We start from the raw sequence: 288358 nt of genomic DNA on the forward strand, positions 1-288358 counted from the left end.
CGTTAGGATCCAGTTGTGCAAACAGGGCCAGATGAGGCAGTCCAGGGTCTCCACTGAGTTTGAGGAGAGGCTGGGGGGACACAGAGGCTGAAAAAGTGGGATATTGAGAGGAAAGCAGAGAGAGGCGGGCAGAGAGGGTATACTAGTTATTCTGGGCACCCATCACCATGACAGCTACCTATTATTAGATCTATCATATACACACTTATTTCCACAGCATGCAGAGGGCTGGTCTACTAGTTGAAAGATGGTTTTCTGCCCCTTTTAAAAATGTCAGACTCTTCATTGGACCTGCTTGACAAGTGGATTCAACCTTGTTAGTTTTTTCTTAACTCTAAGTTATAATCATGAGAAGTCTGTTTTTTCTTATCATTTATTTCTGCTAAAAGGTTGCACTTGCTGTCACCATTTGGAACGCTGTAGCCATGTGTACTGAACACTGTTCAGAAATTCTTATTTTTGTCACCAAAGTACAGCTGTATCTTAAGGGTGGTACAGAATTAGAATAAGGTATAATGAAGTACTGTAGGTAGCTAATACACATTACACTTAGCAGCACCTTGGTATGTGGAAATGTGCTACTTCACACATCTGGCTAAAAGGACAAAACAAGAGGTTTAAATTATTTTAATGCTAGCAAGGGATATGTTGTCTTCAATGTAACTGGTAATTTCTTCCTGTCATTGGTGACTCCCCAGATGACCACCTTTCCATGGCTAATGTTAATTTTAAGCACTTCAAAGGAATGAGGTGGGATGGGGGAGTGGATCTGCTTTGAAAAGCAATTTATTTTTCTGAGAGGATAGTGGTTGGATGGATCAGCTTTCTGACCTGGCTAACTACATACCTGTAAGTGGTGGTGGGAAAACAGGAGTGTGTGAATAGAAGCAGGAGAGAAAGAGCATGTCACTCACAGGTAAGGTGCTGCTGTGGTGCAGCACCCACCTCTGTGGTGGAGGTAGCTCTCCAATGGGAAGTGCTGCCATACCCCGCTTCTATAGGCACTGCTACAGAGTGGGATTTGCGGCCTTTTAGATGTGATGCTGGATTATAAATGCAACATGAGCTGAAAGAGCCAGGGAGCCTCTGAATAAAATCCACCGAAGTCAGCAGGTGGAGCAGAAACTGCTTAAGGTTAACAAGAAGCTCTGAGAAAGGTACTTCTTGAATCCCATCACTGTCTGAGCCTGGGATGTCTCGGGCAGCATTAAGGACCCTTTGCACTTCAATTTGGAAGTGTCCCCTTGAGGCAGACATCCAAAGTCTATCAGCAAACTGTGGATGGTAGAAATACTGAAGTCAGTTTCCCTATGGATTTGTGACCCACCCTTTCCCACAATCTCACTACAAGGACCCTCCCTGTTCCCCCACTGCAATATGGCTTTTGCCCCATAAGGAGATGATTTCCCAGTTGTGTGTTCAATGCTTCTTCTGACTAAAGACCATGGCTGGAAGTAGCATAGTTACTGCCATGTCCCTGTAGTCCATGGACAGGCCATAGTTTTGGCTTGCATCTCAAAATGACACTGAGTCACTGAAGCAGGCTTGGAAAGAGAACAAAGACTAAGGATATTAGTTAACAACAGAAAAAGTATCAAAGTATGCATTAAAAACTGTAGCAGTGGTTTTTAGAGTGAGAGTGTGTGTGTGTGTGAAACTGAGTCATCTTGCTCTTAATCTCATTTTGATTACAAGGTTTGCAATTCATGTAAAATCAGGGCAGTCCTGAAGTGGGAAGAGGAGGTGCTACCCACACATCCACCCTGCCTGCTGGGTGCTCTCAGGAGCTCTGAGTAAGGCTGATGGCCACGAGGCTCTGGTGAGCAAAGTCAGGTTCAGTCCTCATGGTTTACTCTGAACCAGACATCCATGGTGGCATCACTGCTTGGTTCCTCCCAAACAGTGAGGGGGAGGCAGAGGTGCTTCACGGATGCTTGTGCAGCCCTGTTCAGGGAGGACGGGGCAGAGCTGCTTTTCCAGGGCTGCCTGCTCATCTCGGCAGATGCTCCTTTCTTAACCCTTTATCTCTCTCTCCCTTCCCCCCAAACAGCCCCTTTCCGCAGTCAAAGCCTGTTTTCCCCAGTCAGCCACTAAATCAGTCGGATATGTCTCCCTTCCCCCACCTGACACGGTGACGATGAGTGCGTGCTGATCATTCCTTTCATGTAGACTCTGCCGGTTGTTGCTTCAGTTATTAAAAGACGCACACACCAAAACCAAAAGAGAACAAACCACCCAAGGAAGCCCGCTGTTGCTCCCACCTCTCTGGCCGGAGCGGTACCCCAGACATTACGAATAGCAGCGCTGCCTGCCTACCTCATCCCACCCCTCGGCTGAGACAGGAGCATGGATGGGGGGGTGTAAAATTATTCCTGTGGACCTGGAGGAGGTGGAGCTTTTTTCTCTCTGCTTTCTTTGAGTTGCAGCAGTCCTGAGCAAGCTCAGGGCTGCGGTGCTGGTGCGGAAGAGGAGGGCTGAACTTGAGCGCACTTCGCCAGCGCTGGGGTTAGAACAAAGCCCCGTCTTCTCCCACCTTCCATCGCAAGGCAAGGAGGAGAGGCCGGAGCATCCCTCCCCTTCCCCCGGCCGCTTTCCCTGTAGCCCGGCGGATCCGGCATCCCCGGCTGGCTGGGCACGTCGGCCGTCCTTCCTTCCTTCCTCCTCCCCCTTCTCCCCTCTTCGCCCCGCTAAAACACACACGTCCGGCGGCTTTAGTGCGATAAAAGACGGGATCTTGCGAAAAGTCAAAAGCATCTGGGAAAGAAAACAGGTTGGACATGTAAAGAGAAAAAGAGTTGAAGAGTTTCACCAGTGAGCCATGAAATGAAAAGTAACAGCTGATGTACTGGAGGGAAGGAGCAGAGAGTCATCAGCAGGAACTGTGGATCCAAGGTTAACGGGGGGGATGGGGAGCTGAAATTTGAAGTAATTACCAAGGCAAAAGAGAGAGCGAGAAAAAAAGAGAGCTGGGCTGCTGCCTTGCGTGTGCTGCAATCGCTGGGAAAGAATCGCTGCGAAAACTCCTGGTTACATGTGAGCAAAAGCCTTTGCGCTGTCAAGAGCCAATGCCCCTCTCCTGTAAAGGCACGAGGCTGAGCACCTGATTGCCTTAAAATAAATAAATAAATACATAAATAAATAAAAAGAAAGGGCTGCCAGGAATTTGCATTTTCTACCCCCACAGTTGCCTGCTCGGGAGGCTGAAAGGAAGAAATTATTTCACTTTTTTTGTTTTCTTTTTCTTTTTTTTTCCTCCCAGCTAGAAAATAAACACAGAAATAGAGATGAAAATAAAGACATGATGAGTGGTAGTAGTGGTGTAGGGGGTAATCGTGAAACTGGGAGTAGGTTAAAAATACCAACAATAATGTTGAAAGAACACCCCCTTAATTTTTCATTTAGGAATATTTAAATGAATGTGTTGAAAGCTGTGAAGGATATTGTGTTGTCCTGGTGAGATGTGAAGTTGAAAGCATAAAAATGAAATCAAACCGAAGGGAGAGTTTTTCCTGCTCATGTTTTAAATTAAAGACCTCTTATACACAAAACTAAAAGCAGGGCAAAAGTTTTCCCACTTGGCTCAGCGATTCCCCTTGCTCAAGCCGCACCACACAGAGTGGGGTGTCACAGCATGCCCCTGGCCCAGCCTTAGCACCCCACAAGATGTGGGATTCCCGTGTGTGCACAAGGCTTTCCAACCAAGTTGACCAAACCCCAAGAACAATGAAGCTGAGGTGGTCTGAGGAAGCCAGCTCTCCTTTGGTCCTCTCTCTTCCTCTCCACCTGCCCCTTGGCTGCAAAGCCTTTGGCAAGTCACCCCACACAGGGTCCAGGGGCAGAGCAGCCCCTGCTCTCTTTTGTTCCAAGGCGGCTGCAGCTGCACTACATTTCCCAGCAGGCTCTACAGAGGAGGAGGAGGGGTGGGGAGAAAGGCTTTTCCACCCTTCTTCCTCCCCCATCACATTCCTCTCTAGTGAGGGGGAAAAAAAACAACCCACATATTCACTTTGCTGACACATCATGTGCGTTGAGCGTGCAGGAGGGGCAGGGCTGCAGGGAGCAGATCATGGAAAATAAAGGGGAACTTGCTGCCTTCAAAATCAAACTCCAGAGACACGTTAAAAAAAAAAAAAAAAAAAAATGGAGGGGGGAGGGGAGGGAAGAGAAAAGATGGAAAAAAGGAAGGACAAAAAAAAAAAAAAAGGGAGAGGGGGAAAAAAGCCAAAACAGTTAAACCCTTGAGTAGGAAGAATGTAACCCTGAGCTTTGAAATCTTAATAAATACATAGAGGAGAGATGCTACTTTGTTCTTTTGTGTGCAGGCATGAACAAGATCCAGTCACTTCAAATACACAACTTATGCAACTATTTTTCCATCACAACTAAAGCACATGCATGTCTTGCATAATGTTGTTTGCCACCGTACAAATGTTTCTTTTCTGGCCCCTGTAGAGCCTACAGATTGCTTTACTGATCTTCTGCATCAGATGGCTTTATCCTTCTGGTACTGCATCTATTCAGATCTGAGGTCTGTGTAAATATGTATAAACAAAATGCATATTTTGTAACAGGTTTATTTTTAGTCCCTGTGTTTTTTACGCTACGGAAAAAGAAGTTTGTTTAATTGAAACTGAACCTGTCGGTGTTAGATTGGTTAGTGCTAACAGAGATATGGTGGAAGCTTAAACCTTATTAAGGCTTAAAAAAAATACATTAAAAATTGCTGGGTTTGAGTGGTCTTCCTACAAACACTGCCCTCTCAGTTATACCTCTGACTCCAGCAAAGTGATCCAGTTTAAATGAAGAGATGTTGGCCTCAGGTTTCTAAAGAATCCTGGTGATAGGGTTTCCCTCTAACAAGAGATTGGAAGCGGTGATTATAATGAACTAAGGAAACTGCTTGCCCAGCCTCTGCTCCTTGGGGAGCTGATTCAATGCACACAGTTGTGTGCTACAGCATGTGCTTGTGTTTAGAAGCCAGATTTGAATGATTAAAGTGAAACTTAGTAGTAGACCTTACATTTAAGCATGTGGGTGTGTGCATGTAAGTGTGAGTGTGTGTATCAGTATTTACATATGTGTGTGCATACATATGTAGACGTATGTAGATACATAAATGCCATGTATTCGCTGTGTATCGTCTGTGTGATGAGAGATAAATGTCAGTATACACAATTGTCTATATGATAAGAGAGAAATATAATGTCAATATACATGAGGTTGCATGTTATTTTAAATGGTAAGTTAGATTAACTTCTCTGGATGGTTTGGCAGAGCAAATTATTCTCATTCAGCTGTAGATTTCATCACAGTGTTTTGTCCTTGGTGTCTTAGGATACCTTGCCAGGATTTTTTTAAAGATCTTTGCATGTATATATTTAAAAAATATTTGCCTGTACTGCTGATAGCACATATCCATTCTGGAGGGGATAGTTTTTTATCTATAGTTTTCACATTAGTGTTTTCTTTTCGCTTTTGAATTGTAACAAAGGTAACAGTCCAAGCTGGTTCACTCCACTATAGCTTCACTTTTGCCTCTGAACTCTGGGCTTCAACTTGACTAAGGATTACTAAAATATATTAACAATCAGCATTGTTTTCACTGAAATTAAATCTCTATCAAGGTGGTATCAAGTTTTTTATCAACTGAGTCAGGCTTAGATGGTTGTTAGATTTTGATTACACATAGTATAACAGAGTTTTGAGCTGGATTCGTGACTTCAAGCCCCAGCCATGAGAAAGAGGGGGTAAGGGGGCACTAAGTCTCAGACGGGCCCCTTGGGGTCACATTTTCTTCCCAGATGCCCCTTGTTGCTAAGATTAAGTAGCAACTTCCCTCAACAGCATGTTGCTGCCTCCTTCCTTTTCCAAACACCTCCTGGTCCCATCCACTGATTGGTGGAGGGATGTTGGCATGTTCTCTCCATTGCCCTATCTTCATCTTTCCACCAAAGAAGTATCTGAACTTCCTACTTGCTGTTTGAATTCCAAGCTTTGGCGTGTTTTGCGTGCAGGTGTGTCAGTAATGGTGTGTTTGCTCAGACTCCTGTAGCTGAGCTGTAGTATGAGTCACAGTCTAGTCATCTAGTAGAGACAAAGCTCTGCCAGGATGTTAGCTTTTGGTGAACCTTTTATACTGCATTTTTTAGTCCGTCTTGAGGCTAGAATTAGATATACCCTCTCTATAGGATAAGATTGAGGGCTTCTTTTGCTCTGATGTCAGAACTATGGACTAGAACCAGGCAAAGAATATTTGCTAGGAGATGTCCCTGCTTTAAAAGGACCTTTAAATCTCCCTTCCAGCTCAAAATGTTTTATGATTCCTTGTTCAGATATTCAGGTGCCTTCAGATTATATATAAGGCAAGAAACAGGATACATTTTCTAAAGCGTTTATTGATTAGAGTGGACATAGTACTATAATTCTTTAATTTCCCAAAGCTGAGTGCAGAACTGAGAAGTGCAAACTTCTATACTGCAAGAGTTTGGTGAACTTGGTTTAAACAGTTTCTTTTGTGATGTCCTGTTTAACACCTTTGCCACATACGTTTTTTCTGCAGCTCTTCTGTGTAGCTGCATCTTCTCAAGACAGCCACCCCATATTTGTGCTCACTGAATTCCTCCTGAGCTCAGCGAGAATATAATGTTTCTAAGGTGTTCAAGGCTGGGCCCAAATACAAATTTTTCCCTTGTAACATGTGGCTAATGAACACATTATTCTTCTTACTCCACTCTTGCTGAATTTCTCTCTTGTTCTGCTATTATTTTATTAATAATTCTTGTCATTATACAGCAAAAAATCTAATTTTACTGCCTTGTTGGTGTACTGAGCCCAGATCTGGCTTCGATGAAAATAAAGATCTCCAAGGTTTAAGAAGAATCCAGACTACCGTTTGCATGAAAGGCAAGGTATAAACCCAGTCTTGCAGTTTGCACTCAAGCAAGCTGGACCACTGGAACAAACCCTGCATGTCCTTAGGCAAGCCTCATTGAAGTCAATGCGTGTTAAGGCTGAATAAAGGAATTCATTGATTTCAGCGGTTCTAATCTCATGTGTCAAGTTTTATTCGTGTGAGCTGCAGAATCATGTTTCAAGACTGATGGTATTTCATACTGTAAAACAGATGCCCAGACCTGAAGCTAGGTCTCTGGTTGCTATTCTGCTTACGATTACTGCTGGATTCCTGTTAGTAATTTATGTATAACATTTGAACCAGTAACTGAGGATGTTTTACATTGGGTAGATACAAAAATACTGTTAGTGGCAAATACATTTCATATTTTCCTATCACTTTGGAGCAGATGAGCATAGAATGCATTCAGGAAGGTATGTTATGTGTTTCAGAGCCTAACATAAAGATAATTAAGAAAGAAAGATTAGCACAAAGTATTGTATCACTGACATTGTAACAAATGAACACAAGCTAAGACATGGAAGAGAAGATAGAGACCAACGGGCTCACTTCCAGTTCTGTAGAGTCAAATGAGGGAAAACTTGGAAAACTTGTTTGCTTGTTTAACATGGTTGCTGCAAAGTTGTCCTAAAGGGATTCATCACTGACAAAAAGTGCAAAGAGAAAGTCTCTGGGCCAGCCCTTTTAGGAAGATCACATCTATTTTCATGACATCTCTTTACAGAGTAAATCTATGACTAGAAATTTGAAGGGAAACCTTTAGGCACAGAAGCCAGCCAGCACAGGAAAGACCTCCCCAAATCATGTTCTTTAGATCCAAATTATTTTTCAAATACTCTCCTTTAACTTTCGTAATCATTTATTTCCCCAGCAATGCAAATCAGCTGACGGTGATATGAAGGAGCGCAGGGACCGGAGGATGTACACAGGCATTCTGACAGTGAAAACAGTATTGCTGAGCCAGGGCACTCAAATGTCATGAGTCAGCCTGTTCCTAGCTAATCATGAGACTGAATAAAAAAATCATGAGATGTTCTTAAAGTAAATTCAGGCTTCCTTTTTCTTGCTTTCTGATTCTGGTTTTGTCTTTTGCCTGGGATATGTTTGCAAGTTTTTCCCAAAACATAAAAGGACTAGAATGGGATTTAAGTCCAGAACAAAGGGCATTTATAAAAGCAAGTCAAATGCTAGTCTTGCAAGAATGGGCAAAATTGTGAAAAAGGTTTCTGCAGAGACATAAAAAGAGTAAAACAAACATTACAGAACATCCTTATACAACTCACCTAATATTTAACTGGGACAAGGACAGGGAGGCTGACATTTAGCCCAGAAAAAAAGACATGAAAAGCATATAGACTGGGAATGTAGCATGGAAAATATATAGGAAGTATCAGGACACCAGTGGCCTTTTTTGCTAACTTGGATGAATTGCAGCTCGGAGATTTACATCAACTTTCAGGCTGTGTGTAATTCAATATGTTTGTTCTTATCTATGTAGTGTGGGCATGGCTGGGGGAGACACTGTTATACCCAAGACTTGCAGAGACACTTAAAGTCTGCCTACATTCAGCTGGGAAAGGGGAACAAGCAAGGTGTATATACCTAGTGTATATACCCCCTTCTTTATTTCGACAGCCCTAGTGATTTCTAGAAAGTGCTCAAAAGCCTTTTGTTTTACTAGCTTTTGGAGGAGAGCTTATCAGTGAGGTGAGAGGACTTTAATACCCTATCAGAACATTGGGGGTCAGGAGATAAAGACTCATTCACTCAAGTGTTTAATCTGTTTTTCCTGGTGCTCTGTTGTGTTTTGCAGCCTTTGCACATCTTTTGTTGCACTTATGCTTAGTGCAGAGAGGACTATTTAAAGAACCTCAGTATGTTTATTTAAAGAAGAAAAAAAAACCCTGAGAATGCAGAATGTACTTTTTAATATTCTTTGGAGCTGTTCTCCATGATTATGTGTTAAGTAAGACACAATAACCAATAATTGCATTGAACACAGGGACTTTTGGTCATAACTATTTCATTTAATTTATTATTTATATCACTATGGTTTGTTTTTTATTTTTTATTTATCTACCTTTATTTATTTGTATTTATTTTATTTAATTTCATGTCATTTATTTAACCTCAGCATATACAGCTCCTAGCACAGCTGTCATACTGGGGAGCTATGTGTGTGCTGCTGGCAATACTAGGAGATAATTAGTGTACCCTGCTCAAGAGAATTAGTGCATGGACTGCATGAACAATATCCTGTTGCTCAACACTTCTCATTTGACTTTCTTAGGCCCCCTATTTTGAAGATGATGTTCCCACAGACTCGCTGTGGTGCTGTGCAGTGTTACTTTCAAGTGATATTAACAGGGATGGTATTGATCTGAATATATTCCCAGAGTGATCCTTGGAGCAAAATTTGTTGAACGAGTGTTATTTACAAATTCACCCCAATGTACAAAAGAAATTCAATTTTTTTTTTTCAAAGCAGAGTGATAAAAGGATCCTGGTGACTGGATCAGTCTTGCAAAATACAGCAAGCCTGGAAGAGCAGGACAACAGCAGCAACAACAAAATTGAAAAAGGGGGTGGGGAGGAAGAGAGAAAAAGAAATACAATATCTAGGAGGTTTCTGTAATTAAAACCGGATTAAATATTCGTGCTTCACAAATGATACAAATTGATATAGTTTTAAAAAGCCATTACTGGTACTCCACTATGGGAGTTCAATATATTTTCTGCCCTAGGGTTCTGTTCAGCAGAAATGCTAAGCAGGGTTTCTATGTTCAGAAGCCTGCTGAATATGGTGAAATGGCCTGCTTCATCTTTTCATCCTATTCAGCAGAAATTTGACTGTCCCACGAAAATGTGTCTGAGTACTGCTGGGGACTTTTGCACAGAGCCAAAGGGAGGTGAAAGCTTCATTATAATACTTCTCTTGCTCCCCGCTGGGTCACTGTCTGTTCATTGCACTACAAAGTCCTGTTCCATTCTACCACCAAAAATAGTTTAATATTTTCATTTGAAGTAAAAGTGGCATTGGGTTAAATCACTGCCAGCCCATGGGGGAACAAAACCTTGGGAATATGTTTGCAGCACTTTGTGTAAGAGCAAAATGTGGCATCAGGCAGCCAAGTCAATTGGGATGGAGCCAAGATGACAGGTGTCAGTGCTTTTTCTACACTGACCACAAGAAGACGACAGAGATCAGGAAGTCTGTGGCCTCTGCCAGAGCCAGGCCTGGTTTCTAGGGTATTAGGACAAACACAAAATTTTCCCTATGACAGATGACTTGTTTGGTAGAGTGAAGACCCTAGTGGCATAGGTATCCCTTCTGTAACAGTATGGTTGAAGTGTGAGTAGACTTGGGCTGCTAGTTGGTTATTCTTTCCTATCTTTCCCTACCAGAAAGCTTAAATAAAGGATTTTCCAAGCTGCTTGAGAGATTTAAATTCGTAACACTTGTTGGAAAGAGGCTTCTAAACCTCCTTGGCAGCCTCAGAAACCTCAGGCTTAGCACGGGTCATTTTGCATTACTGTGATTTTCAGCCACGTTTATGTATCAAGCTGCCCAAGTTTTCCATGTGCTACTGGGAGTTGAACCTATTCAAAAAGTGTTTTGTAGAAACATCTGGTTTATTACCTGCCTGAAAAAGAGGTGAATGCACACTCTGGAGAGTGATGCTGTAAGGTATGGACTGCTCATTCCTCAGGAAGGAGGCAGATCAACTAAAAGTGAGGAGAGAACTTGCTATCAACTTCAAGATCCTGTTGAATTCTTCATTAATGTGAAATGTCTGGGAGTAGGTGATATTCAGCAGAGATAGGATTCTTTTCTCAAAAGAGGTTAGTAGCTCAACCTCAATGACTCAATGAGACTCCAGTGTGAATGCACGCATCCTGAAAGGGATGGAGTATCGTAAGTCCAAGTGACTAAGTTTGACACTGCAAGTTCCTTTTCTAAACCTTTTACACTGACAAAATGTTATGCTTTACTAGCTATATGCCCCAGTACTTATGTTTCTAGCCTAAAAAAGAAGAAAATAATAAAAAGCTAGTGAATTTGGCTACTCTTTGTTTTCAGGAGTGTAACTTGATACAACTCAAAGTGACTTGGTTCTCCAGGTTCAAAAAAAAAGGTAGCACCCTTTCCAACATGAGAAGTGCAACACCCAGAATTTGCTGATCAAATTTTAAAACACTCCTTGAGCCTCAAGGTGATGGGAGGGATTTTCAGAAGTGCTTATCATTATTATACCTCATTTGAATTTTACTCTTCACTTCAAAATTAGTGATGTTAGCGTGGTATGAGAGCTTTTGAAAATCACACTGCATCGATTTAAATCTTGCAAGTAGCGATTATACAGCACTGACACCGCAGGTGTAAATCAGGGGTGTGTTACACTCTCAGGACTTGCTTCAGCAGTTCAGCCCAGGCACACCTTCTCCTCGGAGTAAGGTGCCAGATGTTCTTTCTGCACTGGCTGCACTGTACAATTCCTTGACATAGCAGGAACCTTTTCCAGGAAGAACATTTTCTTGACCAGTTTTACCCAAATGTTCAGGACTATGTGGAGCTTAGATACCTTTCCATACAGGCTGCTCTGTAATATGGGGACAGTACTAGAGACTGGGTTTTCACAGTATTACATGCTGTATGGTCATTTACATGGTTGTAAAAGTCTACTTAGAGAAATTCAAAATGTTCTTTCAAAACAAAAGGAAAATCTGAGAAGAAAACTCTTCCCACGGAAAATAAATACAAAAATCCCCTATAGGGAATCATGTTTCCAAAAAGCAGACCATGCACTTTACCAGGCACTGTAGAGTAGGTGATATGTGAGAAGCAGCATACAAAAACTAAGTTTGGTATTTAGAATAAAAAGAGATTGGGTAAAGAATGGAAGTGACTTTAACTCTTTGTCCCCAAATAAGGCATGTATACCTAGGTTGTGATTTTTGGGGGGATGAGTAACAGAATTTCAGTCAATTCTTCATGATCACTCCTGACAAGAGAGAGAAATGTTTTGTTTATCACTTTTACCTGAAGTTATGTTAAACTTACTGATGCAGCTGTATTTTGGGGGGGCAGTGATGCTGAGACTTGCAAACATGCCAAAAGTTTTGGTTTTAATAGATTTTTTTTCCTGTATCAGAATGTCTGCATTTTTCAGAAGTCCTTTTACCTGTGGATATGACAGCACAGGGCTTACCAAGGACTGAAATGAAAGGAAAAGCCCAGCTGATTTACACTGTCAGGTAACCCACTGGTAGTTCGTCAAATGCATAAAAATACTGGTGGCATTTTGGATTTAAAGGGCCAAATCTTTTCTGCAGGTGGGATCAGACATTTTCCATTGAAGTCAGTAAGACTTGTCTGCAGACAGAATAGGATTTTGTCCTATCTTGAGATTCAGCCTGCTTGGAAGGTCTGATCCTGTGATTCAGGGAGGAGGCTAAAATGCGATAGCTAGGAAAAATCAGGGAGAGTATAAGAGAGAGATGGAAGGACAGGATGAAAGGCAGAACAGGAAAGCATTTATAACACAATGGGAGAACAAGGGAGAATGCTATAACTAGAGAAATGCTTAGAGCTGATAATGGAAAGAAAACCATTTAATTGCAAACAATGGACTTGAGGCCACAAGAAGAAGAGCTCCTACCTCCAGGGAAAAGCCAGATTTTAAAGGTATACAGCCACCTAACACCTTCTGAAATCAAACAAATTGGTGCTTTGCAGGAAGAGTCAGATTTCAGGTGTCTGGGATCCAGGTCAGAGGTGTAAATACCTTTAAAAATCTGGTCTTCTGGGCCCTCAAACCTTCAGTGCTGAGGAAATCTGTGTTCCAGAACTGGGATGCAGCTGATATGAGTGAATGTAGCATGTCAGAAAAATCCCATTAGCCAAATCCTGAATGCCTTGCTAGAGCAAGAAGGAAATTTGCCCTTATAACGATAGGACAAAGACTGCAGAAAAGTTGCAGGACATTCCATTGTGAATGCCAATTTTGTGAAAGTAACTTTTAGAGACAGGCCAAAGTGAGTATGGCCTTTTGGTTGCACTCTAAAATCGCTGCGTATTGGCTTTTAGATTATGCCAGTACTCTAGAACAACACCCTGTGTTCTCATATATTGATACTGTAGCTTCTATAGCTTTTGATGTGATCCTTCTCTCACAAAGAAAGCCAGGAGATTGTGTTTCTGTCTACTAGCCTCTAGAATCTTCAAGTTAGGAAGGATCTTGTGCTTGTCCTGACTAAGAGTATTTCTGAGAAGTCAGTATGTGTAAATCATTTGTGTGGATGTGGAAAGAGTAAAGCAAGAAGATAAATACATTCAGAAAAATCTTGATATTTATTTAAAGGCTAGCAGTATTTTAAACTTCTTTCAAGTTGGTTTTTACATTTGGAATTGTTACAAAGGAAAAGTGTTTGTTCTCTTTCTTTTAACATCACCTCCCCTCATGTGAAGATGACAGGAAGTCTAAAGATCCTGGTAACTGGAAGATGGAAATATGGAATAATAACTTTTTTCTACTTTAGCTGTTCAAGTAATTGTAACAACAGAAGCAATATGTTTCAAGAGATAAGGTTAATATCTATTGTAATTGGGTAACTGGGAATAAGAGTTCTGTGTGGCCAGTTAGAGAGTGTAACATAAGACAGGACAGCTGAGCATCAGCAGGAGGAACTCTCTGAAGAAGAAAGAGATCTGGAAGTAGACACATCCTAATATGATGCCTCAGCTTTATCATCAGCGACATAATAGCATACTGGTCCAGAAAAGGTCTTAAGAGGTCACCTTGCGTCTCCCATTTCTCCAAGAGGGTATCAAACAATTCTACTTTTCTGGAGGTTGTTTGTTTAACCTCTTCTTAGAGATCTCCAGTACCAGCGATTCCAGCATCTCCAAAAGGAATGTGTACTAACATTACCTACTTTTGCCTTTAAATATGGGTTGGGTTTAATTTTTTTTTTTATGTTTATTCTGAGTATCTCTCTCTGCAATGTAAATCTAACCTTTCCTGTTCTCTCCCCGAGATGAAAAGAACCAGTTATTCCCTTCCTCTTTGTATATGTCTGAAGACTGTTAGTATGTCCCGCCTCAGCCCTCCTGCTAGCCTAAGTAACTCCAAGCCTTTAACTAACTCTTTATTTGCAGATTAAACATTCTCTAGATCTCTGATTGCTTTTACTAATGTCCTTTGCTTTCCCTCCAATTCAGCCACGTGTTTCTAGAAGTGCGGTACTCAAAATTGGACACAGCTGTCCAGCTGAGACTTTGCCAGTGCTGAATAAAGCAGAGGGATCATTTCATGTATCCTAATGACTTCACTCCTGTTTATGCATCTTAGCCCTTTTTTTGCAACAACATATTGTTTTTGACTCTCAGCTTGTGATCCATTATGAACTCAAATCCGTTTCCTGCAGAATTACTATCTAAGCAGTTAGTTCCTATGTCTGTATTTGTGAAGTTGATTATATCTGCATACATTTAGTCTCTAACACTTGTTCATATGGAATTGCAGATTACTTTTTCAGACCATTTCTCCAATTAGTCACAATCATCCTGAGCTCTCATCCTATCCTTTAATATACGTATTGTCCTCCAAACTTCAGATTATTGCCAAATGTAATACTCTCTATTACACCATATAGTTCGTGACAATATTACAGACTCAAAATCAACAGTGTGAGAAATCTGGTAAGATGCTGATTTGCTGTTTCTTTTCCATTGTGCCTTAGAGGAATAAATGTTATTTGGAATCACAGATTTTCTGGCAGGAGATGGGGAAGGGAGTAGGTGAAATGATTTGTCTGTATTGCGGGAAGATCACTAGATGTCAGACCACTAATGGAGACATGCTGAATTATTTTAACACTTGCCTCATCTGGAGGCACCTGATTCTACCATGTCATTGTACTTCCAGAACCATCTGAGGGATCAGGATCAGGTTGTATAAAGTATGTGAGTTTAACAGCATCTGGAGGGAATTGAATGCTTGCTGAAAGAAAAAAACCAAAGACAACAACAAGATGAGGAAGAAAGCTGCACACAAGGAATAATAGCTTGAGGAATTCCAGTTAAGAGAGTGTTGCCAAAGTTCAGCAGAGGTCTTTCTCATGGTTGGTAAGGTAAGCTCTTTTTTTCCTACACTGAATTCCCAAAGGAAATGAAATGCAGTCTGAAGTTGTTGTCCAATAATGCATCATTAATAGTTGGGGTCCTCTCAACTTTCACATGCATGACGTGGAAACAACGAAAGGAGAATAAGTTCTGATCCTGTGACCCTGATTTTACTCAAATAAAGGAAGGGAAAGGATGCAATTCCTCTAGCAACTACATGGAAGAGCTAACTTATGAACCTAAGAGTGAATGTGAAGTGAAGAATGAATGATTTGCAACTCTGGTGATGGAAGTGTGGAGGTATGGGCACTCCAGGTAATGAGACAGTGAGGATGCCAAAGACATAGGAAAGAACCCAAAGGATCAGATCTTTAGATGAATGTTGCAGCCTCCTGCACATCTTAGAGACCAGCATTTAATTGTTCTTCATATCCCTTCCCTCTGGTAATCACAGGGAATTATTGAATTTCCTGATCCATTTTGCCTTGTCCTGAAGGTTTCCCACCAAAGATAAGAGCTGGCTACATCTCTCAATCTCACTGAAACTGCTAATGTCTCTAGTCCCTGGTTAAGTTGGCTTTGGGAAGAGGAAAAAGTTATTTCCATAAAATAATTACTGTTCTCTAAAGCATCTTCTCAGTTAAGCTGGAGAGATGATCTTAAAAGAGGGAGGAACATACTGCAGGATGGAGGTATCCAGAAAATACAGAGCAAACTACACATCTTGGATAGTTCAGCTAACCTTCAGCCCCTTAGTGTGGCTTCACGCTCTACTCTTCTGTTTTCTTACCTGTCTGGTTCCTAAGTTTTATTATCACTGGCTATCCCCACCTGCAGAAAGAGACCTTGGTCTTGTAGGAAAGTTGATAGTGGCTTGTACAAATATGAACCTTTATGGTACATTCCCATTCACTTCAAGTACTTTCCCAGGGCAGCCTGTGTTAACAGCTGCTCCCTTCTTGTTCACCTTCCCAGGATCTTATTATCTGCAGATACTTTTCCTTGCCAGTTTGCAAAGAGGAATTCAAAGTGCATGGCTTCTGCAATAAAGTCACTGATTGTCTTTACAAATCACTCTCCAGTACTTTATTCCTCCACACCTTTGCAGCACTCTTTGCAGGAAAGTGAGGGTATGTGGGAATGTGGATTTTCCAAGTTAAGTGTAATAGAAATACCGCATTACCGAAAGCAATTGTCTTGCTCTTCTTTGTAGCTTTTCAAGTCTTCCTCTGAATCAGTAATTGTACCTGGTAAGGAAGGAACATCATCACCTCTTGTGGGGATTTGAAGTATGAGATTTGACTCCCAGATGTTGGATTCCTGGCTACCTGTAATTAGATGCATTAGAAGAAAGAACTTTTGTGTGTTTTGTGTTCTGGATACAATGATTGGTCCTGAATCTCTGTATGCAGGAAATATTATTAAAAAAAGTGTTATTTACTGGTCTTCTATTGATACTGTACTGTGCATTTTTAGGTAATCCTGTGAGGTAGGTCAATCTATCAAATACATTTTTGCAGTAACTTTTTTCAGAAAAAAAGTGTCTGATTTAAAAATGCTTGTGCACATAAGTAACTTTATTACCAAGGACTATCAAATTGATTCATATGTATAAAGCTTTCCATGAGAGGAAGTGTTTGTAAAATTGGCCTCTTGGTTCTCATTCATCCAAACAAAGTCATACAGAAACCAACAAAACTTTTGGCAACACAGAAGTTACATTTATATTTCACTATAGAACACACACCTTTTCTCCAGGACTGCAGACTATTTTTGTGTAAAAGTCCCCATCCAGGCTCTGAAGATGATCTCCACTGCAAGGAGAAAAGAGGGGTATGGTTTCTTCTGGAGGACTTCTGAAGTTCCACAACTTTTAAGAGCGAGGATAATCTTTCCAGGGGTAAATCAAAAATGTGTTTAATCACATGACATGTCACACTTCATGTAACATTACCTTTATTTTGTTAGCAACAACCATAAATTTCCATGCTTAAGCAGACCCCTCTGCAACGCTGCCAGCCATTCTGCTTGGTCTCCCATTCCGTTTGCATTTCCCAGCTAAACTGTAAGTGTCCCTTATGCAGATGAAGAGGGGAAGCCCACTAAGCTCTTATGTCCCTCCAGCAAGCATGATTACTTTTGCAACCATAATCTTCAAGTAAATTGCATGAAGCTGTTTGCATTTTTATAGTTGACTGAATAATATTATTGCATAAATGTATTTGACAGATTAACGTGTTTTACACAACTTCCCAGTAAAAACCCCAATATTTTCAATCCAGACACCAAGTACACTATGGAAAACAAACTGACTTAGACATCAACTTGAGAAAAAGAGAAAAAGAAACTAACTTCTTGGTTTTACCTATTTGAGCAGTATGCAGACACTAACCAAATGCTGTAAATGTAGTCCAATACCATAACAAACATTACTAACTTGAATAAGGCTTTTCTAAAATAATTTCTTTCATTGTAAGGTCAATAGAAATGTTCAATTTAGTCTTTATTCTTAATTTTGGCAGGCTGAGAATATTTCTCCATGAACCTTCATATGGTCTTTGTGTAAGAAGTTGTGTTACGTTTGGACAGAGTATATTTGAGAAGTTTAATGAAAATTGGATACATTGTTTGGGACCGCCAGTATGTTATATCTCAAAGTTTTAATTACAGTATACTTGATGTAAGTTGGTTTTGGTGTCATATTGGTGTCCTTAATTAGTTTTGTAATTAATTCGTTATTAAAATTGGCATCCAAGCACATCTGGAGCACAGTGGTGTTTTAAATACTGGCTAATCATTTAGGATGAGTTTCAACCTAATGCTTTAGTGCAGCTTAAATGAAATACCAGCCTTCAATCATTGCAGGAATGGGAGTATATATGCACCAAGATTCTTGTCCCTACCACTCCGTCAGCTAACTCCTTGTTAAAACATGCCCTAAATTTTGACTGTTACTAATAAATTTATTCTGAGCATTATTTTTGGCTTCCAACCCCACTCCAGCCATGCGTTAAGACGACAGTAAATCTAACTTCACAGCTCTTATTACTGCATAGAGAATACTGCAGCTGCATGGCAAAACATTGACTCCATATAAATTTGTGCTGCCGGTTTAAATGTATTTTTAAAAATTGACGGCACGGTTGATGCTGGATTGGGCAGTGTCTGCCCATAGGACCTGAAGCTGGGTCACATGTTTGTGGAACAAAAGTGCTGCATGCACACGTAAAGGTGATGTCTTTCTGTCCACACCTGATCTAGACCTCATCTGTGGTGCTGGGTGACCCATTGGCACATGGATCTGTTGCAGACAGCCAAAAAACTGTGGCTTGACCTGGTTGAACTGGAGCATCCACTTAGGCCAACCCTTCTGGTTTAAAGTCTTGTTGCTGTTATTTAGTAACTAAACTGAGGCTGTAGCTGTGTCTTGCCATCCATCCCCTCGGCAGCAAGTTTGTTTGAGTGGGTCGCGTGATGAGTGTCCCACACTTCCCACCCCTTTACCCTTTAGCTGTCGCAACTCGCTGTTTGGGTGCTTGCGCTCATCAGCCACAGACCAGAAAACAATTTGCCCACCAGGAAAGTGTTTTAGCTCCTCTAAATCCACTTTGCTTTTTAACGTGGCTCAGGTGTGACATCCCATTTTGGGGTGTGCAGACACCAAGAGTTTGGCTCGGCACAATCCATGGGTGCAGCAGCTTCTGGCGAAGTGGAGGAGGCCGAGTATGGGGTGAGTGGGGAACAATTCCAACTGGATCCGCTGTCAAGGGGGGAATTCCCTCCCTATTCCCTGAAGTTGGGCGTTGAGCTGGCTGAAACCGCACGCGGTGGCCGTAGCCGGGACCTGCTGTAGGTGCCGGTTGTGCCACGCACCGCCCTGGTTCCCATGGGTTGCCGGTTCGCCGGCAGGAGCTCGGGCTGTTCGGGAAGTTTTTTCGGGGATGAAGGTTTGGGGGAAGGTTTTTTGGGGTTAGTTCTTTTGGGGGGAAGCAGCCGCCCCACGGGCGGGCAGAGGTCCCTCACCAGCGGCGGGCACACCCCCTCCCCACAGCCTGTGGCGGGACGGGCTGAGGAACGGCTTTTTCCCGGTTGGCAGCTAATTCCGTGCCGGCGGGGAAGGGGAGATCCAGTACGGGGAGAAGTGGAGCGCGGAGCAGCAGAGTGGCACTACGCGGAGAAGATGGCGGGGGGACATGGTGCGCGAAACGGGATTGGGAGAAACTTCCCCCTCCTGAGCCGCTGGGACCTGCCTCTCGCCAACCCGGCGCAGAAACCCCATCTCCCGCCCCAGGAGCAGCCCTTTTAACGGGGAACGCGGTGTGAAGGGCCACGGAGCTACCCCCGTGGCGGCGGCAGCCCTGAACCGCTGGGGGGGTGGGGGGGGGGCAGCCTCGCCCCGCCCCTCTCCCCGCGGGCCCTCACGCGGGGGGGGGGGGGGGCGGGCGAACGAGGGCGCGCGCGCGCGCTCGCCGGCACTTTGTTCTTCTCTCGCCTACCGCGGCGGCGGCGGCGGGTGAGAGCGCATGCGCGGGCTGCAAGCCTTCACTCCCCCCCCCCGCGCTCCATCCGGGCACCAGTGCCGAATTAGCATTGACAGCCGAGGCACAACTTTTTTCCCCAGGCAAAGTGAAATCAAGGCGCGCACTCCGAGGAAATATAGTCCCTCCCGTTCCCAGCCCTTTGCCGTCCCCATTGGCGGCGGGAGGCGGTGGAACGGCTGCGGGGCGGAGCGGGGGAGGAGGCGGCGGAGGGGGGAGTGTGGGAGTGGGGGGGGTGGCGCGGGGGCGCGCGGGCGGGGGCGCCGGGGGGAGGGGCCCCCCCATACTTTGGCGGAAAGTGAGTGATGAGTCTGTGTCCCCAGCAAAGAGGCAAAGAACTTGCTTTGCAGACTGAATAGTTGTTTCTTTCGACTGTTGTTGTGGCTTTTTCCTTTTTTTTTTTTAATTATTATTACTGACATTCCTTTTTATTTTTATTATTTTTATTTTTTTATTATTATTTTTTCTTGGTCTTTATTTCCTTTTTTTATTTTTTTTTTCAATTACTTTCTATTTTTTCCCGTGGAGGGAGGGGTGGCTGCCTGGCAGCGGGTCGGTTGCAAAAAGCGAGAGAGAGAAAAAAAAAAAGGCAAAAAAAAAAGGGGGGGGGGGCCCAAAAAAAAAAAAAAAAAAGGAAAGAAAGGGAGGAGGAAAAAAAAAAAAAGGCCAAACAAAACCAAACCAAAAACCAAACCAAACAAACAAACAAAAAAAAAACTTCATTCGGATCTGAAAGTGGCAGGAAAGTGCCTGGCAAGTTGCAGGGATGGAGCTACACAGCTTGCAAGAGGCGTTAAAAGTGGAAATCCAATGTCATCAGGTAAAAAAAAATACCAACAATAAAATAATAAGCAAATAAAAAATGCTCTCGTATCCCCGGCGCTTTTGAGAGGGAGAGGAGGATCGGAAGGGAGCCCGTGATGCATGCTTACCAAGTAGCCTTCGCTTCTTGTCGCAGGGTCTATCGATCAGGGGAGGGGGGCAGCGGGGCCGGGGCCGCGGCCGGGGCGGCGGAGGGGGGTCGGGGCCGCGGCGGGGACCCCCCAGGCCCCCCCGGCCCCCCGCGGCAATGGCGAGCACTTCGCCAAAGTAGTTTTGCGGCTTGTTTGGCTGAGTTTTGGTTTGGGGTTTTTTTGTGTGTATGTGGTGTGTGTTGTGGAGATGCGGAGTTAACGTTGCGGTCGGTGATAGTGCTGAGTGTGTGTGCGTGAGTGTGAGTGAGTGTGTGCGTGTGTGCGAGTGTGTGTGTGTGTGTGTGTTGGAGAGATTAGGACGAGACTTGAATATTTATGAGCTTTGCTTGAAACTGACTCGCAGTGTTTACTTGCCTCTTTGTTCCTTACCCCCCTCCCTCCCCCGTCCACACACATACATACATTTAAAAAAATCCATTAAACTTGAAACAGTTTCTAATTCCTCCTTTTTTGGGGGTGATTTTTTTTTTTTTTTTTTTTTTGTAGAAACTAGTTGCACAGATGAAGCAAGATCCACAGGTAAATGCAGATCTTTTTTTTCCTCTTCTTCAGTATTTTATCCCTGCTGTAATAAGCGCAGTTGTGCTGGGACAGCAGGATGAGAAACTTTATCAGTAAGAGATCTCATTTTGTAGCCTGCACTGAGCTTTCTTACTAAGGAGGGTGTTTTGTGTGTGCATGCTTTCGTACGGCTTTGGTGGAACGGTTTTGCCTTTGAACAATTTCTAGATCGCAAGTTTATTCATTACAGGGGTTAGTTTACACTTTGCCTTTAATATGCATCTTGTTGCCGTTTTTGCAGAACGGGGATCTTAAGAAACAAATCCATGAAAGGCAATCAAGAATAGCAGCTCTTAATGAGAAACAAGTAAGGAACAGATCGATTCAGTTGTGTTTGGTTTTTCTTCTTGCTTTTACAATGCACTATCTAAACATCCGAAAAGTGTCTGCATTAGCTGAAAAATACCGACAGCAGGGAATTATAACATCCATTTTCCTAAGCCTAAAGTAAGAAAATGCATGTTTTCAAAATGAGGTCGGAGTCTGGGATGTCTTGCTGGGGGAAGGAATGATTTTAGTACTAGTAGTAAAAAGATAAGCAGTAGTTAAAACGTAAAAAAAAAAAAAAAAATGAGGCGTCCATTTTGAGTTGGTCGACATGTTTTAGGAATATGGAAAATTCTCCTGTCTTGGGCTACTTTGTGCACTTCCGTGTAATGTGCAGAGCAAGAGTTGGGAGGGAGGAGGCTGGAGCCCAGTTCGGAGCCATTGCTGGGTTTGATTATAAAACTGATTTTTATTGATCACTTTATTTTGTTTCTTTTCTTCTTTTTTTTTTTTTTTCCCTCCCCACTTGCCTTTCTCTTCCCTTGGTCTGATCTGACGTGTTAGATTTTGATTCGAGTTCACTTAGGCACTTTCACTTTCCCCCCCCCTTCCAAAAATACGAATAAAACCAGATTAACCTGTTTCAGCTGCGGGGGGAAAAAAATAAATAAAACGGAGGAGGGGAACAAAACAAACCAGAAACCTTCCTCCCTCCCTCCTCTTTCTCCCCCCTGCCCTCCCCAAACTTTCTCGTCCCTCTTTGCCGAGCGACCCCCGGGACCGCTGCTCCGCTCGTGACCCACTCCCCGCCCCCCCGGGAGGAAAGTTGCCGGGCGCGGCGGGGGGCAGCGGGCATTCAGCACCGCGGACAGCGGCGGCCGGCGCCGTGCGCACACTCACGCCCGCACACTCGCATTCACACTCACCGAACTGTCCGCACCCCACCCCGGGCCCCTGTCGCCACTTCCAGGACTTCCAGTGCAGGAAGGGCAGTTGACAAAGCCACTAGGAGATCTCCTTGAGCCACCCCCCGCCAGCGTTAACTTTCCCTCTCCACCCCCCTGGCCCTTATGCCCCCCCCCCGGGGGGGCCAGCGCAGCAGTGCTGAGCTCCCCTCCCCGTCCCTCGGCTCCCGGCCCCGCCGGCGGCGGGAGCGAGCGCGGTTCCTCCGGAATGCAGCAGCCCTTTCAGCACCGGGGCCGGGGACAGCGCCCCCGGGGTGCCGCGCTGCCGGCCCCACAGCCACCGCCTCCCCCCAAGCCAGGGACCTCCGGGGAGAGGCGAAGGGGCACATGTGCGATTACACCCCTTTTCTCCCCTTCTTCTTTTCTCTGATTTTGTTTTGTTTTGTTTTGCCGGAGTTGTGGTTGAAGTTGAAAAGTGATCCGTGCATATATAATCTGTGCCCATAGGTGATGGTGATTATATGCCACTCTTTTCCTTTCAGTTTATTGTAATCAGAATTTGTCAGCACTCTCAATTTGGTAGTGGAAGCTTCCATTTTGTGAGGAAGGGGTGTTGGTTTCTTCTAACATGGAGAAAAGTCTGCAGAGTTTGAAGGTGGGGGATGGGACCCCATTCATGCTGAACATTACCATTTTGATTGCTTTGATGCCTTTTTTGGAGGGGGGAGGGGATAGAATACCCTACTCAGCAGAGCACAAAGATATTTAATCACTGTATAGAATCAAATCAGATACTTTCTTTTTTAAAGCAAATCTGACACTACATGATAGCTAAGGGCTGTTAGTCCTTTTTTTGCAGTGTAAAACAGCAAGTTGTTGACTCTAATACTACTATACGGAGTAGAAGATTTTTTTTTTTTTAAACAAGGTAACAGCCTTTACTGCAACAATACATCTTTATGTGTTCTTTCTTCAATATGGAAATAGTTTTACTGTTCTAAGTGGGTATTTAGAACATACATTTGATCATTTTCCCCTGTATTGTAGCAACTATTTCAAGGCTGTTTAAATTTTTATGATCATAGTAAATGAGAAGCTATTTATTATATGTCATGTTGGAATTTAGATAAGGCAGAGAGACACATTTGAAAATACAGTTTGAATGTTCTGATTCAGCTCAGTGAAAAAGGTTTTTGCTAAGCTTGCACAACATATTTATGTATAATCTAAACTAACTAGTAAACAATCGTCATATATTTATGACTTGCCCTTCTCATAACCTTATAAATAAATCTATAAACTATGAAGTAATTAAACATAAAATACTAAAATTCTGTAAACAGCATATTGGCCTAGCAAGAAACCTGCAGGTTTTAGGCAAAAACCTAGATTTCTTTTACTGATTTTGTCATCCTGTGCAACAACAACTTATGAATAAGAGACTGGCTGGTTATGTGGTATCCTTTTGCTCCAGGCTGCCACCTCTGGAGGTCTAAACTGAAATCTTTCTTGGGTCACAAGTGAAATGAGTGTGGAGGTCTTAGCCTTTGACCAAGTCACAAAACGGTGGTGTAACTTTGCAGACTTGCTATAATTAGTAGTTGCTCGTTAGGCAATGGCTTATAAATGAACTGTCGGTACTTGAGGGCATGCAGGAGGTGCACTGAAGACTACTGAGACAATGGATGGGCTAAGGTTGCAGCCTTTTAGAGGCGTCAAGCTCTCACTTTTGTGGCTATACCAAAACACTGACGTAAACTTAAGCAGGCGGTGTAAGTAGGGAGGTTATTTTTACTTAAGTATTTACATTCCTTCCCTCCTTGCCCCCCCGAAGATTTGTTTAGGCACAACTAATTCATAATTCAATAATGTATACCTTTGATTGTGCATGTACTGAATACAAAAGATGCTAAAATTGCATTTCAATTAAACTGCACATGTGGATGATGAAACAGATAGTAAAATGAATGGATGATCACATCATCCACATCTGTTAGAAATACAGCAGGAGTGAGGGTTATCTTTCAGTACCCCTATTCATCAGTTTTCCATTGTAGCCATTGGCATTTCTGGCACTATTTCCTTTTCTTGAAAGCTACAAATAGAGACAGAAAGGACTGAATGACAAACTCAACTTTTGGTGCACGAGGTAAATGTATAAAGTAGACTTTTATGCACAGTTGATTTTTAAGTTGCAACCTAATTAAGGATCCCTGGCCAGCCATTGATATTTCTTTTATGTCGGTTGTTTAGAGAAATATGGAATTAAATGTATTTTAATATTTTCTCAGTGCTTTCAAATAAGCACTGCAGAGCCATCATTTTCATTATTGAAATGGTGCAGCTTCAGTCAATACTTAATTTGGCATCCTACTCAGAAAGACAAAAGTTAGACTTTTGTTAGAAGTGTATCTTTCATCTGCTATAGTTTTGATGAATTGTAATAGCATTTGAGAGTGGGTTACCTCTTCTTTAACAAGATATGATGTGTGAAGAGTCCATTAGTTGGTCCAGTGGTTTTACACCTTCAATCTACAGCACATGCAGAGCAGCGGTAACAATTTTATCTAAATTGTCAAGCAACAAGCATTTATATGTAAATAAAAGAGCTATCATAAGAGCCAGCATTGGCCTTAAAGCACACCAGAGGTGCTCTGCTGCATGTGTTTCTTGCTTTCTTTATGTCCTTAAAGAGTCATTAAGGATCTTTTAATTTTAGAAAGTTGCCTCTTATTAATTGTTAAGATAAACAAATAAACAAACCTTTAACCTCCAGTCAGAAGTTACTTGTTATTGATATAAGTATTAGGTGGTAAGCCAGGTCTCAAAAATTAACAATGAGCATGCGTGGGCTACTATATTTTCAACTGTGATGAACTCTGAATTCAGACAGCCTGTCCTAGAGCGCAGTAATAAAAATATGTCTTCCTGAAAGACATTATGCGTATGCCATTCACTTGTGCGCTGCCTCATTTCTTTACCATAATTTACTATCTATGCAGAAAATCAACATTAGCTTCAGGCAGACTCTCCCAGGCTGTGTTATTGCTGGTTTGTATTTTTGGGTAGTATATCTGAAATTAAATCGCTGACTGTATTTTGCCTGTGGTGATCACCAGCAAAGCCTGTTTGTGGAAAGTGTTAGACTTTTTAAAATTTAAGTGCAGTTCTTACACAAGTTGTTGGAAATTATTTAGCTCAAGATGCCTGGTTTTACCGACATTGTATCTTTGGTTGGGGGAAAAGGAGAAAATGTTTTTTTGGTTTGTTGAAATTCATGCTGTGCTGTGCCTGGAAATGGCAGCATTGTTTACCCATGTTAAAGGGTAAATTATTGGCATTTGCCAAAGCTCAGTATTTCATATGGCTGGGTACTTTCAAAATTGTTGAAGTAAAATAAGGGTTATAAGGTTCAGTGAGAACTGAAGTAAACCCTGAAAGGCATTTCCAAATCAAGTTGAACCTAATGTCAAACTCTGTCCCAAGGTACACACAGCACTCCCACTTGTTGTGGCAAGAATTGCATCTGTGTATGACTTGCTGAAGTCGAGGGAAACAGGGTGATGAGCTCCTGATTGAAGTATTAAACTTTTCAATCAATGCATTGAGTCCTTAAACACAAAGACAACAGGTATTAAATATGGGCTTGACTTTGCAGTTCTGCACATTGAGGTCTTGCTGACTTTGCTGAGAAATCTGAACAACTGCAGAATCAAATGAAACTTACTGGATCAAAGTAAAGATGAGTTCTGGATTGTAATTCAGAAAGCTTCAATTCCACTTTTATTTTATTTTGTTTTATTTTATTTTATTTTATTTTATTTTATTTTATTTTATTTTATTTGTGCTAGAATCAGCTAGTAATTTATTGGTTGCTTTTGCTATCTGTAGAAAAAGTGACAAAACTAGGGAAGAATTTGCCTTCAGCTCCTTGGAGGAGAAACTTGCATAATGGCAATCCTAGCATTCTGTTTGTGCTTTCAGTAACATTTCATATTGAGGAAAAGGGATAATAAAGGACATTTTCATAGAGGTGAAACACAGTGGAAATATGTATACTTGTGGCTTTCTGTCTTCTGTTAGGTTGCCCTTGTAAGATTCATGGGAATTGCACATCTGTATGAAAATGTGTACTGGAGGGGGTTAGAACCACCTTTTGTTTGGTAGCTGCTTGACTGGCATGTGGAATGCTATTTCATTCCAGCATTTTTCTTTGACTGTACATTTTCTGTACTTGTACAGTATATCACTTGGCAGGGCTAAGAGTTGAAAAGTGAATATTACGTTCATTCTAACCATTTTAAAGAGTTCACTTTGATATTTTAGCCACTTAAAACACCTGCTGTCAGAACAGTACAATTGATTTCAATTAACTTTGAATTTCTTCAATAAGATGACTCTTATAATAACTCCAGTAATCCCATGATGCCTCATTAGAGGAGCTGGCTATGATGATTATCCCTGTGATTTAGCAATTTTTTCCTTACAATGCCTTTTGTCTATTCAGAAAAAGGAATTATGCCAACAATACCTTTTTATTTCACTTCTGATTTTACACTAACAGTACTTGCTACCTGTTACACATCGTAAAGTATCTAATTTATACTTGCAGGAAACAGGTATTTGTTCAGATATACACAATACATCCCCTTTGAAAGGGGAGACCCTTTCAAAGAAACTTGATGTAGAGTTCTATATAGGAACTCTATGTCTTGGAGTTAGAATTTGTTTTAGTTTTTTAGTAGACACAGGCAGTTAAAAGTGGTGCTTCTGCAGGATTTTTTGTTTAGAGTTCTGGTTTAATGGACCAAATTCTCCACTGGTTTATGCCATGTGTACAGCTTACCCAGAGCAGCGTATCACATCAGACATTTTTACCGCTTCACCTTGCTTCGGGATCTTGTCCGTGGACTCATTCTGCTTGCGGAAGAAAAGGGAAATATGTCTTTAAATGTCTCCTTTCCGTAGCATGATGCTAGAGAAGGGTTTTGAATGGTAATTTTAAATCACATTTCCAGTGGGGTACTGCATCACTCTCAACACTTCTGGTATGTTCAAGTAAAGAAAATCCCTTTTCATCTCATTCCAGATTTGATTTTCAAGTTGAAAGCATGAAGGCGTATAAAGGCACGTTAATACAGAGTTACTTTTAACTTTTCTCTCTATGCCTTTCTCTTTGTGATCAAAGATAAAATATGCAGTATTTTTGTACTTGATTATAAAATGATACCTCCCTCTTCCCTCTGTCCCCCAAAACAAAATCTGAAGCATCAACACAATTTCTAATCAATAGAGTTAAAGGGTAGAAGTTTGCAAATCAATAAGACAAGGCCGTGGTAAATGGTGTATGTGTGGCCATAATGTCAAAGAGGGCAATTTGTACACATAGACTAGTTGGACATAAAGGAAGTATGAAAATGGGCTGCAAGTTTAAGATAAGAACAAAGAAGAACAAAAAAAAAGAATTGGACTAATTGAAATGCAAATTTGTTTTTCTGCCATTAAAGTAGACAGTTATTTCAACCTAACAGACTTGTATTTGGTTTTATCCAATTCTCATAGTTGAATCACCTTAACCACACTTCCCTTGCATGCATGAATATAAATGTATTGGTTGTTGTGAGTTGTTTGTTTTGTTTGTTTTTGTTTGTTGTTTGGTTTGGTGTTTTTTTTTTAACTTAAGGTGGTACTACTTTTTATTTGGAAATGTTCTTCTTGAGCAAAATGTACTTCCTTAAACATGCTTTCTCCTTCCCCCCCTCCTTTTTTTGAATCAGCTACTTATTGTTATGTAGTAGCAATTTCCAGAGTGTCATATGAAATTGCTGATGCAGCTTAGTTCTAGCTACAACCTGCGACTGCCAATAGTAAGCATCTATTGAAATCTAATATGTACCACAGGGCTTTTTTGCACATGTACAGGCAGACCCTTCTGGATAATATATAGAGGCAGGGGAAAAATAGGAGGATGTATTTTCTCTTTTTAACCCATGAAGGAGTTCAAAATGACCCTTTGACTGAATAAAAGTAAACCGGAAAACTGGCCCTAAATGCGGCTGCAGTAAAATCAAACCAATAAGTATCTGGGAACTCTGTAGATATGATAGGTTGTGTTAATTTGAGATTTTTAGAGGCAATCTTATTTTTAGAGTTGGAATTTAGTCTTAAGAGCCTGGGCACTGAGGCTGTGGCAAGAACAGCGTGGCCTGAAAGTTTGTTTGGTTGCTTGCATTTAATCAAGAGAAGCATACAATTAGTCTTGAAAGTTAGATCTGTGTAGTGTATAGGTTGTTTTCCTTTCCACCCTGATTTAACTTGATCATGTTGGTACTTTGTGATGTAGCTTACCTCTTAACCAGCGAGAAGGAATGGAATAGCCTTTCTGTGCAAACTCAGCTATCGATGAAAAATCGTACAAGGTTACAAAAAGTGAAAATGTGTATTATGTTTTGATTAACATGAGTCAAGTGAGAATCACTGATACTTTTGACATGTGCAGAAATTAACCGCATTTTATGTAATTTTCTGTTTTTCTAAAGTGCTTTGAATCAGCTAAGATTGCCTAAAGATTTATTGGTGAACTGAAGCCTTCTTAAGAATGAGAAAGATGAGAGAAGCTTCCATTCTCAGAAATGTACATACTCTGTGTATAAATGTGCTTGTGTGTATGTGTGGTTGGGCGTGAGCATAAGGTCTTTCTCTTTGATATCATTCAGGCAGAAAGCCAATATGCGCATGTAAATGAGCCTGAAAATGTAATTAAAAATATATACATACTGGGGACTGTGATACAGAATTTAATACGAGATGCAGGTTACAAAGTGACAAGTAACATTTCCTATATGATCACTGATACTAACTCTCATCCGTGATTTATGCATCTCGTATGTTATTAAGTGCCGAACAGATAAATGCTGAAATTATTTCTTTAGATGTAATTTCACCACAATGAGGGAATGCAGAGTATGCCTTGCCTATTCTTTTCCCTTCAACCAAAACAAAAGCCAAAATACACCTACCATGAAAATGTTACTACAGAGACTAAAAGTATTTTATATAAGACGAGATAAAGACCTTTTTGATAACATATCTTTCCTGGCAATGAAAATGTGACAAAATAGTCTCACTTGTGTTGTTAATATATTTTAGATAAGGAAATTCTGCAAATTGTTAACATACATCTAGGAACTCATACACAGATGGAAAAAGATAAAGCTTGCCAGGTGAAACACATAAACAATCTTGGCCTTTATCTCAGTGTAGATAACAAAGGCTCACACATAAAAGCTCATATGAGAGGCATCTCAGAAACTCCAAACTTTGGGCAAGAAGCCAGTTTTCATTGCCTGAAAGTATTTTCTAAAAGTTAAGTTAATGCTGGGTGCAGAAGCTGACATTTCTGCTCTCCAGCTTAGAAAGAAGCTACTTGGAAAAGCTTTATTTTGCATTTAAAAATACAAGTGGAACCCAGATGTATTTCTATCAACAGCTCCGTAGCCCATAAATATATACAACCTAAGCCAGTGCCTTATTTACGTTATTTTATTAACATTCTTTGCTGAGTGGGCTTGAATGGAGCACAATTTCTCATATAGAGGATCTAATTATAAACACAAGGGACAAGAACCAAATAAGCAGTCTTTAAAGGGAAAAGAGTCTAGCAGCTTTGTTTAAAGTGTCCTTTAATGAACTTCTTTAGCAGCTTGTATCTTAGCAACACATTTTATTACATACCAGTGCGGGAGAAGCAGTTTACAGATGGAGTTGCACACAGTAATTTATTTCCCCCCCCTTTTTTTTCCCTTTTCTTTTTTTTCCTACTTCTCTGTGGTGACTCAACTGGAATGTGCAGAGTAGCTTTTCTAACACTGATAGCTCACTCGAATTGCTGATTGGTTCGTTTGTATCTGTTGTGTTTTGTTAGTTGATGAAAAAGGCATTTAGTATGGTAAATGCATAGTGATTTTGCTTGCTCTTAGAAATTCAGATATGACTGTTTTGAATAGGCATGGATTTAAATTAAAAACAACCCAAGGTTCTTTCAATGCACTTTTTTCCTTGTATGTGTTCCACTCAGTGCTAGTCCTCGTTGCACACACAGACGAGTTTTGAGATTTGTAGGTTGTTTACTCTCCAGTGTTACACAGGGTTATTTTAATCTATCGTCTTTACTCCTCTAAAACTAATTGGAATATAGCAGTGACAGGAATATTTGCAACCTTTTTTCTTTAAACAAAAACTGGCACTTAAACTGCAAATACATAAACAAATAACTGTTGTTTTAAACCTAATTGAAATACTGCATTACTGTCACTCCTTCAAATGACCTATACTACTTATCTTTGTTGAAAGAAATACTTTTTGTTCTCTCTCTTACTAATTGAAGACCAAGTTCTGTTTGTATGTTTGAGTGCAAAAGTCTGTGAGTAGCTTTTTCAATAGAATCTGTTAAGGAATGCAGAACTACTACAAATGCAGATTATTTGTATGAGCAATAGAATCTAGGCTTCATTATTTTTTTCTCGTACATTAAAGGGGAAAAAATGCCCTTTATGAGCAAACTAAATACTATTCAGACCAATTTCCATTTTCCGCTGGCTAGGCAGGTGTAAATCCAGAAATATATTTCCCTGGAGTTACCCATAGTTTGCACTGGTGTAATAAAAATCAGAATCTGGCCAGGGGGAGAAAAGCAGGTGAGAAGAGGAGAGGGCAAATGAAAGCAGTCCAGAGTGTTAGGAGAACCCAAAGAAGATAGAGATTGTTGGCTTAGAGATACTGCTCTTGGGGATGGCTTCATTACACTTCTGTTAAGAGCTAATATATTAGGGTTTAATATTAAGAAGACAAAACCCATCAATTTCATAAAGTCCATTGGTATTTGCAAGTAGACAGGAGATGGTTTTGAAAGAGATTTAATTATTTCTTTGCTTAACATTAGTAAAATATAAATGTATTTCCAATAACTATTGAACTGTTATGTTTCTTGAATCCTTAGTTCAAAACAGAAGTTTCTTTTCACTCTAAAATATGGATGGATAAATTTGACTCGGTTTTCTGGTTTCAGTATGTCAGGCAACAGTCTGCCTGTTGTCCCCTTTGGATCTGCAATATCTCAGCCTTAATAAGAGCGTAAAAGAAGTCCTTTGAACTTTAAAAACAGAAAGTGTGCCACAAATGGAGGAGTAAAAGACACAGTGGCACCTACCTTTAAAACGCTGTGATATTAGACCCAAAGCAGAAGGATGTCCTCTGAAGCCAAAAGCGATTAAGTTTCCATGTGATTAACTTACTTTTTTCTTTTGCAATTCAGTCCACTGTTTATTAACTTAAATTGGATTGAAAAAACTCTAAGCTGGGGGAATGCATCAGAATCTTGCACAATCACCAGGATTAATGATGACAGCCTGAACTGTCGAACAAGCTAAATCATGAAATTTGCAATATTGCTAGACAAAGGGTTATGTGTTTTTCTGCAGCTGTATTGGCCATAACAGAAGGGACCGGCAGTTTCTGATTACAATTCATGTCCTGTCATGAGAAATAGTATTTACGCTATGCACAACATTTGAAGACCATGTCTCAGGGTAATTTTTTTTTAATGTGGTAGTGCTGGGAATATTTAAGTGAGGTGTAAAAGGAAGAGTCTTAACATATTTAGAAATTTCCTTTGCAAATGTTGCGGTAACAGAACAAAATGAAGAACTTAATTATTTTCCGAAACATTTAGGAAGCAATTAGGAACCTGTGTATTAGATTGGCCAAAACAAATCAAGCAGCTCCAGTTGTTCATTTTTCCTTCAATAAAAAAAGAAAATACTGGGTTGTTTTGTTGTTTGTTTGGGTTTTTTTTCAGAAACACAAACGTTTCCTGAAACTTTTAACCCTCTGAGCACTAGCACTATGCCTTATTACAGAAGTACGTTTACTAAGGGAAACTTAAAGGAACTTCCATCCAGATGAAGCAAAGACTCATTTATAAACAATGAGAGCAGGAACAATAGAAAGCCGAGTGCATTCTGCATGAATAATATAACTGAGGATTGTGAAAAGCCTGTGATTTTCGTATGCCAAACTCAGTGTGGGAGTGCAGCATTCAGCTGATTTTTTCAAACTGGAGATTCATCCCTTCTCCCCGCCACGTGTATGTGCAAACATATAGACACAGAGGACTAGCACTGATGATTAAGGAGAGCCATCAGCAGCTCCTATGCAGTGATGTTGAGACTTGAGTGTAAATTCATAACAACTGATGGAACTTAGGTTGAAATCTAGGCCAACACTTGGCTGTAATATATGCCTTAGGTGGGTGGAGGAAAGGCCAGAGACCTGTTTTAAGAATAGAGTTTGAGCGTCAGTCTATATTCTTGGCTGTGAGTCTGATTTTTGTTTGCATTCGTGAGTTTTTAAGTCACAGAGCTTATGAGGCCTTCAGTATGAACTCATATTTCTGGCACCTTTAGATATATAATTTTTATTTATGAGACTAAATCTGGATTTAAGCTTTGGGTTTCAAGCCTCTTGGTTGAAAAATTTTGGCTATAGTTGGTTATTTTATCTTTTTTTCCTCTTGCATTTTCTTAATTAAAGTCGTTCTCCTAAACGTGCTGAACTGTAAGCTCTTTGGATCTGGGTCTGCCTTTGTCCTGTGTGCATTTAGTGTATGGCTTAATGAGATTCCCTTCTAGAACTCCCAGACCACAAGGTAATGCAAACAGAGAGTAATAAATTGAAGGCAATAGTAGCTGATGTTTTGCCGTACACAGCAGCAAAATAAATTTTCCCCAAAACTCATCTTTGAGTGTCTTTGCCAAGTATGTTACAAATACAGAGCAAGCAAGCTGGAATTTTCCTGGCGTAGGCTGGCTGAGGCGGTCCATTCCATCTACTGATTTGCTATCCTATAAGGATGTTCATAGTTTTATTGAAAATAATATATATAGTTATTTTCTGAAAGTTGAGGAGTTGTGGGGTTTTTGCAGTTCAGTCCCTGCTTGCTCTTTGAAACTGCCACCTATTAAACTGAGTGCTGTCAAATGGTAATGATGGATTTTGTAAGATGATCCAATGTCCTGAAAGCTGGACTGAAATCTACTAATATATTTCCTGAAGGTCCTTCTCCTGTCTGGCACTGTTTAGTTCTACTAGTGTTAGCTGGGCACAGGGGTGAGCAAAAGCTTTGTCAGTAATTACAATTTCTAATAGTCTTCCATTTTGCTTCACCATCTGAAAAAAAAGAAAAAAAAAGGAAGGAACAGATACGACATCAGTCAGTTTAAAATTTTGTAGTTTTGTTGGGTTCAGCTGAGCTGTGACTGTTGATACTTCCCAAGCATCTTGGCCAGGTGGACATAACTTCCTCCTCTGTGCCCAGGCTACCCTTTGTAAACAAAAGTGTCCTAAATTGGCTAGCCACTGTTACAATGTTTGGCTTGATCCCTAAGATTCTTACCCTTTCATTAAGCTAGTTTCAGCTGAAGCCGCTGCTAGTTTGCCTGTGGTGTTTCTCTAAAGACTCTGGCTAAACCTTCAGATTTTGGTGTCACTTGCAGTTATTTCTTTAAAAAATAGCTTTGAAATGTTATTCCAGAACAAAGTCAAAATAATAACTAGGCAAAAATTACTACGTATTTACTTAATGATTCACTGTTGCTTGAAAAAGATCTTTTGATCAGCAGACACTTATGTGTTCATCAGCTGAGCTGTTGAAACCTATCATGTGAACATATAAAGTTTTTCAAATGCATAGTTCTTACCAGATTGGACATGTACACGACCTGAATTTTATTATAATGAAGATCCTGGACATGGCTGAGCTCCAAGCTCTTGTAGTCTGCTGGGTTATGATCCACTGAAGTATTTTTACCTTCCCAGGTTAAGGATCTATTAGGTAGGAACAACTCCTTCAAAGACATTACACGATTTTCAATTTAGAAAGGCTTGAAGTTAGTACTTGAAATGGAGTACTGGATGTCAATTGGAATTTGGTTTGATATGATGAATGTGCAGTGAATCAGTCTAAACCAAAAATTATTTGTTGCTTTACAAGCCTATCTAATATTATTCTGAGATCTGTCTTCTGTCTGGACTAAGAGCACCCAAAATGTTTGGGTGTTATTTTTCCTGTTTTGTTTCATTTGGTGGTTTGTTGTTTTGGGGTTTTTTTAGTGGAAATGGCTTAGAAGGAGAAGGAGGCACAGAGATTTACGTTTCAAGGGTCAGATTCTGCCAAACTCAAGGGTTTTGACAAAAGCACCCTTCATATCTTAAGGAGAGAAACCCCTCCACGTGGCAGAAGAGGATTACAGACTGTACAGAGATCCAAACACTCACAGAGCATGAGAAACAGGAGTAAGAGATGGTGTCTAAAATGAAGGGAGAAAAGTTTATGCTTATAGGTTCCTTGCAAAGAACAGGGAGGCCCCAATATTGGAATGGGAAATCAAGAGGGATAGTTAAAAGTTTGAGATGGGAAGGTGATTGTCTTTCCCATTTCCTGGCAAAGGGAAAGCTGAGGAGCTTCTGTGGAGGAACTGCTAGCAGGCAGGTTGTGACTGTATGCATACCTATAGCTGGCATAGGTCTGAGCAGTTTCCTCTTCCCAGATCTCCTCTTTTCCCACAAGAAATAGAAGCTAACATTTTAAGACTAATAAGCTAATGATGATAGGCAGGAATTCTGTTCTGCAAGTTTGATGCTAGATGGGTAGTTAAGTTGAGGATTGGTACTCCTGTGCACACTTTTCAATCTTACTCTGTTTATTTGAATGAAGTTGATCCATTCTTGCATGGAACAAATTTTGCTGAATGTATACCCAGGAAATTTGCAGCAAGCTGAGTTTTAATGTAACTGAAATCATTGGTGGTTGGACATTTCAAAATGCTGCGCATTTTTATTTCTTAAGGCTAATATACTCCACCTTATTTTAATTACCAGCTATAACTGGAGGTGTGATTGATTTTTCTGTACTGGAATGTCATTACTAGCCTTTCTATATTCAGATGTCCATGTTAAAATGTTTGAATAACCCTCTATTTAGAGTTATGACGTCTCTGCTCAGTGTAGTAATTTCAAGCTGAATCATTTAATTTGAACTTATTTTTAACTCCCAGAATGGATGTGTCAGTTTTCTTCCCTTACTGTGTACCAAGAGGTAATAAAAAGCTGATCTAGGAAAATGCACAAAGGATTACTTTCCCTCTTACTTTTTGTTTAGGTAAAACTACCTCAGCTTTCATTGGGCAAGTAAGATAATACATCAACACTGTCTGAGAGATGTTGACATCTGATGCTATCACTTGCCATGACCAAGACTGTATGTTTCTAATGTAGATATTTATAATGCTGAATGAGAAGTGCAAGTAATCATACGGTGAAAACTGAACTTCCACTGGACGCTGGTAGTTTTGGCTCCCAGCTGGCTTGCTATCTTTACTGCCTCTCTTTTCAGATTCCTAATGTTTGTAGCATAATCTGGTACATGAGACCCAGAAAAATCAATGTGATTCATAAACACAGTTGAAACTTATTTGGCTTAATTTACTTTTAGCATTTTGCTCGCTGTAGAAAAGTAAGCAAATGTAACTGGAAGAAAGCATACTAGTGGCATTGTTTAAAGTTAAATAATATTGGCTATTATAAAAGAAGGGAACAAATGAGTAGTCTTCCAATACTCGTTTTTTTAAAAAACTAGTATTTTTGCACCCCAAACTTTACCAGTGCAGACCAGTGCTACTAAGATCTGTGTAAGCAGCCTGGCAGGGGATCAAAAGGCCAGTGGTGCTGGGACTGGGGACTGTATAGGTTGGGTTAGGTCAGGTCTCACACTGACCCAGTGGTATCAGGGTTGTGCCATAACATAACCGACCACTCTTTTTTTTCCCCAGCAGGTGCTCAGATACCACAGGTATAGTTGACCTTATACAATTCTTCCCTGGCACACAGTCATGAATTCATGCTGTCAGGATGTTTTTCAATGGCGTGACACTCCTCCTCCACAGTAATGAGTCTGCATAGAAACACATGACTACATCACACAATTAAATGGAGAACTGCGTATGCTAAGGGATTAGTGTATAGTGTGTGCTTGGTGTGTAACAATTGTTTCTTTAAAACTTGAGAGATACATGGTGAGTAAAAGTAAATTATACAGTGGTCCTCTTACTGCAACTACAATAGAAAGGAAGGTTGGGTCTTGTGTTAGTATCAAAGAATGGACAAGAAGAATGAGGTTCTGGACAACTTTCCAATAGAGAAAGTGGAAGCAAACAGCCAGTCTCTTAATATCCAGGGGAATCTGTGACATGCAAAGGCATTGGGCAGCCTTGGCTGGCTGCAGGGGAAGAAAACACATAGCAGCAACTTGTTTGTGAGCTATAATGTTTGGAACTAATTCTCCAGGATATGGAAGAAATGTTAGGGGATGAAAGGGTAAATCAATGTGTTAGCCAGTCTCTATTTACTGCATGTGGGGAGTCAGTTCCAGCTGTTGTAGATTTCCTGATGCAGACATGCTTTTATCAATCAAGAAACTGATTTCAAATTATCTTCTGTTCTGATTCTTACAGCATCAGTAATAGGAGTATCTTTTTTAATAACTTGAATACAGAGGGGTTTTGTGGTTTTGGTTTTCTTCTTTCAAAACAGAGGTTGCTGACTTAGCTTGTAGGACCACGTTGGTATTCTCACAGTAAGTCAGAATGTTTCTGGCACTTCATGCTTCATTGTGATTTTGGTACCTGGAAGAGCCTTGAAACATTTTAGCAGAGTGCAGCGTTGTGCTCTGATACAGGGTGGAAAAGAAAGGGCTCTCTACACAGTCAAGAGATGGAGGTCACAGTTTAAGTTCTGACACTGGTATTTCTTTTTTGCTGCCAGGAAGCACCAGAAGATGGCATGGTTTGTACAGATGCATGCTTGAAAGTGAATGAGTGAGCTTGCGAAACTGCTATTGATAAACGCGGGTAGGGTGTTAAATGCTGTCATAAAGAAAAGCAGCAACATGCAGTATTTTAAGCTTTTTTTCTTCTTTCTGCCAGTGAGGGACAGCAGTGAAGTCTGGCCTGTCTCCTTGTCCTTTTCTGAGTTTGGATGGCACAGAAAAGGGGATGGAGAGGTCAAAAGAAAGCAAGTGTGATGTAATGTTGCTGCAACATACACAGAAAGATCAGCCTGACAAAAAAAAGGGTATTGATGGTAACTGGAATAGAGGCCACCTTCTCTCAGGAATTTTTACTTAAAACTTACTGTTTCTCCTCTATATCTGTCAGTTGAACCCTGAGAGGCACAGACTTATCCCTCTAGCTTTTCCCTTCTCTCCCCTCAGTTCCCAGAAAAAAATACTGTGAGAAGCACACGGTATTAAGATGATATTTTACCATCTTAACTGAAGTGTCAGAGTCTGCTAGTTTTGGAGATTCAGGGTGTAAAACTGTTTTTTTTTTTTTTTTTTTGTTTCATTTTATCAATCCTAATGTTAGAAAAAGTAGGAGTGTATTTTAAAAAGCTGTGTTTGTGGGATTCTGCAGTATTAGCAGGCTCTGAGTGGCCTCCCACCATTTTCACTGGAGGAGAGGAGGAGGCTTCCACACCTCACACTGCTCCTTTCCATATGCAGAGGTCCCGGCTGCCATCTAGGGGGAGGAGAATTCGTGGAGCTTTGGCTTTCTGAGTCACCACAGCCTGACCAACGCACATTATAACGTGCTTTTTACAAATAGAGGGAGACATATGTTTGTTTTCTCCCATGGGAGGAAGAGAAGCTGTATATGATATGAAGGGACAAGATGTCATTCATTTCACTTTAATGAACTGAGCCAGCAGATAAACACTTAGGTTGTTTTTTGGTGTTTGAAAAGCTCAAACAGGGCAGCTACTAAGAGGCAGTAATGCATGTGGGCACATTTGAAAGGAAAGGATTGCCTGTACTCTGCTCGACCCAAGGTTTGATTTCACATAGCTGAAAGTGGTGGAAGTTTTTACCAGTTTACTTCAGTGCAGCGGTTTGAATTGGTTAATATTTCTCTGGCCTTCTCCAAGTGTAAAAAACTATGAAAATGTAAAGAACTATGTAAATTCTTAGTTAAAAATTAAAGTACAGATATGAATTTAGACAGAAGAAGAACCAGTTAAAGCTATCTCCACTACCATAACTATTTCAGCACGTGATATGCTGTGGCTGATAACCACTGCATGGTAAAATTCATAGAAGAACTATGTGGTTAAGGTTGATAGTACAAGGTTGCTATGTTTTTATTTTGTTTTGACTTGAACATTGGCTATCCAGACACTGGTGCTTCCTTTTTAAGGGCAGGTTGAGATTAACTCTGTGACTTGGTCTTTTATGAATTTTTAAGGCAGAGAGCTTGATGCTGATTCTGATGTACACCAGGAGTAACTGCAGAAGTTGGTGGAGTGCTGTAATATTGAAACTGCTTTTGGACTGACCACAGTTCTTACAGGGGTACTTGAAATTTGCTCTTTGCCATCCTGTAGGGTTGTTTCTGCAAATGGGACATCTGGAGGATAGGTCATATTTTCTGCTAGTTTAGAGTTTTCTCAAATGAATACATTTACGCTAGTGGAGAGCTTGGCTCAGTATGAGTAAATGTGGGATTTTAACAGAATTATCGATAAATGCACTCTGTTAATTTCTTTTTGTCTCCCCTCATTTCCTTTGGTAACTACTGTGTTCTGGTGCAGAGATACACATAAGTACATTGATTTGCAAGGGTGTATACTTTGGATTTTCATGTTAAAGCCGGGGTGTGTTTATTTCACAAAGAATTTGTGTGTATGTAGAAGTGTAAGTGACAGTGATTGTTTCACACTGTTGACCACAGCCTTCAGGTGTTGGGTAATAACTTCTTTGGAGTAACTCATCTTAACTGGAGTCTCAGACTACCTGTTAAGGATGCTGGAACTTCCTGGTAGTTGGCAGGTTAAAAAAGCTCCCCATCTATTTTCACAGTCTGAAAGAGCTGAAGGCAGGTTTTCATCAGACTCATTCTTTTTCTCCGCCCCCTCCCCCCCCCCTTTTTTTTTTCTCCTGGCTTTATTGGACTATTTAGTAGCTAAAAGTAAACATTGTGTTGGATCATTCTGGAATTTTATATCTGTGCAGCATCATGTGAATCACTTTACAGACAGGATGCTTCCAAGTATAAAGAGTCTGTAGATGATGTAACAAAATGTAATTTTCAAACTCAAACTATGCTAACCACAGTGAGGGGTAGGAAACACTGTGTGGGTATAAAGCTAACATTACAGGATTACAGTTGGAAGCTTGTAAGGAATACAGAAGTCTGGTTTTAAATGCAGATCTGTATCTGTGGTTGCATTGCCCCTCCAGTATGCTCTTTGGTGTATTCCTTAAGGTGTAAGGACTAGTACAGTTATGTGCAGCTTGGTTCTGAGAAGTGTCAGTGTATGCAGCTAGAATTTTCTTGCTCAACAGATCTGCTTTTTGCTGTGTAGCTTAATGATGCAGCATTGGATTTTCAAAAGCTCTTGACAATGGCCTATAGTATCTCTTGATGAAGTCAATATGAATTTTACTATTGCCTTCAGCTGAAGCAGGCTAATTGCTTCTACAGTGAGAGCTTTTGTTGAAACCCATCTGTAACTACTGCCCCATGTGTAGATTGTTCCAGGAGGGGCTGATCACAGCAGCACCTCTGGTCCCTGTCCCCAAGCCCTTGATCAGTGAAGTTCCTGTCTCCAGCGTCAGCCTTAGTCCAGCGGCCCCTGGGGGACAATCAACAGTAGGACCGATGCTCATTAAACTTCACTAGATTTGTAGAAACTGTCCAAGGAACATGTTCAGAACTGCCTTTTTCTCCAGTTACCTTCAACATTTTCTTTACTCTGCAGATTTAGTCAGTGTTGGCATCACCAGTAGAGACCCAGACCCAAAGCCATTTCGAAGTCAGTTGAAGGGTCTCTGACATACAGCCTGGATTCAGTTCCATTTCCTTACTGGCTAGACTAGTTCTCACTGCCTTCAGTCAGTGGGCTACAGATCAGTCTTGCTGTCCTTGAGAGCTGAAACAATATCGGTTTAAAATGGGGAAAATGTATTTACATTCACTCTTGGAAATCCCCAAACATACGAAAGGGTCTGGTTCAGATTAAGAAACCCCCCAGTGCTAAAGCCAGATGTCAAGCAGTGACTTGGTGAGTTTCAGATGAGGGTGAAACACTTGTGCTCCAAAGCAAAGGAAAGCAAAGAGAGGCTTCATCTGATTGGGAACCTGGAGTCAGAATTAATTCTGCAAACAGATGTTTCCAAGGCCACGTTATGCATGTGTGGAAATGGAATTATAATAGGTGTTATTTTGCTTGCTTCTTTTACAGACATCACAGAAAGCTTTCTGTAATATTGTTGACCTTCAAAACACTTTAGAAACATGGCTCAGTTAAGTCAGGCTACCAAAATGGTGTTGATCTCAACTTGCTGTGAATACATAGCTGTGGTTATTTAAGCCTAATGGTCCTATGTCATTTTTTCTCTCTTATATATATTGTTCTGTGAGCATAAAGGCTTTGGAAACTAGGGTTTTGATGGTTTTGTGCCTTATCTTAGTGCTTAAGGAACAGGCAAACTCTGGTTCAAGGTTTTGCAGTTACAGGGAAATACAAAGGTGTTCTCAAATATTAATTCTCTAGTGCCTGTCGAGAGGTGGTCAATGGTGCCTGACATTCAGTTAGGCCAAATAATGAGCCTCATGTTTTTGTGAAGCTTGCTGGTAACTTAATATCCTCAGGATGTCTACCCTTCTGTCCAGTTTTGTTGAAATTCCACAATAGGTTCAAAGTAACACACAAAGGTATTGTAATTCTGTAAGTATCACTTCCTTAGAAAATGAGCTTTAAAATAGTTTTGTTAAAATTTTTTTGATACCTTTTTTTTTTCTTTCTTTTAAGCTTCGTCTTACCTAAGAGTTTCATCTGCCATCTGATGTAAGTGGTGGACTCTTCAAGCTGAAGAGGTGCCCTTGCTAAAGTAGCTTAGTATTCTTTCCTACTTAGCAAGACATAAGAAGAATCTTTGCACTCTTTTTAGCACTAGTGAACAACATTTCTACTTTTCTGTTTATTTCAGTAGGCAGCAGTGGCATTTGGCCATCCTCAGGAATGGCTGAGAATCCTGTAGGATGAAGCTTTGCCCAGGACACCTGCTTCAGGAGTTGCTGTTTGTGTCCCTGCTTCCTCTAATGGAAGTAGAGCTTGGCTTTTGTTCTGTCTATGCTGTTGCCACCAGATTGTGCAGCTAAAACTGTATTTTGCATTTCTAATTGGTATTTGCAAAGGACAGTAAAACTTTAAAATGAAACATATTTTTAATTTCCTCTCTGGGGTATAGGTAACACCTATGAGGGTAAGAGCAGCTATAGGAAACCCCTCATATCGAGTGGGCCATACATCCTGCTTTACTCCATGCAGAGTTCCAGGCTGGCTTTGCTTCATGGAAGAGGCCACTCTAAGAACCTCATGAATGAATCAAAAGTTTTCTGGAACCTGTAGGGCTTTGGTTTGGAGTTATTATTTAGGTGCAGAGTGATATGCCAGCCAAAGTTAAGGCACCGTTATAACATGCTACAGATACAGGTTTAAAAGACTGTCTGTACTTCAGAGGGTTTACTGTCTTTGTCCTCCATCTAGCAACTAACTCTGACTAAGTGCAGTGGAGCAGCTGACCATTTGGTAGGTAGGTAAAAGCTCAATTTAATTGTAACAGTGACAAAAAAGGGAGGAACAAAGACGTATAGAAAGGCCTCAGATTTGATGTGACTTGGAAAGAATAGTCTAGTGGCTGACTTGCTGGATTGGGTCTTTGGAGGCATAAAATCAGTTCCTTGCTTTGGTGTTTTTTTCCTGTGTATAATTTAGCTGGTCCGTTAAGGACACCTGATCCTCCTTTCCTATTTTTAAACTGAAAGTAGCAGACTGCTCTTATTTTAAATAATCACTGTAGTGTACTTTCAGAATAAATACCTTCAAGATTGTTGAGTATCAGAATGCTGAGTAGTCTAATTGTAGCATATATACATATAAATGATATAACTGTAATTTTGCCATGGTCATATAAATATCTGAATTCAAAGATATCAAAATAACTAAATTTAAAGATGTACAACACAGAAATCCCTGAGAAAATGAGAATGTTCTCTCTTTAAAATACAAAACAAGGCCCTTCTTCCCTTCAGAAGGTACAACCTCACTGCTGTTCACTCATTTGTTTCTGTTGACAGTCTTGAAATAAGATTTGAGAAGAGGTCTGAAATTTGTTGGTGTCTGGTCTCATTTAGGTCAATATATTGTCAAGAGGTCTTTGTATAGTCATGCATCTGGCAAGGGCCAGATGAAGCCAGGAGAAATGTTTTCATCGCGTCACAGACTCATTTGTTAATGAAAACAGGAGCTCTATTTTCATGAGAGTTACATTTCTTGCTGTCACTGACATCAGCAGCAAGACTTCATTTTTCTTCAGCAAGGGCAAAGTTATCAGAAGTGTTCACATTTTTGGGTGCTATTTTAGGTGAGGATGTGGCCACCTTTTACCTTGCCCTGGCATGATGCTCCTGCAGTGGTGTGATGAGCCAGCTTAGGGAGGTGATTCAGGCAAAGTAACCTTACCATAAACAAACAAATAAATAAAGTTACATGTTTCCCCCAGGCTATGGATTGGTTAGTAAGACCCATGTGCAGGATTATGGCTGCTATCTGGCTCAAACCATTCTTTACAAAAGCAGAACTGTGCTGTATTATTTTGCAGCACATGGTACACAGATCAACAATGTCACTGATATTTTACCAATAGGTTTGCAACATGCCATAGAGTGGATTAATCCCACAGACCTGTCATATAAAATCTTTCCATTTGGTTGCTTGCTTTCACACAAGGTTCTGTAGCAGTTAGCTACAGACTATTTATAACTGCCTTAGTAACTAATATTAAATTATGCTTCAATTTTTCATGAATAATCACCAAAAAATTCAAATGAGGAATATTATCTGTATTCTGTCTCCTAGAAATAGGGCTTTCCATGTATACATTAGTGCAATCAGCGTGGTAATTTACAGTTGCATAGACCTTCAACAAGTCATGCAAAATCCATGGGGTGTCTATTAATGCTAGAGTGTTAGCTGGAAATCTGATAGAGCTGACAGATGTGTTCTGTGAAAGCTCATGTTCCTTCCCACACAGTTTCTTTGTATTCACTCATCTGTGAACTCTCATCCACAGCACTGGTTCCTTCTCAAAGCCAGAATAGCTCCAGTTCCTTAATGCGCCTTAGGTTAAATTCATTTTTGATGCAGTGCATGATCCTCCACCAGAGAAAGCTTGGGATTTGGTTGTTGGTTGTTTTTTTTCTGTGATTGTTGAAAGGATTCCCTACTAAATTTCTTCAATCTGGCTTCATAGACTGTATTTGATTTTGATGGGTTGGAGGCAAGGACTTCATGGCCAGATGGAGGTCCCAGTAAAGTTTTGGGTTTGCTTCTGTAGTTCTGGGGTGAAGCTTTCCAGGAGGCACTTGACTACATGTTCTAGTAGCGCTCTGAGCTGCAGTTTCCTTCCAAGCATATTCTGTTTGATGATAGCACAGGAAATTGATTTTTCTGCTTCCTAGCTAGAACCAGGAGCTAAGTACAGTTGGTAGGTTGAGCTATACCTACCAACTGTAGGTTAAGCTATACCTACCTACTCAAACTGACTCTAACATCATTTAGAAAGCCTTTTAGATACACTCTGAATCTCTTCAAATGGATACTTGGTCTGGTTGTTGGAATTTAGGCATTCCAAAGTGCAGGATAGTCATAGTCACATCTGTCCAGTGCCCCAGATTTTACCTTGTTCCTGCCAAACATTGGGAAGATGATGTATGCCTCACAATCCTATTGAACTGCAGGGTTTTGAGGATGTGTAGTACCACTTGGGAAGTGCCTTAGAACTGGTCTACAGCTTGCCAGGCAATTTCTGCTCTGTGGTGTGTGTGCCTGTTGCGTTTAGTGGAGTGCCAGTGCCTCTCGCAGCACAGAGTCAGGCTTCCTCAGAGATTTCGCGTTCCAAAACAATTGTTTTAATTGAATGTAGGGGAGAACAGATACAGGCTGTGATTTTTAAAAATACTAAAGTCTTTTCAAGCGGGTCAGATTTTTTTTATGTCTGTATTCGGCTATTTTTGATCTTGTCACAATTTTAAATCCCCCCGATTATGGTTTGCTTCAGTAGCCTCCAGGTGCTGCTTCTTGTATGTGGAAAACTTGGCAGTTACAAATGTTTACTCCTAATGAACTGCCTTTTGTGAAAGTGCATTGATTTCTTGATCAACATCACAATTTTAAATGGCCTTTGTAAACTCTCTTACAAGTAGCTGTTTGCAAAGTTCAAAGACTAAAAATTAATTAAAATCTGAGGCACTCTTCAGTATAAAATATTTAGTTGTTTTCTTCTTTGTTAGGAATGTCAAACATTTATGCTAAATTGGCAACTAATGGTAGCTGTGAGTTAATTTGGTTATTGCTTTTCAAGGCGCTGCTAAATATTCAGATACAGTTCCACTGTTATAACAACTATGATCTTTTCTGCGTTTGCATTTGTAAAAATAGTGGCTAATATTTTGAAGCAGGAGTGAAGTGACTGCACATTTACTGATGACAGCATTTTGAGGATGTGTTTCTGTTGTGACACAATGCAAAAAGTTGGCTGTTGGTTTTCACTCAGAAAGCTGTTGGCTGCATAGATAGAAGTGGTTGGATTTAGGCTGGGAGAAAGTCCTCAAAAAACCAGAAGGGTTTAAGAGTTTGATCTTTCAGGAACCTTAGATTTCTGAGGGCTGTATTGATACTTTGGGGAATAAGCTCCAATCTTACTTCAGTGTTAAGTTTATGTCTGTGGCAAATTGTACTGTATGTTGTGCAGGACTGTGGGTGGAATAGTAGCGTTCACTTCTATAGCATCAGTACTCTAGAACTGCCTTTTTATCTGCCTGAAACTCCTTTTCAGAATGTGCAGATCTCTGGTATACCTTAAAATCCCCAGTAGGATGGTCACGTGTTAAAATGTATGGTACAGTGCAGTTTTTGAGAGAAGAAGTTCCATTAATTTTTTTTTTTTTTCAGGCTGAAGGAAAATCGTATATTTACAAATGTAATTTCATTTCTGGAAACCACATTTTACTTATTTTTATTAAAAGAGCTTCCAGAAGCCTGTTAGGAGTCTCTTTGTGTTAACCCAGGCACAGAAATACAGTGGAAAACATTTTCTATCTGAAGAACTTTCAGTTTAGTCAAAGACTCATTGTAATCCCACTTCCACAGACAGGCAACTGAGGCACAGAGGTATTTAGCGAGGCAGCCAAGGTTGTGCTGAGAAGTTTGCAGCAGAGCTAGAAACTGAATCCAGGGTTTCTGTGTCTAGTTTATCGTTTACCCACAACACTGCCTTGGCTTTCAATTAGCGCCTCCTACCACTGAAATCAGGTGTTTCTCAATAGCTCTGTAGTGGAGTGGATGTGTGGGCACCCTTTAAAGGTGCTGCCCACCTGCATTTCTGCTGGGAGCAATTTGAGCCGTTCCCCTTCTTTGTGGGCAGCAGCAGTGGTGTTTGTTAGGCTGAGAGACGGTGCAGTACTGTGCACACGTCTGCTCACCTGCTCTGGCTCCTAAATGAAAACATTCGGAGTGCCAAATAGTCTTCCTGATGGTATTTTCTACTACTTCTGTCACAGTGTGAAATAAATGAAAAAAGCCACTGGCCTCTCCAGACAGCCATAACAAAAAAATGAGAACAAAGCTTCGTTTTTTATCCTTGCTGAAATGTTTATTTGAAAGCAGCACGGCAAGGTGGAATAGTTTGATTTGATTAGCAAGTCTAAATGTATTAGCAGCAAGACAGAAACTATATTACAATTAGTGATAATTAGTTGCACTGATTACTTCAGACTGCAATACTGTTTGACAGATGTTTTTCTGTGGCACAGTATTGAAATAGGAGCGTGCTTTACCCTTGTGTTGGTTCCTGGCTTTCCTTCTGATGATATCTTCATCTTGTCATTGTTTGCTAACAGTCTCCACCATGGCTACTGTAATCTGTGGCTTTGCAAATAAAAATACTCTTTTTAAAGTTAAGTTTAAACTGGTAAAATACATCTGAGTGATGTGTCTTCTCGTCCTGATGCTTGACAGCCCTAGAGAAGGCCTCTTTTTCTCCCTGGAAATGGTTACAGCCCAGTCCATCATCTCTGCTACTGCCTATGAGCCCTGTCCTTAAAGTCTGACCCAAACCCCATTAAATAAGAGAGAGACAAGAGTCTCTCTCTTGAATGCAGAAGACTGGGTCGAATGCCTGCAGCCAGAGAGGAATCTAGCTTCCTTCTCTTGTTCAGCCCTTGGTCTCTGTAAAACACAGTAGGGACGGCTAGCGTTGTCAGGATTAGTAGCAAGAAGATACTTTTCAGGGTCAGATTAGGTAGAGTAAAACCCTCTGGGGGACCAGATCCCACAGGGAGGAAATGACCTCTTCAGCTGGCTTGCTCAGGCCCACCCGTGCAGAGAAATGTGGAAACCAAATTGCCATTTACAGACTGAGTAGCAAGTGGGGAGGAGAATGAGCGTTCAGGAGCTACAGTTTATGTGTCCATAAACCCTCTCATATTCACTGCTTTGTTAGTTACAAGGTCCTGAAACATTCCTGTGAATTACAGGAACCGTTCCAAAGAGAATCATGTTTCACATTGTGTGTCCTTTTTTATAGGCAGTTGCTCTACCGAACACTGACTGTGAATCCTGGGACACAATCATATTCTCTAATTTCCAGGAACTGTATAGAGCTAACCTCGCTGGCTCAGACTCATGATGATAAACATATTAAGCTCTGGCAATCATTCTGTTCCTTAGGAATAAACTGATACAATTTTGGATGTCTTGCTTTGGTGTATGAGCAATAATCCCATTATCAGTCATCCAGAATAAAGTGCATTATGGTATGTATTAATATAGACCCATGCACCATCTGTGAGCTGTTTGGGGACAGATAAGATAGAAATATGAATTTGTACAAGCCAAATGTTTCTGGGTTTTCCTAAACATACCTCATATTACTCTACACGTGTTTTGCTTGTTGTTTCAATACAATGGTTTACGGACTCTACAAAGTACTTCTATCAGTTGGCAGACATGATAGGTCACAACAAAAGGGATCATTTAAAAGTATAACACAGTTACTTATGTACTAGTATAGAAGCAACAGCCAGAGGTTGAACATCTGGAATTGCCCATGAAAAACATTTGAAGATTTCTGGACAGCTAGCTGTGTAAGAAAGGGCTTGGTTGCTGATACTGCATGACCATTCACTTCATGCCTATCAACTCTTTTAGAAATACATGCATATTTCCAGCTGGTGAAGTTATGAGTCAAATTTAAATTAGAAAAAAATAAAATATAGACTCTTGTCATATCATCTTGGAGATGAGATATTTATACCCTTTACCAACAAGGCTGTATTTCTGGATGTTTCATTTGGCAGATCGCCTATCCCTTGTCACTGCTCTGATAACATTGAGCATTGAAGGATTTTCCTGTATTCTGATGTATTGGGGATCATTCTGGGTGACTTATATAGTTCTCCAGGTCTGTTGTTATCTTGCAGTGTAAAATCAGAGTAACTGTACAGCAAGTAAGGAAGCATCAGCTAGCCTGTGTTGTAAAGAAATGTTAGGAGAGATTTGTTTGCTGAGTTTTTTCTCTGGTGGTGGGATCCTACCCTTCTGCAAAGCTCCGAGTGCCCTCAGTTGGTGCTCGCTGACTTCTCTGGCTGTGGGGCATTTCACAGGGGAGCTCAGCACTTGGCAGGGCTGAGCTTGCAGTGAGCAAAGTGCCAGCTCTGGTATTGTTTGAGGGGAAAACAATCACAGAGGTTAGGAGAAGTACATAAAATGTGAAATGAAATAAATTTGAGGAGTACGTAAGAAACAGAGAGTGGGGAACTGTGCAGAAGGCGGGAATGAAGGAAGGAGGCTGACTAGTTGCAAGCCTGATGGCAACTCTGCCACCATGCTCGCTCCTGCAATTGCTGCCTCCCTCTGTATGCCCCTTCCCAGTTGGGAGCCTTCCTTGAGGGTTACAGAAGTTGTCCCACTTTTTGCTTTCCAACTTCCTTTAATAAAAAGACTTTGCTTTTACATTTCCCTCTCTTCGTCAGCTCTCCAAGCAATTAATAAGCACAAATTAATACCAAACTCCCCAAGCCCTTGTTGTAGATAATGCTTGTCTCCTTTTCCTCTGTTCACAGGTAGGTGAGGTAAAGGAGGAGGCTTAAGTGATGTGACAAAGGTCATGCTATGAGTTTGTGGCAGAGGTGGGAAGAGCTGTCCTGACTTGTATGCAGATCCATAGAGGCATTTTGCAGCTAATAGCCCATTGAAACGAAAAGCTTCTAGATATGTTTATGGATCTGGACCTTATTTCTAACAGCTGTGCTGTCTTTGTGGTATCTACCTAGTCAGCAGAAGAGACTTCACTGAAATAATAATGATCATGTGACTTTGCAGCTGTAGCAAACAGGAATTGCACAGTATCTCTTTAAATAGTATATGAGCTTTCCTGCATGTTCCCAGCACAAATGGAATACTTTTCTCTAGCTTGAGTCTTATAGGCTGGTCGACAAAATGAGTTGAAAGCCATCTGTGAATGCATGGTTTCCTTGGAGCATTTGTATGTAAACTACAATGTCATGACAGCAGCCCATAGAATACTTCCTTTGCTGGAATTGTAGAAGGCAGCATATTTATTGGTCAGCTGAAACCGGAAGTTTAAATGAAGGAGAAAAAGGGTAGGTGATATAAATCCTGCTACGAGAAGCTTCAAATATGGAAAAAATGGATTTGCAGAATTAAAAGTAACTAAAAACGAGGCATTAGAAAAGACATAAGGTACCCTTCTGACTGTCTTGCTCTATCTGTCTTGATTTTGGCAGTGCACTGGCATAGGCCATTAAACTGATTGTCTCAGGATATATTCTTGCGATGGAGTAAACTACCTGATATTAATTTAAGAAGAGGTGATAATGGTATCGTGCTGGCAGTGTACACTTGTAGTGATCAACCCTGGCAACTGTTTCTTTGAAAGCTCTGAAACATAAGAGCATGAATTTTCATTAATGGGAGAAAAAAAAAAAAGAGACATGCCTAAAACTGAAATTAGAGACAGCTTTATACCAAGCTATTAAAAACTGTTTTTAAAAAACATCACTTGGATTCTTGCACTGATTAGGATGTTGCATTAAGGGCCTGTCATGACCTGCTGTATTCATTGCAGAAAGCTGGCAGAAAGCCTGGAGAAACCAAATCAGCTCAGAGCCCAACTTCACAACTACATATTTTCTTGGTTACTTGGCCAGATTACAGTCCCTCTAGTACTCAGGATGGTATCTTAAAAATCAAAGTCTGAAGTTGGATTTGGATTTCATAGCATGATCATGTATATTAATTTTTGTGTATACATATACATACATTTATTTTTACATATATATGTGTGTAATCTCAGCGTGAGCGTAGAGCTTAGCATCACTGCAAATTTTACGTCTTTGAAACTGACTTACAGAACGTCCTTTAAAAGTAGAGGCCCCAACTGAGTTATTTTGAAATATGTAATTTTAGAATCATAGAATCATAGAATCATAGAATCATAAGGGTTGGAAAGGACCTTAAGATCATCTAGTTCCAACCCCCCTGCCATGGGCAGGGACACCTTGCCCTAAACCATGTGGCTCAAGGCTCTGTCCAACCTGGCCTTGAACACCGCCAGGGATGCAGCATCCACAATCTCCCTGGGCAACCCATTCCAGTGCTTCACCACCCTCACTGTAAAGAACTTCTTCCTTATATCTAATCTAAACTTCCTCTGTTTAAGTTTGAACCCATTACCCCTTGTCCTACCACTACAGTCCCTAAGGAAGAGTCCCTCCCCAGCATCCTTGTAGACCCCCTTCAGATACTGGAAGGCTGCTATGAGGTCACCACGCAGCCTTCTCTTCTCCAGGCTGAACAGCCCCAACTTTCTCAGCCTGTCTTCATATGGGAGGTGCTCCAGCCCCCTTATCATCCTCGTGGCCCTCCTCTGGACTCGCTCCAACAGCTCCATGTCCTTTTTATGTTGAGGACACCAGAACTGTACGCAGTACTCCAAGTGGGGTCTCACAAGAGCAGAGTAGAGGGGCAGGATCACCTCCTTCGACCTGCTGGTCACGCTTCTTTTGATGCAGCCCAGGATACGGTTGGCTTTCTGGGCTGCAAGTGCACACTGCCGGCTCATGTTAAGCTTTTCGTCAACCAACACTCCCAAGTCCTTTTCTGCAGGGCTGCTCTGAATCTCTTCTCTGCCCAGCCTGTAGCAGTGCCTGGGGTTGCCCCGACCCAGGTGTAGGACCTTGCACTTGGCTTGGTTAAACTTCATAAGGTTGGCATCGTCCCACCTCACAAGCGTGTCAAGGTCCCTCTGGATGGCATCCCTTCCCTCCAGCATATCAACCGAACCACACAGCTTGGTGTCATCGGCAAACTTGCTGAGGGCGCACTCAATTCCACTGTCCATGTCACCGACAAAGATGTTGAACAGGACCAGTCCCAACACCGATCCCTGAGGGACACCACTCGTTACAGGTTTCCAACTGGACATCGAGCCATTTACCACAACTCTTTGCGTGCGGCCATCGAGCCAGTTTTTTATCCACCGAGTGGTCCATCTATCAAATTGATGTCTCTCCAATTTAGAGACAAGGATGTCATGTGGGACAGTGTCGAATGCTTTGCACAAGTCCAGGTAGATGACATCAACTGCTCTGCCGCTGTCCATCAGTTCCGTGGCTCCATCATAGAAGGCCACCAAATTGGTCAGGCAGGATTTCCCCTTAGTGAAGCCATGTTGGCTGTCACCAACCACCTCATTGTTTTTCATGTGCCTTAGCATGTTTTCCAGGAGAAACTGTTCCAAGATTTTGCCAGGCACAGAGGTGAGACTGACTGGTCTGTAGTTCCCCGGGTCTTCCACCTTCCCCTTCTTGAAAATGGGGGTTATATTACCCTTCTTCCAGTCATTGGGAACTTCACCTGACTGCCAGGATTTTTCGAATATGATGGACAGTGGCTTAGCAACTTCATTCGCCAGCTCCTTCAGGACCCGTGGATGGATTTCGTCAGGTCCCATGGACTTGTGCACGTTCAGGTTCTTAAGATGGTCTCGAACCTGATCCTCTCCTACAGTGGGCCTAAGGTCTTCGTTCTCACAGTCCCTGCATTTGCTTTCCAAGACTTGGGTTGTGTGGTCAGAGCATTTGCTGGTGAAGACTGAGGCAAAGAAGTCATTAAGAACCTCAGCCTTCTCCAAATCCATGGTAGCCAGTTCTCCTGATAGCTTCTGGAGAGGGCCTACATTGTCCCTAGCCTGTCTTTTATTTGCTACGTATCTATAGAATCCTTTCCTGTTATCTTTTACATCCCCTGCCAAACTTAATTCTAGCTGGGCCTTAGCTTTCCTAACCTGGTCCCTAGCTTCTCGGGCAATGCTCCTGTATTCTTCCCAGGCCGCCTGTCCTTGCTTCCACCTTCTATAAGCTTCTTTTTTCCCTCTAAGTTTCCTCAGCAGCTCCTTGTCCATCCATGGAGGTCTCCTGGCCCTCCTGCTGCACTTTCTTCTAGTCGGGATGCAACACTCTTGAGCACGTAGCAGGTGATCCTTGAATATCAGCCAGCAGTCTTGGGCCCCCCTGCCCTCTAGGACTGTATCCCATGAAACCTTACTAAGGAGGTTCCTGAAGAGGCCAAAGTCTGCTTTCTTGAAGTCCAGGGCAATCAATTTATATTTTAAAATATAAAAGCTTTATTCTGCATCCCCAGTGATGCTTCTAAGAATCTTTTGCCAAAAGGAAGTAAATAGATATGAGCATAGCAACCCCAGACAGCTACTGCCTGAGACAACTAATCAAAAGCAAAACTCTGAACCTATTTAGACACAAACTGCTGTCTTATGTACAATGAAGCTTACTTAAAACAATACAGGCAACAGTTTTCCCTTTGCTAGTGGACTTCAGCTGTAACAGAGTTAATCACCATTTGTAGCCATAATAGATAAAGTAATTTCACTGTTTTTTGAAGCTGATAATGTTTCTTTAACTACAGTGTTACAGGTCACACAGTCTTTTATACAGCTGGTCACCCTCAATAAATCTGTTTTTAAAAATCATTTGGCAGTTGTGGAATATATGACAAGTGTCTTATTAGATCTAATCTTTATATAAAACATACTTAGTGGTGTTCACTGTATAATACTTGCCCTGTTAAATTTCAGTTACTATCATAATTAGGAAATACTGATTTAAAGTGCCCTTCTAGGTGGAATGGAATGGTGCCTAGTATTTGAAAAAGCCATTTTTCTTTCTCTTTTACTTTCTAGTGTTTGATACCCAGTGTCCTATGCTAGGTCACCAGGTGATATTATGGACCAAATAAACACAGACACGAGCTGATGCAGCCAGGAGTCTTATGATGTCTGTGTGCAGCTGTATTAGAAAATTGAATGAGGCCTGTATTCAGTGTAGGTTTTTTCTGTCTGTTTGCAAAAGAATAAAAACCTAGAGGTGTCTGAAGCTTCCTCTTGGAGCAGACATTGCTGCTGTTCATGGATAGAGAATATTGCATATTACTGGTTATTCTTTTCTAGAGCTAGTTACTTCTATGCTCAGGATTATGAACCCAAAGTCATTAGAAATTATGCAGCTGTGTTTTAGAATCATAGAACATAGAATGGTTTGGGTTGAAAGGGACCTTAAAGATCATCTAGTTCCACCCCCTGCCATGGGGCAGGGACACCTTCCACTAGACCAAGTTGCTCCAAGCCCTGTCCAACCTGGCCTTGAACACTGTCAGGGATGGGGCAGCCACAACTTCTCTGGGCAACCTGTGCCAGTGCCTCACCACCCTCACGGTGAAGAACTTCTTCCTAACATCTAATCTTAATCTACCCTCTTCCAGTGTAAAGCCATTTTACATATGGAGGGAATCTTGTCCTGTCCCTACATGCCCTTGTAGAAAGTGCTTCTCCAGTCTTTCTCCAGATATTGAAAGAGTCTTATAAGGTCTCCCCAGAGCCTTCTCTTCTCCAGGCTGAACAAGCTCAACTCTCTCAGCCTGTCTTTGTAGGAGATTTGCTCCAACCCTCTGATTTTTTGTGGCCCTCCTCTGGACTCACTCTAACACGTCCATGACTTTCCTGCCCTTGAGGACACCAGAACTGCACACGGTACTCCAAGTGGGATCTCACGAGCGCAGAGTGGAGGGCAAGAATCACCTCCCTCAACCTGCAGGCAATGCTCCTTTTGGTGCAGCTCAGCATACAGTTGGCTTTCTGGGCTGCAACTACACACTGCCAGCTCATGTTGAGCTTCTTATTAACCAACACCCCCTAGCCCTTCTCCTCACAGCTGCTCTCAATCCATTCTCCACTCAGCCTGTATTTGTGCCTGGGGTTGCCCTGACCCAGGTGTAGGCCTTATTGAACTTCATGAGGTTTTCACTGTCCCACCTCTCAGGCCTGCCGAGGACCCTCTGGATGTCATCCCTTTCTTCCAAGGTGTTGACTGTGCCGCACAGCTTGGTGTCATTGGCAAACTTGCTGAGAGTGCACTCAATCCCAGTGCAGTTTTAGCACTGCAGACATCCAAGTATATATCCCAAAGACTTGAGTATATGAAAACTTTTGCAAAATATAGCTGTGTTTTTATATATTAGATCTGGGCAGTTGCTTTCTTGAAGTTGTGCACTGGATATGTTTGTAAATTCCCTCTCATTTTCTAGGACAGCTGGCTTGCTTTCCTAGCACAATGTAGCAAGAAAAGCATCGCTGGCTTCAATTTCCTGCTGAATCTCTTTAACTTTAATCTTGCAGCCTCCTGCCCTGTCTTGCACTGTTTCCCAGTTATCAAGCAAGAGCAGGGGGTCACTTGGCTTTTCAGGATTTGATTAATGCCATTGTTACGAATCATTCAGTTTGTTTGGTACCAGCAAAAGTGATCTGAGTAGCAATTTGCAAAATCTGATTTAGGATTTAACATCACTTATAAAAAATTAATTAGTGCCACTGTTGAGGGCTCTCAACTTTGTATGTTCGTATTGAAAAGCCAGTGAAAAGCAAGATAGGAACAATCCAACCAAAACAAGTGTATGTTTCTGTGACACAGAACCCATATTCCATTATAGACACCCAGTGCTGCAGTTCCTGAAAATGGAAGCTGCTGTCAATGATGGTAGGTGTTGCAGAAGTGATCATGTGTCCATGATTTCTTTGTGGATACAGTTTTTTGTGACCCTACTATACATTCATTCACAGAACATTCTGCTTCCTTGGAGCTATAAGAAATTGAAGCTGCAACAATCCACCTCATTTGTGACCAGAGCTTATGTCAGCGGTTAAGTTTGCCGCTGATGCAAGTAGGGGAATTTAACTTGGATGTAAATTTGACATGAGTCTTTGCAATACTGTAACATTTGAACTGTGATACAAGACCTTTGCATGTTTAAGACAGTTTTGCATTGCTTTCATTAAAGAGGTAGTCATAAGAATGCGGGGTCAGTGCAGTCACTGTACCTCTTCTCCTTTTTTATGATGTCTGAACTTCACAGATTCCCAGGCAGTAAGATGTTACCTTTTCACACACTGGGGCACTGAGAAATCAATGGAGAGATTTTCAGGAATGCTCAACACTTTACTCTTGCCAGTGAGAACCCCTGGCCACTCTGGAAGATGAAGCTTTGTGGCAGAGGTGAGCACAGCATCCCTTGTCTTGGGTCCCAGGGTAACAACACAAAGGGTTAACCCGTGTCAGTGGGCCATGGCTAAGGCACAGCTTGGAAGCTTTCATGCTCTGAAAATCTACCAAAATCCAATTGGTAGATCTTTTTTTGAAAATAAGAATCTACACTTCATCTTTGAGCATCTGGCTGGTGGCAGTGTATGTTATCTCAGATTTTCCCTGGCAGCTTTAGTAGATGTGGTCTGGTAGTGGCCAACATCAAAAGGTACCTACACTAGCATGCCTCTCACCTGAAAGAGTCCCATGAGAAGGTCCCTGTTTGCCAGATATTTTTGAGTTTTAACTCAGATTCTGTTTAATCGTTGGGTTAGGCAGCAAGATAATTTCTGGCTTCATAGATGGGGCTCCCTCTGTTTTGAACAGTGCTTGTTTGCTGTGCCCCTGTTTATTCAGTTGGCTGTCAAGTTGGCATCTGATGAGAAACCCTTTAATCTTGGCTGGTGCTGGACAGCCATTTGCTCTGTGCTGTAAAGAGAAGCTGCCTGCGTAGTGCACATCAAGCAATGTGCCAGTCTTTATCCTTGTCAGTGTTATGCAAATCCTCAGCACTGATGTTAATGCCAGTTTGGTTTTTATAGCCTGGTGACAGCAACAGCCCTCAATATTAAATACAAATATACGTACACAGTTACGGCAATGATTACTCTAGACGTTCAGCTAGTCATAATATTTGCACTTGGCGTGATAAGGAGCTTTGAATGATAATAGCACTATAGTAGAAGCTTGTTAAAGTGACAATAACCCTGGTGTCATTATTGAGTGGTGCACTTGCGCTTGCTTCCCTACAGCTTTCTTATAGACTGTCCCTCTCCATTTGTGTGTATGTAATGTGTAGAAAAAGAAAGTGCTCTAGCTCAGCTTGAGGGTGCTATGTGAAGTCCTCTAAACTTCTTTCAGAGTTTCATCTGCTCTACACCACCACTGAGACTTCAGAGTGATTGTAGTCACTAGGAATTTTTTTCTATGTAAATCTTGTTCCATTAAAATAATCTGTTCCTGACGCAGGATAATCAAGTCCCAATAGATGCTGGTTTTACTTACTAACAGAAAAAAGTCTTACAGCCTCCATCTAGCTTCTTTAAATGGTACCAGCTACAAAGGGGAGCAAGTAAGAACCATGCTGTCATATCAGAACAGAATTTGTGTTTTGTCTGTCTGTTTTGGCTAAAGTGATAACATATTGACGAGTAACAGCAAGCATCCCAAGCCCCGTGTCTTTTTCCAAAATGCAACTATGCAGACTGGCTTCTAGTTGGGGAATTTCTGGGATCCCATACCACAGCTGGGTCTGTAAGACCCAGGACACTTTTGCTACTGTCAAGTGAATAGAGGCAAGCTGCCAGAATTTGCTGGCAGGGCCAGTGCTTGGGTGCCATTGCACCTACAGTTGTCATTCAGTAAAACCAAGCCAACAATTCCCCACTTCCCAAAGTCACACTTCCCCTAGGTAAGGGCTGATCAGAGTTCTTGCACTTTGGGATCTTTGTCAGCTTCCAGAACTTTTAATGTCTTGTTAATGCAGGGTTGTCTTTATGCGGTCAGTGTTATGGCCGGGTGTGTCAGCACATGAATGCCTCCCTTCTGAGGGCTTTTTTGTGTGCATGGCTGTAAAAACTGGGTCCATGCTGTACTTGAGAAACATTTAGCATATGATAGTGACTACTTGCCAAAGTTTCAGCTTCCAGTCCTGTAATGATTGTGTAGAGAGAGCTCCCTGGAAAAAGAATTTAGATATATGTCCAGAAACATGTAAATAACAACAAAAATACTAAAAGTGTGTATTTATGTAAGTATATGAAAGACTGATAACTGCATATTCTTGAGTTATTAAAAAAAAAAAAAGACAAAAAAATGCCTTTTTATCTGGCACCCAAGAGACCTCTCTGGTAAATAACATGTTCTTCTGAATTGGTCTTTAATTTGACCCATCTTCAGGAAAGCTCTGTGGCCATGAGCATGAAAGCTCTCCATGCATTACTAGAGCCCCATGGATTACCCAAGCTATTTGCCAGCTATTGTACCACCCATGTTCCCTCTGTGACAGTGGCCTCTCCAATGCTATTAAGAACAAGAGGGATGCAGGAATCACAAGTAACTGACTTATGGCAGAACAAACATTAATGAAAAAAATCTAGTGATTTCAGATGGGTTTCTTGTTAAAGCTGATGTTCTACAAGTAATAATCACATTTGGAGCAGGCTGTATTGGCAGATAATGTGCCTTTAATGCCATTTTATGACTTTGCCTTCTTTTCATCATGAATAACTGAGATTAGAGCCCATTATTTGCCCAGGAAGCCCACAAAAGTCCCTAACTAAATGTAGTTACGTGAGTATCTTCACCCAGGAGACAGGACTTGCCTCTTTGAAGCCATTTTGTTGAACATTTAATGTGTATTTTAATTCCAGTTCTTCTGAGTTTAATATGCAGTACTGCAGTTTCCATATATATATTATACATATGCTGCTTCTAAAAGATGGGAATAGCTCTTTTTAAAATCGAGTTTCAATTTTGTTTTACTTTTGCAAAATTAATGGGCACTAGACAATTCATTTACGTTAAAAAAGAATACATGAGGGTTTTAGACAATTTGTCAAAAGACAAAACATTCTGGTTTGAGACTATTATTTGCATAGTTTGTTGTGGAATTTGAAAAACATAAAACAGTTGAACTCTGAACCAGCAGATATTTCTTTTTCTAGGGTAAATTGAAATGAAACACTGACCAGATACGTATTTTATAGTCTCTTACTATGTTGAGTGCATGTGTGCAGCTACTTAACTAATGCTAAAGGTTGTGGATGTCTATTAAATATTACAAAGTTCAGTGTGTTCATGCAGATTATGTATGTTAGTATTTTGCAGTTCAAGTTAATAGATGCTATAATCTTGTACAGATTTCAAAATCAGTAAAACACTGCAGGGTTGCTATAACTATCCCAGAAATTGCTATTATATGTACACAGAAACAGTTAAAAGATTAAAATTTGGAAGTGTGTCAAGCATGTTTTAGTATGGAATTGCAACATTTAACCACATGGATGTTCTTAACTCTGCATTCAAGCAATGTCTGTCCTTAACCATACAATTGTCATTACTACAATTTACTGTTTATAGCACTAGTTTTGATTGATCTAGTTTGTTTCCAAACGCAGGAGGTTTTTGTCCTTTGCTTATTTTTCCATCTAAGCAGCCTGGCTTTTCTCATCTCTCTTGATAAAAAATCCTCAGGGCAGTGGTCTGCCTGGTGCTGAGTCTGTACAGTGCCTCTGGTGTGGGGCTTGGTCTCAGTTGAGGTCTCCCAGATCCAGTATGCAGAGCCATTTCTGTGGGCACAGGCACAGCTCCCTAGCCTCTCCATGCCCCAGCAGGACCAAGGCAGGGTGGCACTGGGATGGCTCTCATTCCAATTGTATTTAATAACATGCTTTAACTTTTGGACAGCCGTGAAGTGGTCAGGCAGTTGGACTAGATATTTCTGTTTTGTTCTGTCTGTCCCATCCTGTTCCCTCCCATCCCATCCCATCCCATCCTATCCCATCCCATCCTATCCCATCCTGTAGATGATGTTGAATAAGCCTGTTTTCTGTTAGGAGCCAGAGTAGCAGAAGATGCTGATTTCCTTACACCCTTAACAGAGGGGCCACACTCAAATTCTGTGAGCAAAGCTCATGTTTATCTTTGGCTTAAGCTCTAGAAAATGTGAAGATAAATGTGTATTTACAAGGAAGGGCCCTCAAGTGGCTCTTGTTGTTGAAAGAATGTCACAAGCAAAACACTGTGCAGTCCAACACTGTGTCCAACTTCCAGTTTCTCTTCTGTAACTGTGGGAAAATCATTACATATCTCTGTCCTTAGTGTCCCCATCTGTTGTTGAGGACAGTTGAACTGTGCTTTAATGTGATACTTAATGTGCAAATGCTTTGAGATGCATGCACAGAGAAGGCTGCTGTGTCACACCGAAGTTATTGCACATGATCTTTTCTCTTTAAATATGGGAGATGCCTAGTGTATCATTACTTTTGTGGCCAGACCTTTTCTGTACCTGTCAGAAGCAAGGGAGTGAATACCATCTTTTATACAAAAGAAGATGAATAAAGGGTGAACAACAACATGTTATGACTGAGAACTCTAGCTGCACCCATTGAAATCTATTGATTGAAAGGGGAGCAAGATCAGAGCACTTATGCTTTTATTAGTGATACTGACAGTTTAGTATGAGTGGGGAATGGCTTGTAATTAGGTTTGGAAACGTTATTGATTATTGTCATTTTCAGTATTGATTATCTTACCACTTGGGAAAAAAAAAAAAATACAGAGACTCCTCAGCAATGCAGAGCGGGGCCTCTTTGGCCTGCCTTTCTGCTGCTGCAGTGAAGATTAAGCTGCTGCTCGTGATCAAATGAAGTCCTGTCAGCTGTGTGGGTTGGGCTTTTAGTTTAATGATGCTGGCTGCACTCTCCTCCTCCCGCATGGCATCTTAGTTCATTGGCTGCCATTCAAGGAAGAATATACCTATTCCTTTTCTGAACTGCTTTCCAATATAAATTTCTGGAGGAGATGAGGGCTAAATCCTTACATCTTAGATGGAGAGCTAAGATTAATGGTAGTTATTTGTCAGCTGATAACCTCTGAAAAGAAAACATATTTGTCACCCACCCCTATGATCAATGTTGTATAAAGCCATGCATATAATGACTTGAAACAAATGGGAATATCCATGATATGGCCTAAGAGAAGTGAGGTACAAAATACACAGAACTCCTTTGAAAAATCTCTGTGATCCATCTGATGCCTCAAAGAATCATCATCAGTCTGCAAGAACAGACACTACACTAACTTTAAACAGCTCCAAATCTGCTAGATTTCAAAACCAGCAGTGCTGACCACTCAGCATATCTGTAAGATGGAAGTTATATAAAAATAGGTTCTGAAGCAAAGGAAAGGTGTGCTTTAAAAATAGCAACAATACCCAAGTTGCTCTTCAGTTGTGGTGACATGGCTTGTAAAGGAATTTTGTGGGTGGCTGTTTCAGAGGAGAAAAAAACCTGTGTGGTTTGGGTCTGCTGAGGTCACTGCACCTCTACCAGCAGCCTTGGAGAGCAAAGCTGCCTGTAGCAAGGGCTTTGGTTTGCGGCGAGGTTTAGAGGGCATTCCAGTGACTAGGCAGTATCATTCATTTTTTTCCTGCATTCAAAACAAAACAATAAGATTTCTGGGGAAGAAAAAAATTCCTCAAATGCCTGGGATATTTTCCGAGCCTTTTGCAGCACGGGCAAGTAGTGCCGAGTATTGAATTTTTGCCTAATGGAAGTTTCTTTGAACCCAAGAAGATAAAGCGTTTCCAGTGAATAACGAGAGAGACAAACGTATGCTATTTTTTCGCCTTTGTCAACTTCTGCTAGATCTTAAGAATTTGGTTTTTCCACCATTTCTGTTTTGATTAGTATGGAACATCTCATTCCACAGTGGATTTTTTTTTTCCTTTTTTTTTTTTTAAGAACAAAGACCCCCTTTGACCTGGATTTGGATGCATCTGTGACAGCCTACTTCACTGGCTGCCAGCTGAGCATAGTGCATTTAATTGATGAAATAATAATGATGTACCGTGCCTGAACTTGCTTTGACGACCACTTGAAGCAGAAGCGGTAGTAAATCAGGCCAGTGCGGCAGCACCCCAGTGGTCACAGTCCATCCTCAGGCTTGGTGTGTGGAAGACATCACCTAAGTGCTGCGTTCTGAGTCCTGAGCACGTCCCCACAGGCTTGCTTCATTCCCATCTAGGAACTCACCTCTCCTTCCTTTAATTAAAAGCTAAGTGAAAAGAATCTGTAACTCTTTTTTTTTTTTTTTTCTAAAGAGCAACATTTTTATGCATCCTCTTAACTGCCCGCTGCATTAAGATGATTAAAACAGAGAGCTTTTCCTTTCTAAACTGTCTTAATGTAGAGACAGGCTGGGGTAGAACTGCTAAATAGATACGATGGCAAAGCATTATATCTGCCTTAGTAACAGTTCTTTAGTGTGATTACTGCTGCATGTTCCCTCTAGCAGCCCAAGCCTGCATATCATTAGCTTCCAAACAAGAACTTCCACTGATAACTGAGGCTCCAGCCCTGCCATTTTTACATGGGGAAGATGTAAAAGTCTCAGCAAGCTTTGTATCAAGACTCAGCCTTTTTATGTACATTCTTAAAGATTAACGGAACATACCAATGGTTTGTTGTTGTAGTGTTTTAATGAGGGGAATAGATTTGGAGAGGGTTTTGTATGACTTAATTAACATTGCCCATTGGTTTAATGTTGTGAAAGAGGACTTTAAGAAGATAAATACTTTGTCTATGAAGTCCCCCTAGGTATCCTTTGCCTTGAAAATTGGGCTTTTGTTTCCAGGACCAGTGTGGAAAGAATAAGTAGAGGATATAGAAGGAGAAAAGGTTTTCTTAGGCTTTTGTTAGAATTTCAGGCTGGGGTTTTTTGTTGTTTGGTTTTGGTTTTTGGTTGGGTTTTTTTTCTGCTGGTGCTCTGACATGCCAAAATGTATCAATTAACTGCAGCAAAGAGATCAGAGCAGTTCTTGGTTTTGCAAAAAAAAAAAGGGAATATTTATGCACAAATATTGTCTTTTAGAGCATGGCATAGTGAAAAAATATTTTTAAAAGTACTACAGTGTCTTTCCTTTTGAGAAGATACTTAATCTCACATAGTGATGGTAATTAAATGAGCAAGTGAAGTACAAAAAAGAAAATTAATTGTATGTTTTTTTCAACATGAGACACTTGGTAAAGGAATTGCTATGGAGTAAGACAACTATGTACATGTATTGCTAATAACTGTGCATCTTAGTGTGCAGTTTATTCCAAACAGACCAGTAGTGGAAGAACTTGAGCAGATATACTGAAGTCCATGATACTTCATCATGATGGTCAACTATTGCAGGAGTTTTTGTAAGGAATTTGCGTGCAATGTGAGATGTGGTATTCCAGGAGATGAGGATCACTTAGAAGTGCATTTGATTTGCTTAAGACTGTACTTGGCTAGATAACCTAGATAGACTTTACAAATTTTGTTCCACAAACTATTATTTTCCCTTAGTTGTGCCATGTAGAAGCTATCTTTCAAATGTCAAGGAAATACAATGACCGGGTTGAGAGGGAACTACCTTGCTGTGAGTTTCAATTGTGTATTGTTTTACTGTTATCTGATTTTACCTTCCACTGTAACCAGGGTATGTGCCTATTGACCTGCAGCCTGGGTGCTTTCAAGACTCTGTTCGTAAATGCTTATGGAAAATGCTGTCTAATGTGTATAGTACAGGGGTGGGAACCAGGACTCTTGAGTTCTTCCTTGCAGCCTTGTGGCTTTTTCACTGTGAGCATTATCCAGTTACTAGTGAAGCAGCCCCATCATCTTCCAGAAGAAGTCATGTACGGTCTTTGCTGCATCATTCAGTTTATTGGTGTTTTTAAACAGGGATGCCAGGTAGTGACTTTGGCAACTTTGAAGTTAGTTACTTGCCTGAGTTACAAATGTGGTAAAGCCATTGGCGTGTTAGCTGTGATGCTGTGGCAAATAAAAAGCCAGCTGCATTCAGATGAATAAGTTTGTAACTTCTGGACTTTCAAGATCTCAAAGTAGTTTGCCAATGTTCAGCGCAAATCCTTCAGGAGATCCGCAGTAGCATCAGGAATTAGAAATACATACTAGCATGATTTCATGAACTTTAACAATTAGGAATTGCCTTTGTCTTCTTTGTGCTTTGCCACACACCATGTGTGACCTCTTCACTACTTAAGCACCATGTTTTGGGATCATAACATAAGGCATGATTCTGTTTTCAGTTCTATTTAAATTAGGAATGGCTTTGTTGACAACAATGATTTTACCCAGGCAAAACAAGTCCCAGGGGAGAGAAGTCATGTCAGCAAACTTAAAGTTCCTTCTTGAGCTGTTTAAATCATCAAAAATAGGCATGACTGATACATTGTGGGTAGATATTACTCAAATTCTTTCAAAGTGAACAAGTGTTGAGAGTCAAGGCTTTGTTTGCTCTTTTTCTTGTATCTCAGTCTTACTAATCTGGAACTGAAATGTTAATAACTGCCAGGATTCACATTTCTTCACGTGGCTTTAGCAGCACGTCCCAGTGTCCAGCAGCATTATGACAAACTGTCTATAACTGGAAACTGATCTGTCAGTGTTTAAGCTGAGCAAAATAGAAGCAAACAGTAGGAAGAATGAATATTATTGGCTTGAAATTGACTTCTTATTGGCCTTGTTATCCTAGACAGTGTGTTAGGGTGAATGAGGCATTTGCCATACCCACACAGTTTTCAGCTAACAGCATTTGTTTTGAAAAATGTAATCTTATAATACAAAGAAATATTTGTGTTACTCCATTATTTTTAGTTTGCTACAGATCCTGTAAAAATGCCAACAGCAACCTGTTAGGGATTAAGTCCCATTTGGCACCAAGTCTTGCCCTTCACACAAACCCTCCAGCCTGTGCAACCTGGGGGTGCCAAGATACCCCTTATCAGAGCACCTTGTTTATTTATTATTCCCACTCAGCACCGTGGTTCTCTGAGAGCACATGGTGAAGCCAAAGGATTTTGAGATCCTCCCTCAAGTCTGGCTGATTTTCTGTCAAACTAAGGAATTGTGAGGGAAATGTAGTTGCTTTTGGCACTCTATGTCTCCCTGGTTTCAGGCTGTGGTGCAAGTTCCAGCAGCCTTCAGGCCACTGTCCCAGCTGGAAATTGAAAAGGGCACCATATAAAACTAGCCAGGCTCTGCCTTGCTGAGTGCATGTATGAGCTGCAACTGTGCTGAAGTGCATTTTTCAATGCACTTCAAAGCACAAAGTTAATATTTGGTGGATGAAAATATTACAGGATTGATAAAGCTCCCCATGTCTTCAGCTCAGAGCAGTCTGTTTTTAAATCAGCTGAAAGAGAAGTCCCAGATTAAAAAGAGAAAAAAGAGAGTGTTTGGAAGGGAAGGGCTGGCAGAACTTTGACAATGGAGTTAGCATAGAGTTGAGCTTTAGCTCCTACAAAAGAAGACCAGATAGATGGAGATAGGGGAGCAAAGGTAACAGGATGGCATGGTGACCAGAGAGGTATGAACAGCTGACTTACTCTGGAGAGGCTGTCTGATGCTAAAGGAGGTTTACGTCTCACATGCTGATGGCATGAAATTATATGCCTGGAACTGAGAACCTTAAAATGCCAGGTTTTGAGTTTCTATTTAGCATTCATGCTATATTGTTGAGTAACAGAGTATCTTGGAGAGTAGCAAAGTGTCTTCAAACCCCTTCCATGGTACCTGAAGGGATTCCTCTCTCCTTCCTTTCATATTAAGCAAGTATGTGCCTCTCCAGTGAACAAACAGGCTTCTAAAAATGTACCTCCTGTCTTAAAATGCCAGAGAGATGGCAAAAGTACAGTGAAGCAGATAGAAAAAGTTTAGTCAGATTGAGATAACACAGGAGAGAGGAGAAAAAAAAAAGAAAATAAAAGCTTCTACTAAAATTGTACCATAAATGTGAAGAAATGGTGCTTATATGAAGTGACAAGGAGCTAGTTAATGGGATCCATATCCACAAGTTACAATAATGCAGTTTTTAAATTGAGTTTTTGTGGCAGACCAGCTGAATAAAATTGCTAAGCTGTGCTTCAGTTGTGTAGTAAGTGGTGCATGTGGTGTGAAAGACAAGCTGCAGCGTGATAACAGTCTATCTCTTCCATGCACAAAGAGGTCTGTATTCTGATCAACTCAACAGCATGCGCTGGTAAATATTGGTCCAAGCTACTTGGTCATTAGAATTTATTGTGTTGGTTAATCACACTGAGTTTAGTCACTCTTTCTGTCTGAATTTACTGGTTTACTTGCAGAGACACTCGTGTGCAATTATAATCTTGTGTCCTATTGGCATGAGATGCAGGATTACTGGGGAGCCCAACAAGATGTAACGGCATGTGCGAGAGATTGGGGCAGGTGAGAGTGGAATCAGTTTTTGCTTCTCTCTAGGTTTTCAGGGTCAATTCCAGAAGTGAGCGTCTCTAATCTGAGTTTTTGGCAGGACTAGAAATAGAACAAATTCTGCCAAGGTTCATTGATCACCTAGAATTAATTTGGAGAAATTTTGGCTCATGTTTGTCAGCAGTGGGGTAGCTCCCCCATGTCGTCGTGTCCCCCCCCCCCGCCCCCCATTCTGTGGCGGAGTTGCCCTGTTATAAAGAGGGACAGTGGAACCTCAAAATCGCCTGCGTTAGTGAATTGGCAATGATGCTGCTGGGATTCTTGCAGCGCAGAGCCCGAGCAATTGCTTCATTTTCAGACATTTTGCCCATGATTCTTTTCCTCCTATAGTTTACAGGCATCACTAAAACCTCGGGGTTTTCGTTTGTTTGTTTGTTTTCTGGTTTTGGTTTGGTTTGGTTTTTGGGTTTTGTGGGTTTTTTGTTTCTTTTTTGGCTTTGTATTTTTGTTCTAATGTAAAGTCTGTTGCTTGTTGAAGTAAAATAGTGGAAAAGTCACATTTACTTTGGACACAGCTATATGCCTAGCAAGTGTCCTTCCATCTTGGGCTGACGTGAGTGCAGAGACCCTGTTATTGTAATTCCAGAAGTCTTTGGGAGAGATACTCATAGTTGTCCCAATATGTTTTGCGATTTTGGGATGTTGACAGATGGAGATTAGGATGAGATTAAATGAATATTTTACTGCTTGTGATGTAACTCAGGCTTCAAACCCTAATTTAAAATGCTAGGACTCTGGGGCTCACCTTACTGGCAGCCCTCATGGTTTTATCACAGATCTCACAGTGGTGAATACTTTTTGGATTAAGGCTCAGCTTTTCTCAGAGAATGTTAAGCTTTGGTTCTAAAAAAGGAAAAGTTTTTAGCTCACTGATGGTCGAGATAAGCTCGAAAACTTGATTCGTTTACAGGAGCCCACCTGAATCATTTTGCTCACATCTTAGAGTTTTCAAGCTCATTTCTGCTCTTGAGTGTGTGGGAAGCGGCTGAGGTCTTGAGTTTCTGAATGTTTGGAGCTGCCAGTGTTGCTTTTTATATACTGCTGTAAGATTGTAGTCCCAGGTTTTTAGGCATACAATAACTTTTAGCTCTTACTGAAATCAAAGAGAGCACAAGTGCCTAAATGCCGTTAAAAGTTTAATCTCCAGCTTCATACTAGCTTGTACTTTCACAGCCCAGATGATTATTTCTTTGAAAGCCGTGTAGGGGTAAGAGTCTTTTGGAGGGAAGAAAAGTTTCTAAAATCCCTGAAAGAACTTAGAATTATCTGTGTTGTCTATTCTCCAGACCTCCTTGAACTGGAAATAAATTAGTGAGAAGACATAAGCTGAAGCTTTTTATTTTCAAATTGCAGCTACAGCAATTTACTGGGTCCAGCTTACTATTTTTGCCTGTGATATTTGGAGAAATAAACTCTTTTTAAGATGTAATTTCCAGAGTACTCTTTATAGTATCTGCGCTCATTCTGACTCTAGAAAGGCTTGCAAATATTGGAAAGTCAAGGCTAGGCATTCTTTCTGGTGACAGCCAAATGGGAACCTACTGTCAGAGTTCATCATGTGCCTGCCAAATTCATGTTTATTCTGGCGATGATAACTCGAAACACAGTATTGGGGTTGAAATTTTTCAAGCCTTGCTTCTTACTGATGCTGGCTTCTTAAAAACAAAAACATCCATAAGAACTTAAGAGTGACTTACAAGGTCAAATCAAAGGTCCATTTAGCCCACTATCCTATCTCTGATAGTGGAGTGGCCCATAACAGGTACAAGGGAAGAGTATTAGAGCAGAGCAGGCAAGCAAGGATACTTCACTCCATCTCCCACAATTTGTGTCTCGGAGACTTCCTGAGCCAGAGGTGGTCTTTTTCTAATGTCTCCATAATGGTCCTTAGCAGTGTCTTTATTTGAAATTCAAGTAATCATTTGCCTACTTGGACTTGAAATCATTTTGGAGGCATATTTATATGGAAGGCCAGGGGCCCATTGGATAACCCAGAATATATTTCTAAGTGGGAATCACCACAGGCAGCATATCTAGCTGTGCTCAGAAACATGAACCCATATCAGCTGCCTTCATTATAGAATTACACTTGAGGGAAGAAAGTGAGATGAAGAAATTAAACCCTGCAGCCAATTAATGAAACAAAAGGAGTGGACTGTGGATTTACCACCAGATTATCCGAAGTGCTCAATATCCGAAGCTCTCACTGGAAGATGATAGTCGGATTTTCTGAGCAGCTCAGTGCCCAACATGTGAAAATCTGCCTTATCCCCTAGCGAGTAGTTTCTGGAGGGTTGGCCTTTAGGTTTTGCAGCCTGAGGGGTCCTGGCAAACATTTGGTTGGAGTCCAATCAAAGGCACACCATTTTCGCCTGGAGACCTGTGGTTTTCCTCACAGTAGGTCTTTTCTAGCTATTTGTGGCTAGAAGCTTGGAAGAGCTGGCTGACAAATTACAGTACACTATCTTTAAAGCTCTCTTTACCCCAACCATTTATCCACCTCCTACACTTCTATGCACCATTCATGGACTTGCTGAGGGATTTGTGTGCCAGCAGAAGTATTTGGAAAGCATGGGGGCATCTTGGAGCAGTTTGAGGTGACAGAACTGGGTCTGAGATACAGCAAATGTAAACACTCAAATATCCTGTAGGCCAGCACAAGGTCAGACTGCAAATGCATGCATGGTAAATGTAGAGGAAACCTTTGCTAAATCATCACTTGACCTACAAATCCCTGGAGCAGTGCTTCTATCCAGCCACACAGGTGTGGTGCACCTCCTCCTGCCTCTTCCCACAGCTATGATCAGATGGATGGAGGAGTGGGAGAGGGTTTTGCTCGGTCACCCGAGGGTATCAGTGAGTGCTGCTGAGTGGGGTTGGTGCATTGTAATTTACTGCTGTTGTAGATCAGCAGCAAATTGCTATCCCTTGGAGCAAAGGGGAGGCAGAGATTTGATTCTCTTCCGATGCTGATGCTGAGGAGGCAGAGTTATCCACAGTGCTTGGGGCAAAGATACAATCTGGCTGTGCATTGTTAGCATTGTAGTTTTCGAATGGGATCATTATCACACACATAAATGTAAACAACGCACTTTTTGTAGGCATTTACATTCAAAGTTCAGATAAATAAAAATTGGTCTCTAGGAGGAAGGAAGGCTCTTTGGCTATGGGCACATTTTTATTTTCAAATAACTACAAATATGAAATTATTCAACTCATTAATTGACTGTGCAGCTTTATGAGAATGAGCATATGGCTACAAAAATCTTTTTCTCTCTTCTTCTGCTGTACCATTCCCCCCCACCCCCCCAGTGATAATCAGTCTGTGTTTAGACCTGGAAATTCAGTGCACCATAAAAAGTATTAGAATTTCCTGGCGTTGTGAAGCATAAAAATCTTTGTAGTATCAAGCTCATTATTCCACTATGTCAATTTAATAAAGACTAGAAATATGTTTGGTCTGGTTCAAAAATTTAAAGAGAGATATTTCTAAATGAAAACCAGAAAAGTTTTTTGTTTGGTATAAATGCTTATGATAGGACCAACCGCTTGAAGTGTTTGTGATGGCAAATAGAGACAAAATTTCAGGGATATTTTTGTGAAGTGTGCCTGGTTTTCGACCAGATCTTTACACATTAACAGAAAGTAAAGTATGATAACTGTGCGCTCCGTAATGACATACACAACACATGGAATTTCAAACAAGTATATGCAAACACATGATTAGCAAAGCAGATTGTTACCCAAATTAATCCCAAAGCAGATTTTTAACTAAAGCACTTACAGGAAACAAAAGCACATTTTCATGAAACTTTCTTTATCGACTATGTAATTGCACAGGTTGTAATGTTGTCTTAGGCTGAGCTGCTTCTTGCTTCGCAGGAAGGTAGAGGGGGCCCTTTTTTATGCACTAGCGTCTCTGTCTGGGGGGCCTTGCCTGCGAGTGGCTGCTGTGAGCACAGGGTTTCTCGCTTCAATCCAGTGGGGAGCAAGGAGCAAGGGATATTCAGAGCCCCGTCATGTGTGAGTCCCTGCAGCTGAGCCTACACACAGGGAGAAATAATGGGCTGCCAATATTCATAGTGCAGAAGGGATCCTGTTCAAGGCAATGTTGGAAAAATTCAGCTGCATTTTTCTGCAGGCAGAAATTCACAAGGGACTAGGGGGTGGTAGAGGCCATCCTCAGGCATCCCCCTACAAAGCTGCCTGGGTCCCAAAGCACAGATAAGCTTCTGTAGATTTTCAGAGGCAGAGAAGGGCTAAAGTCTTTTTGCTTTTCTGCTGATGCGCTGTACCAGCTTTCAGCTGGTGTTCCCCCCCTCCTGCACATACTTCCTCACTCACCCCCCAGGGAGTCACTTGAATACAGGTCTTTGTACAAGCAACTCCTTTGAGTTGTGTGGGGATTAAAGCAGACCTGGCACTCAGTCCCCTCTCATCAAGAGAAGGGATGAGAGAAAGTTAAATGCTTAGCCTAGTCATGCCTTTTCTTTCAAATTTCTGACTTTTAAGCAAGAGCTAAACTGTCCATCGCAGATGTGATGAGGTTTCCTATATTGCAGTAACTGATGAAATTTTGGAGAAGCCCTGTTTTTCAGAGTGAAGGGGTTTCAGTGTAAAGTCTCGTCTCACCAGGGAGCTAAAGTCTGTACTTTGGTTCACCCAAAATAGTGCTAACAAAGAGTATAACATCATAGAATGTTCATTAAAAGGGAGCAAAAATATTGCTGCTTGTTTTCTCCTCTAGAAACAGGGCGAAAATGATCTCTCTCCAGTTGATGAACTCTTAAGTGTTCAAAAGGTCAGTAATGAATGTCACAAAAATGTTTCTGGTTGGACTCCTCCTACTTGTGTAGTGGCTTTTATGTAAGTAAGCCAGCGAGTTCAAAGAGTAGGAATTAACCCTGATTGCCCTGGACCATCATTGGAACATCAGGTTCTTCTAAATTCAAATGCTATGTGCCACTAGCTAGTCAGTGGGTGCTCTTAGAAGAACAGAAGTGTAGGTGCTGTCATGAGTAGCTAACTAGGTCCCTGGAAACTCACACAGCACCCTTACGCGTCTTCACTGATAATGAGCCCCCAGGAATGCGGGAAAGGGAACACACCCTTAGTGTTCAAAATCTTCACTCTCTAAGAGTAACATATGACTTAAAGCTGCATGGACATTTTGCGTAATGAAGGAACCCCATATCTTCTGAAGACTCATAAAAAGTGATAAATACCAATATTTCTGTCATTAAATGATATCGTAACTGGAGCTAAATCGCCACCTGCAATGAGTAAATTAAATATTGACTATTTCATTGACTGTTAGATTTAATTTGAAGCAATCAAGCAGGAGCTATAATGGCCCAGAAGATGAGTGACTATTTAATCTTGGCTGTCATCCCTGTTAAGTGTTGAATAATGAGAAAAATATGTACTTGACAGAGTAAGGGAGTTGACTTCATCTTGGGTTTCTGTGTCAGGACTTCCACTTCATAAATTTGTAACAAAGCTGTTAGGAACAGCTGTTGCTGCAGCGCTTGCCTCCCTTTTGGCATGGCAGGATTTGGTAACCTCAGAACTCCGTCTACAAGAGATCCAACTTGACTCTGTTTGCAGCAGCAATGTTTGTATAAGCTAGCAGAGGGAATCGGCGCTCTTCCGAGAGCCTGTGAGGACAGCTGTGCCCAGGGGCCAGATACAGCTTTCATTAACCACACTGCCTTCTGCAAGCTTAGCTTAGAAAGTAATATGTGTTTTGCCTAGGACGGTGTTATGCAACTCAGGCACACATACAGTGCCTTCTCTTTTTTCTTTTCACTTACTATTTTGCCAACTGTATTAAAATCTATACCTCCTTAGCTGAAAGCTTGGTTATCTCTTGGGGACTGCTCTCTCATTGAAAAAGAAAAAAGTCTGGTTCCCGTGGAGCGCTGGCACTCTCATCTCTCACTGAAATCGGTGGCATTTCAGGTGCTCAGCACTATTTAGCATCCAAACAAGTCATGTATGCCATCACCACTAGTGACATTTTCCAGTTTTCGCTCTCCCACAACTGTTGGGTTTCTAAGGGACAGCAAAGGGTGTTCTTTACAAAGAATGGGAATTTGAACTTATTCCATGCTTACAACCCAGAGATCAGATAGAATTTGAATCTTTGTTTTCAATTGAACTTACTTTTTAAAATCTTCTCATCCTTCTCATGTGAATGGATATTTATGGAGTGTGGAACAAAGGTTCTTGTTTGCACAATGCTGACATTTTTCTCCCTTGCATTCACATTTCTTCATGAAATAGAGAGTCTCTCAGCAGTGCATTCAAACTAGTAGCACTCTGCAGGTGAATGCCACCATTACTATGTATGATGGAGTCTGCTCTAAGATGATTAAATTTAAAAAGCAGCTGTCATGTACAGGCAAGCATAGAAAAAAGAGTTAAAATGGTTCTGTTTGCCTTTAATGCTTTCTGAGTTTTCAACATTTGCTACAGTATTGCTTAATTGTTTTCTCCTGAAGGTAAGGTATTCAGCTCTAGGTGGTCAACTCCTGACCTCTCTTTCCATGCATCTGTAGCATCCCAATCTTCAGCTGCACAGAAAAGATTGGGATGAATTTAGTGCAGTAAATAATGTCCCTTTGCTAAACAACATATGATCTGACTTTGAATGTAATTACAGGCAGTCTGTGTTGCCATATATTATCTAGAGGCTTTTAAGGCTAAGCCATTAGGTCTGTAGTTTTGGGGGTTTTGTTTTGGGTTCTTTTTTTTTGTTTGTTGGGTTTTTTTTCCTTTTTCCCCGCCCCCCCCCACCCCCCCCAGTGTCTCACAATCTATGAGAAATGACAGGAAAAATAAAAGGCAGCTGGTTCTTGAGAGGACAGTGACACTGTTATTCCTTGCATTAAACTTGGTAGCTGCTTCTAGACCTAGCTCATAGGTTTAGTTCTGTTTTATTATTTGAAGAGGAGTAGCAGCAGGCCCAAGCTTTTAATCTGCTATTCCTAGATCCAGAAAAGTAAGCTGATGTGAAAAGTTCTCTGCTTTGCTGTTTTGAGGGGAAGATCAGTTGCAGGACTAGAGAGGTGGAAACAAATCCTATGTCAGGCTTTGCGGTATGATGGTGGTTGCTCCCACCTGCCATGCAGGGCTTTGCAAGAGGCACTGAGATTCCTTCAGCCTTGCTGCAGCAAAGCAGGCCTGATTTGTGCAGTTCGTTGTGGCAGACAGCTAGCTAGCCACCTGCATGAACACTTCCTCATGTGGCTAGACCTGCTAGAATAAGCACAAGGTGGCTGCTGCATTCAAAGATCTGCCTTGACCTGGTGCTTGGGTGGTCTCTGGCACGTATTATGTCTCATGTAGAGAGTTCTGCTCTGCAGATGACTGGCTCTATCCAGGTGGGACTGGTAGCATGCAGGCACATCAGTGCAGAGGCTGTGTCTGGGCCTGAGCTTCCGTGTTTGCTGTCCCCAGCTGCAGTGAGTCTGGTCTGTGGGGTGGCTTTGTGAAGCCCTTTGTAAAACTGTGGCTCCGCTGCTCTACGAACAGGTCTTCATGTAGCCACCCATCCTGGCAGTGACTTCAGCAGAATTGTGCCTGGTTGAGACACTGTTAAGGAGCTCAAATTCAGGCCCAACATTTGCTGGGGCAGCACTCTGCATCCTCTTTGGGTTGCAATTTGTGGTTCAGGTGGTGGATGATTTAAAGGCGTGCTGCTAGTTAAACCCGTGAACTACTTAACATTACCTCCTTGTGTCAATTAAACTAGTATGTTTACCATGGAGGTACCATACTGTAAAGTTTTGCAAGTTCCCTTGAGCGCACAGAAGAGTCCAGGGTGTGAACCCCATCCTAGCCTGTTGGCAAAGGTGCTAAGTGAAGTTTGTGTTTCTGCAAGATACTTGCTTTGCCTGGCAACACTTGCCCAGGTGGGTTATGAAATAAGGAATATGGATCTGAGCTCTTCAAATAACTATCGTCCATGTGTGTACTTTCTGTGAAGATGCTCCTGGCAAATGGCTTTAATAAGGCTTTAATAAGCCTTGAGGGGAAAAAAGGTAAAAAAGCCACTAGATAAATTGTTAATTAAATCAATTATGTTTACAAAGGTAGGCATTAGAGATGACAGCTAAAATTTAAATGGAACTTAGTGATGACTGCAGGAATAAAATAGAAAATCAGAAAGCCTGCAAGTACAACAGATAAAAAATTATTTCATGTGTCCAGGGCAAGAGAGATCAGACTTTTACTTTTTTTTTCACCCCAGTATTCAGCAGTTCTAAGTGAATCTTCTGCATGTTAGACATCTTTTCAGTTTGACTGCAATGGCACAGCTTAGATTTCTTTTTAATATTATAATCAAGTTAATATAAAGAAAATGGTGAAAACTGAGTGGCTGCAAAACTGATACGCTAAGTATACCCATGATAATCTAGAATATGCTTTCCTTTCCTAGAGCAGGTAATATCTATTAAACAATTTAATGCAGTTTGAAAAGCAGCCATTCTGTGACTTAATGATGCCTGGGAATTAAAAGATCTACCATTACAGCAATGCAGCTACTGGCTGACCAGAAAAAAAAAAGTGTGACCCTGCCAACTGTTTGTTTCAAATGTAAGTAAAGACTCTGCAGGCCCTGATTTGGAGCAGCAAATTGAACAGCTGCAGATTTCTGCAGTTTGGCACTAGAAGTTTAGTTTTATTGGCCTATTCTTGATTTTGGATAAAAAAAAAATTCCCCATGTTAGTAAAAGCAAGATCGGGCCTTCTGCTTGCTGCAGTTTATGTGTATGCTGGTGGCTTCAGGTCAGCTAAAAAGTTGTGCACTTCATGGGAAGTTCATTTACTACCTTGTGACTCATGATAGCAAGTAACAGACAGAAAAAATGTACTTAGTACATGACTACTATATCTTTCCTTTTTCTCTTTCCCATCTTTCCCTTATGCACTTCACAATTTAATCCTGATGTTTATATTCAGCTGAGGCCCTAACCCTCTGTTTGTGGTATAATCTCAGCATTGAAAGTAAATTGTTCTGCTGAACTGATGAGTCTCTCAACAGTCAGTAGTTTGTCTGAATAAACATAAAGTTTTTTACAGTTTCATATGATCATGGTCCCTCAGTTAAGGCAACTTAATGATGTTTGTTTCACATGTATTTAATACAGGACTTACATAGTAGATTGGATTGAGTGCTAGCCTCCTGCATGGGGTGAATTTCACTGTTTTCTTACTTAGCTGAAATCCCTTTGACGTCCTTGAGAATAAGTTTGAGCATAAATTGAGAAGGGAACAGCAGTACTGAGGAGTGTGGGGAATGAGTTCAGTGAAAGATTTACTCAGTAACTGAGTAAAGATTGCAGAATTTTGTCTTTTGTCTTGCCCAGAAAAGATGGGAAAAGTATCTACAAATCGAACTACTCATAAGTGAGACCAGTCTTTTCTGGATTACATTACTCTAAATTGTGCAGCAATTCCCAGAGGGAAGACCTACTCCATTTGAGAAACATTCCCTCCAGAAAACATTCAGGGTTTTTAATTGCATTAAATGAAATACACTGTGGCTGGATTATATTTCAAGACAGCTGATTAATTAATAAATTAGATTGGCTAAAAGGAAATGAAAGTGAATATAAAAAATACAGCATTAAAAATGTGAACTTATACAATTAGAACACAATGAAATACATTTACTGTCTTAATTTGCATAAAGTGAGAATGGCGAGTTTTGTCATTAGGCTGGATTGCTGGAAGTGATAACTGGCAGTTCAGTCCTTGGGTGCAGCTAGTTTTAAATGACCACAGTTTGAGAAACAGGAGAATGTCTGGCAGTATTCTATAGAGAATGCATCAATGGCCAGCCTAGGCAAAACTCCAGATCATACTCTTCAGTGAGCAAAGACTTCTTTCTCTTTCAGCTATGATTGCAGGATAAGACATTTGCATCTCTGAACATTGTCTTTGAGATTGAATATCTTTCTAAAAACCATGCTGCTTCTCAGTGTTCCCCATACCTTTTTTGAATCACCTACCGTGACAAGCCTACATTTTGGGGCTTTGGCAGATTCTGCTGTTTCCAGAGCTCTAGTTGTTTTCAAGCTGAAAACACATTTCAGGAGTATGGTATCCAGAGCAGCTATGGATTGCTGGCACAACCAGTGGACCATGAATTTGGGCCAGCTTTTTGGGGAGTCAAAGCTAGAAACCAATCAGAAATTATTGGGCAGATATAGGAGTTCCTCAGAGGGACTTGATGCCTGCTCAGAAGGTAGAAGATAAGACTAAACGATCCCTGTTGACCTTGAAATCTTTGAACCACAGAACCTTTTCTGACTTGCAAATTCCTAGAACTATGACTTTGCAGAGAAGACGGGATTCTATATTTCCAGCAGTAGGATGGACAGCTATGTGTTTGGGAGGAGCTCTGGTATGGTACAAGTAGCAACCAAGAACAGACAGCATAGGAGCAAATACACAAAACAACCTGTGAGAAAATAGAAACTATATAATTTTTTTTTGTTTGAAAAAGCTGAGTACACAGAGACGTCAAATGGAAGATTTCATACTGGTTGCCTTCCTTTAAACAGCTCTTTTAGAAATCCTGCCTTTATTGCTGTTAAAGAATGAAGAAAAAACAATTTGTCTTCAGAGTAGAGGTAGAACTGGCTCTCAGTGCTTTCCAAACATTTTAAATATAGCGTATAATAAGACACTCCTCAAGAACGATGCTTTGTGTGAAATGCTGAAAATGCCAAGGATTATCAAATTCCACAGAAAGCATCCTATCGAGGAAAAACACTGATATATTCCCAGGAGACCTATTTAAAGAGATTAATATTCCAACTCCTTTCAGACATTCCCGGCAGGAAGTAATAACTTTAGACCTAAGCAGGTTTTAAGATTTTAACTGTGGCAGTTGAAACTGTTTTAAGGAATCATGCTTATCTGTAAATAGATAAAAGTAAGGACAGAGTGGCTTTGGAGTCTCAGAGCTCTGCAGTGAGACATTAAATAAACCAAGATCCTAATTTAAAATGGTGAACCACCTCCTGAGCTGGTGTAAATTATGTAATTCCTTTTGAATGAGTGGAATTATGCTGATTAATATCATCTGAAGACTTGTCTTCCTGTTTCTCAGATTTTTTTAAAGTCTGTAACAATTCTTTGCATTTTAATAATTGACCAGATATAAATCTCAGACAACAAATGTGTGTTTATTCAGAATCATGGATAAAGTTACTAGTGTCAAGAAAGAAAACATAAAACAGGTTCACCAGAGAGAGAAAGCAAAAATTTGATTGTTGTTATTGTTGGTCTTCTTTTCCTGATAGTAGATAGTTGGAATCAGAGACTCTGAAACGGTTACTTTAGATTAATCTTCATGTTAATATCTTCACACAGTGTATTTTGTTTTAGAAATAATATCAGTTACACCAGAGTGGCCTCTAAAGGTGCCCCGCATGAGATCTCAAATCCACAAGCCATAGAAAAGCAGTTGGTAGTAAGACAGATTGCCGTGATGTTACTGCTTTGGAGTGGCCTCTCACTAAACCAGAGCTGGAAATTGTGCCCTCTGTGAAATGGTTGTTTATGAAACAATGAAATGTTTCATAAATGGTTAGGATTGTGTGAACTCACCTCAGCCTCCTGGATATAAAGCCCAAAAGTTTTGCTTCAACTAATGATGAATATTGGGTTTGATCTAAGCCTGAACTTTGCATTGAAACAATTAGAGGGAACACATACGTATCTTGTATTCAAAATTCTGCTGAGGGAATGGTAGTCTTGGGTGAGGACAGATGGGTGTAGTAAAGTGAGTGACTACTAAAGCTGGAGTTGCTAGACCATGTCTGGACTGAAAGAATTCTGAACCTCAAGATTTAGATGAAGTTAATAAAAGATGGGGGAAAGAGGGTTGCATCATCCTTATTTTACATGTGGGAAAGTGATGCAGAGAGGGGTGTACTTTAGCTTTCAAAAAAGTGGTAGCACTTAATCTAGATTTCTAGTTAGAGCTCTGCCCACCAGACCTTTACTTAAGATAGAGTTTTAGCCTAAATTTGAATCATTATTTTCTAGTTGCATGAGCTAAGCAGCCATAAAGTTGCTTTTCAATCTCTGTAATAGTAAGAATAGAATGATAGTTGGAGATCTCAAAACTGCTGATTTTTGAAGCATAGAAGGTGTTTCCATATGTGTGAGCTAGGAGGCTGATCTGAATCTTGAGGCTTAGATCAAAATCTCAAACACAGTTCCTCTCATGAAATGCTGTTTTTCTCTATTTTGGGAGAGTTAGTTTCTGGAATGATGAAATGTCAGGAGCATAAAACTCTCAAATCCTGTGTACTGAATAGTTCTCATGATAAATGATGCCTGAGGGTAGGAATGCAAATAAAGAGATACCTGAAGTACAGTTGCTTGTAGATCAGATATTCAGGACCTGCTTCTCAGCTCTGTTACGCTGGAGTAAGCTGATATGACACACAATTAAAATCAATAGAATTGCGCAGGCATAGTTTGTGTGGGGGTGGAGAATCAGTGCCTTGCATTCTTAGGAGGGCTCCAGTTGCTAAGATAAGTCCATGTGCTATAAAATGCTGCTGATTTTAAATCAGGTACCCACTAAAATGCCTGTACAGCCTCTTTTGTTCCCATTGACTTTAATGGAGAGTGAGAGTGCTGAGGATACTACGGCAAAAGGCATGATCTGTGCCTGTCTGCAGGCCTTGCTTAAGCCTGGCTTAATCTTAAGGGCCTGATCTTGCTGTCCCTGTGTGCGTTCCCAGGACTATCAGTGCAACAACTATTGTGTGAAAGGGCTGCAGGATCAGCCCCCATCATCTCCTTCATTCTCCGGTTGCTAATTTTTAAAATATGCTAGAGGGAAAATAATGTGACTAATTAATTATGCTATTTTCCTTGTAGCTCTTTAAATGTAAGGTCAGATTTCTAATGATGAGAATTTCCATTGAGAATTACTCATGAAAAATCCAACCAAACATTTTTCCTCCACTACAAGAAATTCCTCTTAGAAGAAACATTAGAAACAATTACAACATTTTGAAAGTTAATAAAGAGCATTCTGAAGTGAGAAAAGGAAAGTCATGCTCATCTATTGCAGTGTTCAGAAGGAATTGTTCCTGCATCATCTTCCTGAGAGTCTTTTAATATTAATGTAATTAAGAATGGAATTTTGCACCAGTTCATTCTGAGAAGGCTGCTCACTGAGATTTGTGTCTTTTCTGTCCCTTCATGCATTTTATCCTTCTTTCACCCAGTGGATGGATTTTGAAGCTGGACAGCTCTAGAAGGAATGAAGCAAAGGGAAGGCTTAGGGGAAAAAAGCCAGGCTGCAGATTGCATTGCTGCTGCAGCAGACCCCCCAGTGGCAGGTGTGATTTGCTGCCTGGTCATTTCTTCACCGGAACAATGCCAGTCCGCATTGTCAAGGGGATGCCTTCTTGTTCCCCTCATCTTCCTTGTGGCTGCATATGCATATGTGTACGTGTAAGTGTGTGCGGGGTTTTCTCCCTCTTTCCACTCACTCCTGAAGGATAATAGGAGGAAGAGCCAGAGAAAGGAACAGCTGGCAGGTTATACAAATGGGAGGGGTCACCCAGGGGGATGTATACATCCTTGCTCACAAAATGGCAGCCTGCAAAGAGAGATACCAAACGCATTCTGGCAGATGGACTTCTGCTCCTAATTACCAAAGACAGATGCAACTCTACACAACAAATCCACAAGCACTTGTCATTAAGGAACTGCACTTCAGTCATAACCAAACAAAAAGTCCTTTAAATTCCTGCATCCTCGTTACCCTCATGCAGGTGGAACTCTGAATTTCATCTATGTTGCATGGAACTTCTTAAAAGACAAGTTCATTTAATGGTGCAAAATGTCACCCCTCCTCCAGCAGGGACTTTTAACTATTTTCTTTAAAAATTTATTTGGAACATGGCTTTCCATCTCATTCAGAAGAGGTTATTCTGGAGTACTACAGACTGAAACTCTTGCTGATCTTTAATTATGAAACAGGAACTGTCTGTAGTATATTTCCACACCCCTGGGTCTAAGTGTGGTGTCAGGGGAATGATTTATGGCTCAAATAGGTAAGGCTTTTGGCTCTGGGCAACTTGAGTGTGCATTGCATGTGCAGTCATACCAAACTTCTTTGTGTATCTATCAGCTCTTTCTTATAATTGAACTCAGCAAGAGCAGTCCTACCTGTTTGCAGCTCACATCTTATGCTTACAGTTAAGCTGTGTAGCAGTCAGCACCTTATAATATGAACACAGTATTTTTTTCACTTGCTAATGCTGGCATATGTGTTTCAGTCTGCTGCGTAGGTAGGATCCATTTGATATTGTTTTCTTTTTTCTATTTTTTTAATCAAAGTTGATGTTTTTCCAGTCATTCAGTAGCTATCAGTAGGTTTGCAGTCACAGCCAAGAGAGCCAGTGGCTGTGCCAGGCTACTTGGGAAGCTCAAGGCAGAGTTGGTTTAAAGAAGTCCTCATTTGTTGCCTCAAGGAAAGTGTTTGTTTTGCAAGGGACAGTATCTTTCTTTAATCCTATGGTTGGAAGGCCTTGAACGAAAGCGGAAATTTGGAGAAAATTTATTTCTGATTTGAAGCAAATTACCTATTCCATGTACTAAATGCTGTGAAAAGAAACGGAAACTTAGTGTAATTCCCAAATATGTTAAAGACATCATGGCAGTAATCTGGAAGTTTCTGTGACTTTGGTGTTTCAGGTGTGGGCTGGTCTGTTAGGGAACAAGAATGAAGCAGCATAAGCCAATCAGTATCTTTTTCTCTTGAGGACACTGCATTTTTGGGTAGGAGGCTTCAGAATACCTCAAGCTGCCCATCCTGGAACAAAGTGTTTTCAGAGAAGGGAGAGTTCCTCTAAGCTCGTCTTCATAGTTCTTCCTTTGTCTTTCCTGTAATTGTGCTTCTTTCTTGTTCTTGGTGATACCATATTTGTGTGTATCTCCCTGAGTCATCCCCAAATTTTTCAGATTGTTCCAGCTGGCTGCTTGGGCCAAGGCTCACTTTTCTGTGCTGGTAGGGATCCTTTGTGTTGTCTTTGACTAGCCCCTCAAGAGCTGGGAATTAATTCTTGTCCTCAGTCAAGTGAGAAAACAATAGTTGTAAAAACAGTGGTGATATTTACTTGTTAAATACATGTCATTGAAATATTCTATCTGGAAACAGTCTCAGTCACCACGTGAGAATGTGAAGACAGAAATTAAATGTAGGCCTCCCTGGTTTGACAACACACAGAGCATGTGTGTCGTGTGCTGCTGAATTCCACAGGCCAAATGCAGTTTTTTTGTTCATAGATCAAAATCTAGGTGGTCAGCAATTCTTCTCTTCTAGGACAAAGAGAGGAAGGCCGGAAGAGTAAATAATCATGATACTTACCGTTGATATTGCAGTTCCTTGCATCTTCAGAGTGCTTTGTAAACATTAAGTAATTAATCTGATTCTGAACAGATCCTTGAAGCTCAGTGAGACAGCCTAGTACAGTAAGCATTTGAGACACATGGCAGTGACAAAACCTGCAGCTACTAAGATTTGAGCTGGGAAGTGTGCAGGATGGAGGGGAACGGCCTGCGGACCTGTCTTGCACTGGAAGGAATGTTGTGAAAGATACGGTGTGCGTGAGGGGGCTGAGGGGAGACTTGTGGCAAGGAGAGGGGGAATGTCATGTCTGATGTGAACACTGTTCATCTCTAAGACCCTCCTAGAGCTTGTCAAGAAATCCTTGCATTTTCTAAATGTAGTGGTCAAAAAATGTACCTGCAAGATATGCAAGAATCCTGAGCAAGGAACAAGACCTGCTTATATCTGTGAACCTAAAAGGCATAAAATATTGCATGTGCTACCATACATGCACAGAAGTCTTGTCTGCCTCTCTCCCCAGGACGTATAGCCATAGTCTAATCTCTCTATGAAAAGACCCATCTGTCCAGGCTATTCAAGTGACATTTACACTTCAATGGCCTGTGATCATCACTGCTCAGTGGCTTCCTGTATATTATGGAGAAAGAGGTACAAAATTAGTTGTTCTGCACTCGCTTCCAATTGCCTAGTGTGAAATGATTTTAAGGCCTGTGGAAGGTGAAGCAGCGTTTCACAGAAATGTCTTCTTTCTCTCAGATGACATCATGATTACATCCTTCCTACCAAAAGAGAAGAGAAGGGATTTCTAATCTGGCTGTTTTCTGACATCCTCCAGATCAAATAGCATTTGATGTCTCTTCAAACTCAGGTCACTGTTACTAAGGGGACTGTCCTTGTATGAGGAAACTTAAGTTCTGCCTTTTGCCTTGGAGTTATCACTAGAAGCATTTGAATATTGTTCAGTTCATGTACATCTTCAGCCACTACTCAGATGCCTTTAGCTGGTTGTAGACAATTAGTATGGAAGGGGAATCATCTCAATCTTTTATCACCACAGCATTAACTAATCTGTAGGTTTTATATTTAAAGGACTAGTTTCTTAGCATGTCTGTTGAAATAAGTAAGTATTAAATTGTTCAAACATTCGTTTATCCAAAACCTAAAATTAAGGGAAAAAAATAAAGTTACAAATGCAAAATGAAGGGTGGTTTTGTTTTTTTGTTTTTCATCTCTGTTGCAATATAAGTAAAAATTAGCAATAATCACAATAGCCCCAAGATGTTTAAGTATATTTACATTTTAACCTTTTCACACTATGGCTGTAATGTAACAATGTGTGACTTTTAATTACTAATGGCATATCAGCTGCCTTGAGGAAAATTATTATGTAAACAAAACATTGTTTGTTAGCTTTATTCTGGCACATGTGCTGTTCATTAACAAATTAAAACTTTATTCTAACTAATTCCTTCTTTAGTTCCTGGGAGCAATAATACTGACAATTAATGTTGCATTTTGTGCTTGTCTCTGTAGCCTGGCCTGCACACAAATAGTACTGGTTAAAATAAATTGGTTTCTAAATCAATCTAATAAAATCATTGCAACCCCCTTGTGCGGACAGTCTTAAAACTGAATTAAGCTAACATGATATTAGCCATTCTTAAACCAATTTATCTGTCCTCGCTCGGGAGCTGCTCCAATTTAACTAAATTGATTTAGAAACCGATTTAGTTAAATCGGTGTAATTTCTGTGTGTGTAGACCAGACCTTAGATTCATCATATATTACTGAAAGTATCAGCTTATCTAATCAGACTGCATTATACAATGTTCATGGTTGTGAGAATAAACCAAAATCAGGGGCAAGAATTATAGATGAGACGCTTGTATGAGGCGCTGGTCAAAAGACAATAAGCAGGGCACCAGCAAGTGTAAATTGGTGTATCAGTGGAGTTACACTAATTTATTCAAGCTGAGGACCTAGCAAGGTGCCTTGGAAAGCACCAGGTAACCTTAAATGGTGATAATGTGATTCTGTCCTCTGATAGTATGTCTGATTTTATATGAATCGGATCTTGTACCCTTAGTTTGTCATGGCTACAGATGTGTCTGTACTGTCTAAGGATGCAAAGAACAAGTACAAGAGATCTGTGTTTCTTGTGCTTGATTTTTGAGGTGCTCATGCCAAAATATCTTGAAGGGGAAGTGAGCCCTTAGGTCTTCAGAAATTCAGTGTTCAAATAAAATCTCATTATACAAGCAGTCTGGTAGCAATGTTTTACATCAGCAACCAAGGAAGAGCAGGGTCAAACATCTATTGTTGGGTAGCCATCACTCAAAAGTAGAAATTATACAACAGACTATGAAAGCCTCCTTTCTGAACCTTAAGATGATAGGAAGAGGAATACCTTGCCAGACACTTCATAGCATTCTCTCTGTTGTTTCTAGATTAAGAGGCATATTGATCCATGTTTTATTTGATAAGAAAAATGTGAATCTACCTGCCAGTAGTCTCAAATAGAAGCCAGTAATACTTTCCTCATGAAAAGGATATAATTAGTGCAATAGAAGTAGTCACTTATTTCTGTCACTTGGAAAAACAATTTAAAAATAACTGTGGTTTTTACCGATTTCATCGGGAAGTATGTATTTAGTTTTATCACAAATGGACCTGGCTGCAATGGGATGATCCACATTTATGAATAGAGTCATTGAGACCAACAGAAGTTCTCAATGACAGTCAGGAACTTTTCATTTAAAAAAGAGCAGAGTAATCTGAAATAGTGTTTTTGTTAGATCTGTGTTTGCTAAAGCCTTTGTCCTTTGAGAATGTGTCCAAAGTCTTACCTGTCATCAATACTGCAGGTGAGCTCTACCTAGCTTTCAGTATGTTAGGCCCTTGGTTTATTGTGATACTTGAACAAGGCTTACTAGGGACAAACCCCCCAAGTTTTTGCAGCACAGCCTTGAGGCCGGTGCAATATGGTTCTGATGGGCTTGCCTAGAGATAAGAATCTTTACCAACTGAGCTATGACTTGCTCTCCTATTGCCACTCATTGGACACCACAGGATTCAGGAGTATGGCTGCTAATTTCCTGTGGCCTTCCTGACAATGCAACTAACAGTTAAATATTGCTCCTTTCTACATTAGAAACAACAACAAAAAAAAATGAAGTATCAAGAGTTTCCTGCAACATTATGTTCTTTGGCAGGAAAACTTACAGATATATAGATCCAGTTATGAGTTTGTCCTCAAAAGCAGCTTGTCATCACAATTTCTATTCCATGAAGCTAAAGTATTTCTTTCATGAAGAGTGGACAATTAATAAGTTTATTATCTTTCAGATCTTGCAGAGGTTACATTTGTGTCTTAATTGGAACAAGGTTCTTATTTTTTTCTCTAGCAGGGAGAAAGTCTTTCTTTTTAAGAAAGAACTAATTTAGCATAAAATGTATTTAGTGTCAGAGCTTAATAGAATGAGTAAATCATCATCTAATACAATAATATCTTAGGCTAGTTAGAAAAATTGTCAGGACATGAAGTAAGCATTGGTATAGCGAAATCCCAGCAGAGCACATCTAACATGAAAAGCTGACTAATAAAATTCCTAGTTTGGTTAATAATTTTTCAAAGCATTAACACTGCAGCTAGTGTGTGGAGTCTTCCACCTTTAGCACCATGAATTATTGGAACTCTGAAAACACATTGTAAATAAGTTATAAATGTGAGTGTGTTCACAAGGATCTTTATGTTTCCTTTCATTACAATGAAAAATTTCATATAATTAAGAACCTGACTTCTACTGCCAAGGAGGAATAATGGTTAAAGGTGGATATGAAAAACGATGCTGAGTGTGTAAACATGGAAACATACTTTGAGATAAATCTTACTTCCAAATCTATCCCTGTCAGCTACCATCTGAATTCATATTGCACAGAGAGGGTATATAGAATGCTGCATCTGTCTGCCTGGAAAGCGGGGAATATAATGTACAAGCAAACCCAAACCTCATTAGCTATTATAATTTCTTCTGAAGGTATGTAGTTCGCAGTGTCTTAGTAAAGTGCATTAGCTGTCAGGCTTTTTAAATGCCTCATAATAAAAGTGCCAGCTGCTGACAAGCTAGCCTTCTCTTCTCCCCCTCCCACTGCACGCTGGTTTTATGGTTGCTAACGCAGTTTTTATTAGATATTCTGATTTAACTAGCAGAAATTAAAGTGTGTAAGTTTTAAAAATCTGATGATGAGAGACAAAGGCAGCTGTATGCTCTGCTATGTCTTTCATTATGGACGTGAAGAAGTGAGTGTAGCCATGGATGCTCTCAAAGGCATTTGGGACAAGGTAGCTACGCTTTTTAGGCAGCAAGGAACAAGTAGGAAAACCCGTCTTTAACATTATGTAAGATGTTTTACTTTTTAAAAAATGGTTGTGTATTATTCCAGCCACTAATGTTGAACATCTGAGGTAAAAGATCCTCCCTGGTATTGCTTTGCTTATAGCTATTAAAGGCAATAGATTTACATGATCTTATATTGGCTGAAGAAAACACTCTCCTTTTCCAAGCTCATTTGTGTTTCCAGTGATGTTAATAGGAGCTGTGTTGTTATGCATGTGAATGAGAATGGGACTGTTCTAATCCACACACTTGTATCTCCAACTGGAGTCAAAAGTCAGCTCTGATTTGACGTAACAGTAGAAAAATCAGCTTTCACTCATTAGTCTTCACATTTTAAGGCAGGCAAAGCACAGATGCTTAAAGATCCTTTCTGGACAATGTGTAAATAACTGTAAAGTGGCTAGAAAAAAGGTTGGAGTCAATTTAACTTAATTTCTTCTGATCCTTTGCTTTAGTTAAGATGCATTGGCAGAATTTGCCTCACCTGAGATTTAAAGAGTTTTGTAATTCCCAAATCAGAGTGGATGGCTGAAACAGTCTTGTGGAGTGTCCTGAGTACAATAGTGTTTTTCACTGGACATGGGTTTTCCAGATCCATTTTCTATAGTGTATTTCTTACAAATTAACTTCTCAGCAAAGTCTTGGCTCTGTTCCTGCCCCTGTCACCAGCTCTTTCTACTACGTTGTGTATGGCTACATAATGCCAAGTATCTTTAGTTCTACTTGATCTCGGTAGCTGTTCAGGACATATTTAGAAGTGTCTAGGAAACTACACCTCACCCTATAGATTTTCTCCATTGATAATCCTAAACCTAGTTCTTTGTCTGCTCTACAGAAGTAATAATCACAGTAATAGCTGGGTATTTTGGAAAGGATGAGGTGTGATGCATTTCATCGGTCTTTGAGAAATTGTTTGAGAACCCAGGAAGAAATTGGCTTCATTAGGACTCATTTTATTACCAGTGCTTTATTGTGACCAGTGCTTCCACTTCCCCATGGAAAAGGTTATAACTAGATCAGTGGTTTTCAGCATGACCTGAGGGGTCTGGGAGAGGTAACAAAAGGCTCAGAAGGTCTGAGGAAGCCAATCATAGTATTGTTATGCTTAAATTTATTGTCCTGATACTAACACATGCATGGGAAAATGTTACACAAAAGGAGTGCACAAAAGGAAAAGCTCTCTTGCTTTGCATTAAGGTTTTCAGACCAAGTAGTGGTATTACCAGCATTGTTAGTTAAACTGGACATTTAGAAAAGATGTTTCTTTTATACAAAGGGCTCCTTTACTCCCCTCTGTCCAAGCTCAAAGAGGTCTTAAAATTCTTATAAAGAAGTGTTACACTGCACTTCAAGCCCCTTTTCATTAACAGAGCAAAGTCCATGAGAATTCAGTCCAAAGCTGCCACGTGTGAGTGAGTTTTGGGAGATGCCTGTGAGCCAGGTGGCTCAGTCTTCAGGGAGCTTTCTTTAGGATGAGAGAGAGGAATTCTCCGAGCCAATCTAAGTGGCACCTGGGTAAGCAATAGACTTTGCAACAGACTTTACTACACAGAGCCCTGCTGCTTTACTGCCATCCTTATTGCCTCCAGTCATGTCCCACTGGGTTTCTGTGTGCCTGGGCCCTTGGCACAGGCAGAACAAAGAGTGATATGAAGTAGGAAAGGAAGGGAGGATGAGGAATATATCAGCGAGAGACAATGCAGGGTAAATGTTGAACAGTGGCCTCTATGTGACTCCGAAATAACAATTGGTGGGCAACAAACAAAAATCCACCTAGCATAATAGGCAATCAAAGTGCCGGTGAAAATCAAGCTCGTTTGTAAAATGATTTGTTTGTCTTATTTGTGAAGAATGATTCAGAACTGCTGTGTACTTTTTTTCTTTGCGTTCTTTGTGCTGCTTTTGTTTGCATGAGCTGGAATATGTTGTGTAATATGTCTGTGATAATGTTAGATCTCACAGGCAGAGGAAAGAAATGAGATATGGGACAGGAGGGACACCAGTAGATTTTATTATTATTATTGGTTAGAAAATAAGAAAGATGGAATTTGAACATATTCACTATTTCTTATCAAGATTTTTGAAGTGTAAATTTTCTCCCTCTGTTATTCCCTTACAGATGGGAACAGTAAAGTAGTTTAAGCCTTGAAAGCATGTTTAAGTAATCTTAAAGTAAAAATCACTGCAGGATGTTGCTTTTAGAAAACAAAGCAAGTAAAACAGGGAAATCCAAGGTAAACTCAAAGAATACCTAAAGCTTTACTTAGTTACAGAGATATGCAATCAAAGCAAGCCAAAACAACCTTACCTTATCTCTCCCATTATATCATTCAGTAATTATATATTACAGGATGCGTAACAGTGAATGAAATTACAGAGACTCTGACCTTTTTCCCCAGTTTTTCCTCCTCCTCTGAAATCACCAGAGATCAGTTTTATGGTCTTCTGGACTGAGCTTTCTATCTCAGGTTGTCGATTACAAGATCAGTGGTTCGTAAAACCAGCCACTCGCTAGCATCCATGGTTAGTCTAAGGATGAGGCCCCAGGCTTGATGTGTATAAAGCTGCTTCAGTGACTGAATATGCAGTTCCAGTATTATCAATCGTTTCAGCAGGACTGAGGTGAGGTCGGGAAAGGGGAATGGGTATGTTTTGATCCAGTGTTCCCTGTCCCCAGAGGTGACTGGTTTGCCCTGAGTGCTACACGTGTAGGGTGGAAGTGGCAGCATTGTTCCTATATGCCGAGTGCAATGCAGAGTTACCACATGAGGTGATAGTTCCCTCCCTGTTAAAGCAAGCCTATTATCAAAGAGATCAGGCATTTCTCTCTTGTTGATGATAGAGGATTTGGCCAGTTCTTTTCCACAAGATCTCTTCTTTTCCTCTTTGAAGGACAATCTCATTGTTACATGTCCTCTCAAAGATGACTTTGATCAGTGCTGTGTACAGCCAGGTTCATGGATGTATGCTGAGAAGCTGTTATGTCTGCCACTCAGTGCAGCGTTCTGACCTTAATAATTTTGGCACTCCAAATCCACAACCCAGCATTGACAAATTGAACTTTTTGTCTCTTGGCAGGCTGTACTTTACTCATGTGAACTATAATTTTCTGCTGCTCCTCTTCCCACTGTAGAGGTTTTTAACTTTATAAACTTAAAAACTAGTCATGGTGTGGCTTATTTCAAAGGGATGTTGAGATGTAATGAAAGGAGCTTGCCAAGGTAAAAAGGAGCAAAATGACCTGGCCTGTTTGTTGTAGGAAGAATATTAACAATTCACCAAGATAAATTCAGCCATGGATTAACTGTGTAATAACATTAATATTCCCCCTGCAGTTATACTCTATTGATTTGTACCAGAATTATATTGCCTTTCCCTTACTGCATCTTCATAGTTGGATTGATACCATAAAGCCTTATTGTCACAAATTCCAAAAGTACTTCATGCTTTCTGTTCTGCATCACTTCATTTTCTGTTGGGTTTGGGAGTACCTAAAAGGTGGTATGTATGTCTCCTGGGTGATACACAGACCACTTCAAATTCTGGCAAAGTGCAGGGAGCTCAAGGACAGGGAGTCCTGATTCAGTGGCCATAGCTGTCCTTACTGCTGCTTGTCTGAGGGCCCCTGGCCCTAGCCCGTATGACCAGGGGTCAGAGATGTTATTTACCATTTCCTAACTATTCTATGATTCTGCCAGAGATGTTATTTACTGCAGGAGGATCTGGCTGGTTTTGACAGGGCCAGTTATCTTTGTTCCTTTACTTCTTCCTTCCTGGCATATGTTGTATTTATTTTTGTGGCACTCTAGCACCTGTGTTTAATCTGAATTTGTCAGTGGTCTCCACCTTTATTTCCTCCTTTGCTCACTTCAGCTCAGGTTCTTTGTGGCATGATCAGGAAATCTCAGTATTTTCTGATGTCTGCCTGTGTTAAGCCCACATTAGCTTTCAGTTGTCCCCCATTACTAGAAAGTCCCAAATTTAAAATTAAAATGTACTATCATCCTACTCAGACCTACTGTTATCCTCCCTTTTCATTATTCTAGTTTATTAACATTTGAAGGCCTGAGGAGAATGCAGCAAGACAATAGAGGACCTTGTAATGTGATGACTCGGATGCAGACACAGCAGGCAGAGCTTCAGAAGATTAGAAATGGTAATACTTGTAATTAGAAATTCTGCAGTCAAGTAATGCTAGTTAGGAACTAGCAGAATTTAAGCACTCAGATTAATCTATATGGTGTGAAAATAATTATGTCAAGCGAAGTGTTTCACCATCAGGCTATCTGTGGGATGAGTCCCTTGGATGGATCTTCATTTTGAATTCTAGTGATGTGGACACAGAGTGTGAGGCATTAGTGAGCAGGTTGCAGGGTGTGGCACAAAATACAGTGTGTAACTGCTCTCTTCTGCAGCTGTAAGGGAAACAGAACTTCCCAATTCTGGGTTTACGGAGGTGCATTTACATGTTCATCCCAGCCTTGTAAACTGTGCTCAAAGTGCTGCAGCATTGAAAAGCACTGGGCTGGGCAGAGGAAAATTTTTCAGTAGGTACCATTACAATTAGACAAGTATCTCTTAATTTTTGTCTGTGCCGAGCACATATATTTCCTGTCCATGTCTCCGTGTGACTTGTGGGCATCGAACACCTTGTTTACGATTTTCCTCTTGGGGAATTTGTCCTTGTCTAAAGCAGTAAACATCGATTTTGTAAGGATTTCAAAAAGCATTCACCTTATAACTAGAACTAGAAATATACAGTTTTTGGCAAAATAATGAATACTTCCAATTTTTTTTTCCCCCTGGTTCTGTTCTCTCTGTGCTCTTGAATGTTACTTAGTAAGTAACTACTGAGTATGGCTTGTTCTCTAAAGTTGTTTTTTTCTTCACCTGTACCTGCAGTTTCTCGTATTTTGGCAGCATGACTTTGCTCCTCAATATGCTCCTACTGTATATGTTTTTCAGATTAGTTTTCCAAGCTCCAGCTTTTACTGGCTTTCTTTTTTTCTGGGAAGATTATAGGCAACTCCCAAACCAACTCCATTAGTCAATCCTCTGCAGGTACTGTAGGGTGAAGCTGATATTCTCAGTCCTTGGCCACTCCTTCACCTGAAGTGAAGCCACTTGAGCTGGAGCCATCAAGATGTATCAGCCATTTCTATTCTGCAAGCTGGAAGATGCAAGAAAAAGTGCTGTCAGCACAGGGCAGGCTCTGCATACACCGAGGCACTCTGTGACACAGTAATCTCATGACATGCACCAGAGCTCCACATCGGCAGACTCCTGCATCATCATGCTCAGCAAATGCTTCTTTGTATTTTAGGATGTAGAATACAAGGGCTTCTTAAGTTACAGCAATTAGAAAAAGCTGCTGCATAAGACCACTTAAAAAACCTGTCCTTTCTCGAACACAGGAAACTAGGAATATCAGTTCAGAAGCTGAGGTGAAAAAGGTGGTGGGTTCATTTTAATGAGCATTAAAAAGCACCAGTCATTTAAATGCAACTGTAGAATCAGTCTTTCAGTGGCTAGGTTAAACAAATATCTGTGGTGGAATGTCTAGATATACTTCAATATATTTGAGCCTGCCTCAGAGCAAGAGTGCAGAGATGACTGCCTAAGGTCACCGGGACCCAATATTTTCTGTGTTTCTATTTCTTTATTTGCACAAAGAATGTATCTTGATCTGAAAACTGTACTGGAATATATCCAGAATTCTTTACCAGCTTATATCCTTGTTTTGCTTCCATTGTAGATCATTATATTTTTAATACTGTAATTGACATAATTATAAATATTGATTCCATTTCAAATGAAGCAATATACTGTAAATGTGCCAAAAAGCCAAAAAATAATCAATCTACTGTTGCTTTGCTTGCATGAATGAATCTTGATCCAGAGTCAGCAGGGTTTGTTATTTGGGGTTTTTTATTTCATTCTTTGATTTGGATCAGTTGCCACTAATATAGTGTTGTCCCCAGCTCATGTATTTTTTGGATTGCTTGGTGTCAAAGACATGCTAAAAGGCATAAAATGAGTGTGTTAAAATAATCTGTGATAGTATCATTAGAGGGACACAGCATACTTAAAATGTGAAACAATTTTCAGTTTTAGTGCATGCTTCTCCAGTGGGAGGTCATACGGTGAAATTTAAAATGGTGTGAGTATAATCTGGGTCCTGGAGAGTGGAGCAGAATGACATTCTGCATGAGAAGAGAAAATGAGAAGTTACATTACTTTTAGTCTAAATAAGGCACAGAAATAAAGCATTTATATTGCATAATTTGCAAAAAACACTGTTTGACTAGATGCACATGTTTCTGAAACAAGGGCTTTGAATAAACATGAATAACACACAAAGAAAACCTTGCTGGTCTCCAGAGTGAAAGGAACAGATTTGAGTCTACAGTTAAAAAAAAATATATCCACAAGAAACCTTTTAATCAACATATCGATTGCTGAGTTCTCGTTTTGTACCTCTAGCACAGCAGTGTGATTTTTTTTCTCATAAAGCTTTAGGAAAGTTCCTGGATGGCATTTCTATGTACTACTTGAAAAGAATGGTAGAGACAGCCAGTGCTACTCTAGGTCTCCCTGGAGAAAATGCCCAATCAATTCATTCCGGCGGAGGAAAAACAGTGGAGGTTCTTTCAGTAGAACTAAAACTGTAAAAGTAATTTTAAACTATATGTAGTGTGGTAAGATTTTTTTTCTTGGTTAACTAAAAGTCTGAAGCTGAATTTCAACTTACTACACATTTCCAGTAAAACGTGCTGTTCTTTCTAAAAATACAGACTTGGAGGAAAACAGAATGTTTAGTACCACTTAGCCAGGAGTTGGCTGTGTGCATAACTCCTGCTACAAATGTCTTTCTCCGAATGCAGTTTGAAGCTGGTTATACATTTGGATTCGTGGCTCAAGAAAGGTTCAGTGTGGCCGACTAAACAAGCTTGTGCTTTTTCATGGGGTTAGGCTTAAAATAATTGATGAATACTGAAGGAGAAAGGCAAAGAGTAGAGGAGTGCTAGAAGGCTTGGTTTGTGTATCACTGCCACTGCGGTACCGCATCTTCTTTTGTAGTGCTGTTGTGTATGAACTTGGCATTTTTCTTGGCATGACATATGGAGGCTGCTTTCTCCCCTCCCTTGATAAATTTGTATGGTTCTATGGCCAAAAAGAGGTTTAAAAAGGCCAGAGATAGACTCTGTCATTCTTTAAAATTAATCACTTCTGTTATGTTACACTGACAATAGTATCCAAAGAGAGATTGAGAAGTATAATGACATATTGCATTGCTTATTTTTATGCCTGTTGCTTTCCTGGATTGGAATGTTCTTAGAATACAAATACGCAGTCCATTTTCAAAACACTGTATCAAATCTGCATCAGAAATAACACGTGTTGGGCCCTTTACAGAAAAGTCGTAGTTTGACAAAGATAAAAGTCAAGAATTTGTCCATCCTCTATGTTTTCTTGTGATCCACTGGAGGAAAGGTACTATAGAAATATGAAACATTTCTTTCATGAGTCTCACTGGTTTCCTCCACAGATTCAAACTTTTTACTTCTACAGGATTAAACTAGGAAAAAATATATATTTGTATTTGAAGACCAAGTTTTTGGTTTCTTTCATTACCCTTTCATATCAATAATATTTAAGATGCTTGGGCAAGAAATTCGTGTTAGAAGATCAGCCAAAGACAAGGTGGTGATATATTTATCAAGGAACTGGTACACTTGGTACCTAATTACTGAAATGATACTTAACATGTCAGGCTCCATTGTACAATTTGCTTCTAATATAAAAGAATAGAAAGTATTCTATTTATTATTCAAAATAATAAAAAAGCAATCCCTATCCTAGCACACATCAGCCAAGTGGTTCATTTTAGCATATACATGCATATATATACTTACATACACATAAATATATATACTTACTTATGTGTGTTCTCATCTATATAATGCGTGTGTATTTATCTCTTTGATTTCATTATTTGATGTTTGTTAGACCATTTCAGCTTGTTTACACCTAGTTAAGTTAGGATGTAAATTTAAACTGCCACAGCTAACTGGAATAGTTACATGTGTAGACAAGTCTTTTGTTTCCAATAGAGATGTTATAAGAAACGTAATGCAGACTTTTTCACACTTTTTCTTGAATTTCTATTCCTTCACTTTCTGAAAGTCATTTTACCTCACAGATATACACTGACGTTTCTTTTAGAAATGTGTCAAGAGAAGATCAATGTGTTGCATGTGGCTATGGAAGATGAGCACAGCAGATGCTGTTAACCTGTCACTTAGTATGCGTGTTAATTTGCCTAAAAAGAGAGGACACTGAGAGTATTTAACTACTAGCCAACACTCTAAGGATAATACACATTTGCTGTTTCACATATAACTCCCTGTGCATTTTAGTAGTAGTCAGAATCCGATACAAACATGTTTGTTAACTTTTTAACAGAGTAAAGACTGACCACAACGTGTTACAATTTTAACCACACTGGTGCATAATAGCGCAGCCCTGTCTAATGGCCTTTGAACGAGCACGTGTGTTACTCTATGGAAGAAAGAAAGAAGATGTAGCTGGTGAAGGTTCCCATCTGATTGCAATTATTGATGAAATTCTGACTTCAGCAGAAGCAGAGCAAGGTCCTACAACAGCATATAAGACAGCCGGTGCCTTAATTGATTACAACATCCCAGTTCAGCACAAGTCTAACATTTCAGTCTTCCCTGCGCTTGATTTAATTTGTTTAAATGTCATGTGCAAAAGTGGTGGGGGCTGTTGGCTTCTTGACAATCTCGTTGGCATTTGATCAAAGTCAAATGTTGCGCGCACTTGCCAGAAAAAAAAAAAAAAAGAGTTAAAAATGGAGTATTCAAAGGTAGAACTCATACAGGAAATGTTACTATTTACCATGTAGTTACAAAAGTCCCCCCACCTCCACTGTGTCACTTAACCCCAATTTAGATGAGGAAGAGATTTGACACCTGTCAGCTGTATGGTACTGAAAGGACATTCAGTTTATTTCTGCTCAAAGACTGTGTGGACAGCCCACTATGTTTTTGACTTCAGTTTCTATCAGAAACAGAAGAAATGCCAATCTAGTAGGAGAGAAAACAATGACTTCAGTCAGACTGCAGACGGTGCATGAATGGCTTCAAAACTTTTGCCGGCTTACAGTTATTTTCACACTCCCAATTCAGATAGCACATGCATGGAGAAAGGTTCACTCTCCTGGCAGGCTCTTTTGCTGTTTTGGGGTTTTTATTAAGTTTTGCTCACTGAGGTTAGGCTGGAAGCAGCACACTAACCAATGAGATAAAACATAGATAACTCAGCATTTGAGTGAAAGGGAAGATTTTTCAAAAGGAAATAAATTAATTAGAAAACAAAGGTCTTAGTTAAAGGAAAATTATTTATTGATGTTTTCTCTGATTGACCATAAAAATTGCAGCTCTTGTTCCATTGACTGCTAAAATATTTTTGATTTTTCTTTTTCATCATCAGCACAGACTGAACTCTTCCTCCTCATATATCTTTTAAATACCTACATTTTAACCCTTATAAAATGATTCAGAGTAATTTGCACCATGAAGTCCCATACTTATTAGCTCTCTCTGATTCAAAATCAGGTTTGCATTTGAAAAAAGTGGTGTTCTTAAACATCGTAACTTCAAAACTATCCTGCTTTCTGCAAATCGAGTTGAGTTTTTCTCAATTACATATAATCCACAAAATCAAGTTAAAAACCAAAGGCCTGGTTACTATTATGAGAACATAATAATGGTTGCATTGAGTCAGACTGGATGTCCATCCAGTATCGGTTGGTATCCTGTCTGCATTAGGGGCCAGAAAGGAATGTGCACGGACAAATAGAAGAGCAAGACAAGTTCATGGGATACTTTCTCAAAGTCTCCCCAGCCATCAACTATTTTGTCTCAGGTTTCCTGAGTCAAATCTAGTCTCCATGTATTTAGACATCCTCAGTGGCATTCTTTACCATGAACATGTCTCGTTTTTCCCTGACCCCATGGAAGTTTTGAGCACCCACAATGTCCTTTCAAAAGGCTTTTCCATTTTGAACCTGGCTTCTATAGATTTCATTTGATGGCCCATTGTTCTTACTGGATGAGACATAAACAGTGAATCTCCACCTGCTTTCTCTGAGCCACTCGAGATTTAGCAAACCTATATCATATTGTTCTGGGTCAGCTCCATGCAAAACTGGAGAATTCAGGTATTTTTTACCTTTGGTCATGATACGAAGCTATTTTGGTGTGTTACAGACCTCTGAAGCTTTTCCAGTTCTAACATTAACCTTTTGCAGTGATAGGATCAGAACAGTACTTAGGATGCAGAGTGTGAGGACTTGCTTCTATAATTTATAATCTCCTTAATTTGTGTTTGGCTGTCATATAAAGAATGAAATTGATTACAGCAGAACTTTCCCTTTTATTGTTTTTCTAATTCAGAAAGAAAAACCCCAGCAGTTAGGAAATACAGAGAACTTTAGAATTAAAGTTGCAGGACTTGGAGGAAGGGAGAGGATTCAAGGGTCCCTAGGAAGAAAAGGAAGGAGAAGAACATGGAGGAAATGTTGAAAAAGTGAAAAGCAGAGATTGTAGATGGCTTACTCGTGCATACTATAAAGATATTATTTCTCTTTTCTTTCCTTCTTGCAAAACTTACATTTGGAATAGAAATTGCCTGCAAGATTTTCTTGAGCTTCTTTTAAATTTGTATTTCAACATAACTTTTTTTAACATGGAGGAACCTTTTTCTCTGTATATTGACAAACTGGGGTTTGTAGTTTTTCTTCTAGTACACAACTTTAAGAACCTGATAAAGTGCCCATTAGGTTAATAGAAAAATTAGAAAGTTAGAATCAGAATGATTTGTTAAAAGAAGAAATAAGGTAAAAAAACCCTCATCATGCTCAAATTGTTAATGTATGCCAAGATGGCCTCAGTGAAAGAAGGAGGCAATCAAATGAAAAAAGCACTTCAGACATGCACAGTCATGAAGCATGGGCATATCAGGATTCTGCAGAATGTCTGTTAAAACATAGCTCCCTCAATCAAAGCCATGGCTCTGTGCTTTGAAAGATAACCACGTAGCCAAATCTTCTATGAAGTGAATAAGCCCTCAAAGATAAAGACACACCTCTAGGTTGGTCTCACTGCGCTTATTATTTTCCAGTTCCATTCTATGTCCTCATTTCACATATTTAGTCATATGAGAAGCTCCTCCTGATGTCTGGCATTCCCTGCCAAGTTTTCAGAATTAGGACCACAGTTGGAAACCATATGAATAATCTCATTTTATGAGCAGCAGATCCACAGATCCAATCCACAGCAGAGACTGGACTATCTAAAATATACAGTCTGATTTAATTTATTTGATGTGTACTTACCCAGCTTTTTCTAGAAAGTGTTGAGAACCTGTCTCCCAAACCAAAAGCACTGTATTATATTTATTAACTGATTCAGCATTTCTGATAAAGCCTGGGTCTTATGCACTGAGACTGACTATTCCGTGTTGAAGCTCTTAACTTTAGAACAGTGCTTGGAGGTTTTCCAACAGAAGTAGTACAGACACGTTCCCTGATTTTATAGTTCAGGAGCTGATCTTATTTTTGATTCATACAGAGAGGGAAAATATAGAACCCGAAGTATTATTAAACCAGATATAGTAAGGTATTCTGCCCTCCTCCCTGATTCCGGATCCAGATGCTGTTTCAAATATGGTATTGTGAGAGGTGTAATCGTACTCACTGTATTCCAGATCTCCAAATCTTATTTGATGTTCAGACATGGGAGCACTTCAGTCCCAGCAGTTGTTCCCAGTGGCTGAAAGTAATGACACCCAGGAAAAGACTCCTGCAGGTGTAGTCGTCTGAAAGGACAACACTGAGCTCTAAAAGTCATTGGCATACTCACATAATTTAAGCATATTGATGAATTCAGTCTAGAGCCTTTGAAATGGATATAGTGAGGAGAAAAGGGAGAGCGTGAAGACCATTACAAGTGCGCTGCAAGCAGTCATAATTAACTACTTGTAAAAAAGAAAACCACAACAGACACACACAAGAAAAAAAAACACTCAGGAGACTGTACAGTGGCTTGCAGCTCTCTGAAAGACAGTGCTCATATTTCTTATGTGATCTGCATTTATGTGCAAAGTATATTGTGAGACAGTCCAGTGATTTAAAATATTTCATTAGAGACCAATTAGAGACCAGAGTAGTTCTTCTGATAGGTGAAAAATAAAAGAACAATAACAAACCCAGTATTTTCTTATGTGGTGGTTCTAAGTTCCCTGTTATGGATGTTAACTAGGGAGCTTTTGTTGGTTTTATGGAGAAGAGTTTTTAAAAGTTTTTTGTGAGTTTTTTTTTTGAGCTTTGCTGCAGTTAGCAAAACCCTGCAAAGCATAAAATCTGGCAATATTATATCTCTGTAAACAGAAGGTCATTACTGCCCATATTTTCTTTTATTGTTGCAGTTTTATTTGAACAAACAAACAAACCAAGAAAATACAAATAAACTCACCTCTGTGTTACTGAGTTGCTGGTAAGACAAACATTGCAATGCTGTGTGGGTGTCTTTCAGCAAAGAAATGATTCAAACTGAGGATTGGGTTTTTTATCATATAATACTAGTATTTTGTAATAGCACTAACAGGTAGTTCTATGTATTAAGTGTTGTAAGAAAACTTGGGCCCACAGTCACAAAAGCACTTAGGACTTTGGAATTCAAGATCTTCTTTGTGTGAATCCAGAACACAGTGTCCTTGCTGACATGTCATAAGCCGACAAACATTCCCCGACAAACATTGCCAGGCATAGTCTCTAAAACTGTGAGTAGTGTATGAGTATTGATCCTTAGGGAGTGCAAAACTGACTTCAGTTTATTTTAATTTACCTGAATATTCACATTTATAAACCATACCTAGTATTTAATCCTCCTGCATAATCCTCCAAATGTGCATGTGGTTACTGATGATTCAGAGAAACATTTGTGCTCTGTCACTGCTTACAGAAATTGAAGTCCTGGTCCATTTTCATGCATAAATGTAAGAAGGGTGAAATATGAAAGCTTCAAAAGCTTCTGACTCACCAAGAATGAGTAACGACTGAAATACAAGTTTTGAACAGCAGCATAAGGTAAAATGCTGCTGGAAAATTTAGTTTCATTGTGCAGCTTGAGTATACAGCATATAAATGAAGCACGGCTAACTGTAGCAGGAATGCTATGTATCACACAATATTTGATTTTATTCTTAAAGCCCTGTTGGAATCATGTGACTCTATAAATTTTTCACTTTAATTTGTATAAATAATTGTATTTCTAGTGATTATTCCTGAAAGTTTGACAATACCACTCTATAGAGAGGATTATTGGGGGAGGGAACCCTTGTAATTTTTGCTTTTAAAAGTCTCATATTTTAAAATTGTTTCTGTGATTAGTTCTAGTTATAATATTTGATATGTGAGTTTTGTCAACATTCTGAATTTTAATGAAACTATGTAAATCCTTTTGTTTGTTGGTTTGGGGTTGTTTTATGTTTTGATTATGTTGTTCATTTACATTCACTATCAGTGACCTGGTTCAGAAATATTTAAATAATGATGTTACTGGTGGTGTCCTACTTAAAATCTTGTCTAGTCTTTACACTGTAGTATGTAGAGGTATTTTAAGATCAGAGACACGTAATCTGCGAAACTGGAAGGAGGGCTACGAGGTTTTTTCTTCTCTCTCTGATGAAGAACTATGCAGTTGTAGACCCTGCACTCTAGTTTCCAGTACAGTTCCAGAGTTACGGTAGCATAGCAGTGGGAAGGCATGTCATAACAACAGCTGATCTTCAAACTGTTCCAGGATTTACTGAAATAACTCCATTTATTCATTGAAATATTCTCATCAGAAAATCTAATTATGGAACTTAATCTCCTCTGCCTTCAGGTTCTCAAAATCAATCCTCTGTTTATCAAGTTTAATGCAGAATTTTCACTATTTGTTGAGTACCTTCCCTGGCTTGTATCTACACATACACAAAATGTGGGGCAGGAATGTGCAGTATAATGTATCTTTTTAACTGAGGACCAGTTTGGTAATAATGCAGTATACGGATCTCTCAGATAAAGAAAATCTAGGGGTTCAGACTAAGGGTTGGATGCTGGGTGTATTTTTAAATCTTGTTATTTTTGAAAAAGGTTTTGATTGGAGCATCATAACTGGCACCAGAACTGATGAAAACCTGTAAAATGAGAGAGAAAGAGAGAGAGAGAGAGAAATAGGAGGCAGAGAGAGAGGTAGTCTCTAGACCTTTAAAGGACAAATAAGTTCTTGGTTCGCATCCCTCTGGAAAGACCCAGTTTATTTAAAAGCTGAAGTGAGCTGTGGGACTGCTTAGCTTGTTTTTGACTTCACAGAGCACTGAAGGAGTAGGATTTCTCTGCGTAGCGATGAGCCATATGGGGAGTTAGTGTAATATCTCCTTGTGGGGAAAGCAATGAAATAAGATCGTGATTCTCTTTTCCTTCTTTAGAAAGTCCCTCATTGTAAGACTTCTGCTCCTGGAAAAGGCTCCACCATCTTACACACAGAACCAACCACTTTCCTAATAGCAGATACTCCATTATAACACACACACACACAATGTTTGGCTCCATGCCAGGCTGTAATTTGTTTTTGACATCTATCTACTGACTAATGTGACAACCCACACAAGTATTTATTTCCAGAAGGAGGAATGCATAATGAAAGCAGAAGCTCTCCCAAGTTCTGAAGAGCCATTTAATGAAAAAGAGGGGGAAAGAGCACCCTCCCACCCTTCCTCTCAAATGACAGGTTTTTCAAAGCCCAAGCACCAAATTCAACAACTTTGAAGTTGGCCTTTTGCGGTTTTTAAGCTGCCATTTTCTCTGCTGTAACTTCACAGAAGCTCATATTTGTTCTTTGTTGGGCTAGGAGTATTTTGAAACTTAAATGGGAGATGTTTCTAGAATGCAAATGTCTGAGATCTAGACGAAAGGATGGATTGCATGCTGCATTGCACATAAGTACCACATGCTCCTGTGCACTCAGCCTGTTTTGGCTCCCTAAGTCTGATTAAAATACAGAAATCCTAGAGCAACAAGGCAGCTGTTAGAAATTCTGGCCATACTAGAGGCCCAATAGCCCTAGCAAACCTTGCAACCACTGCAGGTAAAACTCCTCAGCAATTCAAGTCAGAAACCAGGCTGAAGGGCTTAAGGGGGAGGAGGGTAAGATTTAACTATTTGAAGGGATGACCAAAGGAAATAGAGGATTTGCTGTTTCATGAGAGCCTCATATCAAAGCAAGGATGCCTTCTCTGAAAGGCCAAGCTTTACCTAAAATTAAGTTGTTAATCTCTAACTGATTGAATGCTATGCTTGTGTTATATGAGGTGTCAGACTAGGTGATCTGGATCATCCTCTGTAGCCTGAGAATCTATGAATGGTGATGTGTTGGGTTTTCTTCCCATCAGCCATACTACTACTATTACTACTGGGTCTTTGCTTGGATGGGAATTCATTTAGTTCCATCATAGGTCTGTAAGTGTACTGGTAAATTTTCAAAGTTTGCTGATTGTGCATGTTACAGGTACCTGGTTGATGTGCATATATTCTTTTAATTTGGTCCTAGTTTTTATTATTACATTAGTAGGTTTAAAAGCAAAACCAGTGATAAAAGAGTTTGCAAAGCTATTTTACCAAAGAGCAATGCATCTTACTGGAAGTTTAACACAGTGCCACAGGCAAGCTTCCGTCTGACTCAGCTCTTTATTACTAATAACTGTTCATTGAATATAGATTTTAGTGTAACTTTAATGGGTTTTATTTACGCACCATTAGTTAATATAATGGGTTAATTTTATGTGATGCAACTGTGTCCTGGGAAATTCTCCTGATGTGAATCAAGACAATTTGGCTTCAGTGCACAAAATTCTAAAGGTAAAATATAACTTGCTGGTGGGAGTGCTGGCCCTGCTCATTTTTGTCCTAGTATTGAGCAGGGTTCAGGGATCAGTAGAGCAAGCATTTAATTTCCCAGGAATAGGACAAGCTGATTTGGCCCCAGACATATGGTGAAGCAGTCAAAATGCTTCTCATCTTCTACCCCAACTGCAGTGCCCTCTGTGGGTATGGATGTTCTCATGGAGAAAAGCAGAATCATCCCTGTCTACTGGGAAAGGAACGTCTGGGTTAGCAGGCAGCCATTCTTTGTAGCTGAGAAAAATGTGTAAGTGGCTAGAAACTAAAGCTGGAAATAAGATGAGGATTTTTAACAGTGAAAGTCATTAACCTAGTAAAGCAGTAGATGCTATTACTTGAAATCCTTGAGGTTTAACTTTGGTTTCAGAATGGCTTCTGGGAAGAAATTGTAAGCTTCATGCAAGAATTACTGATTTAGGTTTTCTTGTTGGTGCTATGTGGTCAATTAGTTAAATAATCCTAAAGTTGCCTTAAAATATAGCTGTGCATATAGTCATGTCCAGACCATGCTGTGATAACCAGCAGGATATGTTAGGCTGTGAGATGAAAACCAGTGGTGGTCCAAAGGGGTTTTTTTGTGCACCTACACCAATGACTTTTGTCCCTTCAACAGTTTCTGGTAGACGTGCATTACTGTGCATGCCTAGTTACGCAGTTTTGGTTTGGAACTTGACTCACGCCCTGTGGCTTGAGGCACTGATGGGCAGTTAGCAAATAAGAAATACCCTACAGATCTGACAGGCTTCCTCTAGCAGTCATTGAAAATGCTTTTTTGCTGGAGCTTGTCCCAAGAAATATGAAACCAGTTTTGGGCCAATCTCCAAGGTAAATGTAGCTGCTTTTCAGGGACAACAGTTCCTCAAGGTGCTAATGAAGGTGTGCAGCCCTCATTCATTCTTGCCAACATGCTAGGAAACATAGTGAGAGGCCAAGGAAAATAAATATGCTCATGTAGCTTCCTGTTGTTTCCTGTGGTGGAAGTCAGGCGTGGTGGAAGGCAATGGTTAAATGCATTCCTATTCCTGCAGATGGCTGTGAAAAGTTTTTATCGCATTTGAAAGGTTTATCTTTTTCATAACCAGTGTATTTTCCATGGTTGCTTCTGGTCCAGCAGACCATGCCTATTGCTATTTTAATATAACGCAATGCAGAGTAATTATCCTAAAACTCACCTACTTTTTCTTACTATAACAGGCTCAAAGCCTATAGCACCTATCGTATTAGTTATTGGTCAGTTGAAAGAAAGTAGGCATTGTGAGATTTTAATTTCTTTTTTTACTTCAGCATGAAAAAGCTTTAGAAGTCACTTTAACAATATGTCTGTGTAAAATGGTAAGAAATTTACTCTCATATTGCCAGCCCTTAAGAAGAATCAGGATAGATTAAAAAAAAAAAAAAAAAAAAAAAAAAAAAAAAAGAGACATCTAATTTATAGTTTAGTCACAGTGATGCAAGGGTGGATTTATGTTGCCATGAGCCAACTTTTGCTTGTTCTTGTGCTCTGTGCCAGGACATTGAGTTTGTCCAGGTCATTTTGCTCTGTCTCCTGCATAGTTGTAAAAATCCTTGTTGATAAGGTCACACCCAAACTTCATTGCTCAGCATGAGCAACCTGAACAGTATCAGCCTACCTCCTAACCAAATTGTTCTCACGTTACATTGCAGCCTCTGATGGAAAGCCAGAACTTTCCAAGGTAGGAGGACTGCCACACAAGGCAGTCACACGCATGTTGTCTGTGTACCTAGGGAACATGTTTTAGGACTGTTTTGCCTTTAATTTAAAAGCAGGAACAACTAAGTGGCACTCTCAGAAAGAGGGAAGGTGAGGCTACCAAGCTTCACAGACAGTGTTGTCCTCTCCTTGGGGAATGCTGGCTAGACAGCAGCCCATCCATGTGTGTGGGAGATAATTGCTGCAGGTACATGGTGACAGCAGATTCAGTTCAGGGATGGGAGGATATTTTGTCAGATGGCAAATTATGCACCATCATGATTGCATCAGCCTAAACACCTGGATGTGGGATGACTAGACCAAAATTGCCTGTCCCTGATATCAGTACACAAGTTTTCTTGCTTTTGTCATTTAGAGTAATTCTTAGCATATTAGAAGCCAACCTAAATGCCAACGTCATCTATTTGGGAGTTTCTCTGAACATAGAAGATGTTTGAGGTCTAAGGTGTGACGGCCTAGACTGAGGCAAGGTGAGTCTGATTCATTGTTTGGGAACAGAACTCCTGCAGCTCACTCCCCACTGAGACACCCCAATTTTATACAAACACATCTCCCAAGATAAAAACCAGTGTGTTTGCATGACCAAATGTTTCACTGTTTAGTTTTCTGGGCTTGAATTCTCCAACCCTCATCACCTAATAGGGATGCTTAAATTAGAAGCCCACATGCCCAGTGTCAGTGGAGAGAAGCAGACCTCCTTGTAGGAGAGTTCACCTATCAGGTAGGGTGATTCTCCTTCTGAGGTGCTTTTCTCTTTCCATGTAAAGGCACTAGTAGGATGTTCCCAGAGAGACTGTGGGTCTGTCAACTCACAGCAGGTTCTGTAAGGTCCCCACGGGGTGACTGAGGAGCCTCATGCTTTGCTCCATGTTTGAGCTAGTTCTAACGGGCAATGGAGAGAGCCTTGTCAGGCTGATCTGCCTCACTTGTAATTGCTCTTTATGAAAACAGTGACCAGAGGGAAAGTAGCAGAATAGTTTAAATACATTCTGTTGGATTTCTTATTGCTCTTACACCAGTTTGAACCAAGACTAATTCTGCTGAAGCTGATAGATGTTAGTCTGCTGTAGGAGAGAAGAATAAAGCTCAGTGAGCACATAAAGTAAAGTAGAAGTTTCTTGTGACTCTGTAGTCCAGCAATGCTCTGAGCTGGAGATGTGCCAGTTTTAAATCTGCAGTTACCAAGTTCAGTGAAGAGGGAACTGCAGAGGCATAAATCTTGGAAGATGAGTAAGTATCACAAAATTTGAGGTCCCATTTTCATCTGCTTGGCCCAATAGCTGTCTTGCTCTGAGAGTGGGCACCATATCTGCCCTTTATGCTGGCAGAGATGCTAGTCTGGACATGCACATGTGCCAGTCCAAAACAGTTGGGTTGTTTTTTGTTTTCCTCAGATCTAAAGTTGCTCTTGGAATAGCATAAAGACTGCACTGGCTGATGCGAAGCCCTGTTTGTCAGGATCAAAAGCCTGGTTTTATTTCCCCTTCCAGCCATTCTGGACTGGACGTGCCCTGGTTTTCTGCAGCTTATGTAAGGGGGTCACTGCAAGTCCTGTTACACTCACAGACTGTGTGTTAACTGGCAAACTCTCTTAGGAAATTACTCACATGTCTTAGAGCGCATTTAAAAATCAAAAACCACAACACAAATCTCTTGGGTGAAAACATATGTGCCCTGTTTCAACATATGTACCATCTTTCTTTCATCCACACCCTCCCCAGATAAGCAATCAACTAATAAACTTCTACCATATTGAGTTTTTGAATGGAAATGCTGATAAGCCTTTAAGTGCAGTGGTGCTAATGGATGATACCGGTATAATAAATAACAGGAGATTCAGTCATGCTCACTGCTAAAATACTTAGGAGCTTCACTTTCTTTTCAGTTTGGAAAACTTTCCATTTGCAGATTGCTTTTCCCATTTATAGATTTAGCTCTGCTGAATTCAGCAGTCTTTGTCTCTTGCCGCTTTGTCCACCTTCACATTAAGAAAATATCTCTGATGCTGTACTTACTTCTTCCTGAAACTTTTAGTTAAAAGATCGAATGCATTTGCCTTTAGCCTAGCACAGCACTGCATTCCAGCACATCTCTTTTGGTTCCTGGAAAGAATGCTGTCAAAAAATCTTAAGTTTTGAATGCCTTTGCCTTAATATCCTGTTTCTCCCTTGTCTGCTCCCTCCCTTTGATTTTTGTTTTTTTCCAAATCATTTTTGTTGAGTTGGGTTTTTTTTGGTGTCTCCCGTTCTTGAGGGTGATTTATTATTTTTTATGTCAGCATAAAACTTAGGGTAGTGTCTTGTAGGTGGATGGGTCTACATGGGTATGCTAGTGTATATTAAACTGAGATATGAAGTTCATGTGCATAACCTTTTTGGTAAAAATTTTTATAGGTAGAAATTGTTATTAGAATTATTAAATGTAACAGTATAATAATTTTTATAATCAAGAGATTTATTTTCCTTGAAATGGCTATTGAGAATACAGAATGTATTCCCTGGCAAGCTATAAATGCTTTAAGACAGGTCAAATTTTAAATCTGAATGATTTGATAGAGACTTATAATCCTCTGAGGGTGAGAGGGTAATTTACTCTCTGTGTCCATGCAGTCTTTAGCCTCTTTGGTGAGTCTGCGTATAATCCTTGGTTATGTTGCAGGCAGTCGTCTGCTGGAAACAGGACTGTTTCCACACAGGCGGCTGAATACCCAACTGAAGAAAGTGAGTGTTGAGTACCGATTACTACTGCAAGTGTTGTTACTCAACTTGTTGGCCTAGCAATGAAAGGCATGGTGGCTTTTTACTTTGTTTCTTTAGCCAAGGTGGATTTTCCTAATGGGCTTTTGCATGTGTTTTGTTTCTTGCTTTTATTCTTTAATCTATTCTTTTATTTCTCCCTGTATTCTTCACAATTCACTGTGAAGTTGCCAAGCCTATGCCCATCATTGCCTGAACACTATATCAGCACTCTTCTGGAAGAGTGCTTTTCCTTCCTGCTTCACTCGTCCTCCCCACTGTCTCCTTCTGCTGTGTTGGCCCAGTTGTTTCTGCAGCTGGGGTGTGAACTGAGGTGGGTAAGCGATCTGCGTTAAAACCTGTATTTGTTTTCTTTGACAGGTTAGCTTTAATAAGTAATTAGTTTATTGTGCAGCTGTCTGAATGCTGGTGCAGTCACATAGGTTGGGATGGCACAGGAGGAGGATCAAGAGACCAGGAGATGGCTTTCTCTAGAAGCAGTATGAATTTATATTGACGTACAATGTTTGGTGAAACACGGCCTGTTCCAGTAACCTCCCAGAGAAGACCATCATTAATTTTATTTTTCCACAGTTCCTTTCAAAGATTTTAGTTCTTTGGAAAAAATAAAGGATTAAAAGCAGGGTTTAAAGCAGGAATAAAATGATATGGAGCTGGATGCAGTCACACTATCAATAGAGAAGCTGTGCAGAGAGCTACTTCTTTCACATTGAGTGTTGTTAACATCCTCACCTCCTGCTCAGCTGGAATCCACTGGAATGAGCAAAGCATCATTTTGCCCCTTATTTGCCCCATTCTTTTTCTACATCATACCTTTGCAGTTCACAGAACTGCAGCCCAGTCTTATCCTGGGGTGGGGGTTACACCCCAGATGATTTTGGAACATGGGAACTGGAACAAGGACTTCCTTTTCCTTTCCCACTTATGGCTTGACCTGCATTTGAACTCAGATCTCTAGGGGCTGCTGCACAAACGTGCCACAGAACTCCATGGTCATGTCCTAATCCTTGTCTTCTGCTTTGAAGAATGTTCTGCTTTTGCAGAGGAAAAGCCTAGCCCAAATAGAAGTATGTGTGCTGCAGAACTGGAGAGACAAAGAATCAGTTTTTACTGACCACCCTGTCATTTTTTATGTTCAGCTTCTTTGCAAAATGGCTTTTATCAAAATAAAAGCTATTGGCTGTGATAAATGTTCTAGGCAAAGGGTCTGAGTGACTGATTGAGGTAGAGTTTCTATTAAGTGGCAATGATGTTTTGCACTCCATAGCACACAATGGGAAATAAGGCCAAGAGAATGTTGTTTATTCTGATCCTTAAATGTAATAAAGTTGTGAAAAAGTTTGCTAAAGCTTCTCTCATTCTCTTCTTGCCTTTCTTTTGTGCCCTTGAATCCTTTCTCGGTATACACACAGATCTGTGCCACTCTGTGCAGCTCCCTGTATAGCTCTCATGATTGAAGTACCTAAGTGCTTTCCACTACCTTAGCAAGAAAATCAACATACAAAATGTCTTTCTTTCTCCTGTTCCTGGAAATAGTTTAGCAACTAGTTCATATGCTTGTAACTGCAGATTAGAGTCTAAATTTTGCAGATACTTTCTGTTTTATCTGTGCATTATATAATCATCTCCATCTTTATGTGTGAAGGCAACGGCAGAGTTACTGTGTAGCGTGTCCTTGCTTTCTCCTTAGCCATTGTATTCCTCTCCTATTGTTGTTTTGAAGTGGGCCCAGTCTGTTCTTTCTCATTCTCTGTTCTGTTGTATTTACTGCCATTGGCATGATCTGCATTATTTATTGCTCGTTACTCTCTCTTTGGCCTCTGGAATAATGGTTGTGTAGTGTCTTAGTTTCATTCTAGAATCTACACAGTCCTTCATTAGCAGCTCCTTTGTCTGTTTTTAATATTCTTTCCCAACACTGCTGCTGTATACCTTTCTTTCCCTTTAAGCATTATCTTATCATTTGCACTTCCATTAAGTTAGAGTGAAAGCATATCATTCCCTTGTTTCTTAAATTTACCCAATATTTTCAAATCTGCTAATATATTTATACAGTTCAGTCATTCTAAATAGTTTTTTTCATGCAGTCTCTGAAGTCTTATTAAAAGCAAAATATTACATGCTGTATCCCTCTCTTATTATGACTGATCAATTATCTGTATCTAGTCAAGTGGCATTACTTGTGATTCTCAAACTGTAAAAATTTGCTTTTGATTTTTCACATGTATGTACTCACACAGCATTCTTTGTCAGACTGGGGGGATTAGGGAGGGGAGGTTAATTTTTTTTTATCTGTCTAAACCACCCATGTCCCTAGAGGAACTAGGCCATTATGTGTCCCCCATAAAAGAAGTAGAGGATTGCATAGTGGTCTGAGCACATGACAGAGGGCTTGGAGATCCTAATTTCCGGTATCCCCTACTTCTGTAAGGGGTGCTATTTGATCAGGTGGTATTCATTCAGCCAGGTTTTGGAAATTGTTTTTGATAATCCATTGTTTGATAATTTACCTTTTTGAACACCTTCTTCTTGAAAGACAGGAAAAAAACACTCACTGCTGTTGCTGCCTCACGTGCTATGGCAGGCACATTTGCCTGCACATTCAACCATAAGGTTGGATAAATAGGGCAGTTTGACTATTCAAATTTATGTTTTGGATAGGGCACATGGCAAATGAAGTGGTGCAACTGAAGGAAAAATGAAGTGAGGAGTGAGGGTGCTCTCTTGTTGACTAACGTTTTGGGTTTGCCATGTCAATGTTCAATTTCCAGCTGTTACTTGAAATGTCATGTGAATATGTCTCAGTGGCCTGTTTTAGCTCCTGCAGCTTGCTTCCAGAGGTGTACTCAGAGCTGCTACCTCTGGAGGGGTTTCACTGGATCAAAGGGGTTTCTATGGATGATCAGAGATGTGTTAACAGACAGAGAAAGGCATTGATATTGTCATCTTCTGTATATTAAGGTGTACTAGAAAGTAGAAGGTCTTGAGATGGAAGCCCACTGACAACTCATGCTTCTAATTTTCTTCTGAAAAGCACCTGCACAACTGTTCATCATTCTCATTTCATAATTTATAATAAATTGTTTTATTTTATAAAGCAGGAGGAAAATCTCTCAGAGGCTTGCCACTTCAACCCTCTTCTGTCCATTCACAAACAGAACTCCAAGAGGGCTACTGTGAGAAATTTGGCCCCCTGTTTATCTCCTCTCCCTTCCATCTTCCTTGAACACTTTTCTTCTTCAGACTTTTAGCACCTTTTTTTAGAGGTGTAGTTAGCAGTTGTGTGTTTGCCATCTCTGACTCTGGCCTTTGCTGCATTTCTGGATCCGTAGATTGCTTTTTATGCAACTTGTGGGAAGAAAAAGACATGTAATTAACTTTGTGCCCTCCACTTAGTTCATTATGTGGCCAGCCCTGCACACACAGACCCAGAAGAATACTTAGAGCTGTGAAGTCTCATCTTCATCTCCACAAGGGTTCCTTTGGAGGCCATCAGAAAATATTGGCAGGCAAGATTAGATAAACAGTGTGATAGTGCAGTAGTTTTGATTTGACAGCCATAATCCTGTTAGATTAAGATGAGATCATATGATTCAACTCACCTTTAATAACAAACAGCATTTAATATATGCTAGCCAGTTAATTTTCACAAGAAGACATGTTATCAAGTTGGGAAACTGAGGCAAAGGGATTTATCTAAACCTTAGAAGACACCTCTGATTACATTTCAGTTCTGATGTGCTTAACCAGAAATAGACACAGGTCCAGCCAGAGACTGGGGTGAAAGAACACTACTCACTGTGCTGCCAAGCCATATGGGTTTTTCATTAGTAAGGTGTGCCAATAGCTGATGGGTTTTGCAAAAAAAACCTGTTCATAATTTTGCCTTCCTCTTCTGTCCTTTGAACTAAGCACTCTCTTCAGGTTTTGCAGCAAAATCTAGAGTTCAGTTTCATTCCTGTACCAACATTCACTTACAAAAAAGAGCAGAGTCATGTGGGTTCAGGTCCATGAGCACAGGGTGGCCTTGCCTCTGGCCACTGCTGCCCATGTGCCAGTTGGCAGTTGTCCATGTGGCCCCAAGAGCCTGGATTTGGACAGAGGTGCCTAGATATAGGCACTCAGTTTGGACTGTTTATTTCCCCTTCCTCTTTGTTTGCTTTCACCAAAGCTATACTTCGGAGTGTTGGAAAATTGAAAGGTTGCTCCGAGCAGTTTCATGACTACCATGCAAATATGCTTGCTGTTGGAAAACAGTAATCACTCCAGAGTAACACAGTAATACTAAAAGCTTGTGCTGTCAGGATGAAATGTGCATATGTAGAATTGCTGGGGAAATGTCTGTACAAGGTCTGGAGATGAAGCAGGGATTTTTTGCAACTTATCCGGAATTTCTGATGGGAATACTTCACAGCTGAAGCTCTGCCTTCCCTTGGGGGAAATGCAACCATTTAGCTTCTTTCTTCTTTATATGTATACTGTGGAACTGATGGTTTGATCCCATGGGAAGTCTGTATCTTTTCACAGTTACATTTGTTCATTTCAGGATGTTTCTGTATTATCTGGGAAAAAGGCGGGGGGGGGATAAAGAAAAAAAAATCAGCTTAATTGATTGTATTGCCAGTTCTTCCTGCCACACCAAGGAGGATGGGCATTTCCAAATTTGATTTTAACCTAGGGTGAAGGAGGGAGAAATCAAAGAAATTACTATCAGGTCGGGGGTGGGGGGATGGGGGAGTGGGTTGGTGGGAGGCGTATGGAGGGAGGGAATGTGAATCAGGAGGCAGCAGCTTTGAAACTGGATACAATAAATTACTCAATTATTGTTTATTTTTCTTATTGCATGCAGTTGCATCTCTTTTTGCCTTGCTTGATCACAAGAAGTAGCATATTTTTAAGCAAAAAAGAGAAGCCCTAAGACTTCACATCTTAGGCTGGAGACATACTAGGATGCAAACTTTAATGACATTCATGCAGAGGAAGAGAAAATAGTGAAGCAGAGTACTGAAACAAAAGGAGGCAGGGTATCAAGAAATGCAAGCTTTGATGCTATTTAGAAAGGGTCTGGATCCCATGATTTATCTAAAAATGACAAGATGCCCCTCTAAAAATGCAAATGTCTGTACTGCATCTTGTAGCTATAATGAATGAGTCTTTCACACAATGGAAACATTCAACTTGTTCTAGGGCACTTACTGTGGCTCCATATGCTGAGCTGCATGCGCCTGGCCTTTAATCACTCTGCCTTTGTTTTTTCAAAACTTAAATTAGAAGCACATTAGTGTTTATATGGTGTACACTGGTTTCGAGTTTTATGTGTTTGTTTGGGGAGAGCTGTTTTTGGTTTTACCATCAAATAAAGCCAGATGAATGCGGTCCTCTTGAATGCACAGGACATGGCAAATCATGGGAAACTTAAGTTGGCAACAGCAAAAGGATGTAAATTTTGAGCTGCTAATGTGAAGTAGCTTTGGGGCTAGGGGAGAACCCTTGTTACACAGCAGGGAGCCATTTAAACCCTCCTCTGACCTGCCAGGAGGATGCCTGCATGCTTTCTAGTTTATTCAAAGTGAGATCAAGCCAAAGTTTTCCTGTGTTGTAAGTTTGGGTTTAAAAGAAGCATTTCATAGACATTCAGACTGAACTGCAGTCATGCTGCTATGGACCTGATCCAGAGCACAATGAACCCCATCCAAAGGCTGTCATTAACAGGAGCTTTAGCGTGGGCTGCATCTTACTGTTACCACTTTACTACGCAGTTTTTCTTGGGATTACGGGAAAGAATAGAGATCCATCCGTCAAATCAAATAGGAAACGAACTACTCTTTCCTTGAAGATTTTTTGGGAGGGGTTTGTCCCACAAGCATAATATTTAATGTTCTGGAAGCATATATGCAGCGTATGTGGGAGTGGGCACACATGTAACTCTCTTGTAACTTTTAAAAGCTCCGTTTCTGACAGGAAAAGTGGGCTAATTAATAGGAGTAGCAGACAAAATGCCAGCTTGTAGATTTGTTTCCCCTGCAGAAATTGGCCCCCCTGTTAGACTGCTCCTTCTTGATCTGATGTAACAAGAAGAGAGAGTCAGCTGTGAATCAAGCGCCTTGTTCTCATTTCCTTGATCATTGACATGGTTTGGGAGAGAGAAAGGAGGAGGGATTATTTGTGAGGTTATTAAAAAAAAAAACCCCACCCTAGCTCCCCCTCCTCCTCTCCTTCAAGATGCACAGGCACTTCCAGAATGTTCCATAATATGAATCTGACTTTTCGCATTAAATATCATCCTCTTTCCCCCCTACTCCTTGTTAGTTAAAAAGTGCTGTTTACAAGTCACTAAGCAGATAATTCTGAGCTTTGATGAGTGGATTGTCAGTTAGCAATACAGTTGAAAACGTGTTGGTTTTTTCAGTCAGCAAGCTGTTTAATGGTTTCAGAAATTAAAGGCTAATTGCACTTGAGTGAATATGTGCTTTTCCAAGCCCACTGATACCATTATTAGGGTGTTTACCAGTTTGGAAAACTCTCTCTTTACATAAATCTGCTAATTCTTCGTTGCTGCCCTGTCTTGGAAAGTAGCCACGCAGAGAGTTTTGGCCACATCAGACTGACAAGCTGGGGTGGGGTTTTGTGGTGGAACTTTAATCGTTTCCTGTTGTCGCATTTCTGTGCTATAGCTTTGCTTGCAGGGTTGTACAAGTTTGTTCACGTAACATTCATGTTGTAAATGATCCTTTGTGAAAGAAAACTGCATGTCGATATTCTCATTACGGTATCAAGGAGATAAGGAACGTCATTGTCTTCAGAGGATAAGTGAGAAATACAAGGGTAGATTTGGTAGCGGAAAAAGTTTAGCTTTTGTATGCTGCAATATGCTTCTGCGATATATAAAATTGCTGATGTGTAGAAGAGCTTGGAAATGCTTCTGAAACAGATTTTTAATAGCAATAACGTTAATGGAAGCCTTTCCTGGAGAACAGGGCTGGTTGGAAAATCCAAAGCCATTGCACCTTAATAGAAAGACTGTTTCATTATTTCCTGGCATTTGCTTTTCTTCTAATTAATGTCATACACAGAAGGGGTAATCATTCAGCCATCTTTCTAGCTTAAAAAGAGTCAAAGATTAAAAAACAAACAATTACCCGACATAATTAATTTGAGAGGGGATTTTGGGGGGTATGTTTAGAGGAGGGGGGTTGTTCCCCTCTTCTGTTCCAGGCAGTGTTTGTCATTCTTTGGCAGGAACGACTAATTTATTGTCTGACTCTCCAATCTGGATTCATACAGGGCGGCTTTCATTCCCTCCCCCGCCGCCAAAACTCTTCTGATGTGCTGTGTATTTGTTTGGGAGGGGAAAGCGGAGGGGGGGGAAGGGAGAAGGTTATATGTTTCTGACCTGCTTTACTGCTTTTCAACTGAAAGTAAATTAATGCACACACTAGATTCCCCTCTGCTGTGCTGATTGGATCCTTGTGCCGATTAAATATTTCACACTGATAGAGGGATGCTGAAAGCACTCAGCTGGTAATGTGGTATGTACATCAATGATACAATAACTGACTTTCAGGTTAAAGTCAAACAAAACCCCCAGTTTGCTGCAGTTTTGATTAGAATGAGTTTCACTTTGAATTTAAATCCTTGAGCCTGCTGCAGCGATGGCTAATTAACTGAGATCTGATAGAGAAAAAGGAATACATTCTTACTTCTAATGACAGGCAGGCAGGAAGTTGTCAAAAAAAAAAAAAAATAAAAGGAAAGAGAAAGAAAAGGGAGAAGAATCCAACAGACAAAAGAAGCCTTAAAAAAAAATCATAATGCTGAGATTGTACTTTAGCACACGTAAGCCTCCCTGCCCGGGTTTCACCCTCAGCCTCCTTTGGCTGAAAGTCCACCCATGGAAAGGCTGTTTCCATCGAGTCCCAGGTTTTCTTCAGCTATTTTTTTATTTTGGGGTTTGTTTTTTTAATCCTCCTGACAGAAACTAACAGCTGAGTTCCAGAGTCGGGCAGTCACTACCTCCTTGGTTATTAACTGTGCTTTTGGGGGCTGCCTTTAGGAAAAGCAGAGGCACAGGGGTTTGCTAAGAGAGCAGCCGAGGGCGTGTCCAGCAGCCCTGGCCTGGAGGAAGAGCAGGAGGAAAGGGAGGAAGGCTGCCTGCCCACTGCATACCACACATCATGCCGCGCCATGCTGACCCCTCCTTGGGGGTCATTAAAAATACTTCTGTCGAGCAATTTCTCCTCCCTCCCCTCCTTTCTTCCCATCCCTTCCCCCCGCCCCAGCCTGGGCATCGCAGGGAGAGCGCTTGCATCAAACTGACAGGTCATTTACCAAGAGATTGGCAGGAGGAACTATCCCAGCCTTCCTTTAAAACGCTCCTCCTCCTCCTCGGTTGCACATCTTGAACAGTGTTACATCGAATACAGTATTTCAGGAACAGTGCATAAAACTTTTCCATGTGAGGTTCTTCATTCTCTTTGTATGAAAACATGTTTTACAGTCTTCTTTTTGGGCATAGGCAACCTGGTGCCCAAGGGTTGTATGCAAAGGGAAGTGTTTTTTATGGAAGTCCAGGGATAAAATACAGACGACGGAGCCTTCGACCTCCATAAACACCCACCAACCTCCTGTGGGCGCCTCTGTATGTGTATATACGATGCTCAGCTGAAGCCCTGCTCATTTCTGTTTCAGTGTATAAAGTTTTACAGGTGGTTGGTTCGTGACTTAAGGCACAGATCAGGCAGGATCAGCGGTGTATATAAGTAGGAATTTGGAAATGCATGAGGAATACTTGGAAATTCATAGGATTGTACCAAAATCCTAAGACACTATACTAAAGTGCCATAGCTGGTGGCCTGTCTGCAATGCATTTGTGTGTTGTCACTCTTTGAATATTAAATATTCTGCTGTTCAAGAGAATTTTATTGTGACAATTGAGTAAATGAACAGAGGTCATGGCCCTTATTGCTGGAGAAATCTGTTCAGCTGTTTTGCATGCAGAACCTTAGATTAGTGCCGAATGCTAAATTATTAATTGACAAGCCATCATTTTGGTTTGAAAGTGGATTGACAGTCTTCTGTAAGCTAAATAAACTCTCAGGGTTATGCCAAATATTTTCTCTTAGCCATGGGGCCACTAAGGAAAAGAACTGATATTGCTCTGAAAACAATTCCAGTTTTTCACAGTAAAACTGCTTTGTCAGGAGAGCATTGTTCTAGAAAGATTAATGGACTGAAGTCTCTATCTACATCATGTAGGTGTTAAAATATAAATGTGATGGACAGTGAATTTTAGATCCTTTTTAAACAGATCTCGTATTTTACTAGGAAAACGTGAAGATTTGTTGAGAGGCATGTGTTTATTTTAAATCACTGCCATGGCAAACAGCGGCCAATAGCTAAGTATTCCTCCACTGTAGAGTATGACCATATTCCTATTTGAGATATATGTGTGAAGTAAAGTTGACATCGTATCAGTGAGGTTTTGAAGACGGGATGTAAGCTGCAGCAGAGTGAAAATGAAGGAACCAAAGCCTTATACTAAAAGTGATGCTGTCTCTGCAGTGTACGTGCGTTCGTATACCGTATTGCTCAGGGTGTGTATCATGACAGCACAGCCCCCTTCAAGTCCTTTCTCCCTTTGCTCTTTCCCTTTCTTTATTCAGTAAACAGAATGGTTCATGGAACATGAGGGGAGAAATATCATTTGAGTAACCACTGGTAGGGAGACTAAAACTATTGCACAGTTGCTTCTCACCTGCAAACCTTTACAGCATAGACCTCGCTAGAAAGGAGAGGGTGGGGGGAGAGAGGGCTTACATGTACAGATAAATAGAAAGGCCAGAGTTATTTTGATACATATGGAAAAAAATATTAGCTCTGCTTTGAATAGTTGAGACCGTGCCACATACAAGATGGGAAATCATAAACAAGTGGCAGCTTTCCAGCACATTGTAGTGTGTTTGCATGTGACTGGCATACATATTTCAAACTCCAGTTTGCCTGTGGCATCCTGCAGTGAAAATGAAAGTTGTGTTGCTATTGAAAAGGTGCTGCTTCAAAATTGGTGTATTGTAAGAACTGTTATGCTGTGGATGAGAAGCAGCGACCTGCTTTCCAGCATTTAAAGCCAGTATTTTCTTCTCTTTTAGCTTTTCCACTATATCAGCACATGTTTTCAGCTGCAGTGTCCAAAGCTTACTTCGTTTCTTATTATTCATAATTCCAAGAGTGTCAAAGAATATGTTATGCTCACTGATTCTCAAAATGCAGATTTTCTTTCTCTTTAAAAACCAAGACTACTCTTTTAATTATTCTGGAAGAAATAGAATACAGCAGATGTATGGTTTTTTGAGGATTTTTTTTTCATCTCTCATATCATCATTTTTGTTTCTGCCAACACTCCTTTATCAAGGTTTTCATGAAGGTATAAGGTAAAAACAGTTGTTACAAAGAAAAACTGTGTAACAGCTCATCTCCTAACCAACATAATCTGATTAAGGGGTGTATTTTTTAAGTTGGGTAGGTACATTTTCAGAAAGTGAACAAATGAGACACAGCAGAGATACTGTCGCTGCTTTCTCCCAAACAGACAAATTTTCAGTAACTCTCTTTTGGAAGCTAATCTTGAGCACCTGATCCTTTGTATCTGCTTCCATCTTTAGTTTCTAAAATTTGCAGTTATTTAAATAAATTTAGCCCAGCATTACTCCCCAGGGAGGTGACTGGCATGAGCTGATTGGTCCTTTTTCCCTATATTTACTTAAAAAAGAGGCCAAACCTAAATAAAAATGAAAGTTTTCCATTAGGAGATGAATGTTCAACTTGACAAGCATTTAACATTTATCACGTTTAGAATGAAACAAGCAGTAAACCTTATTTCCTTAGCTTTTTGGGTCACATACAGATGAATAGACAGGTTTGTCAGTTTATTAGGAAAATACTACCACATATCACATGCAAAGACACACAAAACTAACTCACTGTTAATACAGATAAAGAGAACAGTGGAAATAGAATGAATGGTGGTTTGAGTACTGATTTTTTTTTTTAATTTCTCTACAGAATTTTTGCTTTTGTATTTCTTGGTACCATTTCCTCCTCTGGAACAAGACAAAAAGCAATTACTTGCTATTGAATTTTGTCAGGAAAGTCATGATCGACTCCTACTTAATTTACTTGCTTTTTCCACTGAGATACCAAAGATTGTGGGTCTTTTGGGATCATGGAGTTTTGTTTGCTCAGATATTCTTGAACTGATGGAGAGAAAAGTAAAGCTGTACCAAGACCCCTAGACTATTACATATTAGGAATTTTATTTCGGTGAAAATGTGAAATCAGTACAGTAAAACTATGTATTTATGTGAGAAGTTTTCCATTCAGTAATCAAAATGTTCATGTCTGAGGACAAATGCTAGAAGACACTTCATCAATACAGTAACCTACCAGGGAGAGCAAATGCTCATAGTTCCACAAAAAAAGAAACCCTGGTGCTACTGATGTTGGCAGCATACCTCTGGTTGTCTGCAGGTGAGTTAGGATTTCACTCCTGGACTAACTCCAGTTAAGTGATGGATTTCTAGGACTGTAAACCAGGTTTAACCAATGTAACAGCATTTCCCAACAGTCTGTGAGCTTTTAGCATTTCTCGCATGACATAAATCAAAACAAAAATACAACCACAAAGCTGAACTCTTAATCTGAACACTTTGTGTCACTGTACAGGTTAATAAGGTGCCATGCAAGGAGATGTGCAGTAGAGTAGGAGAGATGGTATTCAGCTGTCCTACACGCACTTGCTTTGCATTTGTATCACCACACTGCTGGGGCATTCAGTAAGTACAAAGAACAGCAGTGGAAAACTACTACGACAAAACAGAGAAATAGTAGTTGGGTAGAATTTTGTCATAAGAAACTTTTCCCACCTACATAAAACACACCTGACCTTCTTGGCTTTCACTTGAGTACTTTTAAACACATAGATGTATTTCTGTACTGAAAGAAAAGTTCACTCTTTCCTCTTCAAAGGATCTATGATGTGCAACAGCATAGCCTAAGGAACATATTGCCAATGCTTCCTTGGGATGACAGTTAGGGAGAATGAGAGGTAAAGGCAAAAGTGAACAAAGCTTAAAACAATTTATATGAAGTCATCATTACTAGGATAATGCTGTCATTAAAAACGACATTTCTTTATATTATAATATGAAGCAGATATCTGTGACAAAGTGCATGCTTGCTATTTCATATAAACACAAAACCTACAGTTCCCGGAGCAAACATATTTGGCAATTAAGGCTTTACAGCCTTAAAGTGTATAATGAGTTTAAAGGTAAGAAGGAAGCTATTTTCTTAGAAGTCAGTTATTTTTGTACCACTTGATGTACGTAAGTAAGACTTGCAGCTTTGATTCTGGAAAGAACTAAGCAAGACTGTGACTTTATATACACACAGATATATATATCTCTCTACGCTGTATTTTAAACAAGCAAAATTGACAACAAAACTCTTAATGACTTTACTAGTACAGCAGCAGACCTAGAGAAGCAGTGGCCTTTGGTGGAAGGCTACACGTTAGAGGTAATGGCATTGAAGCCAACAGGACCGGACAGCGAATGAAGTTACATACAGGCAGAAGTCTCTGCAGGACTAAGTACCTTTGATGTCAACTCTTGTAAAACTGAGATGTTTAATACTTCGAAGTATCAAAAGAGGCTTGACCCAGCATTTTTTTTTTCATCCTTACATATACCCAACCTGCCTAAACGGTTGGACATAATGATCTTAAAAATCTTTTCCAACCTAGTTGATTCTACAATTCTGTGATTCTAAACATCATTAATAAGCACAGCTTCTGAGATTATTTAAAGTGCAACAACTTTATAGAAGTTTTTTTCTTCTCAAAAGTGAGCATTTTGCACATACTGGCATTTACCATACAGCAACTTCACAGCGCCTATAGAAATCTCACATGCAAGTCTTTTAAGAGATAGGATAAGAAGATCATAGTCAATGTATCCCTATTACAAACGACAGAATGGCCACTCTGTAGCAATTTAAAAGCACAACTGTTAAGAAAAAACGGAGAACAGCGAGATAAAATGGGTGCTATGGAGAAAAGTTACCGGGGGGCGGGGGGGGGGAACAAAACAAAACAACAACAGATAGTGGAAGTTCGTGAAGAGGGGAGGGAAGGGAAGTTAAAGGGAAACCAAAAACCCGGCTCCGACGTGAGGCTGAAAGAACACGAGAAGTAGCGAAGCGCTGAGGTAAGGTGAGCACGTGTAAGGGATTTTCAGACCAATGGAAGGAAAAGTTGAAAATAACGTTCTTTAAGCCTTTTATTATTAATTAAAGCTGCAGTATTATCTAGAGCTATACCCGGATCATTAGTTCCGGGCATAAACAGATACCAAAAGACTTTGGAAACCCCTAGTGAAAGGGCGACTTCCTGAGCGAGGAGGTGAAGCCTAACCTGTCCCCTGCCCGCCCCTCCTTCCAAAAAGAAAATCGTAAAAAATATAATTAAAAAAAAAAAAAAAAAAAAAATGGGGGAATAAACCCAAACCCGTGTTGCCGGGGCCGAGCCCGGCAGGGGCGCTCCAGCCGCTGCGCTCGAGGCGGCCGAGCGGGGCCGGGGGGGCGGGATCCGGCTGCAGCCCGGCGAGTGACGATGCCGCTTCTCTCTCCCCTTCTCTCCCCCGGCAGAAGCTGGCGGTGCGGAGCTGCCCCGCGGCCGTGCTGGTGGGCACCGGCGCCAGCGGCAGCGCCAAGCCCGGCGGCGTCCCGGCGCTCCTCAAGGCACCCGGCGGCGGCGGCAGCGGCGGCGGCGGGAGCCCCAGCGGCAGCCCCGGGCAGAGCCTGGCCATCTCCGTTGTGCCGGCCAAAGCGCCCATCGCGATGGTGACGGCGCACCTCAACGGCGGGCTGGGCGTGGAGCCCCCGCAGACCGCCCCCATCAACCTGCAGACCACGGCCAAGCTGCTCGGCGCCCGGCGACCGCCCGAGCTCGGCTCCAACGCACAGGTAACGCCGGGCGGGCGGGGGGCGGTGCGCTGCGGGCTCCGCCGCCGCGGGGGGCGGGACGGGGCGGGGCTGGCGCCCCGACGGGGCGGGGAGGGGCGGCTGCTGGCAGGGGTGTTGTGGGGTCTACAGGTGGTGCTGGGGTTCCAAGTGCTCCCAAGGCATTCGCCCTGCTGCCCTGGAAGGGGGAGGGCTTCTCCCGCGGGTGCTACGGGGACCCTCCGTCCCACAGCGACTGTGGGTGTTTGCCCCCTTGGGGTACGGGGGATTCCCCATCTTGCCCGAGGCAGAGCAGGGAGCTGGGCTGAAGCCCGGGGCTGCGGGTGTCCTGAGGTTCTGGGGGACAGACAGGTCCTCTCATTTCTGACAGCGTGGGTGGGATGCGGGCCCTTCGCAGAGGAGAGCTGCGCTGAGCGGAGAGGAGTTGGCTGCCTCTTGTTGCTTGCTCCCAGTTCTGTCGCTATTTTTCTAATTAAGCAGCAGTTACTTAAAACCAACAAGGTTATATGTAAAGAAGTGTTGGTTGCCATGTCGCAAGCTTAGAGACTGGTTGCAGAGGTGGAGGGTTTCCTGACTGTGCTGACATTTCACGTACCCATGGCGTGTGCCAGTACCTTTCCTCACTTAGGCAGAGGGACCAAAATCATATCTGTATGGGGGCTGGCAGGCTGTTGCTTCCAGGTTCAGGTGTATATATACATATGTCTTTAATGTTTATGTTCTCAATAATGTAAATATGCAACGAATGGATTGAATTCGTGAAAGGAGGTCAAAAGAGGAAGGGATGCTGTTTGCTGGACGCAGCAGTCTGCAGTCTGTTAACAGCCACATAAAAGAAGTTTTTGCTCCAGTCACAGTATGTGTTGAGAGAAAGCAATGATGCTAATGAAATTAAAATGTGAAGAAAGTGACGAAGCCTTCCTGAAACTTTGGAGAAGAGAATGTAAACTATTACTGCTGTCATTGGAAATGTGGATTTCTTTTCTGCTTTCTTCACATAGAGCCCATGTTACTCTGGGGTTTTTGTACTTTAATTCCCCTTCACAAGCTCAGGATATGAATCCCTAATAATTAGGAAAGAACACGATATGGTTAAGGGCAATAGGCAAACTGAACCTGAGGACATTTGTAAATGAAGGTTATGTTGGAATGCTTGAGGCTTTTTAATACCCAGGAAGCCCCTTCCTAAACACTGGACAGGGAATGACCAGCACCTACTGCATCCTCTAACAAACGGAAAGCACATCCATCCACTTTGGGAAACAGATTGGCCTGTCACTTTTTCTGGAGAAATAGCTGATACACTAAAGTAGCTGTTTGGTAACTTTTATTTTGAATCCCTGTTCTGTATTCATCCAGGGTAATTTCCTTTATTGAAGGTGGGCTTTATGCTTTATTGGAAAGATACTTGGCACTATCCTAGTAGGTATTTCATAGAATCCTGGCAAATAACTGTAAATGATAATCATATAAAAGATAAAATTTTCAGTATTTCAATGGTCTATCATTTTGTAAAAGACTATCTTTTACTGTCACTGTCGGGAGCCATAGGAAAAAAAAGAACCAAATCAGTGAAGGAAGAAGCTTGAAATAGTATTTAATGTGTTTAGCCTGAATTGTGACCTAACAGTGTCAGATGCTGGAGAACAGAGCTGGTTAGAACAGTTGCCTGCAAGCTTGTGACTTCTCTAAATGTTGTTAAAGGAAAAGACTTTCTAACCTGGTAAACTAATGTGCTGTTGAATTATCCATGGTACTTCCCATTTATCTCTTCAAAAGGACAAATAGGTTCCTCTTCCATCTTCCACATTCTGCAGTTGGTGGTGTACTGCAACCTGCTGGAGCAGAGCACTGACGATCATGCACATGTTTCTATTCTATGTTCTCTCAAACCTGAAACAGAATTTGACCTGTCATTACAACTTTTCTCACAAAGAACAGCTTAATTTTATGCAGAAGCTTGCTGTTATTGGAATAGCATGGGAATACTATCCAGCATTTGGGGTTTGCCTTGGTTTTGCTAGAGGAAGAGGTTCAGTGTTTTACTTTAGAAATGTCTTCTCATTGCAAGTTTTCAACAAATGTAATTTTGTGATTTAGCATCTCTAATTATGTTAGTTGTTTATGGAAGAAGAAGCTGAGCAATGGCAAGTTTCTAAAGCAGAAAACTGTAGTGATTTCTTCTATTGAGGATACTAGTCAGCAGGCATGGGTAAGAACAATTAGAAATACTGAATTATAAATGTAAAAAAATGCAAGCTGACCTTTGGTCTTAAGCTGTCAGGAAGATTAGTGCAGGATTGCATGTTAATTATCTTTTACCCAAATTAAATTTGTTTTGTAAGGTTTCTTTTTTGGGTCCAGTGAAAAAAAGAATCTGTTCTTGCTTCATGCTCAGTATTCTTGATTGTTCCCAGAGTGGTAATTACAAATCAATAGCAGTAACACCTGAACTACAATCACTGTAGTGTTGGAGGGAAATTTCATTGTTGACATTTATTAATAAGCATTTACTTTCTCTTCTTTTTTTCTTTTTTTTCTTTTTTTCTTTTCTTTTTTTTTTTTTGGCATTGTTATGGCTCAGAAAAGTACTTTTTTTTTCTGCTGAAATATATGAAGTTTGCGAGGTGGAGGATAATGACAGCTTTCTGCAAACTGGGTTAAAGTGGCAAACTGATTGTAGTAAATGAGATTACTGATGTAGCCTATTCCTCTGCATCTGCAAAGTGAGGGAAAGGGCAAGGGCATGAAATGTAGTGTTATGAGTTTCTGAGCAGTGGTTTCTGCTCAAAAGCATTTAAGGGGATCAGGATGTGTGTATGGTCATCTCAAGTGGTATCTAGCAGGAAGAATGAAATGCTAAGTGAAACTCAGCAGAAAAAAATAGGTCATCAAACACTGTAATCTAAATACAGAATTTTCAAATATAGATGGGATTAAATGTAAGTTTGTTGCAGAATTTTCATTTGGGTAGCTGCGTGTCAGCATTTTCTTTTTAAGCTGTTGTTTACCCAGCAGATTTTTAAAGTGATTTTGAAATGTCGTTGACTGTAATGGAAGCCATATCTGCACTGAAAAAAGTATCTAAATAAATATATGCACAACATACTAGAAGATTGCTTAGATATATCTCACATGTTTTATAAGAAGCAGGAAATCTTGCAATATTAACAAAGACTGAAATCTGTAGGCATTGGAAATTGTGAGATCCAGAAACTAGTGCTAGGTCTACACTATTCCTTGGCAACCTTTCAGTGTCAATCCAGAGTATGAAGACATGACTGATGGAGCTACATTGATGACAGTATATGTGCAGGGATGTCATGGCTCTTTCTCCTGCTTAGAGAAATGAAGGTTAGAGCTTCACTTGGATGATCTGGAGCAAGTTATGTTGGCAAAAGGAGAATTTCGCTGGCATAAGCTGAATTTTGCTGGCATATGCTGTATACACGCTAGGACTGCTTTGCCTTCAGAGAATAGTTATTGCTGTTCTGTATAGAGAATGCCCTAGAGCTACTGGGTAGTTGTAGGATATCAGCATGCCTGTACCTACAAAGTACTTTTGGTATAAAGAGATTTTAATATAAACCTCTCAAATAACATTTGTACTGTAATGGTATTTTTGTGGCATTTGCTATTTCCTATCCTAGCCACCATTTCCTGACTGAAAGCAGGATCTGAGGTTGCTTTGCTGAAGGACAAGGTCCCATCTGCTGTGCTGGAACAGTGTACTGGGTAAAGAAAATGCCCCTCCTCATTCTCTTCTAAATAGCAAAATTGAGGGCCAGCAGGCATCCCAGAACCTAGTTTGGGGAAAGCAGAAAGCCATTTGGCCGTTTGAAAGACAGCTGGATCAGCCAGCTATTAGGAGGGCAAGCAAAGAATGGGGAATACAGCTTTCAGACCACTCGGCTGCTTTTCAGGAGCAGCCTGAAAAGAAAAAAAGCACTGGAAGGGCATATCTGCCCTGGGCCATGAAGCACCATGATACAGGCACACAACATTGCCCCACAGGAATGTAGTGCAGAGTGGCTCTGTCAGCGTCCTGGAAGCAGTATGCTAGGTACTGCTTAAGGTAACCTTTGCATCTCAGGCAGCTCCACTTCTTTAGTTCCAGAGAAACGTTTGCTATCTTAACTTTATCTGTGCAGCCCAGCAGTGTTCTCTGTATATACCTGTCGTGTGCTGTATGTGTACTGGTCACCTACTGTAAATCCCAGAGGCTTCTGAAGTGTGAAGTGGATATTAGGTGCAGGAACATTTGGATACTGCTGTAATGAAAGAGCTGTCTCTTTTCTGTGTTCCTGGTGTGATGCTCCATCCTCTATTACTCTATGTGGCTCTTAGAAAATATCTTAGCAAGGTACCGGCTCCCTGTCTGTCCATCAGAACTCTACAAGTAACAGCATAAAATCTGCTTTTCTCCATGCTTTCCTTTTCATGTGTGTATTCCCTGGGTCAGCTGGAGAAAAGTTTGGCAAGCTTCCCCATGCACATGTGCTGTTGTGTCTCGGGGCTTGTCTATATAGGGAGGTTATTTCAATGTAAAATACAGTATGAGGATTTATAGTGCTATAAATTCTTGGCAAGATAGTAAACTGTTCTCCACAAATGCTTCATTAACTCCACAGCTCAAAGAACTGCTTGCATCCGTGTTTAGATTGAGAAGGCTACATGGATATCTTTTTTTTTTCCCAGAAAAAAGTGGGTTTTATACATGTAGGAGGATGCTCATATATACATCTTAGCTATCCGTGTATTCAATTTACTAGAAAACACTGCATTCCAGAAGTTTAAGAACATACCTCTGCCTGTGATGGCCATTTTTCAGAATAATTTATTTGTAGAATGATTTATGACCTTTTCTTCACCATCCCACTTAATGTGCTCTACTCTGCTCTCTGTAAAAATGTTTCCTCCGTAACTGGAAATCCACCTGCATGTATGACTAAGTCTTTTTGGCTTTTATTTATTATTTGTATCGCGGTAGTACTTAGATTTTTTATTTATAGATATATTTATCTGTATTGGTTATGTGGCTATATATAGCTTTATTCTATGATCCATGGTACCACAACGTCTGAGTACATGGCAATAGTTAATTTATTTTCACAATATGGAGTTATTACAACTAAGGTGCTATTTTTCCACATTTTGCTCAGTTTGGAAAACTGAGAAATAAAGGGTCAATTTATGCTTCTTCACAGAAAGCTCCCAGGGGTTGCCTTGGGAACGATCCTTGTATGGGCAGCAACACTACTGGTCTTTTCAGTAATTTTGAGAATGCCTCAGACATGTCCATGCTGCACACTCCATCTTTGGGAACAAGAAGTGACCCACAAGTCCTTGGAGCATGCTATGGCCCCTTTTAGCACTTGATATAGCTCTTTACCCATCTGCCTCATACTTCTTGATCTGCTGCTCAATTTTCAGCATCCACATTGATCTCAGTGTGCCAAGGCGCAGGCAGAAATAACTAGTGAGCACAGGGAAGGATGAAAGAAAGATCCAGAGGCTCCAAAAAAGTCTAGGGGAGGGGAAAAATTAAGACATTGCATTATGGATTATGACTACCATGGTCATTTTGGCAATGAACAGGAGGACTGGCAGTCTTGTTGGCATCAGAAGTATACCAGGCTGACTGTAATGTTTGTTGTAATGTACCAGAAAAATTGTGTTTCTGGAGTCCCTGGCTTCTGGTCTTACTGTCACACCAGTCATATCTTTCTCCAGGTATGGGATGACCAGCAATGGCTTATGAATTTCAAGATGTTGAAGAGTTTTGTTAAGGGCTCACTTGTGCTTCATTTTTTCTGGCACTGTGCTGGTTTCTGCATGTCTCTCCTGGAGGAACAGAGCAATGATTGCTTTGTGTGGGTGACAGTTCCTACAGACTTCCCTCAAATTGTGCTGTTTTTTACAGTCTCCTCAAATGTGAAGTGGGGGCTGGATCTCCTGCTGGGGCCAAATTAGCACTCTGAGCTATCTGCTTCTTCCAGATTATGAGGCAACTTGGTGTGGCAACAGTGTTCTATTAGGAATAACAATACAGGAGAGAATTACAAAGAAAGCTTGTGGCAGAAAGATTTTGAACAGGGAGGCCCAAGGATGAGATGGGTGTGGTACTGCACATGCTGTCATGTCCATGGGTTCATAAACCAGAGTTATTGTAGACAGAGGAATTCTGAAGTATAATCCTCCTAGAAAGTCTCCTGTCTATGGAGAGCTCCTAAGGACCAAAATACTTCTCTGGGATCCCACTTGAGCTGCTGTGGGCAGTAGCATAGGTAGGGAATTTTGCACCAAGAACTTTGCAGAGATTACAACAAGCAGAGGTAGAGACTGAAGTATTCCCTGTCCTAAATCCCACTAGAAATTCTGTTTGTGGTACGTGGGGCCAAGTGTCTTGCCTGGGGACACACAGATGCCCTTATAGAGAGTTGAAGTGGAGTCAAAAGCTGCTTGATTAGCCTTCCTATTTGGTCTCCATGGCAGACGCTGAAGAGTTACCTTTTTGAGGGAGCATCTGCTAAAGAGCATGTAATGCAAGCAGGCAAGACAAAATTTGTGGGGGAATCAGAGTGCAGAGAGATGAAGCGAATTTTGGGGTCACACAGCAGGAGAGAGCCCAGATTAATCCATCACAGTCTGACATTATATTAAGTGGAGTGCACCTCTCAGGCTTTTGGAAAGATGTCAGCCACACTGTGAGTATGAGTAGGAAAAAGACATTGGGTTATTTTAGTTCTGGACCTCAAAGGATTCAATATTACATACTCAATCTCCTGGATCATCCTTTGGTCGCTTTAAGACAAGTTATCTTCAGGAGGTATTTGTAAATGTAGAAGAGAACAGGTGGCTCAGCCAAATTAGATGAAAAAGGCAAGGAGAGGGGGAACCCCAAGGATTCACAGCCCCACATACCATCCAGTGATCCATTCTGTCATTGGGCTTTACTAACTTGTAACTCTACCATTAGAATGTTGTAAAGAGCATGGTAATTTTAGGAAATGGATTATAGAGTGCGTGGGACAGATTCTGCTTGTATTTACACCATCTTCGCTGTAGGTTTATTAAGGGAGGTAAATGAGTCTACTCCGTATTTAAATATGGGTAGCTAAGAGTAGGATTTGGCCTTACTATTCAGATATATACCGCATAAAAGCACTTTAAAATTTGTATTTCTTGCTAAATAGCATAAAATTACATCCTTTCAGGTTAATTAAACCGTTTTGCTATGCTGGTTGCTGTTGATGGGATATTTAAATGTCAGATTCAGAATAAGCACTTATGCTTCCTGATTATAAATGGCTTCCTTTTAAATATCCCAGACATATGTATATGGTCAACACATATAAAGTGCATGGATTTCTGCTTTTCTCAGTCTGCATTTTCATTTGGTCTACAATAGGGTCAAACACCCACTGGTATCAAAGACTGAATAAATGCTCTCAGTAAAACCCTATCAGGCTCAACATGGTGTGCCTTACATAGCGAAAAATTTCCAGTGAAGGCAGCTAAGTATTCAGCAGGAAAGGATAAGCAAAAGTGGACTCACACTGACTGTCTGATGCTTCATTGTAAGAATCTAGGATCAACCTTTCCAAATTTGTTTCTGTGGGGACTGGTGAACAAACACCATGCTGCAAGAACTTAACCTGGAAACAATAGCAAGCCCCAATTTCGGAAACCGTGTTATGATTCTCTCATCTGCAACCTTTGTGTCACTAAACGCAATCACCTCTGTAGGTTCATGTGAAGTGGGATGTAGGTATGGATGTGCTAATTCAGTGTTGAGGGAATGGATTTTCCTCCTGCAAGTGTCTGGGAAGAGTCTCTACTGAGGAACATGAGCAGAAGGAGATTAACTAAGATTACTTTTGTTTTGCCAGTGATTCCTGATACTGCAGAATAATGACAGAGGTCTCAGCTTCTTTGTATATCTGAGTCCTTATAGCCAGAAGTAATTAATTGGCCTGTGTATAGAGAACCAAACAAAAGAGACCAGGTGAAAGGAGGGAAATGTATTTGCTTGAATTTCGTGCCTTTTTTTGGGACCTGTTTTAACTTCCTAACAGGGAAAGTCTTAAAAGGTAGGAATATATAGGCAGTCCCCTTGAGGAAGTTTCTGGGATATCTTTATACATGCCTATATATCATCCATGTAAACAAAGTTCTGAATCCCTTGTTCTAATTCTTAGAGTTTATAGCACATTATTGTTTTGACGCTAATCAGAGTAGCTCCCATGGAGAGCTTTGATTCACTTAGAAAACCAAAGAATGCTCTAAAAATGGTAATACACTGTAGTTATTTCATTGTAATTGGAGGCTGTCTGTGCCTCACAGAAATTACCAGGCAAGCATTCTTGAAAATGTCAGAATTTTCAAATTAGTTCCATTTAAAATGGGGGGAAAAGAATGCGATGGGATGGATAGAAAATTTGAGGGCTGTGTGATTCAAACTTGAAGTGCAGTTTGTCATAATGAAAGATGATCAACTTTGGGGCTGGGGAAATCATCTCTTAGATTTTCTAAATTACAGGATGCATAAAAACATCCGCTTATTGTACATGTACTGTTACTTTAATAAAAGGCACCACTTTAGGAAATGAAAGGCTTTGGAATATTGCCAAATGTGTTAGTTCTATTTATCGTCAGAAGGTGGGTTTTTTTCATTATCCTCTGAGTTTGTGGGTAGTTGAATAATTTGAAGGAGTTTGAGTGGTTGACACCAGGCTGCAAACTCCTTATTTACCTTCTTTCAGTGTTCATATTGCAAATACAAGCATGATAAGATTTTCTGTTAGTGTTATAACTGTATCAGATTTAGCAATTGGTCTGCTACTAATCTCATAATGTTCATTTATGTCTAAATTAATTGGAAAACTGTATCAGAAAATACTGCTTTTAAATTATTTTATGTATTGTGAGGCAGGGAGAGAGAGAGAGACTAGATGCTGTAAATACAGAGTGCTGATGAATACTCAAGTAGTAAATAGAAATATCTTAGAAGTCATTCCTGACAGTAATAAAGGCAGCAATTTGATTTCATCTGTGGATAATAAACTGGTTTCACATTGCAATAAAAGTGGTGCTTATGTTACATTAATATTTATTAGCACGTATTGATGTTAGGGTTTAGTTGTTATCTTTTCTTCACATCACAGCCATTTTATAAAAATTGAAGTTAAATTGCTACACAATAAGCAATTAAAAGTGTTTGTGTATGTGAAAGAGACGGAAAAAAAAAATATGTCTGTGGAGGTATTCCTATATGGAAGGACAGACCCTCACTGCCTAAGAATCTAGATAGTTGTGCTCAAAATGATGATGTTATGTGAGTTTCCACTAGTTAAAGATTTGGCTCTCTGAATGCATATTTCATAAGCACTGTTCTGCTGTTTATATCAGAAGTGTTTGTATGGGTTTCTTGTTGCTTAATGATATATTTTTGTATTCCTTGCTTTGACTGTGTGCAGTGCCTCATAAAGGGAAGAGACTGTGTTACATTCAGTGAACTTTTTTGTGTGACGTGCAAAGGATTGCTAACTTGCAGGATAATGTGAGTCAGAAAGTGATCTGATCCAAATTTAACCAAATTTGCTCATCTCTAAATTTAGAGAATAGCTGAATGGCAAGATAGATATATTTCCATCAGTGACAAGGACAGAATGTTGGCGGATGCCTGTTAACAGCTATATCGTGTGGTTTTTGATACTCATCTATGTGTGTATGGGTGGGAAAAGTGTAATTACGAACTTTTATTTATCATGAGCCTGTTTCTTCTTTGACTGCTTTTAAATCACTTTTAGGCTTGATGTTCTTTCAGTGCAGATAATTCTTGTGCAGAAAGTATACTGTAGTCTTGAGTCACGTTTTTGCCCTCTGAGTAGAAAGACTTGCATTGGACTTGGATTTTTATCATTATGAAAACTGAAACATAGACCTTTTTAAAATAAGCCAGGTACCAAGCAAGGTAAGACAAATCAAAATTCTTTTTGTTGAGCTTACAGTCAGGCTTCAATATCAATAATTTCAGAAAACAGGTTCAAGTTTATCCTTTACATGAGCATAACACTGAGTTTAATGTGTATAATTCATATGTCTTCTGTAGGATTAATCATGTGCTTGTAACTGAGTTTTTATTTACCTGCTTCTCTGTGCTGGGGTCTTAATCTTCTTGATTATTCTAATTCTTCGGCCAAATATTGTCCTTGGAGATTTGGCAAGTGAAACCAAGAGCACGTTCCCACTGCTTTTATACAAAACATTTAGTTAATGGGTACAACTGTGGGTTTTTTGGTTTTTGTTTTTTTTTTTTTCCCCTCAGTAAGATTCTTATTATAGACCTCTGTTTAGCCTGTTTGATTTTATTAAGACCCCAGTTCAGTGACTGTGTCATCAAATTTGCGCATATAGTGATGGATTGTGATATTACAAAAAATTTGATTGCTGCATCCCTCACTGAATCAAACAATGAGACTGGCTGGATTGGAGATAAGTTCATTTTTACATACAAAATCACTGAACTAGCAGGGATTGAATAGGTAATACCAGAAAGTTCATGACAGCTTTGGTAAAATTTAAGTAATATCATGTTTTCTGTAGTTTGCTGAAATAGTAATGATGATTTAATGGTCTTACCTTAAATGTTTCTGTCCTTACAGGTGAAAAATAGAAACACAAATCAGCCTTATTTAATTTAATGTAATATTCATTTCTTTTTAAAGAATCGGTACACTGAAGTATTTTTTAAAGACAGCTATTTTAGCATCATAGCAATGAGAACATTGTAGAAATTTGTCAGAGATACTATGGGGTATGATTTTAGAAGGCTGTATGTAGTAATTAATTACCATGTCTTCTAATAAAGTCCCATGACCCTATTTGCTTTTACAATGTTTTCTTCAGAATGAAACATTACTATTCATTTTCCCCTACACTTGTCTTTTCAAAATATAAGCAAATAATCTATATTCTGTTGACTTGTGTTACTTTTTAATGTTCCTTGTTATACAGGAAATTAGACACTGCATTTGTTAGTATGGCTGGAAAGGCCCATCCTCCCTATTAAGTATGAGAAGATAAAAGGCTTCAGGTTTTTTGTGTTCTTAATGTGGGCTTTAAAGTCAGAGTAAGTGGCTTTGAACCATCACGATGATGGCTCAAAGTGTTTATACTTTGTTCTCAAGTCTTGAGGAATATGAGTTTAAACTCTGGTTCCTCTAGCCTGAGTTCAGAAATTGTTTCTGAATTTAGAAGTTATTACATAGAAGGAGAAGGAACCTTTGTCTTGAGATAGATGATGTCCTTCAATAAAGTGAAGTTTGTTAGTCTTCCTAATAACAAAGTATTACTCAACAAATTTTATGAGCATTTTCAAATAAGTGAATTTGGAACAACTCCACTGAAGTCAAGTACAGTGAAGCTAGATTCATGCCAGCAGAGTTAATCTACAAGATTACATCACTACCATTTTCCTAATAGCAATACAATAGGCTTTGTATGCTATTAATGATCATTATCATTACATTTGCTTTGAAAAGGAACTTAAAACCTTCCCCCGCTCCCCAGTCTTCCTGAGCTGTTCATCCTAAATTTTATAATTTTTCGGTTTACAGTGGCAAGGTGGAGACTTATACAGAACTTTCATGTCTGTAAGTAGAAGATGACTGAAGACCTCAGTAGCATCCCTTACTAACATTTTGGGTTTTGGGTCAATGTCATAGAATCATAGAATCATAGAATAAGAAGGGTTAGAAAGCACCTTAAGATCATCTAGTTCCAACACCCCTGCCGTGGGCAGGGACACCTCGCACTAAACCATGTGGTCCAAGGCTCTGTCCAACCTGGCCTTGAACACCGCCAGGGATGGAGCATCCACAACCTCCCTGGGCAACCCATTCCAGTGCTTCACCACCCTCACTGTAAAGAACTTCTTCCTTATATCTAATCTAAACTTCCCCTGTTTAAGTTTGAACCCATTACCCCTTGTCCTACCACTACAGTCCCTAATGAAGAGTCCCTCCCCAGCATCCTTGTAGGCCCCCTTCAGATACTGGAAGGCTGCTATGAGGTTTCCATGCTCTTCTCCAGGCTGAACAGCCCCAACTTTCTCAGCCTGTCTTCATACAGGAGGTGCTCCAGCACCCTTATCATCCTCGTGGCCCTCCTCTGGACTCGCTCCAACAGCTCCATGTCCTTTTCATGTTGAGGACACCAGAACCGTACACAATACTCCAAGTGAGGTCTCACGAGAGCAGAGGAGAGGGGAAGATCACCTCCTTTGACCTGCTGGTCACGCTGCTTTTGATGCAGCCCAGGATACGGTTGGCTTTCTGGGCTGCAAGCGCACGCTGCTGGGTCATGTTAGGCTTCTCATCAACCAACACCCCCAAGTCCTTCTCTGCAGGGCTGCTCTGAATCTCTTCTCTGCCCAACCTGTAGCAGTGCCTGGGATTGCCCCGACCCAGGTGTAGGACCTTACACTTGGCTTGGTTAAACTTCAGAAGGTTGGCATCAGCCCACCTCACAAGCATGTCAAGGTCCCTCTGGATGGCATCCCTTCCCTCCAGCGTATCAACCGAACCACACAGCTTGGTGTCGTCGGCAAACTTGCTGAGGGCGCACTCCATCCCACTGTCCATGTCACCAACAAAGATGTTGAACAGGACCAGTCCCAACACCAATCCCTTAGGGACACCACTCGTTACAGGTTTCCAACTGGACATCGAGCCATTTACCACAACTCTTTGCGTGCGGCCATTGGGCCAGTTCTTTAACCACTGAGTGGTCCATCTATCAAATTGATGTCTCTCCAATTTAGAGACAAGGATGTCATGTGGGACAGTGTCAAACGCTTTGCACAAGTCCAGGTAGATGACGTCAACTGCTCTGCCCCTGTCCATCAGTTCCGTGGCTCCATCATAGAAGGCCACCAAATTGGTCAGGCAGGATTTCCCCTTAGTGAAGCCATGTTGGCTGTCACCAACCACCTCATTGTTTTTCATGTGCCTTAGCATGCTTTGCAGGAGAAACTGCTCCAAGATTTTGCCAGGCACAGAAGTGAGACTGACTGGTCTGTAGTTCCCCGGGTCTTCCACCTTCCCCTTCTTGAAAATGGGGGTTATATTACCCTTCTTCCAGTCATCGGGAACTTCACCTGACTGCCACGATTTTTCAAATATGATGGACAGTGGTTTAGCAACTTCATTCGCCAGCTCCTTCAGGACCTGTGGATGGATTTCATCAGGTCCCATGGACTTGTGCACGTTCAGGTCCTTAAGATGGTCTCAAACCTGATCCTCTCCTGCAGTGGGCCTAAGGTCTTCATTCTCACAGTCCCTGCATCTGCTTTCCAAGACTTGGGTGGTGCAGTCAGAGCATTTGCTAGTGAAGACTGAGGCAAAGAAGTCATTGAGAACCTCAGCCTTCTCCACATCCATGGTAGCCAGTTCTCCCGAGCAGCTAAGGGGTGGGGGTGAGAAAGGGAATTTGCGCTCTTTTGCTTGACCTAGGTTGGATGCAGGCACATTGGGGTGTTTTCTGAAACTCGGCTTATCAGGACCTTGAAAGGTATCCCGGTATCCAGGTTTATCTGGGACTAGCAGGATGAAACATCCTAAGCAGAAGCCAGAAAAAGTCATATGGGCTAGATAATAGATGAGAATTACAGTTTGATTTTTTGTATTTTTCTTCTTATAATTTTTGTGCTCCAGAACAGATGCAGTTTCGAGGCTTAGAAATAATCGAACCTTTGCTGACTTTAGTGTGTATAAGGCTAGTTCTGCTAGCACTAATATTAATGCAGCAGCTCAGGAAGAAGAGGAGATTTTCTACTTACTAACTCTAAAATTTTCTGGCTCTGTCATTGTAAGGAAACACTGGTGCTCATTTTGGTACATTTACAACTCTGGAAAAATATTATGTTTAATATATTATTATGTGTTCTGAAATGTGTGTTCATGTATTCACATACATACAATGTATATATGTCTTACGTATGTATGTATGAATTTATTTATGTAAGCATAAATTTGCCAAATCCTGTTACTGTCTGAACAACTCAACATAAAAGATCTGCCTTTTTATTTGGATCATCAAAGAATCAATTACATTTGTAAGTGAATACTGTAGTTTATCACCCTCCAAAACTAAATGAGGTGCTGCTGTATTTCAGTTTTTTCTTTTAATTAGAAGAAGGCCGATACATACCAATATCTGCAATGATTTTTCACAGCTGCAATCCTAGGACTGTGGAATACCAAAATTAAAAATTCAATAGCAATGGTAATTCTGCCATGCTGTACTAAAGCAGTATTTTCCACTGGGTTTTGTTGATGGGGAAGTGGCTCAATATTGCTGAGTTGTCTGCCTACAGAAAAAATGGAGTAAGCTAATGGGATGTGCTGTACATTCAAATTAACATTTCCTAAGAAAGTTATTGCTTAATTTTTACAACTAAATATATTAACAGAAGAATTTTAAGATCAGTCATGTTTATATACACTTTTTATGGAATTCAGGCAAAGTGTTCATGTTCCTTCACTAAGTTCTATGTTCAAGTAAGTTATTTTTGGTAACAACATCCAGTTATTATGGCTGAACTGATCTGATAGCTTCCATTCTTCAAAAAGTTGGAACCAGCATTCCATTTTTCTGTTCCTCTGCCTTTGCGGTCTTTGTCCTTCCCTCCTGCCCCCCCCCCCCCCATGTAAGAAACATTGCTTTAACCCTTGCCTTTATACTGGGCTTATTGGATACTTTCCTAAGCAAATTCAACTAGCAGAAAACTTTCTTTATCCTGGTTAGCAAGCTGAATTAGTTCAGCTCAGGGCCTGACAAAAGGGACTGTGTGGCAGTGAGCAATTAGATCATCTAGGCTGTCACTTACCTCATGTTTTCCAGTTCTTCAGAGTGACTGAAGAATGCATAATAAACACTCAGAGCAAGAACTGCAATAGCAGTGGTGCTAGAAACCCCTGCCTTCTCTTTCCATACCCTAATCCTCATGTCCTGCAACTGGGGTAGAGCAGTAGTACTTTAGCAGCTTCTGGGGCTCTGTTGCAGATTTTCACTCATGCTTCAACTCACTTGAGGGAGAGGCTAGAAACTGCTTTGTGTGACATGCTGTGCATGCATTTTTCCCTTTGCTCAGAAACATTTCTGCAGACTGTGAACAGAGAATAAGTAATTTGAAGACATTAGTCATTAAAAACAACACCAACCTGGAACAGTTTAGTAGTTAAACAGCAAATCTATTATGAATCATCTGAGCAAGAGACTATAGGTGTGATCACAGCTGCTGAGCGTTGTTGTTGCAACTCAGTGAAACTATACTCATTTGTGCTGGAGGTGGAGACTTACTTAATTGAATATGATTTCTGAATAAGCTTCACCTCACAGAACAGGTGTGTGCATGCTAATGCAGTCACATAGGCAAACTTTCTTCTTCTTTTTTATTTTTTTTTTCTTTTCAGAAATTTAGAGTGTGATCTAATGACTGTGGAAAATTCCTGACTGTTTCCTTTGATAAAAATAATGGTGCCTTAAAAAAACACAAACCCTAACCAGTAAATAATGTGGTGGAAGCTGTGTTTAAGAACTTGTATTTGGCACAGCTATCTATCCTCTCACATAAGTAACCAGTGGGATTTCTCAACCAGGGATACTCATGAACTTTATTCATCGCGTTTTTCCTTTGCCAGAGTATACACCCACAGCGTGTTCAGAGTTTGTACTTTTGAGTTTACCCAGATGGGAATGTGTAAGTGGCAAGAAGTAGATAGTGGTCTGAAAAGTCCAAGAGCCATGGTAAAAGCAGACATAACTTCGAGGGTGCTCTGAAAAGCCTGAGAGCCACAGCAAAAGCAGAAAATTGTTTGCATCTCTGCATATACTCCTCTGCTACCGTCATGAGTTTTGATACCACTGTGGGTTTCCTTGCAGATGAGTGCTGTTGAAAGGGGTGAGTATCAAGACCTCAGCAGCAATTAAGAATTTGGTATACTATTGTTTTCAAGGCAAGTGTAGAATTCAGGGTGATACCTTGCCTCTTGCTGCCTGTGGCTACCCTGGTACTGGGCCATGTAGCGGGCAGTGACAGCAGTTGTAGGCTGTTTCAGTGCAAAAGCATCTTGTGCAGTTTGAGTTGTCATTAATTGGCTATAATGAGGGTTGCTTTAAATTGTATTTTTAGTGTCTAAAGAAAGGATGGTTTCAAAAATACTGATATTTTAAAAAAGCAATGACTTGTGTTTCTGATTGTCTACTTCATAACAATAATAAATGGGCATACAAGAGCATGATTAATGAATTCTGAGTAAAAAGAAAGGAAGTGGGGAAAACAAACACTTTGAAAAGCTGGAGAGAAATCTTTAAATTCCTGTGAAATTCCAATTAAATTACTGTTTACACGAAATATGTGTCTGAAGTCAGTCTCTGCATACAGTCTGGTTGTGAAACTGAAATATGCCATTATTCCACCAGATTATTAGAAACACCATGCACACTGATTTTACCATATTTTGAAATGAAAAATAATTTCCACATATTTTTATAGAAGTCTAGAAGGAAAGAAAAAATATGCATGCATACGCATCTTGCAGGAGCCTCAAAGTTACATCCAAGTGCACAGAGCTTTTACTGGTGTTCTATGTGGAAAAATAATAGCATTCAGATGGTTAGGTTAGGTAGAGGACAGCAACTATCATGGATTATTCAGGTGAGGTGCAGCAAGTTTTAAGTCAAATGAACTTGGAGGCTGCATATAGTGCTTGGCATTTATATAAAGCAACCTCAAGGTTGAATGCTGTGTTCAAGTTGTAAAATGGATGTAGAATGGGTAAAAAAACCCTGCAATTACTTCAGTGACGATCCATTCAGGTTAAGAATTTTCATCTTTGCTGTTGCCATAGCAATCTGTTCCCCTGTCACTACCACATTAAAAATCCATTCTGTAAAACTGTTGTTGCCAATATTGAATACATAACAGACAAAAACATTTTTTTAATAGCTTAGGTGTCTTATTTGCAACACGAAGACCTAGATCTTAGAGAGATGCATATGTACTTTAAAGAGAAAAAGATTAGTGTTTCTATAATACATTGTACGAACACAATATTTGTGCTGCACTGTTGATGTTAGTATAAAATAGTTTGCAAATAATACAGCAATGCAGTGTCAGTTGAACTCAAATAATTGAACTGTTCTGCTAAGATATAACAAACCCATATGTTCCTGAGTTAAGTGTTTATTTTGGTAACATGCTGTAGTGAAAGGCTTTTGAAACTATGTGGCTTTTTAACTTTCTGTTACTCATTGAGTCTGATCCTTTACAGTGATTGACTTCAGTGATTTTTCCCTGTACTGGTGTAATTCTGGACTGGGGGGAGAGCTGTGTCCCCTGACAGTTTGTGATCTAATCCTAAACTGCTCATGTACCCAAGCTCAACAGTGAGTTTGTATGGATAATGAATTATAGGAACAGGTCCTTAAGCATTTGTTAGTACATCAAAATAAGAGGGAAAAGGAATTTGTAATTCATAGCAAACATAGCAATGGTCTGACAAATATATTTACCCGAACAGTAAAATGTAAATATCTTTTAATAGAGATACATGTCTGGGGAGAGAGAGAGATATTTATTCATTCAGGGTTGAAAGGCAGAAGTTTACTAAAATCACAAATGTGCTAAGTCGTGGATTTAAAAACTCATGTATTGACTAAAGAAGTTATACCCTATTAGTAGGAAACTAAATGTATGGCCCTTGGTCTGATCATCGACAAGGTAAATCTCATCCTTGTTTCTGCCTCAGCATCCCTTTATCCTCTAAACATCTCTAGCCTTCATCCTTTGAATTCTTACCCTCTGTCCGTTCGGTACTTCTTTGTTTCACTTTTTGTCTTCTGCTGCCACTGTCCCCACACTTCTATCCCTCAGTTGTCTTTGAGAGCCTTGACTAGGGATGGTGTTGATTTAAAGCAAAAAAAGCACAGAAGGAGAAAATATAGCAAATAGTTACAATGCTATCTGGTATGAATAGAAGAATTGAGGGTGAGTAGTGATTCTCTGTTTTAGCACTTGGCAATATCTTCTGAATTTTTAATTTCTTTTAATTATGTGGGAGGAACTGCATTTTTGTCTTTTAAGGCAACTGTATCCTCGTGTTTTGGGGCTTTTGAGTTGGTTTTCTTTTTTTAAATTCTTATTATTTTCTTAGTGAGTAAACTGTCCACTGAAAAAGATTATTTGATTTGCACCTCTTCACCCATTTCTGCAATTTGAAATGCGATCCTTTGGAGCGTGCTACTCAATTACATTTACCCAACAACTGAGATTGCAGGTCACCTGCAGAGTGGGCCTGCTGTGGTTCCTGTCTGAGGGCATCTGTGGATTGCTCAAGCAAAAAAGGTGTCTCTGACATGCCAGATACCTGTCTGCTCTGTGTAAGTCACTGAAGATAGGGGTTTGGAAGTGGTTTGTGTTGCAGCCGTATGCATTCAGTAGACATCACCTTCTACAGTGGGTGATGCAGTGGCTGAAGTTCCTGTTCCAGTCCAGGGCTGGGGCTGCTGCTTGAGGTAGCAAGGGATCATGAGCGCCCAAATGCTTGCCTGGGATAATAAGTGCTGCTGGATGTAAAGTTCAGTGAATTAGACAGTATGAAATACACCTGATTAATTTGTTTTTGTTTGAAAAAGGTCTCAGTATAAAGATAGTAAATCTGGCTTAAGTACATACAATCAAATCGAAACAGTTCTGAGCAAACTGAAACTTGGCTCTTCACTTTCTCCCATTGCTGCACATTTCAGTGCTCCCTCCACACTGTAGGTGTTTCAGGGGGTCATGAGGAAAACCCAAGTAGACTTAGATAGAGGAGAGATTTGGGGTTATCTTTGACTTTTATGAACCTTTTTTATTAAAATGCTTAGAGCTGTAAATGTAGAAATAAGAAACTCATTTATCTTGACAAAAGTGCTGCCATAAACTATTCAGCACTCATAAAATAACCTTTTAAATTATTGTTTCTGCTGGTATCGATAAATTCATACAAAGTGCGTAAAGGTCAGGCATTGCCAGAAAAATGTCTTTTTAGCTTGTTAATTAAAGGTTTATAAGAATGTGCACCAGCTTGCTCTTTGGACAAATTGGAAAAAAGGAAGGAGGGAAAAAAAGGCCCACATGGATGAAAATGAGAGCATGGAATTAGCGAGTAATGAGTCTTTAATCCACCAGGCTCACCATGGCAAGCCTGGGCAGTTTGTGAGTGAAAATAGGTGGCACTGTGAACAGAAGGAAAAGAAGTTTAGTTCCCTTTTTTTGAGGGAGGTGTCTTGATTACTCACTTCTTGCAGCCCATGGGCTTGTGCTGAGGACCCAGCTAGAACTGAAGTATTAGGGTGAGTGTGAGCACTATTCATCCTGCTACAGCTTAAGCCATGGGAAGTTTGTCCAGTTCTCATTGCCTGGCCAAGAACATCAGATAAAGACATTTACTTTTTTGTTTGTCAGGCAAGTGGTTATATCTGCTCCTTTATTTACTGCTTAAACTGGAACAATATTAATTAAGCAGTAAATAATTTCGAAGGCAGTGCTTTGAAATGCACTGAAAAATGTACCCGGAGCCAAACTGCCCAACCATCCATTCTAGCCCCTACATCTCCTTCATTGCAGAGACCACAACTGCGATTCCCTCTGTTTTATACTTTACCTCTTTCGTCCATCATCGTGGAGACCATTAAAACCTGACCTAAAATGAGGTGACTCAGATGTGACTCTACATCCACAGATGAGATAATCAATAATCAATCACATGGATGAGACATTGGAAGTAAGAAGTCTGGCATGCATTTCCACCTGCACAACAGTCTGGCCCTGACAACATTATTTTACCTCTAAATCTTGAATTTTTCATCACTAAAACAGAGACGACGATACTGACTTAGGTGAAGTACCCTGAGATAACAGATGAAATGTGTTACAGGAAAAGTACAGAGGTTTCTGTCATTGAATTCTGCTGATACAACAGCTTGAACTATTTATTGCCCAAGCTGGGAAACAGTAGCAAAACAAGGTAAATAGTGAAAAGTAAAATAGATTCTTAGGTTTTTCTCTGTCTGAACATACTATAGTGTTATTATTAATGTGAGATTAAGGTTTTGAATTTTCCCTTGGCCATATGAGTCTCATACTGAGATTGTTTCTTTGAATATTAAATAACAGATCCTTACTCTAAAACTATTTGTAAACAGGAGGTTGCATCTTTGTCACTGAAAATTTCATAACCTAAGAAAGCCATAATTTGTTTTTTTTTTCTCTCAAGATTGCTGCAGAACTCCTACTTCAGGAAAATAAATCTGACAAATTTTTTGAGAGTGCAGGTGGCAGAGCTAGTGATAGTTCATTTTTCTGATACCAACAGACAATACATCCTGGCTTTGTCTTCAAGTGAAGCTAAGAAAACAGTGCAGAGTAGTTTTATGGCATTTTTGTTTCTTTTCTCATTCCCATTCCTTTTGGCTCAATTGTTCAGTGTTTTGAAACGTAGAACAATGCATATTTTAATACATGGCATTCCCTTGGCCATTTTGGAAATCCTTGCAAGTTCATGTGTATCTGTAGGAATAGGAATATCAGAATGTGTGTTCACAAGGTCACAATAGCGTATACAAAAATGATGAGAGGTGCAGCCACTTAAAGCATTACCTTCCAGAAGGGAGAACTTCTTGTTTAACTTAAAAGGAAGTTAAACTTCTGGAAGGTCATGCTTTAAGTGTTGCTGCACCTTCTGTAGCACTTCTGTATAGAATTCCTGAAGAGGGCATATATGCAGCCCAGGAGAAGTTGTGTTTTCCCTGGAAACACTATCCTAGTGTTTCCAGGGAAAACTCATGCTTTACTCCATTGTGAAAGAAATCTCATTTTATGTATAAGCAGTGTTGGGATGGAGGGAAAATGTAGATCATACTTATGATAAACTTTCAGTTCCTCTAGTGTGGGTTGGAAAGTTCACTTTGGTATTCACCTTAAAAAGCAATTATCTGTGCTGAATTAAATTTAGTTCATGCTAATTTAAAGCAGGAGGTTGTGACATGTCTAAGTGGCAATAGCAGCAGGTGGCAGCTCAAGTTCTCCTTCTCTCCAAACTGCAGGAATTCATCATGTTGTTCTTCCCAGTGGGTGCCGCTGTGATGTGGTTGACAGGGCAAAGTAGTAATTCATTCAGATAGTTCATAGTATCCTTCCCATTGTTTTTATTCGATGTGTCACCCTGTAAGGATAACTGCAGTGGAAATACCCTATTCTGTTCCTCACTGCGGCCAATACCTTTACTTCTTCAGGAACATGTAACTTACTTGTTCTGGCAACCATGCGTGGGAATGCTGCTTTCTCTATGCATCCTCCCCCTGCCCTTGGCTCAAGACAGAAGTTTTGAGCCAAGGATGGAGTATATTTTTCCATGCATAATCCAGGGTACTGATAATCCAGGAGTACTCAGGAAAAATTGTCTTGCATGTTTATAACAATACAGCTCTTCTTGTTGTCTAACTCAGGCAAATCTTACGCTAATTTTAATTTTTGCTGAATATAGAGCACCACACCCACAAATGTCTCCAAGAGGAGTAGCAGCAGTAAAAATATAAACTCTGTAGGACAAGTTTATTAAAAATATTCTGCATGAAAATGCATGGTATTCTTATCACATTCTGCAGTTAGAATGAAATAGGCTGGTTTACCACTCTGTTGTTGCGTTCTGAGGAGAACATATTGGCATGGACTTGCCACAGTTTTGCTTTCCTTGAGCTGATTACATTGTAGTTTTCTTTCTATTGAGAAATTTGATTACCAGATTGGGTTAGTATTAGATTAGCATGCTTCATCTTGCTGGCTGTGATCCAATGCTTTTTTTTTGAAGGGAGTTAAATGTAGAGAAATTCAGGAAGCATTTCTTTACCGAGAGGGTGGTCAAACACTGGAACAGGCTTCCTAGAGAGATGGTCAATGCCCCAAGCCTGTCAGTGTTTAAGAGGCATTTGGACAATGCCCTTAATAATATGCTTTAACTTTTGGGCAGCCCTGAATTGGTGAGGCAGTTGGACTAGATGATCATTGTAGGTCCCTTCCAACAGAAACAGTCTATTATATTCTATCTTAAATAAATTTTGGATTAATTTGTTATACAACCAAGAGAAACGTGAGTAGAGAAAAGAAGTGTGGATAGCAATAGCTGCTGTGTTGGCTCAAATGAATGTTGTCTTAGCTGAATGTTGTGTTACAGTGTGCTGTAGTAGATTTGTAGGTAGCTTTCAGTTTTAATAATTCAGTATTTACTATTTACTAAGACACAGTGAGCTTCTTCTGTGACCCTGGCTACCATGAAATGCATCATCTTACCAACGCATATTTTGAATGCGTTGGTGCATTTCACCTTTCTTCAGATCTCTTGAAAACAAGCTAGTGCATACACAGCCTTCAGCCATGGCAGCATGCTTGTGTTTTCTTTGTGTACCAGAAAAACTTCACAACAATGAGATGTATCCTTTTTACTCAGAATTACCAAATGCTCTAAGGAGACAATAGGCTTCAGTTAAAGGTGCTTTGTAGAGAAGGTTAAAGAGAAGGAAGAGTCTCTGACTCTTTAGGCATAAGAGAGCTTCATAAGAGTATTACACCTTTCATCACAAGTCGAGAAGAGACAAAGAAAGAGCTGGAAGGGGAACCTCTGGGTTGGGCAGATTCTATCTGGGGAAACTGTGCAAGTATTTTAAGCTGTGTTCAACTGTTCTTCTTCCAACAGACTTTGGGAACTATCACTGCAGTGCCCATTAAGGTTCCTCAGGTCAGCTCCTTGCAGAGGTTGGCAGGACAAGGACCAGCAGTGCTACCTCAGGTATAAAATACAGTTCCAAAGTGGGGGGATTGTGTTGTTTGGTATGTATTCTGATCTGTTCCTGTCTGATGCTCAGGCCTGGGTAAGTCAGCACACTCATTTTGCTGAATAAAAATCTCACCTTCAGTGAGTTGAATTGCAGAGTTGTGATTTTCTCTAATTAATGAAAAAAAAAAAGATAAATCAGTTTTCTTCTGGGAGCATATTGTTAGCACAATGAAAAGCTATAAAAAAACCTGTAGATTCATTGTGGAAGAACAAAGTACATAAGGTGAAATGTAAATTTATGCTTTATAAGATGAATCACAAATCACAGAAGTGAAAATCTGCAATTCTATAATTAAAAAAGGGGTGGAAGTATTAACCTTTCTGTTCAAGATTTAGCCTCACACATTCTTTTACTAACTTACTGGCCTTATTCCTGTCTACCCCAGTATAAAGTTTTGGTGCAATGAACTCAGGTGCCAAACTGAGGCAAGATTGTCTGGGTAGGAGTGAAAGGAGAGTTACACTCACAGATTTTAAAAATCTTCTCAAGCTGTGTTTTCTTTTCTAAATATCTCTCACTCTTTCCCTAACCACACAGTTTATTCTCCATTTCAGCCCTCTTTCTCAAAATTTTTGGATGTAATTTTCAACAAGGTTTTTGCTGCAGTTCTGTGATTTGCTTTTTGAATTCATGATTATGGAGTATAAACATCTTTCTCCCTATGTGGCTCTTAGAGGTCTATTTCTCATATATGAACTCCTCTGAAGCACTGAAGTCAATGTTGGGTCTTCCTGTTATTCCTTTATTTTTTTCCTAATATTTTCTTAGTGGCAGAATCTGGTAGAAGATCTGTAAGCTATATCTGCTTGGAGGAAGGAGTATTTCCAAGATAAAGGTCTCAAATTCTCTGTTTAAATTACATTTTGTAGAAGGAAAAATTGTGAACATAAAGGAAGGTTATAGTTTTCTTATCAAGTTCAAGACTGCGTTTCAGTTGTTCTTATAGCATAATAACACATTGATTTCTGCCATTTTGGGGTGTTAAAGATGAGCAGATTGCTCCTGAAAACAGATGAGGTTCAAGAGCAACTGAAAGACCTGTAACAGGGGCTTAAATTATCATTAAGGTTATGTTTCAGCAATGATGATGGCATTGCAAATGCTGCCCTTAGGGAGGCATCAATGTTCTATACTTTTGTAAGTAGAAGAATTTTCATTCATTGTTAGATTCAATTTTGAAGAATTGGAAAAAGTGGAGGAAGCTGATTTCCTCAACTTTTTGAAAGGAACACATATCCTTTCTGTCTTGCTGTTTAGCTCATGGCAGTGTTTTTGTTTGTATTTCACTTTGTGAAAATACAGCCTTCAGTTTCAGACCTGTTTATGCAATCATACTTAATACTAATGAAACACCAACCCTTCCTCAGCAGCCCGAAGCCATAGTTCACTAAATTTTCTGTTTTGTATACATAGCATGGGAAATAACCACATAGCAATCTCATTTCCGTCAAAACTAAAATCTAAGTAGGCAGCTGTATGTAAGACCATGTTATCAGAGATACATCTTATGTTCTGAGTTAGTTCTGGCTTTTTCACAGGCCAGTACTTACTTCCTCAGCAACAGACTGCCCCATTTACAGTCTGTGTCCTCCTTTGCAGTTCACCATGGTCTGTATGTTCCTCTCCCACTCAAGGCTTACAGAGAAGTTTAAAATTTCCGTATTATTTCTTAGCGGGGAACTCCCTCCACCCATCAAAGCTTTCTGCCAGATACCTCAAGCGAGATGAAGTTTTCATCTACAGGTGGAAAGTTTTGCTTCTAAGTAAATAGTCATATGCCTTCAAAATATATTTAATATAGCCATAAATCAGAGTAATGTAAAGCTATCACTGTGTGCTTTCACAGTGCCTGTCCTCCCAGCTGTTATGCATCAGACGTGGTTAGAGAGCAGGATGGCTACTCCTGCTTTATTCCCACTGGGTGACAGACATGGCTGCTGTACCTTGCTCTGAGTTAGTGGCACAATCCTACCATTCTAGGACTGACTTTGTGAAAGGCAGCTTTGCCACTGTGTCCCAAGCATACTAACAAGCAGGGTCCAGCTGAGTTTGGCATTTGCTAAAACCTCTACTTTGGGTGTAGCAGCAAATTAAAGGGACAGCCTTTTCAAAGCAAAATGATATTCATCACTCCTCTGCCAAGTAGTCCATAGTATTTTGCACAAACAATTCAAGCAGTACAATGTCTGTACTCATGCATGTTAGCTATAGCTGGATCCTTTTCTGCAAGGTATTGCACCTTCCCTGACCTCCATCTCTGCGAAGTCTAGCAGTTAATTGTGTAGAGCCCTAATAGCAATGAAACCCTAGCAGTAAAGGCTTCAATAAGCCCACCTGTATGCCTGCCTATTTACTCAAGCAGCTAAGTCTAGGTGCAGTTGGTGCAAGTGCAGTGGCAGGCACAGTGGCAATCACCTAAACTGGTTTAATCCTGTCTATATTTGCTGCCTTTCTTCTTGTCCATGGAGGGGTTGAAGCTCTGGATCCTTTTGAGATCCCTGCCATATTAGGAGCCTACTTGTCTCTGAATTGCCCTCTGGAAGTGGTTTCACTCTTAGCCGGACAGATTGCACTTCTATTTCAGGTGCATATAGATTAATGGGATTAATCCGGGTCAGTGTCTGCATTCTTGACAGCACACTGATTACTACCTGATATTTCTCCTTTTGGCCAGTCTCATCATCTCTTTGTGATTTCAGAATCCCTTTAGATTTAGATGTAGGCATGAGAAGCACAAACATTGCCATGCTGGCAAGAAAGAAACAGGGGACTTCTCCATTTAAAAGCCCCTCATCACATCTAAATGAGTTTTATATTTTTGATGCTTTCACTCTCTTCGTCTAGACAGACTCTTTCGATTTACTTCTATGCAGTCAAGCAGGAAAATGCCACACAAGTAAACTGAGGCACTTAAAACTACTTGTGTAAAATAATACATACAGCTTTCTCATTTTCCACATTTGTACAGATATTTGTCATTTGCTTTGTTCATTTGAATGGGTTAATGATATGACCCCCTGGGAGCTCTTCCATATGGGGAATGAAGTTTCAAAATCTGCACATTCACAAATGGCAACAAAATCCCATCACTTAGTGCAGAACTGCTATTAAATGGTGAGCAAACAAACATTAATTACAAGTTCATTGTACAATACCAACAGTATTTCTTTAGGCATTCATTATTTGCCAAAACAAGCCTCTTTGGCAGACCTTTTTTCTTAGAGAATATGAAATTATTTTTTCCTTTCATCAAATAAATAAAATTTCTGCTGTGAGCTATGGTGTTTGGGAAGTTAATTCCAGATAGTCTTTATCTTTTTACTTTGGCCTTTGAGGTTTCCAGCTGCGTGGGATGTTTTGAAACTGCAGGCTCTACAGCAGATCCTGAAGGTCCTCTACTCAAACACATGGGTGATGCACTTTCTTACTCTTGAGCTGTTCCTCTGCTTTATGGCACCCATCAACTGTAAGGAGGAGGTGTCCTTATGTCAAGTTGGGGCTCCAATTTGCAGCTGCAGTGCAGAGCGTCTGTTTTGAACTGGTTTACATAGAAATTTAAGTCACACTGTAGCCACCTGGAGGCATGTGGGAAATCTTATTTTATGTTCTTCAAATGGAAGATTTTAAATGAAATGATGAAGATACTAAAATAAACCTCCCATTTTGTTGTCAGTAATTTGGGCCCAATCCAATTCTCATTCAAATTAATGGAGAGACCGTGATGATTTCAGTAGCAGTTAAATCAGATTATAATGCTATTTCCCTGACCTATTTTTCCAGTGCTGGTTGAAAGCAGGGCTTGGGATGGCTTTGCTCATGACACTGCTGACTAGAATAGACCAGAGAGTCGCACAGCAAGTGCCTGCAGTGGAGCTGTCACGCAGGTTAGGGCTGAAAGGATACAGGTACACACAGCCACGTCAGATGAAATGTGTGTATTTTTCAGTCACCTCTTGCCAGTTCTTTTGCTAAGTGCTGCTTAATTTTCATCTTCTGTAGTGATTTCAGTAGGGTCTGATTTCGGTCACTAGGCTGCAGGCTGCTTTGAGACAGAGGCTGGTTTGTTAGTGTATGTTTGTTCATCACTGGATACTGTGTGAGCCAAGCCAGAGACTGTTGTTTCTAGATGTTCTGGAAACTTAAATGCACATTTTCATATTTGAAATTTCTTGTCATAGTACTCCTGAGCTCAGTTCCACTGACAGCTGCTGATTCTCTTCGTGTGTGTACCAAAACCAACCACTACTCCTGGCTTCTCTGGTGGTAGGACTTCTTTAAGATTTCTTGAAAGCAAAATTACTCCTATAGACAGAACCCAAGTTGCGTGATGCCACTGTATACTTTAGAAGAAATGTGTTAAGAGATTGGTCTGCGGCAAAGCCTTTCTCTGCATTGTAAGTAAAAAAAAAAAAAAACCAAAATTTTTAAGTGTGATGTGTTAAGACTGAGCATAGCCATTAGATAGTGGAAAAATATTGCTAAATGCAAGTCAGCCTTTTTTAAAACTATAAAAGAAGCTAGCAGATATACCCGTTTGTATAAAAAGTTACACAGAATTGTGCAATGGAGAGACGAGAGAACTTTACAGTTTGTTTGGGTAAGGAATAATTGAATTGGGTGAAGTAGTTTTTACAATATCAGAAAAGGACTATAATTCCCTAAGGGATGTCATACACCTTTCTGGTATATAACCCTGAGTGCTTCCATGGGGGTGTGGTGGAATGCTAGTGAAGGAGAAGAGAGATAATCTAATTCAAGGTAACTTAATCAGCATGGTATATAACCAAGCTAAGGGGTTTGTAAATGTGTTTAATATTCATTGACTGTATGCATGGAGAAAACAGAAACAAAATTGCTTTTTCAAAAGAAAGGTTTGCAGAAGCCTAGCTGAAAATGTAGCCCTTAATAAATACAATTGTTAATCTGTTTTATTCTATATAAGCTTTTATACTGTGCTTGTCACTATATTTGAAGCACCTTCCCATAATGTGTTAAGCACAAAGATTAACATCAGTTGTAAGCTATTTCTCCTCTTGTCCTTTCCCTTTGGGAAGAAACATGTGCAGCTGAGAATTTTAGTTAGGGTTCCTTTTTATCAGTTTGCTTATTTTTAATAGGCATGCTACTATTAATTGCATGCCGCTATATATTTCTGTCAGAAGAGTATAACATGGAAAATGTTTGTTGTAGAAAGTGATGAGGTTTGTGCCCTTAATTTGTAAAAAAGAAGGTTGAGATGCCTGCCTATATGAGGATCAGCCTTGTTGTAGAGAATCCCGGCACCTTGGTGTTTCATACTAAGTCTCTACAGAGCGAGCTTTGAAGATTGGCATGAAAACATGGTACTATATTGAAAAGTCTGTGGGAATCTCAGTTACGCACTAGTGGATAGGTTTGATAAGTAGCTGAGAGAGGCATGGACTTCTTGGAACTTGTGGAGTGTTCCACAATATGTATTTTACACTGCTGTAGTGCAGCCAAGACAGATGAAGGTATTACTAAGGTGGTACAATAAGAACTGTTCCTTGTGAATAGCAGTATGCCAGAGGTTGGCAGTGACAAGAAATCTGGTCTTCTGCAGAAAGATAAATATGTATGGTGGACAAAGATAAATGTGTATGGTGTATCCAGGGAGACTACACCCAGATGCACATTTTCCAAAGTACCTCCCTCTTAACAGAGAAATCTAATCAAGGGCGGTCTGGAAGAAGAAGCAGAACTGGCTGTTACTGATGCTTAAGACCTTCAGATCCAGTCAGTCATGAACATTTTGAAAAGGACCTCCATGGAAATCAGATCGCCATGATAGTCTGCACGTAGAAGCCTCAAGTACCCATACAATCCCCCAGGAAATATTCAAGCCATTTTAACACCTGACATGGTGCATTTTTCCTAGGTGAAAAAGCTTATGTTTCTCCACATCAAATGCTGCTTTGCAGAGTATCAGGAAGATGAGAGGTCTCCCCTCTATCCATTGACACCATTTGCATTCATGTGAACAGTGTGGCTTCAGATCCATGTCTGGCTTGGATCTAGACTGTGCTGTCTCTTTGAGCCTCTGTGCCATTTGTACAAGCTTGCAGTGGGCCTCTGGCCAAATGACAGGCAGGTAGGAAGGTCTTCTCTGTCTTCAATACCTCAGCATAGGCTTGGAGGAATTCACTGCACTGCTTCCTGTCCCTAAAATCTTCATTTTCATCTCCTGATATCTGAGCTTTTTGTGTGCTCCCATCTTGGTCAGACTGTCAGCAGACAGAAATAATTTTTGTCATTATTTTCAGTATTATTTTGTCTTTCAAGTTTTTTTATTTTGGCTAGTAAATGAGTCGGATCATTATAATGTGCCATTATTGTTGTCTAGAAGCAGGAAAAGCTTTTAAAGTGATGGACGGTACAAAGCAGTGGCATCCATGGTCTTTGAAGTGACGCCAGAGTTCGAGTCCAGTGAATGCTGCGTGGATTAGTCCAGAGCTCGCCTGTGAAAGTATACGGGTAGGAGGAAAGCAAACAGATGTTCACTCGTTTATGCCTAAAGGCTTCATGGACACTTTATATTTAAATTGAAGTAACTTAATCATTGATGAGTATCTGTGAGAGAAGCAAGCTGACTTGTAATGCTGAAAAGAGTAGAAATGGAAGTAAGTTATTGACTGGTGCATATAATCGCAGTCTTGCTTTTATATTTCTATTGTAATCCTGAACAATAAGGATTAAATTCTTTCCTCAGAGGCACATAGATAACTGCAGAATCGTTGTGCAGTTGGAAAAAAACAAAAGCAGAAATCCTTGTCAACTTCAACCCCTACTTGTTATTTTTTGGAATAATATTGATTTTAATTTGCTGGTTTAATGGTAGTTTTCCCCTTTGCAAATGGAAAAGAGCCACTTAATGAATCATCAACTCAATAGCAGCAATGCCAAACCAGAAAATACAGGCAGTATAGCGGAGGAGAAAATGTACATTTCATTAGCAAAAGTCATTCAAGTTCCCGTGAAAATACAGTTTTGTGTTCAAAACACTGATAACATTTTTAATAAAGAACTCCCACCTGACTGCCTTATGCCAACAAACACAAAAAGCAGAGCTGGCAGATTCCCACACAAACATCCCTCTCAGCAAAACTTCCATTTCTGTAGTGTCAAGCAAAGCTGAAGGAAAGAAAAACTAAATGAAATAGCTTTGCCTTCTTAAAAATTGCAAAGGAGTTATATTATCTCACCTTTATGTCACCTTTACCCTAAAGTTGGCTCTCCATGACTAACAAATCGAAATAACAAAGCTCTGTAGTTAGTGTTGAGTGGAAAATGTCTGATGTAGTGCACATAATCTGAGTATGTGTGAAAATACTGCAAAGTGATTATTGGGTTGAATGGCACGTAAAATGGGAGACTAGGGTTTGTTTCGAGGTGCTAGTTTCAGTTCTGTCCTTACTGAAGTCTATTCAGATTTGCTGTTGGTTTCAATCAGATTAAGATTTCCTCCTTGGTCTTCACGGTCCAGAGCAGCAGGATTAGAAACATGGGCTGGAGAAGCTGCTTGAATTTCACCCTGCATTTCATATCATTTTTCGGTGTCTTCCCAGGCTAATATTCCACGTAGATGCTAAGGAGAGTCTTACACTGTAAGTAAACGCAGGATTCACTGGAGCGGGTCGTCTTGCCTGGGGTTTCCTCATGGTGCACACTGAAGAGTACTTTTATTTTTGTGTACCCCCATTAAGGGGAAGGAAGAAAAGTGTATGTGGATCCATAGTCACATGTGGTTTTAAATCTTCTTCCTGGGGCAAGAAAATAAACTGTGTTTAATTTCACCATGGTCTTAGACCAGGCTGAAGGTAATAGGAGCTTATCAGGAAAGGAATCAAAAATCAACCAAAGCTGAGTTGGGCAACCTGGATTTTAGGGTGTGTCATTGCTGTGAAGTTACACGGAACCTTTTCTTTTGCATAATTTTCATTGATTACAAAAAGAAGAAGAGGAGAGAGTCGGTCCTCAGCTGGCATAAACAGACACAGCTTTACTGAAGTCAGTGTGCATCTGTTCATTCTGGTGAAGGATATAATTACCCCATATTGCACTCATCAGCCATTGCTAATGTTTTCTGTGTGATCCTCTAAAGCTTTTCAAGAATGAAAGCTCTGTCTGCTGCTCCCAGCACTTTGCCTCTGTGACATATGAATTGTGCCAAATCCATTTTGAGTTTTTGTTTTTAAGCTCCGAGTACAAGGGTGAAGTGAAAATAAAGTGTGAATAATGGCCTTTCTCTCAAAGGCAATGTGATATTGCATTGAGCTGAAAAATTTACTCTCGTACAGATCGGCCCTGCCAGTATGAAGGGCTGATTGATGCTGAGCACGATCCAGCTGATATCTGATACAGGGGAGGGGGAGGGCTCTTCGGTGTTGCTGACAAAGCTGCAACAAGATCCAGGGACTGGAAGCTGAAGTTAGGCAAATTCAACCTTGCAATAAAACTCCAGTCATGGGCGTAATAAAGTATTATAACAGTTTATTTGGGCTCGTAATGAATTCATTGTTAAGAAGTCTTTAGTATTTTCTTTCAAAATCTGTCTTCAGTTTCTGGGAGAAATTCTATGGCCAGTCTGTGAGCTCGAGGATCATGGTGATCCCTTTCGGTTTTGTGATTGAAGTGCACTTGTCAACTTCCCTTCTTTGCTAGGCTGTAAGGAGAACACATTTACCAGAATTGCCCTTAATAATTCTCATAGCACCAGCAGATCTGCACAGAGATAGCTGTTCTAATTAAATCCTGTCCTTTAGGACTAAGGAAGATTGCCCACAGAGATGGGAGGAATTTTGTGCTTTGCTTTCCTTGTCTTCCTTTTCCCTCATACTTGTTTGGATTGGATCTTGAGGGCTTGTTTTGTAAGAGGTTTTCTTTTTTACCTGCTTTTTCTTTACTACAGCATGGGAGCGGCTCATCTGATGGGATGTAGCTCAGGAAATAGATTGCCCATGATCACAGTTGCCTTTGTCAGTGATGGCACACATCAGGCTCTCCCACCTCTGCCACTCAGCAGTTCGTTCACCACTGCGCTATTCAACAATTTGTGCTCTTGAGAGCTGGAATGATGTTTTGGTGTAATGGAAGCCTTTGGGCATCATATAGGGACATCTGGATGGAGCTTATTGATATGGAATATACAAGAAGTTGTATTAGTCACAGACTGATTCCCTCCTGTTCTGAAACTCTTTGAAATACATATTAGATGTTGCTGAACAAAAGAGCGCTCTGCATATCTCACAGGATTGGGCTCCCTGTAATTTCCCTGTCTGCAAAGCAGACACCTCCCACCTAGTGAATTCTTAGGTCCAGGAATATCTTATTGAAATGAGTGCTCACCTGCAGGCTATTCGGGAAGTACCAGGGGTGTCTGAATATTGCCACCTAAAATCAAATGTTTGTTATTGTGGGTATTGAGGAAACCCAAGAACAACATGGGTTTGGGAAATCATTACATTCAAGAAGAAGCTCTCTCTTCTCCTGCATTTAGAGCCCTGGTAGTATCACATTCTGTTTTGACAGCTGTCAGAAGTTAAATGAAAGATATTTGGGGAGGGGAGGGCTGAGCTGCAGGAGAATTGTTATTTGTAGCACTCACCAACAGTTGCAGTTTTCACTTGGTAACATACATGCTGTCTGTTATTCTTTCTCTTTTCTTCTCTTTTGCTAAACTTTTGCGCCTTTTATTTCTGCGGCTCTTGTAATGGGGACCGGTGCCATCCAACCTGTGCTACTTTTAGTAGAAAATGTCTTTTTGATACCTTGCATGTGAAATGCAGTCTGCACCCTGCCCTAGTTTTTCTCCAGTTCTTCTTTGGTGGCTCTCTACTTCCAAACTTCTGCTAGCGCCATTGTCCTCCTTTCATCTCCCAAATTTAAGCCACAGTTTTGCTGTGAGGAAAAGGAATTTATGCTCTTTCCTTCATTTATTTTTTTCTTCCTGGCTGACACCATTTATTCTTACATATTACTGTAGCAGTTTGGTTTTAATGTGAAAGTCTGCTAAAGGTCTTTCACTTGGCTGTTTATTAAGTGCTTACACTTAGTGTTTATATTCAAAGGAAGAAGGTTCGTAGGTGTTAGAGCACACGGGGCTTCTGTGCTTGCTTTCCGTTTGGATTCATGCCTGTGGGCTATGGAAATAAACATAATTTTAACTTTAATTTATTTTAGCTGTAACTCAAGAGCACCTGAAAGTTTTTGTGTAGTCAATCCTTTTCATTGTTCTATAATCGCAAATAAATACACTCTCACAATATTGTCTGAACTTGCCAGGGAATTTGCAGAGACTTGACTGTGAAGACCGCTATACCTCCTTTGTATCACACGGTGGCAGAAAACGCTCGGCATATCTTCTTGTGCTGTACCAGAATGGTAAATCGTGTCAACTATTTCAGTATGCAGCGCTTTATAGAGAGTATGTTATCTTGGAAAATTAAGTCTGTTTAATTGCCTGTGCAGGAAGAGCTTATTTTGTAGCAAAGTAATATGCATTCATCCACAACTTGCAGAATGTGTATTAAGGGTGTGTATAGGATTCACTGAGGTATTACACCTGACAGTCAATATATGTATTTTATATATATGTAATTGTCTAGAAAATATTATATAGCTGGTATATATATAGGCATTTAGTTTTAATTAGGCTTTTGATTAAATAGAAAAGTGCAGTTAAGAGTGACAGATACAGTAGATCCTAGTAGACTACATTGACAGTTTTTGGCTAGAAAAACTCCTGAGCTGATTTTTTTGTCAGACTTGATTCTTTCTAAAGATCTCAGTGACTGTTCTATTGAATCTTTGATCTGAACAATTGCTTATTCTCTCTCTCTCCCTCTTCCTCTGAATATATGTGCTTATCTGTGTGTTTACAGTATTTCTGTTGGTAACAGATGTTATATTAATTTACAAGAAAATGATTTTGTTTTAAGGAGAGGTGGTAAATTTAAATGTTAGCAAAACGGCTAAGAATTAAATTTGGGTTGGTTTTTTTTTTTTCAGCCATGGTAATACATTTTAACTTTTTGCCAACCTTCTCAGACTTTTTTTCTGAATAATGATACTATTTCTGTGAACATGTCTCTGAGCACATGAGCATGAGCAATTTGTTAAAGACTTACATATGAAAGACTTATATAAGATATAGAAGAGAAAGGATATTTGTGAAAATATAAAAGTAGATATTACAAGATCTGCTTGTATAACTGATTCTGATATAGACATGAACAAGGTGCTTTAAATATCACATCTCCTATTGCACTGAGCTGTTGTTTGTGTTAGAAGCCTTAGTTTTGCAGAATGCCTGGGCCAAGATGGGTTTAAACCAATCCTCTGTGCTCTACTTTAGAAAATAAGACCATTAACTAATTACGGATATGAAGCTAATTATAGACTCCTCTTAAACAACTCGATCAGGGTATTTGTCTGATATCTTAACTAAATAAATGAAATAATCGTTACATAAAGTGACTGGATAGAGGGAAAAGATAAAAACCCCTTCAGTTACTGTCAGTGTATCTTGAATATGGTTAGACCTAGTTTAGCATAGTTTTGCATCATTTCACAGTGGGTCTATGAGGTCTCCCAGTGTTACCCCGAAGTTGTGAACTGAACACAGCAGCTTCCTGGCTTTGCCATGATTCTGCTGCAGGACCTCGGGCAAATCCTTCTCTTTTCTCTTCTTCAGCTCTGTTTTCTCTTTCGCTTTCCATCTACCTTGGTTACTGACAATTTAGACACTCCTGAGCAGGACTGTGCCTCCAATACACATTTGCACTGCTTGTAGGTTTTAGGATTCTATTGGCAATTGCAGACTGAGTTATGAAGACAAAAAGAGCTTGCAATACGTGTGTTGCTGCCCTCAATATTTGCTGTGGGGACAAACAGGTACGTCTCTCCTTGACGTGATAGAGGATGATGGCCAGCCTTGAAAGATGATTTTCTACACACCAGTAAATCCCCGTGTTTTCATTAAATTGCTTACTTAGGCTGCTCAGCATCATTGGAAGGGCTCCTGTAGACTACAGTGCAGTGACACAGGCACTGTTACCCATGTCTGTCTGTTACAACTTGTCATTTTGTTTCACAGCATGGAAGGTGCGAGAAGTGACAGGACTAAATAAGCACAGAGGAAACCGACTGTTTTATCTGGCCGTGCTAACGAACAAGCTGGGAGTGAAGTTAACTTCATGCGAAGCAGTTTAAATTATTTATTTTCAATCCTAGAACTGTACTTAACATGTTGTTAAGACAGAGCCATGTCAACAGGGTGACGTTAATTACCCCACTGGAAACACATCACATTAGCTGAAAACAATTGTTTGCAGCTATCATTCATGGCTCTGGGTAAAGCCACAGCCTTCACAAATCTTGGCAAACAATTTCCCCCTCTATGCGTGGAAGTTCCTTCTGCATCCACCCACAGCTGCAAATGAGATCTTTACTTTCCGCAACAAAATACGAAGTTTGGTGGTTATGGGTTTCTTTTGGTGAGATGAGTGGTTGTGTGATTGATGTCTTCTCCATTAGACATGGCACATCTTAAAAATGTGAGGATCTTCATTCACTAATACACCAGTATAAGTGCATATGCTTATGTCCTGTAAGTGCTTTCCCACAACTCCCTTAATGATTCAGTTCCCACTCCTTAATTCATAGCAAGAGTGTTGTGCCCTTCAGAACAGGAAGTTACTGTGCCTGGGGTTTCCATTCTTTGCAAAGGCTTTGGCTTAAACATCCCTACTGAGAACTGGATGTGACTTGAGTAGCATTTGTATGGATGCGTGCTAATAAAAGTGAGGAATTGACTTTTTCCTCCATTCTTCTTCAGCATTGCAATGAGTTAAGGACTCCGAAATGACCCAACTGAGGAGTACTGGGAATATATCCACAAGTAAATGAGTGGCTGGCTACTTCGAGTTGCTACATTATGTTTTTCTAGATGCTCCTCTTCCATGGTTAATGCAATTAGGGGTTCTACTGGGAGAGTGCATGTGCGCAGTGTTTGTTCGTTATGGTGTGAGGCTGTGCTTGATAACTTCTAACTCTCTGTTTGTAGGTTAGGCCAAAGACCCTGATTCCAGACAGCCTCCCTATCTCCCCGTGCAGAGACCAACCTTCCAAGCAGCCTCCTACCTTCCAGAAGGCAACTGTAGTCAGCATCAAAAACCCCAGCCCTGCCCTCCCGACTGCCAATAACACCGTCAGCCATGTACAGACGCCTAACAGCCAGTCACAAAGTGTCACCGAGCCTACAGCTATTTCGTCACCTCTGAGCAGTGCAGGTGTGGCATACGCCATCATTTCCACCTCCCCCAACAATGCAACTCCTATCAGCACCAGCGCGACTGTCTCTATGGTCAACGACAGCATTAAAGTGCAACCACTCCTCATTAGTGCCGACAGCAAGGTAGGTTCTGCTTTTCATGGCATTACTTTTGGTTATCAAGCACAGGAATTACATTGCAGATGTAAGCAGAATATTCCCTTGGGAGTGCACAGCCCTGTGCAGGGTGGTGTCAGTGGTTCTTATTGAAGAAAATAATCAGAAAGCAATGGGAAAATTCTTAGGGGGACACATAGATGCTGGTAGACATCTATCTGTGTATAAGCATATTTTTTAGTGGGAACAAAATACATCATTATGTAGCCTGACATTAATAGGACCATATGATCTTCCATTTCCTTAAACCAATCCTCACTAATAATATCCCTGAATTCTGTGCAGGCTCAAATTTCCTGTGGACTCCCTCTTCAATTTTACAGTGATACTAGTTATATTGACTGACCCCGGGGGAGTATATCAAATAATCAGGCATTCCCTTCTACACTTCCAGGGGAAGACTAAATGAAATGAGAGCTCAGGATTTCAAAACTGATCAGCAGATAAATCAGTAGGAAAAAAAAAACCAAGTTCCAAATTACTTGTTTCTTCTTTGTACTGCTTTTCAGCTTTCAAATAAAAGAACTTCACCACTATTATACCAGAAACAGATTCAATAAAAGCTGACAACATACCCAGCAGACACTCACTATAGTTTGCTACTAGGTTCATGCTACTTTGGGTCTTGTTGGCAGCACAGGTTCTCATAGAGTACTAAAAAAGAATACATGATGTAGTATGGCTTTTGAGGTAAATAAAAGCAGGCACTCTTCTCCGCTTCTCTAACGTAATTTATTTTTCTCTTACTTAAACTGGATGCTGCTTAAGAAAACCATCCCTTCTTATGCTCTTGAATCTTCTAGAGTGACTGAATTGAGATAAAGTATCTATCCATTAAATACATTGGTTGAAAGCTAGCAGTGAAATAGATGGAGAAGGCCCAGCATTCAAATCCAGTAACCTTCATCAAGAAGGTGAGCTTGGGAAGATCTTCCATAGTCCTTCATGAAGCTTTGATTATGGGTATAAAGTCACATGCATAGTTCTGTGGTCAGAAATTGTCCTTCATTCCTTTTAGTTTAATATCTTCTAAGATAATGTTATATGCATCGTGTAAATCTTCATGTGGTAATTCAAATATGAGCAGCTGGCGATACTAACATACATGCATGTATAAGAGATTTGTGTTGAAATTCCAATAGGTTCTGAACCAGAACTATTTTTAATTTAAACCACATATAGTTTGTTTTGTTTATGCAAAACTGAACATCCACTGCTCGTAACACACAAATGCTGAGGACTGAACTCTGTTCTCAGTTACATGAGTATTACTGAGGAGTATCTTCCTTCCCATCCACATATATTTGTTCTGAAAAACACTGGTATGACTGAAATCAGACTGTGGTTTTGAATGTGTAATAATCCCATCTTTTCTACCTGTATGCAGAATAAAATCAAAGGAAAGACCTTAAAGTCACTGATAACATGAGTGCTAAAGCTAGGCTGCTGAGTCAGCTTCAGAAGTCCTCTAAATAGAAAGTGTCCTAATTTTCAGAGGCACTGATCAAGTGGTTCCCCTAGGCTGCAGTAGGTTTATAATGCACCAATAAAAATTAATTTTTAAAAACTTCAATATGAATTTAGAAGCTTAACCTAGGAATACAGGTTTTTATATATATTTTTGGCTCATGACTTGCATTTGTTGTCTGCAGGGGTATCAAGTAGCCTTCAAAGAAGAATCGATGTTTTCAGGCAGAAAAATCCAGTTTCGTATAGTGAATTCTCTCATTTCTACATTGTCTTTTAGGTTATCATTATTCAGCCTCAAGTCCAAACCCAGACAGAAAGTAAAGTGGAGACAAAGAAACCTCCTGAAGAGTCAGCTCAGGGACCCACTGCTACCAAAAAGAAAAAGGAGGAGAATCCAGAGGTGATTTGTTTCTTTATTTATTTTTAATAAGTGAGCCACAGTATAGTTAAGTTGTGGGATCTAGGTCTGAACATTTTTCTGTGTGCATATGTAATTGCTGCATTTGTGCTCATGGTTCTGCCAGCTATTCATCTCTCTACCCAATCACTGCAATCAGGGTGATTTTCCTTCCAGTGAGGTGCTCTGACAAATTTGGTTTGCATCATTCAAACCTTCCAGTGTCACAGAATATAAGATTTGTAGGTCTCATGTAGGCACCTTGTGTGGGTATTGCTGAGTTTCTTTTTGAAGGTGTATACAAACTTAAGATACTTTCTTTTATGTTATCAAATATATATAATTGGGTTTACAGGTTGTATATGAGGTTGAATTAAAATTTCTTTCATAAGCTGAGCTTTTACATCTTCTTTGTAAGAACACTGCAATTTTTATATTGTATGTAACAACACAGTTTCTTGCATTTACTGTATATGTCTTCCCACATGTACAGGGATTCTTTCTAGCCTGAAATACATTAAAGACCTTCAAACTGAGTTAGAGAGTAGAAAGCAGGTTGTAAGATTAAATCTCTTTCATGAATTGTATTTGTGATGTAAACTAAAAATATAGATCAGAAGCACTTGTAGAAACGGGGTCTCTCTTTAACATTTGTTTTTTGACTAAATGTATTCACATTAGATGGTGTGTACTTTTGCGGCAATTTGAGAAATTATACAGACTGAATCTACTTCTGTTGTGGAAATGCTCAGCTATGTGAAATCTTAACCTTACTAGTCTAATGAATGTGCAGCACAAAAGCATCCTTGAAGCTGTAGGTTTAAGAGGATTATTACAATATAAATTTATAATGTTACTTGAGGCACATGGGTGGTCATTTGTTTTACCATTTTAAGAGGTTGGTATAATTAAAACTGTGTAAGGATAATAGTGGCTTTTAGCCTAGAATATCACAGCCTTATGCAGAAGCTCTGCAGAACTGCACTTAGGAAATCTCCCAAGTTTAAAATCTGACCCTCATATGAATCTCCATTGCCCATATGAATCTCCATTGCCACCAAATGATGGGATTGTAGAGTCCTATTTTGTTTAGGGAGGTATTTCCAAAAGATTATTTATTGTGTAGCACCTTATACGCAGAAAGGTTAGTAGATCCCACTTAAAAACAGAATGCTAGAAAAAACTTAATTTTTTCTTTGCCTGTAACTTATCGCCATAGAAAGAATATTGAGCAAAAATCTTCCTTAGAGATGCAGGAAGAGGCCATGGGGCTGGGCACACTTTTTGGTGTAGCAGTCATAAAATTAATGAGCTTTTCATGAAATTGCTAACTAGAATATCCTGATTACCTTTTTGATAACCAAGAGCATTGGTCCTACCGTGTATACTGCAGTATTGGCAAGCACAGTTTTCTGGGTAGAATGCTGAATGCTATGCCCTTAAGTATGACGGTTCTTTTCTTTTCAAAGATTTGTTTCATGGCCTTAAATAGGTGTAGAGTTAATTTCTTTTGTTCTTTGAAAGTAAACTTTAGTTGATTATCATGTATTTATGCAATTAGTGTAATTAGAACTAACAGCATAATTAGCGTAAACACATGTAATGACATAAATAGAACATGTAATTACAAAATGAAATGGTTTTGTAAAAATCATTGTTTTGCTTCATGAAAAGACATACTGTGCATTTCTAAAAGCACTCATGGCTTTTAAACAGATGATTAAATTTAAGACAAAGAGTAACAAAGATACCATGATATTTTTTAAAAGAAAATAAGCACTCTAGGCACTTCTCTCCACATTTTTATTTATCTTCAAAGCACAAAACTGAGGCAGGAACTCCAATGTGGCTCTAGATAAATGTTAGTCATGACAGACTGGGAGTTAACAGATTACATTGAGAATTTAAAACAAACCAGAAATAACCAGATTTACCAGTAGCCAAGAATCCCATATGCAGTTACTGAGTGTACCTAAAGGAAGAGAAACGACTGAGGATAATTACTGTATTTTTGTTCATGGTTTGGTCATTCTGCTGGGAAGCCATGAAGCTGATTCTGGACACGGTTCCTGCAGTAGGTATGCCTTTTACACAAGACAAAGATACCTCCTTTTCCAAGTACATCATTATTAGACTAAAACAAATCTCCTCAGGTCTGCTGTGTTGCAGCCAGGATGCCTGGACGTGTGGCTGTGCAGTGGCTTTCCCAGAAGCAGGATGGAGGGTCTCAGCCTCCCAGGGTGTCCCAGGTCCAGTGGTCAGAGCTCTCTCCTGGTGTATGAGCTGGGAGAGTTCAGTCTCACCTGGGCTGAGGAGGGGCTGGAGAAGTGGGTCACCCTCTCCCTGCCATCAGCAGGGCTCTGTTGGGGATGGAGGCCAACAATTGCCTACCTAGTGATGGGTCTTCTCCCACCAGAGTGACTTCTGCAAAGAAATGAAGGAATTAACTCAAGGGAGCTGCTCATCTGAGGAGCAAGTGCCTGAGGGTTTGGGGTGTTTTTTTATGGCTTTGTTTTTTTCTTAAAAGAACCTGAGTTCAGCTCAGAAACCAACCAGAATTTTTCCCCAAACGTTTAACTTTTAAAGATGTTTATATTAGTACATTTTTATATTTCTGCCAACATTTTCCAGGACATTCTAGCAGATGTTATTTAAAAGAAAAAATGTTGCTATAAATGCTAGTTATTTAGCTAACAGTGTTATTAATCCCACCTAAGAAAGACAAGAGAGACACATTGCAGTTGTGGACTAAATGCTAGCGTTAGGCCTGAATTGAAAATCTGGGGAAACTGAAGCCTCAGTTTTGTGGATTCCTGTGTAGAGGAGAAATAGAAATTATACCAACTCTGTGATATTTGAAAGAAAAGCATTGCAATGGAAGTAATACTTTGAGTTGAATGTAGCAAGCTACATGAGTGTGAAATAGCAAAGCCCATAAAAACAAATATGCTGTTAATATAATATGTTTGTTAAAAAGCATACCACTTCTACTGTTTTTTTTTAAAAGGAACCATCTTTCAAATATCTATAAGAGCTAACCCTTCCTGTGCTTAATAGTGAGATAATTATCACGTCCATTTATGAAGGCTCTTCATATGTTAAGCAAGTATGCTGTCATTACATTTAATTAGATATGTATTCAAATGATTTTATCATGAAGAGAGGAAATTGTTTAGCAAACATTCCAATACTCAAATAATTTTAGTTTAGATGTCAGAAAATGTATGTTCCCCCTACAGTTTAATCTTTGGGTAATACAGGCATTCTGCACTCCATTGGGAAAATACAATTACACATTAACTGTTCCAACTTTCTGATTCTATACCTAAATGTTATTACTTTTCCTCAGAGTGCTGAGATGCATCCTGCCACAAACTTACTTTTTGGTGGGAGTGAGGTGAAGCTTGTAATTCTACTCAGTTGGCTAATTTTCTTCTCAGATCTGCACAGTGGATATCAGATCAAATATTCATCTTTCCCTTCAGGTGCGGAGCCCCCACTGTGTCTAGCTGGTAGTTTAGACATGTAAGGAGTGAACATTATTGAAACCAAGGTCTGACATGCAAATGAACACATGTGCTTGTCATTACCAGTATTACGGATGGCAGAAATATAGCGCGAATATATCTAAATTGCCAGTGATGAGATTCTACATCACCGTTTTTTTAATCTACAGGGAGAGTTACATGCCAGAAAATTGTGGAAAGAAAATATTCCTGTCTTACAAGGTTGTTAGTTCACCTGTTTGACAAAGATATTTTCACAGATACAAGAGGGGTATAAATGACCAGTCCTGACCCTCAAACTTTGAAGAAACCACCCCATAGCAAGGTCTTTTAATCTATAAAACGAGGGTGTACTTGCTTTCACAATTTCACTGTGTGAAAGTCAGAACTGCAAAGGAAATGGTAGTTTTAGTGACTTAGTAGTTCATTTAATCCTGAACTGAAAAGTTGAATCATTAGGCTTTTCACAAAACAAGGAGGTCAAACTAATTTTGACTTGGAAGTGTTGAAACATCTTCTCCTGACACTTCTTTGGCTGAAACAGAATGTTTTGACCTTCTACTGATTAAGCACTGTATTTTAGTTTGACCTAAATGTACAGATTTTATTTGTGATGAGTATGATAATTGCATCTTCTTTAATTGCTTTGCCAGAGTTGGATTGTGGGCTTTGCTTGCTTAGATTTCCTGATAGCTTGAGGTTTATAGTCAGATTGTCTCTTGTGTGGAATTGCACCTCGTGAAAATGCTGCTTGAGTAACATGATCCAACACATTGTTCAGCACACCAGAAAGAGGAAGAGATCCCCAAGGCCCCACAGTACCACAGATGTGGCTCAAAACTGATCTCAGTTCAGTTTGGGCTTGAAACAACACAGCAGAATCTCAGTTTTCCATCAAAAAGATGGAATAAAAGCTTCAGCAAAACGTTTTCCATAGGAAAAATTTCCTAATGAAAAATCACTGACAGAAAATTTAAGGTCTGCTCTAGTACTTCTCCTATTACTGCATCGGTATGTTCTGAAGATTTGTTAGTATGAAGATGTGTTTTGTGCATAGCATACAAGAGTTCTGAATAATATTTTAGATCAGATTCCTCACTGCAGAATGAGTTCACCAGTGCAGCAGGAGATGTTTGTTCACTTCCCATTGAGGGAAAATATTGGATCAGTGTACCTCTTCATGATTCATGCACATGATATTCTTTCTGTAACTTAGGAAGAGAAATTTCTGAAAGTTTTTTTGGGGAAGGGACTTTCAATATGCTTCAGATGTCTTGTTCAGTGATGTAAAGTTCAGTGGAAGTGTATCGAACCTTGTTTTACTTCATACAGCTTGCTCACATCCAATAAACAGTGCCATTTTCAGATAGTAATAATAATACACAATTACTTCTCTAAAGAGTGGAGTAGCAAAGCAGGTAGTTGCATGAAATTGAATTGATCGAATTGACTGAATTTTGATCATGCACTGTATAAAATCATTAGTCATACAGCATTCGCTTCTTAAGTCTCTGAACTGCTAAGGTTCATATAGCCATACAAGTAGGCCGTGGCTGACCAGGCATATTTGAAGCAAATCTTCAATTAAAGTTCTTCATATTACAATACATTTAAATAAGATATATTTCTAAAAGGCCTTTACTGGGTTTATCCTGTCAATGCTAGATTTATTTATTTACTTACTTCTACCATGATGGTTGTAGTAGAAAATCTAACCTCTGTTTATTTTTTCTTTAGAAAATTGCCTTCATGGTAGCATTAGGACTGGTTACAACAGAACATTTGGAAGGTAAGATGGTTTATGATGTTTTACAGTTCAGTTTTTGAGTGAAATCTTTTCTCTTGGCTGTCCTGCAGCCAAGAGGAATTGGTGATTCTGTCCTCTGAAGGGCAATGAAAGATCAGGCGAAATGTTACCTATGCACAATTGTGCTTCTCAGCCTCAAAATAATGGGTGACCTTACTTTGCTCTGCCTCCCATCCCATTACACAGCTCAAGTGGCATGACAACTGGCTCTGCAGCCAGCACCAGCAGGCTTGGCAAAAGGGGGCATTTGGGCTCACGCACTCATCATGGTCCTTTAGAGGATGTTAACAACTGAGGACGATAGTGAAGCAAAAAGCCTGCAAAGGCTCTGACCAGCATTGATCTGGTTGAAGAATCAGTGAGGTTCAAAGATGTTTACCCTCATCTTCTGTAGCAAGCATGCCCTCTCCTTTTTCCCCGTGTGAGATGGACTTTCATTTTTTGAGTTAATCATCTGTCATCTCTAGAGTTCCACAGAATAATGTGTAAAATAGTGAAAATAGTGAAATAGTGAAAGTAGTGAAAATCTGGCATTACAAGATTTTAAGCAAATTAGAATACTGCCTCTCACAAAGATTTTCTTCCCTCCATTTCCCCCCATTTAGCCAAAAAATAAACAAACTTCTAGTCTCATCCTGCTTTTGTGTGGGCTGCTAAGCATGCCTTCCTAAGCTTCTGAATATGTGTTCAAACAAATATTGCACATAAACTGAAGGCAGTATTGCATAGTGTTCAATTTACTTTTCCAGCCTTCCAAAAACACCTTGCAAGAGTTAGCAGATCTGTACCTTTCTTTGCCTCAGCTTTGTCTTTCTGAAAGTGTAGATGAGAAAGATAAGAAGAGTTTGTTCAGCAAATTTGCCATGTGGTGTTGGTTGAGTTGGGGGTTTCTTGGCAGAGTGGGTTAGTTCTCATAGTTAGCTTTTTTAATCAAAAGGTCTACAGCCTGATGTATATGTTGTATGCTCAGCTAATACAAGTTGATGTGGTTCCCCTGGTAAAAGGAGAAAATGCTCATGCATGTGTCAGCTGACAATGATTCTTGATCACATCAAATTGTAATTATCATTGGCATTTACCACCCATCCCATGGACAGCAAAATCATAGAAGCATAGGATCAACTTGGTTGGAAAAGACTTTAAGGATCATCAAGCCCAACCATTACCCCAGCACTGCCAAGTCCACCACTAAACCGTGTTACTAAGGAGCTTATCTACGCAGTTTTTGAACACTTCCAGGGACAGTGATTCCACCATTTCCCTGGGCAGCCTGTTCCAATGCCTGAGCACCCTTTCAGTGAAGAAATTTTTCCTAATATCCAGTCTAAATACTTAGGAATTTCCAGTGCACTAAATTTAAGTTTTATGTGCTTCAGAGTTAGGCATGTGCTTAGATACCTTGCTGACTCAAGAAGTATCTACCATTTTACAGCTTGATTTCTTTTTAGGAAGATTCCCTGTGCTTCTGCTCCTTGGTTTTAAGAGAGGTTGTAAATTAGGCAGAAAATAGAATCTTAATTGTAAGGTTTCTTCAATATATGCAGCAAGTTTTCTGTGGGTCTTGTTGCCCTTTTTCAGTGTCTTTTCTCTCTAAATCTGCATTTTGGAACATCATTTAATGTCCCAGTGACTGAGAATTTGAAAGTGGTTTAGAGAAACTTTAAGCCATCAGCCTTTTTAATCCCTTAATGGTAATGGATTGAAATGGAAATTAAAAAGCCATAGCAATTCTGGGAGAAGATTTATAATGCAAAAAGTGCAAATGATGACTGGTTCTTGTTTTCTTTGTCTAAGGAAAATAGGACAACATTTGAAATTATGCTGAAGTGCAAGTTATGCTTACAACAGAGAGAACTTAATTTTGAATAATTCTTTACCCTTTGATTTTATTGCAACTAACAAATGGTTTGTGTGGATTTAATGCTTATGTGCAAAACACCAAGTCCCGCTCTGCTCTGTTTGTTCTACAGTAAGTGCAGAGACACACATTTTGAACCTAACTGCTACAATACTATTCCTGAAGAATCAATTCTTTCAGGCAAATTCACTTTTTATATTGCTACTAGCATTAAATAAATGGCTCCCACCAAGAGCTATTTAGTATGGAAAGGGTATTTCTTCATGAGTATTGGTGATTACAACTGTCAAAAATACCCTTATAGCTTTCACATGCTAAAGGTTATTATTTTAGTGCTATGTCATATTTACAGTTATCAACCATTGCTATTTATCAGAAAGCAGTGGTCATTACACAGTTCAGTTTATTTTAGTACTTCTAATGTATTTCTCAGTTTCCCATTTTTGGAATTAAACTGTATCGAGATTGGGTCATTAAAAGCTTATTCACTTAGTGTCATTAATTCACAGTGTTACTGCTTTTCTTCATTTTATTCATTAATTTTGTGGTGAAGGGCTATGATCCACTTCTATATGGATTTCTCTATCAGCCTAGCAGCCTTTCCACTTAATGCCCAGAGGTTTCCCTTACTGGGAAAAGAGCTCTGTTCTGCAGAGCCCGAGTGTGAGGCATGTTTTGAGGCCTTTACCAGTAAATGAATACAGCTGCTTCCACTGGCTGACATTCTGCAAGGTACAGCTTTCCTTGAAGATAAATCGTCATTACGGGCCTTATAGAATGACCATACAGAGTATTTACTGATGAAGGTAGCAGCTCATTGAAGCTTTGCCTCCAACAAAAAGCTGTTTTCAGATTTATTCATCTGTGTCAAGCGTATTACAGTTTAGAGGTTTTGTTTTTTCTTTCTGGGTTATATTTTTAAAATTAATAAACTAAGGAATAGGATAACCCAATCTTGTGATGCATGGTTCTAAGGTATTAAATAACTTTCCCTAGGCTATTGGAACACCTTTTAGCATTACCATTGTGTAAAAAAACAGAAAAAAATCCAAAAACCAAAACAAAACCAAAGTAGATAGAAAGCAAAACTTCAGTTCAGGTCATTCTAAAAATGCACATCTTGATTTACCATAGCAAAATAAAACCCCAAGAAATATTTCCATTTATGTTACTGGAATGTTTTAATTGGTGAAAAAAAAAATTACTGTATTAAGCCACGTTTTGAAATGAACACAATACTTTATATCAAAAGTAACACCTGACAAGAGATTGTATACCAGTTTATGCTTTTGTTCTATCTTGGTGTGATCCTCAACAGATACACTCTTAGATGTACGTCTTATATCACAAGCATGGATATTCTTTGTTCACGGTTTCCATAAATAAAGTGCTGACATTGTGCTCACCCTCCCTGATGGCTGCATAGGGTGGAGTACATCTAGAGCTGTTTCAGTTCATTACTCTCTCTCTCTCTCCTTATTTCCATCTATTCCCACTGCTGTTACTTTCCCCCCCAGCCAGCTTTTATCTCTGTACCCTAGCGATGCCTCTTCTAAAGCTGCATCCCAGGTATCTACCACATGTGTGATTCAAACTCCATCAAATATTTCTGCGCCTTGGTGAGCGCATGTACCAAAGAAATTTTCTCTTAAACCTGGGACCCAAAAGGGCAGAGAGCTGCAGATCCATCACAGTTCTCTTGTGAAGATGCTTGGCCCCGTTATGGACACAGAAAGCTCTGCTGTGTTGAATTCTTTGTTTTTCTGGGTCAGTGACAAGTCATGATCTTGTATCCCTGTGACCACTTCTGAAAGACTAAGCCTGGGCTGCCCTAACTCCAACTTTTCCCCCCCACTACCACAAGGGTGCTGAGATGCTGCAAGCTCTGGATTCACTGACCATATAGCATGCGTTAGCTCACACTATTGAGACCAAAGTAAAGAGTCAGCAGAGGGCCACTTCCTCTATTTCTTTGCCAGCATCAAGGCACATGGTTCCTCTGTTGTGGCATCTCTGTCACCTTTTGGCCTTGAGAGCATTCCCCATTCTTGTAAAGAGCTGACACTGACAGCAAGAAGAACCATCTGTTTTCTGGTGGCTCTGTGACAGGCTACTGGATCCATGTCTAGCGCTTACGCTGCTGCTGAGGCCCAATTCCTGATGCCAAAGGGTCTGGAAGCTCCAGGATGGAGATTTCAGCATAGCCAGATGGATGTTTCATAGGAAATACTTTCACAGTGGAACAGAACTGTTACCCATACAAGACCCTCTGGTTTGGAGCCTGTGCGGCACTGAGGATGTTAACAAGATGCTGGCAGTGGTTGCAGCCGTGGTGTTTATTGCACATCTTGGAGCAGCCTTGTATCACACGTTTCTTGGTAGTGAGATTCTGTTTAGCTCCCAGAGTCGCATGGCAGCATATGTCTAGCTCATGTCAGATTGTGAATACAGACCTGCCTGTACTCTTTCAATTGCCCCGGGAGAAGACACCTTCTGAGCATGTGAGGTGACATGTTTTTGTGCCAAGGGGAAAACTTAGCCAGAATATGCGAGTAGTCGCTCTTCTTTTTCTCTTGTCTATCCAGCTTCCTTCTGATATATCCATCACTCCAGGAACGGCAGCTTAGCCAATAGTCTTTTGTGAATGAAAAGTTTCAAATCAACATCTTGGATCTCAGGCCAGTTCAAAATCCATGCAAAGTGTTGGCCTTGTCTCTAGAGACACTGGGACACTGTGTCCAAGACATAACTGACAATACTAATACCACTTAGTGTAGCAAAGTTTAAAGTGGTACTTTAAACTTTTTTTACTCTGTGGGGAGGTGATCAACATTTGGAAGAGGTGCCTGGAAGCCAGAACTATGTGTTGGGAATCCAATTCCCATGTATCTTAAGCATCCTAAAAGCTGGACTGTATCTTATCATTGAATTACGAGTGGGAGGTAGTGCTCAATATCCTGAAGGCCATTTTCGGGCACTGAAGATGTTCAGAAAGAGACCTCTTTAGCTCAGACATTGACAAAAAGATATCAAAACTTCTTCAGAACCAGATGGTGTCCTGAATTTCTGTTGGGTGTTCTCCTGGTCCTCTCATTCTGAGAGATTTACTTAGAGCCAGACAGAGGGGAGGTACCATCATCATGGGGACTCTGCCACCTCAGAGCAGAGCCTAAGTCTTGCCTTACAATATTCATGTGGGAAACATTTTGGAATAGAGCATCAGCCCAGCACACTTCATGTCATGGGATGGATTCTGGGTGTCTCTCCTTGCTAAAGTACACCTGCTATTATGTTATTATCGAAATAAAAAGTAGGCTCTAAAATAAATAGCTGTAATAATCTCAACATTCTTAACTGATGTCAAGAGCTGGAAAAGAAATTCTGTATGATGAAAACAAAATCCTAGTTCAGATAAAAGTAGTATTAAAAATACAGATTTCAGTGGTGGAGGAATCCACTCACTCTTTCTGGGTGTGTTTACAGAAGTACGCACATGGCTAATTGTTGCTGAATGCAGTCCCCAGCAAGTACCCTCTTGAATAGGCGTTACCACTTAGTGCGAGGGAGTTGTCTTGTCTGTCTTGTCTGAACAGAACTGCAATTTGATGAGCCCATCTCTGTGCTGCTGTTTCCAGTGACACAAATACATGTACAGCTCATAACAACATTTTGCATGCTCAGGATCATGATGTTGTACATTTTTGGATGGATAAATCATCATACCCTAGTTAGAGCTCAATCTGACCATGCCATTCTAACCGTGCATTTTCTAACCTCCACAGAGGAAAAGTAATGTAAATTAAATTTAAAAGGATCTTTATGCTTTCATCTGATATGAATTACAAGGCTTAACTGCTTTAAATGCTTCATTTTTGTTAAAAGCAGACATTGATAGTATTTTGAAAGCTCTCTGTTGATGCTTGCTGAATATGTGTCTGAAGGGATCATCATAACAATCTTGTAGGGCAGCAGAAGTCCATCTTGGAGGAAGGTAAAAAAAAAAAGCCTGTATTCTGAATCTTACAAGGAAAAGCTTATTAACGTCAAACCTTGAACTGCAGCAAATATCAATGCTGATGCAACCCAATTATAGTTTAGAAACTGAAACTGAACACAAAGCCCAAGGGGTTGAGGGTAAGAGCATCTTGCTTAACAAGTTAGATCTACATTTTTCCCCAATGAATGAGAAGCACACAATTCACATTTCTTTCCATGGTTACAGAAATCCAGAGCAAGCGTCAGGAAAGAAAGAGAAGAAGCACAGCAAATCCAGCCTACAGTGGACTCTTGGAAACAGAGGTACTTTATCATTCACTTTTATATCACAATTCTGTTTCATGTCAATAAAATGTTTAAGTGCTTCTTATTACAGAAGTATATATGAATGTAGAACTACACATTTACTTGTAAAGAGATATTGATGTAGAAAAGAAAGAAAAGATCTCCTCTCAGTAGCTAAGCAACAGGTTTTCACCCCACAAAATCGCTTGCTTCAAACTAGAATTTGTCTTACTTTTAATAAAGGCCAAAAGGACTAAATGAATGCAGGACCTAGTTACTCTTTCACCCATGCAGACAGTCCCTTTAGGTCAGAACTGAAGAACAGAAGCGCTGCATTATGCTAAAACTTGCATTGCTATTTCTCTTTTCCTATGTGCCAAGTAATAAATGGAGAACTTTGGGTTTTTTTATTAGTGGTGTTCATAAAAGGGATGTGTTAGTTTAAGAATCAGTGTGCTCTGCAGGGGGTATGGAAGCCTGCATAATAAATACAATAATGCATAATTAAAAATAAAATGCTCTGGATAATGGCTGTTGTCTCTTACAGTTATGCTGTTACATTTATACTAGTAGCAAAATGTGGTCCTACATAATATTGGATTGCAAACCTGGTGTAAAGGCAGCATATAAACAGACCAAATATTTTCTGGAGTTGTTTTTTTCTTTCTTTCTAAACTAACATATATGCATTTATTCAGCTGATTAAAATTCCACCTTTAAAATTTCACCACATTTTGGGGTTACTATTTGAACTTCTACAGGAATGAAACTGATTTGCAGCCAGCTCTCCATTTAAGCAAGTTATCTCTGTGTTCTGAGTTCTTTAAGCGGAAAGAAAGTGATTTTTCTTTTTCTTTTTCTTTTTCTTTTTTCTTTTTTTTTTTTTTTTATTCTTGCGATTTATTTAGGCTTTTATTTAGGTACAAGTGATGCAGAATTTTTGGTATGCCAACATTTCAGATTTCTGTGTTTGCTGGCAGACAGCAGACAGATGAAGCTAAGAAGAAACCCACTACTGTAGTCAAGCTGCTTAGTGCTTGATTGTTCTTTTTATCAAAGTATTGGAGATTTTTATATTCCAGAACAGCTCTGGGCATTTGAATTCTTCAGAACTCATCAACTTTTCTCTAATGACCTCTTTAGAGCAAATACTGATGTCCGTACATCCAGTATTTAACATATTAGGAACCTTAGCCCTGCTAGCATCAAATTTGTAGTGTCTTCTCTTAGACCTGTTTGTCCCAATGAGTTTATTAAAATACTTGCAGCAGAGTTTTGTGGCTCTAATCTGATCAGTGTGAGAAATTTAATTATCTTGGAGCAAGGACGGAGGAGGTGATGGAGGAGCTTCATCCTTCTCATTATATCTATTCTCAAAAGCATATCCTGAAGTGAAAGATGGCATGGAGAAAGCAATGTCTGTGAAAGAGTCCTGTGGCTGATCAGCTGTGTCCTCATTAGGAGTTGTCATTAAGTACTGACCATGGGGAATGCTGTTCAAGTAAAATGGAGGCAGATGGTTTTTCTCTGATCAATTAGCTGCTCAGATTGATTTGCTAATCAGTGAGTTGAGGTATTTTGTGGCTTTTCAGGCATTTTGGTGCAGTTTAATTTATGGTTAGTCTACTGAATGATCTTTAATTCATGATTGTTTAAATTGAAATTGCATATAAATTAGACCTTTTATTTGCCAATGCCCCTCAAAACGGCAGGAGCTCAGCATCTGTAGTGGTGATGCTAACTTCCTTGATTACAAAAATGTGATCACAGTCTTATGTCTTCACGTGAATGTTGTGCGTTTTCTTTTCAAAGCTTTTTTCCCGACCTCAGTAGCTTTTTTCCTTTCTTTCTTTCTTTCAATTTTTTTTTTTTTTTTTTTTTTTTTCCTAATTGGAAAGGGTTAAGTTTCAGGCTGGGCATTTTTTGAAGGAAGAAACATCTATTCAAAATTCATTAATAGACTGGCAGGCACCTGTGTATAAGAGAACAGTTTACTCACCACAGAATAAATAATTTATTAGCAAAACCCCTCTAATTTTCCTCCAAGCAGAGTCTAACAAGATCTAATGGAGGAAAATAGTACTGTTTCCAGTCCTGCTGTACAAGTATTGGATGGCTCAGAGAACCAATTAGGGATTATATAGACTGTTAGTGAAGCTATTGACCAACAGCTTTTACCATCTGACAAGTTGGCAGTGGGCTGCATTAAATTAGTTAAAACATCTCAGTCAGGTTTCCAGTGGCCTGTGTTTATAAGTTTAAAAATTTTTGGTGACCTCAGCAGATTGAAACCACTGCCAGCTCCTAGAGGTTGTACACATTAACTTCGGAAAGAGAAATATTTTGCTTAGGCCCTAATACATTGCTTGCAAACTAAGCATGTTCCTACAAACTGTAGGCAAATGTCACATAAGATAGGGGTGTTTTTCTGCAGGTGGGAAGTCCATCACCATTCCTATATATGCAAATAAAGATGTCATCTCACAGCAACATTTTATTATGCAGTTTTTCGGGCATGTAGTGATTCGACGAGGGGGAATGGCTTTAAACTGAAAGAGAAGAGATTTAGATTAGACATTAGGAATAATTTCTTCACCATGAGGGTTGCCCAGAGAAGCTGTGGCTGCCTCATCCCTGTCAGTGTTCAAGGCCAGGTTGGACGGGGCTTTGAACAATTCTGGTCTAGTGGAAGGTGTCCCTGCTTGTGGCAGGGGATTAGAACTAGATGAGCTTTAAGGTCCCTTCCAACCCTGACTTTCTATGTTTCTATGATGTTGTTTATCTGCTAGGCTTGAGGTTACTGTTGGTATTGCCTTGCAACATATCCTGCAACCCAATAACTAACATTTGTAATTTGTATTTCTCTTGTGTTAATAAAATCTAATGCACATCTAACTGCTCTATGAAGAACTTGTTAGAAATGTAAATAATGCAGCTGTTTGTATGACTGTCTCAGGGGTTAGTAATGAATATTCTAAGTCACAGAACTGGCTTCTGGATAGCTGGCTATGTATGAGGGAAGCTCATGTGATTGTTAAAATGAAACAGTCAGCGGCAACCAGAGTACTTTTCAATGACACTATGGTTTGTTTCTTTTCCTTTGTAGCGGAAACGCCTTGCATCAAATTATTTGAATAACCCCCTGTTTCTTTCAACAAGAGGTAAGCAAATTTTTAAATGAATATACTACTATTCTAATGACATGTTAAATATTTATAACTAGGATTTCATATGAATTACTGTTAGGCCACCATAGGGCATTACTTTGTGTAAGGTCCCTGCACTTTTTAGTGTGCAGTGAAAATAGGTGATTTTCCTGCAAAAACAATTGAAGGATAAAGCCAAAAGGTCAAAACTGTGTAGAAACAGATCCAAAGTCTCTGGAAGTGGAAAATCCAATCTCTAGTATTGTAAGCACCATGCAGTGATAGGAGTGATTGGAGAAGGCAGTGTTGCCCAAGTGCTTAAAATATATATGTTGAAAAATTGGGATTTAAAAAGTAATTACTATTCTGGGCTTTTCATTTGCCTCTTTTCATCAGCTTTAAGAAACTGCTGTCCATCCTCAGGGGCTAGGGATTTAAAAACAATGGCTGAAACCCATGCTATTTTTCTGACTGCAAGAACTGGAACCATAAATCTGGATTTGATGGCCTTGAAGATGACTTCCAATCTTGTATTTATAAGAACTTCAGATCTGAAAATTTCAGGGTAAAAGCCTTGAGAATGAACAACTCAGATGAGCCTTTTGGGGATGATGATGATCATGCAAAGAAGCCCATTCCAGGAAAAATGTGCAACATATAGAGAAGGCAAAGAGTTGGGAGGTGGAGGTGAAACATGGAGAACACTGCACGCAGTTTAATTCTTCAGATGTGGCCCATTTAGGAATTTAAGAGAGAAAGCAAGAAGCTTGAGTTGCATTTCAGAAGAGAGAACGGCAGTAAAGAAATGTGATTATTCTTGCCCTTGTGTTGCCTTTGTAACTTAGGTACGTTATAGGTATGGGATGGTAGGCATTTTTCTAAGCCAAATATTATTTCAGTAGTAGGAGTATTTATAGGGATAATTGCAATTAAGACATGAAGTTTTGACAGTTTTTCAGTGGTTGCTTGATATCCCTGTCAAATGTCATGTTCAGTGCTTGAGATTCACCTTTTTGGCCCTGCCTTGAATTCCTGCACCACAGGATAACCAACTGAAACTCAGCAGTGCTTCTCTCTGCCTTCAAAACTTCATGTGCTAGATGCAGACAATTGGCCTACTTACCATATGCCTCTAATGCATAGGGTCTCAGAGGACAAGAGAGGTTATTACATGGTAAACAGCTATGATGACATGCCTCTTAGCAGGAGCCCATGCTTGTGTGAGCCCCAGTGGAAAGAACATTATTCCAGGCTTAGTTTTATCTTCAAAATTAAGATTATATTTTATTATTTGTCTTATCATAGCACTTGTTTTTCCCATGTAAACACATGGGAAAAAAACAGGAAAGAATGGCAGCGTTAGCAAGCCGTGTTGTTAGCCCCTCAGCGGATTTCATTTAAGTTAGAGCTTGGTATCTCTGACCTTTCCGCCATGTTTCCCATTTTCTTTGCAAGGAACTAGGCAAGTGACAGAGCTCCAGTGGAGCGGCTGTCTCGGAGCCACTTGGAAATCAGCACTCTCTCTCCTAAATTGTTAATTCCTCTTCAAGTCCTGTATCTTTGGGGTTTTTTTCCATCATCCTGTATCTGTACTGGGATTCTGCATGTTCTGACAATTTTAAGCTGGACTTCTTTTTATAGTAGAATTCTCCACCTCTGTAGGGGTTTGTTAGCTATGTGCAGTAGGCACCACTGTGGTAGATGCTGTGTAAGCTCTGAACTGAAGACAGACACTGTCCTAGACAGCTTGGCACCGCAGTGATACAGTTGTCCACCTTTAATGCAAAGCTGACTGCCCCTTCTCTTATAAAATGCTTCTTTAAAATAATTGTCTTCAGTTTAATTTTTCAGCAACTAGAAGGCAGAAGTGGGCATATTTTAAAATGTTTAAAACTTTATAGTAAAAGTGAGATGAAAAGAGAAATAAGCAAACTAAAAAAATCCTATGAAGTGCAGGAAACAACTCTAATTTCCAGAAGTGCAGAAGAGAACAATTCTTGTAAATTTTGAGCAAAATGTCAATTAATCAGGATTCATTTATCTGAAAATGTCTTACCTGAAATGAGGTCACATCCCCTGACATGTATCATTTGTAGAAAAGACTCTTCAATTATCAAGCCTCGGTTTATCTGAATAACATTTATATTCCCTGAGTAATCTTGATGTCATATCGTGGTGGATCTGTGTGTGTGTACTTGTGTATATGAAGTGACATCTTCAAGTCTGTGATTATTTATGGAACTCATTGCCAAAGGATGCTACGATTGTTGGGAAAATAGATAAATTTATGGAAATTAAAAAAAACCCCAACTATCTAAGGCTGTTGAATGTAAGAATAAAGATGCAAACTCCAGGTCAGGGAAGCCCATAAACTGCTAGTGTCTGGAAGGATACTTCTGGAGTAGAAATATTTACTCTGTGCTTGCCTTGTTCTTGCACTCTGTGCATGAGTGGCAGCACTGGATGCTGTTAGCAAAGGACCCTAGGCTGTGAAGGAAGCTGTTCATTCATTCTTATGTTCCTCTTTCTACATGTGTGTGAGGTCTGAATGTGTCTGCATGTTCATGTGTATGCATATATCAGTGTATAAAATGAATATGTAACAGCAGGAAGCAACTTGCAAGTTGGTCTGTATACAAGGGGTCACACTGGGACATTGCGATCAGAGGGAGCTGAAGAAGGACAGAAATATCGGTTTGATTGGTTTCACTTTAATCCAAAGAAAGGCCTCTCCATCAGCTGTTTGGCACTGAGACAGTGTGCACCAGACTTACAAATCAGCAGCAAAAATTACAACCCACTCCGCAGTTTTCATAAAGCTGTTAAAATTTTCTGGCTTTTTATTTTTGGACCAAAGTGTGATGGATTTCACAAATATTTTTATGAAAGGCTTAGTCTGCCTTCCAGGAAGCTCTGATGGTTCTTGTTCTTATCAGGCTGTGAATGCAATCACTACAGGCTCAGTTCATCAAAAGGTCAGGAAATCTTCGCATTTTGGGTGGGAGTAGTTTGATGATAAAGAGCTGATGATAACACAAAGCTCACTCCCACAAGTAGCTGACTATTTTGGCCATGAATCAGCTGAACATTTAAACATGTGGTTAAAAGTAAGTCAGCGGCACCAATTTCATACTCCAAGTTAAGCATCCACTTAAGTGCCTTGCTGGTTCAGGGCCAGACTGTTCATCACCCAGCAGGCTGAAGTCCTTAAGAAAGACTTTTTGACTACTGACAGGTGGAGAGGAGCTCTGCATTAAAATTTCTGAAAATTTGAAATGGAATGTCCTTCTCATACTATGGCATTTTAGCATCATGTCTGTGATCATGGGGTGCCTGCAATGTAAATTTTAAAACCTCAGACGCTAATTCCACCACTTGCTGTTGCATTCTATCCTGCCCACATTAATTTTGTCAATGTCCTGATCTCTTGTGTCACCACTTAAATAAAATTACTCCCATAGCTGAGAACTAGCATTCACTGCAGTGATGTATTTCCCACTAATCTGTTCTTTGCCATTCTTTCACATGCTAGCAAATGAGGATGCATTCTGGAAGGTATGTGTAGCAAAATTTTGTGTATTACCAGTGTCTTTCTCATCACTGTGTAATTCAGTGCCTGCTTCTGATTATTGTAGTCTCTGTCAAGGTACAAAATTGCAGTATTCTCTTGCCTTTCATAGTGCTTGTGTGAAACATTTCCCACTTAACTAAATCTTTGAGCCCCTAAGTTAGAATTTCAAAGAGATGAACTCTTGGGCTTTCATATGCAAGAAATGGCTGGAGTTTAATCCCTTTGTTGAATCCACTGATTGAGAAATTGCTAGTCCAGGTTTGTGGGTTTAATGAAAATTTTAAGAAAAATTACTAACCATTCTAATTTGTATAGATCAACTCTCTTTACATTGAGGTTAAAATTAAGACTTTTGGAGCAGGTAATTTCCAAAGAATGATTTTTTGACAGGACTGAGTTAGAATTCAAGATATAAGCCTGCCTAAAACTATCATGACACATTATAATTAATATCCCTAAAAATGAAAATATGCTTTTGGAATTAACTAAGATTCAAAATTATTATTCTCCTTCCTGGAAAAGCACTAGGAAAATTTAGGAGTTTTTGTGATCCACAAGCCATGAGAGCTTCAAAATCAGTATCTGCTTTATTAAAATTCACTTAATTATACAAAGAGTAATTAATGTTGCCACCAGATTAGCATAGCAGTTTACTACATGACATTGTAACTTTGTTGATGAGTCTTAGTTCATTTTATATATTGCTTCACACAAAGTAGCAATCAGTCTTCGTGGAGAAAGGGTGTCAGAGCAAGTCTGAACAGAGAGCAATTAGTGCCAGGGAGAACAGAAGGACAGAGGAGCCCTCTAGAGGGGTTCATAAAAGAGGGTACATAGCAAAAGGCTGAGCGTACCATTTTCCTAGCTGGTCTTTGAGGCGATGGGCATAAAACATGGAGCTGTGCTTTTCCCCAAAAGCTTTTTCTTGCTTGTTTCTTTCTGCTTTGGACTTTAAAGACAAGTGATACACATACTGACTTTGACCTATGCTTCAGAATAGAGCTGTGCATGATGATACATGTGTTGGAGTGACACATTGTCAAAAACAAGTGAAGTAATTCCTGTGTCACAAAGTGGCTATATTAGTCAACTCCCTCCTCCATTTGATTAGTTGGGTTTTATTTCACTATCTGTTTCAATTTATGCAACTTGCTTCTGGCTCGTTTGTTTGTTTGTATCTGTTCCTATCACACACCATTATACACCATTATTTCGGTCTTCTACAGAGGCCAGGGTCCTTTTGACAATTAGATTTTGTGTTTGAATGAGCCTGTCTGTTGCAATAGAGGCTTTGAATACTCCATAGAGAAGAGTTGCTAATGCATTGACTTTACCAAGGCCATTCATTTTCTTCTCTTGCAGAATGAAATCCACCATGATGAACACTGCACTGCTTGCAAGCGTGGTGTTAACTTGCAGCCCTGTGGCACATGTCCCAGAGCATACCACCTCAACTGCTTGGACCCACCCCTCAAAACTGCCCCCAAGGGGGTTTGGGTCTGTCCAAAGTGCCAACAGAAGGTAAGCTACATGGATCATAGCACCCAGAGACAAAAAAAAGTGGGAGAAACCTTGAATTTGTGTACCACTAAAGTAATCTAACCTGTGGTTACAGCTTAGGGGGCTACCTTAGCTAAAGTAATACCAAGAGGCTTTTAGTACAGTTTGCAGCATTTGTTTCTGGTATTTTCATTGTCCTAGAGTCAGAACATACACTGAGTGCCTTAGCCTTCCTATAATCACATCTTCTGAGATTTTTCCTTTTAAAATGTCTCTTCATGTCCTTTTTTGCCCTTCTTTGCAATAAAACCACCAACATGTAGGGTTGTAATGAAAATCTTATAGATGAGGGAGAAAGTGTCAGAAGGGGACACTATTCACTGGTGCATCTGAAAGCTGTGTTTTTTACACACAACTGTTGATCATCATGTCAGAAATACTAATTTATTTATTTACTGTGAATAATGTTGGCTGCATGAACAGGAAAACAATTACTAAAACAATTACTAAAACAGTGTCACTAAATTGTAGAGTGGGGGCTTAAATTTTGTGCCTTAGAGTACTTTGTGTTTAGCATTGAGATCACTTATGTTCCTTTGAAAATGTCAAGGGAAAGTTCTTGTAGGCAGTTGCAGAGACCAGAGCAGCCCAGGATTAGATCTGTGCAGTCATGTTTTCATATAGACCAGCAACCTCTCCCATGCTGAGCAGACAACACTCCTGACAGTGTAGATATCTGCTTGTCAGAGGCTGAAGAATGTCCTCTGGCCATGGCAAGAAGAAACAAAGGATTTGTAACCCCCTTTTACCACTATTACATACTGCTTTTACCACTGTTAAGTAGTGCTGTTTATAGTGATGTGTAAAGGAGTAAGCCCCAATGGAGAAGGCTACTCAAATTATTCTCTCTTTACATTTCAGCTTGCAAATTCTGAGGCAAGGACCCTCGATCTGGTCCTGCAGAGCTGTGAGGCTGGAGGAAGAAAAATATTAATGTGTGTCTTTGTGGAGTCCTAACTTTTTATTGTTTCCTTGGTTTATAGGTGTTGAAGAAAGATGACAATGTGCCATGGACTGGAACTCTGGCTATTGTTCACTCTTATGTTACTCATAAAACAGGTAGGGATTAACATAGCTATTGACAAGGGGGTCCCTACTTGTGACATGTGATGCCTTTTGAGTCCTTCATAGCACTAATATTAAAGTAGAGTTGTAATGTTACCAGGTAGATGGCATTAATAAGCAAAAGGCCATAAGGGGCTGTGACTGGAAACACCAGGTCGCTTTCTCTCCCCTTCCCCTAGGTCTGCTGACTTCTGTCTTTAAGGAAGCTAAAATGGATCTCTCAGGACCTTCACTCTGTGAAGGAGGCTATCACTAAAGTGGTGCCTTCCTAAGAACAGGCCTGGAAATGGGATTTTGAGGCAGAATTATCTCAGGCTGGGAGGCAGAGAGACACAGGCTAGGCAGAGCCATGTAATTGGGTATGTAGCACGATGCCAGACTAATGTCTCTGACCACAGCAATATTAGTTTTTAAATGTTTCAGTATTACTTGGCATCGCAGTCATTAGTACCAGATGTCGTATGAGATCTTGCATTGACCATTACTCTTTTTTAGTTCCCTGTTGCGCTCCTATAATGGGCTGTTTGGGGCATTAGATCATATGTGTAAGGAGCTTTGCAGAGGTCCGGTACTGTTATGATTGCATTTTTCAGCCAGGGTCACTAACTGTTGCCATTCCAGGTTATTGACCTGTTCTTAAATACCATTCACCTTTTTCCTGGAAACCTCCAGCAACACATGTGGTCCAAGGATTAATTTTAATTCATCTCAAAGGCGAACTATAGCTTTTGGGTTGTCCAGTGTGTTAACTGCTGACATGGACACATGTGTGCAAGCAGAAAATCCAGATTTATTCGGCTGTATCTGCTGACAAAAGGTTAATGAGACCTGAAACTCACCATTCAAAATACATCCTTCTATTTTCTGTTGTCAAGCCCACAATTTTGCCATATATCCTTTTCTTAACTTCTGCATCCTTAATCTTATTGTTCCACAGTCAAAGAAGAAGAGAAGCAGAAGTTATTAAAGAGAAGCAGTGAGCTGAAGAATGAGCATAGACAGTTAGAAGAAAAAGATCGACTTCTCAACAATGCAGTGAAGGTAGGACACCTGACTGGGGACACAGAGTCTCCCTCAGAGATGTTTATAAAGCATTTATGCCTGAAAAACTGGTATTTTGTGGCTGGAAAATGATTTATGCTCCCAAGCTGCAGATGTTCAAGTGTGAAGGTGTTTCTCTCTGAGGAAAAACACAGAGATTTCCTTTATGCACAAAAGCAAGCTGCTTTGGCAGGCTGAGGAAGAGAAGTCACCTGAATTCCTGTTGCACACAACCTCTTCTCCCGCTCGCCCCCTCCCAAAATAGCCATGGATACCTTCTGTGTAGGGCCATACATAGCTCTTAGCTACCCATTGACTTTAAGGCACTTCCATTCTCCAGGTGAAAAGTTTAGTCACATGTGTGTCCTCCAGTGGTACCTGCTTGTCCATTAGCTCAAAACTCTTGAGATAGGTAGAAATAACCATCTTTATTTGGCTCAGGGGCTGAATGTTGTAATAGCCACTCCATGACTGGGAATGGATTCACAATCATTTTCTCCATGAACTCATTTCAAAGCTAAATGTTGGCTGGAGATGTCTCCCACGCATACCATGCTATGAGGACCAGTCTCTGGCAGTAATGAATGAAAAGCCATAATTCCTATCCTCCATGGCTGAAGGAACTTATCTGGGGCAACCTCACCTCAGGCCCACTCATAAGGGGTAGCTTAATAAATTATTTGAAACTTTCTTACCCTGGAAAAATCGAAGTGGCAGCTGCAGGAGTAACTGGTCACTACTTGTTTTACCACTGCAGTTATCCAGAGGAGGCATGTTAAAATATTTATCACATTTAAAATAGAGTGGAAGGAAAAGCAATGACTTATTAAAAGACATCGCAGTGGGGAAGTGGGTATAGCCACCATCAGCACTAATGGAAACACACATATGTACGAAGAAGTGACTCTGGGGTACGGAATATCTTTAGTATGTAGAAGAGTGCAATGGGATGAGGTGTTCAGAAAAAGAAGAGCATTTGGGGATGCAGTCAGTTATCATCAGGTGTATTTCAAGGCTGTCAAAATTGGGAAGTTTCTACCTAAGCAAAACCAGGTTCTTTCAGTGGGCAGCACTGTCTTGTTTAAATTATAGTATCAGCCAATGATTGTATTTATTCGCGATATATCCGCTTGAAAGGAGAAAAGCAATTGAAGTTGTTCTGGCACAGAGCAATTTCATTTCTGACATTTACCTTAACAGAGATTTACATTACAGAGAACACTCTCGTACACACCACAGGTGGAATGGTGTTATTTGGTAAAAACAGAACATGATTTATCCTTCACCTGAGATTTCATCTTTCTAAACCAACCTCTGAGCAGCTCCACGCGGTTGCCTTTTCAAATAACCTGACTTTCAGGTCAGCATTTCCTGCTTCCCTAGGACTGGAGAATCCCCCCTGCCCCGAGCAGTCTAGACCACAGCCAAAGAAGAGCAAGTAACCATTTTTACCAGACCCCTGGGCCATCTGGGAGAAAGAAAACAGGAGGTTTCAGATATTAGAGGCCACCGTCCCCTTCCATCTAGCTGACAGGCTCAAGATTTTGGTCTGTCAGGTAGTCCCTCGCAGGCCAGTTGACAGTGTAAAGAATGGGATGTTAGCTGTAGCAGTATGCGGCTGGGGAGGGAAAGGAGAATTACTGATTCTTCCTTATGTCTTCATGGAGAAGAGGGAGATTTGGGATGCCTTTGGCTCTTGCTCTTGTGATCGTTTCCATCGTTTCCGTAGGTTTGTACGAAACGTTTCCAGCGATTGTGGCGTGCGGTTTGGCCACCCCATAGGAAAAGGCTTTCTTGTGACTGCAGTGGTATAACAGTAGTTGTCTCAGATCAGGTTTTCTGACAGAAAGATATTGACACTATCTTTAGAGAGATCAACTTAGCTTCACAGTACTGACTTCCTAAAATGTGTGGCACGTACGAAATGCATCATGGTGAGGTTTATCCCTCAAACGCTTATCAATGCCTTTTGGTAAGATTTAGAGAACTCACTGGTGCTTTTGGTACTTCCCAGCAATACAGTTATTACAATCCCGTGCCAGTAATCAATTTGGAGTGCAGAAGGCATTTCTGCGAGGCTGTCTGCAGGATGAGATCAGAAACATCCTCTGAATGCAGTTGTACTGGGATGAATATTGTTACCTTAGACAGCTTCTGCAGTGTATGCAGCACTGGTGATTACTCCATTCGTTAAGCTGTGGTTTTGCTATCCCCAAAGGAGAATATACTTCATTTGAGCAGGATGTGCACTCAAGACACAAAAGGATGTTTGGAGAGATGTTTGACAGCAATTTGAATGTATTCTCAGTCTTTCCTTCTCTCTCCCTTTCTCTTTATTTGACAGAAATGCTTAGAGCTAAAAACCAGCCTGTTGGCCCAGCAGAAAGGGACTCAGTCATCACTGGAACGTCTCAAAACCCTCATTAGACTAATACAAAACGAGCAGATGATTCAGGTTACCATGACGACCACCACCACCTCCTCCCTGCTAACTGTCCCCTGGATCAAACCCTCCCCTGCCTCCGCTGCCATGCACAAAGCCTTGCAGCAATCACAGGGTAACAACTGACAGAGCTGGCTGCCAGAGAGCGAAGGAAGGGGGGAGAAAAAACTTTATACACATGCGCAGAGGAGAGATTGAACTGAAACAAAGGAGAGAGAAGAAACAATCTCAGTTTTGATACACGTAGAAACTTGCAAACCAATCAGCCCAGTTTGTAGGTCACTGTGGCAGCAGGTTCCCACAGAGTGGGTTGTGCTGCGGTTTTGTATTTGCCGAGACCTTCAGTGCTTATGAGATTTTTGTTGTTATGTTGGCCTTAATGTATTTATGACTGAGGATGAACAGGAAAAGAATGGCTGATAGGAAGCAGGATATCCTTTTGTGGGGGGCAGACAGGTTTCCAGTTCTGCTTTAAGGAGAAAAATTTCAATGCAAAGAGTTAGTGAGCTAGTAGAGAAGTAGTTGGGTAAAAGCTATGTGTGGGAGGGAATTCGGTGAGATAACCAGAAACTGAACTACTTAGGACTCGAGATGGATTCTTATCAGAGGAACAAATTTGGCCCCGTTGATTCAAATGGCCTGGAGATGGGGCCATTTTCGACCAGAATGGCATCACAGATGCTCACGGAGCCTTCGAAACAAAAGATCCTTTTTTTTTTCAGTATTATTAGAGTTGAGAATTGCAGATATTTAAATAAAGAAACTGTATGAAGTTAGCATTTCTAGTAAAATATTGAAGTATTTTCATGCTGATGCTTCTGTATATGCGTTCTGAAGTATTTAAAAAAGTATGACTGTAAAACTCCTTACTTTTTTGCAGGTCCTTTTTACTTATTTTGCTATCGGTGTATTTTTCTCATGGAGTTTTTGTGCAAGATTTAGCATAAACCATAATAGTGGATATCTTTGGCAGGTTGGGTTTTGGTTTTAAAGAGATGATTTTGGGGTTTTTCTTTTTTGTTAATTTGGGATTTTTTTTAAAAGGAAAAAAGCAAATAAATAGTCTGTTTTTTCTTTCTTGCCAGTACAGATAATATGCCAAAAAGATAACTTTACATTTTTGTACTGCATTTTTATTGTTAAAAATATTTAACGTGATTTTTTTATTCTTAGAATTTTTCTCTTTTTTTCCTTTTTTTTTTTTTTTTTTTTTTTTTTGCAGAAATATCTGCTGAAATGGTACAGGAAAAAAAAAACCTGCCTCAAGGGGTTGTTTCTCATAATGGGTAATAACAAGAGTTCTGGGGGAGGGACAGGACGTGAAAAATTTAAAGGGTTTGTTGGGGGGGTTTTTTTTTTTTTGGAAACTTGATTCCTTTTTAATGTTTTGTTGGATTTTAGCACATTTGGGAAGTGTTTAGCATTAGCCTGAGAAAACCCCAGTGCGCCTGCTCGTTTCACTAGCTAGTCTTCCTGATACTGCAAGGGTCCGCCTGGCCCCCCCGTAGGCCCCAGGGCCCCCATCACCCTGCGGCCTGCCTGGGAAGGTAGTGATGGGCACCCCGGTTTTTCTCAATGTCACACACCCACCAGATGCCATCATCTCTGTCATTCATGAGTTCTCCGTCAATTAGCACAACAGGTACTTAAGGGAAGCAAGAAGCCACCAGAGCACGACACAAGGCTAGTCTCTCACATCAGCATATCACATGGTGCCGAATATCTTTTTTCTTTGTTTTAATAAAACACAAACCACATGAGGGACTGGCTTTTTCCGTCGCCCATCACTAAACAGCACATGGTCCCTTCAACCATTTTCACAACTCCGGGAGAAACTGTGCAGTACTATACAAATCTATTTTAATACACAACACTCGGTTGAACAAGATTTTTATATTCTTTTATTGATGAACAAAGTGAACTAAGTAAAACACAGTTGTTATACATTGGTTATTGTATGCCAATTGTGCATTCTAACGTGGCTTGCAATGTAAATGTTTTCAGGTTTAATGATTTTTTTTCCTTCTCAGACAAATAAAAAAAAAAGGAAAAGTGTGGAAGGTTGCATATGTGAAGAATTTCTGAAGAACTGTCTTGGACTGTTAAAAGTAGTTATTTTGAAAAGGGGACTGTCCAGTGGATAGTGTGCATAGAGAAAAAAGTGTTTGTCTTAAATATGCCAATGTAGTTTTACTTCTTTATGATGCATTAAACTTGATTGACAATTTAATGGCATTGTTGTCGTGGTGATATCTGCTGCTGAGGGGACACAGTGTGTCCTGCCCAGGGCCCGCTGCTGTGACCCTTTCCATGGCCAGACTCTGGCTGAGGGGGAAAAGTGACCAGTGCTGGTTTCTCCACCACTGTCTTCAATTTTCAGATTTAAACAATGGCAGAATGACTACAATATTTTCTGCTTTCCATCTTCCAGGAAGATGGCACCCTGTCCATTCCCTTTCTTGGCTTGCAACCTGTTGGAATAATTTCCTGCCCCATTCTTCTGTATAGAGAGATGTTGGTGGTACCTCAGATCTCTCCCTTTTCCTGTTGCATCTCTTGTGGGTTGCATTGTTGAAGTTTTCATCAGGATTGAAACACTAAAGTGGGCTTGGCCCAAATTGAGATGGACTGAGTCAGTTCGGGAGCAAGCCTGGGGCTCCAAGGCAGAGAAAGATTATCACAGGGTGACATGTTGCTGTACATCAGCCAAGCTGTCTATACGTGTTCCTTACATCCTTTGTGCATGTTGTGGGCAGCAGGTCTTTTCTTAAAGTGGGTTACTGGAGAGGGGCTTGCTGTGGTTCGAGGAGTAGCAGAGCCACTGGCAGACCTGTGGGCTTTGGTTTCAGACTCTCACTTTCAGGTGCTCCTCAAATGTGGAGTGGGTCCATTTTGTGAAGGTGTTTATAAATCCCTTTGCAAATTTAGTAAAGAATGGCAAGGAAGTCCCTCACAGGAGTTGTCTGGTTTCTGGCCAGTGGAAGCGGCAGAACTTCCCAATAGGATGAACCAAATGAAAGCAAGACAATGTTACGGCTACATAAAAACTTCCACAGTGTCTAATGCTTATCCAGTGTAGAAGCAGGGCTGGTTTTCTTTTTTTTTCCAGGGGTAGGGGGAAAGGGTATTTTATGTTTGGTTGGCCAAGGGGGAAGAAGCGTTGCCTTGTCTTCGCTTCCTGACAGCATCACCATTTAATTTTGGGTTGCAGTTAGGAGAGGGATCTTCCTTGCTTTGCCTGCAGTAGGCTGCTCCCTCCTCTCTCCTGGCATCTGCTATGGGAATAGCATCCTGATTTTTCCTCACATAGCTTCCAATTTTAGAAGACACCTCTCCTCCAAACCAGTAAACCCAGAAATCATGTGTAATCATCATCATCCTCCTTCTGCCACCACCCTAACCTATAAACTCAGCACTGTGCTAACAGACAGGAGCCAATTACAGAGCTCTGCATGTTGCCTTAATAATTAATGTGGTTGCAAGGGAGTGTAGGCTTACGCTAGCCTTTAATCTTCAACAGTAATTTAAATTAAGGTTTTGGTGAGATTTGTAGGAGCCATGGTAGCCTCTGTGTTCCTTGCTGTGGTACTGGGCATTGTCTTTGAAAAGAATTGGGAGCTGTGGGATTCCCAGCCTCCCCTCCCAAAGCAAAAGTTATTTTTACAGCTACACCAGACTTCACAGCTTCAGAGCTCTTTATTTTAACATGACAGACTGTTTTCTGTGTGTAGGACCTTTTCACATGCCATTAGCTATCGCGCAGAGGAGCTGCTCTGCAAATAGCCATTTGAATGAAACATGTTGTCTCCAAGACTGTCAGTTTTAGATTTGCACCTCTTCAAATGTAAGTTCACCTACTCTTCCTTCTCTCACTGGCTTCACTTGCTCAGAAATGAGAGGAAAAGGAACTTTTCTCTCTGTTGGGAAGTAACATGGAGTGATATCAGCCCTTCCCAGTGAGCAGAATGAGGAGCACTGGCACGGCTTGTTTGTGTCAGGGTCTCAGATGTTTTTGGGCTTCATATTCTTAGAGGTAGAAACCACAATGGATCCACTAGTCCCTAAAAGCTCAAAAATCACTAAGCAAAGTCAAGATACCTCAATTATTTTTATATTTAGTCCATGATCACTGGCAGAAATTTTTATTTAATGGTAGTGTCAGTGTAGCTAGTGGCTTCTCTTGTCGTAGACCTCTATGTAAGGATGACAGCACAAACTCTACAACACCTATGTGAGGAGTTTATGCTATATGCCAACGACGTACCCATGGCATGCTGGTTTCCTAGCAGTTTGATGGCCTATTAGGAACACTTTTAGAAGAGTGTGTTATAATGTGATGCATACTTTTTGTTCTGTGTTCTGCAGGTCCTCTGTAGTTGAAAAGAGAGACATTACACTGAAATGAGTGGCAACAGCCACATCAGATAAAACTCCACTCACTTTAATCAGGTTTTGCCAACTGCAGCTTATTTTGCTTCGAAAATGAAGCCTGGCTTCTGAGATCAATCACTAGCGACTGACTGGTGCAAACAGAAAATGCCAGACTCCACTTCTCTAAGCCGCTTTTAAGTTTACCATGGTGAATATCATTAAAGCAAAAGGGTGGGTTGTTGGGGTTTTTTTTCTCTCTTAAAAAAGCAAACAAAAAATTAAATTGTCATGATAGAAAAAAGTACTACAAAGCATACACAGGCATACAGAGATTCTAGCCAGGGAGAGGGAAAAGGGAAAAGATGCCATTGCTCTTTGAAGTTGTTGTTTGCATTTGTACTGGCAGATTGCAGATGACTTCAGTGCTGTTTAAATGCAGCAGAAATGCTACACCCCAACCTTTGATTATCAGCCTCACTCGTTAAGCAGTTACCACAGAAATTTCAATTCGCTTTTGTATTTCATTTTTGAGCTTGATATGCAGCAACGAATAGCCTTTTCCCTCAATATTCATGCTGGAAGCACAGCTGACCGCAGGCCAGTTACTGTTAACAAAGCCATCTTCCCGTTGCCGAGATGTAAACTTCACCGTGAACATCTTTGTGTCTGTGCTTTGTCCATTCCGTGTGGGAATGGCACTACTCCATTGATCATGTGTACTTCTGCCCCCCGCCATGGTTGTGGCTAGACTGCAGAGCAGAAGTGCTGCTGTGATTGCGACTCTCCATCGCCCACCAGGGAGGTGGGCTGGCCCGGAGAGCGGGTGGTCTGGCTCACTCATTGTACTCTTGAACTCCCGCACGCTTACCTCCCTCTCAGGGAGCCAAGGGAAATATAAGGAGAGCCCAGGGTGCCGAGAAAGAGCCATGGCTAAGGCACTGCCCTGAAAATCAGGCTGATGCTAGCTTCATTATTTTCCATTTGAGGCGGCTTGAAACAATAATTTCAGGAGTGAGCCCAATATCTCTTTAAAAATTACACCTCCTCCCCCTACACACACTCCTCATTTTCCAAAGCAGGGAGGTTTGCTGCAGCAGCACAAGGAAGAGTGAGAGACCCGTGCAGCACCAGGAAGGGACTTTTATGTCCTCGCACACTGGTGAGTGAAGCACCAAGCCTGTGAGTGACAGGCGCTGGTGAGCCCTCCTTGCTTGGTAGCCAAGCACAGGCAGTGTCTAGGGTACCAGAAGAGTTAAGAGATCTTTAACAAAAACCCATACCCCTTCTTTCGCTGTCATCCAAGGCATCTTTGTCCCTCTGCCAATGCACTTGCTCTACGTTATTGAAACCCAGGGTTGTGTTAAACCCAGGTTTAAGCTACAGCTGCTGGAAAAGAAATGGTCATGCCATTGCTGGATGTGGACATGAGCATACTTCACCCTGATGGGCTTTCGTGTCTCTTCGCAGCAGTCCTTCCCAGTTGTCTTCATCTGCTTCTTGGGGCCACTTCTGCTTTGTTTGGCCATGGAAATATTGTTGCTTTGTCTCTGTTAAAAATCCAAGGAGAATTAAGAAGGGGTGGCATTAGAAATTAGTGCACAAAGCAGCACCTTGAGAAAAATGAAATTCTGGTGTGAATGTTACGTTATTGTTTAAAGTGAACTTACATAAGTCATAATTTTTCCAATGGTTTGACATCACACCTGATGGGCGACAACTGCTGCTGCACATCCCTGTTGCCACCCGGTGGCTCAACTCCACATTTGTGCTGGGTGGTAGCCACAAAGGGAGAGCTTCGTTAGGGAACATCAGTATGAGTCTTACCAGCTGATGCTGCTAAGCTCTTCTAAGCCATCCCAGTCAGAGATTTTGCTTACTCTTATATTTGTACTTTACCTATGATGGCTCCGTGGCTTCAGCCAGCTTCCCTTAAGCTCATAGCTAGACAAGAGACCATTTAATGGGTTCCTGATGCTTTGAATACGCTTTGAAAGAGCTCCCAAACAATTTATGGGAATGTATGGCTTTGATTGCTACCTAAGACTTAAATGTAGTGCTGACCTTAGGAAAGCCCTGGTTCCCTGGTTTCCTTGCTTAGCCCATTCTCTTACTATGAACTGACACTCCCATCATGCTTTGAAAGAATAAAATTTGGCTGTCATTAAAGCACAAGTGTCAAGCTAGGAGGGGAAAGGAGAGCCTGACACAACCCTTCTTCCTCACAGCCATTGACAGAAGCGGTGGTAACTCCATCACCATCACCTGTGGGAATGTTTTGACCAGATATGGATTTGACCAAGGCTCATTCGCCTGACTCTGCTCGGCTCTGGGAGACTCCAGCCTGATGGAAATGGCTGATTCCAAGGACTTTTCACACACTATTTCTACATGTTTCTTGGTTGGTTGTTGGGTTTTTTTTCGTCCTCCTGGTGAAATTTGTTTCAGGATCTCCAAGCAGCTTAGGAAGAGCTGAGACTGTTCTGGGACAGAAGCACTACAGAAACAGAGGTGCAACAAAGAAACTCTGTTCAAAGCCTCTGGTGCAGGGCAAAGATGAAGCTTGAACTCACCTTTACAAATCATTGTCCATCAGATCCCTTAGTTTGTTTTAGAGACATTTCTGGCTCTTGCTATAAGCCTTTGGACAAGCCCTTGCAAGGGACTGGGGGATAATGACAACCACCCTGGCTACCCAAGCACAACGAAGGACTCTTCTGCCACAGGGCTGCCTCGCACACAGTTAGTTACCCAATGTGCTGGGGCCAGGGGGAGACTTGTTTTTGAGGCAGTGCTGCTCTGAGTATGTGTTTGTGACCTGTTTCATTTAACTGGGCTCAGATGGGAGCCAGGAGGTGGGTCCCAGCAATGCACATGACGTGCCAGGTGGCCTCCAGCTCTTGCCCTGCCCACATAGGGCTGGAGCAGTAACTAAACATTGCAGCCTAGTAAGAATTGAAAGGCACATGTAAAGGCCTTAGACATGAAATAATAATGAGACAAAAAAGTGGATCAAAGCTTTTAATTTCACTCTAAGTACTTTCACTCTCAGAAATTCTTATCAAAGACAGGCAGATGTCATTGCCTTCAGGGGTCACAACTCCATGGTTCCCAATTTGCATTTGCTCCACAAATTTGCCTTCAAAACCAGAGACCTACAGTGTAAAAGCAGTAAAACCACACACTGAAATTGAAAAGTACCGTGGAGCTGGATGAGGCTTTCCAGGGCCGATTCAGTGCTGTACAATTGTAAATATGAATAAATCCCTGTACAAATGCCATCAAGACTCCATGTACTGGTAAGATGAAGTATTATTAAGTAACATAAAAGTTTATGTTCATGGTAAAATGCTAGCACAAGCCTTCCTTTTTGGGCTGTGTATTAGGCAGGAGTGGGTTTAAAAGGCTTATAAATAAAATGTCCCTCCAGCCCCACCATTCCATGGGCTGGGCACACATAGCCTGCATTAGTCTGTTTTTCTCAAGGTGAAGGTGGGGATTGCTTGGACTTTCACATGAGGTGGTTTGCCTCATTTTCTCTTTTACCCTTCTGGTCATCAATTTATTTTCCTCAGTCAAAAGCTCACTTAAGGGTACACAAGGAATTAGTTTACTGTAAATGGCATTGCATGGGCCAGCTGGGAGCAGGGCAGGGGCAGGTCACCTGGGAAGGGCACCCTGGATTTGGAACATTTCCCCCTGAAATCTGGACTCATGCTGGCCAGGCTGGCAGCCTCCGTGCAGGTGAAAATGCAACTGCATCGTCAAGGAGCACAAAACCAGCATGTGCCTGGAGGAGCAGGGTCTCCCTGGGAAAAGGAAGAGCCAAGGCCAGGTGAATGGACAGCCTCACATGCTTCACTGACCAGCAGGCAAAAGTGGGTCTTCCTCCATCCGTCAATGGAGCTGGGCCACCAGAGGAACACCTCTCTGAGAGAACTGGGGTTGTGCAGCCTGGAGAAGAGAAGGCTCTGGGGAGACCTTACTGTGGCCTTTCAGTACTTAAAAGGGGCCTATAAGAAACATGAGGCCAGGCTTTTTAGCAGGGCCTGATGCGATAGGACGAGGAGTGATGGTTTTAAACTAAAAGAGGGGAGATTCAGGCTGGATGTGAAGCAGAAATTTTTTATAGTGAGGGTGGTAAAACACTGGCACAGCTTGCCCAGAGAGGTGGTGGATGCGCCATCCCTGGAGACATTCAAGGCCAGGCTATATGTGGTTCTGGGCAACCTGATCTAGTTGAAGACGTCCCTGTTCATTGCAGGGAGGTTGGACTAGATGAACTTTGAAGGTCCCTTCCAAACTGCTCTATGATTCATCTATTCCCAGCTGCCCAGCACCTGGGCGATGCCTGAAGGGTGGTGGGACTCCCCACCCTCACAGCTGCAAGGATCCAGGGATGTACCACAGGGCTTTGCCCTCCTGAATTTTGGAAGATGAGTTTGCACAGGGCAATGCCAGGTCACTGGAATTACTCCGTGACTGCCACCAGCAGTACAGTTGGCTAGTATTTCTGAGATGCTAAAAGAGGCCCACAAGGTGCAAGCGTGAAGGGTATCAGCCAGGGGAAGGTTGGACAGACCTTGTTTCTGAGGTCAGCTAACAGCCTAGAAAAATAAACTACATTCTAAATCCTCTTAGAGAGAAAACGACAATATCCCATGTGTTATCAGGGCATAATAATAATACTAGTGGTGCCACGGATGTGCACCTTCAAAGAAAATAGTGCAGAAAATAATTGAGTGCTAACCGAAAAGCCTGGAGTGCTGCCCCCAGCTTTAGTGGTGCTTCCCAGCAGTGGAGTCTCCCCAGGGCCCCACTACCCTAAGCTCATGATTTATATTGGGCTTTTTGATTGAGGCAGGTTTTAAAGCACCAAGTTAAAGTTGAGTCTTTTTGAACTATCAGGACCTGTTCACCAGCTTATTAGCACAGTTAGAGTCGCACAGCAGCTAAGGTGCCTGGAGCTGGGGATGCCCAGCCATGCGCTTGAAGAGGTCACAAGAGCTTTATGCCCCTCCTTTTGGGGCTCTGGGCAAACAGACTTCTAGGGAAAGCTACAGAATGGGCATAGACTTGCTTTTCTCTGTCCAGACAGAAAAAATCATTGCCCCCAAATCGTCATGATAACACCACAGCTAAAAATGGAATTATGTACTCAAGTCTTGGTTTCCATTGGTGTCTGCAGTGTGATGTCATCAGCAGGAACCAGGGGTGCAAAGACCCACCAGGGTCACCATGGGACTGGTGCTGGCAGAGACAGGATTGACACCAAGGGACTGACTTTCTCAGTGTAGTACCAAAGCCATCCTCCACTAACACCAGACATTTCAGCCTGAGAAATGCCCATTCATGCCTGGCCAGCTGGCTAGGCACCATGGTCATGGCACACAGGGACTTGTGCCAGGCAGATGCTCAGTGTGCCTGTAAAGCTTTGCTCTGATGTTTGTCCCCTACTCCCTCCCAGGCCCAGGGGAAATGAAGCATTTAATCAGTGCGTGTGGGTGCACATCTTGTCTTGTAGACGCTTGAGCTGCCAGGCTGCTATCATCTCAGTTGTTCCTACAGAATATATATTAAATTCTGGGGGCCAAGTTCAGATGCTTCCAGTTGGAGGTGAGATTTGACTCCCACCCTTTGGCTGTCAGCACCATCCTGCTGGGCTGATGAATGGACCATGTGCTGGGAGGGCTTCAGAGCTCCTGGTAAAGATGGATGTACTGGGGACCCTCCTGTCACAGCCTCCCCCTCTCCCCTAACCAACCATGCAGAAAAAACATCTCACCATCTTGCAGCAGTGCTTCCCCAAGCCCCAAGCACTGCTCCCAGTGTACACCAGAGCCCCAGTCCTGGGGGCCGCAGGCAGGGGGATACCTGTGGTGGTCAGGTGATGGCATGGCCTCGGGTGATGGTGGCTGGCACATCTCCAGGCTGACCCGCCACTGTTGTTCCCGTCAGCATCCGGTGGAGATGAGAAGGATGTCAGGCAGCCATCAGCTGCCGTGCCACAGCTGCTCTCTGAAGTAACCCTGAATTAAAAACTAATGATAGTTTTCTTTGATAGCTCTTTTTTGATATAGCGCAGTTGGAGAAAAACCATCCACAAAGGGAATTCAATTTATTTTAAATAATTAATTTGACTCTTTTTTTACGAGATGATTTCTGTGTATTTTCAGTCGTCTTTTTAATTTCTCTCAGTGCAACATGAAGGAGGAAGTCTTTGGCAAATAAAATGATAGTCAAAGTCCTGGGCGAGGGAAAATGTGGGAATGAAGAATTTCCCAATGTGCTGATATTAGCTTATCAGCCAGCCTTGCTCTCCATGGACAAAGAATGGAGCAAATAGGATTAGGCCCAGACAAAGTGCCTGGTTTAAAGACCAAGGCTGGCTTGGCTGGAAACTTGCGATGAAGGCGAGAAGCAGGATGGTCTAGTGTGCAGGGGACCAACTCTGGCACAGCACAGATGAAGACACTTCAACTAGCTGCCATAAAATTGTTACATTTCCCACTTCCAGCATCTAGGGTGTATTCACCAGAAATGTGTCTGTCCAGGTGTTTACCCTTTCCCACCTCACTTTCTCCTCTTCTTCAGAATGTGAAGCAGCTTGGGGCTATGAACAGCAAGCACAGCCTGTGGCCAGTTTTAGGGCTCTCACTGGCAAGAGGCAGAGAAAGGCATCACAAACCTCTTACAAGTAGATGGAGAAGTTTGCTGACATGAAGGACAAGCAGGAAGGCTTTAGAAATATCCCAGCATGATTGCTCATGATAGTCAAGTGAATACTTAATTTGCACTTGGCTATACTCATGTGCACAAAGCCAAAGGAATGTGCTCAGGACAGAAGTTTTGGGTGTATAAAAGTGTATGGTACCTCCTCTGATACACATTGTTAGCTTCATAGTGTCTTTTCTTCCACTGTTCAACTTTGGGACCCCTAATGTAAAGACTAGAAGAAGTGTGATACAAGATACATGTATGAAGAGCTTGATGTACCACATCTAACGTGAATCCACTCATGTCTGACACATAGTCAATTCTCAGATTTGGTGACAGTCAGTTCTAACAGAGCAGCTTTGGCTGTCTACTGTGGCAGACACTTACACTGACCTGGATCCTAAGTCTAATGATAGTATTTAAACAAGAATGATTAAATGTATTACTGTTGAAATGCTTTCTGTCCAGATCATGATTGATTAACCTAAAACCTCCCCAACCCAAACCACTATGATCAGGGAGCATAAGCAATGTGTGACAGGCATCACCCCTCACTGATTTACCAGGAGCAGACACCCAGGGATCTTCACCAAACGTGGTACCACATTTCACCAGTGTCGGTGCCTCTTCTCCTCCATCTGATGACTGCTGTGATCACTTTTCAGGTGGTGTTTCTCTTGTACAGTTTTATTGTGTTTTGATAAATTTAGTTGGACACACCAAGATATTCAAAACAGTTATCAGGCCAAAATGCATTTTTTCCAGCAGTTGTGATTAAGCCTGAATTAAAGGGTCATTAAGAGACCAGTATCTGGCCTGCTGTAATCTGCCTTGGCTGGCATGTACTGCTTTATTCTGCTTTCACTGTACCTATGTCCCAAAACATTGGTGGTTTAGAAGAACTAAAAAGGTGCCAGTGCCTGTGTTCCCCAGCAGGGCTAGGGAAGTGATCATCACCCCATACTCAGTACTGGTGAGGCCACACCTCAAATACCATGTTCTGCTCTGGGCCCCTCAAAACAAGACATTGAGGTGCTGTAGTGGGTCCAGAAAAGTGCAATGAAGCTGGCGAAGGGTCTGGAGAACAAGTCTTATGAGGAGCAGCTGAGGTTGTTCAGCCTGGAGAAAAGGAGGCTCAGGGGAGACCTTACTGCTTTCTACAACTATCTGAAAGGAAGATGGAGCAAGGAGGTGGCTGATCTCTTCTGCCATGTAACAGGACAAGAGGAAACAGCCTCAAGCTGTGCCAGGGGATGTTTAGATTGGATATTAGGAAAAATTTCTTCACCAGAAGGGTTGTCAAGCACTGGAACAGGCTGCCCAGAGAAGTGGTTGAGCCCCCACCCCTGGAGGTATTTAAAAGGTGTAGATCTGGTGCATGGGGACATGGTTTAGTGATGGACTTGGCAGTGCTGGGTTAACGGTTGGACTTGATGATCTTAAAGGTGTTTTCCAATGGAAATGATTCCATGATTCTACATTAGCTAGCTTGCTTTGGCTTACTTATCTGCCCCATCCTTTCCTGTTCCCCATTGTTGTTGTCCATCACAACTCTTGAGAGATGGAAGAACCACCTCTCGGTCCCTGCATTAGCCATCATCTTCAGGGCCTTGGTGCAATGGGGTTTCCTATAGGGAAATCACTTGATTTCTGAGGCAGCCTTCCGCAGCTGGGTCCCCAGTGACGGCCATGGATGCAGGACATGCAGCAACTATAGAAAATGTAGCCATCACACTGGGAGCAGAGTCCTATTAACTTTCAAGTGGTAATTATGCAGAGAAGTTGTGATACTTTGACATGCAGAGAATAGGGTGTTTATTGCCTTCCTGGCATCAGCTTGCCGGGTGTCAGGGCTCATGAGAGAGCTCTACAAAGCCTCTCATTATTTTCATCCTCTCATTTATATTATTTTGTAAGAGCTCTTTTGGTGCAGAGAACAGTGATACTATCTTACTGAATTTTAATGTTATTTTGTAATGGAATGGATTTATTTTGTCCTTGTGCCGTGGCCACTTACCCATCAGGACTGAGAGCGTGCACTCTGGACCCTGGAAGGCTTTTGTCGCGGTATTGCTTGAGAGGTCAGCTGCAAGCCAAAGATAGATAAGTTAAAAAAGATTTATTCGAGCTTCAGAATAGAATGTGGGTATAGGAATACAACGTAGGTCTGCTAATCCTTCTGTAAAAGTGGAAGTGGTTTGTTTGGCAACTTGCTTGTGTAGTTGTTTTACAGTAGCATTAAGTACTCCATGCAGATGGGACTAACATGAAAGCATGTAGGGGGTAGTGGCTGCTGCTGTTTGGTAGCCCAGTGAGAGTGAGGGAGCTCCTGTACTGAGACAGAAAGGGAGGAAGGAAGCAAGTCCTCTCTACAACCCCTAACATGGAACATGGCAGACACCAACACCAGCCTGTGCCTTGCTCAACTCTATGCACATGTTCAGAGTAGAGAGCTGTGCCGCCTGATAAGATGTTGTTTCTATTCTGGCCATGGTTATTAAACACAATATTAGCTTTACTGGACATCAGCTGTGGCTGCATTTCATATACGCACCAGTGTAGTATGCTTTTCAAAAGGTCAAGGCTGATGAGGAAGACTGGGAGTTGTGAGAAATACGGAAAGGGGAAGATCTTCCTAACTTCTTTTCCCCTTCATCACAAGTGTTGGGATATTAGATATAAAAGTTCAATGTGGTTATCAAAAGCATAAACCTCTTTCTAATTCAGAGATAAGGGAAACATCATTTGGGCAATTTCACTCACTCAAACACTCCAATCTGAATCTTCCTTACAGAACCAAATCTCTTGTGGGTTCGGTTCAGTCTATCCACCACAGACTGGCCAAAACAGCCTTGGACAACTCCTGTCCCCACAAAAGCACAGTGAGGGGGTGCATGCATGAGCGTGAGCACCATCCGCTGACAGACTGCAAATGAAGAAGGATATAAATGGCAATAGGCAGAGGATGCAGCTTTGAAGGAGTGGGAAATACATAGGGAAAAAAAACCCAAACCAACACTGGCAGGTGAAGCAGGGGGACAACATGTTTCTTTGGAAGCTTTTGAAACAGAAAAACTAAGTATGACAGCCCTTAGTATTTTCAGAGCTTTGGGTCAAGAGATTCACGGGAGAAGTGTCAAAAATCCACCCATCCAAAGACTCTTCCCTGACTGCTGCAGAAATCCAGTTAAGACACTAAAGATGATGCAGTTTGATGCATTTTACAGTTGCTTTTTATTGTCCCCTTAATTAAGGGGATAATTTTCATTGCAGAAGAGTAAGAGGCTGTAAACTGCTTTTGTGGGCAATTAAAGGTTGAAGTGCAAAAATAATTTGAGAGTACAATTCAGTATTGGGGAGCACAATCCATGTAATAGACAAAAAAACTCCAAAACCACAGAAATCCAGATTTCATAAAAGTAAGGCTTGAGGAGGACTAGCAGTAGCTTAACTGAGTAAGCTTTTGAGGATCAAAGCAAAAAAGAATGAAGCAGATGGTAGACTGAGCTGTGCTTTGGAGAAGGACAGGCAACAGACCCCAGTTAGGAAGAAACAGGAGAACTTGTGTACTACCATGTCTTTGCGTATCTCCAGCTTGGAGAGGCAAACCAAGATTCTTTTCACTCAGAGTGACAATTCTGGGTAATGGTTTTTAGGTGCCGATAGGCTCACTGTGGAAAAACTTTCAAACACCTAGTGGTGTTTGAAAGTTTCCTTCTTAGCATCCAGTCAGTTCACTGTCCAAATCACCAACATATCCCCAGAGAAATCCCATTGGTTAAGGCAGTCCTTTCTCAAGCTTTCCAGTTTGCAAGAAAGAAGACAGTGTTTTCAGCACCCCATTACATTCTCCACTGCTCTCGGATGATGCTGGAGGATACTGGAATCCTTTACCAAATTAGGTGCAATACACCGAAATGGCTTTCCAGTATATGCATGAATAAAGACAAAAAGTGGTGAAAATGAGTATTACTCCACCTGGAAAGGCAGAACACCTTTCACACACCGACCATATGTATCATTTAACACACAATTTACATACTTTTCACAGTCATACCTTTCTTTGGCTTCAAGGGAGATGTGCCTACTGTGCCTACTTAAAGCGGGGTATGTTTGCTTCTGACTTCTCTATGTAGGTAAAAACATATTAGAAATGAATAGTGTCAGCAGGAACGTGGCTGGCCATTTGAGCTTCAACTGAATATGAGCTTCTCACTCCACAAATCACAGGTGCTTGCAATAACTCCCTCTGACTTTCTTCCCCAACACCTCCACAGCCACTTGAAAAGTGGGAGTGTTGGTAAACCTTTCCAGGGTTGTGAAGACTAACTATTCAGGAAATGAAGGAGGGGGAGGTGGGGTGACTGTATCATCAATCCCATTAGAAGTTCAACTTGTAACCTAAGTACACATTGAACATGTGAATAAACTATCTGGGCCCTTTCTATTATCAGTTTCCTCATGAGTCAACGAATATATTAAAGTTTATAAGGCTCTGAGAGATTCTGCAATGGATACTGCTCGAGGAGCGCAGCTCACACAGATAATCTGCACACATGTAAGTGATATTCATTTATGGAAGTTTTTTGTAAGAACTGTAAAGACCTCCCTCGGTTAACGACATTTTTCAATCTTCTTACATTTCTTCATAGATTCAGGGTAGAAAAGTATTCCCTTCCCCCTTCAACGCTTGTTGCTGGAGGCATCCTGATAATCAGACTAATCTTGGGACCAATTTTCAACTCCTAACAGCTCAGTAAACTAAAATGCTTAGGCAATTTATTCTCTGTATATTGTCAGCTAGGTAACACTTGATTTCTCATTCCATGACTGCATTTTATTGTTTTAAACTGAAATCCAGCATGTGTATTTCCAACAGATTATCTCCATAATCACTTTCTTTTTGCTATGGAAATGATCTGAAAATTGTTCTTTGATAGAAGAGAAGAGTTCACAAGGCCACACTGTACAAAAGCTGGAATTGTGCAATTATCATTTGTAAAGAGAAACTGTTATCAAAGTAACTGCAGGGGACACCTCCAGGACTCCTCTTAGAGTCAGGAAATTTGAAACGTACATTTCTCTAACATGAATTTCACTCCAAACCCTTCTGAATAATTCATGAGAGCTGATTTAATGTCATAGTTAAGTCTAGCACTCAGGACGGAGGTCCGGGGCTTCTGCAGCAGATGGAGGATTTCACCAGTTCCTTTTGGGTAGGGGAAACAGAGCTGAGGTTTCATCACAAGAAGGGTTTTGCTACCCAGGTGCCTTTGATTTGGGGAAGTCCCATCCCGTGACAGGCAGGATTGCAAGGGAAAGCAGGAGTGGAAGCAAGTACCCTCCTTATTTCTGTCTCAGGCTGCAGGAGCTCCCTTTCCCTGCCTCACTCTGCCCCCACCAGTGCTAATAGCAATCAGAATCAGAGCCTCTAAGTTTCTTAAGCAGCATCAAATTACCCACACTGGCGGATAACAGATGTTATCTGTTCTTTAAAGGAAGAAAGCACCCTGAGAAAACGCCATTTTCTTCTTCACTAAATGAGAGGAGCTATAAAGTGCTTGAAAATGGTAGTTTACAAAGCACTAGAAGGAAGATTTGCAGTTTGGCATGTGACCAATACTGAAAGACTGAGTTTGGTTTTAACAACTATCATCTTGTGTGTCTACAGGCAGGCAAATTAGCTAAAGGGATGCTCGTTGCTTGTACTTTTTACTTGTAAAAGTAAAGGGTTCGGAAGGTGGCTGTGTCCTGAGGGCTTACTCCACCAGCATGACTATTGCTGCCAAATTCCAACCCTCTCAGAACCTAGGATGAGCTGGACAACTAAATCTATGAGGGGGCCCTATCCCCAGGCTCTGGGAACTTTCTACACAAAGCTGACTTCCATGAACTCAGGCTTTCACTCTACAGGACTCTGGCATGTTACTGTGCTACAACTATCCAGGACTCACATTCCTGTTATGCAGTGTAGTCTGAAGATTAAATTCCATTTGATATTGCTGGATTTTTGGAACAGGGCATGGATGAAGTGGAAACAACCATTTTATAGGATTTACCAGCATTTAATCCCAAAGCACTTTTCTAATGTCAGGTGTTCCTTCTTTTTAGACGGCAAAACTAACATATGTGTATTTTGACCAAGGTCAGAGACTGGCAAAGTAGTCAGGTTTTGTTAATTCCCAGAGGCCAAATTCCTCCACTGTAAGAACAGTGTGCTGACGCACAGAACCATGCTGCTAAGTCACTAAGCAGGGCTGAGTGTAACTGTTTGTTTTTCCTAATACAACAAGGCTAGTATGCTATCACTGATGATAACTCAGATGTAACACGGATGAGTTGCAATAGAAAACTATGATGGTTTTATTCTGGGAATCTCATTTTGCGGAAAAGCAATAATCATGAATACTTGTTAATTATTCTCCTTGTATTACACAAGGTTCTATATTTAAATGGGAGTCATAGGTCGTTATTACTTACAGATATTCAAAGGCCAAAAAGTTATCTTTAAGACACATGAGGAGCTATGGAAAACACACAACTGTGACATGAGATGTTGGTCTTCATAGATCTTGTGCTAAAGCCTCTGTATTTTTCAAATGCTAATCATTGCCTAATGCTATAGATGACACCTACTGGGCAAATGAAGGCCTGGCACATCCAGCATTCCACAGCCTTCTGAATACTTGGTTATTTCCTGAAATTGCTGACAAGAACAAATCCTCTTTACCCTCTACAATAAGATTTTGCTGCACCTTTTACACAGGCAGGCAACTCGTAACTGCTAAGAGGAAAGCCAGAAGAACAAACCCTCAACTAGCTAGGACATACAGGATAAAAAGCGTCTCTGTGTTTGCAGAGGAGGGGATGCCTAAATTGTCCCCGTGGGACTATTACTTTTACTGAAGTCTAAATAGTCTCTCTGTTTTGTTAGCGCTGTAAAGAGCATTAGGCAAAATACTACTTGCCTTTTTTTACCACTGGTTAATTTTGTTTTTCTTTGCAGATTACTATAATGATAACTCATTACACCACCCTGTTACCAACCAGTGTTAAAAAATGACATATCAGTGTGTTAGAGTATATCAAATACAAGCAATATTAATGGCATAGTTAGAAAGAAAACACTGAAAATTCTCCCTTTACATTGGCTAATTATTCTCATTGGGACTAATAATAGACTTTCAGTGTATAAAAATGATATTATTATCCAAGTTGTTGCTCGTATTACTTTCTAGATCAACTCGGACTGCAAAAGCATGCAGCCCAAACATTGGGGGTACTCTTCTCAAAGTTAGTCTATATTCTGTATGATGCGTTCACTGGTATAACTCCACTGATGAAAATTCCAGGTATTTAGAGGAAAAAACATGAGATTATTGCTCCCCATTAGAATTTATAAGAAGAAAAAACACTTCCACATACTTTGCATGTGCAGCTACAGTGATTAACTGCATATATTAGATATTTGCAAGCATAATTAGTTAGCTGTCTGCACAAATCAAATTACCCAGGAAACACTTTATTCTCCATGGTAATTGCAAACCTGATGTGCCACAACTGCCCACACCTTTTTGTGTAAAACAAGACTCTTAAATATATAGAGAAATAGATCAGAAATTTTAGTATCTTAAAAATTGATTCCATCTTTATTAACTTAATAGGAAAATTTCTAACAAACTTGTATTCAAATAATAAAATTAAAAACCAAACAAATAAAAAATGAAGAAAGCTGTACATTCAGGAGTGGTCCAGAACTGCCCATGCAGAAAATGCAGGTTCTGTCCATGCAGAAAATAATGCCACATAGTAAAGTCTCCAGATCCCCAAAGAAATGAAAGACTGGCATGTAGTGTCATGATTTTTTTTAATGCACTAGTTTTTGTCAGCTGCTTAAGTTTAATAAGGGGATTCACTTTGACCTGTTGGGCTTTGAATGCTCATGTACATATTCTCCCACATGTGATGAGAATATATGGGGCAGTGTGCTTCTTTCGACATCTTTGGTATTTGGAAAACTATAGAAACTTTACTCTGTATTGAAAGTTTTCTTCGCAGGACAGAACCCTGAATATAAAGTTCCCACCAGCTGAGCCATGGAGACCATTCCCTCAGGCAGCCATACTCCATTTTCCTTTCTGGAAGCATTAAGGTAAGATCTCACCAGGCGCTGTCCGGGAGTTGAATATATTTGTGTAGAAATCTATCAGTAGTTCAGTGAAGAGATTCAGAGGTACCAGAGCACTCAGAGAGGCTGTTCCTTTCGACGGCCAGACCAGATTCAAACCAAAGACACAGGCCAGGCTGGATGCTGTCATTCTGTTATATATGCTCTCCTGTGAAACCTGGGAAAACATAAACATGAACAGGTATATGCAGACACGTGCCCCAGAGAGTGAGAGACAAAGCACCATCCTGAACTGAGGATGAACCAATGATGGGAGTAGACCCTGGCCACAGTACATCACTGGCTCTTAACAGCCTCAGGGTTGACTATGTAGCCTAGAGCTATGGGGCTACTGGAGTCTGTGTCCCTCAAGTACAAGATAAGATGCCAGTAAGTCAAGCAAAAAGGCTGAATTGTTTCCTTATGCTAGGAAGATTGTTTTCAATCCTTCCATATGGAATCTATTGTTATCTCTGCTGGGGGGCAGGGAAGGACAGCATAAACAGCTATCCCACCTGCTTCAATACTAAGTCCCCTATAGAATAAAACTTCAGAAATTCTGGAGCTGTTTGCAAGGCTTTAGAAGAACTTTTTTTTTTCTCCCACAGATGCATGACTTCACTTCCAAGTACACCCACATCCACCCAATTGCTCTGAAGCAGTGGAAGTGATAAAGGGCTGTAGGTAAAATACACAGCACTGAAATTTGTTCTGCACCTGCATGATGTGTTCTACTTCTTTGTGAATGTGAGCTCAGAATTGGGTAGAAGGAGTATATGTTTTTTTCTCTGTGTGAGCTTGGCAGGGAATTTGTGTGTGTTTTGCTCTCCTGTATTGCATGACTGGTATCCCAAACCCCATATGGCCTGGGTGTCCTGTCTAACAAGTTCTCTGTTACTGTAAAGAGCCAACAAGCCGAAAGTGCTCTTGATTCTTCCTGAGCGAGGTAGTTAAGACAGTTCTTCTCAGACTGATGCCTGTAGCTGTTGATCAGTAATCTTTCATGGAAGACCATGCAGTCACAAACTGTGATGTACACGTTACTCTGAAGCTGTCATCTTGGAACAGGGAATTATTGAGCAAAATCTCTCATGTGTTCTTCCAGCTACAATTTCAAGTGGAATAGGAAAGCAAAAATTCTCCGAGTGTTTCCTGAAAAAGCAGCTTTTAGTACTATGAAAAGCCTGAGGACACTAGAGGGAAATCTCTAAAAACTTTATGAATATGTGAATACTTGTTAGCATATGCATAAATTCCGGTTGCCCTCTGCTTGGTAACACAGGTTTCATTCCCCATCATCTGAGGCAGAGCTACACTAAACCTTATCTGAGTCATCAAGGAAGTGGACACTTAGGAATTCAACAAAGACACAGGCACCTTGCTTCACTCCAAAATGCACAGCAACCCCTTCCTTAGCAGATGCAAAAAAAGTGTGCAACTTCTTCCAACTCTCTCCACAATAATCATTGCTGGCTCGCCAAGAGCTGCAAGCAAGGAAACCTTGTCACAACAGTGGTAATGGCTTTATCCCTTCCTGAGGGGATTGGGCTACACACCATCTCACCCCCCTCGCTACTCCAATACCAGATTTCTTTCTTGAATGGAACACATCTACTTCATCTACAACACCATGATGAGCAGCTGATGTTTTCTTCCAACACTAGACCATGTAAAGGCAGCATGCAGTCAGCCAACCTCTTTATGGGCTGCTCCTCTAAATAACTGCACCCCAAAGCTATGTTCTATCCAAGAGATACAAATGACATATTTAGCATTTGGACTAACCCTCTCGATTCTTTTGATTCCCTCACAAAGTTAGTAACTCTTGTCTCAGTTTCAGTTGAAAATATATTTGCTCTGTCAATTTGACAAGCTAATAAAAGAAAATTCTCCAAGGACCTAGGTCATATCTTTGAAGGAATCATCGGAACACCACAGAAAAGTATTACAACAAAGAACTACACAGCTCCACTTTGTTGGCTTCCCCCCACCCCTTTCATTGGAACATGTATAGAAAAAACAGTAAGTAATGACAGCCTATATTGAAAGAAAGTCCTCTAGAAAGATAAAACTTGTACATTGTAAAACTCATCACTGGGAATAAACACATGTCGCCACGTCAACAAATGCAAAATATACATCCTCACTATCCCAGAATAAATACTGAGTTCCTCCCAGTAAAATTGTGATGATTTTGGATTCCACAAACTTGTATCCCTGCACCCTCATGGATACTGCAGGAGTGAAGCCAGACAGCCATTATACTACCAAATGAACTTAAACAGTGAAATGCAGAGGGTAGAAACAGCCGATTACTATCACACGTTAAAAAATATAAGGACATCACCATCTCTTTGGTTTCTCAGTTGCAATGCTGAAAAGAACTCCACAAAACATTTTCAAAAGAAAATAACTAGATATTAAAACACCCCCACAAACTGACTGGAAATGTAAGTTTCTATCCCACTCTCTCAGCTACCTCGCAGACGTGCCAACTGCTTGTGTCTGCTCTATGAGGCTTAGTCATCTAATCCTTCCCAACATGCCCTGTCATCTCCAGCCACCCCCAAGCTTTGCTGGTGCTTAATTACACTTTTCAATTGAACAAGTAATTGAGACAAAACAGTAATTCAGAGCAATTTTTTTTCCAGTGTGCATTTGGCTTCGACTTTGCTGCTTCAGTTACAGATCTGAAGCACAGATCATGGGCCCCAAAACCTTGTCTATTTCTTTTAGTTGGTCCAAGTCTGACATTTTGAATTTGGCAGGTTTTTGCAGTGGTTCTTTCAGCCAAGTCAGCCTTCCTTCCCCTGCATCAGGCATGACTGCAGGGACAGAAATCAGCAGCAGAGAGGGAAAGTGTGCAAGTGTAGAGAGGGGGCTATATCAGCTGGTACCAAAACCAAAGACACGGTTACAAAAACACAATCTAAATTATATTATTGTCTCTACAAATGTTCCTGATTGTTTAGCCTTAGACTGTTCTGGAAAGTACAATTATAGTTTTCTACTAAATGGTTTCTGGCTTCAGAACTGGATAACTGTAGTTCTCGGAGTGCTTTGCCAAATAATTTGCAAGAAGACTTCTTTGAGCCCTTTAAGTTTGCATGTGCATTCATAAATCCACTTCACTGCATGTGCAACACAGGGCATGTGGAACATGAACACTTGCTTGCACACCCATCTCTTGAGAGTTCATCTTAGCAAGCACTGGCATTTTTTACAGATATAACGCAGGGACTGACTTGTGAAAATGGCCTTTGTTTTCCCCCTTGCTGCGGGCTGCCCAATTCTGCCTAGGGACCTCAGTCCACTGCAGCTCCAAGAGTTCATTGCAAATCCCTCTCCACTGATCAGATGCACTGTGAAGTGGAGATGGGCAGCTTCTACCTTTCATAGCACTCTGGGCTCGTTGCTGGCAAAATCACTGCTAATCTAAGGTTAAAGGATTTGGACCTATTTCTGAAATTCAAGTCTGTTACTTCTGTAGGAGTAGCACTGTCTCCAGCACTACTCTACCTCCAAGTTCCTTGGACTAGAAGGAGCTGTTTCATTAAGTAAGGGGGCTGAGACTCCAGGGAAAATAGGGGTTTTTTTTTGCCCTGTCTTCCACAAGCCTGTATCAAACTTGGAGTGTTCAAAACCTGTGACTAGTGATTACAACTCATCCCACTTCATGAAATTACCACAAGTACCTCTTGCACTACTGAAGACTGAGTTCATGGAAGAATTAAATTGCCTGTTATATGTAAGAAGGTTGATGCTTTCAGGTAAAAACTAGGATTATTGGTGGAGTGGTCTGTTAAAGTTTGAATTGTGGCAGCTTGTGCAGCACACCAATCTGCAATGAACAGAAATCTCTAGCTCCTAGATTGTTTCACGTTCCCTTGACCTTTCCAAATGCAAATATTCCCTGAGATATTAAGGATGAAAAGCCATGGATCAGCAAAAATTGCAGATCTGAGCACTAGTATCAACTTGATGCTGTGCTTTACCCAACAAGGCATACTCAAAAATAATGCTATGTTCTGTCGCCCAATTACAGAAAACACTATGTAGTACTTTTGCACACCTCATTAACACCTCAAGTGCTCAGCTCTTCAGAAGTGCGTTTAGATGGTGCATCTATTATTGGAACAAAGTCATACAATTCATAACACTGAGGACAGATATAGTTGCTAAAATAATAGCAAACGACATGAGTATTTCCTTAATAGCATTAGAGTTCAGCTAAGCAACAGTAAATGAACATGTGAGTATTACAGGAACCTTGCAAGTGCTGAGTGAGGGTGTATCAATGTGTTTCCTTTAATCTTGCTTTTCTCTAGTGTTTTGATAGAAAAAGGGATTAAATGTACTCGTTTGTGAAATATGCTATTGACTAGAATATGGAAGACATGATTATAGCCTCAGAACAATTACTGAGGGCTAATTTCTTCACTGGTGAAAATCGACATCATTCCACATACATTGTCTGGTGGGCGATTAGGACTTCTGAAGGCTAGATCACTTTACTTAGGCATCTGCTACACCATGATCCTCACTTTTAGGCACCTGGATTTGGAAAATGCAGTCTAGAGACGTCAATGCATTGGATAAGGCAGAACGAAGGGAAATTACTATCTGGCAACTATTACTATAAACTGGCAACAAAAGGATGTCACTAGGCTAACTGCAGAATTGTTTGTAATGGGTGTTCCCCAAACCCTCACACTTGTAGGGATTCCAAAAAATGGATTAAAAAAAAATAAATCAACAAATCAAAATGTAGGACAAAAGATACAGAATTTCATTTAACTTAAATCATACCAAAAATCCTTGCAAAATGGCACGTGTGAAGTTTTTCATTTAACACTGTATTAAATCACAGAATGAAAGGCTATTTTAAACAGGAAAATCTTATTTTTGAGGCTTAATATGAAATATTTTGCTGATTGTTGCTCTAAAGCTCATCGATATTTCTGTCGTTTTCTAAAATGATGCTAATTTATTTGTTGTTTAAATTGCCCAAGATTTATACTTCGGAGAAAAAGGTGATTTCACTTAATTTTTCTCTGGCATCAAAAATTACACAACCGTATTTTCAGACTTCTTTTTTTTCACTCCAAAATAGGAAAAAACCCCAAACCTACATCAATAAAAACATACATTTGTGGAGTGGAGGGGACAGGACTTTAAATATTCCAGTGCAGGCAGAGTTCCACTAAAATTTATCCAGTAGTTTTCATTACATGTAAAGAATTTCATGGGGAAGAGATGGACAGATCATTGTTTAGCACTGACTCTTATTAGAACTGAAGGGCTCTGCATGTGGAGTTCATTCCATTGGCAAGTACTGCACAACAACCTCACCATCCTTTTTAAACTATTCAGTTTTATTTTCTGTGGAGATGTCACATGTTGTATTAACAAGAACAGATTTGGAAATAAAAGACCAGCACTATTCTGGAAATGTTGCTTATACTCACCAAATGAAGGAAGCATATCAGATATTTCAGAACAATGTAATTGTGTTCAGGAAGTCCTTGAATGATTTGTTTACATCTGGTGACTCGTAAACTGCTCTCCACACCTGCAATGTCAAAGTCAGTTCAGTCTTAACTCCAAAACATCAAAATATTACCAGAAGTAATACCTTATATAAATCTGCTGGAATTACTTTTGATAGCTGTCCATAAAATTGACCACAAAATTTAGCTCTACCAACCTCCACAACCACAGTAACAGTTAGGGTTATCCCTTTGAATGTCCCTATCTTATTTTGTATTATGTATCTGGCTAAGACTAACTTCCAGAGTATTTTCTTGGTTCAGTGAAAGAGCCAAAATAAATTATTTGCTAGAGAGGACTTTCAAAGGTCTTGATTTGAATCCCATTATCTCTCTACAAACTGAATCCAGACATCTACTTTTTATGCTTTGATTTTATTCTTGCTGAGACATAGTCCTGCCCAAAACACTCTTCTGGCACTTTACTAACTTTAAAAGCACTTTTATGATTCTGAAGAAAACTCTTCTGTCTTGGCAAACATTTATTAGAAAGTCACTTGAGTGGGTAAGAATTTTCTAGAGATGAACCTAAACACATTCATTAACCCATTTCTACAGAGGGGCAAAACCAGAACTGGACCCCAAACTATTTGCACCATGTAGACAGTCTGGGTGAGAATTATACTAACTCTGGATTATATTTCAAATGCTGTACTAAGTTTCTTTTTTTTTAAAAAAAAACCTGTAGTTATTTTAGTACTGAAAGTTTAACATCATTTTGGAGAAAGGTCTGATGATTACAATCATCCCTGACCTAACCAGCCCATCTGTTCTGATGTTTTTTCTACATTTTTTTCTCCCTGACACAGCTAGAGGCACACATAAGAATGTGTGCATGCACAAACTTCCAGCATGTTTAATGTTCCCTTATGCTCTGAATTAAATACATGAGGCTATACTATGGTGAGCTGTGTTGACATTTTTCCTACTGCAAAGCTACCAGTTCCCATAAAACACAATAATCTGAGCCAAATACTTTTTTGTCAGCCTTCTGCAGAGTAAATAAAGCAGGAAGTGTAGCAATACTGGCTAAAGGAACTCTTGTTAGCAATTTTCATGACCAAAGAAGTTATTTGACAATTAGAAGCTTCAGGGTTTTATTAATATTTCAATCACTCAGCTAATTTATTTCACAGGTCCCATCAATAACTCTTTAAAAACATGTTTCATAGAAGACACTAAAGAAAAAAACTTTCACCATAATTTCAAAGTAGTGTAAAGCAGAGATACACTATTCCTGGGTTTGCCCGTTAAGAGATGTAATAGATACATCACAACACTGCTCTCGTGTCTTCCGGAAGACAAAATGAGAATTTTCAAATCATCGCAAGACAGCTGTCTGCAATCACACCTCTTCAAAGCTCCCTTCTGCACTGTATTCAAGCTTAAGATCTTTTACAGGATATCACTACAGCATCAGGAAAAGATGGATGGACATCACACTGCATAGCAAGAAAGCCCAATCACAGAACAGTTCAGGTTGGAAGGGACCTTAAAAATCATCTAGTTCCAACCCCCTGCCATGGGCAGGGACAGCTTCCACTAGACCAGGTTGCTCAAAGCCCCGTCCAGCCTGGCCTTGAACACTGCGAGGGATGGGGCAGCCACAGCTTCTCTGGGCAACGTGTACCAGTGTCTCACCACTCTCATAGTGAAGAATTTCTTCCTTATATCTTTGTGTTTATTTGTGCACAGCATAAGAAATTTTCCTAGAACACAGTATACCTAGCTACAGCAAACTTGCTGTACTTCCACACTTTACAAATATGAAGCAATTGAGATTTATCCCCAGTCTGAATTATTTTAGTGCCCTGCCCCAACAGCAACAGTCATTACAGTGATGATCACCTACACCTTGAACAGCATCAGCACATGGTTACCAGAGGTACACTAACAGGCTCTGTTGGAAGCCATACTCCATTTAGATATAATTTCCTCAAAAAACAGGTTTTGGGAAAATGCATGCTTGTGACTTGTGACTGGAAGCCCTATGGGTTCCTTGCTAGCTTGTCTATAGCCTGGATGGCAAAATATCAGTCTTTACAAGTATTAGGTACTAACTCCCAGATATTCTGGGATCTCAGATATTCAAGTCCCATGTGTTAGGGGGTTACCTTGCCAGCACTATAAACTCTAATCCCTGACAAAGGCCAGATAATTGAAGTTTTATAATACATAGTTTCATGTGGTGCCAGATCTTTAGGTAATCAATGTCTTCTCCTGTCTTTAGATTCTTTCTTCCCCAATATGTTATCCCATGGGAATAGTTGCAATAAAAACAATCTCCTCCAAAAAAACCAACTAAATTTTGTTTCCACAATTCTGCCAATCCTGCTGTTAAAACTAAAGCTGATTTGACATAATCTGCATCACTGAGACTAACTCAGTGCTGTGCCATGGCATAGAAATGGAGCCCTGGCAGTGAGAATTCTGATCCAACTCTTAATAATACATCATGATATACAGATAAACTAGTAAACCTTGTAAAAGGCAGAAAGGGTCTTGGTAAGCCCGACCACCTTGCTCTGGCACAGATTATGAGGTTGTCCATCCATGGCAGCAGTGAAGCACTGATAATATTGTATACCCACAAGTGCATCATGGTTAGCAAACAGCAGTGATTATGCATTAGCCCGGTCCACTTCAACTTGCTATGTAAATTTTTCTAAAACTTATTTATACTCACTTGTTATTCCAATGATATGATCATAACACTCAAATGTTAGCAATGGCTGAGGAAGTTCTCTAAGGAAAGTCTTTAGAATAATAGCAGGAATATGGATATCGTGATAATCATCGAAATTCACAGACTTGCCTTAAAGGAGAAAAAGAAGAAAAAAAGGTGTTCAATCATATGTTTTACTTTTTCTTTAAACTACTGCTTAAAAACTGTTTCACGCTACATTTTGAACAGAAAACCTCTTGGCTTTCTGCTGCTAACTCCTGGGATTTTATTTTTGTATTTTTCATAGAGTTTTATTAATCTTTTTATAAGAGATTTTCCCCATAAAGGCATTTCATAAAATGACTTCATAGGGAAATCAGAGACTTTCAAAGTTACTTCACTGTATTTCATAAATTAGGTAAAATTATATTTCCTTGCCACAACCATAGAAAAACACCAGAGGCAAAATGACAGAGATTTTGTACTTCATAACTACAGTATAGTGCAAAGAGGCAATATTAATGTTATGGGGAAAAAAAAGACCATTTTTGACTCTTACCTTGTCATTCATTAGCTGCTACAAATATTGTAAGCTCTGGCCTGACATCAACTGATAACTTGCTATTCAGTAAGCGTTAGGTGCCTGTTGCTATCTTTCAGGTTTCTGTACTAGTGCTTTTATTAATCTATGTTACAAAGGCTTTTGTGATTAATTATAAGAAAGCTAGCATTTCTGCTTCACCAACTAAACCAAGATCAGCAAAGCCCTCATGCTATTACTGGCAATAGTACGATGATAGCTTACCCTGATTGTAGAGTTTCTGAACATCTTTGATAGTCTGGATGCTGGCTGACCTTCTGAAGAGGCCCTCTACTTGTAGTCCTGAAAAACAATTAATGCAGGTCTCATCTGCAGAAGCTGTCACTCTCTTGTTTTTCTCTATAGGTTCAGTTGAAAGCAGAACAGAGTGATACACTTATTTTTTTGGAAATAAAGTCCTTGAGAATAGAACATAAGATCAAATCATGTTTCAGCATTGCCTACAGCACTTTCTTTAATGTGTCTCATAGAAATAATACCTTTCCTTAAATGTTTTAGAGTGTCTTGCCAACTATAATTTTTCTTCAAATGTAGCTTTCAATTGCACCTAATGACATAGAAGCAGGAGATTTGGATTTACCAGGCTGCTTATATACCCACTCTAACTCAGTGTATCTGAAAAACTGAGCCCCAAACCACACCTGTGAATCTACTCTTCTCCTTGCCTTAAACCTTTAGCAAGCCAAAAAGGGAATTTGCAAAGATTCCCTAGGCTCCCTCTTCTGCCAGTGGGTGAGATAAGATCCTTTAGGCTGGGGAATGTTTCATAGGATCTTTGGATGAGACAGCATATTTCTTACCATGGGAGGCATACTGGCCTCCCCAGTGTAAAGGTAGTTTGGGGCAGACCATTGCTCCTTCCACCTCTCTCTGGAAGTCAGTGGAAGTTAACACTCTGCCTGCCCATGGTATTTTGAAATACCTGATTCTAGTCTTGAGGCCCTTATGAAATATTTATCATAAATCTCCTGTTGTGGACTAACTGAAATCTGACTTCAGCTACAGAGGAAAAATGCCAATAAAATGCACCCAATCAAGAATCTAATTTGGACAACAGCTTTCAAGGTAAGTTATTTATCTGAATGATTATTCAGAACAGGACTGGGATGAGAAGTGTTACTTTTCTTGAGATCTGGGGTACACTTCTTGCCTTTTAGTTTGGTAAAATCCCCATTTCCGTCTCTCTCTCCTTCTTGCCAGTTTGTACCACACAGCAGGTAATGCAATTTGGCTCACATGTAGCCTGAACTGGAGATTGCTACTGGAAGCAGAGTCATGTAAAATACTAGCCTGTGCTGGTCTGACACAATGTAAAATTGCTGACATTTTGAGAAGCATGGCAGATCACCCACTGACTCAGAGAGACTCCTATATGTTTCTTTATATTAGCGTAGAAGATCAGATTGTCTTTTTTAGTTTTTCATGCTTATCTTTCAGCAGGTAGGTAGCCAGACTGAAATTGGTGTTTATATATTTCAATTAAAGTACACATGCATCTATTTGCATGATCAAAAATCTTCATGGTGTTCTAGTAAAATTTTGAGTCATACATTAATGAAAGATATTCAGTCATTCTTGTAAATTCACCCAGGTTGCATTTGTATTTTATACATGAAAAAACAGTAAATTAATACAAAATTCCTGAATGAACCCATCCCTTACACAATAGTACTTAGTACTGCTCATATTAATTTAGATCAGCATACTAAAGAATTGATAATGTACTACTCAAGCAAATTTTCATAGACTTCTTTGAAAGACTTTTGCAAAGAACCCCAAGCTCTACTTGAAAGTGCTCTGCTGACCAGATTTAGAGGCTTAGCTGGAGTTTAGCTGAAAACAGCTCCTAGTTACTTTCTAAGCATTCACGCCCTTGGCTATTAAATTCCAGGTTGAACACTAAAACTTCAGGCCATGCACTCAATACTGGAAGGAGTATGACTTCTCAAACTACGACATCTGAGAAGGACATTTGTGGTGACTAAAGGAACCTAACGGACAATAATTATGATCTACTCGACTGCTTGCTTTATTCCAGATCAGATCATGTTTCAGATGAATAAAGTTATGGCAAATAACATCACCGTAGTAAAATTGTTCCATTAGATTTATAGTGCCAGCTGTCTAAAGACATGGTTTTGGAAGAGGCAGCTGTGAACAGCTAGCTTGTCAAGGCACTGCCCTCAGCAAACAAGAAGTACAATAATTTCCTGAGAATTTGTAGAATTTTATGCTGGCTGTCAATGGACTAGGACTAAAGGTTTTCTGTAGAAACAAGTCTTTCAGAAAAAGGACATCATAAATGCTTGCAATTTGGTTTCCAGGAATTGGGTTAATAGCTAATGTTGTAATCTGATGTGAATCTCACTGTATAAACTACAATGTAATAAATATTTTTAACATGTTTATGCTAACATGTTAAAAAACCCTTTATTGGTTAAGCTTTCAAGAGTCTAATTAAAGACATTAATCTGTAGCATAGGCAGCAGCTGTTCTTGTCTGGCCCTGCATCCCATCAATGCTACTGTAATGGCACATAACACTAAGCTTTTCCTGGGTATGTTTTTGAGAGGGGTAAAAGCAACTCTTATCCTCATCTGCAGAAATCTGGGATACAGGCAATATCTGTGCTTCTTCCAGAATTCATTTACCATGTTAGCTGAAATGAATCAATATAGAGCAATTTGTTTGATCACAGGTGGCAACAAGCCAACTATTTCCAGATATTTCCAATCCTTCTTAGATTTGTGAGCAACCTATCCAAATGACATGACACTAATTAAATATAAGTTACTGCAATTCTTTGGAAAAAAGAAAAAGCTATATTGTTCTTCTAAAGTAAAAGAACCACAACAGAAAAAAAGCCATCTCTTTTTTTGCATAAAAGATACTTAGACCAGAAAATAATATATTATAGCAATTTTTAAATAAAGCATGGGTCATAACTTCAGCCTACTGGTAAAGAGAAATATGAGTCAACAGCAATTATGCTACTGAAGGGAGAAAATTATGAGCCTGAGTCCAGAGACAGCCCTTTTGCAATATATTTTCCTGAATTCTGTGGTGTGTATGAATTGAGAAGGATACTTTTTTTTAGAAGTCTGTAAGTGTATTAAGCGCTTTCTGTGTTTTTATGCAGGGCAGGGAAAAGCTACCTGAAAACTTGATGGAGTTTCCCATGTCACATAACCTGAAAAGCATTAGCATATGTCCCCAGCTGTGATCTCGTAATAACGGATGGGAAGGAGGAAAGCGACCTGAAGCCTCTCCAGGTTATTGGTTATTCCAGGAATTGGTTATTCCACTGTGATGGATAAATACATAGCCTTATACACAGTCAGGAAATATTAAGCTAACGCAAGGTGCCCACACAAAAATAAAATTAATCCCTTTGTCTTCTTTTTGCAGACAAAATTCATGCTAAAGCTACCAGAGTTACGGGCTGAGGAAACAAAAAAGGCTAAAGATAATCCTGGTCATTACAGCTCAAAGCATTCAGTTTTGTCCTCCTAAAAATGTCATTTTGAAGTAGCCTATTTAGTTTTTGCTAGTAGTGTTTTTCAATCAAATCCCATTTACAGCATGGCTCATGTCAGCTGTCTCTTTAAAGTGAATTCGTGTGTGTGTGTATCAGTTGAACTGTTTTGCCATTTATAGCGTGGGTAACACAGTCCATAGAGAATACCAACCCTGGAGCAGCAGTGCTTGCCAGAGCACTGCTAGGGGATGACTGACATGGGCTTTCCAGTTCTGATAAACATGCAGCTGTGTGTCACTCACATACTCCATCAATGCTGCAGAGCCTCACACAACTCAGCACAAACTGCTCCCTGCCCTCACCAAAGATTAGATAGATAGGTACATAGATAGATAGATAGTGCGGACTTTTGCTACCCTTCACTAAACTCCCCAGACCAAAAAGAGTGAAATTTTATTTTAAATATTAAGTGTGGAAAAACACAGCATATGACTAGTGAAGGAGCCATCTGTATTCAGTAAAAAATGATTCTGCGATTGAGAACTTATCTGAGTAATTATTTCAGTGTCAGTAATCATAAATGAAAACAGGCGGGCACTTCATTCCGCATTGAAATAAGATGGTTTTTACCACAGTAGACAAAATTTCACAGTACAATGACACAACTTTGTCACATTCTGAGTTAATAAACTGTTGCTAAAAATACTTAACCCCCTTATGCCCCCCCAATCAGTTGTCCCAAAGGAAAGATACAGAAAATCAGAACTGATAAAGATAAATTAAAGCAACACATGCTGTCACATTGCTGCAAACTTGTCAAAGAAAGGGAGATGAGAAAATTACATTCTTTTTCTTTCAATCATCCCTGATTTGAGGGTTGCTGGCATCAAAAACCTTTGATAATTTGTCGGCTTTCACATGAGAAAAAGCAGAGTGAGCATCTGAATTCCTTCTGCCCCAAATTGAATTTGGAGATGTTTCTTTTGATTAGAGTCCTGCCAAGTCTCAGGAAGCGTCCATCCTAATTTGGAAGCAATTTTCATTCTCATTAATACAACTGATTTAGACATCTTCTTGCAGATTACCTAATTCTAGTAAGATTCCTTTTTAAAAATTAGAAATAATTTATTTCTGATATGAGGGCTCATGAGTTTATAGCATATTGTAATTGTGAATTTTTATGTTTAGGTCAAATCTGAGGTTTTGTTGTGGGTTTATTTTTCTTTTAGGGGAGTGTGTGGTTGTTTTGCTTTTGTGGGTTTTTTAAGCTAGAATATAGTACAAGTTTGAGATTGCATAGCCTTTCTATTGTATTCTGTGCAATGAATATAGAACAAGTGAGTGTGATGTCTGCACTCTCTAAAAAGATGATCTGCAATTCAAGAAGGAACACAGAAGATCAAGGGCAGAGCGGAAGAGAAGGGACAGTTCCAGCTCTACTGAAAAGCTGAGCAGCAGCAGCAAGGATGTAGAACAGAATCCAAAATATGTTTGTGTCCTTGCAGTTTTGAATGGCATATTTTCTAGCCTTTGGATTTATGAATGAATATTTCCAGTTTACACTTGGCACCTCTGAACATTATTTATTTACAATGCCTGAGCACCAAAAACACAAACTGTGCTTATTACAAGGTTCATTTTTATTTGATGGCACACGAACTAGTCTTGGGATTTATCTCATCTCCATGAACCCTAGGTAAAAACATTCATATGAAAACAAAAGAGCCAAGAACTCAGACTTGTTTATATGGCCCATGTCAAGCTTTCCCAGTGTTGCATTTTTAAAAGGTATTTGATTGATCACAAGATATGGAGGCCAGGAGGAAAAGTCGCTAAGCTGCAGCAATCCAAACCTATTCAGAATGCATAACCATCCATCTCTACCCATTCTGACAATCACCACCAGGATGTATTCATTCACATTAAAAAATGGAACCAAAACTTTCTCCATCAGCAAGATTTGTTGTGCTTCATAGAGGGGATGAGGAGGAAAGATTAATCATGTTTACCACTGCTTCTGCTATTGAACAGATAAAGGACAGCTTTAGTTGTCACTATAATCATACTATAGGATATTTTTTACTTTATCATTAAACTTCTATAGCATGGTTATTACCATTCCATTTAGAAGTCTTAGTCATTGCTGAGGTCTCTCCTGTGGTACCACGAGACAACATCGAACAAAAACTGTGCTGCAAAGCACTTCCAGGCATCAAAGAGATGAGGTAAGAGAGAAAGACTTGGCAATGGGGGCTACTGCAAGATAATTTTCCTATAGGGGACAGTTATCTTTTCTGTTTCATAATTTTGTAGTGTGATTCCTTCACCACAAGTTTATTGTTCCATTACTTCTGAGCTGCTGCTGATCTCACACAGTCTCTTTAATAATCAGTTCTCTATGCAATTTTTTGTAGCTGTTTCCTTATACAGCCATTCTGTAGAATGCAAATGTTATCAAATTTTGGAAATTTTAGTAATAATCGCATCAATTTAGCTTTGGATTTAAATTGTTTAAAACAGACAAGCATTTCATTTATACCTTTGGACATACTCTCTAAAACATAAAATATATTAACAACAATAAACCTACTTCTTTATTTCAAATTGGTATTTTGCATGACCGATACAAATTACAGTGTACTACTATTTCAGATAGACTTGAGCAACATTGCTGCTGCTTGTAAGCTGACATTTTCATTCAGGTCTAAATAGTGCAGTTTATACCCACCATAATGAATCAAATAATTCCCTTAAAAGCTGTCACCTGACCTCCAGATGTTGGGGGGTTTGCTAACAAAATATGGATGTTGCCAGGCAGTTTTATTTTTAGAGTGCATCAGTTAGTACACCCAAATTGTGGGTCAGAGTTTAAAAACTAAAAGAGCATGGTGAATCGTACTAACTAAACAAAATACTAACTAAACTAATTACTGACTAAACAAACACCAAAATCACCAGCCACACACTACCTAGCTTTTAATTTATCACAATACTTTATATCCAATCTGTAACATGCTTTTCTAGGAAGACACACATGTAAGTAAAAGACACGAAAGGAAACTTCTGACATCTTACTAGAGTTTAAAAGCAGAATTGCATTTCTGAATCCTAGAGGCTATGATGCATACAACTGCCTCAGAGGCTGGGCACTCCAAAGAGAGCAGGCCCTTCTCTGCCCTGGTGGGTGGGTGTGGGCAGCACCAGCAGCTTCACCCACTCGCACAACCCTGTCCCTGAGCATTATGGAAGTCATACACACAAAGATACATCCTCCATAGCATGGCAGCCTTACAGAACAGTTGGTTAGAAGTGACAGACCACATTTACAGTCTCACTTCCACACAAAATAGGTTGCTGAAGACATGCGGGAACGTATTAACCAGAGAAAGAAAATTATTACCCTGTGGCATGAGTTGGGCTTCTTGGAGAAAAAGGCCTGTAAGCAAAGCATCAAGATCATTAGTGCCAAAGGAATGACAACAGGTTAGAAACACTTATGAATTGTTCTGACGAGAGCAAATATTTAACTAAGCAAGATAATTTCTCATGGCATGGTAGAGGTAAGGTAGTACACAAAAAATACCTTATTTAGTGCAAGTCAAGCCTTGCATTTATAAACTAGACAGAAGAACTGGTTGTGGTTTTGAGGCTGAGCATAGAAAAAAACGTCCTCTGGTTTTCTGGTTACTATGATGAACTACCTATGTTAAATGTGTCCTTCCTCTCTGGACTGAATGATACCAACACCTTACTTCTGAATTAAAATACTTTCTCTGGTTTGATCCAGAAGATGGACTCTGAGGTTTAGTCTTAATGAGCTGACGATCTTCTCAGATACTTAGAACCCATTTTAGGAAACCAATTTCTCTCTGTGAAGGTTTGCAGGAACTGAAATTAAGCGTTTTAAAAATTCACTATCAAAAACTTTAAAAATATTTTTTCACTCTAAAGAGAAGCTAGAGTGACAGTGGTGAAATGGCTTTCTCTTCCTTTCTTGAAAAAATAACCTGAAAGTTATGACAGAAATTAAGAAACTTGGTTTGTTGTGTTTATTGTAATAATGTCTGAAGCATCAGCCATAATAGAGCTCATTTATATAATACAAACAGATGTAATCTCTGCTTACAGTAGATTCTTTAGTCCCTGTTAAGGTAATGGGTGACTTACTGGATCCAGTGAGACTTATCTTGCTTAGATAAATACATGAGGAAGAAACTTACTGCCATAACGACAGTTTGGCTGTTGTGAATGAGGACATATTTGCTACTGTCAGAACCCACTCAATAACTCAGTACAAAAGGGGGAGTTTTGGCTCATTTGTACAGATGAGGATGCCTCCACACTGGGAAGAACACTTCTGTAAACAGTGTTGTCTGAAACTAAGGCAGAAAATTTAAACATCAAGAAGGAAAATTGTGATATGAAGCAATCTGTCAAAGGGATCAGAGTCATTAAGATGGAGAAGGCTGGGTGAACTTTAGAGACTGAAAGTTTCCTTAGCCTGGTAGCATACTATTGCAGGCTGGTGCCTAGTTGGAATGTCACCACAGCTCCTGCATCAGATCTGTTCGAGAAATAAGAGCCTGAGCAGTAAAGAATGGACTTAACAGATGTCAGAGGGTCTTTGATGTTTCAAGAAATATTAACCCTGTTGACGAAGCATGATTTTGCAGAAGCTTTTGTGATCCAAGTCAGACTTTCAGAAACTGATTTCAGGTACATAAATGTGAAAATGCAGCAATGGGAAGAAAAAGTGGAAATACCGCACCTAGGATGAAAACCAAAACCCACTCCCTGCTAATTCTGCGAGGCTGGAAGCTATGCCAAAATCAAATGGAACAGGGTAATGACAGTGAATTTTTGTCACTTCCGGAAGATGATCTGAAGCTTTCACTGTGCTCACGGCCGCGTCTGGAGTGCAAAGAATGCTGCCAGTCAGCCTCCCAGGGCTGTCAGCACGGGAACCAACACTCGCTGCAGCTGATGGCAGAATTGAGATATTCCAGATTTAGAGAAAGAGTTAAAATCATAGCAGACAGCAGGTACAACAGATACCTGCACACTTATAATCAAGTGCAAAAAAATGCATGTCTATCACCTACTGCTTAACAGCCTTGGCATGGCAGGTACTTGGCTTTCAAGCATCAGCTGGCTGAGAATGTCAGAAAACACTCTACCTGACAAGCCATCTCCTCAGAAATATGGTTTGCGGGGATCTCTTTATGATACAGAATATGACAGCTCTGAGCAAACCTGGGCTTGATTGGAAAATGCCCTTACTTCCTGGGGGCACAGGACAGACAGCTGGAGAAAAAATGAGATAGTCCAGCTAGCAAGTGCATGGGCTGGACTAGGTATCAGTGGCCAGCATTACCATACCAACTGAGTTGCATAGGCACATAAAGTAGGACAAGGGCTTTGTTCAGAAGTATCAACACATTTCCTCAGAGACTATCCTTTACAAACTGTGCTGATATTGCACTGAACAGATGAAATTTTAAAAGAGATGTAGTTTGGAGAAAACCAAAGTATGATTACTGCTTTCAGAATAACAAACATTTCATCTAGGAGAAATTTTGCAATGACAAAGTCAAGCCAACCCTTTTTTGTCACAACCATGAGAGCTAAAACTTACTATTTTTTCCCTGTACTGTGCAATCAGTGCTGCTGCTTCAGAAAACTGTGAGTACCTGAGCTGGACTCCGCAATTGTTGACAGAGAAAAACATGGGATTGGTTCAATACTGATGAAACAAAACACTCAGAAAAGAACAAAAGCAAGACATTGAGGTTTTGTGTCAGATCAGTGCAAGAATTACTAGTTACTAGTCACTAACACAATATAATCATGGCCATAAACTTCTTTCTTTAAAATCTTTAAATAGGTCTAATGAAGTGCTGGATATGCAAAACCCTCCTTCCAAGTACAGCCAAAAATTTAAATCGATGAACATTTTAGTGACTGTATTTTCATTCAATTTCTAAATAATAACAGCTGTGAGAAGTAATGATGTTAGTACACATCCGTCCTCATTTTAGCTCCCTTGACTCCTGTGATTAGTGAGGAAGAGGTATTTACCTATTAAGATAAGCTAAATATATGTAACAATGATTGTTTCATAACAATTTAAACCACAAAAAAGTCTGGCTTTCATCTGCAGATGGGGCGTGCACTGATACACTACAGAAGCTCTAATTATCCACTTACAATTATAATTACAGGGATTGTCTCAAGCTGCCTGTCACTTGCCTTCAACATTCTTAGTAGTGAACTATTTACATTCCCTGTATCCAACCATAATATTTGACACAAGCTACACCTGCAAAGTTTTTATCATTAGCACCAGTCTGGAAATAGCACATCCAACAGCTTTATGGGCTTAAGTGGAAATCCTGCATTTGGACCAAGAGGCCTTCAATGAGGTCTATTAGGAACTCTTAATCTACTGCAGATCAGTATATACCTTTAAGAGCAGAACTTGGCTGCAGTGCCGTACTTGGCCTTGGCTGCTGTAGGTATTTTGAAGATAAATCATCAGTTTCAAGAAGTGAGGAGCTAGCTGTTCTGTACACAAGTATCCCTATAGATGCTATGCTCCACTGTTTGCAAACTGTAAGCAGGTATCCAATGCAGTGGGTGTCTCTCATTCTGCTATACATGTAATTAATCAGCTTCACTCAGTGTATGAAATTAAACAAAAATAAAAAGAGCAGTTATTTGATGTCCTTATTTACCGTGGGTTAAAGCTAAAATACAAAGGAGCATAGCCTAGTGATGATGGGAAGACACTGTCTAGTCTGTCCTCATTTAAATCAGTATGATATTGCACTGATTTAAATGAAGCCAGGATTTCTCTTGAAAATCAGCAATAAAGCCGAGAAGCAGCGTTTAACTTGCCCTCCCCTTTGTCTTCCCAAATGTGAAGCATATTCAACACACATTTTTAAAAAGTTTGAAATTTCTCACTTTGGGCTCAAATAAACTCAAACGCAGACCAAACCCTAGTGGCAATAGTTAAAATGAATAGAAGTCAATGATGCATACTATTTGAAAACTGAAAGCAAAATTTACCTTGTTGAGAATGACAGCTGAGGGATGCAAATTAAGAATTGGGAATGTTGTGGGATACAGATTTTGGGTGAGCCTGTCTGTGGAAGAATATAATTTACTCAAAACTTACTCAGAAATAGCTCTCTACATGAGGAAAATCTCAGATGAAACTCATTTAACAGAAATATAGAGATCTGAGTCTGGATTTTGTCTTAAAAAAAATTGTGCTGATCCTCAAAATTTGTTCAAGCATTAACGAAACTTAATGGCATATTAAATGCCAGTGATGTTTCTTTTTATATTTTTTTTCCCCTCCAAATAACTGAACCAAACACATTTTGATTTTCTTCACTTGACATACCTATTAAAAATTCACACCCTTATTTCAGGGATCTTAAGAATCATTCCCAGTTCTACCACTGTGTAATGTTGTGTCAGACACATAACTGTTCTGCTCTGTTTCTGTTCTACACCTGTAAGATAAATGTACCTAGGCTAGAGGTACATATACTGTGAGATGTAGCAAAAAATTGTGAAACTCTGGGGCCTTGGAGCACAAAGGGCTATGGAAATATTCCTGTGACTGCCTTAAAAATCAGGGATCAAAACACAATCACATTACACTGGGAAAAGGAATTTCAAGACTGTAGCCTTACCTCTGACTTTCTTCCTACATGCACCTTTACTCCTATGTAGGGAACACAGTGCACTTACCCTGCAGATAGCACCTAATATTTGGTCCTTTATGGTGGTCAGGTATGCACTGGGGAGCTCAGTGGTATAGCCAGTGGTTGAAAGTCTACCCTCTCTTTGCTCTGTGCATGAAGGTAATAAATGGAACTCAGATTTGGACGCTCCCATTTTAAATATGGGTCTTTGTAATCTGTATCTTTATATAATGTTAACTATAGATATGAACTGCAGTCAAAGGGTCTGTAAATGCCAGTAAAAATGTTTTGGGAAGGGAGAACTTCAGGCTTATTCCTGCAAAACACATTTTTTCAGTGATTTTTTATGGCTGCTGGTTCTATAAAAACCAGAACTTCTGATCGATTTTCACTAAGCGTTTTACTTATAACGAACAATATGATATGAGTTGATGATGCGTATTCAAGACATCTTTTCTCATTTGCTATTCCCTAATTAATCCAAAGGGCAAGAAGTTTTTGGCTTTTTTTCATGATGGGACAATAATCTGATAATAAGATTCCCTATCCATGAAAGCTCTCAAGGTAGTGCCCAATTGCCACTCGAGTTTTCAAGATATAAGCATATCCTGTGTAGCTGTAAACTTGCTGAATCAGTTTCATGCTATTGTCCTTGTTCAGAAAGACACATCCTCTTTTGACACAAAACTCACCTTTTCTTTTTAGGTAGGATACAGTTTCCTTCATTACTGGGGGGATTAGTTCGCCTTTATTTTTGTCCTTGATACTGTTAGGGGGGAAAAAAAAAAAGGTAACAGCCTTTAAATAGCATTTATAGATGAAGAGTCAAAACCAAGATAGAGCAGTCTCAGCAAAAACCTGAGAGATACGTGAGAGCGTACATGGCAAAGGCATTGGACTAGATGATCTCCAGAGGTCCCTTCCAAACCTAATGATTCTGTGATTAAATTTCACAAATTAAGGAGCCTGCACCAAACACAAGAGTCCTCCACAACTCTAACAGGCCCTGAACAAGCCATTGGAACAAGAGGCTTGGACTTCTATTTAAAGAGCTGTTCCTAAACACCTTCTTGCTAGAAAAGCTGTATAACTGCAACAGCGCTGAGTCATAATCATAGAATCACAGAATGGTTAGGGTTGAAAAGGACCTTGAGATTATCTAGTTCCAACCCCCCTGCCATGGCCAGGGACACTTCGCACTCGACCAGGTTGCTCAAGGTCCTGTCCAGCCTGGCCTTGAACACTGCCAGGGATGGAGCATTCATAATTTCCTTGGGCAACCTGTTCCAGTGCCTCACCACCCTCACAGAAAAGAACTTCTTTATATCTAGCCTAAATCTCCCCCGTTTAAGTTTGAAGCCATTACCCCTTCTTCCATCACTACAGTCTCTGATGAAGAGTTCCTCTCCAGCATCCTTGTAAGCTCCCTCCAGATATTGGGAGCCTACAATATCTATTTATCTGTACAATAAATAAGTGCTATTTACTGTCCTGAAGGGGAATCAAGGAAAGAGCAGCAGAATGATGTTCCAGGCTAACTTTGCCTCTATTTGAGATTGGTTTTGCTCTAGTTTTGTTCCCCTAACTTGGCACACCCCAGCAGGGCTGCTTTTAACCATGATGCAGTGACAGAAGTGGTGGTGGCTCCGATTGGATTTAGTTGGACACTGTTGGTGGAACAGGGTTTCAAGGCAGCTTAGAGGCAGGCAAGGAAGGAGTACGCGGTGAATGCTTCATAAAAAGTCTTGATCAAGGGATGCTGCAAGTTTAGGAGCCTTTTATCATGCTGATTTTTCTTTGTCATTTGTCTCTTTTTAAGCCACAGTGTATGTATAATTAAAAGGATATTGTGCTATTTATTTTGAAGGCAAAGTGATGCAGCAAGAGTATTAATGCTTTGAATGATTTCCGTGAAATGGAATTTCTTTCTCTTTTATGAGTGAACAGTTGAGGCAAAAAATTGAACATAGAATTTTCTTGATCTAGACAGTGCAAGAAAATCTGCAATCATCTTATTTAAAAAAGAAAAAAGTCTTTGACAGTTTAAGAAGTATAACAAAGAAGATGGTCAGATTTGCTGAGTGTCCTGCTACATTTTAAGAGTAATCAACAACAAAATAAAGGACCAATCTCAGATTTTAAAGTAGACTTGGTACATATTTATGTGTACAATTTCATATTTGCTATTTAAAAGATGACCAGTTTTACAAACAAACTAAAGCACCAGCACAAAACAGAGATCTGTGACTGTACCATGAGAGGCTGCAAATGCTGCAGCTCATCTACAGAAAACGCGGGATGCTTATACAACATGTAAACATAGCCTTAACCTAGTCCTGTTAGCTGAGGTTGCACCTTGAGAGGTCTTAGAGTCTTTTCCATATATTGTGATTTCTACTGTTTCTGCCTAGGCTTGCTTATTAGTTTATTAATATGAACCAACTAATAATAACTGGAGTGTCTTTAAGAAAACTTTTGTAACATTGTTGCATGGAAGGAGCAATCCACTATTATATTTTGTTTACACTACACATAAAACCTACTTTAAAAAAAATCTTACAGCAACATAAATCAGCATGGATGGGTAGAGAAACTGTCAAATTGCTCCTCCTCCTCATATTTATTTTCCTTATGCCTACAAAGGGAGTTACAAGAAGATATGTGGACTGGCTAATTTTGGATCTCCAAGCTTTGGAGGTTGGTCAGCCCCAGCTTCACATATGGGGGTGGTGGGGGTGTTTCTCCAACAGAAAGACTCGGAGCAAGATCATGACTTAAGTACTGAATCACTCTGTCGTTTTGCCTCTTTTACCCATAAACTGACAGGGGAATATACTTCATGCTATTCAGTTATTCAGCCATCAAATATTTTGATCTCATGCATCACTCCAGGGACACAATGCTGAGCCACTACTGACATTTCTTCCAGTTAGTTTCATTGCCTGCCCAGTCCTACTCTTCCTCTTTCCTATTTTCACCGTCACTCCTAGTCTTTCCTTCTCCTTCCAGCTTCAACAATCTTACAGCATTTCCATGCATGCTGGTGACACTGTAGAGTGGAAGGTCAGTGTGAGTGTTACAACCAAGCAGGAATTGATCAGTGCTCTCAGACCCAGGTTGTTCTCCCCTTCCCCTGCCTTCCACCTAGACCCTGGAGATGAAAAATTAACAAGTAACTTTGCTTCAGTACCATGAGTTCTCTTACCATCCCCTGCAAAAGTTGGCCACAGCAAAGGAGACAGAGCCATGCAAACACAGAACAAATGAAACCCCTACCCTGCTCTGAAAGGCAGTTTCTGCATGTGAATTCTTTTCTCTCGCAGCAGATCAGTGTTGTATAACAACCCTGCTGCAACAACATAGAACAAAAGGGAGAGAGTTGAGGCTGTTCAGCCTGGAGAAGAGAAGGCTGCGTGGAGACCTCATAGCAGCCTTCCAGTATCTGAAGGGGGTCTGTAAGGATGCTGGGGAGGGACTCTTCCTTAGGGACTGTAGTGGTAGGACAAGGGGTAATGGGTTCAAACTTAAACAGGGGAAGTTTAGATTAGATATAAGGAAGAGGTTCTTTACAGTGAGGGTGGTGAAGCACTGGAATGGGTTGCCCAGGGACATTGTGGATGCTCCATCCCTGGCAGTGTTCAAGGCCAGGTTGGACAGAGCCTTGGACCACATGGTTTAGGGCAAGGTGTCCTTGCCCATGGCAAGGGGGTTGGAACTAGATGATCTTAAGGTCCTTTCCAACCCTTATTATTCTATGATTCTAAAACAGGCAGTGACTGTGCAGCTCCATTAATAAATTAGCCTTGCTAATAAACCACATGAGGAAGGAAGTTTTAGGGCTTGTTTACACATCGTACGAAGTTGAAATCCCCAATGAAATTATATCCCTGGGTGCGGGATATGAAAAGGAGCTGGGAGATGAGGTCAGTACCAAGGTTAATGTTTAGGATACCAGTGAGGAAAAGCCTGCAGCAAATCAAGGGAAGGGAAAAACCAAAAACCCCCAGCACATTTATTTTAACCTTTCTAATAGGGGAGTTATAACATACTCTTTATGTGTCAAATAATTTTGTTCCGTATATTCAAATCAGTACTCTAAACATTTAGGGCAACTTTTATTAAAATTAGTCGAAAGCCTAATTCACTTAAATGGGAACATCATCAAGACTTTAATTTGCTTGGAAGCTGTTACATCTTTATTATTGACAATTTAAGCTCATGGAACTCATTCTCAGCCTCTCTGAAGTTGCTCTGATTGTTTTTGCTTTCTTACAGCTGCTCACTCCAGAGGCACCAAATAACAACCCAGCAGCTTTTTATAAATGTTTTCTAATTATTATTGTTAGCCATAAATGTGTTTCCCATTTCAGTGTATAAATAGCAAACTGATTATTTACAGCACTCACTCCTGCTGAGCACTAGTTTATCTGTCAGAGAGGCGAGACAAATAACTGGGCTATAATTTGTAATAATAAAACCTGCACAACATTTTTCTTTTTTTCTAGGAAAAAAAGATACTGTTTCTGCACTTCTACCATTTTCTATAGGATTCCTGTTTCCTTTGAAGGAAAGGTTCCATTCCCACGACAATGAAAGAGGTTCTCAAGATAAATGGTATTTTAAAATAGAGTAGGATATTCCTGAAAGTCACATGCAAAGGATTGTTCTGCTCTTGCAACACTGGGAAAAGCTGGGATGTATATTTTCATAGCATTTCACAATGTAGGACATTGCATTTGGTTTACTGGACCTAAGGTGACAGAAAAGAATAGGGACATTACTTCAGCTAATGTAAATCAGACCAGCTCAGAGGTCAATGAAATTACACCTCTATCCTTTCTTTGTGGATCCTATCAAGTAATCTCCATTTTTCTTGCCTTGTTCAGGATGCTGTGATGAGCAGCTGCACTTTATGATGGACAATGCGAACTGACACCGGAGGTCAGGCACTACTATGAGCGATTTGAAATGAGAGATCTCTTTCTGCTTAGGAGGCAAGCATAACAGAGCATTTCAGTGCGCACTATAGTTTTCTGTAAGCGATTCACAGATCCGAATAGTATTGCAGCAACATGTCAGATTCAAGAAGGATCTATTCTGGTAAACACAGTAGCCAGGGAAAATGAGTACTTCTCACTATAGGGTATATGATTAGTTACTGCAACATGTTATATATCCAATGACTCATTTCTAGACAGTGGACAGTTATCAAAAAATATCTTTATATGTTGTTCTGAAGTGTCATTAAGTATTCTTGGATGATAATCTTTCTCTTTGCTTTTCCTCTCCTTTTCATTTTTTCCCTGCTGAGAACTGCTGAGATTTGGTTTAGAATGCATTCTTCCTTGCTGGTCACGCATGCACAGCATGCACAAGCGGAAAGATTATGACCAAAAGGAAAGCACCCTGAAATGTTTATGATGATAACAATTCAACAAACAAAAGCTGTATAGTTGTGGTAATTCTGTGCATTTTCTCTGCCTCCTTCTCCTCATCCATGTCAATAGATAGAAAACCAAAACATTTCCTGTCTTCCCACAAAAGATATTTAATTTTAGATTTTAAAACCATTTGGAGAAAACAGAACAATGCCAATAGCTGGTGAAGGTCAACTGTGCTCTGTGCTGGAGCTCAGCTGTAACCTTCCTTGATTACAGAGGCAATTGGATGCAGCAACAGGGGTTTGTAGGAGCTTGCTGAACATACAGCAGAGGACAATGATGCTGCTTATCCCATATAGTCAAATATTAATTCCTTTAAAGTGTTGGAAATTTAGGAAGCTTCATTCATTAATTTTAATTATGTTTAACTATCAATATAGGCGGAGGGTCCTCCAATTTTTTCCTTGCTTTTTTAAACATAAAATCTTCATAATTTACTCTTAGAATCAAAATCCTGTTTTTCACCCTGACATGCAGTGCAAACTAGTGAGGATATATTCTGAATAGCTAACTCCTGATACTCTACGTTTTTTGTGTGACAGTAGCATTGCTGAAAGAACAGAAAAATAGTCTTGCTATATCAACACAATACATGAATATTCTTTGAAATGTCTGGATTTATAAAAGCGATAGCTACTGGTGAGTAACAGAAAGTCATTTTCATAGTACTGTCATACTCTCCTTTGGAAGTCTCTGATCACTACAGGCTGGGACGTTATACCTGAGGAAATACCACTATACACTTGCCCTGTTCTAACACTGTTCCCTGCATCCATCTGCTATTGCCCCTTTATTGGAGACATGACATGAGGCTTGATAAACCTTTCAACTAGCTCATTATGGTTGTTATTCTCCTCACTCTATCTGAGCGTAAGAAGCTCGAATCAGTAAGTTAGAGAAGGACATCATAAACCTTAAACATGCAAACTATGCCACCCACTCTGTACTACACGTTCTTAAGTACCTGTCAAATCTCGATATGGATTCGGATTACATTATAAACGAAAAATTAAGTGTGGACAAAACCTCCTCAGGAGGACTTTTCTGTGTGATATCCCCATGAAAATGAACATTAGTTTCAGTTGTGTTGTTCTATATTTTCAAGAAAATCACATAGCTTTTAACATGAATTCAAATCTTTAAAGGTACAATTTGGCAAACTGGAAATGCAGGCTGGGGATTAGAAACACTATGAAAAGACTGTAATTCAGCAAACTGGACAAGTCTGCTCTATACAGGTAGGCATAAAGAATGAAATAGGGAGACAACCAATCTTTTTTGGTCCCTCGCACTTTATTCTGAAGACATCTTATAAGTCAACTTTGGATGATTTAACGGCCTTTACTAAGCTCAATTATTACTGTTTGAATTAGCATAGTTTCACAGGAAACTTCAGGATAACTTGGTACTAGATTCAAGTTCTAGCCGCAAAGACCAAATTACTGAGTTATCACAGGAGCTCACGATGAGGAAGGTTTTCCACTTCACATCTGTGCCTACAAAGATACATGCTCAAATCCCAGACAAGTAAATGTACATAAAGCTGGGTGGACTCTTAGCTTAGTGTGTGGGTTTATTTTTCTCCCTACTGAGAGCTTAGAGTGAGTGACACTGAGGGGTTAAAGATGCCAAATATAGCCATTTTAAATTCAGATTTTGGATCCTGAGTGGATAGGGGTAACACAAGAAAGAAACGTTTTGAACTAACCTGATAATAAGCCCTTCAGCTCACTCCTAAATTAAACCAAATTCAGTATAGATTACATTTCAAAGAATTAAACTTCCAGCTATCATAGACATTTCATGATTTTTAAATGCTCAGTTGCCTTATGTCATTTTGAAAATCCAACTCTACAAGGTTAAAAATATCTTTGTCAGTTAACAGATTCCTCCAAGACAAGGCACTGGTTCCACACACTCATTTATCAGTGTCTAGATGGAAACTTTCTTCAGCTTCATTTTGCTGTCCTAAAAAAACAGGTTTCCTCCCCCACCTGCTGGACAAAAGTGAGATACTGTGAACCAATGCTTAGTCACTTTTTGCTCTTCTAGTTTTTAATTATATTTCTGAAAAGCAAATGTATTAACCCATATAAACTGAGAAAAAGGTTACATGAGGACATGTTACCAGAGAAAGCACTGCCTGCTGCTTTTATGGAGGCACATTCAAAAGGCTATAGCTTTACCACTTTCCACCACCAGAAGACATTGGGATGCCATTATCAACCATCTTCACAAAATTAGGCCGCCTATGATGGCCTTAGGTAAATCTCATTCACCAATGTTTTACTGACTGAATAGAAATCATCATCCCAGAAGTACTGAATCTGATGAAGCCTCAGGCCTATGGGCCTTATCATTTCTTTTCTTAAACTGAAGAAAAAGACTCCAGAGAAACAGTCCTTTAACAACAGCAGCTTTATCTCAGCAGTACCCCTGACAGTACCATTTTTACTAACTGTAATGAAATATACAGCACATATATTCCCATAAGCCTATACAAAATAAAATCATTCTCCCTGTAGCTCTCTTCAGGAAAGGAATGACCCTCACCCAGAAGAAGACTTCAAACCTGCCTCTTTGCTAGACAGAGTGGGAGATCACTGCCATTTTGTCATTACAGTCTGTAGAGATCATAAAAGGAGAGGGAATTAGAAAACGCAATTCATTTATCAGATTAAAGTTGATACTTTTTTTGCTCAGGTTTTAGAAGCTCCCAACACATGCCATTACCTCTCCTCCACTAGCTTTACACCTGTCTTTGCAAACAGTCTTAACTCCTTTAGTTCTCATTTACAAGTTCTAGGAGACTTCTTTATTTGTAATTTTTTAGTGGTGATGCCGCACTGTCTCTTCTGCAAGAGGGAATTCAGACAAGGGTGAACAAACAGAATGAACAAGCATCCCTATGTACATCCATTTTGGACACGTGAGTGCTGTGAACTGCACCCACGCATGGAGGGCAGCTGTCTGTCAGCACCTCCATCACTAGCGCTGGAACTCTCTGGGTCAAAAATGATAGTAATACCTCTCTCAGTGTTTCTCCACCCACAGATTTTCCACAGAAAAGCTCTTTAGGAAGTATTCACCCTTTTTATGCTTAGGGAAAGCTAAGGCATGCAACAAGGGTGCAATTTGCTGATGGTAATGCACCTGGAAAGTGGTAGAGCCAGGAAGGGTGGTCACCAAAGCCTCAACATGTGCAGCCCAATGAAAGACACTGTTCACTGTCTAGGCACAGTCAGAGAAATAAAATATGACTAGCCTATAGTAAGAGTGGCATATAACATGGTGTCTGATTGCATAAGCCTGCGAGAAGTTTGGTAGAGCTGCTTGAGCATCCAGTCTAAGGTGGAGGCAAGAGACAGTGTGCCCTTAAGCCTGCAAACAGTCCTGGTTTTACTACTGCAGCAGCAGCATAAAACATTGCCTGTCTTAATGACCCAGTGGAGCCCACCTAAAAGATATTCTCTGAATTAGGGAAGTGAGTTAGCCATGTTCCAAGTGTTAGGTTGAACTCTAAAGAGGTATCATAAAAGTTAATGTCACAGTAGCTCTTACACAATAGATATTGATTGTACTAATTTCAGGCTTTCCAGAGAGGATTAATGCTTAACATTTAACCTGGGAAAAATTGTATTTTATATCTCGTTTACAACTCAATCATTAGAACCAGAAAAGTAGATGGGGGGGGGGGGTAGAAGGATATTCGACAAACACCGAAGTGTCAGACAGACTAAACTGCCTTTGCTGAATGTGAACAGTATTGTTCAGCTATTTTTGAGAAGGATGCCGTAGAAAGATGACAGAAATGACTGTAGGTAGGCAGCTAGAAGGTTTTGTGGGTTTTGTTGTCATTTTTTACTAAAATTGAAACTTGCAAGTATTACTGCAATCCCGTTGCTTGCGTAAAGTAAATCTTTTTATACCACATACAGAGCTGTAATCTACGTAAACAGCTGTCCGGGCATTTAAGCAAGAGAGTGATTTTATTCATTTCATAAAACTCTGATCAGAACAATATGTGAGCAACAAAACAACAATATATAAAGGCTCAAGCATCCATTTTAGCTTTATGCAGCCATTTTGGAGCCTGAAGCTTTGTTCTGGCTTTCCTTTCCACCATCTAAATATCTCCAAAACACTTTCATAATGCCAGCATCCACCAACAACAGATTAGCTCATGACTCTCTCATATATGGGCAAATTTCTGTCCACTGGGAGAAAAGTTGTGCAGCCATGCTAGCACTAACTACCACAAAGATATTGTAAACGTGAAGACCACACAGGTCACTGGGACTGTGAGACCTATCCTGAATGCATAAAACCTATTGTCTAGCATCATAGTTTTGTGGCTTTCAAAGAGAATGAGAAACTAAGCATATAATAAACAAAATATTTGCAGGCGTTCTGTCCGGTGAATCTGTGCATCACAGAAGGCTTCAAGGTACAGAAATATCATATTTTAGAAATCTCATGGCTTACTATTGCAGGCTGACTCCAAATTGCTGGGTAGGTAGAGGTGGCCGTGGTGGAGGAACCTTAACCACAGGTGGCAGTTTACCCTTCTGTTTCCCCCGAAGATTTTCATCATGTCTGTAAAAATCAAGAAATCCTTGATATTCTGTGCACCACAGCTGACAGACTATATATATGAACAACTACGAGTATTGTTCCTGATGCTGATTTCCTGACAATAGTGTATATTAGTCTTATAAAACTTGCATTTAATTTAAGCATTAGGAACATTTTTAAGTAGTACTTGTGGTAAGATACTGAAATAAGACAGAGAGGAGCTCTTTTGCTTCAGCAAGCAAAGCATAGTAATAAATATGTCCAAAAAAATATTATGTATTATAATATAATTCAACAGCAAAATCCAAACCTATCTACTACTCAAAATACGACTCCCCTTTCTTTGGCAAGCATGCAATCCAATTTATAACCTTAGAGCTGTAAGGTATTTTCTGTTATTCCATATTTACACAGAAAGTGTGTAAAAACCCACCAGGCATCAATAACAGTCATACTCAAAGCTTCCAGTTACTTTCATTCAGCAGTGACATAAAATCACTTCCTGTCAGTACATCAAAGCATTTCCATGTAAAGCGCTGTGTCGAAAAGACTGTTATTGATACTAATACTGGCACTTGACAATTCCAGCCCTACGCATTTCTTTTTCTCTCCTGCCCCCTCTCCAGTACTTCTCCCTAACACACATCCATGCACAATATAAAAGTAATGGATCCGCTGACAGTAGATGTATCCATATAGTTTAAAGTCAATCAACACTTTGCTGACTGGCGATGCTCTTAGCAAAAGGAAGTCGCTTAATCTGTTACAATATGCAAGCAAAAGGGTCAGGATTACACTTTTGTCCATGAACATTACATGATACTCTTAAGCAGTACTGACACATGGATTGGTTTTACTAACATTCACCCAGAAGCTGCTAAGAATATGCTCCACAGCTGAGATGGAGATATACCAAATCTGTAGAAAACTATATAACATTCTCTTCTCTAAACACCTGACACACTTCAACAGATCTTTGATGGCAAAGCAGCTTTCAGAATTAAATCCAACCAAGCACAAACAGGTAAATTAGACTTTTAATCATTGAGGAACTAGGATTAGATTCTTCTTGAAATATGCAACAAGATGCAACTCTACTTGAGAGAGTGTGAGACAACGTATTTTAAACTTTTCACATACCGGATGACTTCTGGAGGGATATTTAGCTGGTCATATTTGAGATGCTCCCTGAGGTCACTTAGATAGTTCAAGTAGGTGATTTTCTTCCCAAACTTATGGCTAAAAAAACCACCAAAATCACAAAGTATGAAAATCAGCATGGGAGGAACATTTATGAAGGGTTTAGTTTCTATTACAAAAATGTAAGTGCTGATGCAACTCAAAAATTAGACTGTAATTGAAGCAGCAGGAGACATAAGATGTATTTCATTTCATATGATCAAACATATACAGTGCATGCCTGAGAGTCTGATCTGAATAAAAATAACTGACTTCCATCTGAATGTTTTTTGATTTGCATAGATATGAAAAACAGTATTTTAAAAGCCACTGAAAAACAGGTTTCGCATAGCATTAGAAAGCTCACTAAAAACCCATTAACTTTGGAGAAAATGTTACATGGCCAACAGAACAACATGTTTGTGTTATTTAGGCATTCCTCCCTGCCAAAAGACAAAATGGGGCTGTAGACACAAACTATAAAGTAGCAAGAGACAGGGAAGGTTTTCACAGCCTGGATAGTGTATATCCTTGAAGTGTCGGGCCATAAGCTTTACCCATTTTGAAAAGGACTAGATAGCTTCTAGGAAACACCCTGAATAATAAAGTTTTCCTAGGACTTGTTCAAAACAGACTTCCAAATTTGAAGCACCAAGTATCACTAGTTAGGTCTTGACTTTTAGACAGATTACACTACTTTACAGGCTGAGGCGTTCAAACAAGATTTAACAACACATTTATACACATGGCCTAAAATAATTTTGTATTTTTCCACAACACAAAATATCTGCCCTGTAATGAAGTGTCAAGCAAAATAATAGGTATTTATGATAAAAAGTGTACTTTGCTGCAACTTATTTTGATAGTAAAATTGGAAAAAATTCTCTCGCATTAACGAATTTATCCCTGGATTGTCAACTATATATACACACACTCCCTCTAGTGGGAGATGGTACAAATGTTAAGTCACATCAGCATTTTAGCTTTTAATTGAAATGAGCTAAGTTTTGCTGCTAGGCAAGTGATTTTAGGACTGGTGGGTATCAGTCTGTGGGTGTACAACTTCATAGCTCTTCAGTGTTTCTTCTATTCGAAAACAGCAGGCAATTTCAACATCTTACCTAAGCCATAGGCTGACACAGAACTCTCAGGTAATCACCTCTGGCAATACAAGACATGTTACAGATACACATAATTTGTAACTAAATTGTGAGCATTTAGGAATTATTGCCGTTCCTTGAAAAGGCCACATCACCACCACACTGACCTAAATGTATATTATATTCTTTTTATAACAGGTGGGTGGCTTCTGTTAGCTCACACATAGAAATGTGCTCTTCTTACACAAAAAAAAAAAAAAAAAAAAAAAGCTAGGAAAAAGAATGTCCAGTGCATTTTTTTCCCTTCTTTTTGTGAACTTTAATATTGACACTTAAATAAAAGCATGATCTGCTAGAAAAAGATTATTCTATGCTGGAAAGAAAAGGTACTGTGAACAAATTTTAAATTGTACCATTCTAGTAAATTAACACTGTTCATAAGTTTTAGTTTTCAGTGAGTATAAATTAGGGAAATTGTACATGGGCAGTTTCACACTCACAGTTTTAAAATTATATCCTTCCATTTTCCCTTATTTGACAAATCCAAACTTGAGTCAACCCAAAGCACAGATACATGTGAGCATTTGACAATCAAACCATTTTAAGGAGTAAAGAGGGTATTGTTTTTTTTTCTAGCTTCAGCTAATTCCTACCTTCTGGCTTATGAACCTTTTCAGAATTTACTCATACTTTCAATTATTTCGTCAGACCCAGCGGTCACATATTTTAACAACAGAGAGTAGAGTGTTGCTAAATTAGACTCAGAGCAAGTATCGAGGTACGTAGTGGTAAAGTCAAATACAAACAGGAACAGCCATCCTAATGAAAGCAGGGTGTTCAGAAGGTCAAGATAATGCTGCCCTAAGATGACAAGTATGGTTTGAATTACTTTTTTCTTTTCATATGCTTTTTACATGTTCTGATCAGTCTAGAAGTTAAACTTCCCCTTTCTAATTAACTAGCTTTCTACCAGTCAGAAACTGAATCAATTGCAAGCTACTGTAATGGACATTTTTAGTTGGTTCATTATGGCTTCTCAGAATAAGCTGGTTTTGTCCTCCAGCCCTGAGGACATTCACAATATAATCTGCAAAACAGAATTACTTTGGAAATTACAGAAGTTCAGGAGCAGAAACTAAGCAAGCCTAACCACCCTAGCACTTAGAAATATCTGCCCATTGTTGCCAGTTCCTTGTAGGTAGCATCAATTTTTACAATGCAAAGGAAAAAACCGCACCAGTAAAATACATCCACCTTCACCATTACACCTTCTATCTCAAATCCCTATAGGCACTTCAGGACTTATCCATTAACTTTGAACACACAAGTAGTATCATTCCTATTTGTCTCAGCACTTGAGATCAGACTGAAGGTCTGATTTATTATCTGCTTTATCATACCACCTTGTAACTTGTCATGGACCAGGTTCTATTGTGCTAAGTGCTGGCAAACTGGACAAAAAAGTCATTCATGGTCCACAGAATAACTACATTCTTAAGCGATATTTATCTTAACACACCAGTAACACTACTATGAATTGAGCCTCTCTTTTCTTAGAAAGAAAAGAACTCTGCCCTATTATTCACACCCAAGCTTAAGCTCACTGGACTCATTAGTTTGAGACAGTTTAAATGGGTATTGTGCTGACATATTTTACTTCAAGCCTTTTTAAAAGCAACTTAGAGAACAAAGCACCTTAAACTAAACTGCAAAATGTATTGAATAAACTGCCAAGTACCTTATAAGAGGTTTAAAGATATTCCACAGAATTTTTATGAAGTTGGTTGGATGTACGACATAGAGTGCTTTAAGGTTTTTCTTATACCTAGGAAAAGAAAATGAAATTGTTAGAAGACTGTTGAGTATCACAGATGGTAGAACTGAATAGCTACAACTGAATGGGAGGTATTATTACAAAAACATTATACAGCATTCTTTTCAAATACATTAAAAAGACCCAATTCAGAAGAAATTGAATGTAAAATGAAACCCCCCTCACCTAGTTTAAAAAAATGGTCAGTATTGATGATACAATAGGCCAAGATAACACTACTACATTCCTAAACAATGCTGTTTCATGGATTTAATAACAAGGGGGCAGAAGTGAAAAGAAAAAAAAAAAAGCATTGAGAAGAGAACGAAGAGTCTACAAACAATTACTTCATCTTCTTTTATTTTCTACTTAGAGGAGTTGCAGGCTGGAGAAGATTTCTAAACTTTCAGATGTAAAATTTACACCTAATCCTTTATTTTTACTGCTACCTTTGTCTTGTTTTGTTTGTAATTACTAGAGGTGAAGCCAACTCCACACTGTATTGTACTGAATGGTCCACTTTGTATGAAACAAAACCCTTTCTCCATTGCAGCTTTGCTTGATTCTACAGTGCCATATCATGACACATAAACAATAGTTTCTAGTAGGCTGAAATGGAAACGGAAACCAGGCTGCACAACCAGGCTGCTCTTATTCAACATTATTGCAAAATGAAATTAAGAAACACATAATGAAATATCCTGCTTTTATATAGAAATTGTTGCTTCTTACTTTGCTAAGTTTGCTCCGCAAAGCATTCACCGCTTGCTGTTATGAAACAATGATCATGAACTCCTAAGAAAAACCTTCTTCTAACAGGTTATGATAAGAGGGGGAAAAGGGACTAAGATAACAAATATGACAGTTCTTCATTTTGGGTTTGAATTGGACCCATACATCTTTGAATGACAAAAGCAACATTTTCACAAAGCCACTGTCATACACAAGCAAATAATTATCCCTGTGCAATTGGCACCACTGTGGACAAGAACCCAAAATCAACAATAAAAAGTAACAAGGAAAACTGAATAGTTTTACTGACATTTCTGGTTTAAGTTTGTTTTGTGTATTGAAGCAATGGGCCTAAGTCATTGCTATTTCCTAGATTACAATCGAATGCCCAAAAGACTTTACTGAGCCCCTGCTGTAAACCTTCAAAGCAAGATCTATTCTTTTGAAACTATTCCTGTTGAACATCTGCTTTCATGATGCTAGCTAATTACTTTCATCCTCTGTCCTTTCCTCTGTCCTCTTTTTCCTTTGACTCCAAAACATACACATGGAAGAAGTCTGAAAGGTGCTACTTTTGGTTTGTTTTTTCTTCCTCTGGCTAGTATAGCTGAACACACATGTTGGGCTGTGAATGTCGCTTTGGGCTTCCCAATGACAGTACACTAAGACGTTCCAAGTATGAACAAAATGATGAGTGTATGGTTTTCTCTGACTACCTGAGCTTCTCTGTTCCTCTTTGGTTCTCCTGCTACTTGGGTCATGGTGGGGGAATAAAGAGAACAGATTCTTTGCATAAATGAAAGTCATACTGTCCACTTGTAGGCATGGTAAAAGGCAACAAAGAAGATACTGCCTTTGTACTACCTTCTTTCCATACAGCAACTGTAAATTTGGCCTGGGATTCTCTCAGAAGGAAAATGGTATGAAGCTTTATTTTCAGAAATTTTCAAGGCATGGCAAAAAAACAGTATTGTAGTCCAAATCTCTTGCCAAAGACAAAATGTAAGAGTTCTTTTGCCATTCTTCTCCCTCACCCAGTCCCAAAAAGAACAGACAGATTGCACTGACAATATTCAGAAACCTGCTAGCAAAAATAAACTTTTTTGGTCTGTTGCTGAGTGGAGAGCAGTATCTCTTGAAAGCAGTTAGAGGCTTCAGATGACAGCTTCCCACTGCTGCTCTGATAGCTGCTAAGCACAACCTCATCTTCTTGCTTAGTGAGTTTTAGAGTATCAGGAGGTTATTGGGTGACATTCAAGAAAGTCTGAGCTCTGGCACTAAACTAACAAGAGGTATTGTGCACTTCTCAACTTCAATTTCCAAAGCAAGGTTGTGCATTTCATTGAGACTACTCCTAGCCTAGAAACACCCAATAATCTTTTTCACAGTATCTTTCTTTGAGATCTGCTTCTTATTCCAGCTCCCAAATTGGAAAAATCAGACATTTATGATCCATCCCCCTCAACATGCACACACACATACACTCTCACTATCATGAAAGAACTATATTTTTGCTTTCAGTCATGTTACCTTCTTGAGGCCAACTTACAAACAAGTAAAAACTTTCAAAGAAGTAAAAGACTAACTGATCTCAATAGGAACTTCTTGCTTTGTTGGTAAGCATGCACTTTGAGAGCATAAACATCAGAACTTTAGATTTTATTTACCTAGAAGCTTTGGACTCAACTCAACCTAACCAACTAAACCATGAAGTTATGAGCCATAGCCGTTGCTGCTCCAAAGGTCAGGCATATACGAGTGCAGCGGTCCCTTTGGGGCTTTACATGCAACAACCAACGAACGCTGAGAGATGGACATTTAAAAAGTTATCTTTCCTTTTTTGTACACACATAGCCTTGGGATGATCAAAAGTTTGAACACAGCTGTGAGATAACTGAGAATGGTGACCAACAAAGTGCCACAGGTATCTTGTCAAATAGTGCACAGAAAAGGCAACGGCTCTTGGTTTCGTTCCCAAAGCTTTTTATACCTTTGTGTAATCACTGAAGCACTCAGGCCATTCCTTAGTGCTGCACAGAAGACACAAGAGAACCAACAGCACCTATATCGTTGTAAGAATTTGGAATGGCAAAATGAACTTGCTTAGATGTGAGTGGATTACGAAAGATCTGCTTCCTTCATGGAAGTTAGTTACAGACATTACACAACCCAAAGAGTAAGCCAAATATTTTGGGGACATACTTCCTGTCAAATTCTTTGTAGGCTGTTTGTAACCATTTCAGAGATGGTTTATTCACACTCTTCAGGCCATAGTGAAAGTAGACAACTGTATAATCATTCTCTACATACTGGTCCAGAGTATACTTTAAGTACCTGAGGAGAAAGATAACATTTTAGTTTTAAGACAGTTTACTGGATGAGATTTTTAAAGCAGTAACTGAGAAAGAAAATGTGCCATTTTTGCACAGAACGCTAGTGACTGCAAATTCGTGTTTGCTTCAATATATTTATCTAACAAGTTTCTCTTGCTCTAGTGGCAATGTTGCCAATAATTCCACATCACTGCAAAGCCTGAAATATGAAACAATGCATATAGTTACAAAAACTATGGTGCTCATGAATCACTAAAAGATGAACACATGAAGACCAAATTTTTCCAAGAAATTTTGAAAAATATGCATTTTAACTATAAGCAACTTTATTTTGCTTTCTTCTAGTCTTTGTAAATTCCTTCTTTTTAGCCAAGCAAACAATGTCATTTTTGACTTTTCAAAACAATAGATAATAAATCTATCTCCTATGAAGACAGGTTAAGATCTTGAGTTGGTGTTTTTCAGCCTGAAGAACAGAAGGCTCTGGGGAGACCTTATAGCAACCTTCCAGTACCTAAAAGGGGCCTGCAAGAAATCTGGAGAGGGACTTTTTACAAGGACATGTAGTGACAGCACAAGGGGTAATGGCTTTAAGATGACAGAGGAGAGATTTAGATTAGGAAGAAATTCTACTTTGAGGGTGGTGAGACACTGAAGCAGGTAGCCCAGAGAAGCTGTGTCTGCCCCATCCTTGGCAGTGTTCAAGGCCAGATTGGAAGGTGTCCCTGCCCATGGCAGGGGGGTCGGAACTAGATGATCTTCTAGCTCCCTTTCAACTGAAACGATTCTATGATTCTATGAAATCTTGGAGTTTCCTTTCAATTTAAAACTTTCTAAATTCTTGAAAAATCCATTAGACCTAATTACCAATTACAACTTGTTACTCTAAATGGTTTTCTTGAATATATTTGCCTTTCTGTTGTTTGTGTGGTGGGGTCTGTGTTCATACATCATTTCCCTTAAAACTAATTTAAAGAACTTCAATACTTATCCCATTCTTGAAATAATACTGCATGCTTTATAAGCAGACTTCTGTGTGTTCATTCTTTTATGGTATAGTTTAAGATTGTTTTCTTTTCCCTTTCTCTTACAGTTGAGAATACTGTATGGCCTATCACACAGCTCAATGATTCGAATAAAGCAATGATGGAGGAGTACAATCTGGCCTCATGTCTTGCTGTGTTAGATTTTAACTTTCTCTATCTTATTATTCTGTGATAGAGCCGCAGCTATTGATCTTAATTGTATGTAAGTGATTTTCATTCAATAAAATACGTAGTTCCATGTGCCGTTTATTAGGCTGTGGCTGTCTGCAAGTATCAAGGCCACTTTGACTATCCACCTTTGCATGGAAAGCTCATAACTTCAACTCTCACACTGGTCTCCCACAGTCGCATTTATCTGCTTATTCACTTAGCATATTGTAAATCTTAGCCTGCAAATAGCCTGGGACAAAGACTGCCACTGCAATTAATATAATGCTGTTTTGATCCCCGACTTGAGTATTAACGGTATTTTAATGGAAGAAGTAGTAGTAACAGTCATTCAAGACTTTTTAAAGAAGAGTTTGAAATTAAAATATAGCTAAACAGATATTCTTACATATGGAGTGCCTGATGTTTTATTTTACAGCATGTAAATTCCTTGGCACACTGCATCCAAAAAGCCTGTACTTGAGAAAGTTTTGTGGGCATAAAATAACCAGTATTTTTCTACAATTACTTGTTCCAAGTCTGTAACAGAATTGTGGGGACATTTCAAAAGCTTTATCAAATCAATTCTTTTAGTGATTTTATCACAAAATACCTACCAATCTGGGCCTACTCTGCAGCTTTTCCTCAGAATTCAACATCTGGGTCTAACTACTTAAAAGCAGATAATTTGGTAGTTATATTGCTAGCTTCACATTCAGACACATGCCTTCAGTTGTCTCTTAGCACAGTTTCTCTCTTAGCACAGGCTTTCCAAGTGAATTTGATGTCAGCTCAGATAAAGGAAAACATATAAGTGTTTAAGTCCAGAAAAGCATAAGGGCTGGAAACACTAGTTTCATTGAGGTGTCTCCCCACAAAACTGAGGAACGCTTCTTAGATCTGTTAGAAATGTGGTTTGTCACACTCATTTCTTTGGCATTTCCTATTAATCACTGCAGGTAGCTCCTCCAGGTGATGGGCTGACTGGAATGGTTCTTCCTCCTAGGGGCTAACATTCCCTCTATGCTACAAGGAGAGCGTTGACTTAACGCTGTGGAAATATCCTAGCTGTGAAGAGCATAAAAATTTAGAACATGGTCTCAAACACATTTCTGAAGTAACCTGTTTTCTAATCTCTTTCTGTTTCTGAAAAGGCAACAGCAACAGTCCTTTCCAGTGGTAGAGGGTACTGACAGCTGAAAGGTGCTCAAATATTTTGGCAATGAAGGCTGCACAAGAAGTCCAAATAGTTTTAAAACACTTAACGAGGGCAGGACTCTCATGGCAGAACAGATCTCCATGTAGTGACAAACTACAAGGCAAAAACATGTCCTGGTACCTTGCTTCAGCAAGTGTATATGGAAGAATGTTGCAATTTTACATATTTACAACCTCTTCTAACGCAAAAAAACAAACATTACAAAGTGAGATACATATAAAATGGTTAAGCATAATATACTGTACATAATGCAGATCTTTATAAAAAAGGAAAATTACTCAGATGTAAATAACTAAACAATGATCTTGCTGAGTGAGTTAGGAGATAAAGTATAACAAATTAAGGCAAACACTGCTATTCATGAGAACATATGTATGGAACACTAAAATACTAGAATTGCTTTTTCTTTGGTCTTCATCATTAATTCAATTTTTAAAATATAATCAGAATTCATTAAAAAAATCAAGACGACAAGTTAATTTCAGTACACAATGAATTGCTTCTGCTAGCCAAGATTCCAGGTGAAGTAACTCTGGCAGTTTCATCTACATTTCATTCACTTAACATTAACACTAGTAGGTCTTACATCCTATTTTCATTTCACTTCTTGCCTCCCGCTTCTCCTGCCTGAAAGCTCATTCACCTGGAAACAAGTTAATAGGAGTTCGCATATAAAATGCAAAGTAGTCCACACAGGAGACTGAGAGAAACTTACTCCAGTAATCTGGTGTGATTGAGCTGATGGGAGGGGGGCATACGGCAGCAACTGAAGGTAATCACCTTCCTTCCAGAATTGTCATCACCTAGTGAACAAAACAATTAGTAAAGACAACACTCATTTACTTATGCAGTTGGACCTCACTGATCTGAAGAATGGCTTGTATCTTCTGATACTTGGGACTACCTCTATTGCCCATCGTTACTCAAAACATACTGCGAACCTTCACTGTCAAATCACATTGCCTACAGAAAGCAATTTGGCCACCGCTGCAAGGAAATGAAGCAGTTGCTGGGAAAATGACGAAGCTAAGCTGAGAAAGTCATGTTTGAAGGCGGTTGGCAGGGCTCAACTCCTGACAGTAGAAACTTAAGCCTTCCTGCAGCATTCAGTTGTGGAATATAACAGGTTTGCTTTCTCTAGTAGTCTTGTAAGTGACCTGTTTTCAAACTCTTCATGCTTTATTTCTGAAATTTACCAGAATACCACTCTGCCTACAAGCACTTTGGGCATCTGCTTTGTCACATTTCTGAGCTAGATTTTTTTTAACCCAACTTAAGCTTTCTTAGATACTGTCTTCCAGAAGCACTGCTACATTCAGCCCACATTTAAAACACAACAAGCAAGGCATACAAGTATGCTTTGCATAACCTGTTCCTTAGGTCCTCTGACAAAGTGACCTTAGTTCCTCTGACAAAGCATATATTGCTGCACTCCAGTTCATTTACTCTTTGACTCATGACAGCTTCACCCACACTGCACACTGTCTATACAGACAAGGTTGGTGTTCATGTCATGCCCACCCCACACCCAAGTTTGGCTTTCTGGTAAGTCAGGTGCAGAGGTTAAATCATGCTCATACCGAAGGTAAATTGGCACTGAAGGCTCTGATGTGTTAAGATTTTAACATATATCTACATGAAAGATACCATTCCTTTAAAAGCAGTATAGAAACATCCCTGCAAATGTTTAATCTGAATTAATATTTGAGACATTCTTGGTATAATTCATTCTGCGTTAGTAATTCCAAGCCTGTCATCACCAGAAACCACACCACATAACCCTTCAATTGATTTGTTGAGCTTTACCTAAAAAACTAGTTAGTTCTTTCTGCTTCTTGCTCATTTTGCTCACTGCTTTTACCACTGGCAACCTGTTTTCACAATTCCAGTCTAAAAGTTACTGCAAAATTGTACAAAGTTGTTCATGTGACAATGACATCACTCAGCTGAAGCAGCTGAGTGTACTATTTACCATCCCACAGGGCGCTCCAGACAATAATCATATCTCCTCCCAGCCTTAATTTTACCGCTCGGAAACAAGTTAGATCACCTATCTCTTCCCTGACCTTGCTATTCTCTACCCTGCTCTGATCTGAATGAATCTTTCCTAAACACAGGTGGCAAGAGTTAGATAATAAATTGCAGATGAACATCACATACAGGACTTAAAAAGATTTCCTAATAACATCAACATCATTGTCTTTACTGAAAACCAAGATGAAGTATTAATTTAGTTTGACAGCTATAGCTGGTTTATGTCTGATAGCCATCCCACTCTTGTTTCACAGAAAATCACTTCTCTCTTCTTTTATTTATACAACCAAAGAACCTTCTGATATTTGCTTTAACATCCTTTAAAGATCTAACTCAGCTTGAATTTTTATAATTATCACTTTAGTCCTATAGTTTGGACTTCCAAAACATAGCTTTCTCTGTTGGCTGTTTTTTTCTTCCTGTTCTTTTTTTGGCTGACTGCTTATTTTTATTCTCTCAAAGGTGTTTTTTCATCCCACAAGACCTGTTTCATATTAAAAAATAAATTCTGGCTCCAGGGTTAAATAAGGTGCTTGAGCACCACTAAAGTAAGAAGGTGCACAACATTACAATTGTATGTACTCAGGTATGTCTGCATATTGTTCTTACACAGACTATAATTTATTACCTGAAGTTACTTTAAAGTGTCTTATTTGATATTCTCAGAGTAGTTACAAAGGCATTACAATGTGACATGCATTAATACAAATGATGTACTAAAATTAAATTAAAAAACTAATAAAAGTTTATTCTTTAAATCATTACTTATGTGTGAAAAAATTGCTGTTAAAATGCACTGTAGAATAGTGTTAGAGACGATAATTTTCACCAGCAAAATAAATCTAAGAAAGATCTCCAGTTAAAGTACTAAATGAGCCATTAATTGCTACTGGTGGTCATATTCGACTACTTGAATCAAAAGCCAGAAAAAAATAACCAGCTTTATAAAAGACTGTAAACAGATACACACTTAGAACATAAACAAACATAATTGCCTAGTTTCAATAATGGGAAATATGGGAGGCAGAGAAACTTTCTCAAAATTACCAGCAGAGCAGAGCACCTCATTCTCCCACACAAAAGTGCAAACCAGAAAAGATGACCAAGAACCTCAACTTCATTAAAAACTACATAACACAGTGCCAGTTTCCAATTAGTGACGGTGGCTTATGAAAACAAAGAGGCTGTTCTTTCTTCACAGGTATCAATAATGTTTTGAAAACCATCGAATTTTAACATGACATATGAAGTGCTGATCAAAACAGAAGGAAGCTTCCATTGCCCTCCATCAGAAGGGCTGTGGCTGAGCACCCTGGGAAATGTCCATCGCATTTGCTTCCCAGTCTGACGTAGTCTGAATCCCATGACTTTGAGAATAGAATTTTTACCCAAATATGTGGAAGTGCAGTTTGAAGGGTAAAAAGGGGAGTGGCAGTTATCTGCGCATTCAAATGAGAGTATAACTGGAAGCATGCCGATTTTAAATCAACATTGAGTATTTTATTCCACAAAACCCTCATTTCCCTACTAATTGGACTTACTCAGTTAGAACTGAAAGATGCCTCTTATCTACAGGGAACCAAGCAAAAAAAGAAGTGCAATTTCAGCTTTTCTCCTTGCTGTTTTGCTCTCGGATCAAAAACGTAGTTTCATATTATTTTATTCCACAATGTCACCCAATATCTAATGTCACTAAACACTTTTAGATGGAAGCAGAAAACATTCAGCCTCTCTGAAAAATGCACTCTTCCCATTATCTTTCCGCAAATATTCAGAAGGCAAACTACAGAAAATAAGGAAGCATGATGCACCACATATGCTTATAAGTCCCTTCCTTTTTGCCACAAAGAAAAGTAATCTAAAGTTTCTTTTAAAGTAACAGATTGAAATTTCTCTTTCAAAATAGAAATACAAAGAACCAGCACTGTAGCACTGTTGCATTTACATATGCTTAGCCAGTTGCACACTGGTATTTATGACACAAATCATTCTGTAATTAATATACAATTATTAAAGCTTACATCTTTTTAAAATGTCCTCTATTCTTATTTAATTAATTGTATTTTCACACTGGTTGAATACAGCTCAAAAAATCTCCTTTGCATATACTCAAAGCTATTGTTATGGAAAACAGCTATAAATCATTTTAATTTGTGAGAAGCAAGAAGATATTTTAGGTTTGGTTTTTTTTTACTCAACTGTTGGAAACTAGATAGCTGTAAGAGATGGATAAATTAATGCAAATATTTTCACCTAAATTCATTCTTTTTCTTCAATTATTTAAGAAAATAAATCTCATTGTCTTTCAATCACAGAATTGAAAGCGAAGTAACAGCTTTCAGAATTGCTTTAAAACAGCCATTCCAAACACTGAAATTATACTTCGCCTTATTCAAAGAGATTAAAACCATTATAAAGTAGGTAAAAATAATTTAAAATTCTTTGTTTCAAAAGCGACTGGCTTCTTCCAAGATGTAATGGAGATCTGAAGAGTTCATCCTTCCCTCACTTGAATCTAAATCCAGACAACATTCAAACTTTACTCCACACCAGTTCACAGTGGGGATGGAGAAGTCTCATTTTGTGGAGGTGAAGCATCTTCAGATCATATTTCACCTTCCCCATGACCTGAATTCTTATGCACACCTCTGTGTTCTCCTTTTACATCCCACCATCAGAGCTGCTTTAGAGGGTGCAGACTGCTGTCTGGAGCATGCTTCTGGTCTGTGCTTTGCATTTAAACTGTCCAGTAGATTTGCAAAACCCCATCATATATTTCTGACTGAAATGGCAGTTAAAGTCACTCTTTTTTGAGAATAAACAGTGGCTAGGGGACTTACTTCCCTGCAAGAGACTGCAATTGAGTACAAAGCCATCAGAGATAATCCAACATTTCAGCCTCTTGGTATTCATCTTGTGAATACCTCCATTTGTGATGGCGAATTTAAGCCAGGAGCATACCTTACATTTGGATTTTATTTCAAGCAAACGCTGATACAGAGCAAGTTTCAAGATGAAACTATGGAAGGTACAGGTAGGTCTCTTTAAAAAACACTGTGGCTTTCACTCCACCATACTGAAGCACATTCCTATTTTCTAACACAGGCATAAGATATATGCATGAGATGAAGCCAGGTGGGACTACTCAGGAAAAGGCAGGCTGGTTATAATTCTGACTCTACCACATGTTCTCTGTTTTACCAGCAGTAAGAGCATGAATATTTAAGGCGAACTGCCCCAGTGTATTTCATTTTTCTCATTCCAAAATATCCCCCTTTTTTTAGTTCCCCCACCACTTTAACTCTTCCAAGTCAAATGACAGAGTCCTTCTGAGACTACAAAAGTTACATGATCTGTTTGACTTGGTAATAAATAAACTTTTACTTCTTTATTTTTAAATAAAGGGAATGTCTTATTGATCAGACAAGGAGAACTTACTAAGATTGCCAACTTGTCCCTTTTTTCCCCAGTCTGAAAGGGTGAAGAAGAGGAGCTTTGTCTAAGTACAGACTTATGGGTTTTCAGCTCATCACCTGGTAGCTCTGCCCATAGCTACAAAAATCACGAAGGCTCCTCCAAGGAAAATAAACACTAAAGGACCTTTTAGGATTAACAACACCAAATAACAGCTGCTTATGACTTCCACAGCAGCTTTAAGTGAGTGAAGAATGAGAAGCAACAACAAACATTTGTAAAATAGTTGTTCATGGTTAAAACTGAAGCAGTAAATACATGGCCCATCGCGATTTGATATTGAATACACTAGCAGGATCAAAAAAGGTTTGAATCTCTCTTTTAAAGATCATGGTGCACTGCACGATACAGCAGATGGAAGAGATTCTTAGGTGGACAGTTATAGTGACTCTGGTGTATCCAGTGTGTCAGTTAACACATGTATTTCATGCTTTGTCAGTTTGATTTCAAGGGTTTCATTATAACTTCTTTATCTTAGTATTTTCCCCATCCCAAAACTGTTGCTTGTGTGAGAAACATCCTAGTGGGTTAGCAGGTGGAAGCTTTTGAATCACAAGACTGTGAATCTGTTATTCCCTTGTTTATGAATTTGAGTCTTATGTTAGGTGGTTAGTTTTGAAGAAGGGAAAAGGTAAGTATTATCCATGTATAACAAGCTTCCAGAAGAGAAGTTACTATGGGTAAAATTCTCCTCCCATTGTCAGTCAGAAGCCAAATTACCACAGATTTCACTCCCCTAGTCACTCATAGCTCACTAGAGGTTTTGCTAAAGTGGATTCACGTGAATGACATCCTGTTTACAGCTTGAATTCAGGAAGGTACCTACATATAACCCAAGTCCATAATTTTCCTGAAAAATCATAATCTAGGCTCACTGAAGTATGAGGTGCAAAAAACAAGCACAGCACAATCCTAGACTTCATTAGGATGAACAGTGTTAAATACTGCTATTTGTTTCTCATTGTATAGATTTCTTTAGTTCAGGATTGTGATTATTAATGCTACTTTAACAAACACATTGGTGCCAAAAATGAGCCCAAAGGAAAAAAATATGCTATGCATACTGTAAAGAAGTGCTTTTATATCTTAAACATGCCTGCATGTCTTATACGCTGCCAGACTGTTTTAAAAATAAATAACTGTAAACATTGAATGATCCAATAGTCAAACATGCTATGTACCCATAGCTTCTCTCCATGTCACAACAGAAAGTCAGATGATAAATGCAGTTAACATTCATGTCAACAGTTTTCTTTCTGCCTTTTGTTAGTTTTCATACAGTAACCCCTATCTCTTTGGTTGCACATCCTTTCCAGGGCAGACTAGAAAAATGATTACATGTGACTACACAACACTTCAGGTTATTCAGAAAACAAAACAGCTTATCACAAATAAATATAGATGTTACAACCACGGCTAGGCCTTAGATTATAATATATTGCTATAGTTATATTTTAAAGCAAAATGAAGCTCAAATATTTGGCTTATAATTCATCCGTAGAAAAGCACTGAGTTCATATATCACTATTCAGCTGCTTTTCAGGATGAAGGTTGAAGGCATCAACATGATTCTTATGCATCACCTTGAGGAGTACAGTAAGAAAAATGTGGTAAGGCGTGTAGTAAGTTAAAGTCATAGTATTTTCCAAACATACCTCCTAACTGGATAATGCCATGTCTTGCAACATCATAGTAGGGGTGATTGATATTTAGCTCAGGATCCTCAAGTGGTGGAGGCATAAATGTTTCTTCCTGTTCTGACTGTGTATCTTCTGCTTCATCTTTCTGCAGTTCTAAAGGAGCAAGCAAGAATGTTTAAGTCCTAATGAACAGAGAAAAACTTTTGCCTCCAATACATTATTTAAGGGTTGAGCTGTAGCTCAGTCTGACAAAAACATAGTCATTTATCACTCTTTGTTGTGGCTTCAAATCAGTTTCTTGTCTTTTACCCTTTCTCATGTGTGGGAAAAGCAACCCTTCAATACTTCAAAGCTATCTTCATGTCCTCCTTAAGATTAGTATCTACTGTTATGCTCAAAAATCTCAACAATGACTGGACAGCTGGCATGCTGTGACCTTGTTATTTACAACTGGTAGAGTTTTCTCATAATTTTCTATACTCCCACAATCTATCTTTGTATCCATCTACAGCTTGTCTTTTATTTCTAGGTTGCCCAAGTGGAGAAGTCGAAGTTTCAGTATGCTACCATGAGCATTGACAGCTACTCCACAATAACACCCTGCGTGAACGCTCTCAGAGAGCAGACTCATTACTTTGCATAAAGGTAGCAAGTTGCAAACAAATCTCCATCTCATCTCCCCACAAATCCACTGTTTCCTTGAAATCCTTTAACTTCCTGAACTTGCAATAGGGCAATGCAGCCACATGTCCACTCGGCACATACTCCAGCCAGAGGCCAAGCAAAGGTATAAAAGCCTGCTCAAAAGCGCAGTAAAACTGAACAGGCATCCTTCCCCCAACTTCAGTAGATTCTGGACTATATCCTAGAATTAAAATCCAGTCTGTACTGAAATAAGCAACACAAGGTCAACTGATCCTGTTCCAGGTTTTTTTTGGTTCCATTTTATTTTTTTCCCCAAGTTTTTTCCAAACTGTTATAAGCTTCAGAAAGAGCTGGTCCTAAGTACCTATCCAAATGAACACAGACTTGGAGATAGTTACTGTCAATAATGCTTCTACACTATTCATGTGAATGTTTTCTAGAACCTGAGAGGAATAACATTAAATTGACACACTAGCACGCAAGTGTCTTGGTGGCTTAAAAGAAGAAAAGGTACACATAAAAAAGAAAATTCTGATAAGGTGCATCATTCCCTGTACGTCATCCATCTCTTTTTATCATGCAAATTTTAATAAGGTAGAATTAACAGTTTTATCTATAACATTATTAGTGCCACTTTAAAAACAACTTAAGAATATTTCGCCTTCTGATCATCTGCATATTTCATATGCCTTGACCACCATGCAAGACACACTAGGGCAGAGAGAACATATTAAGTATTGATTTCAGCCAGATTTATGTGCCAGTACCTAATAAATGCTAGAGGAAAAACTCTTAGTAAATATTTCAGAATGCTTTCCAATCAGTTTCTCAGTATCCTTCTAGCCTATAAACAGGCACATGAAAGCTTTATTGTCTCATTTTTATTTCTAACATTATTTGTACTAAAAAAGCATTTCACAAGGAAGAAAAACACCACTAGTGGCTGGGCTTCTCAACGACAAATAGGATTCAGGAACATATATACTACTTTTACATTTCTTTATGTCTGAATTCACATTAAAGCCTCAGAAAATAAATCAGCAGTCCCATAGGAAAACAAATCTGCCTTTAGAAATAAACCATCAGATTCCTCCTTGTACACACACAAAAGTTTAAATTTTTATTATTATCTCCAAAATGTGTATTTTTCTACCCTTTAGAAGTGTATCATATGTACTCTAACCTTAACTGGAAAAGCAGTATTTTACTCTAAAGAATGTTTTTGACCCAAGAGCTGGAAAGAATAATACAAATATACTGTAGTATATGAATGTCATGATTTTTTCCATTTTAGAATATTTAAGTCTTGTTAAAACTCAGAACAAAGAAAACAGTGTTTTGTGTATTACATTTTTGATTTGGTTTGTTTAATTTTTTTTTCATGTCTGAGCACTGTCACCACCTAAAGTAATAAAAAGATGCAAAATGCTGCAAGGAAAAGAAGTAGAAAATGCTAGTCTGTGGGGACATGAAGCAGGAGCTGTGAACCATTAACTTACCATAATCCACTGAAACTTAACATGCTTTATTAAAAGCAAAATGTATATTCAAGGTAAATACAACAGAAACAACCAATATGTTAACTACAGCCTCTGGTACAGAGAGGCAGAGGTAAATCCTTCTGTAAAAAATTATTTTGTACTATGCATAAAAAAAAAGACAGGTTTCCAAAAAGCAGGGGTAAGGATTTGTAAAAAAGTATAGATATCAAGCTATCTGGCTTTGAGATGTTCCAAAGAACCAGAGAAGCAAAGTAAATACGCATGCCCGTTTGTACTGCACTTATTCGTAGAGGCTAAAGAAGTCCCAGTAGTAATCATATCTACCAAAAAGCTAGTTAACCCTAATCTAGTAAAATAATTCTTTGTATATTCTTTTTCTCCTTCCCCTCCCCCTCCCCCCCCTTTCTTTTTTCTTAATGTGTGTACAAGAGGACTGGAGCTCAATAGATGTTTTGTAATAAACACAAATACAAATAGAAGACTCATTGTTCCAAATTGGTGGAGACCTTTGCTCCATTTTCCTCTTGCACATGATAGAGGAGTTTATTGCCCTGCTCCATAAGCTGTAGCAGAGGATCATCTGTTACTACTTAACACTGTTATTGCTGCTTAACCCAGGTTGGGAGACAACATGAGGGGCCTGATCCAGGGCTTGCCAAGGCTGAGGGGAAAATTGCTTTCAATGGATTTTGAGTCAGGCCCTAAAAGTTAAAAGGCCAGCCAGCTGCTCCTGAAAGTCATGACATGGAGGAATCAGAGCTAAGGTGAGAAATGAAAGGGAGGCTGAGGTCTGGGGCGAGTGGGAACAGGGGGGCAAGATCTGGAAGATTCTTGTTCCAGGGTTCAGCCTGGCATCCTCAAAAACTCACAATTAAAAAAAAAAAAAGAGATGCTGATCTTTCAAAATTATGAGGCTGCTAATGCTATAGTCATATTGCTCAGCTCAACTAACACCTTTGGAGATAACATGCAATACAGCAATATCTATGTTCATTCAACACTTGTCTGTTTGGAGTAATGACTCCCATTTGTACCACAATATGTGATGATGGTGATATTCCAATAGCCTAGAATTGCAGTAGGAACATCTACCAATAATTCATAAAAGCTGAATGTATTAAACTAACCTTCAACCCTAATGGCTTTAGTGGGGTACACATCAGTACAGTGGCTGTAACTCATATTGGATTGCTTCAAGAAGTATTACAAAATACAGGTGAAGCCTCTCGCTTACTGAAGATCCTCTATTAAATTACCTGTAACTCTACACAGATGCCATTTGAAGTATAATAAAAAAATATTTACCTATTTCAGCTAGCTTCTCATAGTCAATCTCTGACATCTTTCCCCTCAGGAACACGACTATGCAGATCTCGCTAACTGATTCTTGCAGGATGAAAAGGTCCTTGGGTCAACCCTACAGAAATAAACAATAGCAGCTGTTATCACAATGCGGCATATTTTACCCACTTTGCAAATATACAAAGAAAACAAAAAGAAACACCCCAGAAACCTTTCTGTCCAATTATTGTTAAGGAACCAGCTCATCAGCACCTGGCCACCATCTTTTTACAACATAGAATATTATAAAAATATTTTAAAACAGCAGTCCAAAGAAAGAATAGCTTTGAGAAAGAAAGTTGTATGGTAACAACTCAACAAATTAACCTGTTTTTATTTCAGGGTAGTTGTTCTTCAAAATACTTACATATTACACATTTTTAATCATAAATCTCAATATTGCAGATTAATTCCAGAAACAACTAAGCCTTAATTTTTTTCTTAGTTTTGTTTCTCTGATGAAGAAGATACATATACTCCATACCCTCACACCAAAGTCACTTATTCTATAGCAGTTTTAAGTTTTATTACAGGAAATGTTCTATACCTCACATCTCACATGAAAAAGCTTCATGAAAATTTCAAGTGAGCATTAACACATAAACAATCTGAAAAAACCAGCAGTTCCTGTGCGTAATGACTGCTTTTTGTCAAACACTGTGGAGTGCTTTGTAAACAGAATACTAAGTAACACACCCAAAGTGAGCATCTGAAGTAAAGAATACAATTCAGGAGATCTGTTTCCCCAAGCAGCTGCTCCAAAAAGCAAAATGAGTGCTTCCCTTAAATTAAAAACCGAGACTCAGGTGTGGAGGTAAGAAAGAAACCGAGCTTTTATAACTCTCCTGTTAATTTAACATCCCTACTTTATACCAGTTTGTTTTCATCTAAATGCATTAAATAAAAGGAAAACAGCAAATTCATGGCTTAGTTGTCAAAAAGACATACACATGCACGTTCTTCTCTGCCAAGAGGTTAGATTTCTGTATTGCTCCTTCAAAGCCCTGAAACTGGGAAATTATTTTGGACCAAAAAAAGACCAGACAGTTTGCCTGCTTGGTGCTGCCCACCCTGCACATCGCAAAGCTTAAGTAGGTTTATTCTAGACCCGCAAGCCTCAAAGCCAGACACCATCCTTTGTTTTTTTTTTTTCCCCTCAGCCAAAAAAGGGATCTATAAGTAGTTTTCTAGAAATAAAATGTGCATTGACAAAACAAGTAAATGTCTATTCAATTAAAAGTATATGTTTTCCTGAGGAGGAATTAGTCATTTGAGCAATCACAGGTACTACGTGTGTGAAGCAAAGCCAGGCTCTAACCAGCTAATGCAAAGTCTGTCCTTTGGGTATCTGTTTACACAGGCAAAACAAATCTGCATCCTAGTATATGACTACAACTCCCAAGTATAACAGTAAAATAAGCGCCTACTAACCATCCTAATATTTAAAAGACCTTCTAATGGCTAAGGAAGGTTTTCCACAAATTTTCAAAACACTTCACATATCTGATACTCATAGTAATTATCACCAAAGGCAACCATGCATTTCCATAACTTGCTGCATTGCAGATAAAATACGAACATGGTTCTATCACTTTGAAGATTTTTAAACACCAACTGTTTTATAACAATCTTATTTGTTTCCTGATGAGAATGTTATATCTTTTTACATGAAACTCTCAATTTAAAAGCACATACAGAAGGAAAAGTCCTGTTAAGTTCAGAAGAGAAAATTACGCGACTTCTCACTAAGCAACCTTGCGCTCCACTTTGTTGAACCTCATGAGGCTGGCATTGGTCCACCTCTCCAGCCTGTCAAGGTCCCTCTGGATGGTACCCCTTCCCTTCAAGGTGTCAACCGCATCACACAGCTTAGTGTCATTAGCAAACTTGCTGAGGGTGCACTCAATCCCACTGTCCATGTTGCCAACAAAAATGTTAAACAGCACTATTGAGATATTTTCAAGGGGTTCTGAATTCAACCTACATCTCCTGCTAGAATTCACATCTCTTAGCCTCCAACCCCACCAAGCATTTCAAGCAGGCCTTTCTGCTCTGTGCCGAAGCTGGAACGTGACCACAATAACCTCTTTGTGACTTACTTTTCTGCTACATTTTACAGTTTATTTTTCATAGGCTTCCACCTACATTCAGCCAAACTTTCAGAACCAAGAAAGCCAATGTTCGATATATCTGATCTTCACAGCCTTCACCCCAACCAAATATTTCCCAAATCTCTTATAAGGAAATGGGGCTCTACCTTCCTTCTAAAGTACCTATTTACACCAGGACTTTCCATGCTATTGAATTTTAACCGTAAATCATAAATAAAATCAGAAGTCATAAAAACTAGGCAATATCTTTGACACTGGAATGCTTTTCAGATGATGTGAGTAGTGAAAGTCTCGATGAATCGATGGAACAGGGAAAAAAGCCATCTCCTTGAGTCCCCAACTAAAATAAAAAGAAAAAAGATACAGTCCTCCTGTATAGCATGGAATGAAAACCAATTTCTCCTTCACACTAATTGCTACCACTATAGTTAGAAGTAGTGGCTCTACCTAAAGAGGACAGATTTAAATCTCTCTGAAAACCTACTGAAAAACATCTGGCTTCTGTACAGCAAAGTTACTGTACAAGTGAGAGCAACTATGGTAGGGTTAAAACATTTGCAAACATTTAACACAAAGTTACTAGGAAGCTAGAAATAATTTAGGTGGAATCAAGGAAAAAGGGAAAAGGAAGAAACCATCTGCCTGGTTTTCAGCTTACTGTTCCCTTGGGGCTGCAATTAGAAAGTTTCCAGTTACAAGACAAATTTATTGTAGCACCCTCGGAAATTGATTTCCCGTTGACCACAGCATTCTCTGTTCCTAGGAGATAACATAATCTCCTTAATAGTGTTCCATGCCACGTATCACTGTTTCTAGTAAACTGTCAGATTTAGTGCCTTCCCCCACCTCACACTGCCAAATAGACAGTAAAAAAAAGCCCCAAAAGAGCCGAACTACAAGCCTTTTATTAATAATAGAAATTCAGAAGTATTTTACAAAATACCATAGTCTATATCTCTCCACAGGCAAGGTTATTACTTACTGACATCCCTAAAAGAGCATTACTTTATTGAAAACGAAGGCAGTCACACACACAGAACTGCTTGATAATGAACTCGCATTTACGGATAGTCCAAACAAAGGCAAGGGATTCCTCCCAACATTTGTCAAGGCACAGACATATTTGATGCCTATTCTTTTTGTTCACTCAACTGTCAGATATGTTCTTCTTCAAATTTAAAAAGTGTGGCTTCTCTTCCCTCCTCCCCCCTCCAACGTTCTTGCCTTCCACTGATATTCTTTGTTACTTTTTAAAAGTGTGACACAGCTCACTATGTAACATCAGTCTGCAATTTACATTTTGATAGGATGAGAATTCTGTGTAAACCCAGTATGTGCTAAGGGGTAATGTCTACAAAACCAGGTAAAGTGGTTTCAGAAGATTATTTTATTATTTATAATACTGCAGAAACTTTGCTATGGAATTTATAAACACAGCAACACATGAGCTGAGTGCGTAATGTACTTGTGAAAAGTTTATTCAAAACGTCGTCCTTTTCTTCCCATAGGTTGTCGGCACTAAATAGTATTTTTTCCTCAGTGTATTTCCTATACAATGTCTACCCAAACACAAAGTCAGTATTCATCATTAGCAGTTGCTTTCAGGTATTTGATACAATTTATTAGATACAATTTATTTTCATATTCTTTCTTGACCTACCATTCCTTGTTGGCAATATGTTGGTGAAAATCAGCTGGACCCTGCATAGCAAGTAGACATCAAGACTGACAGAATTGAAATACTCTTTTCAAAACAAAGTTCTGCAAAGCCTGGGAAAGTAAATATTCTAGTGTTACCTCCACATGTCAATATAGGTAAGTGTCATTGAATGCTGAAATTCAGAAAAATTTTAACAGCTTTGATTTTATTAATTTTTTCCATTTGGGCTCTAATCCCAAATTGATTTTACTACTGTAATAAGGTCCACTGATATTGGCGCAGTAAAGATAAATATACACAAATTCCTAAAACTGGCCACTTTTCTCTGCAATGTCAAAACATTTTTTTTTACCAAATTTTGCATAAAAAATTCATTTGCAAATGAAAAAATAATTCAATGACTTTTTTTTAGAAAAGAAGGATGATGACAGACAGGTTGGTAAATTAATATTTACAATTAGAAAACTACTATTTTGAAAAGTTCGATACAAGTTTACAAAAGGTTATCCAACTATGTATGGATATCTCAATCAACTTTCAAAGCATAATCACTACTCTTAATTGCATCTATATAAATTGATTTCCAGGTCACTTAACACAAAAAAATGCCATGGTAGAATTTAAAGGAAAATACTAGAAATATTCATGCAACTGCTCCGCATTTACCTGATTTTAACATGGTTTGGGTTCTTAAATGTGAAGTTGACAACACTGTTCTTTCACAATTAACAAAAACATTAAAGATTTTATAATGGTTAATACCACACGTCTCCATACAAAATAACCCTGTGCTGTAGCATCACTATTCTGTCCCAAAAATAACATATGAACTTACGCGGTTTTAAGGCTATAATGAAAAATATTATGTTAAAAGAGTAAAAATAAAAATTAAATGCATATAGCCTTAAAAAGAATCCAAACAAAAACTTTATTCTTTCTGTACCACATTAGTTTGGGGAATTTTGAGCTTCTTTTCCTATAATGATCAGAGAAGCAGCACACACAAAGGTTAATTCCTGCAATGGGCTGAGACACAGCTTTGAATATTCGAAAGAAAGGAAGACAGTCTCCTTGTCGTGAGTCTCTGTGCAATATAATACCCAGTTACACACTGATCAAACAGCACTGATTTCTCTGAAAGCAATTTCCTACTACTCATCCATTTGGTGCTTGGAAAATAGGCAACAGCATTTACTTGGTGATGGTATATATTGACCTAATTTGGAAAGAAGCCCACATTCATGCGGCTGGTTTGTTTGGGTTTTCTTTGTTTTGTTTTTGTTTGTTTTGGGGTTTTCTTTGTTTGTTTGTTTCCTCCCCCGGTATTTACTCTTGAACAAATACTAAAGCATTATTCTTTAATTACACAAACACACACCCCAACATTGTTTTCCTGTCTTCCTGTCTACCAAGTTCTCTGTTTCTCCTTTTTTCTGTCTTGTCTTGTTGCTAATGAAACACGACTGAACGAGTAAATGTGTGTGTTTGTATTCCCTTAGTACTTAAAATTATACTGGCAACTAGAACTGTGATTTTCTAAAGAACCGTTTTCATTTGTCATCATGTTTGGTGAAGCTTGATGGCTCAACAACCTCAATAAACAAATTTCATCACTGAGTTACCAGTGTGAATACAAAGCAAACTGTGCTCACCATGTGGATGTACAGCAGCAAAGATAGGAGAGACCAGTAACTTTACAGAAAGAGTAAGCGCTGTTATCAAAGATGATAAATGTAATTTTGAAGCATCTTAACCCCTTGTTTAGAACAAAAGAATTATAAATGTTGAAGGGAAGGGAGGAAGTGCCTACATGCTATGTTGTACTTGTTCTGATAATAAATCAGACTTCAGTTTCTGATGCCATAAACTGAGTAATGTTTAACCAGCACCGCATTCATTCAAGGCTAACCTCTGTTGTATATAAAACAAACAAAGCAATGTTTGCTACACTGTGCAAGAAAGTGAATTCTCAGCAGGGAGCATGGTAAACAGGGAGTGTAGCACACTTCTGAAATGAGAAATTTTTTGCTGGACAGTTATTTTTCCCCTCAGAGAGAGCCTGGGGAGAAAACAATGTATTCATTTGGGTTGGTTTTACACATTTGTGTATAACAAAATTTAGAACATAATTACTTGAAATAGTACAGATGCTGGAGTGATAAAAAGATTCAAAAGTACAACGTTACTGCCTCGTACAGTGCAATGACACTCTTCCTGTGGCAGGGCCTATGTTGTGGTCTGGGATGTCATTTACAGGTTGTCCTGGGCCATGAACAACCTCCATGTGAGGTATAAACCCAACTCCATCCATTCCTGTCTTTCCTCTGATTGCCAACACTGGACTGCAGGCTGCCATGCAGACCCCACTCACCTAATAAAACATTTTCCCATGGTTATATACTATGTTCAATCTCAAAGTATACTGCAATATGCCTGCCTCTATAGTGATTGTGATCACCTCTGTTGCAGGGTAGGAGCAGGTAGGTAAACAGAACAGGTTACACTTTGAACCTCAAGTTCTACTAGACTTCCCATCACTAGTTTTCCTCCTCTACTGGGAAATCGGTGACACATTGTCAATTCGTCAACCATGAAATATGTAAGCACAGTCTCTTCCCTGCACTCTGCCGTACCTTCTCTGCTGGAATGAGTCAAAAATCTATTTATGGGAAGAATTAAGCATGTCAGAGTGAAATAAAGATTGTTTCCCTACTGCATATAAATATCTCCATGTATCAGCCATTCCCAGTTCTTAAAACACTAAAGTAAAGGGAATATTTTGACCCATTACTAGCAAAAAGGTTTTGGAATACTCTTTTGTTGTCTGAAATAGTGCAGCTATTTTCTTATCACATCCACTGGTTCATGTGGCACAGTGCAAGCACGTGGAAAAATAAAGAGTCTAATGTATAACCAATTAACAGAAAGCCATGTATGCTTGCTGTATCATTAGGACAAAATTATCCAAACATGGATAAGTGGCTGCAATATGACACACTACACCATTTTTTGGGTTCAGTGTAAATGTTTATTGACTAAGCAAAGATTACTATAATGTAACCATAATAAACATTAATGATCATTCATGTATGGAACTTGCTCTCTAAATTAATATACTGTAATACACGCTAATGTGGCAGAATTATGTTGGGCTGAACTCATGTTTAACTAGCACTTCCATCCCAAGGGATTACACACTCTCAATTGCAGACAAGTATATTTTTAAGACTGTGGTTTTTAATTAAATTAATCTGACAAGTTACTGGACAAAGGGTTTGTGTATTACGATAAAAAGAGGTTTTTTTAATTGCATAGTTATTCACTGGGGATTCCTCTGGCTGCAATAAATTAGGGGTTTTGAAATAAATTAATATTCTTCTTACATTATGCAACACATGACAATGTTTTCAGTTCTTGTCGAGATGTAGCAATACTGAGGCTCACCATCACCTCTCACATCTCTGAACTGCACCAAAATGAAAGAGTACTGCAAAGCACAGGAGGCAAGTTCCAATAGTCATTTTATATGGTGAACATATAGCCCTTGTTCAGCTATAAATCTCAATTCAAAAATCAAATTAAATTATGATAACAGCACCTATTGTTCCACTATTTCTCCATTTGCACCGGATTGTTTCTTAACCAGTGCACTGAAAACCCAGTTAGGTTTTGGGTTGTCCAAAACAATTATTTCTCCATTAATACACTAGTATTAAGATTAAATGTTTTCTACCTGGCTGTTTTGTAAGTTATCATAACTTACCATGCAAGGCAGGAAATCTAGTACTATAAAGCCTGGTAGTGTTTTACTACAAGCAGTCTAGTAAGTGTTTAAGATGAGAACTTGGTCATTGATGTGCTTGTGCCAAAGGTCTTAGGAGGGCCCAGAACAGTTCACATGTTTGATACCAGCAATACAATCAAGCAGCAACAGCAGTCACTTCAAATTTAACCTTGAAACCAACTTCCTTCCATATTCAGTCCACCTCAAATTTCCCCTCTATTCACATCAGCACATGCCATTCTCAGAATCTTAATTTTTAAAATCACATCCAACGCTAGATTTCTATAGATGCTTTGGAATTACAACTAAAGAAAAATTGTAAAATAGTCTTACATTTCAAACTCTTCAACTGTTTTATTGCTGTTAGAATTGCAAAGGCAATGTTCAAATGTTTCTTGCTCATCTTGCCACCAAACTAAAACTCACTAGCAGCTCATACACACTTTATTTTGCTGGGGTTTGTGAGCAAAATTGGTGATACATAATGTTTGTGGAAGAAGACAAAGAATTCTTGTACATACAAAACTACAGAATAAAATAATAAATTTGCCAGCCAGGACTATGGAGTAATGGGAACTAGAGGAAGCAATGGAAAAGGGGGGAAGACGCAAACCTTTCTATTCTAAATTGCAAAGGCTGGGGAAAAAGAAAAAAAATTACCTAATGGTAAACTTAGAAGTTTGAAATATGGCTAAAAGGCTTCCTGTCCTGTGTTTGCTATGCCCATGTCTTTTAGAGGTATAATTCTCTTACCTGGTATGGCATACGGAAGTTTAGCTCCAAAAGGACTAGCTAAAATCTGTATGAGGAGTGTCTCATGTCATGGTTCAATGATATATTAAGTGTGACTTTCAAGTTCCCTGCACTGGATCAGAAAAAATGAGGTCACATGGAAAAGAAATGACACAGTATAAGCAAATTCTCTGAATTCAAATTTGTTCAAACAATTTTGGCAGGTTAACTTTTTTATCAGAAAGATTTATGTGTTATCAAGTATCTGCTGTCCTCCAGAAGCTGACATGAACAAGGAATTATGCTTTTCCGCTGCCTCAATATACTTTGACTAAATTGACAGATATGGGATTGTGCATCACTGCACTGTCTGGATCAAACTTTTGCTGCTGGCTGATCTGCTTGTATATATGTTTGGTAATAATGATTGTGGAACCATTGCCCCAGCATTAAGACTTCTACCCTGAAGACATCATCACCTTATTCAAAGGTATTTGTCTATATTTTGCTGTAATTTTGCATATTACAGAGTAATTCTCAGGTAAAACATTGTAGAAAAAGAAATGAAGCAACAGCAGTAGCATGGTAGCTGAAATGATAACTTATCATTAACTGGATTCTGCTACAAAAGTCAACTTCAAAAGAAATCTTGCCAATTCCTGTCATGTAAAATTACTTGCTGTCATTGCACCTGGTTTATTACCTTTCTCTCTTTAACTGTACCCCCAAACAGGCAAATAATCTTAGGAAAGAATCAAAGTTTCTAATGTTTGGAAAATACTAAATCTTCTTTCCCATGTAAGAAATCTAACACTGGTAACACTGCAGGAATGACACATATTAACCCATTAATATCCGTGAAACACAAGAAGGCTCTACAGAGGTACTTAACAACACTGGTATGCAGATGTTTTTGAACTTTCAAACATATCTATGCTAGCCGCTACACAAATCTAAAGATATGAGTGGAACGGTTGTATACACACTTACTTAAACATATGCTAACATCTAACAAGCCCACACTGTTTATTCATTATTCTTCTCTGTCAGCACATCACATAAATGGAAAACATATAAAAATTTTATATTACTTACACGTTGAAGTTGTCTTTAGTGTTACTACAGTCTACAGTGCTGTTTCAGGTTAAAGTACTACTACAACGAAGGTCTGAATTGAAGCACGGCATCGAGGGAAAGAACATTTTCTATTAAATCAAAGAATGCAGCAGGGTTAAAAACCCCACAACTGGCAGGTTTTCAAGCACTCAAGCCCTTTAGGTGACCTGAGAGAGAAGCCTGTGCACCCAGCAACTTAACATTATGCACCTTCCATCAACATTCCCTTTGATATGTTTAATAAATACTTAATGAGTAGTATATAAACATGAAAAAGCAGAGTTTGAGAAAAAAGCAAGAGGACAAAGATACTGTAAATTGACTGTGGAAAACAACAAGGCCACATAGCAGAGAAGAACATAGAAATTACTTATTAACGCAATGATCAGAAGTAAAAAAAGTTGTCAGATGAGGCCTCCTCTAACTGCCAGAATCTGAATTTAGCATTTTAAATAAATGCATGTTTTTTCTTGAATGACATTTTACCTTTTCCAAGGATGTGGACGCAGCTTACCACAGTAAAAAGGCTATGTATGACACTTGCTTTACCAACATGGTTGGCAAGAAAAAAACTGTTTCTTTAGACTGATTAATATATATGCTGTCTTTTTGTTAGCTGTTGGCCATAATCAATAAATGCCATACGAAATAGTTGGAATGAGTATTACTAAGCTAGAAGCAGCTTAGATGCTTCTAAGGGAGTGGGAAAGCATGAGCAAGTGGCTGTGTGGGTCTGAGTTACTGGCTGGGCTTAAACCACAACACCCTGGAAAGAATCCAGAGTCAGGATGAAGAAGCCTTCCACTCTTTCAGAGGGTCAATTAAAACTACATAGCATGCACACACAAAACCCCAAACAACAAAACTGAAAACAAACCAAAAAAACCCAACCTTGCACACTTTGAGAATCCCATCAACACAACAAAGCACTTGACAGCATGTTCTGCCTCCTTCCAAACACACTTTTTTATCCTTTTCTTTACTTTTATTTGTATATTAAGAACACACCCCTTTAAGACACTTGCTATGCCTCAACATAAAATGAATATACAGCTATATTAGGCCTAGACTGCGGAAAGCATCTGGGATGCTATGGTGCCTTAAAGCACCAGCTCACATATATGCTCAACAGAAGTCAAGCTAAAATGAATTATGTGTTCAAGGTTTTCATGAATCAATGCCTCAAAGAAGTGTTATCTGCTTGATTAATCAGGAAGCAGCTCTGCCACTCTCCACCTAATCAGATCTTGCCACTCTTAGCTCACGTTGAGATATATTTTGCTTCAAAGTACTTTCACAGGTACCAGCATTACAATGAAATTTGGTTCCTCTCCCCCCGACTACAGCTGCTGGAACCAAAACCTTCAACTTGTAACCCATCCTGCACCCACCTGCTAAAACTTGGTGCAAATAAGCAGGACTCCTCGCGGAGGAGTGTGCTGTTCAGTGTCAGTCACGGTATCACAGCAGAGCTTTTTATGAGCTTCAGTTGAAAAGTGTCATTTGGGAGTAAAGTACTATTGCTTTTGCATCCAGTCTTTGGTATATGACTTCCAATGATCCCCCTCTTTCTTTTTTCATACATTTAGTCAGGCATCTGTAGGCTTTCATGAGGCTTCTTAAACATTAGTGTAAATTTTTCTCACCTTCTGACTTTAAATCTTCAGTAACTTATCCAAAGAGCAAATAAGGATCATTTAGCTCTAGAGCCAATTCATTCACACTTTCTGACTGATGGGAAAAAACAAAGAGAGAAGAAATAAAAAAGAAACTGAAAGGTGAATTTATATTAATTTAATTTCTAATAATTGGGCCCTACTAGGCTTATGGCTGGAACAAGAAACTCTTCTAACCATTCAAAGACATCTTATAATTAAAATGACATTTCTATGTGATTTTAAAACAAAACAAAACAAAAACTTTAATCTACTGTTGGTACAATTGAGAGCAGAGATAACTATAAGAAATTAAGGGTAAGATTTTTTTTTCACCCAGCTTACAATTTCTTTATTTTAGTCAGCACTTTCAATGGATCCTAGTTGGTACACTCTATATTTGGATATTTCCACAGACTTTCCAGTAAATAACCAGTTTCTTTGCTTGGGTCTTTTGCAGAAGGGAGAAAAGCTTTTTTTAAGTGATAAAAACCCCAAGAGATGAGAAAAGTTATCAGCTGTCAGAGGAAATAAGAAATGCAATATGTGAAGTTCATTACAACTAATTACTTTAAAATTTCTAATTTTCAGGTTCATATCAGTGTCACCCTTCCTTCTATTTTAACAGCAACATATCATTATATATCTATACATGAGATGTCACCAGGTTGGAGTAAACAATGAGGCCACCACACCCAGAACTAAACTGAAGATTTATGAGAGTGCTATAATATCACTTGCGCTTGAACACCAGTATACAGTAGTACAAGCTCTATTTGTAAAGACAGCTGATGAATCAAGCACAAAATGTCCTTTTTTTTAACTCTTCATTTTTCCTGCAGTATTTTCCATTGCAAGTCTTAATAACCTATCTTTTATTTTGACTTGTAAGCTTCTGACTGCAAAGATAAGGTTACAAATGTGAGTTTGTCATGTCTGCTTAATCTTTCTGTCAAGCAAAACAGTATGGATAAGCCTAGATGCAGAGACAAAGCTGCCAACATAACCACAACTTATTCTGCTGCCTGAACACTGCCTCAAAAGAATTTTCCTACCATTAGGCAAGATTAGAAAACTATTGCCAAATAAACAAGACCTGGTAGAAATGCTAGAGCAGGGAAGATGATACTATGCCTTCAGGAACTGGTTATTTCTGGCTTCAGAATTTCACACAAAAGCTTTAATGGCATTCATGCATACACAAAGTGAGGTTCTGTGTCCAAGGAAATCACCACCATAATTCATACTGAACTTGTAACTTGCACTGACCTTGACTGAATTGGGATAGGATCTCACTCCTACGTTCTTAGGTATTTTCCACCCAAGCATAGAATCACTGCCGCTACTAAAAACTCCCTTCTGAGGAGTTCAAGAATTATCCACTATCTGTGGCAAGTCTCCCCCACAGAACCCAGCTTCAGCAGGGGACTCCCTAGCATCCCACTGCGAACACAATCCCAGCTGTCGTTCAACAAGTAGGTTGAAGCTGCCAGTTCTCGATTTCTAAAACACAGGGTATAAGCCCTGTAAACCTAACCCTATAGCATATTTTTTCAGAAAAGTGACTTTTTCATTCCTCTTTCAACCAATAGGTGACAATAATCACTATATCCAAGCAAAAGAGCATGGTTATAGTAAACTGAGATTTAAAGCTGGAGCAACCACGGTTTCCATGCTACCACATATTGAAGCTAGATATAAATGAGCTGCTAGGAGCATCAGTATTTTCTGTAGCTGCAGAGATCAGCCCTCAGTGCCTAGGCTTTGTTCAAAGCCAGCTTCACAGAGAACATGACAAACTTCCGAATTTCAGCCTCAAACTCAAGCTTCAAGCAAGTGGCTTCTCAAGCTTGGAACAGCTTCCAAAAGTGGAAGCTCCCATGACACTACAGACTTTCATTAGTAACATTTATCAGAAGAGAAAGGAGAGTGAGATTTAGAGAAAGAAAGCACATAACACTCTTGACTTTTTCATTGTTTGAATTCATTTATATATTTAATATGTGTAAACACATGAAAGATTTTTTATATAGCAAACAAAATAATTTTTGTGCTTTTTTCTGCCTCACATGCTAGATTAAAATACTGAATTATAATAGTAAAGATGGATGTGGAAAGTCTGTGAACGGAAACACCTTAGTTTTCCAATTTCTTGTTTGCAGGCTATACATTCTGCTGTAATATTCAATGCCGCCTCAAAAATAAGAATGGATTCACTAGCTTTGGATTCACAATCTTCTCTAGTTCTTAGTTGTGTGATAAAAGATACCATGAAGTCTTTTGGGATGTAGTATCCAATACACTGGTTTCTGAGTGTGCATATCATAGACCTGATATTAAGTGGTCTAACAAATGACACAGAATAGATTTTCTTTAATGTTCACACTGAGGTAGCTCTACAGCCTTTTTGCTGGTAGGCATTTTCTGTGGAAATTTTTAGTAGACATGCATGTGTGCATAAAGCAACAGAGGTTTGAGACAGCAACATCAGACAAAACAGGAATAGTGTAGGTTATATGATAACAGGAAAATATTATCATAGAATGGTTTGGGTTGGAAAGGACCTTACGATCACCTAGTTCCAACCCCCCTGCCATGGGCAGGGATGCTTCACACTAGATTCTTCATTGAAGACTAAGGAAAAAAACAACCAAACAAACAAGACAAAAAACTATTTCCCTGTAAACAACCTTGTAACTCTTCCCTATGCATCCCTTTTTCCATCTAGCCAAAATTGCCTGTGCTCATCAGTGCAAGCCTGGGATGGTCAGCAAAATCTCCACTGAGGGCTACCATGAGGGCACACAAATGCCTAAGAACTCTACAGGGAGTTTAAGGTTTAGTTTAAATTGTTATGGTTTGTTCTAAAGCGTCTATCTACAGAAACTTGGTATATGTTTTAACCTGTTACATGTTATCTTCATTGTGGTCTGTCACCATATGTTACAGAACACCTAATTCGTGGTGAACCTTTTTCTTGAAGCTCTGATGTTCAGCTTTATCAGCACAATCTTGCAGCATCATGGCAGTGTATTCCCTGATGGTTTTGTAAGCCACATAGAATAGGAAGCCCAAAGTCTTCAAAAGGCTTAATTTCGAAGTTAGAAAAACCTAGTGTACAGCACAGCACACAGTGTCAGCTGTAGTCTTTGCTAAGAATTTATGGTCAAAAGATATATTCCCAGAATACATTAATGTAAAAATGTATAAAAGATACTTTCAGGAAGAACAAACCAAAGAAAAGGCCCTGAAGGCAGACATTGCTAACGGGCAATGAAGTTACACTGCTGGGGATCTTTTTTACTCTGGGTAGGATTGGTATCATAGCCTAGTTGGTATTACCTGAAACTTCCAAGTCTCAGACCCTATTTTCAGTTCTTCACAACTTTATTTGTGGGCTGAAAATTTCCCAAACTCAAAAGCAGCATGTGAGTAAGATTCAGAGTGTGAATCATGTGAGTAAGTTCAGGAAAGGTTACTGAGAAGGCCAAGTGAAAGAAATGGGATTTGAACAAGATAAGAGAGAAGAGATGAGACAAGAAAGAAGTTGAATGAGTCCCAACTGAGGATAATCAGCAGAAAATCTGTGCCAACTAATGTAGCTTGAAATGAAACCCAAGATTGTTCTGCTTCACCATTTTATTTTTTTTTTTCTATTATTATTTCTATTTTTTCCTATTAGCACATCAGCTGTTACATCCTCTTGCATTGCTTGGCCTCAGAAATAGCAACCTACAATTGCCATCAGTTATCCCATCAAGGCATAGAAGTTCAGTACAGCTAATCTTGAGATTCAGTCTTGATGATGGCCTACACTGGTGTCAATATGATATCCTACAATAGAACTACCATGTCAGGGTTGGTTTTTTTTTAATCAAAAGTTTATTTATGGATCTGAAGCCACAGAGTTTGTTACAAGCATATCAATGCGCTTCCTAAGCACTCAAACCTTTAGGAATGCTAGAGATGAGTTTGCCACAACCCTCAAGGGGATTTTTAGGTCCCACTATATGTGTGCAAAGATATATTTTTATTAACAGGTTTAAACAGTATTTTTTCTTTCCTCGTAACTGCAGCTTCTGCACAGGACAGCATGATCTGAAGAACCAACATTCATTTCTACCAAGATGATTGTCTTTCCCTTTTGTTAAGTAATGTAGTGGATGTAGTCATAGGGGCAAGGCTTGCATGGTCTTGGAGCTAACATGGATGATCTGAAAAGCACTTTTGTGTCTGCCAACAATTTCCAACAAGATACATCGTAAGTCATTAAACAAAATTTTCTCTTGGATGATTCGAAGACTACCTATGAGTTTGCCAAGAGACAACATGTAAGTAATATGAACAGAGCAATTCCCACAGGAGAACCAATCCAAGCTTGCTCCCATGAACTGATAGACCTGCTATACTCCCTGAATGGTGAAAACAAAAAAATACCTAGTTTTGGAATAGTTTAAAAGCATGAAAAAATAGCTTAAAGGAATACATATATATAGCTGGTATCCCCCAAAACCAGAGAGAGACAGAGAGAGAGAAAGATGTTTTGCTCTTTAAAGAACTAATAATATGGAGACTAGCCTGACATAAAGAATTGGTTTGAGAACAAAAGAAAACTGAGTATAGTCACCAGTCTACAGAAAAATATAAACAACAGCTGGAATTCAGTGCTGAGTACCTGGCATTGGACACTGAGTGCTTGGTTCTCAGCAGCACCTGCAGCCCCAGGTGTAGCACATGGCAGCACTCATAGGATTCAAGATTTCTTACAAATGTATGGTTTGATCCATCGCACTCAATACTTGCATGGTTAGAGGATTGTTATTTCTTCATGTTCATCAGCTCATGCTACTTATTCCCCATCTGCAGTTACTGTCTGCATATGCCATTAAAATTATTGTCATCATACATCAAAGATTACACCTCCAAAAGACAGAGTGAGCAGGAGGAGGAAAAAAGCTCTCAAAGAATATGGATTGCATCAATATCATATAAAATGAATTCCATAATAAAGATTGAAAGATTCAGTAAGTATGAACAAAGACTTCCTGTACAAGCAAAAAAGAAATACTCATTTCTTCTTTAGTTTTCCCTCAAATGTTCTTGTTTCTTACACTAGATATTATAAATAAATTATATTCAGTTCTCTTTTAAAAATGCCTTATATTTTATAACAAAAGAGCTTATTTTAGTTAAGGTCAGGGAAAATTTGATGGTTCAGCCAAGACACTCTTTAGTATACTGGTAATAGTAACTGCCAGTCTCTGATGCAAACAAAGCTTTTTTTGATAACTGTCTCCTTGAAAAGGCACCAAGTTGTCAGTTTTTTAGCTGTCAGGCTTGAACAGTGTATAAATACAACAGAATTTGTGCCTTGTTATAGTAATATCCAGCAGTGTTGCTAAATTAAAGGTCTTTTGGCAATGCTTTTACAATTACTCTGTGCTTCCATTCCATTTCAATCTTAAGCATGGCTGATTTTGATACTCTTCATATAGCCCATATTTTCAAGATCAGCTATGTGTGGGTTGTTGTGTTGGTGGTTCTGTTTTGGGGTTGTTTATTTTGATTCTGATTTGTTTTGTTTTTTCTTTCTATAATGTAAATCCTAACCAGACCTCTTCATTCCTGGATATGAAATAGCTGCTTCTTTTCCACAGCTCAACTGAGTCAATGAAGTGGGGGACGTTCAGGAAAGCTGCCATATACAAATATAACTTCTTTTTTCTTCAAATGCAAAGGGGGCTCACATGTGTGACTCCAGCCTCTGTAACTCACAAGCAGGTGATACGTGGTTCCCACAGTCGGTTGCCTGGCAGTGGGTTATGTTGGTGCGGAGGCTGGCAAGAAATCTGAAAACCCAGCTGTGGATGTGGTGAGCAGCAAGAGCTACTCAAACTCTGTTGGGGAGTCATGCCCAGGTGGCTTTGGCTGCTCAACCCATTCCTGAGCAGCATCCTGCCTGGATTCTGTAATTTCCACCTCTCAGAGCTGCATCCTATACCCCTAGGCACAGCGAGAACACTGACTGTGGTTTTTATCATCTGCAGGGTTACAATCCTTACCCTAGTGTTATAATATTCTGTTAAGTTCCATTAAAAAAAAAAAAAAAAAAAGTGATTTTTAATTTTGAAAAAATCAATTTAAAATAAACTGGGAGTTATTGTTTCAATAACACAATGCCTATTAAAAAAAAAACAAACAAAACTGTTCCATTGTATCTGAATTCCAAAATCAAACCTACCCAGTCAACACAGCATAAACACATCTATATTATGCACAAACCCTTCACATCAAGGACTGTTTTGACTCTGAATAATTTATCTGAAAAAAAAAAAATCTGTTAAATTTAAAACCAATAAAAATCAATATCCACATATGCATGTAGAACATTTGCTCAGCTCAGTCACACGGTGACTTCATGGGTCTATCCGTATTCTTGAAAAAGAAAAGAAATTAAAGCTTAAGAGTTCATAGGGGGTTACAAAAACATACTGTTTACACATTTCCCCAGCAGTACTATCATTAAACATTTATTCAATCCAGAAGAATTTTAAAAATACAGTTTACATCTCCCTATGTTTATTTACTTTTTGAATTCCTGCTCTAACAATGAGGAAAACCACACAGAAAGTTCAGTTTCACTTATTAAAGTTAGTTCCACCTAGAATTACTGCTTATCTTTGTCTGAAGGCACTGGAATAAGCGACTTGTGTAAAAGCCACTTTAAAAACTGATTTCTTTGGTTACAGAAACATCACAGACTGAGTTAGATTTATTCAGAGACCCCCTCAGAGAATTGCTAGATTTCAGGCTAAAATGGCATGCTCTTTTAGGCAGCATACCAGAAGCCTATAACACATCAGTGGCAAAAATCACACTGAGGTGCCAAAACACCTCCCAGAAGCATGTGTCACTCCTCCTTGGAAGAGACTTTGGTGTCAGAAGCAAGACACCTACCTTCAAGGGCCCTGAGTACTGCTCCATGAGGAGCTTTACTCCATCCAGCCACCTAGGTTGGACTTGCAGAAGTAAAAGACCAGATGAAAAGAAGTTGAGCGACCATTCAGCTCAAAGACTGAATAACAGGCCAACAGCTCATCTGTGTTGAAAAGGAAAAAAATGCCAAAACCCCAGCAAAGGTCATCAATATAACATACAGCGTCAAGAACAGGAAACTCTTGGCTGTGCACTCAGTTACCCTTGTGGGACAGGAAAAGGCATCTAACCGGGAATGAGCCTTTCGCTTAGATTTCAGGCGAGCTGCTACCTGCCCAACAAGTGTGGGAAGAGGGGCTTAGCCTATTTGTCTGCCCTGAAGGGTTTCAGCCTTTTGGTGGTCTTGGAAGGCGGGGCTAGATAGAAGGAATTGCAGGAATGCTAATGGCAGCAGACAAGAGGAACCGGTTCCAGTTTGAGCTCCCAGCCTACCACAGCCTCCCCACGAGTTAAATCAGCCTTAACTAAACTTTGTGCCACCTTCTGCCTGGAAAACTACAGAATAGCAAGGTCATAACTCAGACATCAGAAAAGGTCAGAACAAAAGTTTCATATACAACATGAATCCAGCCACTTCTGCACGTGCACACTGATACAGATTTTAACTATATGACAAATATATAATTGAACACATACAGAAAGAATGCTGAAAAATAAACTACATGCATCTACTACAGTGGCGGGGGTGGGACAGAGGAATTAATTTTCAAATGACTGATAACAAAGAGGAGGAAAGAAACCCTAAAAGCACAGCATACCAATATATAGCTAGAGATATTCTTCAAGAGATATTTTATGGGTTATAGTTATAGTGTTGAATCTCAATGTGCACAACTTGTACCATATCCAGACAACATAATGCTTACTGTAATCTTCACCCCATTTTCTTTGTTTCTTGAAGTTTTGCATTGATGTGAACTCCAATTCTTCAGTATGACTCATGTGCAGAAACTTTTTGTCCTATGAAGTTATCCCATGAATTCCATAGGAACAGCCACAAGAGTGCAAATATACCTACCATCAAACCCAGCAAACTATTTCACATGTTCTTAATGTACAGAATCTTATTCAGCTGAGTCATATCCTTGTGCAAATAGCCACAAGACTCAGGTCTCAGACTAAGGTGCAAGCACCGGTGTGAAATAGCAGCCTCATATAATACCTGCTACAGTATAAATGTTCTCTCATTAAGGCCTCTGAGTCATGTTTTTTATGGGAAACAGTAAAAATACAAGTGTCCAGCAGAAAGGATGCACTGAAAGCCTGCAGGCACCCTCTGTGAGTTGAGCTTGGTACAGCCGACACCCAATGGAGCAAGATTTGGGGGAGGGAGACATAATCCCAGACCACTCAATTGCTTTGCCTTTCATCTAAAGGGCAGCACAACAGGTTGTTATGACGAGAAGCACAAAACCAGCTTGGTTCGTCATACACCCATGTATTTCTATACACACCTCCGAAGCGCTCCCTGCAAGACCCTCGGCTCCCTTCCCGCAGGGAGCCCAGGCCCGGGACGCGCTGCCCGCCGTTCCCGAGCTCTTTCCTGGCAGCGAGCTGCTCACCCACCTCTCCCCCGAGAAGCCCAGCCTCACCTAAAGGAAACCGCCGCGGGCCCCGAGGATAAGCAGCCGGGGCGGAGCGGGACCCCATGGACTGACGAGCGTGCCTGGGCCGGGCAGCCGGGCCAAGCCGGCCTCACGTACCTGTCGGCGGCGGGGACTCACGGGTGCCACAGGTGCTTCTCCAGGCCGAGGCGCGGCAGACGGGCCGCGGCAGCGCCGCCCCGGGGCCGGCCGCATCGGCGGGCGGGCGGCCGGAGGAGGGGCGAGGCCGCGGGCCGGGGCGCCCCAGCCGCCAGGAGGTCAGCAGGGTTGGCTGCTGAGCCGCGCTGCACCGCGGCCCGCTGGCCGAATGAGGCGGCGTGAGGACCTGAAGCGGCTCCGCGGGGCAGACGCGGCGGGGCTCTCCCCACCCGGCCGGGGCGCAGATGCCGCCGGGTGCGGGAGACGGAGCACGGCCCCGGCCTTTCGGTTTCGTTTCCCGCGGGTGGTTTGTGGCAGGAGGAGGCGAGACCCGGCCCGGGGATGTGGGGCTGGGGCGGCGGGCTCCGGCCCAGAGCCCCCTGCCCGCTCCGCGGGTCTGCGGGGTGGCCGAAGAGGGGAAACAAAACCGATGCGAAAGCAAGATGGGGAGAATAATCTCTTTTTACGGCCCTTTTATTGTTTAGGGGGGGAAATGAATCGGTTACCAAGTTTTCAAGCACTGCCATCTGACTGCAGCGGGGAGGAATGAACATATTGACAAAGAGCTCATGAGGGAGGACCCCACCCTTTGTAATTCATTCAAGTGGCGCAGACAAGAGGCATCAGATGTGGCCCTTAGCCGTAAGGCACATGAGTGATGGTAGGCTCCGCTCTGCAAGTATTTGATGGCATAGCTCCATTTTCCCAGTGTAATTTTCCAGTCTGTGTAAAAAAGACTGATGTTTATCCTTTTCATGTATCTTTTTTGCAGATGTGTGGCACCAGTAGCTCCTCTAGGTCTGCCCGTGCCTCCATGTGGTTAGGAGAGATCCGAAGTACATCATCACGCCGGCAAAAGTCTCCAGGTTGATCTTTTGTCCCACAGTTTCACTGGGATTGTGCCATTTTCTTTATACTCCCTCAAACTCACATTACGAAATTGTCATTGCCAGTAAAAGAATGGGAAGTAAGGGGAGATAAATCACTGCTAGGGGAAAAAAAAGGACAAAAACACAATTAGATGCACAAGGACATCGCCTCACTGAGTCACAAATTGCCGGATGCTTCCACTGCTCTGGGAAAATCCTGCCAGACTTACCTTTCCTGGCTTTGGCTGGTGACCACTGTCAGAAAAGTGGACTATAGGACGTGTGGTCTGACTCGGTATGACTGCCCTTACAGCTTTGGCTGCATGGAGTGCGCCTGGTGCTGCCTTTTTCAAACAGAAAATGGCTTACTGTGGACCCACTCCTGCTTTTGAGGGATTAGCCCATGCAATATCTTTTCTTTTTTCTGTCCACCTGGAGAAGCCTCCTCCTCACCCCACTTTATTAAAATTAATAGGAATTTCTGCTAAGTGCACAACTTTGTTTTTCTACTATTAAATTGCATGTCATTTTCTGCTGTCCGCAGACTCATCCAGTTCTTTCCATAGGGTATTCCAATCCTTTTCTGTTGTAACAGCAGGTCTTAGGTTTATGTCATCAGCAAATTTCATTAGCAAGCTTATGGTTTTTGTGCCAAGGTCACTAATAAAATTTTAACTAAGATTAGTTCTGAGATGGGTCCCTATGAAAGTGCATTAGTAACCTCCTTCTATTTAGAACTTTCTTTTCAGCTCACGCTATTGTCCTTAGTTTTCATTTCTTACATTCATCCGCATCTCTCCATCTTAATTAATATTTTCTCGCATGGCATCCTCTCAAATGTTTTATTGAAGTCCAGATAGATTTGATCTACTGTATTTTCATTGTTTGAAAAAATGATTTATCAGACAAAGATACTGGCTTAGTCTGGTATGTTCTATCTTTGGTGAAGTCCTGCTGAATTTCAACTAGTTTTTCACACACCTCCACATCTTTAATTAGCTTTTCCTTCAGCATTTGTTCTAAAGCTTTGTGTACTAATGAGGTCAGATAAAAGAGCCTGTAACTGCTTGCATCAGTCCATTTTCTCACCAAGTACAAGTCCCACATAAAAGTCTCTAGACTTTCCAGTGTCTTTCCTGGGCTGCTGTGACCATTAGGTCTGACCTGAAATTAAGGCACAGCATGACTGTGATTGATTGATTTTAGACTAACCCCTGAGGCCAAAAAAGCCAAATGTTGTATCTTTTTTTTCACCTCAAAGACTGCCTCACAGGTTTCTTCTGCAAAACTGCACGTTCAGACTGCCTAGTTCCCAGATTTACTTACAATCACACCTTTGAGATTTTATGCACACAACCTGAATGCTCTGGCATTGCTTTGCGTATAACGCTTGTCTGTTTCAAATGCATTTCTTTATGTTTTTATTGTATTAACATTTTGCCCGCAACCAAAAAAGAGCACTGCTTCTACTTTCCTCCTTATGAACATGTCCAGTCAATGGATTTAGAATAAACCTTTTTATTTTAAAACAAAATAATTTTGTTCATCTCCAATGGCAGCCAACTGCTACCTCAAAATGAGATTTTGTAGAAGTGAAGCTCATGGGTGAATAAACTGTTAAGTTTATCTTACAGAACCCGGTGTAGTGCTTTAATCCCAGCTGGCAACTAAGCACTGCGCAGCTGCTTGCTCACTCCCCTCTGTGGGATGGAGGAGAGAATCAGAAGGGTTTAAGAGTGAGAAAACTCATGGTTTGAGATAAACACAGTTTAATAGGTAAAGCAAAAGCCAAAGGCAAAAGAAAAGCAAAACAAGGAATTCACTCCTCACATCCCATAGGCAGGCAGCCATCTCCAGGAAAGCAGAGCTCCATCACACATGTAATGGTTACTAGGGAAGATAAACACCATGACTTCAGATGCCCCCCACTTCTTTCTTCTTCACCCCAGTTTATATACTGGGCATGACATGCTGTGTTATGGAATACCTCTTTGGCTAGTTTGGGTCAGGTGTCCTGTCTCTGTTTCCTCACAGCTTCTTGTGCCCCTCCTTGCTGGCAGAGCATGAGACTGAAAAAGTCCTTGATCGGAGCAAGCGCTACTTAGCAACAACTAAAACATCGGTGTGTTATCAGCATTGTTCTCAAACTAAAGCCAAAACACAGCACTGCACCAGCTACTAGGAAGAAAATTAACTCTATTCCAGCTGAAACCAGAACACTCAGACAGTTTTTTCTCTAGCATTAGTTTGTAGTTAGAAAAGATCTCTTTCCATTGGCTTTCCCACTATCTTAATTAGCTCCCAACTGACACAGGATTTCAGGCTGCTTTCTTCCAGAGTGATATTTAATTCCTTAGATCAGTAGCACAAATGGATGGGGAGGAAAGCAAGTCCAGATTTTTGGCTGGACCACCATACTTCCATATCATTCAGCTAGCATGAAAGATGTTAGCTGAAAGCATCTCCCCTATTGTACCTTAGCCCCTCTGTGTCCCTTTGCATGTCTAAATAAACAGGTTGTTTAGAGATGGCTTTACATGGACCCTAGCCTGTGGCACTAAGCTCAGTTTGTAAAAGGAGATTAGATAAGTGGAAGAAGGGAGCTTCCAGTCACTGAGGTCTTATAAGCAGCAAAATTCAAATCAGAGCAGTGATGACTGTAAGGACTGAAGGGTAATTGCTGGAAGACTTCGGTTGTAACTCAGATGTTCATCATCTCCTGTTGGAAGAATGCCTGTGCAAGGTGTATACCACTTGTTTTATTTTAAGTCCACTGGTAGATGATCAGTATTCTATAGGTAGGATGTAAAGCTAAGCATACACTAGCCTTCGGTCACAGAAAGCAAGTTTTACTGATAAAATAGTGAAACAACATCAGGCTGCAGATTTTTATTTGGTAAAAGATCACCTCTGTTTTCTCTCAAGGTGAGGTAGGTTTGCATGGTGGGTCTCTAAGATAATACTCAACACCGAGGCCAGCTGACCCTGTGCAAACTGGAGGAAAGATCAACAGAAACAGCAAGGTTATGGTTTTGAGTAAGGCTGTGACATCTCGCGCGGCTAAGTTTAATAAGTCACGCAACCTTTTTTTTTTGTTCAAAATAAAAGAGTACTATATAGGAGAGTGTACCCATTTTGATTCTACCATGTGTATATATTCTAGCTTTTCATTTCATATGAACCACAATCAAGTGTATGCTATTTGTCATCTCTAAATCTGTAATTTATATACAGGTACACTTAAGGAACATAATTCACTATTGTTACAATTTGCTTTAGAGAAAGTTGCAAATGAGAGCCCTCTATTGCAAAATTACTTAATATGTGGCACTGTGTCTATTTATGATGCATGCAACATATTCATTATGATGAATACAACATAAATACATAGATCCTGTGGAACCTCCAGTATTCTTTCAATGCATCTCCAATTTCTAAAATGGCAGTGCGGTACCACTATATGGATAATAAAGCAAAAACATTAATTTAAAAGGCAAGAAAAATTCCTGTTACACCACTGAGAGTAAAAAAATTATATACATCCATAAAAAAGAACTGCTTGTTTCTGGTTTAGTTTCTATAGTACTTCCCCCATTCAGGCAACATGTCAGAGCCTTTCATTGCTACAAAATAGAATTGAACACTGAAGGAAAGCTGCAAATTGAAAGCAAGATTTAAGGGACTGAAGAACTGGTCAAATTTTGTTTTTCCTTTCCATTGCTTTTACACATGTTTATGGACTCACAGTTGGATTTCCTCAAACAGGAAATTCCACGGTAATTATCATTAGTGAGCTATAGTAACAACAGTCCTGTAAATCCACAGGCTCCTTTCAAAGTCCTTCCCTTTGAAAGGAAATAAAAGCTAATATGGGCCAAATCCTCATTTGCTGGGTTAGCGTCACTGAATTTAGCAGCAAACCAATTTACTCTGGCAAATTGTCCACACTCTTGTTTCAAACAAGCTTATTATGAGGCATAGAATAACTGCAAGAGTAGTGTGGTATGACCCACAAGTACTACTGAAGTAGTACAAACACATTTGTTGCTTTAGTAGGTAATGTAAACAAAAAGCACAGTGAGCCTGGTTGGTAATTTCTGGAGGACAGAGATAAGTAAGGATCAATGGAGAAAGATTACAGATAGGGATTTTTCTAAGAAATACCTTCTGCAACCACAGGCTTCAGAAAATAGCACATTGGCCTCCAGCAGTGGTCCACCCAGCCAAGATATGACCTCTCAGTGCCTACCAGATCTTTCTAGAAAGTGTGTAACTATTTTGACACAAGATACTAGAAACCCTATCCGTCATGAAGATTTCAATGGAATACAAAAAAAGATCTGGTCTTCAACCAAAGCGTGAAATTTATACCCCTTCCTAAATTCTGTAACAACTGCTGAAAAATCTCAAAATCAAGGTTTTTTCATCATTTTCGTCAGCCCATGTCCAGAAACCTGTTCATGAGTTTCTTGCTACCACATCTTTAGCACCAATCTGAATTACATGTAACGTGATGACTTAAACTTTGCTTTCTGATGTGAGTTCACTGATCAAAATTTGTTCCCAAGTTATGGACTAAGAAGAAAGAGTTTGGTTAAGGTGATGAACTGTTTGATGTGAATTTCTACCAAAGTTTTGCATCAGTTCACATCAACAGCTCCTCTCAATAAGTACAACTTAGAAGTACAACTGTGAGTGCAGTTTCCGTATGAAAGGACATTATTATCATTAGAACAGAACTGAGAACAGAGTTCTTCCCAAATCCGTTTCCAGTGCAAATAAAATGGCGAACTGTAGAATCAGCACATATGGCAGTAGATTTTTATTAATTGGTTAACAGCTCCAATAACATAGATGCCTACACATCAAAGTCATGTAAACAGAGCTCAATCACCGTATGGAACTAGACCAAGATGATAATGGGCAACAAAGCAAGACAATCCTATTCATGTTCCATATGGCTTCTGTTGACTTCTATCTATTATGCTGCAACTTCTCTGTATGCTATTATGGAGTATAGTGTTTTGCTTTTCAAAATGGATGTATGAAATTAGGAATGGCTAAAAAATACAGAAAATACATAAAGAGAACTGAAACTATTTTTTAATATTATTTCTTTTCTGTATCAGTGTCATGCTTGCTTTACCCCTACTTATTTTTTCCTATTTGATGAAAATGGTTCAGCTAAGATTTACTTCACTACCAGGAAAACCCCTTCTACACTAGTGAAACAGGTCCTTCTGTTATAGCACAACTATTGCAATATTGGACCTTAAGAGAGAAACAGAAAGGCTGCTGGCAGCAAATACAAGCAAGGGTATCTATATACACATTCCTTTATCTGCAGCATTCCAAGTGTATAGCACAATGTAGATGATTTTCCTCTCTAGCAAGACAAATGGACTTAGATTCTTGTTCCAAGGAAAGGGATAGAAAGAGATAGGTACTTTGAGGAATTCACTTGGGAGAAACAAATCATTATTGTGAAAAGCCTAATGCTTTTCCTGCTTTCAGCTTGAGCGTGTATGTCATTTGGAGCTAATAATTAACAATTTGGATTTTTCAGACATATGTGCTAAGTACACCTTTTGAAAATCAGATGTAGAAGATGGCCCTTGCAGAGTGAATTGCCCATGAAATATAAGTGCTTTTCCAAGTGACATGGAAAAGCACAATCAAAGCACAGTGGCCTTCAGGTCTGAGGCTCAGTGAGTAGGAGGAAGAGATGAGGAGAAAGCGGAAAGAATAGCCTTCCATCTAGTGGAAGCTTTGGTTTTTAACAGCTAGTTCAAAAATGTCTGCAATTCTAACAGCAGTCTAGCAACCACCACTTGCAGATCCCTTTGTTTCCATGTATCACAGCATATAACTACATATTAGGATGCTTCAGTGATACATGGTCCAGCCTCAAACCACTACCTCGCCTTTACTGGCATACTCAAAACTCCTACTAAACAGCCACTGTTCAGGTCTAAATTATTTCAGAAGTGAAGTGTGGGGAGCAAGGTATTGCCTTTATATTTCTTCCTAAAATAGGAAAGTGGTTTGAACTGCAATACCTGTTTGAACTTGGAGCTTTCCTTCAGAAATTGAGAAGGGCCTAGAGGCTGGTTCTTGAACCACATCTTTATGCACTAGCAGGCACATGTCTCGTGGTAGGTTTAAGTGCTATTGCCCACAGTTTCTGTCATTGTGACTGGAGTGTTAGTGATTTTTTAGCTGAACCAAAGCCAGTTTGATGTCTGGTGTCCAAAGTATGAGAAAAAGCAAACGAAAATGGGACAGCTGATGTTTGGGAATCCACTGTCAAGCAAAATGAAGAGAGATGATAAAACTTCCAGCAGCGGGAACAGCCAGTGGTGCAGAGTGAAGGAGGCACTACAACAGCTAGTACTGTTTCTCCACAAATAACTACCTGCTTGAACAATCAATGTTAGCATCCTGCATGTAATTAATTTTGACTCAGATTTGATGCCACTTCTATGGTCAAGTCAAAAGAAGGTAGTGATGCTTGTTTCCTCAGAGATCTTGTAAACCTGAAGTGTCTACCTGAAAAGGATCACCTCCATCTGGCTAAGCACGAAAGAGAAACATAGGCTACACCATGAAACACTCTAGTGCGATTTTTCCTCTCTCCCATCAATGCTAGTCTTATGAATAAAAGACAGCAGAGAACTTGCATGCTTCATTTCCTTAAACAGATTTATAAACCACAACAGCACCCTAGCAGGTGCTGAGGTTTGAAGTCTCCCATTTGCTTTTTTTTTTTCCTGAGCAAAGGCAGCTGGTGAACTATAGGGAAATTGCAAACTTTCTTTAAAAGGCCTTAATCCACCATCTGAAATTCATAGAAGCATTAAGTCATTATTCAAATGAAAAGCTGCTTTTAGCCATTAACATATTTTCGTCAACAACAAAAAAAAGAAGATGCTGATATGAGGGGAGATACGCGCATTCTTATTTATATGGTAATTGAATGGTCAGGGAGTTTGCCTGTTATTTTCCTAAGACATGGTACGCATCAATTAAAACTATGTTGCACTACTCTTCTAATGGAACCTGGCACCATTAAGAAATCTTTTCTTCTTCCTAAGATGTGATGGGGAAAGAGGCATTGAAAGTCAACCAATTTATGCAACCTACTTTGTAACATGATTGCTGGCTTTTGCCTTTCTACAGACAAAGCAAAATTAATAATTCTTCTCTGTAACAAGTGACAAGAGAATTATTTCTATCAAACCCATCCTAAATAGGAGTAAGAATATTGCTTCCCCTCCCATAAATTTGCATATTTAGAGTGTTCTTAGTAAAATCTGGCAAGTTGTAATTCAATGGCTCATATTCTTCGTCAATCAGGCTTCTTTCAAGAGTGAAAATATTTTTAAAAGCCAGTGTACAACTGCAATTCTCTTCTGTCCAAGCAGCACATGTTGTAAATGACGGTGCAAAAACCTCTGGCTTCATTTAGATGGGCAGAGTTCCACTGATGCTGGTGGTGCTGCAGTTCGCCTGAGCTAGGTTCAAGTCCAGCAAGCTCTTCTGCAAATGCATCATTAGCAGAAATAATTGTCAGTGCTGAAGAAATACCATGAGAAGACAACTCTTACTGTTGTTTAAGTATCATTTTACTACCCTTGCTTCATTACTCAAGCTGGCTTGAACACTAAGCAGCAGCAGCTCCAGAGGAGCCATTTGTCACCGTTGTACATCTACATGTCTCTCAATGTATGCAAATTCCCCAGGGCCTCACCAAAAAGAAAAAGACAAGTTACTATCCAGGTGTGGGATTATTAGCATATTTTGCTGAACATGCTTACACATATCACATTAGTTTTCCTACCTATACAGCCTCAGCCTGAAAAGGGACAAGTTGAGGTAAATACTTTAGTGCTATCAGGAATTATAGAGGTCAAACCCATCATTTAGAAAGGGGTTTGAAGGGCTGCTGTTGAGAAAATCTGAACCACTCACTAGAAATATCTAAATGGTGAATTGCCTAAATCTCAAAGTAGCATGTGTAGATAACAGATAATACAAAAGGACAAAGCTCAGACGTGCAGGCTGTCCAACTCCCCTCTGCTCTGGATGAGTTTCCAGTGTCCCATGAGGAGGACACGTCAAAGCATGAGCATGGAAGACGAATTGCATAAACGCTGGGCATGCTAAGCGCAAGACCAGTTCCTAAACACAAACTCTGTAATTCCAAAGGGGAGAATAAAATATCTTCCCAAAGAAATTTGTGCTAAATCTGTATGATACCTTTATCCTATCATACATTTTGACCATGGATTATCTTTCTGTAAGCGTAATTTGGAGAAAGTTTTAGATTAGGGAATAATTGGGGTAGGGTGGCAGTTCTGGTTTTCTAGTATGTATGAAAAATAATGCAGTATTTGCAAATCCCAGTGATGCTGTCATACAAGTTCTCAAATTTGGATCCCACCTGCAGTGCCCTAAAATATATTCATTTTTTTATTAAAAAAAAAAGGGGGGGGGGGGCCAAGATTCAGAGGACAAGATGCATTAATAAGCCAATGAAATAGATGTACTTAAAGCTAAATAACATGAGTTGCCAAAGCAATGCTAGACAGTCTAATGATCTTGTAACTGCAGCTGAGATAATGGGGAACTTGAGGGTGATTGATAAGCAGCTAGACTAGCATGGACAATAACTATAATCCATCAGAGAAATAAAAAAGAACCAAGAAAAAGCTATGCTGGACCCTGTGGTTTTGTAGGACAAGGTGCAGAAGAGAAAGTCAAGATATTTGCAGGTTGATTTAGAATGTCCAGAGCGGTTAAAGAACTCTGGTCTTAGCTGAGCATATGATGAGTGGAGTTAGGACTTCCCATACAGATGAGGAAAGCAGCCCATTAACAAGTTCCTATAGAAGATGGCGGTTCTACTACTGCTCTTTGCATTAAGAATAGGAAGTACATAGTACATGCCACAGCTTCAAAGGCTTATGGCGTTTAACCTTTTTAAATACATAATTGGCAAAAATGCATGCTAAGAAAATGACATGTAATAACTTGATAACACTAAAAAAAATTGTACTGCTTTAGCTGTATTGATATACTTCTTGCAGAACAACTACCTCTAGAAATGGATGCTGATACAAATAGGAATAAGGTATTCTGCCCATGTACTGCCATTTGCACCAAGAATCAGGATTTCCACAAAAGTATTTAGGGTTATTAAAACAAAACAACAACAAAAGAAAGTCAAACAAAAGCTTAGACCAGGTTCACATACTGCAGTTGTACATGCTCAAGAACCCTAGTGGTAGTCACATGTACCAGAAGGCAAAGGGTATAGATTAAAGCTAGGCATGTTACTAAAAAAAAAAAGAGATTAAAAATAGATATTGCACAGATTTGCACTGGGATGGGAATTCTCCCATTTACAGGACTGTAAAAGTTTATAACTTTTAAAGTTTTAAATCATAATTCATTGAAAAGCAAATGAGTATTGCGCATTATTCTTGCAAACATTGATTCTGAGTTGCACTCTATTACAGAAATATCCCACTTTCCGATGCCAGAGTTTTTAATAAAAAATTGATTTGAAAAGCATTTAATTTCATCCATTTAGTCATGATCTGAAGATACCACTCGGGAGAAAAAAACAAACCAAGGAAAACCCAAGTACAAGAGAAAAAAAATGAGTACATTTTTCTTGCTGAAATGATAATATTTTTTTATCAGGAAAATAGAAAATGCTAGCTGCAATTCTGCCTTCCCTTCAATTGTTGAGGGAAGTATGCTTGTTATGTACCCCCTTAACAGATAGAGGCTGTATGCAAAGACAATGTTGGAGCTTAGGGCAGAGCTGGATGTTAGAGCTGGATGTTAGAGCCGATGTATTGGAAATAAGCCTGCTGACAGCTAATGCTTATCAGTGTGTGCAGGGTGGGGTGAGGAGGTGGCAGGAATATAACAGCAGAGATTGTGGGCACCCACTGAAGTTTTGTATGGCTGAAAATAATTCTTTATAACTTCAGATTTTATGAGGAAGAAGGGATTTCTGGACCAGAAAAATTATAGCAACTACAGAGCCTGATAGAGCGATGCAGGGGCTACACTTTATTCATAGGAAGGTTTGAGAAATCAGTGGAAAATAACAGGGAGTCAGAGAAGACAAAATAATGCTATAGAAGAACTGAATGCTGGAAACAAGGAATTTGTGCTTTCTCATGGAGTTTTCCATTTTTCATGCATGTTTTCACTCTAAGTCCTTCCATGTACTCCTAGACATCTGCCAAGACACAAGAATATGAAATGAATCCCATTTTCCCACTTCACCCCTCTGTGAGAGACTTTTTTTTGTCCCTTCTGTTTTAACCCCAGGCTTTCCTAATGATTTATTTTTCTCATACATCATGTATGCCATTCTGCCTGCCTCTGGTTCGTTTATACATCTCATTGTGCTGCACACCTTACACGATACAGAGGTTGCCAGAGTGACAATGCATATTTCAAGGATTACAATAGAAGTCATTCATTTAAATAACACACCAAAACTTGTGCTGAATATTCCCAAACACATCAGTACTTGGCAGATAATCATCCTCCTTGACAGCCTCTTCCTAACGATGTACCAAGTGAAAATTATTCAGAATAGGCTGTAAATGCAAACCGAGTTGTGTTTGAAAACCGCCAAAGTTGAGGCAGCTTGATAACGTATAGTTTGGAGCTCCTGTAGTTATAAAACCCCATAGATCAATTTTTTGAATCCCTGGTCCCATTATAAATTCCACAAACAATATTCTGCTCCTGGATGTTAACATGCTGAGTGTAGCAAGGAATCAGTTTACAGAAGTCCCTGTAGAGAGGGCAATGATATTACACACATCTGTTGTATTTTCAGAAGCATTATGCTGCCTTTTCTCTTAGGGGTTATTACTATGAACAACCACTGCACATGAAAAAGCCAAAAGCTGTTGTAAGTAAAGCAGGAAAAATTTAAAGAAAGGTGTATAGAGCTTAGAAATTCTTTGAAAATCTCTGTACACAGAAACTTTCTCCAGAAAGTCTCAAAACTAGAAGGAAACTTCTACATATTCTATAGATGGTATTACTCAACCTCTGGGCTATAACCCTTTATTTCTTTATATGCACTGGAGAAACTCAAGCCTTGGGCTTCTCTGTGCTAGGATCTTCACAAGTGCAGAACAGAAGGGAACCAGGCCCCCAGGAATTTACAATCTAAGAAACACACAGGAATCAAGCAGCAAGGCAGGGCCAGCAGTGATACAGGCTATCTTACTAGAAGGTCTTCCAGAGAGTGCAGGCCAAGTATTATCCTCTAGCTTATCCCAGCAAGAACCTCAAAACCAATAAAATTATGAGCAAGTGACTTAAAAAAAAAAATTTTGGGGCCCTTACAGTAAGATTAATGTGTGTGTGATTAATATTCCTTATCCTATACGCATGCCTGCATTTTAGGGTACGAGAGCAGTTCATTTTTTTATTAAGGTTGATTCTAGCAACAAAGATAGCTGGAGTTTCTAGGGATAGCAGATAACAACAAATAGCTTTCCCAGTAGTTGAATAGTATATTTGAATAGATCTTTGCACAGAAGAGAAAGGATTTTGCAAATCTGCTTAGTGCCATTAGAGGTAGTTTTAGAAGCCCTTATACAGTGTCTTTTGAAGCTGTAAGCTAGATAAATTCCTTGGCACCCAGGAAAAAAGGCCAAACAAAAAGCAAGACTCCAAACTTGAGCAAATAAGCCTTTCACTTTGCACTAAAATCTCTAAGCCTATATGTATAATCAAGCACTGTATAGTGAATTTCAACTAGATTTTAATTCAAGATTTGCCTGGTAGGCTTTGATATTTTTCCTCATGTAACTTTACATTTGATCCATCCTTGCCAAAAAGAGACAGAAATTTTGTGGCACAGTGTATACTTCGTACATTTCTCTGTAACCCCATCCATCAGTATCTATTGTATCTATGACCAATTGGGTATTACTGCTAAGTAACATATGCACATGAAGTCCTCCACTTGGGATGATCAAAAGTCTCTAGATCTAGAAGTAGAGCTGCAGCAGCTACTGCCTAGGAGCTTTATCAATAGAAGAGAATTGATACTTTAGCTATCTTGCCATCTCCAACTGCCAAAGAGCCAGTGCCATGTGTGCTTCCACAGAGAGCAGCTGAAATCTTAATAGAAGTAATTGGTAACTCACCAGTTGAAAGCTTAGGTCAAAATCAATGGCATTGCCTGCTGGCTTTCTATGAATTGCTGCTATCCATTGCTGTAAATTATTATAGGTCACCTTCAGAAAAGCACTGGAAGTTGAAGAACAGACCAAAAGCCTACTTAAATAACTCATCATCAGTTATATTTCGACAAAACCCCCTGTACTGAGTTCACCCATCTTTCAAGTAATTTAAGTAACTATGAACAGAAAGGGGTCTGTAATTATTTAAAGCCGAAGTGCATCCACCCTTCATATGTTACATAGATTCTAGTGAAATATTGGGCTTGTCCTGTTCATTTATATTCATGCTTTGTCTCTCATTAGGGTGAAGATTCCCAAGTCTCTGAATCTTTTTCCATGTTTAAGATGAAAAGTGATTTGCTGAGCGCTCCACAGTTTGTGGGAGAGGGCACACAGGGCTAGAAATGAGCATTTGGCAAGAGAAGAGTGCGCTATCATTTCCATACTATCAATTTCGTTTAGCTTTGTTATTTTTTTGGCAAGACATGGCCATAGTTGAAATGAATTGTCCCAGTATGTAAAACATTAATCTCTGTTCACATATTGCTGTTCTAGGGATATTTGTTGTGCAAAGTAATCTTTAAAAATAGAAAAGTGAGTACAATGAAAGGCAGCATTATTCTGAAACCTATTTAAGAAAAGCAAATTTGTTTGCTGGAACTCCTAATGCATCATTACCATGATCAAAAGTTAGAGGAGGCTTTCTGATGATGTTGCAAATGCCTCTGGCAGATGCGAGAGGTTGTACAAAGATGTTGCACCGTGTCATTACAAATAGAGTGATTCTGAAACATTGGAGGCTGTCAGTCACCCGCGTCAAGTGAAGGAAGCCAAGTTACACCAATTAGCGCTACCAGTAACATCCTCAGCTGGCATAAAGTTTTTAATGAACATTAGGATAGCAGTGCCTAACAAGCACTCAGGGACAGATCCTTACCTTGCAAAGTACTCGGCAGAACACATTTATAACCCACTGGGCTAAATAGACAAGGTGATGGCAAGTATCAACTCTACAATTATTACTCTTGGGGGTTTACTCTGGAGGTGAAGAGGTATATGGAAATCAAAGCAAAAAAGAAAGGGAACTCTGGAGAAATAAGTGTGAGGAGAATACGAGATAGGATTTGAGCAACAGCCAGGTAGCATGAGATGAGAGAAACCTGAGCAAGAGCTGTTAGGTGTTTGTGGCCTCCTGCTTTGCCTATTTCTGTTCACTACAAGTGCTGCCTGGCTCTTACCTCAAGTGTTTCACCACCACCACCACATGGTTGAAGGAGAGACTATTGGATCCAAATTACTGCTAGGTGCTGCAGTGGATGGCAGCTGGATGGAATTTTGCTGGATGGAAAGAGGTGGCACCCCTCGTGCTGTGCTTACCCCACACCTTTAAGAGCAGTTCCACAAGACAGTAATAGAGGGATTGCTGTAATGCTGCTGAAGTCTTGCCATAACGTTGGAGTAACAACCTCTGGAAAAAGAGTACTGTCGTGTCATCCAGACTGTCTGCATTTTACTCTAGCACGTGGCAGGTGGCCTCAGTACTGCAAGGTAGGAAGCATCACTCAAAATTAAATAGCCTTCACCGGCGTTTCACTGGATTGAGCTCAATTTTGCTTTATAGGAAACAAAGCCAGATGAAATTAGAAGTCAAGCAGATCTTGGCCTCCAACATAATCAAATAAAATAGACTACAGGCAGCTCATGCTACGGTGGGCCAGTAAAAACAACAGTGTCAATCAGATGTTAAGGTAATACGTGAGGAAGCAATCTCCAAAACTGAATTAAGAAGCTAATGCATGTATTTCCAGGCATGGGAGTAAAGGGTTTTACTGAGTAGTCCTGAACTTCCAGGTAAGCCCTGGAATTCAACCAGATCTTAATTTTCTTACTACATTCCCCATAAAACCATATAGCACTAATAAAAAAGTAAAGTAGTAATAACATTTGTACTGCACCTTACAGATCAAGATCTAAAATTCACCATCTAAAATTCTAAAATACTAATAGTTTTTTATGCCTCAAAAATGTGGTTTGTTTTGTGTAATTCTATTTCAGAAAACTTGTACATTAATTGAAGATTATTTATGTTAATTCATATGACATTATCAAATTATGCCTAGCCTGAGATTATTTTAATAAGCAAAATTCTGCTTTAGCTTTTTGAGATATTTTTTATCTCCAGTAAATCTGCCTCTGTGCAAAATCCACTAGGTGAATGTAAAGTTACTATATTGAGCTGCTAACAACCAACAGCGAGCAGAGAGCATCACTGTGGCAGTGAATGTTGCTCAAAGTCCAACATACGAATTTAAAACCACCACACAGTTTTGTCCATATCAGGTGTCAAAGTGACAAACTGGAAATCCAGAGTCTGACATGCATTAAGGGCCTGTACTCTTTCTTTTGGGGTGTATGTATGAACTGTAATCACGGCTATTTGCTTTGAGAAGAGAAAAAATAATCTGCTGCTCTCAGCACCGCAGCTCATTGAATTTCCTCTCACGCACGTGCATTCACATACCCCAATCTGACAAAGCAGAGTTAACACTCTATTTATTAAACAAAAAGATAAAGACAATTGAACTGATCTCAGTGTTTAAATACGTCGTAATGTTTCCATGTCTATAAATCATGTAAAAGAAAGCTGAAAAAAAATTAATAGCACTGAACTCAGCTATTTACACTGAGGCTAAAAAAGACTCAGCTGGTATTTCCTGAATGCAAGGTCACAGGCTCTGTGGCTTTGGAGGAGGAAAAAACTTGCAGGAGTGGGAAGGAAGCATTATTTAGTTGCAAGACAAGAATATATAGAAAACACTTTCTAGTAGGGGAAAAAAATATTAAACTGTTTATAACAACCTACTTTATAAATATATAAACTGGATCCTTCTGCTCTAATTTTCTCCCCAGTTTTTTGCTGTTGTGCTTTTAGCTTTCCTGTCTGTAGTCAGGCCTCAATATTGCAATGAAATCCAGACTCCAACTTAGGCTCAGGCTTTTCACTCTTCAGTGTCTCAGTTAAACAAGGCCTACAAAGATGTATGATTTTAAAAAGATTCAGTCAAACCTGTGCAAAAGGCTGTCCAGGTGCTTATTTTGGCTTATTTTCGTTCAGCTGATATGAGTTAGCAATAGTTTTGCACAATTTGTCCTGGTCTGGCATAAACTAAAATAATGAAGTAGAGCCAAAATCAGAATTCTAAGTGTTAGGAAAAAGTGCACACTTCAAACAGTAAAGTTTTTCTTCTCATCTGCAAGATTTTAATTAAAAGATACTAAGAGAAGAGTGAAGTCTGTGTTATAAACAACAGCAAACAGAAAAAAAAAATCTATAGAAAAGCTGTTTAGAGGTAGATAAACAGTCACAAATATGGCGTCTCTCGAAGGTGAAGAAATCTGCATGAGTAGCAACAGGCTATTTCTTTTGCTATTCTTTTCAGTGCTGTAGCACCTTTGAGATGCCCTTAATGCTCTTTAGTGATTAGGGAAACGTGCACTACCATTACCTACCACCAGCCAAGTGCTATGTATCCTAGAGGAGAAGCTCCACAGTAATGCAAATACAGAAAAACAGCATTTATGGTCTCACTGAAATACACCATTTAGGCCAAAGAAGTTGAACATCTGCACATGCCTTGACATTTTAAAAATTATTCTTTCAATGTGGAAAAAAGAAACTGGTGCCATCCCCTTTGTTACAATATGAACTAGTGCAGCTGCCCTTGGTACTGCGAAGGCGCTTTCAGATTCCGCAGCAATATTGTGTGGTTGGTCTCTTTCTTTCTTTCTTCCTTTCTCTATTGGGGGTAAAATAAAATAATTACCAAAGTTGTTAAGAGAATCTTTGCTACTTTTGTCTCAAGAGATTCCCTGCTTTGTGGTTTACAACTTCTTTTC

At 39.9% G+C, this 288358-nt stretch overlaps 2 protein-coding genes and 1 long non-coding RNA gene across 7 annotated transcripts; 2 read left to right on the forward strand and 1 right to left on the reverse strand.

The window, feature by feature from the left end:
* The first annotated feature begins 19880 nt into the window (after positions 1–19880).
* Positions 19881–184314, forward strand: PHF21B (PHD finger protein 21B). Of its 3 annotated transcripts, XM_030480322.1 has the most exons (15): positions 19881–20396; positions 21037–21069; positions 21353–21418; positions 119214–119531; positions 142328–142420; positions 155551–155901; positions 157682–157804; positions 163045–163096; positions 169195–169271; positions 172360–172414; positions 175932–175954; positions 177333–177491; positions 178514–178589; positions 179533–179636; positions 181981–184314. In XM_030480322.1, exons 1-15 carry the CDS (start codon positions 20343–20345, stop codon positions 182203–182205), a joined length of 1809 nt encoding a protein of 602 aa, XP_030336182.1. In that variant the 5' UTR covers positions 19881–20342; the 3' UTR covers positions 182206–184314. The 3 variants fall into 3 exon arrangements, with proteins under 3 accessions (XP_030336182.1, XP_030336184.1, XP_030336183.1); XM_030480324.1 differs by lacking the exon at positions 142328–142420 and having other exon boundaries at positions 20239–20396; XM_030480323.1 differs by lacking the exon at positions 21037–21069 and having other exon boundaries at positions 20239–20396.
* A 16476-nt stretch (positions 184315–200790) lies between these two features.
* ARHGAP8 (Rho GTPase activating protein 8) lies at positions 200791–271852 on the reverse strand. 3 transcript variants are annotated; one of them, XM_030479025.1, is made up of 13 exons: positions 271321–271852; positions 251528–251639; positions 248091–248228; positions 241643–241730; positions 238385–238516; positions 235376–235462; positions 232499–232597; positions 231269–231379; positions 222035–222108; positions 210351–210428; positions 209567–209695; positions 206800–206903; positions 200791–201509 (listed from the first exon to the last, which is right to left on the reverse strand). In XM_030479025.1, the coding sequence occupies exons 2-13, from the start codon at positions 251562–251564 to the stop codon at positions 201312–201314; spliced, it is 1275 nt and encodes a 424-aa protein (XP_030334885.1). In that variant the 5' UTR covers positions 251565–251639; positions 271321–271852; the 3' UTR covers positions 200791–201311. The 3 variants fall into 3 exon arrangements, with proteins under 3 accessions (XP_030334885.1, XP_030334883.1, XP_030334884.1); XM_030479023.1 differs by having other exon boundaries at positions 210351–210485; XM_030479024.1 differs by having other exon boundaries at positions 210351–210485; positions 271210–271384.
* Positions 271007–273762, forward strand: LOC115605123. The gene is made up of 3 exons (XR_003990508.1): positions 271007–271352; positions 271845–272020; positions 272132–273762. It is a non-coding gene; the product is annotated as an uncharacterized LOC115605123 (long non-coding RNA).
* The last annotated feature ends 14596 nt before the right edge of the window (positions 273763–288358 follow it).

This window comes from Strigops habroptila, chromosome 3 (assembly GCF_004027225.2).
Source record: "Strigops habroptila isolate Jane chromosome 3, bStrHab1.2.pri, whole genome shotgun sequence".
Taxonomy (NCBI): domain Eukaryota; kingdom Metazoa; phylum Chordata; class Aves; order Psittaciformes; family Psittacidae; genus Strigops; species Strigops habroptila.

What these genes read in the sequence shown, in the direction of transcription:
- PHF21B (XM_030480322.1), top strand. Translation starts at nt 20,343, where the DNA reads ATGGAGCTACACAGCTTGCAAGAGGCGTTAAAAGTGGAAATCCAATGT. An exon ending in AGATGAAGCAAGATCCACAG is followed by an intron (nt 21,070 to 21,352) that starts GTAAATGCAGAT and finishes CCGTTTTTGCAG; the next exon opens with AACGGGGATCTTAAGAAACA. An exon ending in CCTGTTTCTTTCAACAAGAG is followed by an intron (nt 172,415 to 175,931) that starts GTAAGCAAATTT and finishes TTCACATGCTAG; the next exon opens with CAAATGAGGATGCATTCTGG.
- ARHGAP8 (XM_030479023.1), bottom strand. Translation starts at nt 251,564, where the DNA reads ATGTCAGAGATTGACTATGAGAAGCTAGCTGAAATAG. An exon ending in AATCACACCAGATTACTGGA is followed by an intron (nt 238,517 to 241,642) that starts GTAAGTTTCTCT and finishes CTTTCTCCTCAG; the next exon opens with GTACTTAAAGTATACTCTGG. An exon ending in ATCCTACCTAAAAAGAAAAG is followed by an intron (nt 210,486 to 222,034) that starts GTGAGTTTTGTG and finishes CTGAACCTATAG; the next exon opens with AGAAAAACAAGAGAGTGACA.